We start from the raw sequence: 288,358 nt of genomic DNA on the forward strand, positions 1-288,358 counted from the left end.
TGCAATCTCCAATGTGTGAGAGTGCAGCTTTAAAGGTTGTGAAACTCTAATATTTTGCGCATTTTCTCCTTCGTTCAGTAACATTTATACTTGTATGGTTTTGAAACCATTCAGGGGCATGGAAACCATATCGGGAAGAGCACCCGCCATGCCCGTCATCATTAAATATTAGTCCCCCCGTGTTTGGTCTTCGTCCCCTGTTGATTTGCGTTGCAATTTAAATTCGATCAAACTTCGTAGTTCTGAACCATCCGGAACAAAACATTTTCGTCAGTCTATACATAAGAAAGATTTATATCCAAAGTATCTCAACAAATTGCTCATTTCATGAAAAATAATTTTTACTTCGATCAACGTGTGAGAGTGCAGCTTTAAAGGTTGTAAAACGCTACTATTTTTCGCATTTTCTTGTCCATTTAGTTGACGATTCAAGCCACATCGCGAAGAGCACCCGATATATCCGTCATCACTGAATATCTGTCCCCCCGCGTTTCCGTCGTTGATTTGCGTTACAATTTGTATTCTAGCCAACTACGTTGTCCTGCCCCACCCTGAACGCCACTTCTTCGTCACTCTATGAAACGGTCATGTTAGACAAGAAAGTTTATGCAGGAAGGATCTCCACAAATGGCTCATTTCAAGAAAAATAATTTTTGCAATCGTCAATGTGTGAGAGTGCAGCTTTAAAGGTTGTAAAACGCTAATATTTTTCGCATTTTCTTGTCCATTTAGTTGACGATTCAAGCCTCATCGCGAAGAGCACCCGATATATCCGTCATCACTGAATATCTGTCCCCCGCGTTTCCGTCGTTGATTTGCGTTACAATTTGAATTTTATCCAACTACGTTTTCCTGCGCCACTCGGAACGACTCTTCTTCCTTACTCTATGAGACGGTCATGTTAGACAAGAACGGTTTATGTAGAAAGGATCTCCACAAATGGCTCATTTCAAGAAAAATAATTTTTGCAATCTCCAATGTGTGAGAGTGCAGCTTTAAAGGTTGTGAAACTCTAATATTTTGCGCATTTTCTCCTTCGTTCAGTAACATTTATACTTGTATGGTTTTGAAACCATTCAGGGGCATGGAAACCATATCGGGAAGAGCACCCGCCATGCCCGTCATCATTAAATATTAGTCCCCCCGTGTTTGGTCTTCGTCCCCTGTTGATTTGCGTTGCAATTTAAATTCGATCAAACTTCGTAGTTCTGAACCATCCGGAACGAAACATTTTCGTCAGTCTATACATAAGAAAGATTTATATCCAAAGTATCTCAACAAATTGCTCATTTCATGAAAAATAATTTTTACTTCGATCAATGTGTGAGAGTGCAGCTTTAAAGGTTGTAAAACGCTACTATTTTTCGCATTTTCTTGTCCATTTAGTTGACGATTCAAGCCACATCGCGAAGAGCACCCGATATATCCGTCATCACTGAATATCTGTCCCCCGCGTTTCCGTGGTTGATTTGCGTTACAATTTGTATTCTAGCCAACTACGTTGTCCTGCTCCACCCGGAACGCCACTTCTTCGTCACTCTATGAGACGGTCATGTTAGACAAGAACAGTTTATGCAGGAAGGATCTCCACTAAATGGCTCATTTCAAGAAAAATATTTTTTGCAATCGTCAATGTGTGAGAGTGCAGCTTTAAAGGTTGTAAAACGCTACTATTTTTCGCATTTTCTTGTCTATTAAGTTGACGATTCAAGCCACATCGCGAAGAGCACCCGATATATCCGTCATCACTGAATATCTGTCCCCCGCGTTTCCGTCATTGATTTGCGTTACACTTTGAATTCTATCCAACTACGTTGTCCTGCGCCACGCGGAACGACACTTCTTCGTCACTCTATGAGACGGTAATATTAGACAAGAACGGTTTATGTAGAAAGGATCTCCACAAATGGCTCATTTCAAGAAAAATATTTTTTGCAATCTCCAATGTGTGAGAGTTCAGCTTTAAAGGTTGTGAAACTCTAATATTATGAGCATTTTCTCCTTCGTTCAGTAATATTTTTACTTGTATGGTTTTGAAACTATTCAGGGGTATGTAAACCATATCGCGAAGAGCACACGCCATGCCCGTCATCATTAAATAATAGTCCCCCCGTGTTTGGTCTTCGTCCCCTGTTGATTTGCGTTACAATTTAAATTCGATCGAACTACGTAGTCCTGAACCATCCGGAACGAAACATTTTCGTCAGTCTATACATAAGAAAGATTTATATCCAAAGTATCTCAACAAATTGCTCATTTCATAAAAATAATTTTTACTTCGATCAATGTGTGAGAGTGCAGCTTTAAAGGTTGTAAAACGCTATTATTTTTCGCATTTTCTTGTCTATTTAGTTGACGATTCAAGCCACATCGCGAAGAGCACCCGATATATCCGTCATCACTGAATATCTGTCCCCCGCGTTTCCGTCGTTGATTTGCGTTACAATTTGAATTTTATCCGACTACGTTGTCTTCCGCCACGCGGAACGACACTTCTTCGTCACTCTATGAGACGGTCATGTTAGACAAGAACGGTTTATGTAGAAAGGATCTCAAAAAATGGCTCATTTCAAGAAAAATAATTTTTGCAATCTCCAATGTGTGAGAGTGCAGCTTTAAAGGTTGTGAAACTCTAATATTTTGCGCATTTTCTCCTTCGTTCAGTAACATTTATTCTTGTATGTTTTTGAAACCATTCAGGGGCATGGAAACCATATCGGGAAGAGCACCCGCCATGCCCGACATCATTAAATATTAGTCCCCCCGTGTTTGGTCTTCGTCCCCTGTTGATTTGCGTTGCAATTTAAATTCGATCAAACTCCGTAGTCCTGAACCATCCGGAACGAAACATTTTCGTCAGTCTATACATAAGAAAGATTTATATCCAAAGTATCTCAACAAATTGATCATATCATAAAAATAATTTTTGCTTCGATCAATGTGTGAGAGTGCAGCTTTAAAGGTTGTAAAACGCTACTATTTTTCGCATTTTCTTGTCTATTAAGTTGACGATTCAAGCCACATCGCGAAGAGCACCCGATATATCCGTCATCACTGAATATCTGTCCCCCGCGTTTCCGTCGTTGATTTGCGTTACAATTTGAATTTTATTACAACTACGTTGTCCTGCGCCACTCGGAACGCCACTTCTTCGTCACTCTATGAAACGGTCATGTTAGACAAGAACGGTTTATGTAGAAAGGATCTCCACAAATGGCTCATTTCAAGAAAAATAATTTTTGCAATCGTCAATGTGTGAGAGTGCAGCTTTAAAGGTTGTAAAACGCTACTATTTTTCGCATTTTCTTGTCTATTTATTTGACGATTCAAGCCACATCGCGAAGAGCACCCGATATATCCGTCATCACTGAATATCTGTCCCCCGCGTTTCCGTCGTTGATTTGCGTTACAATTTGAATTTTATCCGACTACGTTGTCCTGCTCCACCCTGAACGCCACTTCTTCGTCACTCTATGAGACGGTCATGTTAGACATGAACAGTTTATGCAGGAAGGATCTCCACAAATGGCTCATTTCAAGAAAAATAATTTTTGCAATCGTCAATGTGTGAGAGTGCAGCGTTAAAGGTTGTAAAACGCTACTATTTTGCGCATTTTCTTGTCTATTAAGTTTACGATTCAAGCCACATCGCGAAGAGCACCCGATATATCCGTCATCACTGAATATCTTTCCCCTGCGTTTCCGTCATTGATTTGCGTTACACTTTGAATTCTATCCAACAACGTTGTCCTGCGCCACGCGGAACGACACTTCTTCGTCACTCTATGAGACGGTAATATTAGACAAGAACGGTTTATGTTGAAAGGATCTCCACAAATGGCTCATTTCAAGAAAAATAATTTTTGCAATCTCCAATGTGTGAGAGTGCAGCTTTAAAGGTTGTGAAACTCTAATATTATGAGCATTTCTCCTTCGTTCAGTAACATTTATACTTGTATGGTTTTGAAACTATTCAGGGGTATGTAAACCATATCGCGAAGAGCACACGCCATGCCCGTCATCATTAAATATTAGTCCGCCCGTGTTTGGTCTTCGTCCCCTGTTGATTTGCGTTACAATTTAAATTCGATCGAACTACGTAGTCCTGAACCATCCGGAACGAAACATTTTCGTCACTCTATACATAAGAAAGATTTATATCCAAAGTATCTCAACAAATTGCTCATTTCATAAAAAATAACTTTTACTTCGATCAATGTGTGAGAGTGCAGCTTTAAAGGTTGTAAAACGCTACTATTTTTCGCATTATCTTGTCCATTTAGTTGACGATTCAAGCCACATCGCGAAGAGCAAGCGATATATCCGTCATCACTGAATATCTGTCCCCCGCGTTTCCGTCGTTGATTTGCGTTACAATTTGAATTTTATCCGACTACGTTGTCCTGCTCCACCCTGAACGCCACTTCTTCGTCACTCTATGAGACGGTCATGTTAGACAAGAACAGTTTATGCAGGAAGGATCTCCACAAATGGCTATTTTCAAGAAAAATAATTTTTGCAATCGTCAATGTGTGAGAGTGCAGCGTTAAAGGTTGTAAAACGCTACTATTTTGCGCATTTTCTTGTCTATTAAGTTTACGATTCAAGCCACATCGCGAAGAGCACCCGATATATCCGTCATCACTGAATATCTTTCCCCTGCGTTTCCGTCATTGATTTGCGTTACACTTTGAATTCTATCCAACTACGTTGTTCTGCGCCACGCGGAACGACACTTCTTCGTCACTCTATGAGACGGTAATATTAGACAAGAACGGTTTATGTAGAAAGGATCTCCACAAATGGCTCATTTCAAGAAAAATAATTTTTGCAATCTCCAATGTGTGAGAGTGCAGCTTTAAAGGTTGTGAAACTCTAATATTATCAGCATTTCTCCTTCGTTCAGTAACATTTATACTTGTATGGTTTTGAAACTATTCAGGGGTATGTAAACCATATCGCGAAGAGCACACGCCATGCCCGTCATCATTAAATATTAGTCCCCCCGTGTTTGGTCTTCGTCCCCTGTTGATTTGCGTTACAATTTAAATTCGATCGAACTACGTAGTCCTGAACCATCCGGAACGAAACATTTTCGTCACTCTATACATAAGAAAGATTTATATCCAAAGTATCTCAACAAATTGCTCATTTCATAAAAAATAACTTTTACTTCGATCAATGTGTGAGAGTGCAGCTTTAAAGGTTGTAAAACGCTACTATTTTTCGCATTATCTTGTCCATTTAGTTGACGATTCAAGCCACATCGCGAAGAGCACCCGATATATCCGTCATCACTGAATATCTGTCCCCCGCGTTTCCATCGTTGATTTGCGTTACAATTTGTATTCTAGCCAACTACGTTGTCCTGCTCCACCCTGAACGCCACTTCTTCGTCACTCTATGAGACGGTCATGTTAGACAAGAACAGTTTATGCAGGAAGGATCTCCACAAATGGCTCATTTCAAGAAAAATAATTTTTGCAATCGTCAATGTGTGAGAGTGCAGCTTTAAAGGTAGTAAAACGCTACTATTTTTCGCATTTTCTTGTCTATTTAGTTGACGATTCAAGCCACATCGCGAAGAGCACCCGATATATCCGTCATCACTGAATATCTGTCCCCCGCGTTTCCGTCGTTGATTTGCGTTACAATTTGAATTTTATCCGACTACGTTGTCCTGCTCCACCCTGAACGCCACTTCTTCGTCACTCTATGAGACGGTCATGTTAGACAAGAACAGTTTATGCAGGAAGGATCTCCACAAATGGCTCATTTCAAGAAAAATAATTTTTGCAATCGTCAATGTGTGAGAGTGCAGCTTTAAAGGTTGTAAAACGCTACTATTTTTCGCATTTTCTTGTCTATTAAGTTGACGATTCAAGCCACATCGCGAAGAGCACCCGATATATCCGTCATCACTGAATATCTGTCCCCCGCGTTTGGGCGTCGTCCCTTGCGTTACAATTTGAATTCTAGTCAACTATGTTGTCCTGCTCCACCCGGAACGCCACTTCTTCGTCACTCTATGAGACGGTCATGTTAGACAAGAACAGTTTATGCAGGAAGGATCTCCACAAATGGCTATTTTCAAGAAAAATAATTTTTGCAATCGTCAATGTGTGAGAGTGCAGCTTTAAAGGTTGTAAAACCTACTATTTTCCGCATTTTCTTGTCTATTAAGTTGACGATTCAAGCCACATCGCGAAGAGCACCCGATATATCCGTCATCACTGAATATCTGTCCCCCGCGTTTGGGCGTCGTCCCTTGCGTTACAATTTGAATTCTAGTCAACTACGTTTTCCTGCGCCACCCGGAACGACTCTTCTTCCTTACTCTATGAGACGGTCATGTTAGACAAGAACGGTTTATGTAGAAAGGATCTCCACAAATTGCTCATTTCATGAAAAATAATTTTTACTTCGATCAATGTGTGAGAGTGCAGCTTTAAAGGTTGTAAAACGCTACTATTTTTCACATTTTCTTGTCTATTTAGTTGACGATTCAAGCCACATCGCGAAGAGCATCCGATATATCCGTCATCACTGAATATCTGTCCCCCGCGTTTCCGTCGTTGATTTGCGTTACAATTTGTATTCTAGCCAACTACGTTGTCCTGCTCCACCCGGAACGCCACTTCTTCGTCACTCTATGAGACGGTAATATTAGACAAGAACGGTTTATGTAGAAAGGATCTCCACAAATGGCTCATTTCAAGAAAAATATTTTTTGCAATCTCCAATGTGTGAGAGTGCAGCTTTAAAGATTGTGAAACTCTAATATTATGAGCATTTTCTCCTTCGTTCAGTAACATTTATACTTGTATGGTTTTGAAACCATTCAGGGGTATGTAAACCATATCGCGAAAAGCACACGCCATGCCCGTCATCATTAAATAATAGTCCCCCCGTGTTTGGTCTTCGTCCCCTGTTGATTTGCGTTACAATTTAAATTCGATCGAACTACGTAGTCCTGAACCATCCGGAACGAAACATTTTCGTCACTCTATAGATAGGAAAGATTTATATCCAAAGTATCTCAACAAATTGCTCATTTCATGAAAAATAATTTTTACTTCGATCAATGTGTGAGAGTGTAGCTTTAAAGGTTGTAAAACGCTACTATTTTTCGCATTTTCTTGTCTATTTAGTTGACGATTCAAGCCACATCGCGAAGAGCATCCGATATATCCGTCATCACTGAATATCTGTCCCCCGCGTTTCCGTCGTTGATTTGCGTTACAATTTGTATTCTAGCCAACTACGTTGTCCTGCTCCACCCGGAACGCCACTTCTTCGTCACTCTATGAGACGGTCATGTTAGACAAGAACAGTTTATGCAGGAAGGATCTCCACAAATGGCTCATTTCAAGAAAAATAATTTTTGCAATCGTCAATGTGTGAGAGTGCAGCTTTAAAGGTTGTAAAACGCTACTATTTTTCGCATTTTCTTGTCTATTAAGTTGACGATTCAAGCCACATCGCGAAGAGCACCCGATATATCCGTCATCACTGAATATCTGTCCCCCGCGTTTGGTCGTCGTCCCTTGCGTTACAATTTGAATTCTAGTCAACTATGTTGTCCTGCTCCACCCGGAACGCCACTTCTTCGTCACTCTATGAGACGGTCATGTTAGACAAGAACAGTTTATGCAGGAAGGATCTCCACAAATGGCTATTTTCAAGAAAAATAATTTTTGCAATCGTCAATGTGTGAGAGTGCAGCTTTAAAGGTTGTAAAACGCTACTATTTTTCGCATTTTCTTGTCTATTAAGTTGACGATTCAAGCCACATCGCGAAGAGCACCCGATATATCCGTCATCACTGAATATCTGTCCCCCGCGTTTCCGTCGTTGATTTGCGTTACAATTTGAATTTTATTACAACTACGTTGTCCTGCGCCACTCGGAACGCCACTTCTTCGTCACTCTATGAGACGGTAATATTAGACAAGAACGGTTTATGTAGAAAGGATCTCCACAAATGGCTCATTTCAAGAAAAATAATTTTTGCAATCTCCAATGTGTGAGAGTGCAGCTTTAAAGGTTGTGAAACTCTAATATTTTGCACATTTTCTCCTTCGTTCAGTAACATTTATACTTGTATGGTTTTGAAACCATTCAGGGGCATGGAAACCATATCGGGAAGAGCACCCGCCATGCCCGACATCATTAAATATTAGTCCCCCCGTGTTTGGTCTTCGTCCCCTGTTGATTTGCGTTACAATTTAAATTCGATCGAACTACGTAGTCCTGAACCATCCGGAACGAAACATTTTCGTCACTCTATAGATAGGAAAGATTTATATCCAAAGTATCTCAACAAATTGCTCATTTCATGAAAAATAATTTTTACTTCGATCAATGTGTGAGAGTGCAGCTTTAAAGGTTGTAAAACGCTACTATTTTTCGCATTTTCTTGTCTATTTAGTTGACGATTCAAGCCACATCGCGAAGAGCACCCGATATATCCGTCATCACTGAATATCTGTCCCCCGCGTTTCCGTCGTTGATTTGCGTTACAATTTGTATTCTAGCCAACTACGTTGTCCTGCTCCACCCTGAACGCCACTTCTTCGTCACTCTATGAGACGGTCATGTTAGACAAGAACAGTTTATGCAGGAAGGGTCTCCACAAATGGCTCATTTCAAGAAAAATAATTTTTGCAATCGTCAATGTGTGAGAGTGCAGCTTTAAAGGTTGTAAAACGCTACTATTTTTCGCATTTTCTTGTCTATTTAGTTGACGATTCAAGCCACATCGCGAAGAGCACCCGATATATCCGTCATCACTGAATATCTGTCCCCCGCGTTTCCGTCGTTGATTTGCGTTACAATTTGAATTTTATCCGACTACGTTGTCCTGCTCCACCCTGAACGCCACTTCTTCGTCACTCTATGAGACGGTCATGTTAGACAAGAACAGTTTATGCAGGAAGGATCTCCACAAATGGCTCATTTCAAGAAAAATAATTTTTGCAATCGTCAATGTGTGAGAGTGCAGCTTTATAGGTTGTAAAACGCTAATATTTTTCGCATTTTCTTGTCCATTTAGTTGACAATTCAAGCTACAATGCGGAGCGCACCCGATATATCCGTCATCACTGAATATCTGTCCCCCGCGTTTCGGCATCGTCCCTTGCGTTACAATTTGAATTCTAGCCAACTACGTTTTCCTTCACCACTCGGAACGACTCTTCTTCCTTACTCTATGAGACGGTCATGTTAGACAAGAACGGTTTATGTAGAAAGGATCTCAACAAATGGCTCATTTCAAGAAATTTTTTTTTTGCAATCTCCAATGTGTGAGAGTGCAGCTTTAAAGGTTGTGAAACTCTAATATTTTGCACATTTTCTCCTTCGTTCAGTAACATTTATACTTGTATGGTTTTGAAACCATTCAGGGGCATGGAAACCATATCGGGAAGAGCACCCGCCATGCACGTCATCATTAAATATTAGTCCCCCCGTGTTTGGTCTTCGTCCCCTGTTGATTTGCGTTGCAATTTAAATTCGATCAAACTCCGTAGTCCTGAACCATCCGGAACGAAACATTTTCGTCACTCTATACATAAGAAAGATTTATATCCAAAGTATCTCAACAAATTGCTCATTTCATAAAAATAATTTTTACTTCGATCAATGTGTGAGAGTGCAGCTTTAAAGATTGCAAAACGCTACTATTTTTCGCATTTTCTTGTCCATTTAGTTGACGATTTAAGCCACATCGCGAAGAGCACCCGATATATCCGTCATCACTGAATATCTGTCCCCCGCGTTTCCGTCGTTGATTTGCGTTACAATTTGTATTCTAGCCAACTACGTTGTCCTGCTCCACCCGGAACGCCACTTCTTCGTCACTCTATGAGACGGTCATGTTAGACAAGAACAGTTTATGCAGGAAGGATCTCCACAAATGGCTCATTTCAAGAAAAATAATTTTTGCAATCGTCAATGTGTGAGAGTGCAGCTTTAAAGGTTGTAAAACGCTACTATTTTTCGCATTTTCTTGTCTATTAAGTTGACGATTCAAGCCACATCGCGAAGAGCACCCGATATATCCGTCATCACTGAATATCTGTCCCCCGCGTTTGGGCGTCGTCCCTTGCGTTACAATTTGAATTCTAGTCAACTATGTTGTCCTGCTCCACCCGGAACGACACTTCTTCGTCACTCTATGAGACGGTCATGTTAGACAAGAACAGTTTATGCAGGAAGGATCTCCACAAATGGCTCATTTCAAGAAAAATATTTTTTGCAATCGTCAATGTGTGAGAGTGCAGCTTTAAAGGTTGTAAAACGCTACTATTTTTCGCATTTTCTTGTCTATTTAGTTGACGATTCAACAAGCCACATCGCGAAGAGCACCCGATATATCCGTCATCACTGAATATCTTTCCCCTGCGTTTCCGTCATTGATTTGCGTTACAATTTGAATTCTATCCAACTACGTTGTCCTGCGCCACGCGGAACGACACTTCTTCGTCACTCTATGAGACGGTAATATTAGACAAGAACGGTTTATGTAGAAAGGATCTCCACAAATGGCTCATTTCAAGAAAAATAATTTTTGCCATCTCCAATGTGTGAGAGTGCAGCTTTAAAGGTTGTGAAACTCTAATATTATGAGCATTTCTCCTTCGTTTAGTAACATTTATACTTGTATGGTTTTGAAACTATTCAGGGATATGTAAACCATATCGCGAAGAGCACACGCCATGCACGTCATCATTAAATATTAGTCCCCCCGTGTTTGGTCTTCGTCCCCTGTTGATTTGCGTTACAATTTAAATTCGATCGAACTACGTAGTCCTGAACCATCCGGAACGAAACATTTTCGTCACTCTATACATAAGAAAGATTTATATCCAGTTATAAAAGATTTATCCAGATTTATCCAGATTTATCCAGATTTATATCCAGTTATAAAAGTTATTTTTTATGAAAAGAGCAATTTGTTGAGATACTTTATCTCAACAAATTGCTCTTTTCATAAAAAATAACTTTTACTTCGATCAATGTGTGAGAGTGCAGCTTTAAAGGTTGTAAAACGCTACTATTTTTAGCATTATCTTGTCCATTTAGTTGACGATTCAAGCCACATCGCGAAGAGCAAGCGATATATTCGTCATCACTGAATATCTGTCCCCCGCGTTTCCGTCGTTGATTTGCGTTACAATTTGTATTCTAGCCAACTACGTTGTCCTGCGCCACGCGGAACGCCACTTCTTCGTCACTCTATGAGACGGTCATGTTAGACAAGAACGGTTTATGTAGAAAGGATCTCCAAAAATGGCTCATTTAAAAAAAAAATTTTTTTTGCAATCTCCAATGTGTGAGAGTGCAGCTTTAAAGGTTGTGAAACTCTAATATTTTGCACATTTTCTCCTTCGTTCAGTAACATTTATACTTGTATGGTTTTGAAACCATTCAGGGGCATGGAAACCATATCGCGAAGAGCACCCGCCATGCCCGTCATCATTAAATATTAGTCCCCCCGTGTTTGGTCTTCGTCCCCTGTTGATTTGCGTTGCAATTTAAATTCGATCAAACTCCGTAGTCCTGAACCATCCGGAACGAAACATTTTCGTCAGTCTATACATAAGAAAGATTTATATCCAAAGTATCTTAACAAATTGCTCATTTCATGAAAAATAATTTTTACTTCGATCAATGTGTGAGAGTGCAGCTTTAAAGGTTGTAAAACGCTACTATTTTTCGCTTTTTCTTGTCTATTTAGTTGACGATTCAAGCCACATCGCGAAGAGCACCCGATATATCCGTCATCACTGAATATCTGTCCCCCGCGTTTCCGTCGTTGATTTGCGTTACAATTTGTATTCTAGCCAACTACGTTGTCCTGCTCCACCCGGAACGCCACTTCTTCGTCACTCTATGAGACGGTCATGTTAGACAAGAACAGTTTATGCAGGAAGGATCTCCACAAATGGCTCATTTCAAGAAAAATAATTTTTGCAATCGTCAATGTGTGAGAGTGCAGCTTTAAAGGTTGTAAAACGCTACTATTTTTCGCATTTTCTTGTCTATTAAGTTGACGATTCAAGCCACATCGCGAAGAGCACCCGATATATCCGTCATCACTGAATATCTGTCCCCCGCGTTTGGGCGTCGTCCCTTGCGTTACAATTTGAATTCTAGTCAACTATGTTGTCCTGCTCCACCCGGAACGACACTTCTTCGTCACTCTATGAGACGGTCATGTTAGACAAGAACAGTTTATGCAGGAAGGATCTCCACAAATGGTTCATTTCAAGAAAAATATTTTTTGCAATCGTCAATGTGTGAGAGTGCAGCTTTAAAGGTTGTAAAACGCTACTATTTTTCGCATTTTCTTGTCTATTTAGTTGACGATTCAACAAGCCACATCGCGAAGAGCACCCGATATATCCGTCATCACTGAATATCTTTCCCCTGCGTTTCCGTCATTGATTTGCGTTACAATTTGAATTCTATCCAACTACGTTGTCCTGCGCCACGCGGAACGACACTTCTTCGTCACTCTATGAGACGGTAATATTAGACAAGAACGGTTTATGTAGAAAGGATCTCCACAAATGGCTCATTTCAAGAAAAATAATTTTTGCCATCTCCAATGTGTGAGAGTGCAGCTTTAAAGGTTGTGAAACTCTAATATTATGAGCATTTCTCCTTCGTTTAGTAACATTTATACTTGTATGGTTTTGAAACTATTCAGGGATATGTAAACCATATCGCGAAGAGCACACGCCATGCACGTCATCATTAAATATTAGTCCCCCCGTGTTTGGTCTTCGTCCCCTGTTGATTTGCGTTACAATTTAAATTCGATCGAACTACGTAGTCCTGAACCATCCGGAACGAAACATTTTCGTCACTCTATACATAAGAAAGATTTATATCCAGTTATAAAAGATTTATCCAGATTTATCCAGATTTATCCAGATTTATATCCAGTTATAAAAGTTATTTTTTATGAAAAGAGCAATTTGTTGAGATACTTTATCTCAACAAATTGCTCTTTTCATAAAAAATAACTTTTACTTCGATCAATGTGTGAGAGTGCAGCTTTAAAGGTTGTAAAACGCTACTATTTTTAGCATTATCTTGTCCATTTAGTTGACGATTCAAGCGACATCGCGAAGAGCAAGCGATATATTCGTCATCACTGAATATCTGTCCCCCGCGTTTCCGTCGTTGATTTGCGTTACAATTTGTATTCTAGCCAACTACGTTGTCCTGCGCCACGCGGAACGCCACTTCTTCGTCACTCTATGAGACGGTCATGTTAGACAAGAACGGTTTATGTAGAAAGGATCTCCAAAAATGGCTCATTTAAAAAAAAAAAAATTTTTGCAATCTCCAATGTGTGAGAGTGCAGCTTTAAAGGTTGTGAAACTCTAATATTTTGCGCATTTTCTCCATCGTTCAGTAACATTTATACTTGTATGGTTTTGAAACCATTCAGGGGCATGGAAACCATATCGCGAAGAGCACCCGCCATGCCCGTCATCATTAAATATTAGTCCCCCCGTGTTTGGTCTTCGTCCCCTGTTGATTTGCGTTACAATTTAAATTCGATCAAACTCCGTAGTCCTGAACCATCCGGAACGAAACATTTTCGTCAGTCTATACATAAGAAAGATTTATATCCAAAGTATCTTAACAAATTGCTCATTTCATGAAAAATAATTTTTACTTCGATCAATGTGTGAGAGTGCAGCTTTAAAGGTTGTAAAACGCTACTATTTTTCGCTTTTTCTTGTCTATTTAGTTGACGATTCAAGCCACATCGCGAAGAGCACCCGATATATCCGTCATCACTGAATATCTGTCCCCCGCGTTTCCGTCGTTGATTTGCGTTACAATTTGTATTCTAGCCAACTACGTTGTCCTGCTCCACCCTGAACGCCACTTCTTCGTCACTCTATGAGACGGTCATGTTAGACAAGAACAGTTTATGCAGGAAGGATCTCCACAAATGGCTCATTTCAAGAAAAATAATTCTTGCAATCGTCAATGTGTGAGAGTGCAGCTTTAAAGGTTGTGAAACTCTAATATTATGAGCATTTTCTCCTTCGTTCAGTAACATTTATACTTGTATGGTTTTGAAACCATTCAGGGGTATGTAAACCATATCGCGAAGAGCACCCGCCATGCCCGTCATCATTAAATATTAGTCCCCCCGTGTTTGGTCTTCGTCCCCTGTTGATTTGCGTTACAATTTAAATTCGATCGAACTACGTAGTCCTGAACCATCCGGAACGAAACATTTTCGTCACTCTATGGATAGGAAAGATTTATATCCAAAGTATCTCAACAAATTGCTCATTTCATGAAAAATAATTTTTACTTCGATCAATGTGTGAGAGTGCAGCTTTAAAGGTTGTAAAACGCTACTATTGTTCGCATTTTCTTGTCTATTTAGTTGACGATTCAAGCCACATCGCGAAGAGCACCCGATATATCCGTCATCACTGAATATCTGTCCCCCGCGTTTCCGTCGTTGATTTGCGTTACAATTTGAATTTTATCCGACTACGTTGTCTTGCGCCACGCGGAACGACACTTCTTCGTCACTCTATGAGACGGTCATGTTAGACAAGAACGGTTTATGTGGAAAGGATCTCAAAAAATGGCTCATTTCAAGAAAAATAATTTTTGCAATCTCCAATGTGTGAGAGTGCAGCTATAAAGGTTGTGAAACTCTAATATTTTGCGCATTTTCTCCTTCGTTCAGTAACATTTATACTTGTATGGTTTTGAAACCATTCAGGGGCATGGAAACCATATCGGGAAGAGCACCCGCCATGCCCGACATCATTAAATATTAGTCCCCCCGTGTTTGGTCTTCGTCCCCTGTTGATTTGCGTTGCAATTTAAATTCGATCAAACTCGGTAGTCCTGAACCATCCGGAACGAAACATTTTCGTCAGTCTATACATAAGAAAGATTTATATCCAAAGTATCTCAACAAATTGCTCATATCATAAAAATAATTTTTGCTTCGATCAATGTGTGAGAGTGCAGCTTTAAAGGTTGTAAAACGCTATTATTTTTCGCATTTTCTTGTCTATTTAGTTGACGATTCAAGCCACATCGCGAAGAGCACCCGATATATCCGTCATCACTGAATATCTGTCCCCCGCGTTTCCGTCGTTGATTTGCGTTACAATTTGTATTCTAGCCAACTACGTTGTCCTGCTCCACCCGGAACGCCACTTCTTCGTCACTCTATGAGACGGTCATGTTAGACAAGAACAGTTTATGCAGGAAGGATCTCCACAAATGGCTCATTTCAAGAAAAATATTTTTTGCAATCGTCAATGTGTGAGAGTGCAGCTTTAAAGGTTGTAAAACGCTACTATTTTTCGCATTTTCTTGTCTATTAAGTTGACGATTCAAGCCACATCGCGAAGAGCACCCGATATATCCGTCATCACTGAATATCTGTCCCCCGCGTTTCCGTCATTGATTTGCGTTACAATTTGAATTTTATTACAACTACGTTGTCCTGCGCCACTCGGAACGCCACTTCTTCGTCACTCTATGAGACGGTCATGTTAGACAAGAACAGTTTATGCAGGAAGGATCTCCACAGATGGCTCATTTCAAGAAAAATATTTTTTGCAATCGTCAATGTGTGAGAGTGCAGCTTTAAAGGTTGTAAAACGCTACTATTTTTCACATTTTCTTGTCTATTTAGTTGACGATTCAAGCCACATCGAAGAGCACCCGATATATCCGTCATCACTGAATATCTATCCCCCGCGTTTCCGTCGTTGATTTGCGTTATAATTTTTATTCTAGCGAACTACGTTGTCCTGCTCCACCCGGAACGCCACTTCTTCGTCACTCTATGAGACGGTAATATTAGACAAGAACGGTTTATGTAGAAAGGATCTCCACAAATGGCTCATTTCAAGAAAAATAATTTTTGCAATCTCCAATGTGTGAGAGTGCAGCTTTAAAGGTTGTGAAACTCTAATATTATGAGCATTTTCTCCTTCGTTCAGTAACATTTATACTTGTATGGTAAACCATATCGCGAAGAGCACCCGCCATGCCGGTCATCATTAAATATTAGTCCGCCCGTGTTTGGTCTTCGTCCCCTGTTGATTTGCGTTACAATTTAAATTCGATCGAACTACGTAGTCCTGAACCATCCGGAACGAAACATTTTCGTCACTCTATAGATAGGAAAGATTTATATCCAAAGTATCTCAACAAATTGCTCATTTCATGAAAAATAATTTTTACTTCGATCAATGTGTGAGAGTGCAGCTTTAAAGGTTGTAAAACGCTACTATTTTTCGCATTTTCTTGTCCATTTAGTTGACGATTCAAGCCACATCGCGAAGAGCACCCGATATATCCGTCATCACTGAATATGTGTTCCCCCGCGTTTCCGTCGTTGATTTGCGTTACAATTTGTATTCTAGCCAACTACGTTGTCCTGTCCCGGCCGGAACGCCACTTCTTCGTCACTCTATGAGACGGTCATGTTAGACAAGAACAGTTTATGCAGGAAGGATCTCCACAAATGGCTCATTTCAAGAAAAATATTTTTTGCAATCGTCAATGTGTGAGAGTGCAGCTTTAAAGGTTGTAAAACGCTACTATTTTTCGCATTTTCTTGTCTATTTAGTTGACGATTCAACAAGCCACATCGCGAAGAGCACCCGATATATCCGTCATCACTGAATATCTGTCCCCCGCGTTTCCGTCGTTGATTTGCGTTACAATTTGAATTTTATCCAACTACGTTTTCCTGCGCCACTCGGAACGACTCTTCTTCCTTACTCTATGAGACGGTCATGTTAGACAAGAACGGTTTATGTAGAAAGGATCTCCACAAATGGCTCATTTCAAGAAAAATAATTTTTGCAATCTCCAATGTGTGAGAGTGCAGCTTTAAAAGCTGTGAAACTCTAATATTATGAGCATTTTCTCCTTCGTTCAGTAACATTTATACTTGTATGGTTTTGAAACCATTCAGGGGTATGTAAACCATATCGCGAAGAGCACCCGCCATGCCCGTCATCATTAAATATTAGTCCCCCCGTGTTTGGTCTTCGTCCCCTGTTGATTTGCGTTGCAATTTAAATTCGATCGAACTACGTAGTCCTGAACCATCCGGAACGAAACATTTTCGTCACTCTATGGATAGGAAAGATTTATATCCAAAGTATCTCAACAAATTGCTCATTTCATGAAAAATAATTTTTACTTCGATCAATGTGTGAGAGTGCAGCTTTAAAGGTTGTAAAACGCTACTATTTTTCGCATTTTCTTGTCTATTAAGTTGACGATTCAAGCCACATCGCGAAGAGCACCCGATATATCCGTCATCACTGAATATCTGTCCCCCGCGTTTCCGTCGTTGATTTGCGTTACAATTTGAATTTTATTACAACTACGTTGTCCTGCGCCACTCGGAACGCCACTTCTTCGTCACTCTATGAGACGGTCATGTTAGACAAGAACAGTTTATGCAGGAAGGATCTCCACAAATGGCTCATTTCAAGAAAAATATTTTTTGCAATCGTCAATGTGTGAGAGTGCAGCTTTAAAGGTTGTAAAACGCTACTATTTTTCACATTTTCTTGTCTATTTAGTTGACGATTCAAGCCACATCGAAGAGCACCCGATATATCCGTCATCACTGAATATCTATCCCCCGCGTTTCCGTCGTTGATTTGCGTTATAATTTTTATTCTAGCGAACTACGTTGTCCTGCTCCACCCGGAACGCCACTTCTTCGTCACTCTATGAGACGGTAATATTAGACAAGAACGGTTTATGTAGAAAGGATCTCCACAAATGGCTCATTTCAAGAAAAATAATTTTTGCAATCTCCAATGTGTGAGAGTGCAGCTTTAAAGGTTGTGAAACTCTAATATTATGAGCATTTTCTCCTTCGTTCAGTAACATTTATACTTGTATGGTAAACCATATCGCGAAGAGCACCCGCCATGCCGGTCATCATTAAATATTAGTCCGCCCGTGTTTGGTCTTCGTCCCCTGTTGATTTGCGTTACAATTTAAATTCGATCGAACTACGTAGTCCTGAACCATCCGGAACGAAACATTTTCGTCACTCTATAGATAGGAAAGATTTATATCCAAAGTATCTCAACAAATTGCTCATTTCATGAAAAATAATTTTTACTTCGATCAATGTGTGAGAGTGCAGCTTTAAAGGTTGTAAAACGCTACTATTTTTCGCATTTTCTTGTCCATTTAGTTGACGATTCAAGCCACATCGCGAAGAGCACCCGATATATCCGTCATCACTGAATATGTGTTCCCCCGCGTTTCCGTCGTTGATTTGCGTTACAATTTGTATTCTAGCCAACTACGTTGTCCTGTCCCGGCCGGAACGCCACTTCTTCGTCACTCTATGAGACGGTCATGTTAGACAAGAACAGTTTATGCAGGAAGGATCTCCACAAATGGCTCATTTCAAGAAAAATATTTTTTGCAATCGTCAATGTGTGAGAGTGCAGCTTTAAAGGTTGTAAAACGCTACTATTTTTCGCATTTTCTTGTCTATTTAGTTGACGATTCAACAAGCCACATCGCGAAGAGCACCCGATATATCCGTCATCACTGAATATCTGTCCCCCGCGTTTCCGTCGTTGATTTGCGTTACAATTTGAATTTTATCCAACTACGTTTTCCTGCGCCACTCGGAACGACTCTTCTTCCTTACTCTATGAGACGGTCATGTTAGACAAGAACGGTTTATGTAGAAAGGATCTCCACAAATGGCTCATTTCAAGAAAAATAATTTTTGCAATCTCCAATGTGTGAGAGTGCAGCTTTAAAAGCTGTGAAACTCTAATATTATGAGCATTTTCTCCTTCGTTTAGTAACATTTATACTTGTATGGTTTTGAAACCATTCAGGGGTATGTAAACCATATCGCGAAGAGCACCCGCCATGCCGGTCATCATTAAATATTAGTCCGCCCGTGTTTGGTCTTCGTCCCCTGTTGATTTGCGTTACAATTTAAATTCGATCGAACTACGTAGTCCTGAACCATCCGGAACGAAACATTTTCGTCACTCTATAGATAGGAAAGATTTATATCCAAAGTATCTCAACAAATTGCTCATTTCATGAAAAATAATTTTTACTTCGATCAATGTGTGAGAGTGCAGCTTTAAAGGTTGTAAAACGCTACTATTTTTCGCATTTTCTTGTCCATTTAGTTGACGATTCAAGCCACATCGCGAAGAGCACCCGATATATCCGTCATCACTGAATATGTGTCCCCCCCGCGTTTCCGTCGTTGATTTGCGTTACAATTTGTATTCTAGCCAACTACGTTGTCCTGCCCCGGCCGGAACGCCACTTCTTCGTCACTCTATGAGACGGTCATGTTAGACAAGAACAGTTTATGCAGGAAGGATCTCCACAAATGGCTCATTTCAAGAAAAATATTTTTTGCAATCGTCAATGTGTGAGAGTGCAGCTTTAAAGGTTGTAAAACGCTACTATTTTTCGCATTTTCTTGTCTATTTAGTTGACGATTCAACAAGCCACATCGCGAAGAGCACCCGATATATCCGTCATCACTGAATATCTGTCCCCCGCGTTTCCGTCGTTGATTTGCGTTACAATTTGAATTTTATCCAACTACGTTTTCCTGCGCCACTCGGAACGACTCTTCTTCCTTACTCTATGAGACGGTCATGTTAGGCAAGAACGGTTTATGTAGAAAGGATCTCCACAAATGGCTCATTTCAAGAAAAATAATTTTTGCAATCTCCAATGTGTGAGAGTGCAGCTTTAAAAGCTGTGAAACTCTAATATTATGAGCATTTTCTCCTTCGTTCAGTAACATTTATACTTGTATGGTTTTGAAACCATTCAGGGGTATGTAAACCATATCGCGAAGAGCACCCGCCATGCCCGTCATCATTAAATATTAGTCCCCCCGTGTTTGGTCTTCGTCCCCTGTTGATTTGCGTTGCAATTTAAATTCGATCGAACTACGTAGTCCTGAACCATCCGGAACGAAACATTTTCGTCACTCTATGGATAGGAAAGATTTATATCCAAAGTATCTCAACAAATTGCTCATTTCATGAAAAATAATTTTTACTTCGATCAATGTGTGAGAGTGCAGCTTTAAAGGTTGTAAAACGCTACTATTTTTCGCATTTTCTTGTCTATTTAGTTGACGATTCAAGCCACATCGCGAAGAGCACCCGATATATCCGTCATCACTGAATATCTGTCCCCCGCGTTTCCGTCGTTGATTTGCGTTACAATTTGTATTCTAGCCAACTACGTTGTCCTGCCCCGGCCGGAACGCCACTTCTTCGTCACTCTATGAGACGGTCATGTTAGACAAGAACAGTTTATGCAGGAAGGATCTCCACAAATGGCTCATTTCAAGAAAAATATTTTTTGCAATCGTCAATGTGTGAGAGTGCAGCTTTAAAGGTTGTAAAACGCTACTATTTTTCGCATTTTCTTGTCTATTTAGTTGACGATTCAACAAGCCACATCGCGAAGAGCACCCGATATATCCGTCATCACTGAATATCTGTCCCCCGCGTTTCCGTCGTTGATTTGCGTTACAATTTGAATTTTATCCAACTACGTTTTCCTGCGCCACTCGGAACGACTCTTCTTCCTTACTCTATGAGACGGTCATGTTAGGCAAGAACGGTTTATGTAGAAAGGATCTCCACAAATGGCTCATTTCAAGAAAAATAATTTTTGCAATCTCCAATGTGTGAGAGTGCAGCTTTAAAAGCTGTGAAACTCTAATATTATGAGCATTTTCTCCTTCGTTCAGTAACATTTATACTTGTATGGTTTTGAAACCATTCAGGGGTATGTAAACCATATCGCGAAGAGCACCCGCCATGCCCGTCATCATTAAATATTAGTCCCCCCGTGTTTGGTCTTCGTCCCCTGTTGATTTGCGTTGCAATTTAAATTCGATCGAACTACGTAGTCCTGAACCATCCGGAACGAAACATTTTCGTCACTCTATGGATAGGAAAGATTTATATCCAAAGTATCTCAACAAATTGCTCATTTCATGAAAAATAATTTTTACTTCGATCAATGTGTGAGAGTGCAGCTTTAAAGGTTGTAAAACGCTACTATTTTTCGCATTTTCTTGTCTATTTAGTTGACGATTCAAGCCACATCGCGAAGAGCACCCGATATATCCGTCATCACTGAATATCTGTCCCCCGCGTTTCCGTCGTTGATTTGCGTTACAATTTGTATTCTAGCCAACTACGTTGTCCTGCTCCACCCGGAACGCCACTTCTTCGTCACTCTATGAGACGGTCATGTTAGACAAGAACAGTTTATGCAGGAAGGATCTCCACAAATGGCTCATTTCAAGAAAAATATTTTTTGCAATCGTCAATGTGTGAGAGTGCAGCTTTAAAGGTTGTAAAACGCTACTATTTTTCGCATTTTCTTGTCTATTAAGTTGACGATTCAAGCCACATCGCGAAGAGCACCCGATATATCCGTCATCACTGAATATCTGTCCCCCGCGTTTCCGTCGTTGATTTGCGTTACAATTTGAATTTTATTACAACTACGTTGTCCTGCGCCACTCGGAACGCCACTTCTTCGTCACTCTATGAGACGGTCATGTTAGACAAGAACAGTTTATGCAGGAAGGATCTCCACAAATGGCTCATTTCAAGAAAAATATTTTTTGCAATCGTCAATGTGTGAGAGTGCAGCTTTAAAGGTTGTAAAACGCTACTATTTTTCACATTTTCTTGTCTATTTAGTTGACGATTCAAGCCACATCGAAGAGCACCCGATATATCCGTCATCACTGAATATCTATCCCCCGCGTTTCCGTCGTTGATTTGCGTTATAATTTTTATTCTAGCGAACTACGTTGTCCTGCTCCACCCGGAACGCCACTTCTTCGTCACTCTATGAGACGGTAATATTAGACAAGAACGGTTTATGTAGAAAGGATCTCCACAAATGTCTCATTTCAAGAAAAATAATTTTTGCAATCTCCAATGTGTGAGAGTGCAGCTTTAAAGGTTGTAAAACCTACTATTTTGCGCATGTTCATGTCTATTTAGTTGACGATTCAAGCCACATCGCGAAGAGCACCCGATATATCCGTCATCACTGAATATCTGTCCCCCGCGTTTCCGTCGTTGATTTTCGTTACAATTTGAATTTTATCCAACTACGTTTTCCTGCGCCACTCGGAACGACTCTTCTTCCTAACTCTATGAGACGGTCATGTTAGACTAGAACAGTTTATGTAGAAAGGATCTCCTTAAATGGCTCATTTCAAGAAAAATGATTTTTGCAATCGTCAATGTGCGAGAGAGCAGCTTTAAAGGCTGTGAAACTCTTATATTTTGCGCATTTTCATGTCTATTTAGTTGACGATTCAAGCCACATCGCGAAGAGCACCCGATATATCCGTCATCACTGAATATCTGTCCCCCGCGTTTCCGTCGTTGATTTGCGTTACAATTTGAATTTTATTACAACTACGTTGTCCTGCGCCACTCGGAACGCCGCTTCTTCGTCACTCTATGAAACGGTCATGTTAGACAAGAACGGTTTATGTAGAAAGGGTCTCCACTAATGGCTCATTTCAAGAAAAATAATTTGTGCAATCTCCAATGTGTGAGAGTGCAGCTTTAAAGGTTGTGAAACTCTAATATTTTGCGCATTTTCTCCTTCGTTCAGTAACATTTATACTTGTATGGTTTTGAAACCATTCAGGGGCATGGAAACCATATCGGGAAGAGCTCCCGCCATGCCCGACATCATTAAATATTAGTCCCCCCGTGTTTGGTCTTCGTCCCCTGTTGATTTGCGTTGCAATTTAAATTCGATCGAACTCCGTAGTCCTGAACCATCCGGAACGAAACATTTTCGTCAGTCTATACATAAGAAAGATTTATATCCAAAGTATCTCAACAAATTGCTCATTTCATAAAAATAATTTTTACTTCGATCAATGTGTGAGAGTGCAGCTTTAAAGGTTGTAAAACGCTATTATTTTTCGCATTTTCTTGTCTATTTAGTTGACGATTCAAGCCACATCGCGAAGAGCACCCGATATATCCGTCATCACTGAATATCTGTCCCCCGCGTTTCCGTCGTTGATTTGCGTTACAATTTGAATTTTATCCGACTACGTTGTCTTCCGCCACGCGGAACGACACTTCTTCGTCACTTTATGAGACGGTCATGTTAGACAAGAACGGTTTATGTAGAAAGGATCTCAAAAAATGGCTCATTTCAAGAAAAATAATTTTTGCAATCTCCAATGTGTGAGAGTGCAGCTTTAAAGGTTGTGAAACTCTAATATTTTGCGCATTTTCTCCTTCGTTCAGTAACATTTATACTTGTATGGTTTTTGAAACCATTCAGGGGCATGGAAACCATATCGGGAAGAGCACCCGCCATGCCCGTCATCATTAAAAAATTAGTCCCCCCGTGTTTGGTCTTCGTCCCCTGTTGATTTGCGTTGCAATTTAAATTCGATCAAACTCCGTAGTCCTGAACCATCCGGAACGAAACATTTTCGTCAGTCTATACATAAGAAAGATTTATATCCAAAGTATCTTAACAAATTGCTCATTTCATAAAACTAATTTTTACTTCGATCAATGTGTGAGAGTGCAGCTTTAAAGGTTGTAGAACGCTATTATTTTTCGCTTTTTCTTGTCTATTTAGTTGACGATTCAAGCCACATCGCGAAGAGCACCCGATATATCCGTCATCACTGAATATCTGTCCCCCGCGTTAGGGCGTCGTCCCTTGCGTTACAATTTGAATTCTAGTCAACTACGTTTTCCTGCGCCACCCGGAACGACTCTTCTTCCTTACTCTATGAGACGGTCATGTTAGACAAGAACGGTTTATGTAGAAAGGATCTCCTTAAATGGCTCATTTCATGAAAAATAATTTTTACTTCGATCAATGTGTGAGAGTGCAGCTTTAAAGGTTGTAAAACGCTACTATTTTTCACATTTTCTTGTCTATTTAGTTGACGATTCAAGCCACATCGAAGAGCACCCGATATATCCGTCATCACTGAATATCTGTCCCCCGCGTTTCCGTCGTTGATTTGCGTTACAATTTGTATTCTAGCCAACTACGTTGTCCTGCTCCACCCTGAACGCCACTTCTTCGTCACTCTATGAGACGGTCATGTTAGACAAGAACAGTTTATGCAGGAAGGATCTCCACAAATGGCTCATTTCAAGAAAAATAATTTTTGCAATCGTCAATGTGTGAGAGTGCAGCTTTAAAGGTTGTTAAACGCTAATATTTTTCGTATTTTCTTGTCTATTAAGTTGACGATTCAAGCCACATCGCGAAGAGCACCCGATATATCCGTCATCACTGAATATCTGTCCCCCGCATTTGGGCGTCGTCCCTTGCGTTACAATTTGAATTCTAGTCAACTACGTTTTCCTGCGCCACCCGGAACGACTCTTCTTCCTTACTCTATGAGACAAGAACGGTTTATGTAGAAAGGATCTCCTTAAATGTCTCATTTCATGAAAAATAATTTTTACTTCGATCAATGTGTGAGAGTGCAGCTTTAAAGGTTGTAAAACGCTACTATTTTTCACATTTTCTTGTCTATTTAGTTGACGATTCAAGCCACATCGATGAGCACCCGATATATCCGTCATCACTGAATATCTATCCCCCGCGTTTCCGTCGTTGATTTGCGTTATAATTTTTATTCTAGCGAACTACGTTGTCCTGCTCCACCCGGAACGCCACTTCTTCGTCACTCTATGAGACGGTAATATTAGACAAGAACGGTTTATGTAGAAAGGATCTCCACAAATGGCTCATTTCAAGAAAAATAATTTTTGCAATCTCCAATGTGTGAGAGTGCAGCTTTAAAGGTTGTGAAACTCTAATATTATGAGCATTTTCTCCTTCGTTCAGTAATATTTTTACTTGTATGGTTTTGAAACTATTCAGGGGTATGTAAACCATATCGCGAAGAGCACACGCCATGCCCGTCATCATTAAATAATAGTCCCCCCGTGTTTGGTCTTCGTCCCCTGTTGATTTGCGTTACAATTTAAATTCGATCGAACTACGTAGTCCTGAACCATCCGGAACGAAACATTTTCGTCACTCTATAGATAGGAAAGATTTATATCCAAAATATCTCAACAAATTGCTCATTTCATGAAAAATAATTTTTACTTCGATCAATGTGTGAGAGTGCAGCTTTAAAGGTTGTAAAACGCTACTATTTTTCGCTTTTTCTTGTCTATTTAGTTGACGATTCAAGCCACATCGCGAAGAGCACCCGATATATCCGTCATCACTGAATATCTGTCCCCCGCGTTTCCGTCGTTGATTTGCGTTACAATTTGTATTCTAGCCAACTACGTTGTCCTGCTCCACCCTGAACGCCACTTCTTCGTCACTCTATGAGACGGTCATGTTAGACAAGAACAGTTTATGCAGGAAGGATCTCCACAAATGGCTCATTTCAAGAAAAATAATTCTTGCAATCGTCAATGTGTGAGAGTGCAGCTTTATAGGTTGTAAAACGCTAATATTTTTCGCATTTTCTTGTCCATTTAGTTGACAATTCAAGCTACAATGCGGAGCGCACCCGATATATCCGTCATCACTGAATATCTGTCCCCCGCGTTTCGGCGTCGTCCCTTGCGTTACAATTTGAATTCTAGCCAACTACGTTTTCCTTCACCACTCGGAACGACTCTTCTTCCTTACTCTATGAGACGGTCATGTTAGACAAGAACGGTTTATGTAGAAAGGATCTCAACAAATGGCTCATTTCAAGAAAAAATTTTTTTGCAATCTCCAATGTGTGAGAGTGCAGCTTTAAAGGTTGTGAAACTCTAATATTTTGCACATTTTCTCCTTCGTTCAGTAACATTTATACTTGTATGGTTTTGAAACCATTCAGGGGCATGGAAACCATATCGCGAAGAGCACCCGCCATGCACGTCATCATTAAATATTAGTCCCCCCGTGTTTGGTCTTCGTCCCCTGTTGATTTGCGTTGCAATTTAAATTCGATCAAACTCCGTAGTCCTGAACCATCCGGAACGAAACATTTTCGTCACTCTATACATAAGAAAGATTTATATCCAAAGTATCTCAACAAATTGCTCATTTCATGAAAAATAATTTTTACTTCGATCAATGTGTGAGAGTGCAGCTTTAAAGGTTGTAAAACGCTACTATTGTTCGCATTTTCTTGTCTATTTAGTTGACGATTCAAGCCACATCGCGAAGAGCACCCGATATATCCGTCATCACTGAATATCTGTCCCCCGCGTTTCCGTCGTTGATTTGCGTTACAATTTGAATTTTATCCGACTACGTTGTCTTGCGCCACGCGGAACGACACTTCTTCGTCACTCTATGAGACGGTCATGTTAGACAAGAACGGTTTATGTAGAAAGGATCTCAAAAAATGGCTCATTTCAAGAAAAATAATTTTTGCAATCTCCAATGTGTGAGAGTGCAGCTTTAAAGGTTGTGAAACTCTAATATTTTGCGCATTTTCTCCTTCGTTCAGTAACATTTATACTTGTATGGTTTTGAAACCATTCAGGGGCATGGAAACCATATCGGGAAGAGCACCCGCCATGCCCGACATCATTAAATATTAGTCCCCCCGTGTTTGGTCTTCGTCCCCTGTTGATTTGCGTTGCAATTTAAATTCGATCAAACTCCGTAGTCCTGAACCATCCGGAACGAAACATTTTCGTCAGTCTATACATAAGAAAGATTTATATCCAAAGTATCTCAACAAATTGCTCATTTCATGAAAAATAATTTTTACTTCGATCAATGTGTGAGAGTGCAGCTTTAAAGGTTGTAAAACGCTACTATTTTTCGCTTTTTCTTGTCTATTTAGTTGACGATTCAAGCCACATCGCGAAGAGCACCCGATATATCCGTCATCACTGAATATCTGTCCCCCGCGTTTGGGCGTCGTCCCTTGCGTTACAATTTGAATTCTAGTCAACTATGTTGTCCTGCTCCACCCGGAACGACACTTCTTCGTCACTCTATGAGACGGTCATGTTAGACAAGAACAGTTTATGCAGGAAGGATCTCCACAAATGGCTCATTTCATGAAAAATAATTTTTGCAATCGTCAATGTGTGAGAGTGCAGCTTTAAAGGTTGTAAAACGCTACTATTTTTCGCATTTTCTTGTCTATTTAGTTGACGATTCAACAAGCCACATCGCGAAGAGCACCCGATATATCCGTCATCACTGAATATCTTTCCCCTGCGTTTCCGTCATTGATTTGCGTTACAATTTGAATTCTATCCAACTACGTTGTCCTGCGCCACGCGGAACGACACTTCTTCGTCACTCTATGAGACGGTAATATTAGACAAGAACGGTTTATGTAGAAAGGATCTCCACAAATGGCTCATTTCAAGAAAAATAATTTTTGCCATCTCCAATGTGTGAGAGTGCAGCTTTAAAGGTTGTGAAACTCTTATATTATGAGCATTTCTCCTTCGTTTAGTAACATTTATACTTGTATGGTTTTGAAACTATTCAGGGATATGTAAACCATATCGCGAAGAGCACACGCCATGCCCGTCATCATTAAATATTAGTCCCCCCGTGTTTGGTCTTCGTCCCCTGTTGATTTGCGTTACAATTTAAATTCGATCGAACTACGTAGTCCTGAACCATCCGGAACGAAACATTTTCGTCACTCTATACATAAGAAAGATTTATATCCAAAGTATCTCAACAAATTGCTCTTTTCATAAAAAATAACTTTTACTTCGATCAATGTGTGAGAGTGCAGCTTTAAAGGTTGTAAAACGCTACTATTTTTCGCATTTTCTTGTCCATTTAGTTGACGATTCAAGCCACATCGCGAAGAGCAAGCGATATATCCGTCATCACTGAATATCTGTCCCCCGCGTTTCCGTCGTTGATTTGCGTTACAATTTGTATTCTAGCCAACTACGTTGTCCTGCGCCACGCGGAACGCCACTTCTTCGTCACTCTATGAGACGGTCATGTTAGACAAGAACGGTTTATGTAGAAAGGATCTCCAAAAATGGCTCATTTCAAAAAAAAAAATTTTTTTGCAATCTCCAATGTGTGAGAGTGCAGCTTTAAAGGTTGTGAAACTCTAATATTTTGCGCATTTTCTCCTTCGTTCAGTAACATTTATACTTGTATGGTTTTGAAACCATTCAGGGGCATGGAAACCATATCGCGAAGAGCACCCGCCATGCCAGTCATCATTAAATATTAGTCCCCCCGTGTTTGGTCTTCGTCCCCTGTTGATTTGCGTTGCAATTTAAATTCGATCAAACTCCGTAGTCCTGAACCATCCGGAACGAAACGTTTTCGTCAGTCTATACATAAGAAAGATTTATATTCAAAGTATCTTAACAAATTGCTCATTTCATGAAAAATAATTTTTACTTCGATCAATGTGTGAGAGTGCAGCTTTAAAGGTTGTAAAACGCTACTATTTTTCGCTTTTTCTTGTCTATTTAGTTGACGATTCAAGCCACATCGCGAAGAGCACCCGATATATCCGTCATCACTGAATATCTGTCCCCCGCGTTTCCGTCGTTGATTTGCGTTACAATTTGTATTCTAGCCAACTACGTTGTCCTGCTCCACCCTGAACGCCACTTCTTCGTCACTCTATGAGACGGTCATGTTAGACAAGAACAGTTTATGCAGGAAGGATCTCCACAAATGGCTCATTTCAAGAAAAATAATTTTTGCAATCGTCAATGTGTGAGAGTGCAGCTTTAAAGGTTGTGAAACTCTAATATTATGAGCATTTTCTCCTTCGTTCAGTAACATTTATACTTGTATGGTAAACCATATCGCGAAGAGCACCCGCCATGCCGGTCATCATTAAATATTAGTCCGCCCGTGTTTTGTCTTCGTCCCCTGTCGATTTGCGTTACAATTTAAGTTCGATCGAACTACGTAGTCCTGAACCATCCGGAACGAAACATTTTCTTCACTCTATAGATAGGAAAGATTTATATCCAAAGTATCTCAACAAATTGTTCATTTCATGAAAAATAATTTTTACTTCGATCAATGTGTGAGAGTGCAGCTTTAAAGGTTGTAAAACGCTACTATTTTTCGCATTTTCTTGTCCATTTAGTTGACGATTCAAGCCACATCGCGAAGAGCACCCGATATATCCGTCATCACTGAATATGTGTCCCCCCGCGTTTCCGTCGTTGATTTGCGTTACAATTTGTATTCTAGCCAACTACGTTGTCCTGCCCCGGCCGGAACGCCACTTCTTCGTCACTCTATGAGACGGTCATGTTAGACAAGAACAGTTTATGCAGGAAGGATCTCCACAAATGGCTCATTTCAAGAAAAATATTTTTTGCAATCGTCAATGTGTGAGAGTGCAGCTTTAAAGGTTGTAAAACGCTACTATTTTTCGCATTTTCTTGTCTATTTAGTTGACGATTCAACAAGCCACATCGCGAAGAGCACCCGATATATCCGTCATCACTGAATATCTGTCCCCCGCGTTTCCGTCGTTGATTTGCGTTACAATTTGAATTTTATCCAACTACGTTTTCCTGCGCCACTCGGAACGACTCTTCTTCCTTACTCTATGAGACGGTCATGTTAGACAAGAACGGTTTATGTAGAAAGGATCTCCACAAATGGCTCATTTCAAGAAAAATAATTTTTGCAATCTCCAATGTGTGAGAGTGCAGCTTTAAAAGCTGTGAAACTCTAATATTATGAGCATTTTCTCCTTCGTTCAGTAACATTTATACTTGTATGGTTTTGAAACCATTCAGGGGTATGTAAACCATATCGCGAAGAGCACCCGCCATGCCCGTCATCATTAAATATTAGTCCCCCCGTGTTTGGTCTTCGTCCCCTGTTGATTTGCGTTGCAATTTAAATTCGATCGAACTACGTAGTCCTGAACCATCCGGAACGAAACATTTTCGTCACTCTATGGATAGGAAAGATTTATATCCAAAGTATCTCAACAAATTGCTCATTTCATGAAAAATAATTTTTACTTCGATCAATGTGTGAGAGTGCAGCTTTAAAGGTTGTAAAACGCTACTATTTTTCGCATTTTCTTGTCTATTTAGTTGACGATTCAAGCCACATCGCGAAGAGCACCCGATATATCCGTCATCACTGAATATCTGTCCCCCGCGTTTCCGTCGTTGATTTGCGTTACAATTTGTATTCTAGCCAACTACGTTGTCCTGCTCCACCCGGAACGCCACTTCTTCGTCACTCTATGAGACGGTCATGTTAGACAAGAACAGTTTATGCAGGAAGGATCTCCACAAATGGCTCATTTCAAGAAAAATATTTTTTGCAATCGTCAATGTGTGAGAGTGCAGCTTTAAAGGTTGTAAAACGCTACTATTTTTCGCATTTTCTTGTCTATTAAGTTGACGATTCAAGCCACATCGCGAAGAGCACCCGATATATCCGTCATCACTGAATATCTGTCCCCCGCGTTTCCGTCGTTGATTTGCGTTACAATTTGAATTTTATTACAACTACGTTGTCCTGCGCCACTCGGAACGCCACTTCTTCGTCACTCTATGAGACGGTCATGTTAGACAAGAACAGTTTATGCAGGAAGGATCTCCACAAATGGCTCATTTCAAGAAAAATATTTTTTGCAATCGTCAATGTGTGAGAGTGCAGCTTTAAAGGTTGTAAAACGCTACTATTTTTCACATTTTCTTGTCTATTTAGTTGACGATTCAAGCCACATCGAAGAGCACCCGATATATCCGTCATCACTGAATATCTATCCCCCGCGTTTCCGTCGTTGATTTGCGTTATAATTTTTATTCTAGCGAACTACGTTGTCCTGCTCCACCCGGAACGCCACTTCTTCGTCACTCTATGAGACGGTAATATTAGACAAGAACGGTTTATGTAGAAAGGATCTCCACAAATGGCTCATTTCAAGAAAAATAATTTTTGCAATCTCCAATGTGTGAGAGTGCAGCTTTAAAGGTTGTGAAACTCTAATATTATGAGCATTTTCTCCTTCGTTCAGTAACATTTATACTTGTATGGTAAACCATATCGCGAAGAGCACCCGCCATGCCGGTCATCATTAAATATTAGTCCGCCCGTGTTTGTTCTTCGTCCCCTGTTGATTTGCGTTACAATTTAAATTCGATCGAACTACGTAGTCCTGAACCATCCGGAACGAAACATTTTCGTCACTCTATAGATAGGAAAGATTTATATCCAAAGTATCTCAACAAATTGCTCATATCATGAAAAATAATTTTTACTTCGATCAATGTGTGAGAGTGCAGCTTTAAAGGTTGTAAAACGCTACTATTTTTCGCATTTTCTTGTCCATTTAGTTGACGATTCAAGCCACATCGCGAAGAGCACCCGATATATCCGTCATCACTGAATATGTGTCCCCCCGCGTTTCCGTCGTTGATTTGCGTTACAATTTGTATTCTAGCCAACTACGTTGTCCTGCCCCGGCCGGAACGCCACTTCTTCGTCACTCTATGAGACGGTCATGTTAGACAAGAACAGTTTATGCAGGAAGGATCTCCACAAATGGCTCATTTCAAGAAAAATATTTTTTGCAATCGTCAATGTGTGAGAGTGCAGCTTTAAAGGTTGTAAAACGCTACTATTTTTCGCATTTTCTTGTCTATTTAGTTGACGATTCAACAAGCCACATCGCGAAGAGCACCCGATATATCCGTCATCACTGAATATCTGTCCCCCGCGTTTCCGTCGTTGATTTGCGTTACAATTTGAATTTTATCCGACTACGTTGTCCTGCGCCACATGGAACGACACTTCTTCGTCACTCTATGAGACGGTCATGTTAGACAAGAACGGTTTATGTAGAAAGGATCTCCAAAAATGGCTCATTTCAAGAAAAATAATTTTTGCAATCTCCAATGTGTGAGAGTGCAGCTTTAAAGGTTGTGAAACTCTAATATTTTGCACATTTTCTCCTTCGTTCAGTAACATTTATACTTGTATGGTTTTGAAACCATTCAGGGGCATGGAAACCATATCGGGAAGAGCACCCGCCATGCCCGTCATCATTAAATATAAGTCCCCCCGTGTTTGGTCTTCGTCCCCTGTTGATTTGCGTTGCAATTTAAATTCGATCAAACTCCGTAGTCCTGAACCATCCGGAACGAAACATTTTCGTCACTCTATACATAAGAAAGATTTATATCCAAAGTATCTCAACAAATTGCTCATTTCATAAAAAATAATTTTTACTTCGATCAATGTGTGAGAGTGCAGCTTTAAAGGTTGTAAAACGCTACTATTTTTCGCATTTTCTTGTCCATTTAGTTGACGATTCAAGCCTCATCGCGAAGAGCACCCGATATATCCGTCATCACTGAATATCTGTCCCCCGCGTTTCCGTGGTTGATTTGCGTTACAATTTGTATTCTAGCCAACTACGTTGTGCTGCTCCACCCGGAACGCCACTTCTTCGTCACTCTATGAGACGGTCATGTTAGACAAGAACAGTTTATGCAGGAAGGATCTCCACAAATGGCTCATTTCAAGAAAAATAATTTTTGCAATTGTCAATGTGTGAGAGTGCAGCTTTAAAGGTTGTAAAACGCTAATATTTTTCGCATTTTCTTGTCTATTAAGTTGACGATTCAAGCCACATCGCGAAGAGCACCCGATATATCCGTCATCACTGAATATCCCCGCGTTTGGGCGTCGTCCCTTGCGTTACAATTAGAATTCTAGTCAACTATGTTGTCCTGCTCCACCCGGAACGCCACTTCTTCGTCACTCTATGAGACGGTCATGTTAGACAAGAACAGTTTATGCAGGAAGGATCTCCACAAATGGCTAATTTCAAGAAAAATAATTTTTGCAATCGTCAATGTGTAAGAGTGCAGCTTTAAAGGTTGTAAAACCTACTATTTTGCGCATTTTCTTGTCTATTAAGTTGACGATTCAAGCCACATCGCGAAGAGCACCCGATATATCCGTCATCACTGAATATCTGTCCCCCGCGTTTGGGCGTCATCCCTTGCGTTACAATTTGAATTCTAGTCAACTACGTTTTCCTGCGCCACCCGGAACGACTCTTCTTCCTTACTCTATGAGACGGTCATGTTAAACTAGAACGGTTTATGTAGAAAGGATCTCCTTAAATGGCTCATTTCATGAAAAATAATTTTTACTTCGATCAATGTGTGAGAGTGCAGCTTTAAAGGTTGTAAAACGCTACTATTTTGCGCATTTTCTTGTCTATTAAGTTGACGATTCAAGCCACATCGCGAAGAGCACCCGATATATCCGTCATCACTGAATATCTGTCCCCCGCGTTTGGGCGTCGTCCCTTGCGTTACAATTTGAATTCTAGCCAACTACGTTTTCCTGCGCTACTCGGAACGACTCTTCTTCCTAACTCTATGAGAAGGTCATGTTAGACTAGAACAGTTTATGTAGAAAGGATCTCCTTAAATGGCTCATTTTAAGAAAAATGATTTTTGCAATCGTCAATTTGTGAGAGAGCAGCTTTAAAGGCTGTGAAACTCTTATATTTTGCGCATTTTCATGTCTATTTAGTTGACGATTCAAGCCACATCGCGAAGAGCAACCGATATATCCGTCATCACTGAATATCTGTCCCCCGCGTTACCGTCGTTGATTTGCGTTACAATTTCAATTTTATCCAACTACGTTTTCCTGCGCCACTCGGAACGACTCTTCTTCCTTACTCTATGAGACGGTCATGTTAGACAAGAACGGTTTATGTAGAAAGGATCTCCAAAAATGGCTCATTTCAAGAAAATAATTTTTGCAATTTCCAATGTGTGAGAGTGCAGCTTTAAAGGTTGTGAAACTCTAATATTTTGCGCATTTTCTCCTTCGTTCAGTAACATTTATACTTACTTGTATGGTTTTGAAATCATTCAGGGGCATGTAAACCATATCGGGAAGAGCACCCGATATATCCGTCATCACTGAATATCTGTCCCCCGCGATTCCGTCGTTGATTTGCGTTACAATTTGTATTCTAGCCAACTACGTTGTCCTGTTCCACCCGGAACGCCACTTCTTCGTCACTCTATGAGACGGTCATGTTAGACAAGAACAGTTGATGCAGGAAGGATCTCCACAAATGGCTCATTTCAAGAGAAATAATTTTTGCAATCGTCAATGTGCAAGAGTGCAGCTTTAAAGGCTGTGAAACTCTTATATTTTGCGCATTTTCTTGTCTATTAAGTTGACGATTCAAGCCACATCGCGAAGAGCACCCGATATATCCGTCATCACTGAATATCTGTCCCCCGCGTTTGGGCGTCGTCCCTTGCGTTACAATTTGAATTCTAGCCAACTACGTTTTCCTGCGCTACTCGGAACGACTCTTCTTCCTAACTCTATGAGACGGTCATGTTAGACTAGAACAGTTTATGTAGAAAGGATCTCCTTAAATGGCTCATTTCAAGAAAAATAATTTTTGCAATCGTCAATGTGTGAGAGAGCAGCTTTAAAGGCTGTGAAACTCTTATATTTTGCGCATTTTCATGTCTATTTAGTTGACGATTCAAGCCACATCGCGAAGAGCACCCGATATATCCGTCATCACTGAATATCTGTCCCCCGCGTTTCCGTCGTTGATTTGCGTTACAATTTGAAGTTTATCCAACTACGTTTTCCTGCGCCACTCGGAACGACTCTTCTTCCTTACTCTATGAGACGGTCATGTTAGACAAGAACGGTTTATGTAGAAAGGATCTCAACAAATGGCTCATTTGAAGAAAAATAATTTTTGCAATCTCCAATGTGTGAGAGTGCAGCATTAAAGGTTGTGAAACTCTAATATTTTGCACATTTTCTCCTTCGTTCAGTAACATTTATACTTGTATGGTTTTGAAACCATTCAGGGGCATGGAAACTATATCGGGAAGAGCACCCGCCATGCCCGTCATCATTAAATATTAGTCCCCCCGTGTTTGGTCTTCGTCCCCTGTTGATTTGCGTTGCAATTTAAATTCGATCAAACTCCGTAGTCCTGAACCATCCGGAACGAAACATTTTCGTCACTCTATACATAAGAAAGATTTATATCCAAAGTATCTCAACAAATTGCTCATTTCATAAAAAATAATTTTTACTTCGATCAATGTGTGAGAGTGCAGCTTTAAAGGTTGTAAAACGCTACTATTTTTCGCATTTTCTTGTCCATCATTTAGTTGACGATTCAAGCCACATCGCGAAGAGCACCCGATATATCCGTCATCACTGAATATCTGTCCCCCGCGTTTCCGTGGTTGATTTGCGTTACAATTTGTATTCTAGCCAACTACGTTGTCCTGCTCCACCCGGAACGCCACTTCTTCGTCACTCTATGAGACGGTCATGTTAGACAAGAACAGTTTATGCAGGAAGGATCTCCACAAATGGCTCATTTCAAGAAAAATAATTTTTGCAATCGTCAATGTGTGAGAGTGCAGCTTTAAAGGTTGTAAAACGCTAATATTTTTCGCATTTTCTTGTCTATTAAGTTGACGATTCAAGCCACATCGCGAAGAGCACCCGATATATCCGTCATCACTGAATATCTGTCCCCCGCGTTTGGGCGTCGTCCCTTGCGTTACAATTTGAATTCTAGTCAACTATGTTGTCCTGCTCCACCCGGAACGCCACTTCTTCGTCACTCTATGAGACGGTCATGTTAGACAAGAACAGTTGATGCAGGAAGGATCTCCACAAATGGCTAATTTCAAGAAAAATAATTTTTGCAATCGTCAATTTGTGAGAGTGCAGCTTTAAAGGTTGTAAAACGCTACTATTTTGCGCATTTTCTTGTCTATTAAGTTGACGATTCAAGCCACATCGCAAAGAGCACCCGATATATCCGTCATCACTGAATATCTGTCCCCCGCGTTTGGGCGTCGTCCCTTGCGTTACAATTGGAATTCTAGTCAACTACGTTTTCCTGCGCCACCCGGAACGACTCTTCTTCCTTACTCTATGAGACGGTCATGTTAGACAAGAACGGTTTATGTAGAAAGGATCTCCTTAAATGGCTCATTTCATGAAAAATAATTTTTACTTCGATCAATGTGTGAGAGTGCAGCTTTAAAGGTTGTAAAACGCTACTATTTTTTACATTTTCTTGTCTATTTAGTTGACGATTCAAGCCACATCGAAGAGCACCCGATATATCCGTCATCACTGAATATCTGTCCCCCGCGTTTCCGTCGTTGATTTGCGTTACAATTTGTATTCTAGCCAACTACGTTGTCCTGCTCCACCCTGAACGCCACTTCTTCGTCACTCTATGAGACGGTCATGTTAGACAAGAACAGTTTATGCAGGAAGGATCTCCACAAATGGCTTATTTCAAGAAAAATAATTTTTGCAATCGTCAATGTGTGAGAGTGCAGCTTTAAAGGTTGTAAAACGCTACTATTTTTCGCATTTTCTTGTCTATTAAGTTGACGATTCAAGCCACATCGAAGAGCACCCGATATATCCGTCATCACTGAATATCTGTCCCCCGCGTTTCCGTCGTTGATTTGCGTTACAATTTGTATTCTAGCCAACTACGTTGTCCTGCTCCACCCTGAACGCCACTTCTTCGTCACTCTATGAGACGGTCATGTTAGACAAGAACAGTTTATGCAGGAAGGATCTCCACAAATGGCTCATTTCAAGAAAAATAATTTTTGCAATCGTCAATGTGTGAGAGTGCAGCTTTAAAGGTTGTAAAACGCTAATATTTTTCGTATTTTCTTGTCTATTAAGTTGACGATTCAAGCCACATCGCGAAGAGCACCCGATATATCCGTCATCACTGAATATCTGTCCCCCGCATTTGGGCGTCGTCCCTTGCGTTACAATTTGAATTCTAGTCAAGTACGTTTTCCTGCGCCACCCGGAACGACTCTTCTTCCTTACTCTATGAGACGGTCATGTTAGACAAGAACGGTTTATGTAGAAAGGATCTCCACAAATGGCTCATTTCATGAAAAATAATTTTTACTTCGATCAATGTGTGAGAGTGCAGCTTTAAAGGTTGTAAAACGCTACTATTTTTCACATTTTCTTGTCTATTTAGTTGACGGTTCAAGCCACATCGAAGAGCACCCGATATATCCGTCATCACTGAATATCTGTCCCCCGCGTTTCCGTCGTTGATTTGCGTTACAATTTTTATTCTAGCGAACTACGTTGTCCTGCTCCACCCGGAACGCCACTTCTTCGTCACTCTATGAGACGGTAATATTAGACAAGAACGGTTTATGTAGAAAGGATCTCCACAAATGGCTCATTTCAAGAAAAATAATTTTTGCAATCTCCAATGTGTGAGAGTGCAGCTTTAAAGGTTGTAAAACCTACTATTTTGCGCATTTTCATGTCTATTTAGTTGACGATTCAAGCCACATCGCGAAGAGCACCCGATATATCCGTCATCACTGAATATCTGTCCCCCGCGTTTCCGTCGTTGATTTGCGTTACAATTTGAATTTTATCCAACTACGTTTTCCTGCGCCACTCGGAACGACTCTTCTTCCTTACTCTATGAGACGGTCATGTTAGACAAGAACGGTTTATGTAGAAAGGATCTCCACAAATGGCTCATTTCAAGAAAAATAATTTTTGCAATCTCCAATGTGTGAGAGTGCAGCTTTAAAGGTTGTGAAACTCTAATATTTTGCGCATTTTCTCCTTCGTTCAGTAACATTTATACTTGTATGGTTTTTAAACCATTCAGGGGCATGGAAACCATATCGGGAAGAGCACCCGCCATGCCCGTCATCATTAAATATTAGTCCCCCCGTGTTTGGTCTTCGTCCCCTGTTGATTTGCGTTGCAATTTAAATTCGATCAAACTCCGTAGTTCTGAACCATCCGGAACGAAACATTTTCGTCACTCTTATACATAAGAAAGATTTATATCCAAAGTATCTCAACAAATTGCTCATTTCATAAAAAGTAATTTTTACTTCGATCAATGTGTGAGAGTGCAGCTTTAAAGGTTGTAAAACGCTACTATTTTTCGCATTTTCTTGTCCATTTAGTTGACGATTCAAGCCACATCGCGAAGAGCACCCGATATATCCGTCATCACTGAATATCTGTCCCCCGCGTTTGGGCGTCGTCCCTTGCGTTACAATTTGAATTCTAGCCAACTACGTTTTCCTGCGCTACTCGGAACGACTCTTCTTCCTAACTCTATGAGACGGTCATGTTAGACTAGAACAGTTTATGTAGAAAGGATCTCCTTAAATGGCTCATTTCAAGAAAAATGATTTTTGCAATCGTCAATGTGTGAGAGAGCAGCTTTAAAGGCTGTGAAACTCTTATATTTTGCGCATTTTCATGTCTATTTAGTTGACGATTCAAGCCACATCGCGAAGAGCACCCGATATATCCGTCATCACTGAATATCTGTCCCCCGCGTTTCCGTCGTTGATTTGCGTTAAAATTTGAATTTTATCCAACTACGTTTTCCTGCGCCACTCGGAACGACTCTTCTTCCTAACTCTATGAGACGGTCATGTTAGACTAGAACAGTTTATGTAGAAAGGATCTCCTTAAATGGCTCATTTCAAGAAAAATGATTTTTGCAATCGTCAATGTGTGAGAGAGCAGCTTTAAAGGCTGTGAAACTCTAATATTTTGCGCATTTTCTCCTTCGTTCAGTAACATTTATACTTGTATGGTTTTGAAACCATTCAGGGGCATGGAAACCATATCGGGAAGAGCACCCGCCATGCCCGACATCATTAAATATTAGTCCCCCCGTGTTTGGTCTTCGTCCCCTGTTGATTTGCGTTGCAATTTAAATTCGATCAAACTCCGTAGTCCTGAACCATCCGGAACGAAACATTTTCGTCAGTCTATACATAAGAAAGATTTATATCCAAAGTATCTCAACAAATTGCTCATTTCATAAAAATAATTTTTACTTCGATCAATGTGTGAGAGTGCAGCTTTAAAGGTTGTAAAACGCTATTATTTTTCGCATTTTCTTGTCTATTTAGTTGACGATTCAAGCCACATCGCGAAGAGCACCCGATATATCCGTCATCACTTAATATCTGTCCCCCGCGTTTCCGTCGTTGATTTGCGTTACAATTTCAATTTTATCCGACTACGTTGTCTTGCGCCACGCGGAACGACACTTCTTCGTCACTCTATGAGACGGTCATGTTAGACAAGAACAGTTTATGCAGGAAGGATCTCCACAAATGGCTCATTTCAAGAAAAATAATTTTTGCAATCGTCAATGTGTGAGAGTGCAGCTTTAAAGGTTGTGAAACTCTAATATTATGAGCATTTTCTCCTTCGTTCAGTAACATTTATACTTGTATGGTTTTGAAACCATTCAGGGGTATGTAAACCATATCGCGAAGAGCACCCGCCATGCCCGTCATCATTAAATATTAGTCCCCCCGTGTTTGGTCTTCGTCCCCTGTTGATTTGCGTTACAATTTAAATTCGATCGAACTACGTAGTCCTGAACCATCCGGAACGAAACATTTTCGTCACTCTATGGATAGGAAAGATTTATATCCAAAGTATCTCAACAAATTGCTCATTTCATGAAAAATAATTTTTACTTCGATCAATGTGTGAGAGTGCAGCTTTAAAGGTTGTAAAACGCTACTATTGTTCGCATTTTCTTGTCTATTTAGTTGACGATTCAAGCCACATCGCGAAGAGCACCGGATATATCCGTCATCACTGAATATCTGTCCCCCGCGTTTCCGTCGTTGATTTGCGTTACAATTTCAATTTTATCCGACTACGTTGTCTTGCGCCACGCGGAACGACACTTCTTCGTCACTCTATGAGACGGTCATGTTAGACAAGAACGGTTTATGTAGAAAGGATCTCAAAAAATGGCTCATTTCAAGAAAAATAATTTTTGCAATCTCCAATGTGTGAGAGTGCAGCTTTAAAGGTTGTGAAACTCTAATATTTTGCGCATTTTCTCCTTCGTTCAGTAACATTTATACTTTTATGGTTTTGAAACCATTCAGGGGCATGGAAACCATATCGGGAAGAGCACCCGCCATGCCCGACATCATTAAATATTAGTCCCCCCGTGTTTGGTCTTCGTCCCCTGTTGATTTGCGTTGCAATTTAAATTCGATCAAACTCCGTAGTCCTGAACCATCCGGAACGAAACATTTTCGTCAGTCTATACATAAGAAAGATTTATATCCAAAGTATCTCAACAAATTGCTCATATCATAAAAATAATTTTTGCTTCGATCAATGTGTGAGAGTGCAGCTTTAAAGGTTGTAAAACGCTACTATTTTTCGCTTTTTCTTGTCTATTTAGTTGACGATTCAAGCCACATCGCGAAGAGCACCCGATATATCCGTCATCACTGAATATCTGTCCCCCGCGTTTCCGTCGTTGATTTGCGTTACAATTTGTATTCTAGCCAACTACGTTGTCCTACTCCACCCGGAACGCCACTTCTTCGTCACTCTATGAGACGGTCATGTTAGACAAGAACAGTTTATGCAGGAAGGATCTCCACAAATGGCTCATTTCAAGAAAAATATTTTTTGCAATCGTCAATGTGTGAGAGTGCAGCTTTAAAGATTGTAAAACGCTACTATTTTTCGCATTTTCTTGTCTATTAAGTTGACGATTGAAGCCACATCGCGAAGAGCACCCGATATATCCGTCATCACTGAATATCTGTCCCCCGCGTTTCCGTCGTTGATTTGGGTTACAATTTGAATTTTATTACAACTACGTTGTCCTGTGCCACTCGGAACGCCACTTCTTCGTCACTCTATGAGACGGTAATATTAGACAAGAACGGTTTATGTAGAAAGGATCTCCACAAATGGCTCATTTCAAGAAAAATAATTTTTGCAATCTCCAATGTGTGAGAGTGCAGCTTTAAAGGTTGTGAAACTCTAATATTATGAGCATTTTCTCCTTCGTTCAGTAACATTTATGCTTGTATGGTAAACCATATCGCGAAGAGCACCCGCCATGCCGGTCATCATTAAATATTAGTCCGCCCGTGTTTGGTCTTCGTCCCCTGTTGATTTGCGTTACAATTTAAATTCGATCGAACTACGTAGTCCTGAACCATCCGGAACGAAACATTTTCGTCACTCTATAGATAGGAAAGATTTATATCCAAAGTATCTCAACAAATTGCTCATTTCATGAAAAATAATTTTTACTTCGATCAATGTGTGAGAGTGCAGCTTTAAAGGTTGTAAAACGCTACTATTTTTCACATTTTCTTGTCCATTTAGTTGACGGTTCAAGCCACATCGAAGAGCACCCGATATATCCGTCATCACTGAATATCTGTCCCCCGCGTTTCCGTGGTTGATTTGCGTTACAATTTGTATTCTAGCCAACTACGTTGTCCTGCTCCACCCGGAACGCCACTTCTTCGTCACTCTATGAGACGGTCATGTTAGACAAGAACAGTTTATGCAGGAAGGATCTCCACAAATGGCTCATTTCAAGAAAAATAATTTTTGCAATCGTCAATGTGTGAGAGTGCAGCTTTAAAGGTTGTAAAACGCTAATATTTTTCGCATTTTCTTGTCTATTAAGTTGACGATTCAAGCCACATCGCGAAGAGCACCCGATATATCCGTCATCACTGAATATCTGTCCCCCGCGTTTGGGCGTCGTCCCTTGCGTTACAATTAGAATTCTAGTCAACTATGTTGTCCTGCTCCACCCGGAACGCCACTTCTTCGTCACTCTATGAGACGGTCATGTTAGACAAGAACAGTTTATGCAGGAAGGATCTCCACAAATGGCTAATTTCAAGAAAAATAATTTTTGCAATCGTCAATGTGTAAGAGAGCAGCTTTAAAGGTTGTAAAACCTACTATTTTGCGCATTTTCTTGTCTATTAAGTTGACGATTCAAGCCACATCGCGAAGAGCACCCGATATATCCGTCATCACTGAATATCTGTCCCCCGCGTTTGGGCGTCGTCCCTTGCGTTACAATTGGAATTCTAGTCAACTACGTTTTTCTGCGCCACCCGGAACGACTCTTCTTCCTTACTCTATGAGACGGTCATGTTAGACAAGAACGGTTTATGTAGAAAGGATCTCCTTAAATGGCTCATTTCATGAAAAATAATTTTTACTTCGATCAATGTGTGAGAGTGCAGCTTTAAAGGTTGTAAAACGCTACTATTTTTCACATTTTATTGTCTATTTAGTTGACGATTCAAGCCACATCGAAGAGCACCCGATATATCCGTCATCACTGAATATCTGTCCCCCGCGTTTCCGTCGTTGATTTGCGTTACAATTTGTATTCTAGCCAACTACGTTGTCCTGCTCCACCCTGAACGCCACTTCTTCGTCACTCTATGAGACGGTCATGTTAGACAAGAACAGTTTATGCAGGAAGGATCTCCACAAATGGCTCATTTCAAGAAAAATAATTTTTGCAATCGTCAATGTGTGAGAGTGCAGCTTTAAAGGTTGTAAAACGCTAATATTTTTCGTATTTTCTTGTCTATTAAGTTGACGATTCAAGCCACATCGCGAAGAGCACCCGATATATCCGTCATCACTGAATATCTGTCCCCCGCATTTGGGCGTCGTCCCTTGCGTTACAATTTGAATTCTAGTCAACTACGTTTTCCTGCGCCACCCGGAACGACTCTTCTTCCTTACTCTATGAGATGGTCATGTTAGACAAGAACGGTTTATGTAGAAAGGATCTCCTTAAATGGCTCATTTCATGAAAAATAATTTTTACTTCGATCAATGTGTGAGAGTGCAGCTTTAAAGGTTGTAAAACGCTACTATTTTTCACATTTTCTTGTCCATTTAGTTGACGGTTCAAGCCACATCGAAGAGCACCCGATATATCCGTCATCACTGAATATCTGTCCCCCGCGTTTCCGTCGTTGATTTGCGTTACAATTTTTATTCTAGCGAACTACGTTGTCCTGCTCCACCCGGAACGCCACTTCTTCGTCACTCTATGAGACGGTAATATTAGACAAGAACGGTTTATGTAGAAAGGATCTCCACAAATGGCTCATTTCAAGAAAAATAATTTTTGCAATCTCCAATGTGTGAGAGTGCAGCTTTAAAGGTTGTAAAACGCCACTATTTTTCGCATTTTCTTGTCTATTTAGTTGACGATTCAAGCCACATCGCGAAGAGCACCCGATATATCCGTCATCACTGAATATCTGTCCCCCGCGTTTCCGTCGTTGATTTGCGTTACAATTTGAATTTTATCCGACTACGTTGTCCTGCGCCACGCGGAACGACACTTCTTCGTCACTCTATGAGACGGTCATGTTAGACAAGAACGGTTTATGTAGAAAGGATCTCCAAAAATGGCTCATTTCAAGAAAAATAATTTTTGCAATCTCCAATGTGTGAGAGTGCAGCTTTAAAGGTTGTGAAACTCTAATATTTTGCGCATTTTCTCCTTCGTTCAGTAACATTTATACTTGTATGGTTTTTAAACCATTCAGGGGCATGGAAACCATATCGGGAAGAGCACCCGCCATGCCCGTCATCATTAAATATTAGTCCCCCCGTGTTTGGTCTTCGTCCCCTGTTGATTTGCGTTGCAATTTAAATTCGATCAAACTTCTTAGTTCTGAACCATCCGGAACGAAACATTTTCGTCACTCTTATACATATGAAAGATTTATATCCAAAGTATCTCAACAAATTGCTCATTTCATAAAAACTAATTTTTACTTCGATCAATGTGTGAGAGTGCAGCTTTAAAGGTTGTAAAACGCTACTATTTTTCGCATTTTCTTGTCCATTTAGTTGACGATTCAAGCCACATCGCGAAGAGCACCCGATATATCCGTCATCACTGAATATCTGTCCCCCGCGTTTCCGTCGTTGATTTGCGTTACAATTTGAATTTTATCTAACTACGTTTTCCTGCGCCACTCGGAACGACTCTTCTTCCTTACTCTATGAGACGGTCATGTTAGACTAGAACGGTTTATGTAGAAAGGATCTCCACAAATGGCTCATTTCAAGAAAAATAATTTTTGCAATCTCCAATGTGTGAGAGTGCAGCTTTAATGGTTGTGAAACTCTAATATTTTGCGCATTTTCTCCTTCGTTCAGTAACATTTATACTTGTATGGTTTTTAAACCATTCAGGGGCATGGAAACCATATCGGGAAGAGTACCCGCCATGCCCGTCATCATTAAATATTAGTCCCCCCGTGTTTGGTCTTCGTCCCCTGTTGATTTGCGTTGCAATTTAAATTCGATCAAACTTCTTAGTTCTGAACCATCCGGAACGAAACATTTTCGTCACTCTTATACATATGAAAGATTTATATCCAAAGTATCTCAACAAATTGCTCATTTCATAAAAAGTAATTTTTACTTCGATCAATGTGTGAGAGTGCAGCTTTAAAGGTTGTAAAACGCTACTATTTTTCGCATTTTCTTGTCCATTTAGTTGACGATTCAAGCCACATCGCGAAGAGCACCCGATATATCCGTCATCACTGAATATCTGTCCCCCGCGTTTGGGCGTCGTCCCTTGCGTTACAATTTGAATTCTAGCCAACTACGTTTTCCTGCGCTACTCGGAACGACTCTTCTTCCTAACTCTATGAGACGGTCATGTTAGACTAGAACAGTTTATGTAGAAAGGATCTCCTTAAATGGCTCATTTCAAGAAAAATGATTTTTGCAATCGTCAATGTGTGAGAGAGCAGCTTTAAAGGCTGTGAAACTCTTATATTTTGCGCATTTTCATGTCTATTTAGTTGACGATTCAAGCCACATCGCGAAGAGCACCCGATATATCCGTCATCACTGAATATCTGTCCCCCGCGTTTCCGTCGTTGATTTGCGTTACAATTTGAATTTTATCCAACTACGTTTTCCTGCGCCACTCGGAACGACTCTTCTTCCTAACTCTATGAGACGGTCATGTTAGACTAGAACAGTTTATGTAGAAAGGATCTCCTTAAATGGCTCATTTCAAGAAAAATGATTTTTGCAATCGTCAATGTGTGAGAGAGCAGCTTTAAAGGCTGTGAAACTCTTATATTTTGCGCATTTTCATGTCTATTTAGTTGACGATTCAAGCCACATCGCGAAGAGCACCCGATATATCCGTCATCACTGAATATCTGTCCCCCGCGTTTCCGTCGTTGATTTGCGTTACAATTTCAATTTTATCCAACTACGTTTTCCTGCGCCACTCGGAACGACTCTTCTTCCTTACTCTATGAGACGGTCATGTTAGACAAGAACGGTTTATGTAGAAAGGATCTCCACAAATGGCTCATTTCAAGAAAAATAATTTTTGCAATTTCCAATGTGTGAGAGTGCAGCTTTAAAGGTTGTGAAACTCTAATATTTTGCGCATTTTCTCCTTCGTTCAGTAACATTTATACTTGTATGGTTTTGAAATCATTCAGGGGCATGGAAACCATATCGGGAAGAGCACCCGCCATGCCCGTCATCATTAAATATTAGTCCCCCCGTGTTTGGTCTTTCGTCCCCTGTTGATTTGCGTTGCAATTTAAATTCGATCAAACTCCGTAGTTCTGAACCATCCGGAACGAAACATTTTCGTCACTCTATACATAAGAAAGATTTATATCCAAAGTGTCTCAACAAATTGCTCATTTCATAAAAAATAATTTTTACTTCGATCAATGTGTGAGAGTGCAGCTTTAAAGGTTGTAAAACGCTACTATTTTTCGCATTTTCTTGTCTATTAAGTTGACGATTCAAGCCACATCGCGAAGAGCACCCGATATATCCGTCATCACTGAATATCTGTCCCCCGCGTTTCCGTCATTGATTTGCGTTACAATTTGAATTTTATCCAACTACGTTTTCCTGCGCCACTCGGAACGACTCTTCTTCGTCACTCTATGAGACGGTAATATTAGACAAAAACGGTTTATGTAGAAAGGATCTCCACAAATGGCTCATTTCAAGAAAAAAATTTTTGCAATCTCCAATGTGTGAGAGTGCAGCTTTAAAGGTTGTGAAACTCTAATATTTTGCGCATTTTCTCCTTCGTTCAGTAACATTTATACTTGTATGGTTTTGAAACCATTCAGGGGCATGGAAACCATATCGGGAAGAGCACCCGCCATGCCCGACATCATTAAATATTAGTCCCCCCGTGTTTGGTCTTCGTCCCCTGTTGATTTGCGTTGCAATTTAAATTCGATCAAACTCCGTAGTCCTGAACCATCCGGAACGAAACATTTTCGTCAGTCTATACATAAGAAAGATTTATATCCAAAGTATCTCAACAAATTGCTCATTTCATAAAAATAATTTTTACTTCGATCAATGTGTGAGAGTGCAGCTTTAAAGGTTGTAAAACGCTATTATTTTTCGCATTTTCTTGTCTATTTAGTTGACGATTCAAGCCACATCGCGAAGAGCACCCGATATATCCGTCATCACTGAATATCTGTCCCCCGCGTTTCCGTCGTTGATTTGCGTTACAATTTCAATTTTATCCGACTACGTTGTCTTGCGCCACGCGGAACGACACTTCTTCGTCACTCTATGAGACGGTCATGTTAGACAAGAACGGTTTATGTAGAAAGGATCTCAAAAAATGGCTCATTTGAAGAAAAATAATTTTTGCAATCTCCAATGTGTGAGAGTGCAGCTTTAAAGGTTGTGAAACTCTAATATTTTGCGCATTTTCTCCTTCGTTCAGTAACATTTATACTTGTATGGTTTTGAAACCATTCAGGGGCATGGAAACCATATCGGGAAGAGCACCCGCCATGCCCGTCATCAAGTAAAAAATTAGTCCCCCCGTGTTTGGTCTTCGTCCCCTGTTGATTTGCGTTGCAATTTAAATTCGATCAAACTCCGTAGTCCTGAACCATCCGGAACGAAACATTTTCGTCAGTCTATACATAAGAAAAATTTATATCCAAAGTATCTCAACAAATTGCTCATTTCATAAAAATAATTTTTACTTCGATCAATGTGTGAGAGTGCAGCTTTAAAGGTTGTAAAACGCTATTATTTTTCGCTTTTTCTTGTCTATTTAGTTGACGATTCAAGCCACATCGCGAAGAGCACCCGATATATCCGTCATCACTGAATATCTGTCCCCCGCGTTTCCGTGGTTGATTTGCGTTACAATTTGTATTCTAGCCAACTACGTTGTCCTGCTCCACCCTGAACGCCACTTCTTCGTCACTCTATGAGACGGTCATGTTAGACAAGAACAGTTTATGCAGGAAGGATCTCCACAAATGGCTCATTTCAAGAAAAATAATTTTTGCTATCGTCAATGTGTGAGAGTGCAGCTTTAAAGGTTGTAAAACGCTACTATTTTTCGCATTTTCTTGTCTATTTAGTTGACGATTCAAGCCACATCGCGAAGAGCACCCGATATATCCGTCATCACTGAATATCTGTCCCCCGCGTTTCCGTCGTTGATTTGCGTTACAATTTGTATTCTAGCCAACTACGTTGTCCTGCTCCACCCTGAACGCCACTTCTTCGTCACTCTATGAGACGGTCAAGAACAGTTTATGCAGGAAGGATCTCCACAAATGGCTCATTTCAAGAAAAATAATTTTTGCAATCGTCAATGTGTGAGAGTGCAGCTTTAAAGGTTGTAAAACGCTACTATTTTTCGCATTTTCTTGTCTATTAAGTTGACGATTCAAGCCACATCGCGAAGAGCACCCGATATATCCGTCATCACTGAATATCTGTCCCCCGCGTTTGGGCGTCGTCCCTTGCGTTACAATTTGAATTCTAGTCAACTACGTTTTCCTGCGCCACCCGGAAAGACTCTTCTTCCTTACTCTATGAGACGGTCATGTTAGACAAGAACGGTTTATGTAGAAAGGATCTCCTTAAATGGCTCATTTCATGAAAAATAATTTTTACTTCGATCAATGTGTGAGAGTGCAGCTTTAAAGGTTGCAAAACGCTACTATTTTTCGCATTTTCTTGTCTATTTAGTTGACGATTTAAGCCACATCGCGAAGAGCACCCGATATATCCGTCATCACTGAATATCTGTCCCCCGCGTTTCCGTCGTTGATTTGCGTTACAATTTGAATTTTATCCAACTACGTTTTCCTGCGCCACTCGGAACGACTCTTCTTCCTAACTCTATGAGACGGTCATGTTAGACTAGAACAGTTTATGTAGAAAGGATCTCCTTAAATGGCTCATTTCAAGAAAAATGATTTTTGCAATCGTCAATGTGTGAGAGAGCAGCTTTAAAGGCTGTGAAACTCTTATATTTTGCGCATTTTCATGTCTATTTAGTTGACGATTCAAGCCACATCGCGAAGAGCACCCGATATATCCGTCATCACTGAATATCTGTCCCCCGCGTTTCCGTCGTTGATTTGCGTTACAATTTCAATTTTATCCAACTACGTTTTCCTGCGCCACTCGGAACGACTCTTCTTCCTTACTCTATGAGACGGTCATGTTAGACAAGAACGGTTTATGTAGAAAGGATCTCCACAAATGGCTCATTTCAAGAAAAATAATTTTTGCAATTTCCAATGTGTGAGAGTGCAGCTTTAAAGGTTGTGAAACTCTAATATTTTGCGCATTTTCTCCTTCGTTCAGTAACATTTATACTTGTATGGTTTTGAAATCATTCAGGGGCATGGAAACCATATCGGGAAGAGCACCCGCCATGCCCGTCATCATTAAATATTAGTCCCCCCGTGTTTGGTCTTTCGTCCCCTGTTGATTTGCGTTGCAATTTAAATTCGATCAAACTCCGTAGTTCTGAACCATCCGGAACGAAACATTTTCGTCACTCTATACATAAGAAAGATTTATATCCAAAGTGTCTCAACAAATTGCTCATTTCATAAAAAATAATTTTTACTTCGATCAATGTGTGAGAGTGCAGCTTTAAAGGTTGTAAAACGCTACTATTTTTCGCATTTTCTTGTCTATTAAGTTGACGATTCAAGCCACATCGCGAAGAGCACCCGATATATCCGTCATCACTGAATATCTGTCCCCCGCGTTTCCGTCATTGATTTGCGTTACAATTTGAATTTTATCCAACTACGTTTTCCTGCGCCACTCGGAACGACTCTTCTTCGTCACTCTATGAGACGGTAATATTAGACAAAAACGGTTTATGTAGAAAGGATCTCCACAAATGGCTCATTTCAAGAAAAAAATTTTTGCAATCTCCAATGTGTGAGAGTGCAGCTTTAAAGGTTGTGAAACTCTAATATTTTGCGCATTTTCTCCTTCGTTCAGTAACATTTATACTTGTATGGTTTTGAAACCATTCAGGGGCATGGAAACCATATCGGGAAGAGCACCCGCCATGCCCGACATCATTAAATATTAGTCCCCCCGTGTTTGGTCTTCGTCCCCTGTTGATTTGCGTTGCAATTTAAATTCGATCAAACTCCGTAGTCCTGAACCATCCGGAACGAAACATTTTCGTCAGTCTATACATAAGAAAGATTTATATCCAAAGTATCTCAACAAATTGCTCATTTCATAAAAATAATTTTTACTTCGATCAATGTGTGAGAGTGCAGCTTTAAAGGTTGTAAAACGCTATTATTTTTCGCATTTTCTTGTCTATTTAGTTGACGATTCAAGCCACATCGCGAAGAGCACCCGATATATCCGTCATCACTGAATATCTGTCCCCCGCGTTTCCGTCGTTGATTTGCGTTACAATTTCAATTTTATCCGACTACGTTGTCTTGCGCCACGCGGAACGACACTTCTTCGTCACTCTATGAGACGGTCATGTTAGACAAGAACGGTTTATGTAGAAAGGATCTCAAAAAATGGCTCATTTGAAGAAAAATAATTTTTGCAATCTCCAATGTGTGAGAGTGCAGCTTTAAAGGTTGTGAAACTCTAATATTTTGCGCATTTTCTCCTTCGTTCAGTAACATTTATACTTGTATGGTTTTGAAACCATTCAGGGGCATGGAAACCATATCGGGAAGAGCACCCGCCATGCCCGTCATCAAGTAAAAAATTAGTCCCCCCGTGTTTGGTCTTCGTCCCCTGTTGATTTGCGTTGCAATTTAAATTCGATCAAACTCCGTAGTCCTGAACCATCCGGAACGAAACATTTTCGTCAGTCTATACATAAGAAAAATTTATATCCAAAGTATCTCAACAAATTGCTCATTTCATAAAAATAATTTTTACTTCGATCAATGTGTGAGAGTGCAGCTTTAAAGGTTGTAAAACGCTATTATTTTTCGCTTTTTCTTGTCTATTTAGTTGACGATTCAAGCCACATCGCGAAGAGCACCCGATATATCCGTCATCACTGAATATCTGTCCCCCGCGTTTCCGTGGTTGATTTGCGTTACAATTTGTATTCTAGCCAACTACGTTGTCCTGCTCCACCCTGAACGCCACTTCTTCGTCACTCTATGAGACGGTCATGTTAGACAAGAACAGTTTATGCAGGAAGGATCTCCACAAATGGCTCATTTCAAGAAAAATAATTTTTGCTATCGTCAATGTGTGAGAGTGCAGCTTTAAAGGTTGTAAAACGCTACTATTTTTCGCATTTTCTTGTCTATTTAGTTGACGATTCAAGCCACATCGCGAAGAGCACCCGATATATCCGTCATCACTGAATATCTGTCCCCCGCGTTTCCGTCGTTGATTTGCGTTACAATTTGTATTCTAGCCAACTACGTTGTCCTGCTCCACCCTGAACGCCACTTCTTCGTCACTCTATGAGACGGTCAAGAACAGTTTATGCAGGAAGGATCTCCACAAATGGCTCATTTCAAGAAAAATAATTTTTGCAATCGTCAATGTGTGAGAGTGCAGCTTTAAAGGTTGTAAAACGCTACTATTTTTCGCATTTTCTTGTCTATTAAGTTGACGATTCAAGCCACATCGCGAAGAGCACCCGATATATCCGTCATCACTGAATATCTGTCCCCCGCGTTTGGGCGTCGTCCCTTGCGTTACAATTTGAATTCTAGTCAACTACGTTTTCCTGCGCCACCCGGAAAGACTCTTCTTCCTTACTCTATGAGACGGTCATGTTAGACAAGAACGGTTTATGTAGAAAGGATCTCCTTAAATGGCTCATTTCATGAAAAATAATTTTTACTTCGATCAATGTGTGAGAGTGCAGCTTTAAAGGTTGCAAAACGCTACTATTTTTCGCATTTTCTTGTCTATTTAGTTGACGATTTAAGCCACATCGCGAAGAGCACCCGATATATCCGTCATCACTGAATATCTGTCCCCCGCGTTTCCGTCGTTGATTTGCGTTACAATTTGAATTTTATCCGACTACGTTGTCCTGCGCCACGCGGAACGACACTTCTTCGTCACTCTATGAGACGGTCATGTTCGACAAGAACGGTTTATGTAGAAAGGATCTCCAAAAATGGCTCATTTCAAGAAAAATAATTTTTGCAATCGTCAATGTGTGAGAGTGCAGCTTTAAAGGTTGTAAAACGCTAATATTTTTCGCATTTTCTTGTCTATTAAGTTGACGATTCAAGCCACATCGCGAAAAGCACCCGATATATCCGTCATCACTGAATATCTGTCCCCCGCGTTTGGGCGTCGTCCCTTGCGTTACAATTTGAATTCTAGTCAACTATGTTGTCCTGCTCCACCCGGAACGCCACTTCTTCGTCACTCTATGAGACGGTCATGTTAGACAAGAACAGTTGATGCAGGAAGGATCTCCACAAATGGCTAATTTCAAGAAAAATAATTTTTGCAATCGTCAATTTGTGAGAGTGCAGCTTTAAAGGTTGTAAAACGCTACTATTTTGCGCATTTTCTTGTCTATTAAGTTGACGATTCAAGCCACATCGCAAAGAGCACCCGATATATCCGTCATCACTGAATATCTGTCCCCCGCGTTTGGGCGTCGTCCCTTGCGTTACAATTTGAATTCTAGTCAACTACGTTTTCCTGCGCCACCCGGAACGACTCTTCTTCCTTACTCTATGAGACGGTCATGTTAGACAAGAACGGTTTATGTAGAAAGGATCTCCTTAAATGGCTCATTTCATGAAAAATAATTTTTACTTCGATCAATGTGTGAGAGTGCAGCTTTAAAGGTTGTAAAACGCTACTATTTTTCGCATTTTCTTGTCTATTTAGTTGACGATTTAAGCCACATCGCGAAGAGCACCCGATATATCCGTCATCACTGAATATCTGTCCCCCGCGTTTCCGTCGTTGATTTGCGTTACAATTTGAATTTTATCCGACTACGTTGTCCTGCGCCACGCGGAACGACACTTCTTCGTCACTCTTTGAGACGGTCATGTTCGACAAGAACGGTTTATGTAGAAAGGATCTCCCAAAATGGCTCATTTCAAGAAAAATAATTTTTGCAATCTCCAATGTGTGAGAGTGCAGCTTTAAAGGTTGTGAAACTCTAATATTTTGCGCATTTTCTCCTTCGTTCAGTAACATTTATACTTGTATGGTTTTGAAACCATTCAGGGGCATGGAAACCATATCGGGAAGAGCACCCGCCATGCCCGTCATCATTAAATATAAGTCCCCCCGTGTTTGGTCTTCGTCCCCTGTTGATTTGCGTTGCAATTTAAATTCGATCAAACTCCGTAGTTCTGAACCATCCGGAACGAAACATTTTCGTCACTCTTATACATAAGAAAGATTTATATCCAAAGTATCTCAACAAATTGCTCATTTCATAAAAAGTAATTTTTACTTCGATCAATGTGTGAGAGTGCAGCTTTAAAGGTTGTAAAACGCTACTATTTTTCGCATTTTCTTGTCCATTTAGTTGACGATTCAAGCCACATCGCGAAGAGCACCCGATATATCCGTCATCACTGAATATCTGTCCCCCGCGTTTCCGTGGTTGATTTGCGTTACAATTTGTATTCTAGCCAACTACGTTGTCCTGCTCCACCCTGAACGCCACTTCTTCGTCACTCTATGAGACGGTCAAGAACAGTTTATGCAGGAAGGATCTCCACAAATGGCTCATTTCAAGAAAAATAATTTTTGCAATCGTCAATGTGTGAGAGTGCAGCTTTAAAGGTTGTAAAACGCTAATATTTTTCGCATTTTCTTGTCCATTTAGTTGACAATTCAAGCTACAATGCGGAGCGCACCCGATATATCCGTCATCACTGAATATCTGTCCCCCGCGTTTCGGCGTCGTCCCTTGCGTTACAATTTGAATTCTAGCCAACTACGTTTTCCTGCGCCACTCGAAACGACTCTTCTTCCTAACTCTATGAGACGGTCATGTTAGACTAGAACAGTTTATGTAGAAAGGATCTCCTTAAATGGCTCATTTCAAGAAAAATAATTTTTGCAATCGTCAATGTGTGAGAGAGCAGCTTTAAAGGCTGTGAAACTCTTATATTTTGCGCATTTTCATGTCTATTTAGTTGACGATTCAAGCCACATCGCGAAGAGCACCCGATATATCCGTCATCACTGAATATCTGTCCCCCGCGTTTCCGTCGTTGATTTGCGTTACAATTTGAAGTTTATCCAACTACGTTTTCCTGCGCCACTCGGAACGACTCTTCTTCCTTACTCTATGAGACGGTCATGTTAGACAAGAACGGTTTATGTAGAAAGGATCTCAACAAATGGCTCATTTGAAGAAAAATAATTTTTGCAATCTCCAATGTGTGAGAGTGCAGCTTTAAAGGTTGTGAAACTCTAATATTTTGCACATTTTCTCCTTCGTTCAGTAACATTTATACTTGTATGGTTCTGAAACCATTCAGGGGCATGGAAACCATATCGGGAAGAGCACCCGCCATGCCCGTCATCATTAAATATTAGTCCCCCCGTGTTTGGTCTTCGTCCCCTGTTGATTTGCGTTGCAATTTAAATTCGATCAAACTCCGACGTCCTGAACCATCCGGAACGAAACATTTTCGTCGCTCTATACATAAGAAAGATTTATATCCAAAGTATCTCAACAAATTGCTCATTTCATAAAAAATAATTTTTACTTCGATCAATGTGTGAGAGTGCAGCTTTAAAGGTTGTAAAACGCTACTATTTTTCGCATTTTCTTGTCCATTTAGTTGACGATTCAAGCCACATCGCGAAGAGCACCCGATATATCCGTCATCACTGAATATCTGTCCCCCGCGTTTCCGTGGTTGATTTACGTTACAATTTGTATTCTAGCCAACTAAGTTGTCCTGCTCCACCCTGAACGCCACTTCTTCGTCACTCTATGAGACGGTCATGTTAGACAAGAACAGTTTATGCAGGAAGGATCTCCACAAATGGCTCATTTCAAGAAAAATAATTTTTGCAATCGTCAATGTGTGAGAGTGCAGCTTTAAAGGTTGTAAAACGCTAATATTTTTCGCATTTTCTTGTCTATTAAGTTGACGATTCAAGCCACATCGCGAAGAGCACCCGATATATCCGTCATCACTGAATATCTGTCCCCCGCGTTTGGGCGTCGTCCCTTGCGTTACAATTTGAATTCTAGTCAACTATGTTGTCCTGCTCCACCCGGAACGCCACTTCTTCGTCACTCTATGAGACGGTCATGTTAGACAAGAACAGTTGATGCAGGAAGGATCTCCACAAATGGCTAATTTCAAGAAAAATAATTTTTGCAATCGTCAATTTGTGAGAGTGCAGCTTTAAAGGTTGTAAAACGCTACTATTTTGCGCATTTTCTTGTCTATTAAGTTGACGATTCAAGCCACATCGCAAAGAGCACCCGATATATCCGTCATCACTGAATATCTGTCCCCCGCGTTTGGGCGTCGTCCCTTGCGTTACAATTTGAATTCTAGTCAACTACGTTTTCCTGCGCCACCCGGAACGACTCTTCTTCCTTACTCTATGAGACGGTCATGTTAGACAAGAACGGTTTATGTAGAAAGGATCTCCTTAAATGGCTCATTTCATGAAAAATAATTTTTACTTCGATCAATGTGTGAGAGTGCAGCTTTAAAGGTTGTAAAACGCTACTATTTTTCGCATTTTCTTGTCTATTTAGTTGACGATTCAAGCCACATCGCGAAGAGCACCCGATATATCCGTCATCACTGAATATCTGTCCCCCGCGTTTCCGTGGTTGATTTGCGTTACAATTTGTATTCTAGCCAACTACGTTGTCCTGCTCCACCCTGAACGCCACTTCTTCGTCACTCTATGAGACGGTCAAGAACAGTTTATGCAGGAAGGATCTCCACAAATGGCTCATTTCAAGAAAAATAATTTTTGCAATCGTCAATGTGTGAGAGTGCAGCTTTAAAGGTTGTAAAACGCTAATATTTTTCGCATTTTCTTGTCCATTTAGTTGACAATTCAAGCTACAATGCGGAGCGCACCCGATATATCCGTCATCACTGAATATCTGTCCCCCGCGTTTCCGTCATTGATTTGCGTTACAATTTGAATTCTATCCAACTACGTTTTCCTGCGCCACGCGGAACGACACTTCTTCGTCACTCTATGAGACGGTAATATTAGACAAGAACGGTTTATGTAGAAAGGATCTCCACAAATGGCTCATTTCAAGAAAAATAATTTTTGCAATCTCCAATGTGTGAGAGTGCAGCTTTAAAGGTTGTGAAACTCTAATATTATGAGCATTTTCTCCTTCGTTCAGTAACATTTATACTTGTATGGTAAACCATATCGCGAAGAGCACCCGCCATGCCCGTCATCATTAAATATTAGTCCGCCCGTGTTTGGTCTTCGTCCCCTGTTGATTTGCGTTACAATTTAAATTCGATCGAACTACGTAGTCCTGAACCATCCGGAACGAAACATTTTCGTCACTCTATAGATAGGAAAGATTTATATCCAAAGTATCTCAACAAATTGCTCATTTCATGAAAAATAATTTTTACTTCGATCAATGTGTGAGAGTGCAGCTTTAAAGGTTGTAAAACGCTACTATTTTTCGCATTTTCTTGTCCATTTAGTTGACGATTCAAGCCACATCGCGAAGAGCACCCGATATATCCGTCATCACTGAATATGTGTCCCCCCGCGTTTCCGTCGTTGATTTGCGTTACAATTTGTATTCTAGCCAACTACGTTGTCCTGCTCCACCCGGAACGCCACTTCTTCGTCACTCTATGAGACGGTCATGTTAGACAAGAACAGTTTATGCAGGAAGGATCTTCTTAAATGGCTCATTTCAAGAAAAATGATTTTTGCAATCGTCAATGTGTGAGAGAGCAGCTTTAAAGGCTGTGAAACTCTTATATTTTGCGCATTTTCTTGTCTATTAAGTTGACGATTCAAGCCACATCGCGAAGAGCACCCGATATATCCGTCATCACTGAATATCTGTCCCCCGCGTTTCCGTCATTGATTTGCGTTACACTTTGAATTCTATCCAACTACGTTGTCCTGCGCCACGCGGAACGACACTTCTTCGTCACTCTATGAGACGGTAATATTAGACAAGAACGGTTTATGTAGAAAGGATCTCCAAAAATGGCTCATTTCAAGAAAAATAATTTTTGCAATCTCCAATGTGTGAGAATGCAGCTTTAAAGGTTGTGAAACTCTAATATTATGAGCATTTTCTCCTTCGTTCAGTAACATTTATACTTGTATGGTTTTGAAACCATTCAGGGGTATGTAAACCATATCGCGAAGAGCACACGCCATGCCCGTCATCATTAAATATTAGTCCCCCCGTGTTTGGTCTTCGTCCCCTGTTGATTTGCGTTACAATTTAAATTCGATCGAACTACGTAGTCCTGAACCATCCGGAACGAAACATTTTCGTCACTCTATAGATAGGAAAGATTTATATCCAAAGTATCTCAACAAATTGCTCATTTCATGAAAAATAATTTTTACTTCGATCAATGTGTGAGAGTGTAGCTTTAAAGGTTGTTATACGCTACTATTTTTCGCATTTTCTTGTCTATCTAGTTGACGATTCAACAAGCCACATCGCGAAGAGCACCCGATATATCCGTCATCACTGAATATCTGTCCCCCGCGTTTCCGTCGTTGATTTGCGTTACAATTTGAATTTTATCCAACTACGTTTTCCTGCGCCACTCGGAACGACTCTTCTTCCTTACTCTATGAGACGGTCATGTTAGACAAGAACGGTTTATGTAGAAAGGATCTCCACAAATGGCTCATTTCAAGAAAAATAATTTTTGCAATCTCCAATGTGTGAGAGTGCAGCTTTAAAGGTTGTGAAACTCTAATATTATGAGCATTTTCTCCTTCGTTCAGTAACATTTATACTTGTATGGTTTTGAAACCATTCAGGGCTATGTAAACCATATCGCGAAGAGCACCCGCCATGCCCGTCATCATTAAATATTAGTCCCCCCGTGTTTGGTCTTCGTCCCCTGTTGATTTGCGTTACAATTTAAATTCGATCGAACTACGTAGTCCTGAACCATCCGGAACGAAACATTTTCGTCACTCTATGGATAGGAAAGATTTATATCCAAAGTATCTGAACAAATTGCTCATTTCATGAAAAATAATTTTTACTTCGATCAATGTGTGAGAGTGCAGCTTTAAAGGTTGTAAAACGCTACTATTTTTCGCATTTTCTTGTCTATTTAGTTGACGATTCAAGCCACATCGCGAAGAGCACCCGATATATCCGTCATTACTGAATATCTGTCCCCCGCGTTTCCGTCGTTGATTTGCGTTAAAAATTTTATTCTAGCGAACTACGTTGTCCTGCTCCACCCGGAACGCCACTTCTTCGTCACTCTATGAGACGGTCATGTTAGACAAGAACGGTTTATGTAGAAAGGATCTCCAAAAATGGCTCATTTCAAGAAAAATAATATTTGCAATCTCCAATGTGTGAGAGTGCAGCTTTAAAGGTTGTGAAACTCTAATATTTTGCGCATTTTCTCCTTCGTTCAGTAACATTTATACTTGTATGGTTTTGAAACCATTCAGGGGCATGGAAACCACATCGGGAAGAGCACCCGCCATGCCCGTCATCATTAAATATAAGTCCCCCCGTGTTTGGTCTTCGTCCCCTGTTGATTTGCGTTGCAATTTAAATTCGATCAAACTCCGTAGTCCTGAACCATCCGGAACGAAACATTTTCGTCACTCTATACATAAGAAAGATTTATATCCAAAGTATCTCAACAAATTGCTCATTTCATAAAAAATAATTTTTACTTCGATCAATGTGTGAGAGTGCAGCTTTAAAGGTTGTAAAACGCTACTATTTTTCGCATTTTCTTGTCTATTAAGTTGACGATTCAAGCCACATCGCGAAGAGCACCCGATATATCCGTCATCACTGAATATCTGTCCCCCGCGTTTGGGCGTCGTCCCTTGCGTTACAATTTGAATTCTAGTCAACTATGTTGTCCTGCTCCACCCGGAACGCCACTTCTTCGTCACTCTATGAGACGGTCATGTTAGACAAGAACAGTTTATGCAGGAAGGATCTCCACAAATGGCTAATTTCAAGAAAAATAATTTTTGCAATCGTCAATGTGTAAGAGTGCAGCTTTAAAGGTTGTAAAACCTACTATTTTGCGCATTTTCTTGTCTATTAAGTTGACGATTCAAGCCACATCGCGAAGAGCACCCGATATATACGTCATCACTGAATATCTGTCCCCCGCGTTTGGGCGTTATCCCTTGCGTTACAATTTGAATTCTAGTCAACTACGTTTTCCTGCGCCACCCGGAACGACTCTTCTTCCTTACTCTATGAGACGGTCATGTTAGACTAGAACGGTTTATGTAGAAAGGATCTCCTTAAATGGCTCATTTCATGAAAAATAATTTTTACTTCGATCAATGTGTGAGAGTGCAGCTTTAAAGGTTGTAAAACGCTACTATTTTGCGCATTTTCTTGTCTATTAAGTTGACGATTCAAGCCACATCGCGAAGAGCACCCGATATATCCGTCATCACTGAATATCTGTCCCCCGCGTTTGGGCGTCGTCCCTTGCGTTACAATTTGAATTCTAGCCAACTACGTTTTCCTGCGCTACTCGGAACGACTCTTCTTCCTAACTCTATGAGACGGTCATGTTAGACTAGAACAGTTTATGTAGAAAGGATCTCCTTAAATGGCTCATTTCAAGAAAAATGATTTTTGCAATCGTCAATGTGTGAGAGAGCAGCTTTAAAGGCTGTGAAACTCTTATATTTTGCGCATTTTCATGTCTATTTAGTTGACGATTCAAGCCACATCGCGAAGAGCACCCGATATATCCGTCATCACTGAATATCTGTCCCCCGCGTTTCCGTCGTTGATTTGCGTTACAATTTCAATTTTATCCAACTACGTTTTCCTGCGCCACTCGGAACGACTCTTCTTCCTTACTCTATGAGACGGTCATGTTAGACAAGAACGGTTTATGTAGAAAGGATCTCCACAAATGGCTCATTTCAAGAAAAATAATTTTTGCAATTTCCAATGTGTGAGAGTGCAGCTTTAAAGGTTGTGAAACTCTAATATTTTGCGCATTTTCTCCTTCGTTCAGTAACATTTATACTTACTTGTATGGTTTTGAAATCATTCAGGGGCATGGAAACCATATCGGGAAGAGCACCCGCCATGCCCGTCATCATTAAATATTAGTCCCCCCGTGTTTGGTCTTCGTCCCCTGTTGATTTGCGTTGCAATTTAAATTCGATCAAACTCCGTAGTCCTGAACCATCCGGAACGAAACATTTTCGTCAGTCTATACATAACAAAGATTTATATCCAAAGTATCTCAAGAAATTGCTCATTTCATGAAAAATAATTTTTACTTCGATCAATGTGTGAGAGTGCAGCTTTAAAGGTTGTAAAACGCTACTATTTTTCGCTTTTTCTTGTCTATTTAGTTGACGATTCAAGCCACATCGCGAAGAGCACCCGATATATCCGTCATCACTGAATATCTGTCCCCCGCGTTTCCGTCGTTGATTTGCGTTACAATTTGTATTCTAGCCAACTACGTTGTCCTGCTCCACCCTGAACGCCACTTCTTCGTCACTCTATGAGACGGTCATGTTAGACAAGAACAGTTTATGCAGGAAGGATCTCCACAAATGGCTCATTTCAAGAAAAATAATTTTTGCAATCGTCAATGTGTGAGAGTGCAGCTTTAAAGGTTGTAAAACGCTAATATTTTTCGTATTTTCTTGTCTATTAAGTTGACGATTCAAGCCACATCGCGAAGAGCACCCGATATATCCGTCATCACTGAATATCTGTCCCCCGCGTTTGGGCGTCATCCCTTGCGTTACAATTTGAATTCTAGTCAACTACGTTTTCCTGCGCCACCCGGAACGACTCTTCTTCCTTACTCTATGAGACGGTCATGTTAGACTATAACGGTTTATGTAGAAAGGATCTCCTTAAATGGCTCATTTCATGAAAAATAATTTTTACTTCGATCAATGTGTGAGAGTGCAGCTTTAAAGGTTGTAAAACGCTACTATTTTGCGCATTTTCTTGTCTATTAAGTTGACGATTCAAGCCACATCGCGAAGAGCACCCGATATATCCGTCATCACTGAATATCTGTCCCCCGCGTTTGGGCGTCGTCCCTTGCGTTACAATTTGAATTCTAGCCAACTACGTTTTCCTGCGCTACTCGGAACGACTCTTCTTCCTAACTCTATGAGACGGTCATGTTAGACTAGAACAGTTTATGTAGAAAGGATCTCCTTAAATGGCTCATTTCAAGAAAAATGATTTTTGCAATCGTCAATGTGTGAGAGAGCAGCTTTAAAGGCTGTGAAACTCTTATATTTTGCGCATTTTCATGTCTATTTAGTTGACGATTCAAGCCACATCGCGAAGAGCACCCGATATATCCGTCATCACTGAATATCTGTCCCCCGCGTTTCCGTCGTTGATTTGCGTTACAATTTCAATTTTATCCAACTACGTTTTCCTGCGCCACTCGGAACGACTCTTCTTCCTTACTCTATGAGACGGTCATGTTAGACAAGAACGGTTTATGTAGAAAGGATCTCCACAAATGGCTCATTTCAAGAAAAATAATTTTTGCAATTTCTAATGTGTGAGAGTGCAGCTTTAAAGGTTGTGAAACTCTAATATTTTGCGCATTTTCTCCTTCGTTCAGTAACATTTATACTTACTTGTATGGTTTTGAAATCATTCAGGGGCATGGAAACCATATCGGGAAGAGCACCCGCCATGCCCGTCATCATTAAATATTAGTCCCCCCGTGTTTGGTCTTCGTCCCCTGTTGATTTGCGTTGCAATTTAAATTCGATCAAACTCCGTAGTCCTGAACCATCCGGAACGAAACATTTTCGTCAGTCTATACATAAGAAAGATTTATATCCAAAGTATCTCAACAAATTGCTCATTTCATGAAAAATAATTTTTACTTCGATCAATGTGTGAGAGTGCAGCTTTAAAGGTTGTAAAACGCTACTATTTTTCGCTTTTTCTTGTCTATTTAGTTGACGATTCAAGCCACATCGCGAAGAGCACCCGATATATCCGTCATCACTGAATATCTGTCCCCCGCGTTTCCGTCGTTGATTTGCGTTACAATTTGTATTCTAGCCAACTACGTTGTCATGCTCCACCCTGAACGCCACTTCTTCGTCACTCTATGAGACGGTCATGTTAGACAAGAACAGTTTATGCAGGAAGGATCTCCTTAAATGGCTCATTTCAAGAAAAATGATTTTTGCAATCGTCAATGTGTGAGAGAGCAGCTTTAAAGGCTGTGAAACTCTTATATTTTGCGCATTTTCTTGTCTATTAAGTTGACGATTCAAGCCACATCGCGAAGAGCACCCGATATATCCGTCATCACTGAATATCTGTCCCCCGCGTTTCCGTCATTGATTTGCGTTACACTTTGAATTCTATCCAACTACGTTGTCCTGCGCCACGCGGAACGACACTTCTTCGTCACTCTATGAGACGGTAATATTAGACAAGAACGGTTTATGTAGAAAGGATCTCCACAAATGGCTCATTTCAAGAAAAATAATTTTTGCAATCTCCAATGTGTGAGAGTGCAGCTTTAAAGGTTGTGAAACTCTAATATTATGAGCATTTTCTCCTTCGTTCAGTAACATTTATACTTGTATGGTTTTGAAACCATTCAGGGGTATGTAAACCATATCGCGAAGAGCACACGCCATGCCCGTCATCATTAAATATTAGTCCCCCCGTGTTTGGTCTTCGTCCCCTGTTGATTTGCGTTACAATTTAAATTCGATCGAACTACATAGTCCTGAACCATCCGGAACGAAACATTTTCGTCACTCTATAGATAGGAAAGATTTATATCCAAAGTATCTCAACAAATTGCTCATTTCATGAAAAATAATTTTTACTTCGATCAATGTGTGAGAGTGTAGCTTTAAAGGTTGTAATACGCTACTATTTTTCGCATTTTCTTGTCTATTTAGTTGACGATTCAACAAGCCACATCGCGAAGAGCACCCGATATATCCGTCATCACTGAATATCTGTCCCCCGCGTTTCCGTCGTTGATTTGCGTTACAATTTGAATTTTATCCAACTACGTTTTCCTGCGCCACTCGGAACGACTCTTCTTCCTTACTCTATGAGACGGTCATGTTAGACAAGAACGGTTTATGTAGAAAGGATCTCCACAAATGGCTCATTTCAAGAAAAATAATTTTTGCAATCTCCAATGTGTGAGAGTGCAGCTTTAAAGGTTGTGAAACTCTAATATTATGAGCATTTTCTCCTTCGTTCAGTAACATTTATACTTGTATGGTTTTGAAACCATTCAGGGCTATGTAAACCATATCGCGAAGAGCACACGCCATGCCCGTCATCATTAAATATTAGTCCCCCCGTGTTTGGTCTTCGTCCCCTGTTGATTTGCGTTACAATTTAAATTCGATCGAACTACGTAGTCCTGAACCATCCGGAACGAAACATTTTCGTCACTCTATGGATAGGAAAGATTTATATCCAAAGTATCTGAACAAATTGCTCATTTCATGAAAAATAATTTTTACTTCGATCAATGTGTGAGAGTGCAGCTTTAAAGGTTGTAAAACGCTACTATTTTTCGCATTTTCTTGTCTATTTAGTTGACGATTCAAGCCACATCGCGAAGAGCACCCGATATATCCGTCATCACTGAATATCTGTCCCCCGCGTTTCCGTCGTTGATTTGCGTTACAATTTTTATTCCAGCGAACTACGTTGTCCTGCTCCACCCGGAACGCCACTTCTTCGTCACTCTATGAGACGGTCATGTTAGACAAGAACGGTTTATGTAGAAAGGATCTCCAAAAATGGCTCATTTCAAGAAAAATAATTTTTGCAATCTCCAATGTGTGAGAGTGCAGCTTTAAAGGTTGTGAAACTCTAATATTTTGCGCATTTTCTCCTTCGTTCAGTAACATTTATACTTGTATGGTTTTGAAACCATTCAGGGGCATGGAAACCACATCGGGAAGAGCACCCGCCATGCCCGTCATCATTAAATATAAGTCCCCCCGTGTTTGGTCTTCGTCCCCTGTTGATTTGCGTTGCAATTTAAATTCGATCAAACTCCGTAGTCCTGAACCATCCGGAACGAAACATTTTCGTCACTCTATACATAAGAAAGATTTATATCCAAAGTATCTCAACAAATTGCTCATTTCATAAAAAATAATTTTTACTTCGATCAATGTGTGAGAGTGCAGCTTTAAAGGTTGTAAAACGCTACTAATTTTCGCATTTTCTTGTCCATTTAGTTGACGATTCAAGCCACATCGCGAAGAGCACCCGATATATCCGTCATCACTGAATATCTGTCCCCCGCGATTCCGTGGTTGATTTGCGTTACAATTTGTATTCTAGCCAACTACGTTGTCCTGCTCCACCCGGAACGCCACTTCTTCGTCACTCTATGAGACGGTCATGTTAGACAAGAACAGTTTATGCAGGAAGGATCTCCACAAATGGCTCATTTCAAGACAAATAATTTTTGCAATCGTCAATGTGTGAGAGTGCAGCTTTAAAGGTTGTAAAACGCTAATATTTTTCGCATTTTCTTGTCTATTAAGTTGACGATTCAAGCCACATCGCGAAGAGCACCCGATATATCCGTCATCACTGAATATCTGTCCCCCGCGTTTGGGCGTCGTCCCTTGCGTTACAATTTGAATTCTAGTCAACTATGTTGTCCTGCTCCACCCGGAACGCCACTTCTTCGTCACTCTATGAGACGGTCATGTTAGACAAGAACGGTTTATGTAGAAAGGATCTCCTTAAATGGCTCATTTCATGAAAAATAATTTTTACTTCGATCAATGTGTGAGAGTGCAGCTTTAAAGGTTGTAAAACGCTACTATTTTTCACATTTTCTTGTCTATTTAGTTGACGATTCAAGCCACATCGAAGAGCACCCGATATATCCGTCATCACTGAATATCTGTCCCCCGCGTTTCCGTCGTTGATTTGCGTTACAATTTTTATTCTAGCGAACTACGTTGTCCTGCTCCACCCGGAACGCCACTTCTTCGTCACTCTATGAGACGGTAATATTAGACAAGAACGGTTTATGTAGAAAGGATCTCCACAAATGGCTCATTTCAAGAAAAATAATTTTTGCAATCGTCGATGTGTGAGAGTGCAGCTTTAAAGGTTGTAAAACCTACTATTTTGCGCATTTTCATGTCTATTTAGTTGACGATTCAAGCCACATCGCGAAGAGCACCCGATATATCCGTCATCACTGAATATCTGTCCCCCGCGTTTCCGTCGTTGATTTGCGTTACAATTTAAATTCGATCAAACTCGGAGTCCTGAACCATCCGGAACGAAACATTTTCGTCACTCTATACATAAGAAAGATTTATATCCAAAGTATCTCAACAAATTGCTCATTTCATGAAAAATATTTTTTACTTCGATCAATGTGTGAGAGTGCAGCTTTAAAGGTTGTAACACGCTAATATTTTTCTAGCCAACTACGTTCTCCTGCTCCACCCGGAACGCCACTTCTTCGTCACTCTATGAGACGGTCATGTTAGACAAGAACAGTTTATGCAGGAAGGATCTCCACAAATGGCTCATTTCAAGAAAAATATTTATTTTTTTGCAATCGTCGATGTGTGAGAGTGCAGCTTTAAAGGTTGTAAAACGCTGACATTTTTCGCATTTACTTGTCCATTTGGTTGACAATTCAAGCCACAATGCGGAGCGCACCCGATATATCCGTCATCACTGAATATCTGTCCCCCGCGTTTGGGCGTCGTCCCTTGCATTACAATTTGAATTCTAGTCAACTACGTTTTCCTGCGCCACCCGGAACGACTCTTCTTCCTTACTCTATGAGACGGTCATGTTAGACAAGAACGGTTGATGTAGAAAGGATCTCCTTAAATGGCTCATTTCAAGAAAAATATTTTTTTGCAATCGTCAATGTGTGAGAGAGCAGCTTTAAAGGTTGTAAAACGCTACTATTTTGCGCATTTTCTTTTCTCTTTAGTTGACAATTCAAGCCACATCGCGAAGAGCACCCGATATATCCGTCATCACTGAATATCTGTCCCCCACGCTTCCGTCGTTGATTTGCGTTACAATTTGAATTATATCCAACTACGTTGTCCTGCGCCACGCGGAACGACACTTCTTCGTCACTCTATGAGACGGTCATGTTAGACCAGAACGGTTTATGTAGAAAGGATCTCCACAAATGGCTCATTTCAAGAAAAATAATTTTTGCAATCTCCAATGTGTGAGAGTGCAGCTTTAAAGGTTGTGAAACTCTAATATTTTGCGCGTTTTCTCCTTTGTTCAGTAACATTTATACTTGTATGGTTTTGAAACCATTCAGGGGCATGGAAACCATATTGCGAAGGGCACCCGCCATGCCTGTCATCATTAAATATTAGTCCCCCCATGTTTGGTCTTCGTCCCCTGTTGATTTGCGTTGCAATTTAAATTCGATCGAACTACGTAGTCCTGAACCATCCGGAATGAAACATTTTCGTCACTTAATAGATAAGAAAGATTTATATCCAAATTATCTCAACAAATTGCTCATTTCATGAAAAATATTTTTTACTTCGATCAATGTGTGAGAGTGCAGCTTTAAAGGTTGTAAAACGCTACTATTTTTCGCATTTTCTTGTCTATTTAGTTGACGATTCAAACCAAATCGCGAAGAGCACGCGATATATCCGTCATCACTGAATGAATATCTGTCCCCCGCGTTTGGGCGTCGTCCTCGTTGATTTGCGTTACAATTTGAATTCTAGCCAACTACGTTGTTCTGCGCCACGCGGAACGACACTTCTTCGTCTCGTCACTCTATGAGACGGTCATGTTAGACAAGAACGGTTTATGTAGAAAGGATCTCCACAAATGGCTCTTTTCAAGAAAAATAATTTTTGCAATCGTCAATGTGTGAGAGTGCAGCTTTAAAGGTTGTGAAACTCTAATATTCGTCACTCTATAGATAAGAAAGATTTTTATCCAAAGTATCTCAACAAATTGCTCATTTCATGAAAAATAATTTTTCCTTCGGTCAATGTGCGAGAGAGAGAGAGTACTATTCATAGTGAGAAGTGTTCTTAGTGAGTAGTGTTTTTATAGTCAGTAGTGTTCAGTGAGTAGTGTTCAATAATGAGTAGTGTTTATATATTTATTTGTGTTCATATTGAGTAGTATTCATAAGTGAGTAGTGTTCATAAGTGAATATTGTTCATAAACGAATTGTTAACATAGTGAGTAGTGTTCATAGTGAGTACTATTTACAGTGAGTACTATTCATAGTGAGTAATGCTTATAATAAGTAGTATTCATAGTGAGCAGTTTTCATAAATGTGTAATGCTCATAATTGAGTAGTATTCATAAGTGAGTTCTATTCAGAAGTGTTCGTAGTAAGTACTATTCATAGTGAGTAGTGTTTATAATGTTCATAGTGAGTTGTGTAATTGTGAGTACTATTCATAGTGAGTAGTTTTCATAGTGAGTAGTGTTCATACAGAAGTAGTATTCATAGTGAGTAGCGTTCATAAGTGAGTAGCGAGTTGTTTTCATAGTGACTACAATTCATAGTGTTCATAGTGAGAAGTGTACAAATGTAAGTTCATACTGAGTAGTGTTCATAAGTGTGTAGTGGTCATAAGTTAGTAGTGTTCATAGTGAGTAGTGTGCATACAGAGTAGTATTGTATTTATAGTGAGCAGTGTTCATAAGTGAGTAGAATTCATAAGCGAGTAGCGAGTTGTTTTCATAGAGACTACAATTCATAGTGAGTAGTGTACAAATGTAAGTTCATACTGAGTAGTGTTCATAAGTGTGTAGTGTTCATAAGTTAGTAATGTTCATAGTGAGTAGTGTGCATACAGAGTAGTATTGTATTTATAGTGAGCAGTGTTCATAAGCGAGTAGTTATCATATTGAGTACTGTTAATATTGAGTACTATTCAGGAGTGTTCATAAGTGAGTAATGTTCAAAGTGAGTGAGTAATTTTCATTTGTGAGAAGTGTTCATTATCAGTACTTTTTATAGTCAAATTGAGTAGTGTTCGTATTGAGGAGTGTTCATAGTGAGTAGCATTCATAAGTGAGTAGTATTCATAAGCGAGTTGTGTTCATAGTGACTACCTTTCATAGTGTTCATAGTCAGCAGTGTTCATATTGCGTATAATTTATAGTGAGTACTATTCATAGTGAGGAGTGTTCATAAGTGAGTAATGTTCAAAGTAAAATGTATTTATGAGTGACTGAGAAGTGTTCATAATAAGTACTATTCATAGTCAAGTTGTATTTTTGACTTTGGTGAGTAGTGTTCATAGTGAGTAGTGTTCAAAGTGAGTAGTGTAAATAGTGAGTACTATTCATAGTTGGTACTATTTATAGTGAGTAATATTCACAGTGAGTAGTGTTCAAAGTGAATAGAGTAAATAGTGAGTACTATTCATAGTTGGTACTATTTATAGTGAGTAGTGTTGCAAGTGAGTAGTGGTCATAGTGAGTAGTTTTCAAAGTGAGTAGTATTCATAGTGAGTGGTGTTCATAGTGAGTAGTGTTCAAAGTGAGTAGTATTCATAGTGAGTGGTGTTCATAGTGAGTGGTGTTCATAGTGAGTAGTGGTCATAGTGAGTAGTGTTCAAAGTGAGTAGTGTTCATAGTGAGTAGTATATATAGTGAGTACTTTTCATGATTGAGTAGTATTCATCAGTGAGTTGTGTTCATAGTGAGTAATATTTATAACTGAGTACTTTTCAAAGTGACTAGTGTTCATATTGAGAAGTGTGTTCATTCGTGAGTAGCGTTTATACGGTGTAGTGTTCTTAGTGATTATTGTTCATCAGTGTGTAGTGTTCATACGGAGTATTGTTCATAAGTGAATAGTGTTCATAGTGAGTATTATTCATAGTGAGTAGTGTTCATAGTGAGTGGTGTTCATAGTGAGTAGTGTTTATAGTGAGAAATGTTCATAATTGAGTAGTGTTCATAAGTAAGTTGGGTTTAAAGTGAGTAGTTTTTATTGTGAGTAGCGAGTAGAAATCATAGTGAGTAGTATTCATAGGTGAGTATAGTTCATAGTGAGTAGTATTGTGTCCATAGTGAGTGTTTTCAGTGCATATTCATGCTGAGTGCTCATACTGACTAGTGTTCATAGTGTTCGTAGTTTTTTTCATAGTGAGTAGTATTCAGAAGTGAGGAGTAGTGTTCAAAGTGAGAAGTGTTCATAGGCGAGTAAATTTTTAGGTGCATTTCGAGTAGTGTCATTTCAAAAGAGAAGTATTCACACATGTGTCGAGTTTCCTGAGTAGAATTCATTAAGTTTTTTTGCAGAAAGTGATTAGTGTTCAAATCGCTTGGACACTATCAAGTACTGTTCTTCTTTATACCCAACAGTTTAAAATGAATCTTTACAATGTCGTTTTCTGCAACCTGTTCATAAAACAGCGCGCTCAACAACGCTGCTGTGACTTAGAATTAAATACTATAATAATGTTGTGTGCCTGTCAAAAGCGATAACAAATTCAAATTAAAAAGTAATTATAACTCTCCGAACTAGAACTGTAAGCCATAGGCTAACGAATACCCCCCACCCCTCCATGTCTAGGTTGTTTGCCCTGGAGTTAGGCCGGACAAAGCTAATTTTGCCTACAAGGGGAGATAACTCCAGTCAGGGTCATGTGACCTGTACCAAATTCACAGAGGCGAAAGTTTACAACATGGCCATTAATTTCTGAAAGTTTGATAAAGATTTGTTGAATAATAACAAAGATGAATCCCGGACAGGGCTTATTTTGCCTACTTTAACACATCAAGGGGAGATAACTCCAGTCAGGGTCATGTGACCTGTACCAAATTCACAGAGGCGAAAGTTTACAACATGGCCATTAATTTCTGAAAGTTTGATAAAGATTTGTTGAATAATAACAAAGATGAATCCCGGACAGGGCTTATTTTGCCTACTTTAACACATCAAGGGGAGATAACTCTGGTCAGGGTCATGTGACCCGTACCAATTTCACAGAGGCGCAAGTTTACATCATGGCCATTAATATCTGAAAGTTTGAAAAAGATTTGTTCAATAACGACAAAGATGAATCCCGGACAAAAAAAAACGGACGGACAGACGGACAGACAGACAGACGGACAACCCGATTCCAGTATACCCCCCCCCCCAAACTTTGTTTTGGGGGGTATAAAAACAATCTCATGAATGGTCTCTATTAACTCTTTATATGGCCTAAAAACTACATTACCCTACCTACGAAATAGGAACCGTCGTGAGTCACCGTTTTTATATTCTGAATGAAAAAAACACACCATTTTCCAATGATGCAAATGACATTTTTATATAAAGCCCAATTAAAAAAGCCTACCTACCCTACCTCTTTGAGAAGGGTGTAACCCAAACAAAACCTCTTTTTTTAGGCCAATCTACCAAGTTTGATCGCTAAATGTCGACCCATACTTAAGTTGTATTCAATACAAACGAAAAATGGTTTGTATTGAATACAACTTAAGTATGGGTCGACATATAGCGATCAATTAGTAGAAACTTTGACCTTGACCTTAAACCTAAAGGGCCTCAATTCCTATGAAAGGTCTCCATAAACTCTTTCTATATATCAAGTTTGGTCACTATATGTCAAACCTAGCTTAAATTAGTACGGTGACGTTGACGCTGCCCTCCAACCAACACAAGTCATTTTTAGAACTTTATTAAAAAAAAGTCAATCAAGTGCCATAATTTGTATTAAGGGTTACTATGGAGTTATGTAACCTCATTGTGTGATGGCCAACTAGAACTAAACCTAATTGATTTCAGCCCCTAGTTCTAGTAAACATGAGGACAACATCAGCAGGATCATGACCATTATTTTCTTGCCACTTAATTTTCTTAAAGATTGAATGATATATAAAAAAGGATAATAAATGTCGAAAACAATGGTTCTTATGAAGGAAACCTCGTTTGATTTGAAAGAAAGGTGCAGGCATAGACGTTTTCACTAAATCTTTTAGAAATCACCAATCAATTTATATTTTTGCATTTTCAACTATTAACAACATTCCCGTAATCAATTATTAATATTTTCAATCAATGTGTGAAAAATTTATGTTTTTTTTTTAATATTTATGTATTGATTTTGAAAAAGAGTGTCACTTTCATCATCTTCTCGTGAATTTAAATCCTTTACAAACAAATTTAAAACTTGTTAAAACTTCACAAACAACAAATGTTAAACATATGAATAAAGGTGAAAATAACAAATTTTCATAGTCAGCTCCACTGCAAGGGGCATCTCTTCTGGTTGAATGCATGGACCCAGAAACATTGAACGGGTAAGGTCACTTATTTCAAAAAAGCAACTTCTATAAGAATAATACAACAAATGTTAAACATATGAATTAAGGTAAAAATAACAAATAACATTCCAAATTACTAAAAATTTGCTCATAAAGCAAATATTTTCATATTACTGAAATTATCTTTATATTGTCTTGTCACCCTTTATTTTATGAGCTTTTCCTACAAGTCTGTTATTAATCACATTTAAACTAATACAAACTAAGCCCCTCCAATGTGCGATATTATATATTAAAATACTATTTATTGATATACAAGAATATGAAATAAACATTTTCTGCTACTCAAGTAGGTAAAAAAAATCTTTGGAAAAAATACTGGCGCCTTTTAGCATATTTAAAAACCAACAGAAAATGCCTATTTAATTTTCATGTATTTAAAAAAAATCAAAATGAAAAAAAAAAATCAATATTTTCATGAAATTAATAATTTAGAAATGAACATTTGAAAATGTTACCCACAAACTTTGATTAATAAATGATGAGCTCATGAAATATATAGTGACCTACTTAATGAAAACAATGTAAGCTAATGTAAGCTAGATTGTTTCAAAAGACAAAACATGTTGATTCAAATTGTGCAAATCTATAAACCTTCACCATAATGTAAAGTGCAAACTGATATTTTTTTAACTTTCAACTAATTATTATACACAAAAGAGAAAAATATAATACATAACTTTGTTTACTGTCGACATTAAAGCCATAAGATTGGCATTTTATTCATTTATAGACAATGATGTTGCCATTTCAAGTGTAGGTGGCAAAAACTGAAGGAAACAAAACAACGTTAAGCCAGGAGCACGCAACTGGTTATATAAGCAAAAATGAGCACAATAAATACTGAAAATAATGACATTGAGAAACAGTTTTTGTGCAGTGCACTCCCCCTCAATAAGATCTATCTACCTATAAAGTTTCAAGTTGATAACTCTAATAGTTTTTAAGATATGCTCCGGACAAAAATTAACAATGGGAAATTACTCTAAAACATGGAGGCAAGAATTACGGTTCTTGTGCACTGCACTTGCCCTCAATGAGATTTATCTACATATGAAATTTCAAGTTTATAGGACAATTAGTTTACGAGATATGCCCTGGACAAGTAAAAACGGGATGCGACCGCCACCGCCGCGGCCAATAGTAACCCCTATATTTCTCCTAGTCAGGTGGCACAAAAAGTAGGTCAGAAGGGGTGGGGCCAGGTTTGGTCCCAGGGGCATAATTTCAACTGTTTTGGTAGAGGTTCATCATAAGATGCTCCACAACAAATATCAAACGTATGAGATTGTGGTTTGAAACAAAAAGATTTTGAAAGTTTGTATTGTATTAGTCTCTAGGAAACTTGTGACCCCCGGGGCAGGGCCAGTTTTGACCCAAGGTCATAATTTGAACAATCATGGTAGGGGACCACGAAATGATGCCTTATTCAAAATAGCAAGTGTCTGTCTAGCGGTTTCAGACAAAAAAAATCAAACATTTCCAAATAGTATACCAAACCTGCCAGATATGACCCAAGGGAATAATTTTAACAAATATTCACAAACAATTGTGTTCAGATGGATGCATAAACAACAGACACTTTTGTTCTATGTCCAATAGAGCTAAATATGGCCTTTGGCCAATAGAGCTTAAATCAACCAACCCATTTAAACTGTAATTTTGATCTCTTTCAACAAGGGCAAGGGGGAGTACAAATATAAAACCAACTGCACAACCAAAAAACAAGTTGTCTCCCTTTAATCCTAGACTTGGTAGACCTAGCGAAAAATAGGATTTTTTTATATTTTCAAGGGTCATAATTTAGTCATGCATGTGCATACATACGGATCAGATTGGATCTAGCAGGTTTTCGAAAAAGAACCGAGTTCTGATGGATATCTACATACTGTACAAGTTTTATCGAGATACAATCAAAACTGAAGACTATATCGTGTTAACAAGCAATCGTTTACAGACGCACGTACGCATGCACATATGATGTAAGCATTACCATCGCATAAGTTTTAAAATGGTAAAAACTAATCTTGCCTTTGTTGATGTTGTTTCTATGGCAGCTGCATGGGGCGAAGGTATCATTGTTCAACTTTGATACACTGCTCACCTGGGATGCGTTTCAGAGACGATCGTTACACAACGTGCACCTGCTTTATCGTAAATTCTGATCGTAAACCTACGACCGGTTAGAGGCACTCGTAAACTCAACGATCAAGATGGCGGATGAAGATTTTCTCCATATAAAAGTATATTTTTACTTTTTATTATCATTTGAGAGTTTGATATTGCGTGTAGCACGTTCGCTGGTGTGGAATTTTCAAACAATGTCTAAAAATAGCTCATAACAGTACGAAAATGTTCTATTTCCGCCGATCTGTCAAAAAAGGGATTTTAACTGTACTAGTAGAAGATTTAAGTTTTTTGTTATATTTAGTTAATGTGCTGATATCGTGTACATCTTAAACACGAAATATGATGTAGAATTTGATTTGCTTTCATTGCTGTTTAACATGTCCTGTAAAACACTTCTTGATATTCGTATTTTTCGGATGTTTTTTATTCGGATAAATAAATTCCTGTAAAATATACAGGTTCAATGTAATATTAATCTTAATCTGATGCTAAGTCTGTAAATACACTGTACTGTAAACAAGACTGTCATAACCAATTAGTTGGTTTATTGGATAGTTTAATACCATGCACAACATCGGGTCACAATGTAATCATTTTAATTCATCTTCACTTGTAAAGGCTACTTGTTTTTATTAAGATGTCATATGTTCTTTGTAGAACTTTGCAGTATATGTATACTGGTTGAGTTTGTAAATCCGAACAGTTTTGACAGTTTTTTAACAATATCTTTGCGAGTTTTGGTTCAAGTAACTTCAAACTTGGCATAAATAATGTTTAGTTCAAACCTCAGCCTCTGCTGAAGTACACATTTACAAAATATTTTAATTCATAAACACAAAACGTTAATTTCAAGCACAGTAAATCACCATTCACTCGGTGAAATGGAGTATGTAAATCCCGAAAGCACAGTAAATCACCATTCCCTCGGTGAAATGGAGTATGTAAATCCCGATCGCTTATATTTTATCTAAAATTAGATTGCGATTCCGTCATAGTTTGTTTTCATTTCTAAGCAAACACACAATGGGGATGGGAATCAACTCGAACATAATCTAATCTTAGGATATTTGAGTTGTGCCCCTTGCTTCGAAAATCTAAGCACATTCCTCAATACTCATGATATTACAGTGCGATCTGACTTCATTCCCCCGCGTGCTTCATATTTACATTTACCTGCATAGGAGTTTGACAGGGATTTATAAGAAAAATACTCACCTAAACTTGACGCAAATTCGCATTCCTTGCTAAAGGCAAGCGTCTGTATCAATCTATATCATCGAATTATTGATCGAGGTAAACAAACGCGTTATTTAACAGGTGTTCGGTATTTATAAACTGTTCGGATTTACAAAGCGTCCTCTACATGGAAAAAGCATTCAAATGACAAAAGTTACATTTTTTTCACATCTTTTCTTTTTTCAAACATACAATTTGATGCCTGTGTACAATAAAAACCTCATGAAAGATTGGCAACAAAGTGTCATGGTCTTGATCAAAGGTGCTCGTCACATTGCCTGGATACAGTAATACATTTTTTTATAATTTTGTATTTTTAATACATAATTATATACAGTATATTTTTTTTGGGTCAAAATAGTGAATATATGCCATTTAAAAAAATAGTCTACTGTTTTCATGAAAGAAAATTAGTACAATATATAAATAAATATTTATTTATATAATATACTAATTTTCTTTCATGAAAAATTGTGGAATATTTTTTTAAATGACATGTATTCACTATCTTGACCGAAATAAATAAATAATTAAAAAAAAAAAATAAAAAAAAAAAAATAAGAAAATATGATATAAGTATGTATTACTGTATCCAGGCAATGTGACGAGCACCTGTGGTCTTGATGGAATATGCTGTGCTCCTCTTTGACGTATGTTTCATAATGGTATGGAAAAGGGAATTAAAATCTAATGCTTGTTTTATGAATAATAATATAGGTATAATCAACATATGAACACATTGTCATAAGGACTATTACAGTAATTAAACTGCAAAACCATAGTATGTATCTGCAGGTAATGCACAGGATGTGTGCAGATGCTAATTGATATTCTATGTTCTCATTTTTTTTGAGTTTCTTTTTATGCTTGTTAAATATCTTTTGACTATTTCAGGCTGGTGAGAGAAAACTATCAGGAATGATTCAAGCTAAGTAATGTAAAAGTAGGTGAGAAATGATAAAATGCAATAGGACATACACCAATTTCATGAATAATACAATTGTATGAATTTGATATTAATACCATGTTGAGCATCTTACTTTGAACAGTTTACTGTTAAAACATAATTTTATTTTGTGATATTTAACTAGGTATGAACATTAAACTATCTGGAAGTAAATTGATACCAGAATAGTGTGTTTCATGTTTTCTTACGTACCCTACTAATTTTAAGTGTTTTTTTTTTAGTAAAAATATTTTTCATAAAATATTCAAACTGTTTCAGTTAAAAAAAGGGGAATGTAAATTGTGTTTTACTTATATGTAAACTATAAAAGGCATTTTCATAAAGTTATTGTTTTATTATGTTGTGCTGTATTAAACAATATATTATAACTTTTTGTCTTTTTCAGGCCACTGAGTAATTCAAGGTCTCAGACATCTAGAATATGCTCATAGTCACTCAGTCTTCAAGATCTCATCCCAAGCATTCCACTGTGAATAAGCAGACTTTGACAAAACAGTACTTACCATTTCCACTGGAGATAGCAGACCAAGCAGACTTTATGCTACATATATATGGACACAGACACTGCATTGCATATTCCAACACACCATAAGACTTCCAACTGTTTCATAGGCAGTGAGGCATTTGTGTTAACCTCATGAGTTGAAATGAAATTTCTTTTTGTTTTCTTTTTTAAGTTTGACTTTGCATTGAAAAAGCCTTTAACTTAACATTTGATTTTCCAAATATATATATATATGTATACAGTGTCAACTGTGATATCCATTTGTACATATCTTCCTCCAAGCATTTAAACAATTGTGATTGATAAAGAAAAAATTGAATGAAACATTTATCTTTTATCTTATGATAATAAATAAAACACGTTCTACCATAGTTGTTCTAGTGTGATATTACCATGGGTTTAATTTCAATGAAACGTTCATACTATCTTTTTATAGAAATTATGTGAATGTTTTTTTATTTCTGAATACACATAACTTGTTGTTTTTTACTTTGACTGACACATCTTTAAACACACATTGGTGTATATAGTGTATACTCCAGAGTAGGTCATAGCATAAAAGAAAAAGTAGATAATATTCGCATGAAACTCTGAACATGTTACTACTATGACAATCTGCACCACTTATTAAGGAAACTTTTTTGTTAAATAAAAATCAGTCATCATCATCACCATCATCAATCATCAATAACATCTATCCATCATCATCTCGTCATCAGCATTGTCGTCACCGTCACATCATAAATAGTACCATAGTCGTCGTAGCATCATCATTATTATAATCATAATATTTGTCATCGTCGCCGCATTTTCATTGTCGTCGTCATCACATCATCATTATCATCACCTTAGTCGTCGTAGTCCTTGTATTATTATTTTTATATCATCATCGTCGTCGCATCATCGTCACTATCATCATCAACACCATGCCGCACGTTTTCATCGACTTCACAGAGCATCCATACTACCATACTTAAATATTTCACGTATCAAATACGAATTTAAAGTATAATAACTTTAAAATAAGCAGCCTGAACGAATCTTTTTTTGTTGTCCAATTTTCTTCCGAATTACACAAAAAAATATAGGTTTAGTGGCAATGGGCAAACGTCAAAGACATAGAACACACATTTGAGTGAAGGATCCTGGCATATTAAATGCGGTCTAAAAACTCGTGAGTGATTAATAATTCAGTAATACAAATTACGTGAATGAAATCAAAACTGAGTGATTAGAAAAATGTACTACAACCTTTGTATAAAAAAGGTCTTCAACATGGCTAATAGTATGTAAACCAAAAACTACCGATCAGTCTCTGTAAAACTGGAAATTATGACAACATTAAATGTAAGTGCAGGGCGACTTTTTACAGCTTCCACACGGCACTCACAAAACTGCTGTAAATATCAATATATAATATTTTGAGGCGGCGTCCGATGGTTGCAATACCCACCCAACGGTGGTGGCTACAGGAATTTATGACTGTAAGTGTACACAACCGTAAAAAATGCCATGTAGGTGTGTGTGTGTGTATATATATTTATATATAGAGATAGTCATTCAGTTTGTATCGTTACATTAATTGGTTCCATTATTGTAAGTTTTATTATTAATAATAATAATAATAATAAAAACGACAGGTGCGCTCACCGGGTAATATGACGTGACGTCATTTCACTTCAGACTCACTCGCTTTAACGCTGTACTCGATCGTTATATTTTACGTCCGACCGTAGAGTTTACGATACGTTTCTGAAACGCCTTTATGATTATCGTTAAGTTGGTCGTTATTATGATCGTAAATTTACGATAATTGCATATCGTAAAATCTATCTGAAACGCACCCCTGGTCCAGTCCAGCCATCATCAGTGATCCGTCGCCAATAGCCAAAAGGTCACCTAGCCAACTCCATTGAAAGGTGAATTACTACTGGTTGGATGATTGGACAATTCCGATAACTTAAACTGCTGGAACATGAAACTGACGCAGTGACACTTATTACATTTACATAAAAAAGTTTACTACAACAAATATTATAATGAAACATCTTTCTTCATGCACGAGTTCTTTTACCAACAGAAAAAGCCTGTTTGCAATTCGTGTATTTTTCAAATTCTAAAAAAATATTTTTTGATCAGACTTATTGATTTTGAGAAAACAATTTTAGCTAGACGCTGGTGGTGGAGGGGACCGTCCTTATAGTGCAAATTTTGGTTTACACAAAAATTAGCAAAATTGAACTTTTCCTTTGTTGATGTTTTCTCCATGGCAGCTACATGGGGCGAAGGTAAATATGTCGTGGGGTGCGTCAATGAAACATCAATGAGACGTCAGCGACCTTTTAACGTATCAAACTGGTTAAAAAGACTTCCGGACAGTGAAGATGACTGAAAACCCATGTATCAAATAAACTCTAAAACCAAGAAAAATGTTTTATATCCAATGATTGGTTTGCCTACACGTTCAATTTTTCAAATGTTCATATAATAAATGGCGACGTGGTAAATTTGTTATGAATTGTTAGAGTTGCAAATTTTATTTGAACTATGAGAAGGTGAAGGGCACATAGATATCAGTGAAAAATGTGCAGAGGGCCAAGAGCGCTTAATTATTGTGTCCACATTGTATTATTACAAACAACTTCTGCAAAAATTCCATTCAAAATGCACAGCGTATCACTTCAGTCGACGCATCCCCATGTATTTAAAGTTACAATGCATGCCCCTTTCAATCGCTTCTATAAGTTTTTCGGTGCTTTGATAAGATATCATACGTAAGGCAAGTTTTATGAGCTTACACGTTTTAATTCTTTAAGGAAAATGATTTTATTTTTACGAGCAACTTTAGAAATAATTCCTATCTAAATGCAGAGCTTATCAGATGGTCGTTTTCACTCGGTGAGGACAAACATGCGGTCAGTTAATATATGAAGAAACTATTTTTAGAAATTTGGTCAGTTAATGTAGTTGAAACTATTTTTAGATTATCGGAAATTGTCTTGAATGGGAATATGCTTGTGGATTTTAAATTTTTACTGAATGAAAGTTATAGAAATAAATCATACGCGGTTAAAGAGTTCATGTCAGGTAATATTTTGTTAAATAGCTTTTATATTTGAAATGATTTTTTTTCAGTAGCAATCTAACTTTTGAATTATTCGGATTATAACTACCACAGTGTGTCAATGTTATGCCTATTGTTGTTCCGGCCCCAATTTCTCGAAACTTCTTAAGTCTCTTATAACAGGATTAAGCTAAACCCACTATTTTTGTCTTTCAATATTTTGCGTTTTATATACTCCTTTAAATGTATTTAATACTTAAGATAGGAATTGTCATTACGATTATCACAATAAACCATTTTTCATTTATGAAAATTCACTGTAAGTATGTATTTTGGCTGATTGAAATAAGCAACTTAAACCTGTTAAGCTTAAGAAGTTTCGAGAAATTGGAGCCAGGCTACTACAGGGTGTAGGTTTTAAAGTCATACAATATGGCGGCGATTATGCGGAAAATAAATGGAATGTTACTTCGAACACGTTCCTCTACAAAATAACCGGGTCGACGTTATATTCTATACACGCTCACGGTCTATACACCCCAATTGAAATGTCGTAAAATATATGAAAATTTCTTTATCCACATTTTTTGAGATTTCAGATAATAATTAAGACAAAATATGACAATTTTAAATAAAATAAATACTTTGCAAGGAAATAAACAATTATATCTCACTGTTCCCAAGTTCGATCGACATTGGAATCTATACAGCTACACCGCAGGACAGACAATGGAGTTTTTTCAACTCCAACATAGCACTAACATTGGACTGTATGTACAGCTTCATATTAAGACAGATATTGGAATCTAAACAGTTTCAAATTTGAGAGATCTTGGATTCATTCAGCCTAAAATTTGGACAAACATTGAACGTTATACAGCCTCAAGTGAAGACAAACATTGGAATCTATACAGCCTCAACTTAAGATAAACATTAGAATCTATACAGCCTTAACTGAAAGCAAACATTAGAATCTATACAACCTCAACTGAAGACAAACATTAGAATCTATACAGCCTCAGCTTAAGACAAACATTGGAATCTATACAGCCTCAACTTAAGATAAACATTGGAATCTATACAGCCTTAACTGAAAGCAAACATTAGAATCTATACAGCCTCAGCTTAAGACAAACATTAGAATCTATACAGCCTCAACTGAAGACAAACATTAGAATCTATACAGCCTCAACTGAACAGCCTCAACTGAAGGCAAACATTAGAATCTATACAGCCTCAGCTTAAGACAAACATTGGAATCTATACAGCCTCAACTTGAGATAAACATTAGAATCTATACAGCCTTAACTGAAAGCAAACATTAGAATCTATACAGCCTCAGCTTAAGACAAACATTAGAATCCATACAGCCTCAACTGAAGACAAACATTAGAATGTTAACAGTCTCAGCTTAAGACAAACATTGGAATAACAGCCTCAACTTAAGACAAACATTGGAATCTATACAGCCTCAACTCAAGGCAATCATTGGAATCTATACATCTTCAAGTTAGGACAAACATTGGTGTCTATACAGTATCAGTATTGTCTTGTACATATACAGCTTTTAAAAAGTATTTAGCAACAGCTTTGGTTCTTAATCTGTTTTATTGATCATATACAATGTATTATATAACAAGTGGTACACTGAATGTAGCAATCACATGTAAGAAAGCCCTTAGATATTTTGTAAGAAAAATGTTGAGTTCTCTGTAGCCACTCAATATGTATATGCATAAAGAACACATTTTACAACCAAGAATATATCTGTTTTATCTTGAAGGCTAGGAATGGACATGTACATGTACCCTATGGCACCGATACAATATATTCAAAATAACAACACATTTAAATTTCTTAAAATGTTTGATAATATACGAATGGGTATTCAATGAAGAGTATAATATACAGTTTAAAATGGTTAAACTAAAATGGCACATTTGGTCTTGTTTCGTACAGAAAAATGAAGAGAATGAAGGTACACATAGTGTCAACATAAATACATACTATCCCCAAATAAGAAAATGTTATGATAAAGGTTGATTACTCACCACTTAACCTCATAAAAATACACGTAGTTACAAGACAAATTTCAAGTTTGTGGATGAAACAAATGGAACACATCCAAGTTAACTGAAGACTCTGACTATGTCTGGATTTATCTTATCTTGCACTGTCAAAGAATATTTTTTCCATATCCATGTTTAATGGAATAGCATTACTATTAATATAGATATTCATTATTGTAGTGCATACTTGTTATGTAAAGTTAAAATAAATCATGTTCAAATAGCAAAGGAAACACATCCAGATTGTCAACTGTAGTGTGAACTTCATTATTTCTTTACTTTCTATGTTAAGAGAACCCTTCTTTCTGTTCTTTGCCTGAAAAATAAATAATAAAGATATAGATTAAAAGCATCCCCATTTACCAAAGATCAGCAGTTAGCATTTTTTTTGGCAATCTTGGGCATTTATCAGTTTATATGCAATACAGGAATAAATGCTGTTAGCAGGAAATTACAAGAATTTCAAATGTATAAACAACATGTTTGCATAAAGTTTATTGTAGAGGATCTTTTAGGATTATGATATACATGCAGTAATACTGGCAAATTGAAAATGGAATACATGATACTTATTTCATGGCAAGATTTAAAGTTTAACACAGTATTCACATATTTAGAAGCAAACAAATACAACATACATATTATCATTCTTCAATGCTGCAAGCAAATCCTTATTCGCCACCTCTCGAACACCATTTTGCCATGAGTACATACTGCAATTAAATCATAATATAAAAGAAAATTCTATGAAAAATCTTTCTTTTGTTGATCACCTTCAAAAAATCAAAGTCTTAAAACCTATTGTGCAAATATTAAGTGTTTTTTTTTACAACAAAAGTATGCTATTTGTATGGCCTGTACGATAGTATTAGGCAAAATATATTAAAACATACTTTGTGGTTTGCTTTACTGTCATGATATTATTTCAAAGTCTGAAGCAGTTAAATATTCCTAAAAGTCCAATTCTAGGATCACAATACACATGATATCATATTGGAAAACATGATTCAAAAAGTTTTTTTTAAACATTTCTTGTTAACATTACCAAACAATAAGACTCTTTCCTGCCTTCCCTCATCATATTGCTCTCAACAATCTGCATAACCTGAAATTATATTTAAATATTGCAATACTTGATAACTTTGTCATAATCAACTATGGCTGTAAGTCTTGGTATAAAAGCTTTCAGTTCCCACAGTCTTTGATATTCTTGAAGATATATTACAAAAAGAAAAGGAAAATCTTTACTGTGCATGATATGGGTTAGGGTTATCTGCTTTCATTGCCACAGTTGATGAAAATAAAATTTGGACAAATGGGAGCAATTCTCTCAATTAGAATCTGACATTGCATTAAGAATGTTATGCATCAGTCATTTATAACCACAAACACTTGACAAAGTACCATTATGAACCAAACATACATAAAATAACATTCAAATATTCGTCTTTGATATTTCAAACGTCAAAGTAAAATCATATATCTTTTACTGTTAGCATACTTGATCCCAATCCTTACGTACCACAGCGACACATCATGGTGACGGAGCACTTACAAAGTTGACTTGAGGCTGTTTATCCATGCCGACATATTGGAAGTCCAAGATATAATCCTTAAAAGAGTAATTATACTAAAACGGGAGCTTAAAGGGCTATCCGGAAATAAAACTAGTTGAAATGGTCGCAGTCAACAGTTTCATGGTTTACTTTACGGAAAAATTTAAGGGTGTATAGATTCCAATGGTCAGACTGTGAGCGTGTATAGAATATAACGTCGACCCTTTCAACCCCCACTCTGTTTTGCACAAACCTGATTAGACGTAAGGGATTGGAAGAATCCCATATAACACGTCTATTTTTTTAGACTATTGAAGCATATATGTTCTTTTTTGATGGTTGAGACTTTTCAGGTTAAACAACAATTAAAAATGCGAAATAATTTTAGTGAATAATCAACTCTGAATTGAAAGTAACATGAAGATGTTGTAGTGAAGGATTAAGAGATGTAGATCAGCTAGATGTACCTTCAAGTCCAAATAATTGTATGTTGACAGATTTGTTTACGATTTTTGATACAGCAAATCCTTCACGTACGAATTGTTTTGTACGAAAAGTGGGTAGTTATTCCGATCGGGTTTCCGTGTTTAAGCATATTGCATCTATTACATATCATAAAAACAAGAAATATTACCAGATAATGTTATTTTACATAAATTCCGTAACCAAAAAGTAATATCCAGCAAATAATGATGAGTTTGATGGTTTTTTCTTCATTTCATTCTGTCAAAACATAAAAATATATACATGAAGGGCACCTGCAAGGCTGCAGTTCACAGTTTTACAACAATCAGAACATTTTGGCCATCAATCGTAACAACTCGCCATCTTCGGTAAGCTTCGGGATAGTCAATTCCTGTTGGATACTGGCTAGGCCGAGTTGTTACAAATGTATTATCTCGAAGCTTGTCGGAGGTGGCCGAATTATTACGATTGGGTCAAGTTGTTCCGCTTGGCATAATTGTTGTCTGTGTCAGTCAACTTTCCTTTTAATGAAAAGGTAAATAATGTGTTTTAATGCATTAAATGCTTGTTTTTTGCACAATAGCTTTGCACTTCCATGGTAAAATATGAATATAAACCTTTATTATCCATTTCAACCATAAAATACTTCACTTAATACAATTTCAATATTTTTCAAACACCCCCGCTTTTTGCACAAAACCGTTAAGACGTTAGGGATTGGAAGAATCAAGTATAACACGTCTATTATTTCAGACTAATGTACATGTACCTTCGTGTCCGAAATCGATCACTTCCTGGCAGCTCATTTCTGGATGGTCTCCATCTAAATTTTACATTTTTAGACGCATACAATGATGCCATTTTTGCTTCGATTGATGTTGAAGCAATAACACTAAATACAGGTCGGTTATTTTGTAGAAGAACGTGTTCTAAGTAACATTCAATTTCATTTCCGCATAATCGCCGCCATATTGTGTATGACTTTAAAAACTACACCCTATAGTCCAAAATAACAATAGGCATAACGTTGACACACTGTGATAGGTATTATCCAAATAACTTACTCAAACAAATACAATAGTTCGATTGCTGCTGAAAAAAATCATTTGAAACATAAAAGCTATTTAACAAAATATTACATGACACGAACTCTTTAACCGCGTATGATTTATTTCTTAATAGCTTTCATTCATAAAATAAGTTCATTGCCGGGTCAGTCTTGAATGCCGGGATATGTGTGACGTCACACGGGGTGCAAACATGTGGTGTAGCTTACTAATGGTTGTAGGGTAAAATTACTTTGTATGTAAATGCTATTCTTTCATTATTTTTCATTATTTTGTTAATAAAACTCACCAAATTGCAACGGTACAACTATACTAAGAGTAACACGCAATGTTTGTCATAAAAAAGGCAATAACGCGTTAAATACACATAAGCAGGTACTTGACGCCCCACATTCACGTAAGTAGTTCTGTTGCTACGCAGGTGGTGTGTATTAATATATTCATGTTCAATATGTCGTGTCAGGCGACTAGTCGCGTTTCTGAAATACCGCTCTCTAAAGACTGTCGGCTTGCAGCCGACAGTCTAAAAACTATCTTTAGAATATCGGTCAGTTAATGTAGTTGAAACTATTTTTAGATTATCGGAAATTGTCTGTTCTAAGAATGAGAATATGATTGTGCTTTTTCAAGTTTCATTGATAAATAATAATGTAATTCATGTTTTATGTAAGTATCTGTGTAGAAATAGTACTAGTGCTGTTATCCGAACTACTTTGCTTCACCAAACGTATGCATAACTCACTGTCGTATCAGGGCATGTGTGCTAATATAAATTAAAAGGCTTTAATATGTCTAAAATTATGCCAAGAATACACCGGAACGAAGCTTTTATGCAAAAGAATGAAAACATCTAATTAAAAACATAAACGCCTAAAAATCATAAAATAAATAGTATTTTGTTATTGTATAGCAGGCAAAATTCATAGTATTTGAAGCTTTAGCAATGCGAAACCTGAGATACAACTATTTTGACATTCAGAAAAACATTTTTATTACTTAGGCCACACCAAATTAATGTTTAGTTCCTCGGATGTTTGCCAAAAAAAACCCGAAGCGAGCGAAGAGCGAAAAATATATTTTTCCTTATATTCAATATAAATAAGAAAGATTGTTCAAAATAATTGCCCTTAACCCATTTTAATGCCATCTTGAACTGAACCTCTAATGGACATTGGGAAAATGTCGGAAATCATACTATTTATTCATCCGTGTTTAGTACAAACATTATATGGATAAATCTAATTTCTTATATAATTAATACATTCTTTAATATGACGATCATTCATAATAATAAACAAGAGATGTTTGTCAAACATTATGCCCCCTGAGCGCCAAGTTGCCAGAAATATTTGGACAATTGAATGAAATATGCATGGACTGAAATGACAGCTGATTTGTCATTGGATGCATATGAGGCAGGTCATCTACTTATGATAACTTAAGAAGGCAAATAAATGCCCAACTAAAATAGTAACATAAAAGAAAATCATTTCTATACAAACATTTATACATCAATCCCAATCATCTGTGCATGCATTAAAAAAATATGGACAATCAGAAAACCTTTTTTCAGCTTACAGTCACACTGACCTTGACCTTTGACCCACTGACCTCAAAATCAATAGGGTTCATCTGCTGGTCATGACCAATAAGCCTACCTAGTATGAGGTCCCTGGGTCAAAGCGTTCTCAAGTTATTGATCGGAAACCGTTTTTCATGTAAAGGTCACACTGACCTTGACCTTTGACCCACTGACCTCAAAATCAATAGGGTTCATCTGCTGGTCATGACCAATACACCTACCAAGTATGAGGTCCCTGGGTCAAAGCGTTCTCAAGTTATTGATCGGAAACCGTTTTTCATGTAAAGGTCACACTGACCTTGACCTTTGACCCACTGACCTCAAAATCAATAGGGTTCATCTGCTGGTCATGACCAATAAGCCTACCTAGTATGAGGTCCCTGGGTCAAAGCGTTCTCAAGTTATTGATCGGAAACCGTTTTTCATGTTAAGGTCACACTGACCTTGACCTTTGACCTCAAAATCAATAGGGTTCATCTGCTGGTCATGACCAATACACCTACCAAGTATGAGGTTCCTGGGTCAAAGCGTTCTCAAGTTATTGATCGGAAACCGTTTTTCATGTAAAGGTCACACTGACCTTGACCTTTGACCCACTGACCTCAAAATCAATAGGGTTCATCTGCTGGTCATGACCAATAAGCCTACCTAGTATGAGGTCCCTGGGTCAAAGCGTTCTCAAGTTATTGATCGGAAACCGTTTTTCATGTTAAGGTCACACTGACCTTGACCTTTGACCCACTGACCTCAAAATCAATAGGGTTCATCTGCTGGTCATGACCAATACACCTACCAAGTATGAGGTTCCTGGGTCAAAGCGTTCTCAAGTTATTGATCGGAAACCGTTTTTCATGTAAAGGTCACACTGACCTTGACCTTTGACCCACTGACCTCAAAATCAATAGGGTTCATCTGCTGGTGATGACCAATACACATACCAAGTATGAGGTCCCTCGGTCAAAGCGTTCTCAAGTTATTGATCGGAAACCATTTGGTATTCCTACCGACCGACCGACAGACCGACCGACCGACCGACCGACCGACCGACCGACATGTGCAAAACAATATACCCCACTTTTTTCAAAAGGGGGCATAATAACCCTGCTTTTAGTAAAAAGTTTGAAACAATCTACCTGAATCAGTTTAACATAATATGCAACTGTATTTAGACATAACTTAGGATTGATTTTGGATTTGTAAAAAATGATCACTTACTGGCATCATCAAACATCAGACTCCATATAACATAGACTAAATTTTGTTTATATTATCACAGGAAATGCAATGACATGTGCTTATTAAAACAAAAAGAACAAGGGTATTTTTCAGAGTACTTTTTTTTGGTTATTTAGATGTTTTTATGCACCAGCCAATTGTATACGCCCCCCCCCCCCCTAAGTCCGGAATAGCGGGGACTTTGACTTCCGGTCTCTCAAAACCCGGGTAAAATACACGACCTGCAGGGACACACTGCTGGTAAAATCCCTGCCAAATGGCCCCGCAACCCCGAATACCTATGTAAGGCCCATTCCCGACTATTTTCAATATGAAGACAAAACCACATTCATTAGGCACTGCGGGGCCACCTGAAAGGTAAAAACACAGCCCATTGCCTCTGCTGTCCCCCATATACCCCTGGAACAAGGGCGAGGGGTGGGCGGGGCAGTGGTTACAATTGGTGCATTACAATCCCGGATTATGTTGCAAATAAAAACAAAATATAAGGTGATAAACTTAGGCTTACTTATGTTGAGGTATATCCAGACCAGTGTTTATATCGCTATTTGTGAAAAGATATTTGTTCATAACTTTTGTTTTGTCAGAATTTGATCAAAAATGAGATTGATACATCAATTTGGACCAAACAATGACTCATGTTCCAGTTAAGTTGACCTGTGTCATCTTTAGCATCGTCGTAACGAGGTAAAATTTTGGTCCCTTGTATTATGACTTGAATAAAATAGTACTTAGTTGATCATTCCGATTTCCATTCCAAACGAATCACTAATTACGCAATATAATCATTACCAGTCTCAGAAACACATGCTTTATTGCATAATGATTGCTTTAAATAATGATCCTTTAGAGCATGAGACGATCAACAATGGCTTCAAGCATGCTCAAAACATATTTATTGTCAAAAATAAGATTTAATTTCCAAACTTCGAGCCACATTGTTTATACCGGAAGCGGCCATTTTGATTGAATTTATTGAAACCCATGCTAAACCGATCGATATACAGTATAAAAACACTACCCATCGGTAACTTCCCTTTACAAAAACACGAAAACTAGCGTAGAAAAATTATACTTGATTATTTTTAGCCGTTTAATAAATTATTACCTGAAAAAATCTGCTTGGCGATCAAAATGGAGGTGCGGGCGCACAAAAAAAATAAAAAATATTTTTTTTACATTTTCAAAAAAATAGGAGCGGTAAATCCGCGGAACGAAATATCAATTTGGTGTGGCCTTATCTCATAAAGGTAATATAAAAAATACACCATAACAAACAAGAAAAAAGTTGATGCATAGCATGAAGACGGCGGAATGAAATTAGAAGAAAAACATTCATGCAGATAGCCAAAAATTGTTATTATTTCAATGATATTTTTTTTTTATGTTGGGTGTACCAATGCTCGAAGGACATTATGGTAAATACTATTGTTACAATAGTTTAAGCCCGGAATATTCTGTTGTTTTTTCCAAGCTAATCCTCCGGTTAAAACTAAATTATCACAAAAATATACATACGTTTCTTCGGAAGAAATAGAGTCAATGGTATAACATAGATTTCAATAGCATGAAATTCACCTTTTTTTTGTACTGGCATGTTATGTGAATTTCTTGCTTTATATTTTGTATAAGTTTTTGTAACACATTTCACTCATATGAGTATATAGAACGGGGATAAAAATACTATACATTAAGAGGGAAATTATCTGGAGTTCATTCTTTCGAATGACTTTTTCAAAACAAACAATTAAGCTCAAGGTTAATTTTTCAAAACTCTGCATTTTTTGCTGTCACCAAGGGAGATAACTGCGTAGGAGGTTTACAAACATAAAGGATATTGTAATAGTACGGTGTAACCTTCATCTATTTGGATGGAAGTTGATATCAATCGGAACACCTCGGCCTGTATCTATCTCGGAGATGGCCGAGTTGTTATGATTGAGTTGGTATTTAAAATCAAAATTTTCAAAATGATTAGCAAGGCAATTATAATTTAAGGTTTCATTATCAATTAAAGTGTAAAGTTTTATAAAACATACTAAACTTCATATTTTATCATGCAACTTGGAAACAATAGAAAGCATTGTTCTGCAATTTATGAACTAGTCCTTAAGTTGGAATATTTCTAAAGTTATATCAAATATAGTCGGCGCCCTTCCGGGCGCCGACTAATAAGCATGCTTCAGGGTCACGTCAGGTTATAATAACAAACCCTGCAGGCACTTGCTGTCGGTAATAATTTCTGGAACAACATGGGGTAAACTCAGAGTGAATATCATTATGTTATCATTATATAACCTTCCTACCAGAGCCTCCATTATTTTGACCCACATTAATCTGATGATTATAGCAATCTAAAAATAATTTTATTCTGCTAAAAATAATATGCCGGGATACAGAAATACAGCGCGGAAATAGCCGAACAAGCAAGAACTCTTACTCGGACCGCAATACAACTAATCTATTTTTATGGTTTCAACGTCATTCTGCTAAACATAGAGCGCATTGAGACAAAAAAAATGGGTTAAAACGACATGAAGTAGTTCTTTGGAGTAATCGGTCTTAAGACTACCTGTGCGCAACCACTTATGTTAATATTTGCGTACCACCTCAAATATTTTCAAAGTCCATTGACATCTGGCTTTGAAACTTAGCACACTTGTTCACCATCATGCCCCCAACCTGTACACAGGAGGAGGTAACTCTATCAAGCATTTTGATAAAATTATGCCTCTTTTTCTACTTAGAATTTACGTTAAAGTTTGCGTACCACCTCAAATATTTTCATAGTCCATTGACATATGGCTTTGAAACTTTGCACTCTTGTTCACAATCATGCCCCCAGCCTGTACACAGGAGGAGGAAACTCTATCAAGCATTTTGACAAAATTATGCCCATTTTTCCACTTAGAATTTATGTTAAAGTTTGCGTACCACCTAAGATATTTTCAAAGTCCATTGACATCTGGTTTTGAAACTTTGCACGCTTGTTCACCATCATGCCCCAAACCTGTACTCATGAGGAGGTAACTTTATCAAGCATTTTGACAAAATTATGCCCCTTTTTCGACTTAGAATTTACCTTAAAGTTTGCGTACCACCTCAAATATTTTCAAAGTCCATTGACATCTGGCTTTGAAACTTTGCACGCTTGTTCACCATCGTGCCCCCCAACCTGAACTCATGAGGAGGTAACTTTATCAAGCATTTTAACAAAATTATGCCCCTTTTTCGACTTAGAATTTACCTTAAAGTTTGCGTACCACCTCAAATATTTTCAAAGTCCATTGACATCTGGCTTTGAAACTTAGCTGGCTTGTTCACCATCATGCCCCCAACCTGTACACAGGAGGAGGTAACTCTATCAAGCATTTTGACAAAATATTGCCCCATTTTCGACTTAGAATTTATGTATAGTTTGCGTACCACCTCAAATATTTTCAAAGTCCATTGACATCTGGCTTTGAAACTTTGCACGCTTGTTCGCCATCACTCCCCCAACCTGTACACAGGAGGAGGTCACTGTATCAAGCAATTTGATAGAATTAAGCCCCTTTTTCAACTCCGAATTTACATTAAAGTTTGCGTACCACCTCAAATATTTTCCAATTCAATTTATGTAAATATCTCAGCACATCATGTATTGCATTGAAATCAAATCTAACAGTGATCCATGCATGTTTCGCCAAAACTTTTCAATCCATACACCGACAAGTGGCGGAATAGTTGAGCGCGCTGTTTTTGTGACAGCTCTTGTTTATTTGATTGTTTTATTGCTTTTGACAGGCACATAATACGTCATTATTGTATTCACTTCTAAGCCAAAGTGGTGTAGTCGAGCCTTATGACAGCTCTTGTTTTAATGTAAGACTCTTAAGTCACTGTGTTGTATGCTTCAATCTATCTTGTTGCTGAATACACATGGAAACCATCCATTTACTGCTAAAGGAAGAATCACATGGCACATCTCCAGTCCATTTGTCAGAGAGAACTTGATGTTAACTTTAATTTTTAAACAGACCTTTTCTCCGAAATTGGCAAAAGCTCTTTCTTCAAGGGAGTTTGAAAGTTTCTTGACTTCAAGGTGGCAAAGAAATCTCATCAATCCTAATGATGCATCAGAAATTGATGTGAAATACAATTCAAAAATGCAACTGTACTTATATTATACATTTTGATGAGAATCCTTATATAATTATGCCATGAACTCTTTGTTTGCTGTGCAAACTTGAATGGCATATTTATCCTTTTAGAAGAAAGTGTATGTGTCTGTCTTAAAAAATAATTGGAAAACATACAAAACATGGTTGTACAGATTTGTAATTTATTGAAATATCTTATTAAATTAGTGTTCATAGTATCAATAATCGTGGCTCAAAAAACAAACAGTCTTACAAAAACAACCAATGAATGGGAATCCAACCAATAATCGGTGTCCAATTTACAGTAGCTGTGCAACAAAAAAGGTCCATTCATCGCAGTCCAATCAACACTTATGGTCAAAACAACACTTACAATATATCAATAGTTGTTCAAACAACATTTGTGGTCCACTCAATATATATAGTCATCCAGAAACAATAGTTGTCCAACCAACATTAGCAGTTCAAACATCACAAGCTGACCATTATACACTTGCCGCCCATCCAGCGGTCCACCCAACTATGGTTGTCAAACCACCACTTCTTGTTCAACCAAAATAGCGGTCCAATAAGCAAAAGCTGTCCAACCAACAGTAGTCTGTCGACCAGCACTAGTTGTCCATCACTGTCCACTTGCTGTCCCGGGTGTACTATCAGCCAAACCAATTCTAGTGGCGATCTTGATGGAAGTAATGTTCTCAAAACATAACATCAGCATATTTGAATCATATATGTAGAAAAAGGGAGGGAGCATTATAACCAAAGTATATATATTTACATTTTTTTTTAATTTAGCAATAAGTATGATTGGCGTTGATTTATTCCAGGCATGGGTGTACCATGTATGGGACTAGTCTGATGGCCATCATATAATTGAAATTTAACTGACAAATCATTTAAAAAAAACACTACACAGGTGACAGCATTATTAATCCCCCGCCACAGAGTGGGGGGGGGAATTATAGGAATGCACTTCATCCGTCTGTCAGTCTGTCCGTCCGTCTGGCTGTAACGTTTTGATTCCGCGCTATAAATTACTTATGCATTGATGGATTACCATATTACTTGGTACAAATGTTGTCCTCATTGAGACGATGTGCAGTGACATTGACACGGGTCCATACCTCAAAGGTCAAGGTCACGCAATACATTTAAAGGTCAGAGTATACATGCTCATGTCTGCGCTATAACTTACTTATGCATTTATGGATTACCATATTACTTGGTACAAATGGTGTCCTCATTGAGACGATGTGCAGTGATCTTGACCCGGGTCCATAACTCAAAAGTCAAGGTTACAAGAGACATTTAAAGGTCATAGTACACATGCTCGTATCCATGCTATAACCTAAAAATGCATTGATTGATTATCATATTACTTGGTACAAATGTTGTCCTCATTCAGACAATCAGCAGTGACTCTGACCCAGGTCCATACCTCAAAGGTCAAGGTCACGCAGGCATTTAAAGGTCAGAGTACACATGCTTGTGTCAGGGCTATAACTTACTTATGCATTGATGGATTACCATATTACTTAGTACAAATATTGTCATCATTGAAACAATGTGCACTGACCTTGACCCGGGTCCATACCTCAAAGGTCAAGGTCACACAAGACATTTAAAGGTCAGAGTACACATGCTCGTGTCAGAGCTATAACTTACTTATGCATTGATGGATTACTATATTACTTGGTACAAATGTTGTCCTTATTGAGTCGATGTGTAGTGACCTTGACCCGGGTCCATACCTCAAAGGTCAAGGTCACATATGACATTTAAAGGTCATAGTTCACATGCTTGTGTCCGGGCTTTTAACATTTAGCAGTGTAGGTATGTCAATTCTTACTGGATTTATTGACCTTATACATTTCATGTACTTTTAGCAAAAGTCTAATTAAAGTGGATATTTACACCTAAGACATATTATGAATATTAAAAAGTATCAATCTTGAGTGACTGGACTACTAGAACTTGTTGATGACTTATTCTTTTTTGGGGTTACACATGACTCATGGGATGCTGGCCGCTTTTTTATAACAAAGATGTCCAATATATTGACATTGTTTACTTTGGGGGGGGGGGGGGGGGGGGGGGGTATATTTACCCTCGCCATTGGGTTATACCCATTCAGCGAGCCGATTTCATTTAGTCTATAAGTATTAAAAGACAACAACATATTGAATTTAAAATAAATAAAAACAACATTAACTGTAGCGTGGATGCTTTGGACTATAAATTATGTCGACCTTTTCCGTATCTGTTTTATTTTTGAAAACTTACTAGAGCTTGACTCTGTACTGTCTTCTCTATACTAGTAGTGTAAACATGCCACTTATAGTTTGTTTACACTCGAATACGTAGCAGTGTTAAGTTAACATTTATTCTACTTTCCTTTTAACATTTTGTGGTCTAGAAAAAGCCACTCGCAGAATTTTGCGAGCTTGATTTAAAGTTAATCGCATTTTGCAATTGACGCTCGCATTTTGCGAGTAAGCGAGTCTAAATTCAAACCCTGAGCAACTAGTATTTGTCCTTTGTATGTGTTGTGAAGCTATTCACACATTTTGCTTGCTATTTTAAGTAAGCACTACTTTAAATGCAAATTCTATAAGCAATTAAAAACAAAACTAATACATATATGATGCTTTATTTAGTGTACATTTGATTTACAGCTTTTTGACAAGAAATACACACACACACACACACACGCACACGCACACGCACACGCACACGCACACGCACACGCACACACACACACACACACACACACATATATAAACACTGATCACATTAATAAAAATAACAACAAGATGGTCCTATTTTTAGCTCACCTTTTGTGCTCAAGGTGAGTTATTGTGATCACCCTGTGTCCGTCGTTGTCATCCGTCGTCAACAAGTTGACTGTTAACACTCTGGAGGTCACAATTTGGGCACTATCTTAATGAAACTTGGTCAGAATGTTACCCTCAATAAAATAATGGATGAGTTCTATATTGGGTCATCTGGGGTTAAAAACTAGGTCACCAGGTCAAATTAAAGAAAAGCTTGTTAACACTATAGAGGTCACATTTATAACTGTATCTTCAAGAAACTTGATCAGAATGTTAATATTAATACTCTCTAGGTCAAGTTCGATTCTGGGTCATGTGCGGTCAAAAACTGGGTCACCAAGTCAAATTGAAGGAAAATCCTGTAAACACTCTATAGAGGTCTCATTTATGACTGTATTTTCATGAAAGTTGGTCAGAATGTTTATATAAATAATCTTAAAGTCAAGTTTAAATCTGGGTCATATGCGGTCAAAAAACTAGGTCACCAGGTCAAATTAAAGGAAAAGCTTGTTTACACTCTTAAGGTCACATTTATAAAGCTTTCTTCATGAAAGTTGGTCAGAATGTTTACACAACTAAGTCAAGCTTAAAACTGGGTCATGTGCGGTCAAAAACAAGGTCATAAGGTCAAATCATATGAAAAGCTTGTTAGCACTCTAGAGGTCACATTTATGACTGTATCATCGGTAATCTTGTTCAGAATGTTTATACCTCTAGGCCAAGTTCGAATCTGGGTCATGTGCTGTCTAAAACTAGGTCAAATTTAAGAAAAAGCTTGTTAACACTCTAGAGGTCACATTTATAACTGTATCTTAATGACAGTTGTTCAGAATGTTTATATTAGTAATCTCTAAGTCAAGTTTGAATCTAGGTCAATTGTGTCAAAAACTTGTTCATTAGGTCAAATCATAGGAAAAGCTTGTTAGCACTCTAGAAGTGACATTTATATGACTGTATGTTCATGAAACTTAGTCAGAATGTTTATACTGATTAGCTCTAGGCCAAGTTCGAATCTGGATCATATGCGGTCAAAAACTAGGTGACCAGGTCAAATTTAAGGAAAAGCTTGTTAACACTCTAGAGGTCACACTTATAGATGTTTCTATATGAAAGTTGGTCAGAATGTTTACATTAATAATCTCTAAGTCAAGTTTAAATATGGGTCATGTGCGGTCAAAATCTAGATCATTAGGTCAAATCATAAGAAAAGCTTGTTAGCACTCTAGATGTCACATTTATGACTGTATGTCCATGGAACAGAATGTCAGAATGTTTATATTGATTAGCTCTAGGCCAAGTTTGAATCTGGGTCATGTGCGGTCAAATACTAGGTCACCAGGTCAAATAATAGGAAAAGTATTTTAACACACTAGAGGCCACATTTATGACCATATCTTCATGGAACTTGATCAGAATGTTATTGTTGATGATCTTTATTGGATCAGGTGAGCGATTCAGGGCCTTCAGGGCCCTCTTGTTTAAGAAATAGTGGTACTTTTCAGTCAATCAGAGGTCAGGTCAAGTCAGGTCAGTCAGTCAGTATTTCACTTGACCTGTGCTCTCATTTTCAGGAGATGCACTGTTAATCACTCTTTGAATAAGCATGATCACAATTCTTCCCCATTGATGTGTCCAGTTGCCCTTTCCTGTTGTCACTTTTTTCTGTTTTGTAGGCTAAATGTTCCTTGAGTTGTCGGTGCTTGTGCAACAGACGATTCTTAACTGTCTCTGCGTTTTAAGCATAATTCTTTTGGTACTCTGCCTCTTTCCCTATTTGTCTTAGGGACATTGCAGTTTTTGCAGAAAGTTCAACACCAACAACAGCAAGTTTTTGAGTAAAAGTTTACAGTTGCTAGCCTTATTATACTGATGTTTGAGATAAACTTTTTAAATTAAATATTACATAATGTTTAATATTAATATATCATTTATTTATTTATTTTTGACATTATACAGGGATTTTTCTGTTCATTTTGGGGAAAAGTCCCTAGACATTTCGGGAAATTTTGCAGTTTTTGCAGAAAGTTCAACACCAGCAGCAGCAAGTTTTCCAGTACTGCTTCTGGCCTGGTCCACCGTTCAGTCGGTGCACAGTGGATGCCAAACGCCCTTCTATGTTCCTCAAGTAGTTGACATTCTTGGGCTGGGCAGTGAAATGCTGATACTGCGGTTGATGGCCTCACAGTTCTGTGTGCTGATGCCTAGTTTCTTCAGTTCCATGGTACTCTCACTAAGTTTCATTTCTAGGGTTTCTTGTAGTAACAATGTTTCATTATCATCCATTCAGAGTCCAGTTATCCCATGTGTACCGGAAAAGACAGAGCGGTACCACCAGCTGTTGGTTGCCTGACACCCCACCCACACACCTGCGAATGTCACGAACATCTACTGCAATCTCCATAGTAGCAGCCAACAGTGGCATTCAAGACTTGAGGTAACCCATGTTTTATTTGGTGCATGTTACCAGCATATCTTCTAAGCAATTCTTTGACAACAAGTGTACATCTTGCTTAGACATCCTGGCTAAAAACATTTTGCTGCTCTTGTTGCTTTTCTCTGGTTTTTGCAGAGCTGCCCGGATGAATTTTGCGCTATAGCACTTTTTGAAAACTGATTGTCCAAAGTGTGTCGGGTCAGCTTGCCTTTCAACTTTCCCCATATGATGGAGGAGACAACTGTTAATCCTTCAACTCCTGCTGTGGACGGTGCATCGCCATCTGTGGTTGCATATTTTACAAAGGCACCCTGTATACCCAATGACTTTGTGAAGCTCAAACTCTGACAGGGGCGACTGAGTGTGGAGGTTGGCTGTGCAGCCTGCATGTCCTGGGCACTGTATCTTATTATACTATGTATAGGACGCTCGCATGGATAGGACGCAGGCAAAAAAAAAAACTGGTGAAAAAAAAACTGGTAAAAACCCTTAATATATAAGATGGGACGCAGCGGAAAAATGTCAAAATGGGAGTCGAAATATTTAGGTTGATAAAGTATTAATGACATATATTAAAGTAAAAACAATAAAAAAAAACTGTATATAAGGCATATTTCGATAACTGTCTTATGTATTTCGGTAATATTGTCGTATTTCGGTAATTTAGCGTATTTCGATAAGTTCAGTATCCGCATTATTTTTTATGACGATTTATTTTTTGGGATCGTGAAAATGGCAAAACTAAATATAAACCATGCGATAATAAATTTGATAGCAACTGATATGTACTTCGTTGTTTATTTCAAGTAAATTTATACATTAGATACGCAAGAAAAGTAACAGTAGCACAGGTAATAATACAGTTTTATTCTGTCAACCTGATGACGCTTTTCTTCAATTAGGCTTCATCTTCTGACGGTGTATCATAAACAACATTTGTGTGTACTTAGCTGAGAGTGTTGACATTTTGAGAACATTCACGTATTCTATAAGAATACGTGAATGTTCTCAAAATGTCAACACTCTCAGCTAAGTATTTAAACACATGGTAAAGTGTGAACAAACAACCATACGGTATTACCATCGCAATAGTTTGTGTTATTGATGTTTTTCTAATGACAGACAGGGGGTGTTTTTCACATCTTTGCACATTTGAAGATTTGATAGTGACAATAATGCTAATATGCAGCATGCACATTCCTTTATTATTTTAAAACAGTAACATACAACAAAATGTTTTGTAAAATATCTAAACGCTAAAATCGTGAACAAAGTTCAATTGATATTTACCTCATATCCCGATTTTCTGTTGCCGTTATAACTCAATCCAGTTAAAGCGCTGACTCACATCGAGTTGTTGTGAGTAGCGTCCCTTTTGTAAAAATGTAAACACTCCTGTTTGTTTTCAATATATTTCTCAATAAATCATTTTAAAGTAAACATTCAATATATTTCTGCGTGTGCATAAAATTGAATGGAAAAGAAGGAATACATGTTCTTTTTGCAGAGAACTTGACTGAATTTGACAGTCTATTGCAGAAATTGATAGTTTCCAGTGTAAATATTGGAAATATCATAGCCTGTGGAAGTCTGAAAATTAGTTGTTTGTAGCCGATTGACTCTTTGGTGGTAGTGTTATGTAATTGTGCTCAATTTTGACAGGCGGGTCATTGGTTAATGTGGTGTTTTCTTGTGATTATATTTTGTGTGTTGAATTGTTCTAGAGATGACATGTCCTTGTTTTTTGGGACGTGTATAAAGTCAAAAGTCAGGTTAGTGTCTATAATATAGACACTAACCTGACTTTTGACTTTATACATGTTATACAACACAGTTGACTCTAAATGAAACATACAGTAAAAATAACTGTGGTCTCACGCCTTTTTGAACCAAATACTGTATACCCTGGTATAAGCTAGCTACCTGCAGTGTACATTGTACCCCTGGTATAAGATAGCTATATGCAGTGTACAGTGTACATTGTACCCCAGGTATAAGGTAGCTACATGCAGTGTACAGTGTACCCCTAGCTAGGTATAAAGTAGTTAAATGCAGTGTACCCCTGGTATAAGGTATCTACCTCCAGTGTACCCCTGGTATAAGGTAGCTACCTGCAGTGTACCCCTGGTATAAGGTAGCTTCCTACAGTGTACCCCTAGTATAAGGTAGCTTCCTGCATTGTACAGTGTACCCCTGGTATAAGGTAGTTTCCTGCATTGTACAGTGTACCCCTGGTATAAGGTAGCTACATGCAGTGTACAATGTACCCCTGGTATAAGGTAGTTTCCTGCACTGTACTGTGTACCTCTGGTGTAAGGTAGCTTCCTGCAGTGTACCCCTGGTATAATGTAGCTACATGCAATGTTCAGTGTACCCCGGGTATAAGGTACTTTCATGCAGTGTACAGTGTACCCCTGGTATAAGGTAGTTTCATGCACTGTACATTGTACCCCTGGTATAAGGTAGTTTCCTGCACTGTACAGTGTACCCCTGGTATAAGGTAGTTTCCTCCAGTGTACAGTGTACCCCTGGTATAAGGTAGTTTCCTCCAGTGTACAGTGTACCCCTGGTATATGGTAGTTTCCTCCAGTGTACAGTGTACCCCTGGTATAAGGTAGTTTCCTGCATTGTACAGTGTACCCCTGGTATATGGTAGTTTCCTGCATTGTACAGTGTACCCCTGGTATATGGTAGTTTCCTGCATTGTACAGTGTACCCATGGTATATGGTAGTTTCCTGCATTGTACAGTGTACCCCTGGTATAAGGTAGTTTCCTCTAGTGTACAGTGTACCCCTGGTATATGGTAGTTTCCTGTATTGTACAGTGTACCCCTGGTATATGGTAGTTTCCTGCATTGTACAGTGTACCCCTGGTATAAGGTAGTTTCCTGCATTGTACAGTGTACCCCTGGTATATGGTAGTTTCCTGCATTGTACAGTGTACCCCTGGTATATGGTAGTTTCCTGCATTGTACAGTGTACCCATGGTATATGGTAGTTTCCTGCATTGTACAGTGTACCCCTGGTATAAGGTAGTTTCCTCTAGTGTACAGTGTACCCCTGGTATATGGTAGTTTCCTGTATTGTACAGTGTACCCCTGGTATATGGTAGTTTCCTGCATTGTACAGTGTACCCCTGGTATATGGTAATTTCCTGCATTGTACAGTGTACCCCTGGTATATGGTAGTTTCCTACAGTGTACCCCTGGAATATGGTAGTTTCCTGCATTGTACAGTGTACCTCTGTTATAAGGTAGTTTCCTCCAGTGTACAGTGTACCCCTGGTATAAGGTAGTTTCCTGCATTGTACAGTGTACCCCTGGTATAGGGTAGTTTCCTGCATTGTACAGTGTACCCCTGGTATAGGGTAGTTTCCTGCATTGTACAGTGTACCCCTGGTATAGGGTAGTTTCCTGCATTGTACAGTGTACCCCTGGTATAGGGTAGTTTCCTGCATTGAACAGTGTACCCCTGGTATAGGGTAGTTTCCTGCATTGTACAGTGTACCCCTGGTATATGGTAGTTTCCTGCATTGTACAGTGTACCCCTGGTATAGGGTAGTTTCCTGCACTGTACAGTGTACCCCTGGTATAAGGTAGTTTCCTGCATTGTTTTCCTGCATTGTACAGTGTACACCTGGTATAAGGTAGTTTCCTGCATTGTACTGTGTACCCCTGGTATAAGGTAGTTTCCTGCATTGTACAGTGTACCCCTGGTATATGGTAGTTTCCTGCATTGTACAGTGTACCCCTGGTATAGGGTAGTTTCCTGCATTGTACAGTGTACCCCTGGTATAAGGTAGTTTCCTGCATTGTACAGTGTACCCCTGGTATATGGTAGTTTCCTGCATTGTACAGTGTACCCCTGGTATAAGGTAGTTTCCTGCATTGTACAGTGTACCCCTGGTATAAGGTAGTTTCCTGCATTGTTTTCCTGCAATGTACAGTGTACACCTGGTATAAGGTAGTTTCCTGCATTGTACAGTGTACCCCTGGTATAAGGTAGTTTCCTGCATTGTACAGTGTACCCCTGGTATAAGGTAGTTTCTTGCATTGTTTTCCTGCATTGTACAGTGTACCCCTGGTATAAGGTAGTTTCCTGCATTGTTTTCCTGCATTGTACAGTGTACACCTGGTATAAGGTAATTTCCTGCATTGTACAGTGTACCCCTGGTATAAGGTAGTTTCCTGCATTGTACAGTGTACCCCAGGTATAAGGTAGTTTCCTGCATTGTACAGTGTACCCCTGGTATGAGGTAATTTCCTGCATTGTACAGTGTACCCCTGGTATAAGGTAGTTTCCTGCAGTGTACAGTGTACCCCAGGTATAAGGTAGCTTCCTGCATTGTACAGTGTACCCCTGGTATAAGGTAATTTCCTGCATTGTACAGTGTACCCCTGGTATAAGGTAGTTTCCTGCATTGTACCCCTGGAATAATGCAGCTATCTGCAGTATACCTCTGGACTAGAAATAGAGTAATGCATACAATATAAGCTAACATTTACCAGGGGCCCTGGTATATGTTAGCTTATATTGTATGCATTACTCTATTTCTATGCTGTATGCATTTCATACCGACCCTGTTGTTTTGCCCCTTCACACATGCCTGTCTCCTCTGCACATGCCTGTCTGTGAACAAAATGCCAGAATTGCTTTATGCACCTGTTTGTCTGCAGGCTTCCAGTCTCCTTGCTGCCCATTTACTATCAACCCTTCCCTTATCATCTGACGTCCAGATTGTGGAAGAGATTCATGTGATAACGATGGTTTATGTATATAACTGTTTTATCCATATGAAGCAGACCAGATCTGATAGGTACAATAAACTTTACTCATACGGCTACGACATTTAATATTTTCTGAATATTCAATTTTGTAATCACATTTATATATCAAAGTGCTGAAAGCACTGATGGACTAGGGCTTCATTTAGGGGAATGTTGATAACCATGTTCTAAGCATTAAACAAATCGGCTCACATCACAAGGGGGCACTGTTTAATGGGCTAGCTTAAACTTTAGACTAAAACTGCTTGCAAGCTGCAAGGAAAATTTTATAAGTGTGGGTAGAGGGAGGGGGAGGGGCTAAAGTGTTTAATCAGATAAAGTCATAGTTCTTTTGAAAATCTCAATGTCGTTAAATCAGACCTAAACAAATTAATTTACGTGGTTGGCGTATGTTAACCAAAGTACACATACTTGTTTAATTTGATTAAATCATTTTATATCAAAGGTTTGTTATTTGCAGTTTCAGAGAAGATTTTCAATGATGTAATTATATCCTATATAGAAAACCTGTCACCTCTTTTTCAGGGGAGCTTTAAACCACAGGGCCATACTTTGGATAATATTTGTAAAAGACATCAATAAATGCAACAGTTGGCCATTCTTGTATTGTCCTCTGTCTCTGTCCTGATAGCTCCCTATCTCAATAGTTGCAAATGATTGTAGGTTCATGATTCTCCTGGTCATTGGTCATACAGAAAGAAGATGTTGAATGTAGAATCAAGAAGCTTTCATTTCAGGCACTCCGAATTGAATAGAACTGTAACATTTGGAGTGCCTAGAATTTGTAAGATTCCTAGGCAACATGTATCAGGTGTTGCAGTACATTTACTTTACTACAAATACTTTCACCCGTCCTTGTAAATCTAAAATAGCTTTCATTTCGCAAAAGTTGTTCATATATTAAACTATAATAAGGTTGCTAAATCAGAGTTTGAATAATTCTGATATCTAGATGTGCCTTTAATTGCAGCAATTTAATGTCCAACTCATGATGTCAATTGAGCTGGTTAAGCAATACTGCATTTCCTTGGTGTGGGGATTGCATTATATACTTGAATAAACAAACAGTTTTTGCGTTAGAAAGTACAATGTATTTACAATGTCACATGCAATTTTCTTGAACTGACTCCATCCAAGCCTTAAATCTTAGATCAACATGTACTTGGGGCTATGTGTTTTATCAATGAGAACTATAAATTATGTTCAATTTAGTGCCACTTATGATATATCATTCCAAATACAAAAACACTAGCATTTTCTTTAAAACCAATAGCATTAATATCCTATGTTATGATAAAACCATTGCCAATGTGGTAATTTGAAAACACTAGAAATTTTATCTGGTCAGGGTTTGACATAGTCTTTCTAGGCAGCTGGACTTGTTTTGCAGTTACTTTGAAAATCTTCAAAAGCTAAACTGATCAAGACTGGAGCAAAATCCTCACAATACCAAAAGGGATTTTAAAGACTTACGAGATCAGTCTCATATCACCAATACCATTAGTTTTTATCTACAAACTTAAGTCAACATAAAAATGTTTTACATTAATATTGCAATGAATAAAACATATTGCAATAACATAGCAATCAAGCCTAAACATGAGATTTCAACATTTTCAAGATAAACAATAAATAAGTTTACTTAATAATTTTCTCGATACTTACACAAGCTGGAAAATGGTCTCTTTTTGAATACTTCACATATTTCATGGCTTTCATTATTCAAATTAACATTTCGCTTGTTATTTCAATATTCAATGATTTGGTAAACATTTATAAATGATGGTTAAAATTAAGATTCATACTAATCATGCCTACCAAAAACACCTGACTGACCAATTAGAATCCAATTTCGGCAGGGCTTATTGGTGGTTCAGTGAAATCAACCATAACCTCCCACAATCTGCACTGATCAACAGTAAATGCATTGTTTCCATTGTTCTTATTTTCATAAAGTTAGAAAACAACTGCAGTGAATAAAATCTATTCCTTATCACTGAGAGAAAGTTTAGAATGAACGAAGCCGAGAAGCCGACGGTTTCATTTAGTGGGATATCAAATCCTACAAATGTATTCATCATTTTATGTTACCGTATTTGGTATAAATGTTAAATTTTTAAAAGTCTAAAAAGTTTCAATTGTTGTATATTTTGTGCTTCATTTAATTTCATTGAAATTTGTTTTTCTTAGTGTTCAATCCCAAGCATACCGGTACTTGTTCACATTTAAGTGCAAGAAAAGTCTCTAAATTATGATATGAATAAATTTTTATATTAATGTTAGGTCACATAAAAGATAAACAATGTATTGTGCTTTTTAAATATAACAGTTTTTCATCTGTTTAAAATTATTTCAAATGCTGTGCATTGAAATTTGATTATGAGTTTAAACTATGACAGGAATAATTCAAGGGAATGTTTTTTTTGTGTGATTTCTAGCATTTAAATTGTCTGAATCGCATGAATATTTATAAATTACGTAAGGTACCGGGTATTCTCAAATTGGTCACACTTGTTGAACTTTGTACTGTCTTCTTTTTGTCTGTCTAAAATTTAATACAGCATTGGCTTCACCTGTTGTTTATTAAAGGGACTGTACACCAGAATGGCACCAAAAAAGTTGGATTTTTTTCTTTAACGAATCTAAGGACAATTTTTTAATGAACTATTTTACTCTTTGATATCGTTATTGTAAATAAAATACCAAAATGTAAAAAAATTGCAGTGCAGTGTCGAATCCACTATGCTATGAAGACTGGGTGGAATTTCCAGATATTGACCTAACTCGCTTAAATCACGTAATAACATCAACGGCAGATTACGCATAAGGAATGAATTATACTCGGTAGACATACAATGTACTTAGTAATCTTTTTTAATGGAAAAAAACGAAATAACTGCTTTTAATAAATCATTTGTAAACTATGTGCATCATCAGTTAGTATGTTTCAATGCATTAATTCGGTACACATCGATACCAAGTTAATGTCAGGTTTCTATAAAAAAGAAAGTTTTTTCTTTTTTCATTATTAACTGAGTACAGCCCATTTAAAATGTACCTTATAATGTCTGTGACTTATCAAATATTTAATAGTAATGGTCTCAAGATTTGTTTGAATTATCACGGTTTCAAACTGCATTGTGTATGCGATTGGAAAGCTAATCTTGAAAGCTCCCTTAGTATAATTTTTAAAAAATAACATAGACCCTGCAAGGTACTCATATTTGGATGATTCATAAAGATTTGCACAGTTATTTATGTATAATTGCATTTATTGATACAGGTTACCTTTTTCAAATCTATGATTTAGATTGCAAAGTATAACTTATATAAATAAATATATATTCTTAACTTCTAATAAGTAATTAGTTAATTTGTCAACTGCGCACCAAAACACTGAATCTGTATGTATACGTAAGCTTATGCATCAGTCAATTAATTGTAACCATGCACCCCCCCCCCGGTCCAGGGAATAGCGGGGACTTTTACTTTCGGTCCAGCCAACCCAAGCTAAAATCCCCGCCCTGCAGGGATGGCAAAGTCCCCACCAAATCCCCCCCAGCACCCAAGGGACATTAGGTTAAGCCACATCCGCACTGTATTTTCCACGAAGACCCGATACTGCGGGCCACCTGAAAGGTAAAAAAACGGCCCATTTCCCCGGTACCCCCGGATGTGGGGGCCCTGGTTACAATTGACTGGTGCATGCTGATCCATAGTACTTAATCCAATCTCATGCCAAGACGATTTCTGGTCTGACATCTCCAGGTAAGTTATTCTTAAGCATCAAAAAGCCTGGACAGCATTTGAGAAAGACTGTTGTGAGGTTAAATCTTCATTACTTCGCTATGCCACAACATTGGGTGATTACTGATTTTCATTCTTGGCGAGGAAACAAAAAGTGAGCTCAAAGCGTCTTCAGAAAAAGAACTTTATGCACCAGTCAAATGTAACCACGCCCCCCCCCCCCTCCAGGTATGGGGAATACTTTTGACTTTCAGTCCAACCAATCCCCTATAAAATCCCTGGCCTACCCTGCGGGAACGAACTGGTGGTAAAATCCCTGCCAAATAACCTCGCACCCCAAGGATCTAAGGTAAGGGTAATTCCCCGCTATATTTTGCGGGAAGATAAAACCTCGGCAATCATCAGGCACTGCGAGGACACCGCTGAAAGGTGAAAACACTGCCCTTTTCCCTAGTATACCCCGAGGGGGTGGTAACAATTGACTGGTGCATAATAAGAGTAGAAATCAAAAGTTTGCAGGCAAATGGCGATGGTTTATCACACTATACCTATGTGCATAGAAATGTCTTGGAGCCATTCTCAGTGTAAGTACATTTTGTTCAATGACACTCATCATATGCATAAGCCAGATGCTATGCACACATTCATACGTTTGGCTTCATTTAAAATGAAACTTTATAAATAAGTATGCGCATATTTGATATTTCTTTACCTCCATTTTGCAAAATTGAAATCACATGATTTTATCAAACGAACTTGTATTGCTTGAAATTCTACGTGTCAAATTAAACATGCTATCCACGATAAGATGACAATAAATCCGTTTGATGGTGGTAATCATTCAATGGCGACTTTATTGGTAAATTTCTTCAATATAACACGTATAGAATTCACATCATCATCATCCGGAAGTAGTGATAACATGTACATGTGTGAATCATTCGACCGCACTGATCAGAGGGAATGAGTCAATACAGTAGACTGGTACCCGAATTTACTTTTCCTCAAGAACACAAGTTATAACGTTATACAGGTACGCGGCATATGGTTTTTTATTTTACATTAATAGTATTTAAACAATCAGTACCAAAAATCATGCTGTATTTAAAAAAAGTGCTGAGTGACATGCAATGAATAGTTGAAAAATAAACTTTGTATTTAAAAAGAAAATGTCACGGCAACATTCAAATTATGTCGAAAAAAAGAACAGCCCTGTTAATAAATTAATACCAACATTCTATACAGAGGATAACAATACTTTTTTAAAAAAAACAACAACAAATATCTTGGTTGTTTACTACTTAGACCGCAAGCTTGATTCGTTTTACGTACCCACAAGACATTTCGAATGCGCGACGGGCACCGTGGTTAGCTGATACTGGTCTCTTTTCGGATAAAAGAGAAAGCGGCTACCAGTCTATCAATCAAGAGCTTTGAACGGAAAATGTCGATGCGTACTTTTCCAATATGTTCATATTCTTATTGCATTTAATCTGACCGTATGCAAGAACATTCATGTAGTTAACCCGATTAACTCACTCGCTACGTACCCATTTCTTGTGCTTCATTAAAAGAACATACAATTAGCTTGTCTTGTTAGGAGAAATATTTTTATTGGATGTTTTCATTGTAATCAGTTCTGGTACTATTTTGATTATTCAAATTTGCTAACGGCAATCCAATCAAAATACAGCGTATGAATACATTACGTCAGTGAACCTCCAGATTCGGCTTGAAAATGCAGACATCGCGATTACGGCTATGAACTAGGCCACATGTGCCCTAGTCCAATAATGAGAGTTGTTGAAAAATACAGTTAAATTTGACATTTAAAACTCGTTAGATATTGTTTCATGATTTACAGCTTTTCTTGAATAATCAAAAACGGTTAAAGCAGCAAGAAAATCATCTATCATTTAAAGCACAATATATTCATAGTTTGCAACATGTGTTACTTTTTAGTGTTTATCATACTAAAAAAACGGATAAATTACCTAGCACATTTTTTTTATTATTCCTCATTTTTTTTTAATATACTGACAAATGGCTTCGATTTGAACTTGTCGAAGTGTTGGTCATTTGTTTTATTTGAAAGCAATTTAATATAAGTGAAAGCTGAGTCATGAGTTATGACTTGTACAATGCAATCCTTATTCATTTTGTTCAGCATAAACCCAGTGTGACCTTGACCTCTGAGATAAGAGCACAAATTTTATGCAAGGCACACCTTCCCACATGTTGCTCAACAAATATTTGAAAGTTGAGTGGTTTCCCATTAAGGTTGAGACACAATTATTTGCTATAAATTTAAAGATTGTTTTAAAATTTACCTCCAAATGTTACCTTGACATTTGAGCTCACATTTTAAGCCTAAAAAATCTTCACATGGTGCTCTACAGATGTGTGGAACTTGATTTAAAATCCCATTAATGGTTTAAAAGGTATGCCTGAAAGTATTGCTATGAATTCCTAATGGAACAACATTAACCATCAAGTTTGACCTATTCAACTCTGTTCAAATGAAAGATTGAACATGTTGAGTGAACCAACAGACAAAATAGTGACTGTAAATAAACCCTTACCCTATCAATAACAATTGAATGACATTAGCATACTTGCATAGTCAGCAAACTTTTGAAAAAGGATACTAAAACCTACTTTGTTCAAGCTAAGATCATGACCAATATTTCTGGGAAGAATCTATTGATTTTGATAGCCATACAACCAACAAAAGCAGTTCACCAACAATCAACACAATTAATTTCTTATCATACCATGTTGTGTTTGAATTGTTGTAGTGTGGTTATAAGATAGAAGACACAAGTGTGTATCTTACTATCCAGACAGACATTAAAAATAAAGCAATGAACTAGACAACTTTATTTATTTACAGACTCGAACAGATTAACAATCATATGGTGTCCCTAAAGTATTTACTACAGGAAAAGGAAAGGCTTCTAGTTTTATTAAAATCTGTTTCTAAGCCTTTTATGCATAACAAATGACATAACAATAAAAAGCTAAAATTCAACAATGACTCTAATGTTCAAACAAAAAAAAAACATTAAATGATTTCAATTTTAAACTTATTATTTCTTAACTTTCTTAACTTTCTTAACTTGTTTACGATTAAAATTCTGAATACAATAACAATTTTCAACAACAGAAAACATCCTCATAAGTGATATTGTATTGCTAGCTGGACTAGGGCAATCACATTCAAATACTAGCTGTACACTGAAATGCTAGCTGTGGTAGGAACCACATATTGAATTGATAGATGAACTAGGACACCAGCATTGAAATGCTTGCTGAACTAGGACAACCACATTGAAATGCTAGCTGTACTAGGACAACCACATTGAAATGCTAGCTGTACTAGGACAACCACATTGAAATGCTAGCTGTACTAGGACAACCACATTGAAATGCTAGCTGTACTAGGATACCGCATTGAAATGCTTGCTGTACTTTGACAACTACATTGAAATGCTAGCTGTACTAGGACAACCCCATTGGAATTCTAGCTGTACTATGGCAACCACATTGAAATGCTAGCTGTACTAGGACAACCACATTGAAATGCTTGCTGTACTTTGACAACCACATTGAAATGCTAGCTGTACTTGGACAACCACATTGAAATGCTAGCTGTACTTTGACAACCACATTGAAATGCTAGCTGTACTAGGACAACCCCATTGGAATTCTAGCTGTACTATGGCAACCACATTGAATTGTCAACTTAACTAGGACAACACACTTAATTTCTAGCTGTACTAGGACAACCACATTGAAATGCTAGCCGTACTATAACAACCACATTGAAATGCTAGCTGTACTAGGACAACCCCATTGGAATTCTAGCTGTACTATGGCAACCACATTGAATTGTCAACTTTACTAGGACAACACACTTAATTTCTAGCTGTACTAGGACAACCACATTGAAATGCTAGCTGTACTAGGACAACCACATTGAAATGCTAGCTGTACTAGGACAACCACATTGAAATGCTAGCTGTACTAGGACAACCACATTGAAATGCTAGCTGTACTTTGACAACCACATTGAAATGCTAGCTGTACTAGGACAACCACATTGAAATGCTAGCTGTACTATGACAACCACATTGAAATGCTAGCTGTACTAGGACAACCACATTGAAATGCTAGCTGTACTAGGACAACCACATTGAAATGCTTGCTGTACTTTGACAACCACATTGAAATGCTAGCTGTACTAGGACAACCACATTTAAATTCTAGCTGTACTAAGATAACTGCATTGGAATGCTAGCTGTACCATAACAACCACATCGAAATGCTTGTACTATGAAAACCACATTTAAATGCTAGTGTTACTAGGTACAACCACATTTAAATGCTAGCTGTACTATGACAACCACATTGAAATGCTAGCTGTACTAGGACAACCACATTGAAATGCTAGCTGTACTAGGACAACCACATTTAAATTCTAGCTGTACTAAGACAACTGCATTGAAATGCTAGCTGTACTAGGACAACCACATTGAAATGCTAGCTGTACTAGGACAACCACATTGAAATGCTATCTGTACTTAGACACCCAAATGCAATGCTAAAACTGACACTGAAATGATATCCGTACTAGAACACCCACATTTAAATGATAGATGTACTAGATCTGCCACATTGAAAGTATAGCTCTTATATCTGAGTCTCACTGCTTCACCAATAGAAACCTTACATATATTGGTTAATGCATCCAGTCAAAATAGGCGAACAACTTTCAGTAATCCAATTTTGATGTGAGTAATTTAGGAGGTCATATAAGAGCAATTCTATACTTTGCAAGGATCAAACTTACCCACTCACCAAAAATAAAAACAAGCAATGTTATTTTTTATCAATGGCGTAGACAGAAAATTGTGTACTATGTTGTTCTCTGTTGTCTTTATAAGTTCTGTCCCAGAGACCTAGTTTTGACCCTATATGACACACTTTTTCATCTAAGATTTCATGTACACAAATATTTTTAAAGTTAATTAAAATTTAATTTTTTGAAAAATATGGGTAGATATGAAATTCATGATTGGAATGTGTGTTTATAAAATAGCAATTGAATTTAGTTGTTGACTGATATTGATAGGTAAACTGTTAAGTAAGCGTATAATTTTTTATGACATCGGGAAAATATTTCCTAAGATTTGACCTAGTGACTTAGTTTTTGATCTGAGGTGACCCATATTCACAAATGTTCAAGACAACATGTAGACAAATATTCTGACCAAGTTTAACAAAGATTTGACAAAAAATTAATGAATTTTTATGACGGTGGAATTCTTTCTCCTAAGATTTGACCCTGTGACCTAGATTGTGACCGAGATGACCCATATTAAAGAACTTTCAAGATATTATGCAGACAAATATTCTGACCAAGTTTCATAAAGTTTTGGCAAAAACTGTTGAATTTATGACATGGAAATATTTTCCTAAGATTTGACCTAGTGACTTAGAATTAGACCAGGGATGACCGATATAAAAGATAAGCAAGATATTATGCAGAAAAATAGTGTGACCAAGTTTGATAACCATTAGATAAAGACTCTTGATTTAATACATAAAATGAAAACTTTTAACGCAGAATTGTTAATGCCCGCCTGGTTTTCACCATTCTTTAACCCGTTAATTTTCAATGAAAAATCTGGCTAAAAATTAACATTAAACATTTAAATTACTTTTAGAGATTTATGTGTATAACAAGAGGCCCATGAGGGCCTATGCTCTACTGGCATGGTTCTTGTGGTCAATATCATCTGATGACAACATTTATATTTGTTTTCATACTGTACATATGGTCCAAATTTCATTGCTGTAACTTCAAAATTAATTAAGTAGATAAAAAGGTCTTGTGACCCTAGGGCAGGGCCAGTTTTGACCCAAGCTGCATAATTTTAACAATCTTGGTAGAGGACTACAAAATGATGCCTTATTCAAAACATCAAGGGTCTTGGCTTAGCGGTTTCAGACAAAAAGATTTTCAAACATTTCCCTATATAAGTATACCAAACTTATGAACCTGAGGCGTGGCCAGAAATGACCACAGGGGCATAATTTGAATAAACATTCACAAGCAATAATGCTCAGACAGACGGAAGAACAACAGACGTACCCTACACCATTGCATAAAATCAACCAACCCCTTAAAACTGTAATTTTGATATCATTTCAACAAGGGCAAGGGAGAGGTAAAAATGAAACCAAATGCACAAGCTAAAACAAGTTGTCTCTCTTTTATTCTAGACTTGGCGGGGGTGGATCTGGCTGGTTTTTGAAAGGAACTGAGCTCTACTGGATATCTAAATACTATATAAGTTTCATTAAGATACAATCAAAACTGAAGACTATTGTGTTCACAACCAATTGTTTACAGACAAATGGTACTCACTGACGCACATACAACATGCCATCACATAAGGTCTTCTGGCCTTTGGCCAGTAGAGCTAATAAAAGAATAAGCTAATTTAATCAGTCTCACTTTTACCATAAACAAAATTGTTCAAATTGCCACCTCAAATATCTATTCTGTATAGATGTTTCTTTAAGAGGCAGCTGTACCAAACTAATGTTTGTTTATGACAAATGTGTCACCAATTTCGCATATAAATTAGAAACAGTAATATGAATTTGCAACATTATTTCGCTATTTACACTAGCTTGCAATAGCATTTTTCCTCATATCACCATAAAATTACATTTTCATTATTTCCCATTATCCCTGCAAGACACAACTTTAAACATTTATTTTTATAATGGAGTATTGTGTAATGTTTATTGACCTGTTCCTACATTTTTGAGTATTTATTCAATTATAAAACTGTTGTGAAATTGGGAAGTTTATTAACAACTGAGGATGTTAAGAAACCCTAACCCTATACATCCTAATTATTAAGTAACTTTTAGTATTTTTATTGAACTAAACTTAAAATAAATCAATTGTATGCCTTTAAATTTTTGGACATTGATTATTTTATCAGGGGTTTCATTAAGGACAGTTTGAGCAGGCCCAAATACAACTTGAGAAGGCCAAAATAGCGAGCATCGAAAATGCAAAGCGAACTTTCTCTTGAATCCTTTTCCCTGTATACTTGTAATATGTGGATATATTAACAACATATGAATAATTACTGTTTAAACCAACTGTGATCCGATTTGTATTAAATAGTAACAAACAAATTATTGAGATGATATTTACACTTAAAACATAACTTTGCTGTTGCATTACTAAATTTCAGATCAAATTATCTAAGTTTAATCTCAAGGGAAACTAAGACAATAATTATTTTTTTTAAATCGAGGGAGTCATGCATTGTACAAAGTTAAAACACAATTTTATTGGGTAAACAATTAACTAGTGTTATTTCAGATCAACTATGCACATTTGTTGTTTTAAAAATGAATTAAGTTTAATATAATGATAAAAATTTAAAAAAAAATGTTTGGTCAGCCTCAAGCAACGGTTTTAGCATCATTGTGAATGGATTGGATGTGCTTGACCTTGTACTAGATATTACCCTCAAAGAAGCCCTATATAACTCAAATTGGTATGAATCGCTTAAAAAAACACACGCAAAAATACAGTAAAAATATAATCAAATTTTGTGTACAGACAAGAAATCAAGGTCTGAAAAGTATGGGCAATTACAACAACTTTATTGTGTGATATTCTAGAACGAGATAATACTTGTTGTAAAACAGGATCATATCGCATATAATATTACTATAATCCGTGTTTTTATAACAAAAGACTAACGTTGATAAACAGGCGTATCAAAGGGTACATATTTACTGCCGTATTAGCATTCCATTTTTGGAAACAGAAGTGACAAATGACATGTGTTTATTCAAGCCAGACTCTTGTATACTACATCGTAAATCAGCCATTTTGACAAATTTCTAAAGCATGACCTGTGACGTCATTCGCGGGTGATCAATAGGATATTTTTATATGATATTTATTATTGGTAGTTAAAAATAGCTAGTGACGTGTTTAGGGATTTTTCATAGAAAAACGAAGCAAGAACACCCTGTGAACTTTGAAGGCGTGTTTGACATCTTTCATTGTAACATCGTCTTTTTTCGCAATTAATATATTAATTGATGTTTATTTTACACAAAAATGCATTTCTTCACTATGAAATAAAATGACCGTAAATAACAATGGTGCATTTGAGCAGGCCAAAATTCTTTTTGACGCGGTCATTTTAGCCGGCAGCCAGCTCTTAATGAAAACCCTGTTTAATACAACAAAGAAACTTCAGTATGAAAAATTGTTGCAAATGGCGTCAAACAAAACTGATAAGTTATAATAGCTGAATTTGTAAACAATGAAACAAACATTTTCTTGCATACCGGACCTGTGTTTCCGGTCATGTGACCGGTGCTGGAAAAACCCATCTTACATACCCCATGTAAAATGAATCAGGCGCACCAATGCGCCACTTCTTATTTCATTTATTGTATGGTTTATGAAAAATATATTATGCCATTTCAATAAGGCGTAATCAAATATATATGTTTGCAAGACTTTTAATTAAAAATGAACATAAGTAATTGTTAAAAAACATTATTATTAGTAATTCAAAATTTCTGTACTCTAGGTGTAATTGTACAAAAGTTGGTTTTCAACGTAATTTTTCCACAAATTTATAAATTTAGATATGCAAGAAAAAGTATCAAACATGTGCACGTGCCCTCGGGTCGGATTTTTCATTCCGTACCGGAAACGCATGATAGATACTTTTATTCTTGCATACTGGAAGTGTGTTTCTGGTCATGTGACCAGTGCTGGAAAAACCTGTCTTACACCCCCCATGTAAAATGAATCAGGCACACCAATGTGCCACATTTTATTTCTTTTATTATTTGATTTATTAAAAGAATATTATTCCATTTCAATTAAGCACAATCAAATATATAAGTATGCAAGACTTTTAATTAAAATTGAAAATAAATAATCGTAAAAACGCTTTTTTTAGAGGATCTATTTGACGTAAGTATAGTCAAAATTACTGCGCTTATGACGTCTGAGTAAACAACGTCGCACTTACTGTTTGGTTTTCAACGCCAATTTTCCCACAAATTGATCATTTCAGATATACAAGAAAAAATATCAATCATGTGTTTCCGGTCTGGATCCTAAAATTCCGACCCCTTTAAAATCATCTTAAATACAGTTTTGTTTAAGAGCACCAAAAAAAAATTAAAGGTAAAAATTGCACAAGTTATATGAAGCTGAGAGCATGATCTCAAGTTTGCTCGAGAAATTGGGGCAAGGCATATAAAAACATAATTTAAATTTCCCGAACAATCTCCTTTACACATATTACCAAACTCACATAAAAGTGGCTAAACGACCTCCTTAACACAAATTTACATTTAAAGTGGCTTAACGACCTCCTCAACACAATTTTACCAACCCCACTTTTAAAGTGGCTTAACGATCTCTTAAGCACAAATGGACAAAACACATGCAATTATTAAGTACAAAATTAATGTCATGATATCAAAAAAAAAAAAAACAGTAAGAAAAAGTGAAAAATCTCCTCAATTGTTAATTCTTTTTGAGCAGCTTGAAGCTAGTTTTTCAATGTTATCAAAGAGGGGAGCAGCATCCACCATTCGTAATGCTGGCAGTGTGTCAGTATCATGTCGATGTGTGAAATACTCTGTGTAAATGCTGTCTGTACTAGCGCACGCTAGTGTAGAAATTGAGATCTGCTTTACGTGGTGTCTTTGCAAGTCTTCAATGCTCTCAAAGTCTCTGTGGCTAATACCATAGCTGTATAATATATCATCAAGTAAGATGTAGTCCTCCACTCTGGAAATAATAGGGTAAATTCACATGAATGAATGGTAAACACATATTTCTTAGCAAATGAATGGATTATGGGGGCTGCGAACAATTCTTCATTCTCATCATATTTTGAAATTTTAAAACTACTGTTACTGCAATTTAGCAATAACTGAAAACACATGGCACAGTTTCATAACCGTTGCCAGACAAGGGCCATAATGCCATTCTTGTCATCTAGCTTTTGCCTTCATTAATAAATTGCATATGCATATTGTCCTTCAAAAATAATAATAATAATAACTAGAGATTGCTTTTTTGAAAAAGCGCATGTCTCCCCCATTGTGTAGTCGTAGGTGAGAAATAATCAATGATGGATCCCAAAATCAATAGGGGCCATCAACTAGTCATGACTAACTGGCATACCAAGTATGAAGTTCCTGGGTGTAAACGTTCTTGAGTTATTGAGCAGAAACCGGTTCTTCACCTCAAGGTCAGTGACCTTGACCTTTGACCAACTGATCGCAAAATCAACTAGACATCATGACCAACCTCACTTCAAAGTTTGGTGAACCTAGATCAAAGCATTCTCCTGATATTGCACGGAAATATTTTTTTACATTAGAGGTCACAGCGACGTTGACCTTTGACCTTGTGACCCCCCAAAATATAGGAGTTTTCTAAACCTCATGATCAACCTCCCTACCAAGTTTGTGAACCTAGGTCAAACCATTCTCAAGATATAGAGCGGAAATGTTTTTTACATTGGGGGTCGCCGCGACCTTGACCTTTGACCTAGTGACCCCAAAAACAATAGGGATCTTCTACACCTCATGACCAACCTCCCTACCAAGTTTGGTGAACCTAGGTCAAACCGTTCTCAAGATTTTGAGCAGAAATGTTTTTTATATTGGGGGTCGCCGTGACCTTGACCTTTGACCTAGTGACCCCAAAAACAATAGGGATCCTCTACACCTCACGACCAACCTCCCTACCAAGTTTGGTGAACCTAGGTCAAACCATTCTCAAGATATTGAGCGGAAATGTTTTTTACATTGGGGGTCGCCGCGACCTTGGCTTGACCTTTGACCTAGTGACCCCAAAAACAATAGGGATCTTCTACACCTCATGACCAACCTCCCTACCAAGTTTGGTGAACCTAGGTCAAACCATTGTCAAGATATTGAGCGGAAATGTTTTTTACATTGGGGGTCGCCGCGACCTTGACCTTTGACCTAGTGACCCCAAAAACAATAGGGATCTTCTACACCTCATGACCAACCTCCCTACCAAGTTTGGTGAACCTAGGTCAAACCGTTCTCAAGATTTTGAGCAGAAATGTTTTTTATATTGGGGGTCGCCGCGACCTTGACCTTTCACCTAGTGACCCCAAAAACAATAGGGATCCTCTACACCTCACGACCAACCTCCCTACCAAGTTTGGTGATCCTAGGTCATGGGGTTTTCCAGTTATCGATCGGAAACGAAGTGTGACGTACGGACGGACTGACGGACTGACGGACTACCGGACTGACGGACAGGGCAAAAACAATATGTCTCCCCCAGAGAGGGGGAGACATAATAAGCTTTTTTTCTGGTGAAAAATACAAAAAAGGCCGGAATGGAGCTAAAGTAACACAAACTGAGAAAGCTAATATTGCAGGAATGGATCATTTTAAACAAAATATATCCTACTGTTTTAATTCTGTTAAATGAATCTTGAGACATCTTGTGTCACACCTCAGTTTCATGACGGAATAATTAGCAATACATTTATGACATCATTTCCTGTTTAAAAATTGACAGTGATATTAACATTTTAAAAATGTTTATGATCAAATCAAACAGAAACATCATTTTTTTCATTTTATGAACAAAATAAACTTTTTTTTCAATTTTTAAAAATCTTCATCACAAAAACAAAACAGAGGGTCATTGTTCTACTGGCATAGCTCTTGCGGTCATTTTAAATCCAGAGCATACATAAATGTATGGGTAATAGGCTAAATACTTGGTTCATTTGAAATTTTTAGTGTTTGGATTACCGGTAGCTGAAAATGTTGCATGTTCAACATGTGAGGACAGACAATGTAGTAACCAGTTTAGTTGAATGAACTATTTTAATATGTGCCAGAGTGATTCATATCCAAAATGCTGAACACACATTCAAAGTAAACCATATTAAAGGGCAAATGGAGACAGGCACTACAATAATATGCAACTATCTGTTACAATTGTCTCCCTTAGACACTTTCATAAGGCTACACAATTTAAATGGCCATATTCCAACCACATTTCAAAAGGAAGAGCTCTCATGGATACCTAACTGCTGTAAATGTTTGTTTGAGATTCAATAACAAGAGAGTCATAGAGGCCAAAAATCACACACCTAAGTGAAAGTTTTAAACCTTTGTTACTATTTGACAATAACTTAGCTCTAGGCCATTCAGTTAAGTTTTTTTTCTTTTATGTATGTAAAATAGGTGTCCCTCAGGGTGGGGAAAATTTTGAACCCAGTAAAATATAAGTTTGAACAATCTTGGTATAGGATGATAAGACAATGCTACACATCAAATAATCTAAGCTTGATATTAGTTCTGTAACTGTACACATGGTCCAAATTTCATTACTGTAGCTTTAAAAATAATAAAATAGGTCAAAGGGTCACAGTTAAGGGCATCAGAGAATAGGATTAATATTTGTTTTTAAAACTGTACACATGGTCCAAATGTTATCGCTGTAGCTTCAAAAGTAAGAATATATGTCACAGTCATATGATAACAGCATAAATGTTTGTTTTCATAATTGTACAGATAGTCCAAATATCATTGCTGTAACTTCAAAAATAAGAAAGTAGGTCAAAAGGTTAAAGATAAGGTAATCAAAGTTCAAATTGAAGGGACTGTACACCAGATTGGCACCAAAATTATTTTTTTCTGTAACAAATCTCAGGATAATTATTTAATAAAATGTTTTACTCGTTGATATCATAAGTGTAATAAAAGAATACCAAAAACAAAAAAAATTGTGTCGAAGATCGGGTTCGAACCAGTGTCACCAAAATTGCAGTCCAGCTTTGTATCCACTGAGCTACGAAGGCTTACTCTAAACGGGTGATATAATTAAGCTATCAACCTAACTCGGTAATTATATCACGTGATAACATTGACTAGCTCATCACGCATAAGGAATTAATTCTACTAGGTAGACATACCCAGTAATCTTTTAATGGAAAAATACAAAAACACTGCGAAAAATGAATTAATTGTAAACTATGCGGTACTTCAGTTAGTAAGTTTCAATGCATTGTAAACATCGATACCAAGTTTAATTTAGTTTTCAACAATTTCTTTTTTTCGCAATTTCATCATATGGGAGTAGTACAGTCCGTTTATATATATGTATTCAAAACTGCATACATAGTCCAAATTTCATTGCTGTCACAGTCAAGATCATCAGAAGACAAAAATAACAACATCGATATTTGTTTTTAAAACTATACACCAGGTCAAATTTCAATGATGTATTTTCAAAAATAAGGAAGAAGGTCAAAAGGTCACCATCAAGGTAATCCAAGCACAACATTGATTTTTTGTTTTTTAAAATGTTCACATGGTCTTAACTTAATTGCTGAAATCTGAAATTTTAGGACAAAAGGTCACAGTCAATGTCATTTGTGGACAATATTTTTTTTCAAAACTGTACACACGGACAAAATTTTATTGCTGTAGCTTCGAAAAAAAGGGTATATAGAAAGGTCACAGTCAAGGTCATCAAAGGACAACATTGACATTTGTTTCACAAGACTGTAATCATGGTCCAAAGTTGAATGCTGTAGCTTTAACAATAAAACAAGAGCACCGCGAAACGGAGCATTATACGCCCGAAGAAGATTCGGCTTGAGGTCTTTAATAAACATTTAGGTTATGCTAGTATACTGCTTACAAGGTGTGAAGTGTTTACAACACAGGCTTAAACTTCCAATATTGAAACTTTAATGATACTTAAGTTAGCAGTGCTAATAAAAACCTTTGTTCAACAGTATTTTTTTACAACATAGAATAATTGTAAAACAACATACATACTGGTAAGTAGTGCAATGAAGGATGTACTAATATGGAATCAGATTTTATGAAATGAAATATTTTTATAAAAAAAATAGAATATCTGAAACTTCCTTAGAAAATCTGAGAATACAAGTTTAAAAGTAGCAGGAATTTCTAAAAATTCCTTTATTAGTAGTAACACAAAGTTGTGGCCTGGACACGGAATTGCTAACAGAATTGCTAACGCCCCCCCAGTGAAATTAGCCTTTGAGGTACGGACCTGGAAAGCATGCTTGACAAATCCTTTTAATGTAGAGATGATTTGTATAAAGTTATTTGAAAATTGCTTTAGTAGTAACCCAGTTATGGCCTGGACATGGAATTGCTAACGTCCCCCCCCCCATGGTGATTCTAGTGTTTGGGGTATGGACCTGGAAATTGCGCGCGACACATCCTTTTATGTAATGATGCTTTGTATAAAGTTATTTGAAAATGACTTTATTAGTGACCAAGTTGTGGCCCGGACACAGATTTGCTAACGCACCCCCATGGTGATTCTAGTCTTTGAGGTATGGACCTGGAAATTGCGCGCGACACATCCTTTTAATGTAGTGATGATTTATATAAAGTTATTTAAAAATCGCTTTATTAGTTACCAAGTTATGGCCCGGACACAGAATTGCTAACGCCCCCCAGTGAAATTAGCCTTTGAGGTACGGACCTGGAAAGCATGCTTGACAAATCCTTTTAATGTAGAGATGATTTGTATAAAGTTATTTGAAAATTGCTTTAGTAGTAACCCAGTTATGGCCTGGACATGGAATTGCTAACGTCCCCCCCCCCCCCCATGGTGATTCTAGTGTTTGAGGTATGGACCTGGAAATTGCGCGCGACACATCCTTTTAATGTAATGATGCTTTGTATAAAGTTATTTGAAAATGACTTTATTAGTGACCAAGTTGTGGCCCGGACACGGATTTGCTAACGCACCCCCATTGTGATTCTAGTCTTTTGAGGTATGGACCTGGAAATTGCGCGCTACACATCCTTTTAAAGTAGTGATGATTTGTATAAAGTTATTTGAAAATCGCTTTATTAGTTACCAAGTTATGGCCAGGACACGGAATTGTTAACGGACGGACAGACGGACGGACAGACGATGGAAGCCATAACATAATACGACCCTTCGGGCGTATAAAAAGTAGGTCAAAAGGTCCCAGTCAAGGTCATGCCAGGACAACAGATATTTGTTTTTAAAACAGTTCACATGTTCCAAATTTCACTTCTGTAGAATTGCTAATAAGAATGAAATTCAAAAGGTCACAATCAAGGTACTTGTTTTCAAAACTGTACGTGTGGTCCAAATTTAACTGTTGGTGTTTAGAAAATAAGAAAGTTGGTCAAAGTCAAGGTCATCAGAGGATAACATTGATATTTGTTTTTAAAACTGTATACATGGTCCAAATTTCATTGCTGAAATTTCAGAAGAAAGTAGACCAAAAGAATAAAGTCAAGGTCATCAGAGGATAACATTGATATTGACTTTTAAAACTGTATACATGGTCCAAATTTCAATGGCTGCTCATCCAACAGAAAACCCCTCAGTTATCTACTAATGTCATTAAATAGGGAATTTATGATCATCGCCGGTCTGACTTCACATTAATGTTTAAAAATATGAATGCAGTGGAATTGAAATTATTTAATTTTGTGTTTTGTTTGTTCAAAATATATTGCCTTTTGTTGGAATGGGGAATTTCAGAGGCTAATTTAGGGGTAAATCAGGATCCGTCGCGTGTAAATACAATGAAGACAAAGTAGGGTATAAAGGCCCCGGCTATAACTATAGCAAATAACAGTAGTTTACTACAACTTCTAAAAGATTCATTTTGATAATAGAATATTCAAATATATTCGATTGAAAGAACTGAATATTCAAATATCAATTTTTCCATTTGTTTGCATCCCTACTGTAACAAGAGCACTGCTCAGTGGGCCCCAAGTTTCTCCTACCAGTTAAAAGTCTTGTGAAAAAGATGAGCGTGTCTCAAGAGAATCTCCATGAAAACTTTAACAAATCCTACCAATAAATGAAAGTTGTTTAAGTCACCCCAGCCCATGTGATAGTGAACTAATGGCATTTAGAGTAAACTTTATCCATCAAAATGCAACAGTTTTAGCCGTAAAACCTACCAGATCACCCATGTCTACTTTTGACGTATTGCCCTCTATCCACATACTGAGTTTCATGAACCTAACTTTGATACTTTTTTAGTTATCCCAGGACAGAGATTTTTTTTCAGTGAACAGCTATACTTTTAATAGGTCAAGGGCCATAACTCTGCATAACTTTGCCTGATGAAAAAAATAAACTTCTGTGCATAATTTCCATATTGCCCTCTTTCCAAATACTATTAGTTTCATTAACCTTGCTTTGATACTTTTTGAGTTATCACAGGACCAAATTGGCTATATTTTTAATGTAAAGGGCAAAAACTTTGCATTACCTTGTCTGACGCAAAAAAATAAACTAACATGCATAATCTCCATATTGCTCTTTTTCCACATAATAAGTTTCATTAACCTTGCTTTGATACTTTCTAAGTAATCCCAGGACTAATTTTTTTTCCCCGTCAACAGCTACCCGGTATATTATTTACAAGTCAAGGGCCATAACTCTGCAAACTTTGCCTGACAAAAATAGTCAGACGAAAAAAAAAACAACTAATGTGCATAATCTCCATTTTAACCTCCATCCACAAACAAAGTTTAGTGAACCTACCTTTGATACCTTTTGAGTTATTACAGGACCGAACTGGCTATATTTTTAATAAGTAAAGGACCATATGTTTGCATAACATAGTCAGACGAAAAAAAAAAAAACTAATGTGCATAATCTCCATTTTAACCTCCATCCACAAACTAAGTTTCCCTCCATCCACAAACTAAGTTTCGTGAACCTACCTTTGATACTTTTTGAGTTATCACAGGACCAAATTGGCTATATTTTTAATAAGTAAAGGACCATATCTCTGCATAACTTCGTCTGATAAACAAACAATTAACTTGCATAATCTCCATATTGCCCTCTTTCCACATAATAAGTTTCATTAACCTAGCTTTGATACTTTTTTAGTTATCCAAGGACAGAGATTTTTTTTCAGTCAACAGCTATATTTTTAATAGGTCAAGGGCCATAACTCTGCATAACTTTGTCTAACGAAAAAAATAACTGTGCATAATTTCCATATTGCCCTTTTTCCACATATTAAGTTTCATTATCCTAGCTTTGATACTTTAGTTATCACAGGCTATATCTTTACTAAGTCAAGGGCCATAACTCTGCATTACCTTGTCTAACATGCATAATCTCTATATTACCCTCTTTCCACATAATAAGTTTCATTAACCTACACGGATGCGAAACAGTGGCTCCAGCTCTCAGCTGTGTATAAAAAGGAGCCAATGACACTTCCGAGCTAGAGCAAAAGAACGGATATCATCGTAAAACATAATTATGACTCTTTATTTTATCTAATATCACAATTATGATGGCTTATTTGAGAAATCAGGGAATGCAGTGCCATATAAATATGTTTAATCTTCAGAGGGTACCTCATTTTTTTTTATATAAAGCAAATATAAATCAAATGTACAGAAAAATAAGAAAATTAACACTTACACGTATTCAATCCGATTGATGTACTAGCTGTCAGTTGATGTAATTTAGCACATAGTTTACCAGTTTTATCTAATCTTTGTTAAATGACACACTTTTCTTTCATCCACTACTATTCATTTATTTTGGAACCTGATTGGAGTTAGAAGACTGTTCAAGAAACAGTAACCATATAATTATACAGATGTTGTGAAAGGATTGTTTAGCTCCATCGGCATTTCTGAGATTGCAACGCCCATTATCAGATGAATTGCATTAAATAATCATAAATAATTATATATTTAAAAAAATACAACACTATCTTAATACTAGTTATAAATAAAAAAAAATGCAACTATTCCAAATATGACCAGTTGAATGCATTATTATACAGCGTATTGGCTCAGCCTCCATGCTTTGGCTCCAGCTCAACCCAGAAAAGGAGTATAAACATGCTTATTCCGGTAATCAGACAGTCATTTTTATTCCCGACAAAATAAAAGCACTCGATAATACTGGCTTTATCTTAAATGTAAGCTTCTTGAGTGAAATTCAGCTGAAAATTGGTGAAAACGTTCTACTTTCGTTTGTAAACATTGATGTGTTTGATGGGAGAATCGGTTTTATAACTCCATAAACAATATGTTTACAAAATAACCCAAATACGTGTGAAGATTAAACATATTTATATGGCACTGCATTCCCCGATTTCTCAAATAAGCCCTCATAATTGTGATATTACATAAAATAACGAGTCATACTTACATTTTACGATGATATCCGTTCTTTTGCTCTAGCTCGGAAGCGTCATTGGCTCCTTTTTATACACAGCTCCTAAAAGAGCTGGAGCCACTGTTTCGCACCCGTAACCTAGCTATGATACTTTTTTAGTTATCCCAGGACCGAGATTTATTTTTTAATAAGTCAAGGACCATAACTCTGCATAACCTTGTCTGACGAAAAAACCTAGCTTTGATACTTTAGACCGAGAATTTTGTGGACGGACGGACAGAGGGATGGAGAGTAAACCTTAAGTCTTCTTTTGTGAAACTGGTAAGGTTCTTATAAGTTATCATTGCTGTATTTTTAAAATTTCTGAAAACTAATGCTTAAAGTGGTTGAATTTGCATTTTTCTTAGCTGATATTTGCAAAATTTCTAACCAACAGGGAAACCCTTCCTAAACTTTCCAATTTGGGGCATCATTACCTACCTGCGTAATAAAATGGATAAAATAATTCGGTACACACAAGCATGCAGATTGATGATGCATTTCTATATTTATGTATTTGACGAGATACGGGGACAATCGTGGTACCAATACCAGACAATTTAAGACTATATATGCCAAAACTCGATCAATATCAACAAAACTTCCACAATATCAACAAAACCCGGCTAATATGAGTTTCCTCCATTTGATTGGCTACAAAACTCACCTAATAAAGGATTTGAGAAATGGACCATTTTCATTGGCTGTCAAAACTCGCCTTATATGAGAAATATGCTGGAAATTATTTCAAAGGTAGTCATTTTGTTTATTGTTTTCCGAGTGTTTCGAAAATATTGTGCATCATATAAACCTATTTGGAATACTTGAAACTATTTAATACTTTAACCACTTTGTATGGTTTGATATTACAGTTGTTTTTAACCCTTTTTTACGACTATTATGATTTTGTACAGCGACAAAATGGACAAAGAAGTTGAAACATTTGACGATTTGGCAAATAATTTACGAAATTAAGGTGGAAAGACGTGCTTCCTTACACTGTACAGTGCTTTATTCATAAGTTTTTGCAATGTCACTTTAAAAATGCATGTCAAAATCAAGTCTCCAAAACCAGACACAATGAATGAATAAGGGATAAATACAGCTTCAATGTGAACTTAAGGTAAGTTATTAGAATGTTTTTAACAAAATGGTAATAGTTAATTAATAAAATACTTATTAATAAGGCGATTTCATATTGGCCAAGTTATTAGTCCCTTTCGGGCTCAGGCAAATACAGCTAACTTGGGACAAATAACTTGGTCAATATGAAATCACCTTATTAACAAGAGATGTTTGTCAAACATTATGCTCCCCCTGAGTGCCATGTTGTCAGGATTATATGGACAATTGAATGAAATATGCATGGACCGAAATGACAGCTGATTTGTCACTGACATTGGATGCTATTAAGGCAGTTTTAAGATTATGACCATTCAAGTGTGAGGATAGAGTGTGTTATGACCATGACCTTTGACTCTATGACCTCAAAATCCATAGGAGTCATCAGCTGGTCACCAAAAACCTAAATGTCAAATGTGAGGGCCATGGGTGCAAGCATTGTCAAGTTATCACACAGACAAGCTTTTTTCGTTCGAGGTCACTGTGACCTTGACCTTTGACTCGATGACCCTTCAAATCATAAGGGGTCATCTCATCTACAGGTCAAACACAACTCCAAGAAATGTTAAGGGCCATGGTTGCAGGCATTGTAGAGTTATCACCCGAAACATTTTCACATTCAAGGTCACTGTGACCTCGACCTTTGACCCGATTACTCCTTTAATCAATAAAGGTCATCTACGGGTCGGGCCCAACTTCCATGTCAAGTTTGATGATCATAGGTTCAGGCATTGTTGAGATATCACTGGGAGAAGATTTGTTAACTTTTTAGCATTAAAGGTTACTGTGACCTTGACCTTGGCCCGATGACCCCCAAAGTCTATAGGGGTCATCTACTGGTCAGGTCCAACCTTCATGTCAAGTTTGATGACCATAGGTCCAGGAATTGTCGAGTTTGCTTTCAAGGTCACTGTGACCTTGACCTTTGACCCCTAAAATCAATATGGGTCATCTACTGGTCAGGCCCAACCTCCAAGTCAAGTTTGAGGGTCATGGGTGCAGGCATTGTTGAGATACAGTACACTCCACGCGGATACTACCACTTTCCGTTTTCCTCGGCGGATTTTGGTCATCGCGGACACGACATTCAATTGATCATAATCCTTTTTCCTCGGCGTTTTTACTCGTTCACCCACTGAGGCGGATCAGTGGACCGTATAATTACAATCGCCGCGTTACTCAGAGGTAAAAACACCGCGAAACTCGGAGGAAAACCGATAAGAATCTCCCACTGTATCTAATTTTGTTTATTTGATATATTTTGCTACACCCGCAATAATTTAATTTTTTTTAAATTATTTCGCGAACCGAATTTTCAGACATCCAAAGGGCATCAATCGTAACTTTCACACTTACCAAGTTTAACAGACGAAGATTATCTTTCTATCAATCTAACCGTATACACCACTGTTGACAAGTTAATTAGTAAATACCCATCCTAAACGATGTATTGCATGTAGAAAGAGGGAGTGTGAAATATTTATTGGAGGATTAAATAAACAACAAGGGCAATCAAGGGATTAAGAAAACAAAGACATGACATTTTTGTAAAACGATCTGCCAATAAACTTTTAAACTTGTACCACACTTATAGACTGTAAAAAAGCCATTATATACAGTTATACTTATTGAATCATCAATAAAAGTCAACACATTCAATGATATAGGTAACTAATTAATGTGATGAATTAAAGTTGGAAATGCAATACTTAAGATACATTCGAAAACACCACTCAGACACATTAATCCTGCATAACAATATACATGCTCTCCATGAGATCCTCGTGTGTAAAACTGTGAGTTATGTGACGTCACACAGTGTGACTGTTTGATGTGAAGCCGATAGAATGTGTTATTCATTTCAATGCATGTATCAAATGGTGTTTGATGGGATTTTAATTAACTTGATGAAGGATTTACACTTATATGCGTAATAAATAAGTTTAGAACCATTGATAACTACGGATAAATTAATAAGTGGTAAAATGCAAATTAAGAAATAATGACCGAAAAATATTCACACTTACAAAGTTCTCAACACCTTCATTACTCCAATCTAATCAAGTTCTCAACACCTTAATATAGTAAGAGAAAGATGACAATAACAAACACAAACGCACGCATCTTTTAATTACATAATGTGAAAAACAACAGTTGTTTGACGATGCTGATGAAAATTGATATGGAAATTTACAATAATTGTTTTTAAAAGGAAACTTACGGTACTTTGAAAAATTAATTATTTAATTCTGTTTTAACAGAAGCAATGTACTGTAGTAGCTATGCACAAAACGCGGAGTTCCGCGATTAGGTCAATAAATCGATACGATCACCGGCGCTACTCGCAATAAAACCCTCCATAGAAAACAATTACCTCGGTGCAACTTGGCGAAATTTAGCGAGGAAAAAGGTTGAGTACTCGGCGGAAATCCGCGATAAATTAAAAACGCCTCCAAGTCACCGAGGAAAGTGGTAGTTCCGCGTGGAGTGTACTGTATCACTTGGACAACCTTTAACCATTTCAAGGTCACTTTGACCAATGACCCCTAAACTCAATAGGGGCCATCTACTGGCCAGGCCCAACCTCCAAGTCAAGTTTGAGGGCCATGAGTGCAGGCATTGTCGAGTTATCACTCTGACAACCTTTTAGTTATCACTCTGACAACCTTTTACCATTCAAGGTCACTGTGACCTTAACCTTTGGCCTGATAACCCCCAAAAACAATAGGGGTCATCTACTGGTCAGGCCCAACCTCCAAGTCAAATATGAGGGCAATGGATGCAGGCATTGTCGAGTTATCACACAGACAACCTTTTACCATTCAAGGTCACTGTGACCTTGACCTTGGCCCGATAACCCCCAAAACAATAGGGGTCATCTTCTGGTCAGGCCCAACCTCCAAGTCAAGTATGAGGGCCATGGGTGCAGGCATTGTTAAGTTATCACTCGGACAACCTTTAACCATTCAAGGTCACTGTGACCTTGACCTTTGGACTGATGACCCCCCAAAAGAATATGGGTCATCTACTGGTCAGGCCCAAATTCCATATCAAGTTTGATGAACATAGGTCTAGGCATTGTTGAGTTATCACTTGGACAAGCTTTATAATAATTTTACCATTAAAGGTCACTGTGACCTTGACCTTTGACCCGATGAGCCATTAAATCAATAGGGGTCATCTACTGGCCAGGGCCAACCTTCATGTCAAGTTTGATGACCATATGTCCTGGAATTGTTGAGTTATCACTCAGCCAAGCTTTGGTCTACAGACGGACCGACCTACTGACCTTCCGACCGACCGACCGACATGTGCAAAGCAATATACCCGTCTTCTTCGAAGGGGAGGCATAATAATATTATAATATATATTTAAAGAAAGTGGAAACTAACTATTCCAATCATTGAAACAAAATTTGGCAAGAGGGATTAGTGAATTCACTTATAACTGCCTTATACAAGAATTTAAGTTTTTGTTCAGTGCTAATCATTTTCATTGAATTGGCAGAGTTGTGAAACAGCCATAATATAAGTCAAGGTTAAGTACCGTTTTCCTGGCTCCACTGCTACCCTTCGCGACACAAACAGGGGCTTGGAGCTGAGTATGCACATGTCCTTGCTTTCATCCTCAGGATCAGAGGGAACATTCTCAAACAACAGGCAGCCGTTCTTCTCCTCAGACTCTAAATATATATAGTAGCCATAAATTTTAACGTTGTGTAAATACATAAGAACAGTCCAATATGAAATTAAGTATCAAGCAGAACTTGGGTCCAATGGGGCCTATGCTCTACTGGCATAGCTTGTTTAATCAGAGTTATAATGTACGTATAGGCAACATATGGATAGTTCACTTGGAAATGTTTGTGCTTGTTCATGGACGCCGCGATTACAGAAGTTACATGAAAACTGATGAATTAGCATAACAACTTCAAATATCATACAGATTAAAATAACAATAAATTTCACAGACATATGACTGCCATGAAATAAATAAATTTACATTTTCTGCAAAAATCTTAAGGCTGCACTCTCACAGATTCAATGTTTTGAGAACTTTTTAAATTTTGTCTCAGAACAAGCCAATTTATGCGAAAATCCATGGAAACCAGTGATATAAGACTGCTGACAAAAAATCAGAACGCAGATTTTCATATTTAAGTTCAAAAATTGATGTTTTATGCATTTTTCTTAAACTGTTAGTAATGCTTTATGCCATAAAACATTAATTTCGGACAGAAATATGAAAATCTGCAATCTGATCTTTTGTCAGCAGTCTCATATCACTGGTTTGCTGATATTTAAGCAAAAATTTGTTCATTCCAAGACAAAAATAAAAAAGTTGTCAAAATGGCAAATCTGTGAGATTGCAGCTTTAAATTCTCATAGATTATATATTTACTGTGAATAAATATTCTAACAATTTGATTTTCGTTTTCTAATAATGTTTTTCATCATAATTTCCACAATAAATTAACACAAATGTCTTCATGAATTTTAACTGTTCATAAAAATCCTGCTTCATAAAGGATCAGCTATCAAACATGTAGTGAAAATTAACTATTAACTTGCAACAGTGTTACGGAATGCAAAAACTTTTGCAAGCCATGCACACTATTATGTTTTAGTACACCGGATAGGCATTTCCGTCGAATTCAGCGCTGCTGGAAAACTTCACCTAGCACCCCCCCATGCCAGATGAGTCACGCGCTGTGACGTAACACTTTTTTGTTGTTCTTTTACACTATTAGTGTATCCATAATTATAAGATTCAATAAATGAGTTCCATAAACATTAACTTTACAAAACTATATCTTCAAAAACAAGAGCGGTCAAAGACAGCTATATCCCCCGCCTCATGGGGCATTTTCGGTAACGAAAGTCAATCAATGCGGTAAGGGTAGTTTCTCAGGAACATAAGAAATGCGTAAAATTAAGAAAGGGCAATAACTCTTTCAAATAAGGTCAAATTGCAAAAGCCTGACAATATGCGCTGTATCACTTTATAGTCATAAATGTAAGTGGAGTTGAGAAGAAACCAATTTTAAATGTAAAATAAGCAAAGGGCAATAACTCTTTCAAAAATGGTCAAATCAGGAAAACCCGACAATATGCGCTGCTTCACTTTAAGATCATCAATCTGTGAAAGTTTGGTAGAAATCACATCAAAAACGTAAGAGCAGTTACAAAGAAACCAATTTTAAAGGTAAAATAAGCAAAGGGCAATAACTCTTTAAAAAAATAGTCCAATCTGGAAAGCCCAACAAAATGCCCTGCTTCACTTTATGATAATCAATCTGTGAAAGTTTGGAAGAAATCGCATGAAAAACGTAAGAGCAGTTGCGAAGAAATCAATTTTAAATGTATAATAAGCAAAGGGCAATAACTCTTTCAAAAATGGTCAAAGCAGGAAAGCCCGACAATATGCGCTGCTTCACTTTAAGATCATCAATCTGTGAAAGTTTGGTAGAAATCACATGAAAAACATAAGAGCACTTACAAAGAAACCAATTTTAAAGGTAAAATAAGCAAAGGGCAATAACTCTTTAAAAAATAGTCGAATCAGAAAAGCCCGACAATATGCGCTGCTTCACTTTATGATAATCAATTTGTGAAAGTTTGGTAGAAATCGCATGAAAAACGTAAGAGGAGATGTGAAGAAACCAATTTTAAATGTAAAATAAACAAAGGGCAAAAGCTCTTTCAAAAATGGTCAAATCAGGAAAGCCTGACAATATGCGCTGCTTCACTTTATGATCATCAATCTGTGAAAGTTTGGTAGAAATCACATGAAAAACGTAAGAGCAGTTACAAAGAAACCAATTTTAAATGTAAAATAAGCACACGGCAATAACTCTTTCAAAAATGGTCAAAGCAGGAAAGCCTGACAATATGCGCTGCTTCACTTTATGATCATCAATCTGTGAAAGTTTGGTAGAAATCGCATGAAAAACGTAAGAGCAGTTACAAAGAAACCAATTTTATATGTAAAATAAGCAAAGGGCAATAACTCTTTTAAAAATAGTCAAATCGGGAAAGCCTGACAGTATGCGCTGCTTCACTTTATGATCATCAATCTGTGAAAGTTTGGTAGAAATCGCATGAAAAACGTAAGAGGAGTTGCGAAGAAACCAATTTTAAATGTAAAATAAGCAAAGGGCAATAACTCTTTCAAAAATGGTCGAATTGGGAAAGCCCGACAATATGCGCTGCTTCACTTCATGATCATCAATCTGTGAGAGTTTGGTAGAAATCGCATGAGAAATGTAAGAGGAGAAGCAAAGACATGAATGTGGGCCGGACACACGCACGCACGCACGCACGCACGCACGCACGCACGCACGCACGCACTGAAGGAACTTCTTTATGCAGTAAATAAAAATTACTGCGCGCCATGTGAAGTCAGCTAACATCATCGCTCGCGCTTTTTGATGAAATGTACAAAAATGCGCTTTCCTATTTTTTTCACAAAAAAATGTAATTCAAGGTATGCTAGATTATGCGAGGTACTTTACCTATAATGAGTATCCATTCCGGAGAGAAAAATCTGACCCTCTGGCACACTGCGAAGCCGGTAACTCGGCAAGACTGATAACCTGGCAACGCAGGTGCCCTTGGATTGGATTTTTCTATCCGGAACGGATATTATTAATCTTTATAAATGTTTACACATATAAGCATGCTATGAATTTTTTTTACATACACCTGAAATTATCTCTTGCACATCATGATAGCGGCTTTTTAAGCATTGATGTCAGTGTCACATTTTAGAACATTTTTCCTTAAAAAACATCTCAATATTTGCAAAACTGTGTGCATTCTGCAACAATTTTACAAAGATCACATAACTGATGAAACATTTTACTATAATATTACTATCAAAGAAAAAAGATCACATAGATTTATAGATACAAAACTCAAAAGTAGGTCATTTCCAAAACCAAGAGGGCCTATAAGTATCTATCAAGTGTTTCCAGTCCGGATCGAAAAATCCGACCCGAGGGCAGTAAGCCGGTAATGAGGCATGCCGATTTATTGGCCATGCAGCGTGCCTAAGGGTCGGACTTTTCTATCCGGATCGGAAACACATGATTGATATTTTTTCTTGCATATCTAAAATGATCAATTTGTGAAAAAAAATTAAGTAGAAAACACAATTTTGTACATTTCACCAAAAAGCATGTGCGACATTGTTTACTGACGTCATGAAATGTTTCCTCTAAAAATCAAGTTTTTACTATTATTTATTGTCCATTTAAATTAAAAGTTTTGCAAACTTATATATTTGATTGCGCTTGATTGAAATGGCATAATTTACTTTTTATAAACCATACAATAAAAGAAATCAGAAGTGGCCCATTGTTGCGCGTGACTAATCTCACATGGGGGTGTGAGACGGGTTTTTCCAGCAATGGTCACATGACCGGAAACACATGTCTTGTATGCAAGAAAAGATATAGGGAATATTATTGAGTTTGGTTTATAAACACGATACATGTTTACTCACAGACCGAGACGTATTAAGTTCTTGGAGGCAAGTGTTCTTTAGATATTGAGGGGTAACCGTTTCTGAACCTTAAGGTCACGGTACCTTGACCTTTGCCTACTGATCTCAAAATCAATAGGAATCATCTACTAGTCATGACCGACTAGCATACCAAGTTTGAAGTTCCTGGGTGCAAGCATTCTTTATTTATTGAGTGGAAACAAAGTGTGACGTACAGACTGTCAGACTGACTGACTAATGGACTGATAAAACAAGAGGCCCAAAAGGGCCTATGCTCTACTGGCATGGCTTTTGTGGTCATATCAATCCAGAGCATGTATGTATGGGTAAAAGGCAACAGACATATACTTTATGTTCTGTGTTTGGGTTACCTGAAAACGTAGCACGTTCAACATCTGAGCCCAGAAAGTATTGTAAGCAGATTAGTTGCATGAACTATTCAAATACGTGCCAAGTAAAAGTCATCTGACAAAAAAAAATGCTTTCAAAACTGTACTCATAGTAAAAATTTCTGTAGTTTTAAAAGTTAAAAAAAGTTGGTCAAAAGGTCAAAGTCAAGGGCATCCTAGGACAACATTGATCAATTTGAACAAACATTCACAATCAATTGTGCAGAGATGGATGCACGAACACACAAAAAGATTTTCAAACCTTTCCAGATTTATGTTTACCAAACCTGTGAACCCTGGGTGTGGCCAGTAATGACACCAGGTGCATAACTTAAACATTCACAACCAATTTTGTTAAGCTGAATGCGCAAACTACAGAACTTAAAGCTAAAAAATGGCCTTTGGGCTTTCAACAAGAACAAGGCAGAGTAATTCACAAAATCAACTGCAGAAGCAAAAAGCAAATTGTCTCTCAAAATCCTAGACTTGCAAATTGTCTCCCTTAACTCTAGACTTGAATTTACATGTACTTGTAAACTTGGCTAAAAATAGAATCGCTCATGCAGACCTGGCTAAAAATAGAAAGCCTTTCTTTAAAACTTTCATGGCCCATAATCTAGGCATTTATGGGCGGATCTGGCTGCTTTTCGAAAGGAACCGAGCTCTAATGGATATCTAGATACTGTACAAGTTTCATCGCGATACAATCAAAACTGAAGACTGTATCGTGTTCACAAGCTATTGTTTACAGACGCACGAACGCACGACCGCACGGACACACGGATGCACATACTACGTACACATTACCATCGCATAAGCTCTTCTGGCCTTTGGCCAGTAGAGCTAAAAATCAATAGGGGTCATCTACTAGTCATGACCAACTTGCATACCAAGTATGAAGTTCCTGGGTGCAAGCGTTCTTTACTTACTGAGCGGTAACCGTTTCTTCATCTCAAGGCCATGGCGACCTTGACTTTTGACCTAGTGATCTCAAAATCAAAAGAGTTCATCTACTAGTCATGATCAATTAGCATACAACGTATCAAGTTCCTGGGTGCAAGCGTTCTTTAATTATTGAGCGGAAACCATTTTTAAGCTAAAGGTCACTGCCTACATATCGTTTTTTACCTGAAGGTTACCTTGACCTTTAACCTTTTGATCTCAAAATTAATAGGGGTCATGATCAACTAGCATACCAAGTATGAAGTTCCTGGACCCAAAGGATCTGTAGTTATTGAGTGTAAACCGTTTCTTTACTTCAAGGTCACAGCGACCTAGACCTTTGACCTAGTGATCTCAAAATCAATAGGGGTTATCTACTAGTCATGACCAATTAGCATACCAAGTATGAAGTTCCTGAGTGCAAGCATTCTTTAGTTATTGAGCAGAAACCATTTTTAAGCTTAAGGTTACTACCAACATATCATTTTTTACCTGAAGGTAACCTTGACCTTTGACCTAGTGACCCCAAAATCAATTGGGGTCATCTACTAGTCATGACCAACTAGCATACCAAGTATGATGTTCCTTGGTCTAAGTGTTCTATAGTTATTGAGCAGAAACGAAGTGTGATGTACTGACTGACTGACAGACTGATGGACTGACGGACAGAGCAAAAACAATATGTCTCCCCATGAATAAGGGGGACATAATAAGTCTCTAGGAAACTTGTGACCTCCGGGGATGGCCAGTAATGACCCAATGGGCATAATTTGAACAAACATTCAAACAATTGTGCTGAGATGAATGCGCGAAAACACAAAAAGATTTTCAAACATTTCCCAATTTAAGTTTACCAAATCTGTGAACCCTGGGGCGTGGCCAGTAATGACCCCAGGGGCATAAGTTGAACAAACATTCACAACCAATTTTGCTTAGATGAATACGCAAACTACAGACACTTAGAGCTAAAAAAAGGACTTTGGCCTTTCAACAAGAACAAGGCAGAGTAATTCACAAATTCAACTGCAGAACCAAAAAGCATGTTGTCTCCGTTTAATCCTAAACTTTACTTTACATGTAAACTTGGTTAAAAATAGAATTCACACATGCAGACTTGGCTAAAACTAGGTTAGCTAAAAATAGGATTTTTTTAAACTTTCAAGGCCCATTATCTGGGCATGCATCCATGGGCATGCACCAAGCTCTGATGGATATCTAATTACTGTACAAGTTTTATCAAGATACAAACAAAACTGAAGACTGTATTGTTATCACAAGCAATTGTTTACAGACGCACTGATGGACGCACATACATGTACGAGGTACACATAACCATCGCATAAAAACCGAACTTGTTTTACGAGTATACACTAATCGTCATTTCCTGTAGACGTAAAGCGGCCATTTTTAACAAAGTAAGTAATAAATAGCCGACAGAACAAGGTTTTGACGGAAGAAGTAAATACAAAAGGAAAGTGGGAAAAACATGCATCAAAGTTATTTTTTAATTAAAAAAGAACATGGGTGTTGTAGACAGTCATCATTTACAGTGTACCAACACAAAGCGCTTATTTGTGGACCTAATTTGTGTGGTTTGCCGTGGACATCTCGCTTGTGATTCATCATGTATAAAGCGTCAACCCTCCGGCTACCTATAAGCTGTTTGAGAGGATGGTAATACTTTTTTACAGTATATTATAAACATGCTGTAGAATGTTAAATAGTAACCATAATCAGGTTTAATAACATATTGATCGTTGCATGTACCACCAAAATGAAACATGAAAAACATCTTTTAAATTCAATCAGCTGTTTAATGTTTTATGTTTCTGTTTTTAGGTTGCAGAACAACTTATCTACGGGAATAGCACACGTATAAGGAAATTCAAACAAACAAGCGACATTTTTTAACTTGACCTCAAAACAACAACTCATGTATGTAAAACATTTCCAAAAATATATGTTTTTTATATAACTGCATTTTGAAATGACCCTTAAATCGAAACAATGAACGGCCTCTGAAGTTCATGAAAATGCATACATTAAATTATTTCTACTGTTTAATGGCACATCTTGAATTTCAGAGTCTAGTACAAGAAAGCGCCGTTTAGATCAATTAAGTATTTAAATAAATGTTCAATACAGTATTGATGAAATAATCATCAAAATGTTGTTCAGGTGTCAACCTTTTGTTCCTGAAGGGACGAATAATGTTTTTTTTTGTTTTTTTTTATAGAATTAAACATTTCATGCTTAAAATGAGGACATATTTTTCGAAATTACACGTATGCAATGTAATTGTCACTAACAACATGTCTTTTTAAAAAATATTCATCAATATGTGATTTCTTTTTACATTCCGATGATATTGCATTGCACCAGAAACTCAACTAGACTCTGTTGCCGTTTCGTTAATCGTATGCTGTGATTATACTGGTGTTGTTTCCCGTGACAAATCATGCGATATTTTTAGCAATATAATAGTTACAGTCAAATACTTTGATTTATGTTTTGGTCTATGTTTTTCTATTATATAATTATGTACATGTGTTCTTTGTTGATAGGAGAAAAATTATTATCATTATTGATTTTCGTCATGTTTGATTTTATCCCTATGTATTCCTCAAGTTCCTATGATGTAAATAAATGATATAAACAGTTTATAACCTTGATGTATGAATGAATTGTGTATCTGTATTTGGATTTTAGTGCTATAAGTATACTAGAAAAGTATACATTTATATAGGAAATGAATGAACATGTGTGTAAAATATCATGATAGAGAATATATAGATATTTTAATTCCTTTCTGATTTATTTGATAAAAAAACATATTGTTTTGCAATCACTTTATGCATGTGTCAATACTAAAATAAACAAAAATATGTATAATATAATGAAAACTACAGGGACAAGCCCATTAGTTGAACAGTAAAAAATAGGCCCTGTTAAGGGGTACACGTCAAGGACCCAAACAACAATGAACTAGAGTCACAAACATTGTTACACCACTTCGTAAATCATAATTTTCACTTTTTGTTTTATTACTGAATTTTACATGGAATGACACGTGCCTGGAAAACTGTACAACAATGTACAATAATGTGATGCCTGCATTAAAATTAAGCACGGCTAAAATAGCATATTTATACATACATAGTTTAGTCACACATGGCATTCCAGAGTGTTTATGTGGATTTTTTTAATTTAATCCACACACATGCATAATATTATTGAAATAATAAAAACATTTCGCAACGTTGCCTTACAAACATCTTTTTAAGCATTGTACTTTTTAAATATTTTGGAAAACCTTTTTCTACTACTGTAGTACAAAATTGCTGTTTTAGAAATATCAAATACTAGCCGTGGCGTATTTATGAGGAAAACAACAGACATAAATATCGAGTTACTACAAAAGTTAAAACTGCCATAGGGTACCCATGCATGCACATGTGGTATAATTCCAAGATTAATCATAGCATTAAACGTCTCCGGCAATTTTGAAATACATATACCTGAAATGTTTGTACTAGAACTACTAGAGTGTATTAATGCATAATATTATCCTTTATGTACCTAACAGATTGTTAAAAGAAGTAATTCCTACCTACAAAACTCGCCTATAGTAGTTTTATAAACATTAAAAAGTAGCCAATACCGAAGATGAAAATTACCACAACCTACATATCACAGGATTACCATTGCGCTGTTTTGCATGTGCGTTTACCTACTGATGATGGTCTTCAATTAAATTACTACAACACACGTCTACGGTTATTCCTACATTTGTTCAAAATTCATCATATCCGTAGTGTATCAATGAGAGTTTTGTATTTTTCCGAAGTCAACCAGAGCGTAGTTATGCCGATATGTCATATTTATTAATAAGTGAATATTTAAATTGCCGTTACATAATAAAAACAATAAAATGCATTTTATTGTATTAATGTGTCTATTAAAGGGTTTAAGTAAAAGGAAAAATGTACATTTTTACTAGAACATTACCTAATTAGGGATAATGTATATGTCACTTATTCGTGAAATGCAAACTTGATTTATAAGGGTGTTATGTTATATAATTTTATGTATTATATAATGTTTGTAATTAAAATTTTTAATTGTGTTATAAATTTGTACTGTTTAGAAATTGATAAACATTTTACCCAATTGCTAACGCATTTTAATCGTTAGATTTAAGTCTCTGCTTTTAGCAAAACATGTACAAGATTATAAAAATAAGCGGTATTCCCACGCTGTACGATAGCGGTAATCAGAAGCCGAAAATTTGAGTACGGTTTACACTGCTGTGGTAGTTCACCGGTGAATGATAGAGGTAATGGGGACACCCGATTTTAGGGTCTGCATTAGGCGGCTATGGTAGCGGAAAGGATATAGTCAGTTGAGTCAACTATACATTTGTGACAAGGTTTTGTCACATAATATTTGTTTTATGTATGTGTGTGTTTACTATAATTTAGAGTTAGTTTTGTTTCAGTTTTTATGTCTCTATGTTTTAGTATATTTGATATATTCTTTGATTATCAATAATATCTGTATATATTACTATTAAATGCACATTTTATTTTAACCAAATTTGCACATTTGATGTTTACCATATTTGACAATGTAATTGATTTTCATTGTTGTATATCTTCTTTAGCTATTTGTATACAAGGTAAACAATTATAAAACAGTTGACAATAAGCAACATTAGACTACCTTTGTCACTGTAAAGTAATAAACCAATATCAAAGTTTTTACAATAAAACCTAATAAGAAAATCATGGCTAGTAACCTTTGAAATACAATTTAAAAGAGATTTTTATGACATTTTCGTTTCAACTTGCTATGTTAACTACATAAGCAACAGAACATGTACCATCAAGATGGGTCAGTTGTTGAGGTGCCATGGATACTGTTTTATGGCAACCAAGCAGTATATAAGGGAACAACAATCTTGTCCCTTATCATACTGCTACTTTTAGTCTTCTTCAAATAAACTTCAACAACTGGACATCTTGTACTTTTTACAGGTAAGAACTATTTTGTTGTATTTTTCTTTTAAACATTTCTTATTTGATTTGATAAAAATCGTTGACTTATTTTCTATGTAATATTTTATTTAATGCTTTTTAGTGATTATTTGATTTGTAAATAACTTGAATATATAATTATGTCAAAGATACATTTTTCATTTAATTCAAGTATATTGTAATTACTTAGCATGTTTTCCTCATTTGGTACTCTCATATATCAAGCGAGTTTTCCCCATGAAGTTATCACTTTATGTTAATAATGAATTGAAAGTTTTCATGTTTTAGATATTGAAACATTTATATTGTATTGTATATAGATCATACTGCTACTTTTAGACTTCTTCAAATAAACTTCAAGTGTGCAAATTTGGTTAAAATAAAATGTGCATTTAATAGTAATATATACAGATATTATTGATAATCAAAGAATATATCAAATATACTAAAACATAGAGACATAAAAACTGAAACAAAACTAACTCTAAATTATAGTAAACACACACATACATAAAACAAATATTATGTGAGGTACCTTGCTGATGGATGGATTGCCTAAAATGCCATGGGTACCTTGCTGATGGATGGAATGCCTAAAATGCCATGGGTACCTCGCTGATAGATGATTACATTCATTACTTAGCCTACAGTATAGATGCCAAAACTGAATCCCATTTAGTCAGTTGAGTTAACTGTTCATTTCAACGTGCTCTCATTGCCTAGCATGCAGAATAGATGACAAAACTGGATCCAATATAGCCAGTTGCGCCAACTGTTCATTTCAACGTGCGCTTATTGCCTAGCCTACAGAAGGCTGATGCCAAAACTGGATCCCATATTGTCAGTTGCTTCAACTTTTCATTACAACGTGCGCTCATTGCCTAGCCTACATTACAGATGCCAAAACATGATCCCATATAGTCAGTTGAGTCAACTGTTCATTTCAACGTGCATTCATTGCTTAGCCTACAATAGAGATGCAAAAACTGAATCCCATAAAGTCAGTTGTGTCAACTGCTCATCTCAACATGCATTCATTGCTTAGCCTACAATAGAGATGCCAAAACTGAATCCCATAAAGTCAGTTGCGTCAACTGCTCATCTCAACGTGCATTCATTGCTTAAAGCCTACAATAGAGATGCCAAAACTGAATCCCATAAAGTCAGTTGTGTCAACTGCTCATCTCAACGTGCATTCATTGCTTAGCCTACAATAGAGATGCCAAAACTGAATCCCATAAAGTCAGTTGCGTCAACTGCTCATCTCAACGTGCATTCATTGCTTAAAGCCTACAATAGAGATGCCAAAACTGAATCCCATAAAGTCAGTTGCATCAACTGCTCATCTCAACGTGCATTCATTGCTTAGCCTACAGTATAGATGCCAAAACTGAATCCCATTTAGTCAGTTGAGTTAACTGTTCACTTCAACGTGCTTTCATTGCTTAGCCTACAATAGAGATGCAAAAACTGAATCCCATAAAGTCAGTTGCGTCAACTGCTCATCTCAACGTGCATTCATTGCTGAGCCTACAGTATAGATGCCAAAACTGAATCCCATAAAGTCAGTTGAGTTAACTGTTCACTTCAACGTGCATTCATTGCTTAGCCTACAATAGAGATGCAAAAACTGAATCCCATAAAGTCAGTTGCGTCAACTGCTCATCTCAACGTGCATTCATTGCTGAGCCTACAGTATAGATGCCAAAACTGAATCCCATAAAGTCAGTTGCGTCAACTGCTCATCTCAACGTGCATTCATTGCTTAGCCTACAATAGAGATGCCAAAACTGAATCCCATAAAGTCAGTTGCGTCAACTGCTCATCTCAACGTGCATTCATTGCTTAAAGCCTACAATAGAGATGCCAAAACTGAATCCCATAAAGTCAGTTGCGTCAACTGCTCATCTCAACGTGCATTCATTGCTGAGCCTACAGTATAGATGCCAAAACTGAATCCCATTTAGTCAGTTGAGTTAACTGTTCACTTCAACGTGCATTCATTGCTTAGCCTACAATAGAGATGCAAAAACTGAATCCCATAAAGTCATTTGCGTCAACTGCTCATCTCAACGTGCATTCATTGCTTAGCCTACAATAGAGATGCCAAAACTGAATCCCATAAAGTCAGTTGCGTCAACTGCTCATCTCAACGTGCATTCATTGCTTAAAGCCTACAATAGAGATGCCAAAACTGAATCCCATAAAGTCAGTTGTGTCAACTGCTCATCTCAACGTGCATTCATTGCTTAAAGCCTACAATAGAGATGCCAAAACTGAATCCCATAAAGTCAGTTGCGTCAACTGCTCATCTCAACGTGCATTCATTGCTTAGCCTACAATAGAGATGCCAAAACTGAATCCCATAAAGTCAGTTGCGTCAACTGCTCATCTCAACGTGCATTCATTGCTGAGCCTACAGTATAGATGCCAAAACTGAATCCCATTTAGTCAGTTGAGTTAACTGTTCAATGTGCATTCATTGCCTAGCATGCAGTAGAGATGCCAAAACTGGATCCCATATAGTAATTATATACCCATTAACTGCATATTACCAAAACTGAATCCCTTTAATCAATTGTCTGATTATACATTTATCAGGTTATAAAAACCAGTTCCCATATACAATGTAGTACGGATTTTCTTTTTTCCAAAACTGGATCCCTTTTAGTCAACTCTTCATTTCAATATAGTAATCATTAGTAATCACAGCTAAGATATAATCAAAACCGCATCCAATATAGTTATCAATTATACCCATAGAAAGCTTTAAACCATTATGTAGCAAATAAGTCATTTTACGACATTATTGGCGCCGCACTGAAGTGCGCGCCTATTATGGAATGGGAATTTATTTCAGTTAGTGGTAGGAGCGGTTTTTAAGTTGATTGACAGTTGGGTTTTACTGTTATTTTATTATGATTAAAAATGCAAATGGATGGCGATTGCATGGGTGTTAAAAATGCTATTTATTGTTGAATAGATTGTCTTTAATTTATCTTCAAAACATTATATCGGAAGAACGACAAATAAGTTTAATAAATGTTCCCGATTCGTTTACGTTTTCCGATTGGTTACCTGTAATATCATGTGCCGGAAATGTAAACATTCGGAGCTCCTTGGCCATTATTTTCGAGGAGTTCCGAATGAAATGTAAAATGTGTTGACCGGTTATTTTAAGAATGGGAATAATTATGTTTTATGTTGTTTTGTTATGTTTACTGCATTGATAAACCATGAGGTAAGCTGTTTTCTTTAATTTAATCGATATTGGAATTAAATGTTCACCTAACTTTATTAGTTAATGTGTTGAAGGTGACATTAGTAAAATTTTATTACGATTGCCCCCGAGTTGTTTTATTTTTAGAACACTACACATACCGGATGTTGCTATTTTTAGAACCAGTAGGTATTTCCCCGCTATTCATAGGTCAATAATGGACTTTCTACATCGTAGAAGTTGGAAACTCGTAGATGTTTTCTCATGAATATACGTTTAAAATAAGTAAATACTAAAAGTGCACACTGACAGTTGATTACGATACATCTAACAAATTGAGTCATTGCAGTTAAACATGGAATATAAGTGAATTATACGCGTAAGAGAAGATTTTCTGTCGAAAAAACGAATGTCAACAATCAGCATGGAACTGGGATATTCATATAAGTATCCTTGAGTAGTTGTGTACATTTATGTGTTCAAAAATGTTTGTTTTTTAATTTATCTTTGGAATTCTCAAATCATTTTTATTTGCTAAATGTTAACACAGTGTGTTAATATTTTTACATACGTACTATAAATATACATGTTACATACTTGACATCTACTTATAATGCACCAGTCAATTGTAACCACAGCCCCCCAGGTCCGAGGAATAGCTGGGACTTTGACTTTCGGTCCAGCCAACCCCGGGTAAAATCCTCGTCCTGCGGGGACGAACTGATGGTCAAATCCCCGCCATATGCCCTAGTACCCCAGGGAGCCTAGGTAAGGCAGATTCCCTGCTATTTTTTGCTCAAAGACAAAACCACCGCATTCACCCGGCACTGCGAGGCCACCTGAAAGGTAAAAACACAGCCCATTTCCCCGGCTATCCCCGGCATATCCCCAGACCTGGGGGGCCGTGGTTACAATTGACTGGTGCATTATGTACATGTTACATATTTTTAAATGTACTTATGTACATCATTTATGTATATATGAGTATGTAATCTTTTATTTGATTGTTTTATCTTAGAAAAATATTAGATTTAAAATTTTGTTTAAAAATGATGTGTTTTGGTAACCATATGTGACCTATTTCTAACATACCATAATACATGAACATACCCATTATTTGTTTACAAACTGCATATTTTCAAAATAAACCTGTAAGAAAAGATGTACATGGTTTCAGGCTGGAAGCCACCACAGCTTGGACACAAGCGACATTCATTTGCTTGGTGTAGGTCTCGTTGAACGCCATACTGTTGTGAATCATTATCAACCAAATGCACAACAACTACACATTTGTGCCTACCAACCATTACTCTTGGCTCAAACGGATATTAGTGCAGAATGAATAATTAATACATGTGCATTTGTATTTTACAGTTGTAGTTTCTGTTGGTTGATAATCAAAAGTCTAATTTCTTTCAGGCAGAAAAATGACTGAATATTACTATTATATGAAGAATTCCAGCCTGCATTAAATACTTTGTTGGATCATTGTGACAGATTTGACATCCATGTCTATTTACAAGGCAGTCACATCTGATAGAGATGATGTGAGTATTTCATATAAAACATATTTGAGTTGGTGTTTGTTGTATTATAAACTCACTGTATTCTATAATCCAGTGGTGGTGATGGTGGTGGTGGTGGTGATGGTGGTGATGGTGGTGATGGTGATGATGATGATGAATTTCATTGATAAATTTAGTAATTTTCTTTATATTATATATACATGTATGTATCAGCTTGTTTTTTGTTTTTTTTTAAATAATGTTGAGAAATATTAAACTGTTTATATTTTGTTTTGTATATATGTATGGCAGTATTATTATCTATACTAAATACTGTAATTAGTTAGAAAGTACTTTTTTTCTTTTACAGCACTAAACATTCTAGATGGGTAAAGAACCTGAAGGGGCATGAAAACCAAATCAGCATTGACGCAGCATTTAGTAATTATCATCTGTGCACACACTACAAGTACAAACGCATGGGAACAAACCAAACACCAAATGTTGAAGAGTGAAGAATTATTGTGAAAAATTCTAAATGTTAGAATACCATTGACTAAATAAAACAAATAGACATTACCAACAGAGACTGTTTACATGTTATAATATTAAAAAGACATTAGTTGAGAACTTTCACTCTGACATTTTTGGAGGGGCATTACCGCCTTCTTAGTGTTCTTGTTTCTTTACATATTTTAATTTAAAAGTACATTGATTCATTTATTTGAATGATTACATTTTATGAAGTCCAATTAAGCTTTATCAATTTTTACAAGAAAAAGGTTGATTTTTAAGCATTTTATTAGTTATAAAAATGTATAGTTACATGACATTATGTATATTTTCTTCAAAACTGAACGGTAAACTATCATAAATTGTCCTTTAAATTGTTCATTAGACATCATAGAAAATATTTAAAATGATTTCAGCATGTTGTCTTATTATTAACTATTTTTTATGAATTTATAAAACTGCTATATATTTTCAAACATCGAAATACTGCTCTGTTCCGAAGACTCACAAGATCAATCAAAATGATTTTTCCATGTGTATCAATAATATGTTCGGTTGAACTTAATTTTTCTGTAAACTGAAGTATATTTTACCAGAAACTGTTGTGTTTATTTCATCTCTGATAATGTGAAAAAAAAATCAAATATAGACAAAATATTTTTAATTCATGGTAAAAAATCTTCAAAATTTGGATAAAAGTCCCATAGTGTTCCATGATAATGTTGTCAGTAAAAGCTTTATAAAAGTGTGTATTACTTATACCTTAATTCAGTTTAAATAATTATGGCCTTTAAGGATTTTTGTTTTCATATAGATTTCATGTTATATTGAGCTTTGTCAATTTTTTTGTTGATTTGTATTATGTACAATTACTACTTCTATTTCCTAACTTATTTTTTTTTGTCTCATTAGTCAAATTGAATTGTTAGATATTTAAGTGAAAAAAAACACACACTATTTTTAAAGATGCACTCTTTCTCCCAAATAAGACTTATCACAATTAATATTATTGTTTTGATTTTTTTGAAATGGGTTGATAAATGTCAACAACAATGTTTCTAATGAAGGATCTTGAGTTCAATTTGCTAATATGAATGAACATAAAACATGGTATTTCTGCCTTACTAAATAAAACAAGAGATGTTAGTGAAACATTTATGCCCCCTTGGGAGCCAAATTGTTAGTAGGATTTGGACACTTAAATAAAACACTTAAATAAAATATGGACAATCAGAAAACCTTTTTTCAGCTTACAGTCACACTGACCTTGACCTTTGACCCACTGACCTCAAAATCAATAGGGTTCATCTGCTGGTCATGACCAATAAGCCTACCTAGTATGAGGTCCCTGGGTCAAAGCGTTCTCAAGTTATTGATCGGAAACCGTTTTTCATGTTAAGGTCACACTGACCTTGACCTTTGACCCACTGACCTCAAAATCAATAGGGTTCATCTGCTGGTCATGACCAATACACCTACCAAGTATGAGGTTCCTGGGTCAAAGCGTTCTCAAGTTATTGATCGGAAACCGTTTTTCATGTAAAGGTCACACTGACCTTGACCTTTGACCCACTGACCTCAAAATCAATAGGGTTCATCTGCTGGTGATGACCAATACACATACCAAGTATGAGGTCCCTCGGTCAAAGCGTTCTCAAGTTATTGATCGGAAACCATTTGGTATTCCGACCGACCGACAGACAGACAGACCGACCGACCGACCGACCGACCGACATGTGCAAAACAATATACCCCACTTTTTTCAAAAGGGGGCATAACAATAACTACTTACTAAATATTTCAGTAAATGCATTATTTAGTAAGTAGTTATTGTTTTATCAGTCCATTTGATGTGTGTTATAAATACAATTATATGTATTGATTTCAAATAAGAGTTTCACTTTAAAGATGCTCATTTAAAGATAATGAACAGACACACAAAAAATAGACACATTTGATACTAATTATATGAATGATTATTGTTTAGGTGACCTCTGATTTGTTTTGGAGATATTCATAAATGGGTGTTATTCTTTGTTGTCTTCAGTTTCTTATACATTTAAGGATTTTTATAATTGCTTTTCTGGTATATATTACAATGTTATTTAAGGCAAATGACTACACACTTTAAACTAGACACATTTGATACTAATGATATAAATGATTATTGTTTACATGTACTCTGATTTGTTATGAAGATATTCATTAAGGGGTGTTCTTCATGTTATTATACATTTTGGACTTGATATAGTATTGCTTTTCTGGTATATATTCATTTAATGCACAAAGAAATTATTTTAAGTGTTCAGTATCACTTCCACACATTGTTTACTAATATTTTTTTGCATATTTGGCCTATTTATGCTTATATGTGCATTGTTGTATTTCAAAACCTTTTATGAAAAATAGAAACAGTATTATTTCTTTCGTACATAGTCTGATACATATTCAGTTTGAATGCGTTATTTTTTATCATATTTGAAAATTTTGCCATTGTCCAATAAGACACATGCTGTTTTTGTGTTAATATCATTATCAACTAAAAACATCCATTTTCAACTCTTCTTTACCATGTAAATGGAGAAGTTAACATTATAACTCCATTGACCAGATTTTTATGCAATTTTACATTACATTTTAGTATTATTAAACAGCTTAAAACAAGGCATGTTATGTTATAAATGCATTTCATCTAGTAAACAATGTTCACTTTTTATATATCACTTCAATAATTATGTTCTATTTATGTTTGCAACTTTCAGACGAAATGATAATGTTTATTAAAGTATTAAAAAAATATTAATTTGTTATTTCATATCACTTCTTCATGATGAATGAGGTAACTTATTCTTCCCTACAAGTTGTCCTTCCAGCATGGTGACGTTGCCACCTCCCCCTATATGATTAGAACTGCAGTGTACATGAACAATAACTCTTATTTCAGCGTATTGCAAGAGTTATTCCTTTTGTACCTTTTCCTGTCCGGAGCATAACTAGAAAACTACTTTTTTTGGAATTTCATTACACATCATTCAATGGTATTTAGCACAACGAGAGGAAGTGCAGTGCACAATGTATAGCTGTATTTCAGCTAATTACATAATTATTGCCCTTTGCCGCTTTTTCTTGACCAGAGCATTACTTTAAAACTACTAACGGTATTGAAATAAAACTTGGTATATGGGTAGGTGGCAATGCCAAAAAGTACAGGGCACAAGCACCATAATTCTGTCGTGTTCATTAATGTACCCCACCCCTAATGAAATGTTCAACTTGAAACTCTTCAATTTCAATGCTTTTGCCTATGTTGTCAAGCAGAATACTACACATATTTTGAGAATTTCATGGATGCGGTTCAATGCACAATGATATGCTTGTTGGCCTTGACATTCCTTGTTTTTCAACATATAACAAATGCATAAACTATTAAATGGCGCCCTTTGATGCTTTGCATCAATGGTCTTTCTTATCTATTTTTGAATCCCCTCTATCATTTAATAATGAGAAAACATTTCCCATATAACCTCCACCCAATGATGTAATATCCGGGTCATGGTGAAAGGTGGATTTTCATTGGTTGAACTATATTTTTTTTATCCAATCAGAGAGCATGTAACAAATTAGTTCTTTACATTGTCTTAAAAACATGTGTCATTGTCAACAAAAGGTTTAACAAAACAAACAATTAAGCTCAAGGTTAATTTTTCAAAACTCGGCAGTTTTGTTGCAACCAAGGGAGATTACTGCGTATGAGGTTTACAAACATAAAGGAGATTGTAATAGTAACCTTCATCTATTTTTGATATCAATCAGAACACCTCGGCCTGTATCTATCTCGGAGATGGCCGAGTTGTTATGATTGAGTTGGTATTTGAAATCAAAATTTTCAAAATGATAAGTACGGCTATTATAATTTAAGGTTTCATTATCAATTAAAGTGTAAAGTTTTATAAAATTTTCATATTTTATCATGCAACGTCGAAACTATTGAGAGCATTGTTCTGCAATTTATGAACTAGTTGGAATATTTCTAAAGTAATATCAAATATAGTCGGTGCCCTTCTGGGCGCCGACTAATAATTTAAAATTGACAGTAAATTATTCAGTGCAGAAAGGATTAAAATTACAAATAGACAATGCTGTTCTTTGTCATGCCTCACCTACATGTTTATATAGTTGACATTGACCTTCATTGCCAATATCGGAAAATGACAGAACTGAGAAGTGAAACTGAAAGTAAACATCTGGGTGAAATGACCAAGTATTTATTTATTATAATGATGGTGTTTTTACTTTTTGATGAATGCCGAAGGAAACATGTTGATGAAATTTTACAAAATTCATTCATTTGTTTTTTGATCAATTGCATACGAGTCAGACTATTTGCAAATTGGAAGAAATTAAAAATATTGATATATTCATTCCATTCTCTCTATGAGTCTGAAAGTGATTGTTTTTAATAGACAGCAGATTGTGTATCCAATTTAAGAGGAAAGTAAGCCCATTAAATTGTCTCTGAAATTTTTGAGAACTTGTTAATCAAACAATTGACTATTTCAAAGAGTTAAAACAAGGGATTAAACAATGTAAGGTGTTATAACGGAGTCAGTGCATATTATGTTGAAAATACCCATGTTATTCATTATAGTATTATATAAATTATATCCTTTGTAATTATATATGAAGAATTTCCCAATTTTGCCAATATTGACAGGAAAATTCCCAATCTCAAGGGTATAGGTTATATTCCCAAAATACCGGAAAAAAACCCTGGTCTAGATAGACTGGAAGACTAGTGTTCTCTTCTTCATGCTTATCCTCATGGTTCTTTGAAGAACATGAGAACCATGTTCCTGAATATTTACATGCTTCTGGAGCGTGAGTCAAGTTAGATAGTTTAACATATTTTAAAGTTGACAGGTTTTACTGTTGTTTTGGTCACGCTATTTTTACCAACACGAAAGTAGTTCCGAGATTACACACGGTACCGTGCATGATACGGAATAAGAAAACGTCAGTATCATGGTACGGATTTTTCAATAAGCCATGCTGTATTTTCACTGTCGGATATGGAAAAGGAATTTGATAGGCATATAATAAGGTCTTATATTGCTCACCTTATTAAAATGATCAACATGTCAGTGGCCATTATGGATGTTGCTTCTTGCCTAGGAATTAATTGATTGCAGAAATATTTGATGGTTGATAAGTAGGTCGGTCCTTGTACAGTGAAATCAATAATATTTCTACGGAAGTCAAGACATTGTCAACTGGTTGTTTCCAGGGACAATGTGTAAGATGGCTATGGAAATCAATGGTTGCTTGAAGAAAGTTTTTGGTTGAAATGGAGGTAGTTAGCTGTAGTTAGTAAGGAAGCCATTGGTCTAAGGGGAGATACCATTGCAAGGAAGTACCCAATAGCTATTATTCTTATTAAGGTACACAACTTCACATTGCCTTTTATCAATGTTCCAAGTTTAATTCAATTCCATTTAGTTTAGAGATCTGAACACGATAAAATGGGTTGAGGAAAAATAATAAGAATAACTAAAAAGGAAATATTGGCCGTTCAAGGATGGAAAAATAAATAGACAGCATGACTAACTCTTCAAAGACATCACAAATTGGTCCTCCAATTTAGAAAAATACATTGAACTCATTGTTGCTATTACCACTAAATCCTTCTATACACAATACCTTGATATTTTGCTGATCCCTTAAAAAACCACGGCTGAACATCACTGTCTGTTCCATATCCATTAAGATCATGGAGATAATCTGAAACATACAAGATATGTAAGAGGTTCAAGAGGGACAACTTAGTAAAGTTATATGTAAACTTACAAAAAGATTTAATACAGACAATATGTTCATACCGTGTATGTAGTTTTTCATGCGATTACTTCTTGCAATCTTCTTTAATGAGCGACCTGCATATGTAGCAAGTGTTGGGTCAGCCCCAAAGGAGAGAAACAGGCGGAAAACTTCCAAGTGATCATTCTCAACCGCATCGTGGATAGGACTGCAAGTTGAATAAATGGTACAACACATATTGATACAACAATATGCTTTTCCAAGGAATGTTATTATACATAAACGAGGAAACCTTCACTTTTCAACTATGTTGCCACAACAAAAAAACGCTCCTCGTATGTGGCTTAGTTTGTGTGGTTAGTTGGCAGTTATTTTATTACTATCAAACCTGTATTAAGTGGCCACTGTTGGAAATAGGTCAAATTGGCTGCTTTACTACCAATAATACAACTATATTTTATTGATCACACGCCTGACGTCACAGGGATGGTTCAGAATCGTGTCAAAATGTCGGCCATGTTGGATAAACAAAAAATTGTCTGGATTATATAAACAATTTCAGTGATTGTCTGAGTGATATATTTAAGCTATATACCTAACTTGGTAATATCACGTGATAACATGGACTAGCCAATCACGCATAAGGAATGAATTCTACTAGGTAGACATAACCAGTAATCTTTTAAAATGGAAAAATACGAAATAACTGCTAAACTTAACGCCAAAGTCGTATAATTGCGACAACTAGGCTGACCTCAAAGTCGCATATTTGCGACAAACGATAGGGTAGTGTTTTCGCTATTAATACGCACATATATTATTACAGAGCCTAGTGATTTCTACTTTTGATTCAGAATGAGGCTTTTTCCTGTTACTTCCGCATTTTCAAATAATTTTTCATGTAAAATTGAACAAATTACAGTCTTCTAAAGTGAATTAAAATCGCAGAGCGGTCTAGGCAATTCAAGATCGCTTCCAGGAAAAGAAAGCGGGCTTATACTTGCAAGTTAGTGCTAAATACGATCTTAAATGACAGTGATAGTGATATTCCAGACATCGAAATTGGATTTGGATATGTCAAATGAAAGTTTGGATGACGATATTAGTGAGAAAACTGTTTCAAATCAGTCATCCAGACCACAAACACCTTTTAGGTTAGTTAGAATAATGCTTTTTTTCTGTTATTATTGATGTTTTATCCCCATGAAAATGTCAAATATACCATAAAAAAAGTAAGAAGCACTTGGCAGCTAAGTAATTCAATATAATATAAATAAAAGAAGACTAGATTAAAACAAGAGGCCCAAAAGGGCCTATGCTCTACTGGCATGGCTTTTGTGGTCATATCAATCCAGAGCATGTATGTATGGGTAAAAGGCAACAGACATATAGTTTAAGTTTTGTGTTTGGGTTACCTGAAAACGTAGCACGTTCAACATCTGAGCCCAGAAAGTATTGTAAGCAGATTAGTTGCATGAACTATTTTAATATGTGCCAAGTAAAAGTAATCTGACAAAAAAAAAAAATGCTTTCAAAACTACTCATAGTAAAAATTTCTGTAGTTTTAAAAGTTAAAAAAAGTTGGTCAAAAGGTCAAAGTCAAGGGCATCCTAGGACAACATTGATCAATTTGAACAAACATTCACAATCAATTGTGCTGAGATGGATGCACGAACACACAAAAAGATTTTGTTTTGTTTACCAAGTCAAGTCAAGTCAAAATTTTATTAGCATTATTCAAATTGAACATTGCCAAAAACATATATACAAGATGGCATTTAATGATATCAGTATAACATCAAAAGAGAAAAGTATGTTTTATAATATCATGGTATAATAGAATTTATACAATTAAGCATTTCTTCTATCTGTAGCAAACGATATATATGTTGCTATGTTATTTAACAGCTTAACATTGTCAGTACTTAACAAAGTATTAAATTTGGTCATGTTTGGCCATTGACAATAATATCTTGGTAAATATTTGACACGAAGGTCTCTATACTTTGGGCATATCAAAAGAAAATGATACTACCAAACCTGTGAACCCTGGGTGTGGCCAGTAATGACACCAGGTGCATAACTTAAACATTCACAACCAATTTTGTTAAAACGTATGTGCAAACTACAGAACTTAAAGCTAAAAAATGGCGTTTTGGGCTTTCAACAAGAACAAGGCAGAGTAATTCACAAAATCAACTGCAGAAGCAATCAAAGCGCTGAAAGCGCTGAGGAACAGTGGCAATGAGATAGTAAGCAATTTATTTAAATGACGACAGGAATTTCATAAACAAATTGATAGGAACACACAGGGAAATTGAGAGGTGGGGTTCATATGTTTCACAACAACGTACAAGTTGACAGGCTTCAATTTTATTAGGCGTGATATATACATATAGAACATATATATACAGTGCAAGATAAAAATAATGTATGTAGAATATTTTTGAACATTTTAGGGTTGGGACGTTTGTTATTTCGAAGTAGTTGAAAGGGAAATACAGATACACAAGTTGATATGAAATGTATGCCATTGTATATTTTCATGCAGTAAGTAATACTAAGTATGCATAATATGGTCATTTTTTAAAACTCATCCAGGCATGTATGCTAAAAGATGTTAATATTGTTCCCAAGGGATAAGTTTCACAATGGAAATGAACATCACGTTAATGTTGAACAAGAGCTGTCACAGAGACAGCAGGCTCGACTATTCAGCCGCTTTTCAGTGCAAGGATTGAAAAGTTTTGGCGAAACATGCATGGTTCACGGTTAGATAAGATTTCAATGCAATTCATGTGGTGAGATATTAACATAAATGTGATTACATGGAAAATTTCAACCAGAATGTTTAAGTCTAATAATAAAGGGCAATTATTTGCAAATTACAGTTATATATCTTGGTTATTCAATTACATTGAGTGGTTAAATACCATTCTATAAAGTCTCAATGCAATACATCGAGTAGTTGCTGGGAAATTTACCTATGTGTGCTTACACGCAAAACCTTAACCAAAATTTCTATGTCAAATAATAAAGGGCAATTATTTGTATTAAATGAAACTAGAGCTATCTTACATGGGGAAGTTTGATGGTTGAGTACAATTGTATGAGTCTCAATGCAATACATGAAGTAGTTGCTTTGATATTTATATAATGTGTACTTGCTCACAAAACCTTAATCAGAATATCTAAGTCGAATAATAAAGGCCTATCATTTGCATTAAATGAAAAGTCAAGTGACCTTATTTGGTCAATTTATAGGTTGGATGGTTGAGTACCATCGTATCAAGTCTCAATGCAATACCTCAAGTAGCTGCTGAGATATTAACCTATGTGTGCTTGCACGCAAAACCTTAATCAGAATTTCTAAGACGAATAATAAAGTCCTATTATTTGGATTAAATGCAAACTAGAGTTATCTAACTTTGTTGATTCAGTAGGTTGGATTGTTGAGTACCATTGTATCAAGTCTCAATGCAATACCTCAAGTTCTTAATGAGAGATTTACCTATGTGTGCTTGCAAGCAAAACCTTAACCAAGGTGTGACGCTGACGCCGACGCTTGGGTGAGTAGTATAGCTCTCCATATTCTACGAATAGTTTAGCTAAAAATTGATATGAAAATACCATCTGCATGCAGACAGAACATGGAAACAAACAACATAGCAAATGAAAAGTGTTTTGTACAAACGAGTAGTACAATGTTTTATTTACATATCAAAATCAATGTCAAGTAGTAATACATTCAGTAAATGTCTGTGTTGGAAATATGTATGTGAGCAAACTATGCATGTTTTGATGAGGTTGGCAATAAACACATGTGTAAATGCACATGAAAAATGTATCAGCATTATCAACATATACACTGAAAGAACATGTACAAATGTCTGAATGAAACATTTATGTGTTATCAGTGTTTATGCACCATTTTCAATGAAAGTTTCAGTATAAAGCAACAACTGGTACAAAAAATGTGGTAATTGCAGCATTGCTATATTATGATAGATGGTACAGTGTAATTGCAAGCATGTTTAGTTGTGGAATACCGTATTATATCATGTATAGGACGCTAGCATAGATAGGACGCAGGCAAAAAAATAGTTGAAAAAATGGTATAAGACGCAGCGGAAAAATGTCAAAATCGGAGCCGAAAAATTCAGGTTGGTCAAGTATTTATAACATATATTGAAGTAAAAAAAAAATGTATCTCAGGCATATTTCGATAACTGGCTTGTGTATTTCGATAATTACCGTCATATTTCGGTAATTTAGTGTACACAACAATGATATAAGTCTTGACATTTTCAGAACATTTACGTATATTATAAGACTTATACAAATGCCGTAATAGTCCCGACACACCTTCTGACTGACAGTCAACCGTTGCAACCGTTGCAATAGTCCCGACATGCCTTCTGAATGACAGTCAACCGTTGCAACCGTTGCAAAACTGTGTATTGTCAAAACTGATGATTGTTTTGATAAGGCTTGTCGCTGCGCGGATTAAAGCATGTCAGGCATAATTAATGCGTGTCGGTAATTATCCTTGCCAGCGGAAGGCACTACGGGTAAAGTGCGAACAATCAACTATACCGTATTACCATCTCAATAGTTCGTTCTATTGATGTTTTTCTAATGCCAGACAGCGGGTGTTTTTCACACCTTCGCACATTTGAAAAAATTTAATAGTGACAATAATGCTACTTTGTGTTATGCACATTCCTTTATTATTTTTTTTAAAACAGTAAGATACAACAAAATGTTTTGTAAATAATCGAAACATTAAAATCATGAACAACGATTAATTGATATTTACCTCCTTTCCCGATTTTCCGTTGCCGTTATAACTCAATCCAGTTATAGTGCTGACTCACATCGAGTTTTTGTGAGTAGCGTCCCTTTTGTAAAAAAGTAAACACTCATGTTTGTTTTCAATTTATTTCTCAGTAATTCATTTTAAAGTAAACATTCAATATATTTCTGCGTGTGTTAACTTGCGTGATTTTACCTATGTCAGTTGTTCTCTTCGGTGACGCAGTACAGATACTTACTATTACAGCGTTCTGCCCCGGTCCGATATTTTTGACCTGAAATGGACTTAGAAAAAAACAGATGAAATTCTAATAGCATAGAAAGGACGCAGACAATTTTTAAGACAAGAATTGGGGGTAAAAAAGTGTGTCCTATGCATGATATAATACGGTACGGATGAGTAAGAGATGCTTATGAGTAAGAGCTGAGCATCGTTAATAAAGATTGTTTGTCGTTATTCAGTAAAATATACATCGAAATTGGCTGATGAAATAAACAGAGCATCCGAATAGTTTATGGTAAGTTTGTGGTACATCTCGTATTCAAAACAAGTGACAGTTTGTGTGTGCTCCTCCTCATAATGATTTTCATGGCAACAGGGCAATGGTCCATTTAGAATGTCTGAATGTTCTTCGAATAGTGGCTTGAAGGCATGTTACATCACAGCTGAGTACATCAGAGCTGAGTAAATCAATATCATGGTGGCATTGACTTCCTGAAGGCTTCAGTTTTCTGAAAGTACATGTACCACATACATAGTCATTAATATTCATTGTGTTATAGAATTAGGAAGTGACTACAACACAATTTTTTGGAACTTAATAGAAACTTCTATTTTCATTTTATGTGTGCTGAAATTTGTAAGTATTTGTTCATTTCATATGCACACACAAACAGGTCTAGATGAACAAGAGAAGTCATTTGAAGGTGAAATGGTGGGAACTGATTCAGTTCGGAAAAATGCATGCATTTAAAGTATGATGGAAAAAGAAATGCAATGCAATGTAAAGCATTGTATGAAAATAAATAGTAAATAAAACCTGACCTGTTGGTATCTAAATTACATGCAACATGTCAACATTTAATGTTGATGAAAAATATATCAAACCCTAACAATACATATATGACTGATAACTGTGGTCTTGAGCCTATTTAAGCAACATTTTTTCAGAAACAGACTTCAAAACTCCTGTAGTTCATCTTCAGGCTATATGCAACACATACTGAAGGTTTGGAAATGATATATTAAACCATAAATGAATGAGACAAATATTAGCACCTGTGGTATTTTCATAAAAAGCAGAAACAGCCATTTCCCTCAAATGGTAAGCTGCAAACCTTTGAAGAGCCATTATTTCCTTATGCATTGGAATAATTTGACCAAGTAAAGTTTTCCTTGTAGCGTTCAATGGTGTCTATAGAACAGCACCACAAAAATGGCCTGCCTGCTCTTTTAAGATTTTTTCTAAGCAAAATAAAGTTTTTGCACTTCTTTTGCGCTTAGAGTTTTATATAAATATGAGGCCTATGCTCTACCCGCTGGGTTTGTGTGGTCAACATCACTGTTTTCGAAAAGAACCAGCCCCTTATGGGTATCTCAATACTCAAAACTGAAGACATTTCATGTTCGCAAGCATTTATTACACATTTTTTTATACTATCAAGGCCCATAATCTAATCATTTCAAGGCCAATAATCTAGGCATGCATGGGCAGATCTAGCTGGTTTTCGAAAGCAACCCAGCTCTAATGGATATCCAAATACTGTACAAGTTTCATCAAGATACAATCAAAACTGAAGACTGTATCGTGTTAACGAGCAATTGTTTACAGACATATATACTGATTTTTTTAACTATCAAGTCCCATAATCTAGGCATGTATGGGCGGATCTGGCTGATTTTCAAAAGGAAGCGAGCTATTATGGATATGTAGATACTGTACAAGTGTCATCGAGATACAATCAAAACTGAAGGCTGTATCGTGTTAACATGAATTGTCTACAGATGCGCGGACGCACATACTACGTACAAATTACCATCGCATAAGCTCTACTGGCTAAAAAAATGACAGAGCCATACTGAAATGCTTCAACTTGTCAAAATTTTGCTTTTCTTATCCACTTATTATAGTTATATACAAAGGTAACAGAACTGTTCAGTTTAACAAAAGAAATTTAGTGATAATGTGTTTATAGACAGTCTAAACACCACTTTATGCCAAAGTGTTTGCTTCCGGGACAAATGGCACAACAAAAGAAATGGCAAGAGAACACCAAAACAGAAAGATTCATGACAACTGCTAGTGTTTTCATGTATGAGGTGGCTACATGATGAAGAAAATGCAGAGATAGCATTAATATGCCCATTTTTTATTTTTTTTAGTATCTGTTTTGAAGGCAAGATTTGGCATTAATTTCAGAGTACAGCACTTCACCAATGCCTATAAGTTGCTTATTTACACCTGATTTGCTATAAATCTCATTCTTTTGATCATTTACACACAAACAAGTACTACAGAGATGACTTACATCTTCATTCTTCTGAAATATTGGATTCAGAGCTGCATCTCCTGGATTCAGATTGCAGGACTACTGCCGGGAGGAAAAAGGCGCAGCTAACTGGAGCTTATAAGCACATCATGATCTGCAAGCAAGACACAAAAGCAATGTTTTACACTTATAAAACTATCTGCCAATACTGTTAAAGTTTGAAAAAGGCCTGTTAACACTCATTTGAGGCATACACAACCTTTTATGTGGTCATAAATGTGATAAATATGCAGAAAAGCGCATGAATTGAAAGATTTTCAGGACAAATTTTATGAAATATGTAGTCTTTTGGACATTTTGCTATCAGTTTTTAACAATTCAAAGGTTAATCTCATCTTATTGAGTACCCAGATGCATTTTGAAAGCATTAAAACCAGACATGCTTAGAATTTCTTCTTACTTGGAGACGGTATTCCTTTCTCTGAAATCCTTGCTGAGAGCCGGTATGGAAAACCACACAAGACCACATTTTTACCAGCACTGGTTCTTGTCCTTGAAGATTCCCCTGTGGCTACAGCAACCAGGCTGGCTATTGAAATAAACAATACATTAGGGTTTAAAGACATTTATAATGTATTAAGGTTGTTTTTTAATGCATGAAGGGAAAAGGCTCTAATCTTTATGAAAGCGGCTCACTTTTTATTTCTTTTGCCTTGAGAAATGTCAAGTTTTTCAATGTATAAACTGAATAAATAAATGAATATATATGAATGATTGATAGAATGAATGAATTAATTAATGAAAGGTGGCATTATTTCTTTAAAATAGGGATCTCATTGAGTTGCTGTGATTGTTGAAGTAATGTTTTCTTGTCCATAAGCTGAAAATCATATGCACACTAAATAAAACATCATTCTGCATCAAATGTGCAGTAAGTTTTGTTTTATTGCTTATAGAATTTTAAATTAATGTAATGTTTGCTTAAAAGAGCAAACAAAATGTGCGAATAGATGCACAATACAGATCAAAGACTAATACAATTCAGCAGTTTCATTAAAAAATAATATTATTATCAAAGCCGCACCAGAAATGATCGATAAACAACATGAAAGAAATTCATTTAGGAATGGAACAAACAGTATCAATGGGCTTATATGACCCAAACTTACTCACTTTATACTTCAGTTTGGATACAATTTTCCATTATATGATCTTAAAGTACTAACAAATTACATCATGTCGGCATGTTGGCATACACCAAGTACAGCTCGGCCGAGTGGGCAGCTTGGCGGCCGGGCTGTCTGGCTGGTTCTTTACAGTTCCACCCGGGTCTGTTTAAAATAATAAGAAAGGAAAATAAATCAATCAACAACAAGATCTACCCAAACATACAATCATTGACGCCCTTATAGCCTATACAACATACTCAGTTAACACATCTCTCGCATACCAGTTTAAATTGATGGGTTCAACTTTTAAGTGTTCCTCCACGACCAAAAGCTGCTCATGACAGGTGCTTCAAAGCCATTACTTGAAGATGAACCCAATATCGCGTTTCAGTCTGAAAACTACTGATGTAACCTAAATCTGGCATTTTTCTTGGGCTTTATTTTATATAAACACGTATTTATTACATACTGTACTGTAAACATATTTGAGAACGAACGTTTTTTTTACAAATATTTAAAGAATAGACATAAAATGTATTCATTCTTAATGTTAACACCTATTTACACAAGGTGTACTTGCAGTTTGAAGCTGTCAGCAATTGTTTCATGCATTAATCATCAAACATCCGACTTAGTGAAAACTGTAGTTTCACTTCTGCAGCCATTTTGGATTTTTGTTTACATTTTAGCAAAATCTATAAATGATCTAAGAACGTTCATAGTCCAGTTGTTTTCGTATCAAAAGTGATAAAAAACAATGAGAGACCCCTCCAATGCTTAATCCTTTGTACTTGCCTTAAAACATGAAAAAAACGTTTACTCAAATTTTCACTTTCGTTTTTCTTTTAGAAAAAAAACGTTTTCAGTCCAATCAGACAACTCTGACTGGATCCCAGAAAATTTCATCATCTAATTTTAACTATAAATAGCCACATGGTTCTCCGCAAATGTTGATATATGTGTTTTAAAGGGTGTATAAAACCGGTACCAGCATATGGTCACCTTCCGTGGAAAATTAATATTCATGTGATTCATAAGGGGAGATTATTACAATCGACTACAGTACATTCCTACAACTACGTAGTAGGTCACCTAAGGTCACGAAACAGTGTGAGCCACGAACGGCACGAATGCATAATTAACGAAAAGCATAATATATGTCATCAAAATAAGCTAGATGTACTATACAAATTCACATCCTAATCCAAACAAACTAGAGCTGTCACAGGAGTGACGAATACCCCCAAATGCCGCCTGGACACAGGAATGGCAAACCATTCCTTTGAAAAGAGGCCATAACTCCAAGGTTACTGCACACTGCATCTTCTTTTATCATGCATGTATTGTTTTATTTAAATCTGTTAGGTAATTTAGAAGTTACACTGCTGACAAGAAAAACTAGCCTTTCATGAGTTATCGTCCGGAAACCGTTTTTCTATTTTTAGTAACAGTGACCTTGACCTTGGCCCCACCAGCCCCAATATCGAACTTGACCTGTATCTTCTGATGTTACACCTGTGTACCAAAAAATGTTCAAATCTGTCTAGCCTTTCATGAGTTATCGTCCGTAAACCGTTTTTCTATTTTTAGTAACAGTGATCTTGACCTTGGCCCCACCAGCCCCATATTGAACTTGCCCTGTATCTTCTGATGTTACACCTGTGTACCAAAAATTGTTCAAATCTGTCAAGCCTTTCATGATTTATCGTCTGGACACCGTTTTTCTATTTTTAGTAACAGTGACCTTGACCTTGGCCCAACCAGCCCCAATATCGAACTTGACCTGTATCTTCTGATGTTACACCTGTGTACCAAAAATTGTTCAAATCTGTCTAGCTTTTCATGAGTTATCATCCAGACCGTTTTTCTATTTTTAGTAACAGTGACCTTGACCTTGGCCCCACCAGCCCCAATATCGACCTTGGCCTGTATCTTCTGATGTTACACCTGTGTACCAAAATTTATTCAAATCTGTCAAGCCTTTCATGAGTTATCGTCCGGAAACCGTTTTTCTATTATTAGTAACAGTGACCTTGTCCTTGGCCCCATCAGCCCCAATATCGAACTTGAACTATATCTTCTGATGTTACACCTGTGTACCAAACTGTATCTTCTGATGTTACACCTGTGTACCAAAAAGTGTTCAAATCTGTCTAGCCTTTCATGAGTTATCGTCCGGAAACTGTTTTTCTATTTTTAGTTACAGTGACCTTGACCTTGGCCCCACCAGCCCCAATATTGAACTTGATCTGTATCTTCTGATGTTACACCTGTGTACCAAAAATTGCCAAAATCTGTCAAGCCTTTCATGAGTTATCGTCCGGAAACCGTTTTTCTATTTTTAGTAACAGTGACCTTGACCTTGGCCCCACCAGCCCCAATATCGAACTTGACCTGTATCTTCTGATGTTACACCTGTGTACCAAAATTGTTTCAAATCTGTCAAGCCTTTCATGAGTTATCGTCCGGAAACCGTTTTTCTATTTTTAGTAACAGTGACCTTGACCTTGGCCCAACCAGCCCCAATATCGAACTTGACCTGTATCTTCTGATGTTACACCTGTGTACCAAAATTTTTTCAAATCTGTCAAGCCTTTCATGAGTTATCGTCCGGAAACCGTTTTTCTATTTTTAGTAACAGTGACCTTGACCTTGGCCCAACCAGCCCAAATATCGAACTTGACCTGTATCTTCTGATGTTACACCTGTGTACCAAAAAATTTTCAAATCTGTCGAGCCTTTCATGAGTTATCGTCCGGAAACCATGAAAACCGACAGACTGACAGACAGACCGACCGACCAACAAGCTCACTCCTATATACCCCCTCAAACTTCGTTTGTGGGGGTATAATAATAGAATAAACACGCATGTTCATGATTTAGTCCTCTCAATTAATTTAGGTCACCTACATAAACAACGCACATTGACAGGTAAATATACAGTGTAAATAATGAAGCAATTTCAATAACTGTCATGCCACGCACACGTAGAGCCGTTCATGTGTAACAATCTGATTATAAAATACTTACAATACACATTTATTCCAGCTGAAGTCCATGAGACACTCTTAGGCAGGGCGCTTACAAAATGGCGACATTCGATAAGTGAAATGACTAGAATCTATGCTAAATACAAGCGGTGTAATCTGTATAATATACTTAATCGATATACGGTTTCCAAAAGGCATTCCCTTCGTTCGTTTGTTTATTGATCAGTGAAATAGTGTTAACATATCATTTCATTTTTAAGGAAATTTTAGAATTGTTTGGAATCGATTAATCAATTATGGTAACTACTTCTTATAACCAACTCACACCTGTAACAATACACTTGGGTTTTCGCCGTTTTCGAGCGGTTGCGTATAAATATGTTGTATTCATTTTGTGAGTTTTTAAGCTGCATTTTCAGGGATATGCAAAATGTACGAGTTCAAGTGTACATTACTATACATTAATTCAGATTTGTTGAAGTTTAAAGATGTCATGTGTATTCAAGCATTCAATGAGCGCATTATTTCAACCGAATCACCGTGTAATCATTTGTAGTAACGATCTGATGTGCCTACTATGAACGTGGCCCTGAAGGGCCCCCGTTCAAAAAGCAAATTGTCTCAAAATCCTAGACTTGCAAATTGTCTCCCTTAACTCTAGACTTGAATTTACATGTACATGTAAACTTGGCTAAAAATAGAAGTCGCTCATGCAGACCTGGCTAAAAATAGAAAGCATTTCTTTAAAACCTTCATGGCCCATAATCTAGGCATTCATGGGCGGATCTGGCTGGTTTTCGAAAGGAACCGAGCTCTTATGGATATCTAGATACTGTACAAGTTTCATCAAGATACAATCAAAACTGAACTCTGTATCGTGTTCACAACCAATTGTTTACACATTAGCATTTTTTTATACTATCAAGGGCCATGATCTAGGCATGCATAATCTAGGCATTCATGGGCACATCTGGCTGGTTTTTGAAAGGAACCGAGCTCTAATGGATATCTAGATACTGTACAAGTTTCATCAAGATAAAATCAAAACTGAAGACTGTATCGTGTTCACAAGCAATTGTTTACAGACGCACGAACGCACGACCGCACGGACGCACGGATGCACATACTACATACACATTACCATCGCATAAGCTCTTCTGGCCTTTGGCCAGTAGAGCTAAAAACCATGAATACACAAATTTATTGAGTTCGTCATTTTCTGTAACTTTTCTCTATCTTTTAGCATTTGGGTTTCCATTGCTCTCATATTTCCTCCATAATTTAATGCTTACGCTTAAGCAAGAAATACACTTGGGTCCATCCATAGTTAAATTCCTTGGCAACACTTTTTGCACTATGACCGTTTTCTTATAAATTAATACACCCCACACGGAGTCAAGAGTCAAACATTTGCGATTTGTCTTACTCCCACCAAAATGAAAAAAAAAAATCAAGCAAAAATGCAATATAAATATTTGTGTGTATGAATAGAAACTCATGCACTTTAAAAATTAAACTTGAATTGAATACAAATCGTAACCTGTCTCATCCCTTTAAGTGACAATGCAAACTGTGAATTTATAATAACCGTTGATCTTTGATGGAATTTAACTTTGTATTTAATAGTGTTTTTTCCAAGAGTACTAAATTGAGTCAAAACATTCGCCAAAGTGTTCAAAACAGATTTCTCAAGGAGTTAACAAGTAGGACAATCTTGTGATGTTATATGCATTTTGATTGGATGAAGGAAATTTCAGAGGCCATTGTATTTTTCTGTATACTTCTGTGTTTTAGAAAATTTATTTATTAACGGAAGAGTCATGGACATAGGATATGTGGCCGCTAATTTGTGTTTAAATGGATTCATGGGAAAACTAATAAATAGGCCTTGAAGACAGCTAATTGCACATACTTTATTAAAATACAGACCGGGGGAATTTGGGGTGGCCTGATACAGTAGGTGGCCCTTAAACCAGGTTTGACTGTGTGATCCTTAGTCCCACAATTGTCAAATTTAAGATGCTTGTCAACCTTAAGCACTTAATTCACAAGATACTTTTACAATGCCTCTGCTTGACTATATATAAAATCAATGAAATCATTTTTCACATTATTGTCTTTTGTGCCAATGCTTAATTTACCTCAATGTTGTTTTCATATTTGTCTGACTTTCAGAAGGATTCGTGATTAAGTTATTATCTGTTAACTACTGTATAAAGTTCAGTAAACATCAGGTATAAATGGAGTACTCATCAACTTCAAGGGACAGTGAAACAAAAAAAAATAGCACTATGTAAAGGTTGTCTCTCTTAGACTGACTACCATAATCCAGTCATTCATAGGTGATTCTGACTGGTTAACGAAAGGAACTGAGCTGTCAAGGATATTCAAATACCGTAAATGACTGGGTATAAGACAATAGGGGGTAAAAGACGCAGGCAAAAAATCTGTGAAAAATCTGAGAAAAAAACTTTTAATCTATGTTTTGGGTTATAGGATGCATAGAAAAATGTCAAAATCGTCTGCCGCAATAAGCCACCATGTTTGTTGACAGTGACGAAATGATTTTTTTCGTGAAAATGGCGATGGTTATTTATAAAACCATACAATACTAATACAAAGCAAAATATGTAAGATTTCTTTCTGACAGTATATCGTAAACGATAACCTGTTGAGAATGAAAAGTTTAGTAATGCAAAAACCTTATATTGTACGTGTTTGTTCTCAAAATGTCAACATAAAGAACATAGCAAAGTGCGAAAAAACAACACCATTATCGCAACAGTTTGTAGTATTGGTATGTTAAACATCTTTAAAGGCAGTGCGAGTTTTTCACACCTTATCATACAACTGACAAAAAATATTTTGACTGTGCACAGCTTTGCTTCTTTATATGCATGTTTAATTATTGTTATATTCAAAATAATTTGAATAATTTTAATTGTACATTTTTTTATTTTTTTAATTATAAACGTACGTCTTACGATATACTGTATCCAGATTTTTAACTGCTGCTTTAACCCGTATATACTCGATCGATATGACCCGAGTAACATCCCTTTCTAAATCGGCCTGAAATCATCCTCAGAAAACAAGTTCAAAAGCTTGTTTCTGGTTAAAAGACGCAGGCATTTTTTTACATCGAAATCTGAGGGAAAAAAGGGTGTCTAATACCCAGTCATTTACAGTATCGAGTAGGTTTGTTAAAGATAAAATCAAATCTGAAGACCTCATCACATCATTACCTTTTGTTTATCAAAACACACACAGAAAATTGAAACTGTGTTATTGCATAAGCTCCTCCGGCTTTAAAGGGATTGTACTCCGTATGATAAAATAGTGAAAAAAAAGAAAATTGTCGAAAACTGACATTATCTTGGTATCAATGTGTACAATGCATTGAAACTTACTGACTGAAGTACCACACAGTTTACAATTAATTTATTTTTTGCAGTGTTTTCGTATTTTATCATTAAAAAAGATTACTAGGTTTGTCTACCTAGTAGAATTCATTCCTTATGCATGATTGGCTGGTCGATGTTATCATGTGATATTACCGAGTTAGTTCTATAGCTGAATTATATCACCCATTTCAAGTAAGACTTCATAGCTTAAACCATATAAAAGGATAATCAATATGTGTTTTTTTGTTAACCAGTCGGCTATGGAAATCTGGCTCGGGCTTTTAAAATCTGTCCATACAAGAAAGTTACAGCCTGGACATGACAACCTATACTCTATGTCCTTATTTGCAGCATTCCATTGTGAGTAAACACCTAAGTGTGACCTTGACCTTAGAGATAGGGAAGCGGGTCTTGCACGCGACACGTCGTCTTGGTATGTCAAACACAAGTGGCAAGTTATATTAAAATCTGTCCATACAAGAGAAAGTTACAGCCCGGACCCAACAACCTATACTCTTTGTCCTTTTGTATGCATCATTCCATTGTGAATAACACAATGTGTGACCTTGACCTTAGAGGTAGGGACACGGGTCTTGCATGCGACAAGTCGTCTTGGTATGTCGAACACATGTGGCAAGTTATTGTAAGAGAAAGTTACAGCCTGGACACCACAACCTATACTCTATGACCTTATATTCAGCATTCCATTGTGAATAAACACTTAGTGTGACCTTGACCTTAGAGGTAGGGAAACGGGTCTTGCACGTGACACATCGTCTTGATATGTCGAGCATATGTGGCAAGTTATTTTAAAATCAGGCCATACAAGAGAAAGTTACAGCCCGGTCACGACAACCTATACTCTATGTCCCTATATGCAGCATTCCATTGTGACCTAATTGTGACCTTGACCTTAGAGGGAGGGACATGGGTCTTGCACGCCACACATTGTCTTGGTATGTCGAACACATGTGGCAAGTTATTTTAAAATTTGTCTATACAAGAGAAAGTTACAGCCCGGACATGACAACCAATACTCTAGGTCCTTATATGCAGAATTCCATTGTGAATAAACACTAAGTGTGACCTTGACCTTAGAGGTGAGATACAGGTCTTGCATGCGACAAGTCGTCTTGGTATGTCAAACACATGTGGCAAGTTATATTTATATCTGTCAATACAAGAAAAAGTTACAGCATGGACACGAGTTATTACACGAGGACGGACAGACAGATGGACGGACGGTGTGATTTAAACATGCCCACTTCCGGGGCATAAAACCATACTGGTCAAACATGTTGCCTGGATAATTACTGCCACAGTTGCCTGCACACTGACTGGACTTGTATGCCACCTTTGGGGGCATAAAAAGTTTAATTTCACACAGAGATATAGCTTCAAAAATAATAAAGTAAGTCAAAAGGTCACAGTCATAGTCAACAAAGGACAACATGGATATTTGTTTTCAAAACTTGGCCAGCACATTCTGAGAAGTTTTCCATATAGACGTATAGTGAAAAGTAGCCACACCCCTTTTGGCCATGTCTTTTAACAAATCAACATGGGTGGAAGGAATTTGATACAGGTTCACCTAAGGAATATTACTGAGAAACCTTTTTGAAATCAGCCCAATGGTTTCTGAGAAGAAGATTTTAGTTTTCCTTTCAGTTGCCATGGTAACAAGAGTTCTGCATTGAACCACTTTTATTGAAGGAATTTGACCACCAAAGTACCACCAAAGGAGCTTGTCATGAAGTCTGGTACCAGTTCTTTAGGAGGCAAAGTTGAAGGAAAACGTTGATGACAGACGACGAAGGACAATCACCTTTTCCCAAAAGCTCAGACTGAGCACTTTTTGGTCAGATAAGCTTAAAACCAGCCCACTCCCTCGCTTCCATGGTGTTTTGATGACTGCAGAAATGCTTGAACAACAGTTTGAGAGGGCTCATTGAAATAATTCTAACACTATGCCATTGGTTTCTGACAAGAAGAAGCATTTAAGAGTTCTGAAAAAAATATGCCTTTACATTTGTGGGGAAAATAAGAAAGCTCAGTTATGGATTCTTACCGAATACCGTCTGTGGAGCACACGTTAACATCTGCACCGTAAGTCAAAAGAAGTTTGCCTATTTCGACAAACCCACGCACAGCACACTCGTGCAGAGCAGTGTACCCTGCATTGTCCCGGGCATTGACATCCACCGATCCAGTTGCCAGGATGTACAACACTACGTCCTGGAAATGGCCAAACGGTCTGAATGTACTTGCAATAGAACTGTGTGTTAACACAGATCAGTAATGATCAATAAGTTATTCAGTTGCAAACACAAATATACCCACACAAACAGGCATACCAAGTATGTATAACAGTAAATAAAGTGATTTTTGTTAACATTTTCAGCACCTTTTCCTTTCTAATTTGGAAAATAACTAGAATGAAAACTTAAAAACATTCAAAACCAACAAAATTGTAAACAAGAGGGCTGCCTAGCAAATGACAATGCTTGTCTGGTGATTTTTAATTTAAACATAATTTGACATTTATCAAAGCTACAGGTATGGGTCTTGCTGTACATGTGCTTATTGTCTTTGGCAATATGTGTACCAAGCTTAGTTGAATATTTTGACCATTTTTAGTTACTGCCAAGGCTCAAGTTTTTACAGGACAATTATCCAATTTGTATTTTGTACAACACCAAGGCTATCAAATTAGTCAGACCTTTTTTCTTTGAAAAACAGATGGGCTAATAGGTCATTCATAACTTCAAAATAAATACTTCATCCTTCTTAAATGTTTTTAGCTATGCATATATTTTATCTGGCTGGCTTTAATACACCCCTCTAACATTTGAAATATATTAACAAATATTTATCATCTAAATTTATCACACCAGATAAAGGGTGTGAGATAGGATTGATTTATCTTTTACAGTAAAACTGCAATCGCTTAAGGACACTGGGTACCGAGCAAAAACCTCGAGTGATCTGAGGTTTTGAATGTCCCAAGTTTCCATTTTAGTTTTTTGTAGGGATGGCAACAAGTAGTAAAATTAATACTCGAGTACTCGGACGATCGTTCGATCGAGTACTCGGGTACTCGATTACTCGGAAAAATTGAATATGTGTTCGCAAAGACAAGATTGAGTATACATGTATCGTTAATGACGCATATTGTGCGTTGGTCGAATTATTGGTCATTTTCACCTTTAAAGTAAACTTTCATTACGTATTTTAACAAAAAATGATATAAAAAGAAAACAAATGTTGTTTCAGGCTTTTAATTTGTCTTATTCGTTTCATTTTATACAAGTATGCACTGCAGAAATGAACAACAATAAGAATTACAATGAACGAAAATTAAAAGCATACATAAAAATAGTGAACGAAATTCAATACGAAGTTCAGTTGTTCACTCTATAATTTAATTTTTAAATGATAGTTTTTCGTACTGTTTTATTGTTGTTGGCCTCAATAATATTCATAATTCTTGATTTAAAATATCAACCAATCAATTGTGATAATCATTGCAAAAATACGCCCGTTAAGAAATCAATAAATTTTCGTAACGGTCGATACTTGCTCGTTAGCGTCCATTGTTTGTTGAAAGGTCTCTAATTGGTATACGAAAGAATTTGTAGGTGAAAGTACCTCTATCAAAACTTCGCTAATTGTCATCAGTGCTAATTTGAAATAGGGGTCCTTTGTTGACAGTTTGCAACTATCACAACAACTCTCAACTAATTGATTGAGGTCAATTGTGTACACAGCGGGGATTAGAGGGACCGTTAATTGTCCTCTTGGCAATTAACCAGATCTGATATTTTGTCTGTAAATCGTGTATTTGGTGATTTTTATAGATTTTTTTTTCCGAGTACTCGAGTAGTGATTTGGTACTCGAGTACTCGGGTACTCGTTGCCATCCCTAGTTTTTTGAAATGTCTTACAATGTACTTTTTGTTTGAAGTCATCAGTTTTCTTCCGCGACAACTATGTATGGCATTGTGGAAATCACTCATATGTTCAAAATTTGAAGCATATATCAGTTTTCTTCCGCTACAACTATGTATGGCATTGTGGAAATCACTCATATGTTCAAAATTTGAAGCATATGTTCAAAAGCTGTTGTATAGTAAATGTGAAAATGTAAAACAAAACAAAATGAATAAATAGCAAAGTTTATGTTCAACCTAAGAATATAAATTATTGTCATTAACTTTTCACTATTAACTTCTAAAATGACATGAAATGGCGGTTTTCAAAGGGATGTTTTATTTTGGGAGGATATTTTCACCTGGTAAGAGAGTTATAAATATAAATTTTCTTGCAATATAAATACGCCTCCCTGGAGGCCACATGTGCTTCCCTCAGTTCTTTAACCAATGTTTCTAGAGGCCTTAACAAAAAGTTATCGAATGTATAAGCTTAACAATGTTTTCAAAGTGAAACTAGAAAATTGCCTGACTTGAAACTGTGTTTTTAGTCAAAGTGTACTATTCTATTACCTATTTTAGCTATTTTTCATTGAATGTTTGCATATTTTATCTTTTCAAAGGCTAGTGCACTCACATAGGCACTATACAGCAGATTTTTTGTATGTTAAAACACATTTAATATTGGGCAAAGAAGTTTAATGTGTGATGCTGAATCAGAATAAGCGTGCGTTAATAAAAGTGTAATTAAGACACGAGCTGTAAGACATGTTAAGATTTATAAAATAACGCAAATTGTTATCCGATAAGAATGTACCCTGTATTTGTTATGCAAAATAAGCTAGTTAGGAACACTTGTTTCTTGCATACCGGACGTGTGTTTCCGGTCATGTGACCAGTGCTAGAAAAACCCATCTTACATACCCCATGTAAGATGAGTCACGCGCAACAATGCGCCACTTCTTATTTCATTTATTGTATGGTTTATGAAAGATATAGAATGCCATTTCAATAAAGCGCAATCAAATATATATGTTTGCAAATTGAAAATAATTCATCGTAAAAAACACTATTTTTAGTTATTTAAAATTACTGCGCTCTATGACGTCGCACACGCTTTTTGGTGTACATGTACGAAAGTTCGTTTTCTACGTCATTTTTTCCATAACTTCATAATTTTAGGTATGCAAGAAAAAATATCAATCATGTTTTTCCGGTCCGGATCGAAAAATCCAACCCTCGGGCACGCTGCGTGACCTGTAACTTGGCACGCGCGTGCCCTCGGGTCGGATTTTTCTATCCTTACCGGAAAAACATGATAGTTTTAAACTTTATTTAATTTTACAACGATTGTGAAACAAGCTATAACAACTTATATTAATCACTCTCGTTGGCACCATGTTGCGCGAGAGTGTGGTCTTGTGTTGTGGGGGAAACCGGAGACCCCGGAGAAAACCCACTTGTCCGGCTTGGTGACCACTAACCAAACTCACATGCGCCCAGGCCGGGAATCGAACCCGGGTCGCCTTGGTGAGAAGCGAGTGCGCTAACCACTGCGCTAACCGGACAACCAAAAACATGATAGATACTTATAATACTATTCTAGCAATTCATATATGTACTTAAACAAATTAATACTCTTTATATCAATGTACAAACTCTTGACATAACACGATGTGAAATTATGATCTCGTGGTAATCACAGGTTTTGCGCATGATTTAAGTATTTGGGATTTTGATTAGAAGCATAAAAAATTAAAATGATAATAACAGTTTAAACAATTTTTTTACATCTATAAACTATGTGGATTTAATATTTAAATGGATTTTGATGACATTGATTGAACTTTCCTTTAAAATTAAGGAATGCATTACATTTTCATTTGTCCTTTGAGAATTCCACAAATTTATTGTGAAAGTATGATTTTTTTTATATTTTTATGGACATATTTTAGCTCAGGAAGCAGTCTGTCAAACAATGGATAATGTCATAAAACTTCACTATAATGACCGTCATTATGATGTAAAGATTTTGTAAAACCAAACTTTAGAAAGCTTACCTGTAATCCTTGCCTGACAGCACGGTGTAGAAGCGTTTCCCCCCGGTCCTTAGACACGCTTACTTTTCTAAGATTTTGCGGTACAGGGATGTTGGCATGCTGTGCTGGAGCAAAATCCCTCGGGTCAAATTGTAGCAAGTCAAGGCCAGAACCCTAAGATAGATCATAAAAATTAAAGAAATGTGTACGTAGACTGGTTTAGCAGAACCATAACATACATAAAGCCACATGTATTTAAATTTGGTAAAAACCAAAAAAAACAAGACGGTCAAGATGGCCCTATATCGCTCACCTGATTGGACAAAGGGTTCTTAAGTTATTGATTGGACAACATACTTGGTGCTGCACTGCTTAATGCCCGCCCACCCATACGTCACAGTTAAAGCTATAATACCTCACATTTTTTAAAGACATAAAAATATGTATTTGCTTCAAAAATTACATAGGGCTTTCACTCATACAATATGTATGTTGGATAAGAGCACAAAATGTAAAACAATAAAAAAATAATTAAGAAACAAAGGCTGTCGGAGGACAGCGCACTCGACTATATGCAGATTTGTCTTAGAAATGAATACAATAATGATGTAATGCGAGCCTGTCAAAAGGAATAAACAAGAGGGCCCTGAAGGCCCTGTATCGCTCACCTGATCCAATTCAAGTGTGAAATAAATGTTTTCAGGGTGAGGGCAATTGTGACAAAACTCTTCCCTATTAGCCTTAGACCACAATTTTAAAGGATCATCTTCATTTCAGCTATTTTAGATCATATAAGTTAAAGTAAGATGTGAATGAACATACAGTCATAAATGTGACCCCTAGAGTGCTAACAAGCTTTTCCTATGATTTGACCTAATAAACTAGTGTTTGACCCAACATGACCCAGATTTAAACTTGACTTATAGATTATTAATATAAACATTCTGACCAACTTTCATTAAGCATTTATCATTTATAAATGTGGCCTCTAGATTGTTAACAAGCTTTTCCTTAGATTTGACCTGGTGACCTAGTTTTTGACCGCACATGACTAAGATTCGAACTTGGCCTACAGCTAATCAATATATACCTTCTGACTAAGTTTCATAAGCATACAGCTAACAAGCTTTTCCTATGATTTGACCTCGTGACCTAGTTTTTGACCGCACATGACCCAGATTTAAACTTGACTTAAAGATTATTAATATAAACATTCTGACCAACTACTATGAAGATACAGACACAAATGTGACCTCAAGAGTAAAACAAGCTTTTCCTTCAATTTGACCTGGTGACCTAGTTTTTGACCACACATGATCAAGATTTGAACTTGGCCTTGAGACCATTAATATTAACATTCTGAATACTTTTCATGAAGATTCAGTCATAAATGTGACCTCTAGAGTGCTAACAAGCTTTTCCTTCAATTTCACCTGGTGACCTAGTTTTTGACCGCACATCACCCAGATCTTGAACTTGGCCTAGAAATCATAAATATTAACATTCTGACCAACCTTTATGAAGATACAGTCATAAATGTGACCTCTAGAGTGTTAACAAGCTTTTCCTTCAATTTGATCTGGTGACCTAGTTTTTGACCGCACATGGCCCAGATTCGAACATGGCCTAGAGATCATTTATATTAACATTCTGACTAGTCTCATGAAGATACAGTCATAATTGTGACCTCTAGAGTGCTAACAAGCTTTTCCTTCAATTTGACCTGGTCACCTAGTTTTTGACCGTACATGACCCATATTCGAACTTGACCTAGAGATTATTAATATAAACAAACTTTCATGAAGATACAGTCATAAATGTGACCTCTAGGGTGTTAACAACCTTTTCCTTCAATTTGACCTGGTGACCTAGTTTTTGACCGCACATGACCAAGATTCAAAACTTGGCCTAGCTATCAGTAATATAAACATTCTGACCAACTTTCATAAAGATACAGTCATAAATGTGACCTGATTGCTAACAAGCTTTTCCTATGATTTGACCTGGTGACCTAGTTTTTGACCGCACATGATCCAGATTTAAACTTGACTTAAAGATTATTAATATAAACATTCTGACCAATTTTCATGAAGATACAGTCATAAATGTGACCTCTAGAGTGCTAACAAGCTTTTCCTTCAATTTGACCTGGTGTCCTAGTTTTTGACCGCACATGACCCAGATTTAAACTTGACTTAAAGATAAAACATTTGTGATATACTGTATTTCTAACGGGATTTTAGACATTTGTTTTTTTCCATACTTGTTAAAATTTAAATATACAAGCAAATCATCATATATTTCATGTTTAAAAGTTTACAACAATGACTTTAATCATGTTCTTTAATACTTGAACAAAGTTCTGAAAAATCAGCCCATTGGCTATGAATCCTGGAAATCCCACTTTTTATTTTTTATCTGTCATTAATGGGATGATTGATTGGTGATGTCATTTTTGGAACTGAAGTTCTGGGAAGTGTTGTGTAAAAGCTATGTGCAGTTTCGTTGGTTAAATCTCTCAACAGAGCATAAAAATATGGAAATAATCAAAGGAGGCATAAAATGAATGGACCATCACGATTGGTTGCTTTTCTGAAGATCAGTTTCACTTCATGTTCAGTGTATACCCAAGCATCTGCCTCAACCACTACTGAGGTCTCAAGGGATACTTGTTTACACATCAAACGCAACCAAATACAGGAGGTCAAAAAGCCTCCAACAAACATATTGAGTAATAGCTTGTTATGACCTATTGATTTTACTGCAATGGTATGCTGTATACATTTGCTGAAAAAAATCTGTACGCTAACAAACTGTGTTAACTTCTGGTTGATCCTAATAAATCTGAGTATACTTGGCTCTTTAAGCCAAGTTTCATAAACTAATTGCACTTCTTGAAAAGTCATGTCTTTTTAAAACCTATTTTTAATTAATACCAGTATACAAAATCATTACTCAATTGAAAAGCCTTTTGGTTTTCAAACATATTTAAAGTAAGGGGTTGTCTTATGATCCCTGACCCAAACCACCTTTATTAATTATGCAAAAATGTGCAAACACAAAGTTTTACTGTCCCCCAGAAAACATGCATCATTTGAGCTGCAGTCTCACATGTATCCAGACAAAGTACAAACTCAACATTACCATAAAATTGTAGGTAATCAAACTAATTGAACATAAGAAAATTCCTACCTCTTCATGAAAACTGTACACTTCATCCAAGGGTTCATTGTTTGACTTGAGAGTGCTCGTCTTCTGCCCAGGCTTCAGTTTATGGCACCTTCGTTTTCTTTGAAAAATATATTTTTGCTTAAAATAAAACCCTTTTTTTTTCTTTGTGACCAACACTGTACTTTTCATCTCTTTTTCTTTAACATCATCTTCGTGTATGAGTTCCTTGAACTCAGATGTCTGAAAATACTCTTCATCAGTACTTTCATCAATATTGTTCAAAGCGCATGTCTCTTGGTCAATATCAAGAACGCATGGATCCATCGGAAAGTCTTTTCCGATTTCATTGTCAGAATGAGCCAACCATTTTGAGTCAAACTGCTTGGTACAACTAGACGTGGTGTTGAGGTCAAGCGAGCTTGTTCGACGCAGTCTTGACATAGAGTGCTGACAAAGAACATCAGAAACAGAATTCGCAGAGTGATGTCGGCTTCCAAAAGTCCTAATGTAGGATCCAGATCGTTTCGTTGGATACAGGGATGCTGAAAAATGTATGATGATTAAAATATTGTCCATATTATGAATATGTTTTGTTGTTGTTTGATAGATGCCATGTCATCAAGTAAGTTAAATGTGACAAACCCGGAAGCTAAATAAAACACCTTCTAATATCTTGCATGGAGTCAAAGTTTCGCATTTATACTTTGACCATCCTGGGAAAACTTTTAAAAGTATGGCACCAGCTTGATTTTTACAACATGGTATTGCTGATTATACATGTTTTTTGTTGCTGGAATAAAAGAATTGGGTATTGTTTTTTGCATAGTTTTCTTGTTAAATTTTAAATCTTCATCATTTAAATGTCTTTAGATTTTCCAGTGTTCACACACAGTCTCATGTATAATAAACAACACATAAAAAGGTAATCTTGATGTATTGTTAACTACTGCTACACATTGAAAAAAGTACATCATCTTTCTGCAGACTTGAGCAGAGTGAACTGTCTACCCTCGTGTTAAGATGAACCTATCTTACACAAGCGGTCATGGAAGATACTTATTATCTAACTTGATTATTGAAGAAGGTTGAATGGTTTGGAATCATTGTATAAATTCAATGCAATACAAGATGTATCTCCTGAGATATTGACTTAAATGTGGTTTCATAGAAAACCTTCACCAGATATTCAAACAATAAAGAGCCAATATAAATAAGCATTATATGCAAAATAGAGTTATCTAACTTGGTTATTCAAGTAGGTTGGATGGTTAAGTACTGTTATATAAACTATCAATGTAATATTTTTAAAAGTTGATGATATATTAATCTATAGAGTTATCATACTTGATGAATACAAGTAGTTGCTGAGTTATTTTGACTTAGATCTGCTTACATGCAAACCTTAAAGGGACTATACACCAGATTGGCACCAATAAGTTTTTTTTTCTGGAAGAAATCTCATGACAATTATTTAATAAAATGTTTTACTTTTTGATATCATAATTGTAAAAAACCCAAATCAAAATGTAAAAAAAGTGTGTCGGAGACCGGGTTCGCCAAAATTGCAATGCAGCGTTGTATCCACTGTGTTACAAAGGCTTGCTATGCATATAACTTGGTAATATCACGTGATAGCATCGACTAGCCAATCACGCATAAAGAATGAATTCTTCTAGGTAGACATAATCTGGAAAAATACGAAAAAAAACCTGTAAAAATAAATTAATTGCAAACTATGTGGTACTTCAGTTAGTAAGTTTCAATGCATTGTACACATCAATACCAGGTTTATGTCAGGTTTATGTCAGTTTTCGACAATTTTTATTTTTTTCGCTATTTCACCATACAGAGTGCAGCCTCTTTAAAGGGACTAGATACCAGATGATCGAAAATCAGCTAATACAGTATTTCCTCAAAAAAAGCCTCTAATTGTCAATGCATGCTAGTAGGAGGCCAATGATACGTCACTTTACATGGTTAAAACTTTACTTCATAGATACACATTTTTACTTATCTATCCATAGCTTCATAGATATGGATATTTACGCTTTCCCATAGCTTCATAAATATGTATTTCTATATACTCATAATGTAGAATAATTTATTTTCATACCTGTTGCTTGTTTATTGGCTGTTAATGCATTTTAATCAACATTGATAAATACAATGCACCCCAAAAAACACTATGTAACTATTTTAAGAATTTCAGAAACTTGCAAATTAAGGTCATTGGTATCAAAGATACGTAAAAACGTTTAATGTGCAGGTTTGAAGGCATGCTTGCCATGTTTTTTTGTAGAAATTTCCACAATGTTGCAAGTTATAATTCACTAAGTACTAATAATACGTGTGTATATATGAATATATCGAGGGCTCAACGCAATAGTGTCGTAACTCCATTTTTTTCACAAAATGATGTTTTTGCATTTTTCACATGCTTTAACAGTTTTCCATCTGTCATAAAAATAGTTTTTAACAAGAGGCCCAAAAGGGCCTATGCTCTACTGGCATGGCTTTTGTGGTCATATCAATCCAGAGCATGTATGTATGGGTAAAAGGCAACCGACATATAGTTTATGTTTTGTGTTTGGGTTACCTGAAAACGTAGCACGTTCAACATCTGAGCCCAGAAAGTATTGTAAGCAGATTAGCTGCATGAACTATTTTAATATGTGCAAAGTAAAAGTCATCCGCCAAAAAAAAAATGCCTTCATAACTGTACTCATAGTAAACATTTCTGTAGTTTTAAAAGTTAAAAAAGTTGGTCAAAGTCAAGGGCATCCTAGGACAACATTGATCAATTTGAACAAACATTCACAACCAGTTGTGCTGAGATGGATGCACGAACACACAAAAAGATTTTCAAACCTTTCCAGATTTATGTTTACCAAACCTGTGAACCCTGGGTGTGGCCAGTAATGACACCAGGTGCATAACTTAAACATTCACAACCAATTTTGTTAAGATGAATGCACAAACTACAGAACTTAAAGCTAAAAAAATGGATATCTAGATACTGTACAAGTTTCATCGAGATACAATCAAAACTGAAGACTGTATCATGTTCACAAGCAATTGTTTACAGACAAACTGATTTTTTTATACTTTCAAGACCCATAATCTAGGCATGCATGGGCGGATCTGGCTGGTTTTCGAAAGGAACCGAGCTCTAATGGATATCTAGATACTGTACAAGTTTCATCGAGATACAATCAAAAATGAAGACTGTATCGTGTTCACAAGCAATTGTTTACAGACGCACGAACGCACGACCGCACGGATGCACATACTACGTTCACATTACCATCGCATAAGCTCTTCTGGCCTTTGGCCAGTAGAGCTAAAAATATTAATTTTTAAGTACTTAAAATGAAAAGTTGTCCAAAAGTCGTATCTTAATTTGACTATTTTCATTTATGCAACACTGTCGTAACTTGAGTTACATACAGTGTTGCACTGAAAACTAGGCCAAGTTTAATTAAAAAAAATATGCAACACTGTAGTAACTCAATGATTTTAAACAAAATGATGTCATTATAATGATGCCACGGTGCTGTGATTTCACTTTTCTCAGAAAAGAAAAATACAACAGTAAAAATATACATGTACATGTTAAAAATTGTGAAATCCAAAGAATTTTGTAGATTTATTTACGCCACATCTGAAGATAAAAGTTTTTAAGTGTTTTTATTTGTTTTGTTTTTTAAATACTTTAATATGAAATATTCCTTATCCTAGTTATGTATTGTAACTTGTGCTTATAGAAGTTAAATGATTACCTTATATTTGATATTCTGAGGCGATATAAGTTATTGCAGTAGCATCTTACTTAGTGAATGAAGTCTTATCCTAATAAACTGACTTTTTCCATAAATTACTTATCAAACTTATAGGATATTTATGTAGCATTTTGATAAATAAATGAGTCTTACTTTAATACTTCTATACCATAGTAGTTAAAATAGCTTGCATTATTAATGTGGTATTGGAAATCTAATATTTGTAGAAAAAATACCTATTAAGGCAAAATATTGTGATTTGGATAAAAATGTTTGCTCCCTTAAGTTGATATTAGTCAAAGTGGTTTGGGAATCAAATAATGCTTAATAATGCTAATACAGTTCTTGTCAGTTTTTTGTCATCAATCTTCAGATTTCACATCATGCTCCAAGCAAAAGCTACTTGGAAGGAAGCAAAGTGTTTTGTGGAAGAGGGTGACAATGTGTAGCAAAATTTGGTGTGCGCATTAGTAACATCCTCCTATTCAATTCAAAAAACAAACTGGAATGAGGAAACGATGGATATATTTTTTTATTTAGGGGTGACAAACTTTATAACGATGTCAATTTAAAATGGCTATACTGGTCAACAGATGACATTCCTGATGTTGTGGCATTTGTTAACATTGTAAAGGAACATCCACTGCATGGAACTTAAGATAGAAATGGTACCAAAGTTCCCTTTTGGTCTCTTTAAGATGCCCTAGCAGATACGTTAGAATTGGATTTTTCCAAATGCATATTTACCATGGGGTGTTCCAATCCAGCATACACATGCGCAATCATAAAAAGCAGACAAAGCAATAACTGATGTATTTACTGAGATAATGACTTAAAGATGCTTACATGCAAAACCTTAACCAAGGTGTGACGCCGACACCGCCGCCGACGCCAACGCCAGGGTGAGTAGCAGGGCTTCTAAAATTTTGGAACCACAATCGGTCCGGACCCAGCGACAATCCCGGCACCCCCCCCCCCCCCTCCACCCGGAAAAAAAAGAAAGACCTTTGAAATTGCCTGCGTCCTTTCGATGCTATTAGGATTTTATCAGTTTCAGGCCAAAAATGTCAGACCGGGGACGAACACGGTAATAGTAACTACCAGTAAAGTATCCACCGAAGAGAACATCTGATGTAGGTAAAATCACGCAAGTTAACAAACGCAGAAATATATTGAATGTTTACTTTAAAATGATTTATTGAGAAATAAATTGAAAACAAACATGAGTGTTTACTTTTTTTACAAAAGGGACGCTACTCACAAAACTTTATGTGAGTCAGCGCTTTATATGGATTGAGTTATAACGGCAATGGAAAATCGGGATATAAGGTAAATACCAATTAAACGTTGTTCACGATTTTAACGTTTGGATATTTTACAAAACATTTGGTTGTATGTTACTGCTTTAAAATAATGATAAAGGAATGTGCATACTGCAAAGTCTCTATCAAATCTTTTCAAAAGTGCAAAGGTGTGAAAAACACTCGTTGTCTGTCATTAGAAAAACATCAATAGAATGAACTATAGCGATGGTAATACCCTATGGTTGTTTGTTTGCACTTTAACACGTGTTTTAATACTTAGCTGAGGGTGTTAACATTTGAGAACATTCACGCATACTATAAGACTTATATCATTGTTGTTTACAATACACCGTCAGAAGACGACAAAGGTGAATTGAAGAAAAGCGTCATCAGGTTGACAGAATATAACTGTATAATTACCTGTGCTACTGTTACTTTCTTGCGTATCTAATGTATAAATTTACTTGAAATAAACAACAAAGTACATATCAGTTTGCTATAAAATTTAATATCGCATGGTTTATATTGACCTTTGCCATTTTCACGATCCCAAAAAATACATCGTCAAAACAAATATGGCGGATACTGGACTTACCGAAATACGCTTAATTACCGAAATACAACGATGATTATTGAAATACACAAGACAGTTATCATAATATGCCTTACATACATTTTTTTTTTATTGTTTTTACTTTAATATATGTTATAAATACTTTACCAACCTAAATTTTTCGGCTCCGATTTTGACCTTTTTTCTGTGCGTCCTATCTTATATATCAAGGGTTTTTACCCGGTTTTTCACCAATTTTTTTGCCTGCGTCCTATCTATGCTAGCGTCCTATACATAGTATAATACGGTAAGTAGAATTCATTTTATTGTTTAAGCATATAATTTAAAAATGTTTATATCTTTAATGTAATGCAATATATTCTAATTTCGGTCAAATGTATGGAAATTGATTGAAGGAAAAGAAAGCGGAAGTGAAATTTGACACTCTGACATTGAAAATGTAAAAAGAAACAAAATCCAACAAATATTCCCTTTTTGCATTCTTTTGATCACCAAAAAAGGACATAATTTTCATCACCTCACCGCAATCAGCTACCAATACAATAAATGATGGATTTACGGATGAATTTATAGTTGAAAGATTAATTGTTTTTTAAGCAATGTGACTTAACATCATCACAAATCAATAAAAAAAGAATCCGCATAAATCGCCATGGGCGCAGTTGGGTTAAATCGACAGGCGCACACGACACCCTATCTATAGATATAGGTTTAGATACTTCGGGTTTCTTCCTGGCCTACGGCATCCACCTGTCGGCAGTGGGTAATGCTCCCTTCCCTAAATTTGCCACCAACTTCCACCAAATGCCACCCAAATCCATGGCAAATGGGTGGCACTTGGTGGAAAATGGGTGGCACTTGGTGGAATATCAAGAATTCCACCAACTGCCATGAAATTTCCACCCAACTGGAGGTGGCAGTTGGTGTAAAATTGAACTCAGTTTTTTTTTCATTTGGCACTTGGTGAAAAAGTTGGACTTAGTTAATTTTTCATATGGCAGTTGGTGAAAAAATGAACTTAGTTAATTTTTTGGGTGGCATTTGGTGAAAAAAGACTTAGAAAATCTCAAGAGTTCTGTAAAATGGAACCATTACTTATCATGATGGAATAATAATAGAATTTACGACAGTTGCTGTTCATGCTGCTGTTTTAGCAACATTACATATGCTACTATTTAAAACTAACTGGTAATGTTGCTCAGGTTATACTGATGATGATTACGATGTTGGTGGTTCTATTGATGATGATTATGATGTTGGTGGTTCTATTGATGATGATTATGATGTTGGTGGTTCTATTGATAATGATTATGATGGTGGTGGTGGTGGTGGTGGTAATTATGATGATTGTGGTGGTGGTGATTATGATGATTGTGGTGGTGGTGGTGGTGGTTGATTTTGATAATTGTGTTGTTGTTGGTAGTTCATTGTGGTGTTGGTGAATATGATTGTGGTGGTATTGGTGATTATGATGATTGTGGTGGTGGTGATAGTGATCATGATGATTGTGGTGGTGGTGACAACAACAACAACATGTTGTTATTGATGATGATGATGATGATGATGATGATGATGGTGGTGGTGGTGGTGGTGGTGGTGGTGGTGGTGGAGGTGGTGATGATGATGATGATGATGATGATGATGATGATGATGATGATGATGATGATGATGATGATGACAACAACAACAATGTGATGGTGATTATCATGATCATGATAATGATGAGTTAAACTAAGTTTTCTGTGTACATGTGCTCTGTTGCTATTTCCCCAAAGGTACAGGGATGCATTAATGTTCGATTTAGACTCGGAATGACCTCTCTGCTGGAAAATCTCCTCAAAATATTTGAATCTTCTGACAGTTACTAGCATTAATTTTGTGGAACTTTGAATAGTGAGAAAAAAATTTGTGCAGTTTTGTTTAATAAAATGGATTGATTATAAGGTAACTGTTTTTTTTTTATCATATTAACATCCAAATAAGATCATGACTTATCATTTTATTTTATTTTTACACATATTAGGCTCTTTGTCTTTGTTTAAAGTTTGACTAAGAGATAAGCTTTATGCATGTACTGTCAAGTATGTTTCACTTTATTCCAAAATAATTGACAAATACTCAGTCAAGCAATGTACTAAGTTTAAAAATTATCATTCAATTTGTACGATGAAGTTGAAGATGTATAAAGAATTGTTATACACATTTTTTCCAGACAAAACCCCCCACAATGTACTTGGACAAGATTCTAAGACCTTTTTGGTAAATATTTGAATATTACAATAACTTAAATGAAGACTGACTTCATAGTTTTATCATATTTTATTAGCTTATACTTATTTAAAAGTGCTAAGTGCTATGAAGGGTGAGATAAACAATATTAAATGCCAGTCAAGAAAAGATGTAGAAGATGTATATGATCTAAAGGGTGTGTGTGTTTTTAAGAAAAATCGTTATTGGTATTGACAAAGCCTTGGTGTAATTCATGTTGTTGGCTGCATGATTTTGAAAAAATAAAGATATTCAAGTGAATCTTGGTGTACACATGTTTCCAAAGACATTTGTAGAACAAATTGTAGAACAAATAACATTCTTCTGTGAGGCAAACCCTGTTATATTGAACAGATTTATTAAAATGATCGCTTTTTTCAGAAAGAAATATGAATAGGGGACTTCTATAGCAGAAGAAGTATAGCCAAACTTGCAGAAAACAACAACCGAATGACTGCATCACTAAAGAAAAGAAACAGGTTATTGACATTTCAATATTCAAAATACCAAAACCGGTAGTTAAATTAACTTTTTACCTGTATTGTCATTGCTAATACAACAGACAAGTGCTCTTGTAAAACATATTTGCAATGATTCAATGTATGAGGCTGAATTCTATAATTAGTTATGGTATATCATTTTGTTGTTATACTTGGTATTAATCTGGCTAGGCCCAAAGCTGAAGAAACTTATTTTTAAGAGTATGTTTTTAATGTTGTCATTTTATTTATGCATCTAACTTTGAAATATATTTTGAATAATGATAGCTAAAATAAAACCTCCAAAATAAATAATACTAAAACTGTTTTCAGGATTTCTCCAAATGTAGAAATGCAGACAGCTCTTCACCATCAACTGTGATCCTTTGTAATTTTGTGTACATATGAAACTAAATGACTGCAAAGAAATGTTTTTTGTTGTTCTTAGGTTGTTGTATGCATACTTCATAAATCCCATGATTTTATTTCCACCAAGTGCCACGTAATTTTTTGGTGAAAAAAGATCAAAGAAACTGAACGTGGCATTTGATGGAAAATTGTTCCAATACTCCACCAACTGCCACCTTGGGGTGGCATTTGGTGAAAAATTTGCCACCAACTGCCACGTGGCATTTGGTGGAAAACGTTCCAATACTCCACCAACTGCCACGTTGGGGTGGCATTTGGTGAAAAAATTTGCCACGTGGCATTTGGTGGAAAACGTTCCAATACTCCACCAAGTGCCACGTTGGGGTGGCATTTGGTGAAAAAAATTGCCACGTGGCATTTGGTGGAAAATGTTCCAATACTCCACCAAGTGCCACGTTGGGGTGGCATTTGGTGGAAAATGGTGAAAAATTAGATCAAAGTCCCATTTTATTCTGTTTTTCATCGTTTTACACCAAGTGCCACCCGTTCCAATACTCCACCAACTGCCACCCATTTTCCACATCCAATTCGTGGCAAATTTAGGGATGGGCTATGTATACCGATGCACTAAGGGATGTTCTGCTTAAGCACATACAAGGGCTGTATGAAAAGTTCGCGGAAAAGTGGTGCCATATTCTTAATTTCAATCGTATAGTTATGAAAACGCTAAACATTACAAATATAAATGTCCCAAATAATATTATAAAAAAACTTAGGTTAAAGCATCGTTTATAAGCATACACGTGGCTTCTATTGCAGTCATGGAAACAACACCCGGAGCACGTTGATTTTTAAAAAAGTATACCAGTATTTAATGTTATATATATTCCATATAAGTATAAGTAGAATTGCATCAAAATATCACGCTCACGTACGACGTCATTACGTCATTTCCGTTGAGTTTTAACATTGTACGTTGTTTATAACATAAGTTATAGCAAAAACAGTGACGTAAGCTGCAAAAAATTAATGACGTCAACAGCCGACGTGGAAGTGCGAGCAAACAAAGTTTTGTGTCAACACCAACGCAAACATTTAAAAAGCTACAAGAAGGTCAGAAACAAAAATGTTGCCGTACATTAGTGTTCAAGTGGCACGAAAAGTTCAGGAATGGACGCAAAACATTAGAGGATGATGAACGAACGGGACGACCACACATTGTCTACGATGGCGCTAAGGAAAGAATCGTTAAAATGCGGATTGTGACCGTTGTGTTACTGTACGAGAAATTTCAAATGAGGTCGGGGCATCATTAAATACTGTACACAGAATAATACGGGAAGATCTTGGTATGATTAAGTTAGTGCGCGATGGGTCCCCTGTCTGCTGTCTAATGATGAAAAGAGGAGACAAATGGAAGCATCACAGGAATTTCTCCAAGGCTATCATAGAGAAGGAGAGGAATTCTTGGATAGGATCGTTACGACAAATGAAACCTGGCTATGGCACTACGATCCAGAATCAAAGGTCAAGACTTCTATCTGGAAAACTACAGATGAACCTCAACCTAAGAAGGCACATGTCTCACTATCTGGAGGGAAGCCCATGTTTGTGTTTTTCATGGACCGGCGCAGAATGATACTACAACATCAAATACCAGACGGGCAGACCGTAAATGCAGCTTATTACTCTAAGGTTAATACTCTTGCAACTTTTAATAATAATAATAATAATAATAATAATAATAATAATACAATAATAAAATAATAATACAGTCCAGACTCCCTATGTCGAAGTCGGATATGTCGACTTTCCGGTTGTGTTGACTTTTTTTCCCCGTCCCCAATTTATTCCTTCTTATTCTATATAAAATAAATCTGTTGGTCGATTTTTTTATCTCGACTTTTTCGCTATGTCGACCTTGTTTTTCAGTCCCTGTGGTCAAATTTCACACATTTCCTGTGTTCTTTATGTCGAACTGTAGATCGAGTCGTAGGTGTGAAAATATTCATGATGGTTTGTGGCATGTCGCAAAATACTGTGCGTGTCAATATAACAAACTGTCATAATTGGAGGATACAAAAATGTAATTGGTAAGTGCGAATAATTAAAGTTGTTTGTTTATGTTTTTGATTAAAGAGACATTTATTGTTCAAGCTCTTATTGGTATTGTATAAAACATGAAAATTTTATTGATTTGATAACAATCACGAATGGGCACAGAAAGAATAACTTCAAAATGTCAAATGTTAGTTCCACTGCTCTGGTCGACCAATTCAGAGAAAGACCTGGTATCCGGGGGGATATCTGGATCGGCTATTGGGAGTAAGGGTTCTTAAAGAAAATTGTCATCGAAATCTTATAATGAGAAGTACCAAGCCATCATCAAAGTAGAGAAGGGAATCAAGACAAAGAAGCAGATAGCGGCAGAATACGGCGTCCCCTCAAACACACTATCAACCTGGCTCAAAATTAAAGAGCAGATTAAATTGAAATACCTTGCTGGCCACATTGAACCTGAATGAAAAAAGCACGTGGTGCAAAATATCCCAGAGTGGAAGCTGTGCTTCTAAAATGGTTCCAGAACGCCAGGGAAAAGAATGCCACTATTGATGGCGAGTTGATCAGAACAAAGGCCAGATGGTTCGCCAAAGAATTAGGCATTTCTGAGATTGAGTTTGATTGCTCATCCGGATGGCTTCAACGTTTCAAAAACCGCCATGGCATTGTACACAAGAAGGTCAATGGTAAGGCCAACTCTGTCGACAAAACTGCCGATGCCTTCACTAGCTGGCAGGTGCGCCTACAGACTATTTTAGACACATTTAGCCCAAACGATGAGTTTAATGCCGATGAAACAGCCATTTTCTATTGGGCATTACTTGACAAAACAATGGAATTTAAGTCGATTCCGTGTCATGGGGGCAAGGTCAGCAAGGAAAGGTTGACAGCTATGATCTGTGCCAACATGAGTGGCACAGAAAAACTTCCTCTGCTAGTAATCGGAAAATCCAAAACCCGAGATGCTTTAAAAATGTGAAAACACTGCCAACGGAATACAGTGCTAACAAAAAAGCCTGGATGACTTTGACACTGATCAAAGAATGGGTGAGACGGCTCGATGAGAAAATGGCAAGACGTCATCGTAAAATTGCATTGGTTGTTGACAATTGCCCAGCACACCCTGACATGAACAATCTGCGGGCAATCACACTGGTATTTCTACCACCAAACACAACAAGTGTGACACAGCCAATGGACCAGGGTGTCATCCGAAAGTTTTTTACCGCAAACAAGCTAAAAGCCATAGACAATAACTCAGAGTGCACAATAACAGCACTGGACGCACTCAGAATGATGCGTACTGCATGGAACAATGTCTCACCAACAACGATAGCCAACTGCTATCGGCATGCAGGATTTTCTTAATCGACTGAGCAGGTGGTAGACTATGAAGAAACCGAACCCAACGACGACGTACCACTAGCGCAGCTCGCAGGCATCCTCGGACAAACAACTTCAATCAACGACTAAGTCGATATTGATGCCGACTTATTTTCGAATGAAACGACTGACGACTGTGATAACATAAGGGACCTTCACGACGCCAGAATAACCCAGGCTGACGACTCAAGCAATGAAGAAGACGACCAAGAAGCGATTACTCCGACCCCACTGACTCCATCAGAAGCAGCAGCATTATGTGAAAAGCTCTGTGCGTTTATTGAAACAAACGAGGACGCCGATGACATCATGATAAAATTTGATAACATTGAAAGCTACGTGACGAAGAAATTTCTCTACACTGCATGTAGAAAACAAACAGACATCACAGCCGTTTTTAAACCAGTTTAAATTGTATCTTGAAAAAAAAAAAATGAATCCTGTATCTTATTCTATGAATAATAGTGCTTGAAATGCTTTTTGAGAATGTGCTATATTGCTGTGTACAAACGAAACACGAATGTGCTATTTTATAAAAGTTGTTGTCATATATGCTATACCGTTTTCTTACAATGTACAAGTGTATGCCATTGTGGTTTTATATGTGTTTTGTGTGATCCTTTAAACCGTGCGATCTCGTGCAGGCACTACGCAAGAAGCGGCCAGGGTTGGACCTATCACACGTCATCCTACACCAGGACAACGCCCCCGCCCACAGGGCTAACTCAACCCTGCTGGAAATCAGTCTCCTGGAGTTTGAGACCTTGGTGCATCCCCCTTACAGTCCTGACCTTACCCCGATGGATTTCCAGGTATTCCCAGAAGTTAAACGGCAACTGAGGGGACAGCGCTTTAACGATGTCAAAGAACTTAAAATTGAAGCGCAGAGAATTGTTGGGTCATTTCCAGAAGACTGGTACATGGAAACATATGACAAATGGATCTCACGCCACAGAAAATCTGTGCAACTAAATGGTGACTATGTAGAAAAGTAAAAAACATTTATGTACTTTTTGACGTCAAGATGTTTTTTCCAACGTCGTGCTCCGGGTGTCGTTTATGTACTGTATTAATTTCAGTGTTATTTGTAAACCATTTAATTTAACTTTAATTTGTTTTCTGTATTATATTTTATTGATGTTGATAATCATGCTCATATAAATTTCATAACAATATTCAGTTGTTTTTACCTTCAATAAACGTAGCCTGCGAACTTATCATACAGCCCTCGTAGAATAACATGTCATAAAGAGTAATAACATACACATTATCTCGTAGTTGAAATAATATTCAGAATTTTGGTGGATAAATTTAAAACATTTATTATGGTGTAAAATTCTGGTGGACGGGGAAATAACAAATTTTATAAACTGAATTTAGCCAGATTTCTAACCAATATTAATTATACAAGGTCTTCTCTCCCAAACTGTGGATTAAGGAACTTCGACTCAATTTTCTTACTCATGGTGCTGGGATTGCATTCCAATTTGTTCTTTTTTATTTGCATAAGTTATGTAACGCTGTGCTATAAATGTGTTTAACATGTCTATGTGTACGTAGGCTTGCATGCAGGTGCCGGCGCTTTGGTTCACCGACCAGTCATGTGTCAAGCTGGTTTCCTTGTCAGTCCCCAGACTTGCATATGGCAGGAAATCATGTGGTGTTGTCTACCCATTCAAAACATGTATCAAGTCCAGGACATTTGTTTGTTTTACTGTACATGTATGCACGGCAAAAAATTTCACTATCGATACACATCACTTGTTCAACTGGCACCTTGATTTTACGTCACTATCCGCATGACCATTTATGCCACTCTGATTATCTCTTTATTATATAAATATTGACATGCTATGGACAATCGCATTGCTGGTGTTGTTTCATTTGTTACATAGTAAACAATAAGTTGTTGTATGGTTTGTCTGATTTATTCAAATGCATTTAATAAATTGTATGTAATTCTATGTTTAAGGGACTGGTGTCTGATGTATTCTGAAGGGGCTACATAGAGAAATAGTATTTACTTATTAAATGGAAGCTGGTCACATAAAGTTCAGTCCTGTCTGAGATTTGGTCCGTGGAAGGTTAGTCTAAGAATGATTTTTTTTTTAAATTTTGGTGCTTTAAATGTTTCTGTTTTAAAGGTATTTTATCATAATATAACCAACATGTTTATTTATTTAGACCAAATAGAGGCAGCACACATCCTTTTTAAACATTATTTTCATTTCAATTCAGAGGTGAATTTTGAGTTAATGTGCATAATTTATTCCAAACACAAAGTAGTGTACACATGAACATTATATTGCAGAACTTAAGCTGACAACCCTGTGAGTGTATCCATGACAGAGAACAACATGCCAACGACAGTGAGATTGTTTAAAATTGACAGGCCCACAATGATGGCTTTTCTCAGAGATTACCCTGAATGCATCCAACAACTAAAAGGACTTACAGCAAAGTCTCTGATACTTGGTCAACCACAGTGCCTACCCATTGGTTAACACCAGTGTTTGTTCTAAACCAACAACGACAAGACCCTTAAGATAATTAAGAGCCTGTCTAATCTTTATTTATTTTAACGCTAAAGTGATGTCACATAATATATTTGATGATTTAGGCATCAATTAAAATTGGGGATTTTCCATTATCGGCTACTTGCTCTTACGTCACAATAGAATATAACACCTGTGATTAGCAGAATAAATAATTACCTTTTAATTTTATGAAACAATATTTCCACGGGAAATTCAATACACATAATGCTTTGCTTTAGTTTTATAAATATCTGCGATATTGTTAACAAAAAGAAAGATGCAAAATTGAAATATAAAAATGACCCTTTCAAAATGCGGGCGATGCGTTTACATCCAGTAATCTATAAATGCGGATAAATGCGTATACATGCGCTTATGGGCAATGTCGGCCAAACTCGTATACATGCGCTAAAGGGTTAAAATATATAAATTTTATTCATGTATAGAATGCATCTTGTATTAATTTACCAAAATAGCCGCGCTTTGAATCAATTAATCGGTTTGTCACATATTTTCGCTACTTTCTTGTTTGTTTAGTAATAAGCATTGATCAAGCCAGTCGCAAATATATGTTTGCAGACCCTATTATAATGTTATAATATGAAATTTACCAAAAAAGCCGCGCTTTGAATCAATTAATCCGTTTGTCACATATTTTCGCTACTTTCTTGATTGTTTAGTAATAAACATTGATCAAGCCCAGTCGTGAATATATCTTTGCAGACCCTATTTTAATGTTAAAATATGAAATTTGACACATCTTATATAAATAAGAGCTGTTAATTGTCTTCATGATTGTCTTCTTCTGTTTGCAGTCAAACAAAATCTATTGTGTTCCTGAAAGTCATACAACTGGCTATGGATGTACTACCTGGCAAATGACTGACATTGAAGTGAAAAGGACCCAAAGATCTTTTGCAGCTGAAAAGATTTATGTGGAAAATAAGAACTTTCACGTATTTGACCAGGTGATTCCATTGTTAACCTTTGGTTGCATCAATCAGATATCATATGGTATAATGTTTGTACTCATTATTCCAATAATTATTATTCCAGGTGCATTGCTACCTTTACGCTCCCTACAAAAGGGCCGAGATGTTCACTACGTTGTGCACTGATTGGCTAACAGGTTTTCCAGAATAACTTGATAGATGCTTATTTTGTTTAGCCTTATCTTTGGAATTTGCTTACATGCTAAGCTCCAAGTTGCACCAAAACAAAAGGCGATAGGTAGTAGTAAGGAAATTATTACGAAATAACCTACATACTTGAACAGTAGAAGTTACTAAAATCATCCGAGTCCTCTAATATAATAGATATGTATGTTTCAGAGGAAGAACATTGGCAGCTCAGACTCTGAGGACTCAGATGCTGATGATGATATGGAGATTGCTGAGGAGAATCAAAATTAGAAATAATATCACGCACAATGCAATGTAAATATTCATTTGTAATAAATAAATCTGTGTCCGTGAAAATAAATATTGAAATGACCACAAATCATAACTTGTTTCATAACTTCAAGTCACAGTGCAAACTGTGAAATCATAAAAAACTGTGTATTTTGTCGGTATTTGATAATCAACTTTGTAATTAATAATGTTTTAGTATATTCATTAATTGTGCCAATTCTGTTAAAAGCATTCCCCAACTTGTTATAAACATGATTTCTCGATGAGTAAACATGCATATTACATGTTACAGTTGAACACTGCTTTTCCGAACACCATTTATCCGAAATTATTTTTCAGTCCCAATTTTACTCCTTCTTTGTTTAACTAAATCTTTAATCTTTAATCACACCTATTTATCAATTCTTATTTTGAACCCAGCATGTCATAGTTTTTCGCACCGTACTTTGAATCCACTCGGATATCGGCTTGAGGTGACAATGGATCACAAAGTAGTTTTAATATAATAATAACATATTATTTGTCATTTATTAAACAATGGATCACAAAGTAGTTTTAATATAATAATAACGAATTATTTGTCATTTATTAAACAATGGATCACAAAGTAGTTTTAATATAATAATAACGAATTATTTGTCATTTATTAAACAATAAATCAACAAATATTTTTGTATATGAAAGATCACTCAAACCAAATGTATCTTATTGGTAACATGTAACTGACATTGCAATCTTTACGACTTAGTATTTCATGTCATCGATAATTCGTGAATGCTGTCATTTTCTGAAAATTGTTAATCCGAAATAATAGTTTTGGTCCCAACAATTTCGGATTAACGGTGTTCAACTGTATATGTATTTTCATTTGATGACGGAAATATCCTAGGTTGTCGTACTTGTCCGTAATCTTCAGTATGCAATTAACGGTTTATTGGGAATTTGTATTAGTGGAAGTGTCAGTGACATAATGGCTGCTAAGTTAACCCTTGCAGAAATTAAATTGGATTTCCTATGTATTCTTAAGAATATCCTAAGAAATCTTAGGATTTAATTCTTAGAATTTCCAATCTTTTTCTATCTATTCCTAGGAATAAAGAGTTGGAATACTTTGGAAAACATGGGCGGTATTGGCCCCACAATCCAATGTTTTCCTAAGTAGTCCGAACCGAACCTGGATGCAAAATTCCTATCTTTTCCTATGTATTCCTAGATGGAAAACATTGGAAAGCTTTGGATTTTTACCCATTGGAGTCAAATTGGAAAACATAGGATTTGTTAGGAGTTCCCAAGAATTCTTAGGTTTTCTTATCATTTTATATCTACCAAATTCTTAAGTAATCCAATGTTTTTCTGAGTTGGAATACTTTGGAAAACATGGGCGGTATTGGCCCCACAATCCAATGTTTTCCTAAGTATTCCGAACTGAATCTGGATGCAAAATTCCTATCTTTTCCTATGTATTCCTAGATGGAAAACATTGGATTTTTACCCATTGGAGTCTAATTGAAAAACATAGGATTTGTTAGGAGTTCCCAAAAATTCTTAGGTTTTCTTATCATTTTATATCTACCAAATTCTTAAGTAATCCAATGTTTTGCTGAGTGATTAGTGATAAAGCCTGTTCACCAGAATGCATGTGAACACACAGACAAATTTACAGACAACATGTCATGTTTTAAGTTGCACATGTCGTAGAAAACCATTTGATATCAAAAGGTACATTATAACTTTCTTGTTTAAAAATAAAAATGTCAACCACTATCATGAAAAAAAATTAGTCAACAAGAAAATAGAAAACACTTTCTTGTAAGCTCCAGTTTTACGCAACCAATTCCATTTCATCATGAAATGTAGATTACTTTTCTTAATTAAGGATTAGTCATTTAAAACAAATATATTATAATACATTACAAAATCAGCTATTCTTTCATACCAACATATGTTGTTGGTTACATTTCTAAAAGAACAAATACTCAATTGCATTATTTAATACATAACTGTTGGCGAAGGTCTTTAACACCATGATCAATCTAGAGTAAACTGCAAGTCCTTTTTCTGCCTGCGATACGCACAGAACAAGATAAAAGTACTCCTACTGTTTAACCGAAATGAACATTTTTTTATTATGTATTAAAATTATAAGTAATGCTCACATTTTACTGCTTTTATGCTGTATGAATGCAGTAGGGTAAGCAAGCAAATGACCCAAGATGCTCTAACATGCTTTATGAAATTCACTCACATGCCCTTCTACGCTCTTACAGCATAAACGCAAGTAAAACAGTTATCTCTCTTTAATTATATCATTATATTTTTCAAACATGTACTTTTAACCAATGTGCATGAAAACATGGATAAAAAATTCAAACTAACACAGTTTATAAGTTATTGTATTTAAGAAACAATAAATATCACCTGTACATTAATGGTTCATAAAGGTCATTCTGGAGTTTAAATGCATAGTTATTAATGACTTAATTTTTGGCATCAGCGGGCTAGACTCACAGTTTTGTATTTACTGATAAAATTAGTTATACAGTTGTTATTTTTTATTCTAGACAGCGTATTAATTGATTCGCATTTGTCATTTTCCATGTATGGAGCTTCTTTAGTCCATCAAATTAATATCCATGTCAGTGACGTCAAGCGTGTGCTTTTTGAGAATAACATGAACTATTCAAGAATGACAATTTGGACAAATCATGTTCATGAACTCCCACTTAGTAAATGAACTTGACAGTTAATGAACATGATTTTTTCAAAATGTCATTCATGAACTAAGTTCATGAATAAGTAAATGTTATTCCCAACAGGATGATAATTTCATCATTACTACATGTCCATTTAGAACAGTTTTAATTTTTTATGACACTTAACACAATTAGAAATGAGCCATTGAATTGCTCATTTCAGTCCTTGACATTTACATCTAGTCTCTGTAGACAGGTCCGTTTTCCTTATACACTTGATGAGGAAACGCATCTGCGAAAATATTTTTTGCAGTCATTCTTCTGTGCTTGTTTTTGTTGAAGTGATCTTTTCTTAACTCTGGAAGCTTTTGTCTGAGACTTTGACATCCATCTTCCAACCTGAAAAATATTTCTTTTTTTATTTGTACTGCCAATAGTTTCCAATTTCTAACGGCGAGTTGGTTATCAAATCAGTGCAAATTAAGATTTCAATGTCACAGGTATATAAATTAATGATATATTATTTTATTTGTTCGAACCAAAGTGCTCAAATATATTAAGTCTGATTTTTTTTTAAAGATTCTTAATAGTGTTTGTCCGTTACAAATAAAATCCACTCCACACATCCACAATATTGTTTTCAAAATCAATGTGCATTGAAAAATAGTCTACTCACTGATGGATTTGGCAATTTACAGCTTTGAATGTTTTTCTCCTTCACTGGTTGATTCTTTTGTGGACTGATGATTTCTTTGTTAGCTCCTTAAGTCCGGCTAAAATAGACGAAACATCATTTCAGACCCTAAACTATAATTTGCTTGCATAGTGGTTATTTAAAAGGTCTAGGGTCAGCAGCGATGCAAAAGCCCATTGAAGGACCACAATTTAAAATGTTAAAAATATCAATTTCTACTTAAAGTTTTGAGGTTCAATATTTCACAAGCATGACTCATATCCATTTATCCATTGCAACATGGAAATCTTACCATGTGCTTTAAAAATAGTCTACTCACTGATGGATTTGGCAATTTACAGCTTTGAATGTGTTTCTCCTTCACTGGTTGATTCCTTTGTGGACTGATGATATCTTTGTTAGCTCCTTTAGGCCGGCTAAAATACATGAAACATCATTTCAGACACTAAACTATAATTTGCTTGCATAGTGGTTATTTATTTGACAAAATATAATAAAGAACTCACAACATTGTTGAATAGGTAGTCTGGGGCATTTTGACATAAAAAAAACAAAACAAAGTGATAAGCAATGTCAAGAGACTTTTTTGAATAAATGTGAAAGTTTTTTTGATCCAAAATATTAATTAATCTTTTATTGTAAAAATTGTTAACTCCTTACTACCCCAAAACATGTTGCCAATAATATATGTTTCACACCCCTAAAAGATCGTTCCTCAAAACTATATAAAACATGGACTTTTTAAACGTTTTAGTTTTTGACCTTCCCCACCCACTTTTGCATCACTGCCGACCCTTTATGGCAATTGATTCTTTTTCTAGACAAAATTAGCTTACATACATTAAGAAACAAATATAATAGCTGTTAAAATATATAACAATGAAGTATTAGCTGTACGCGTAAGTCACAAACATTCATTTAACTGTGTTTCTACACAAACGTATTTCGTACGTTTGTCGCGAAAATGTATTACAACAAAACATATTTGCTCATTACTTCAATATGTTGCTATGTTATTTTAAACAATAATGTTAGCGTAAAAGATCGTTATAAAAGTAATTGAATTACACCCCTTACTTCGCTTGAACTTACCTTAAATAAACGAAACAACACTTCAGTTTATTTGGCGCATTATTCCGACAAAAATAGCGGGAGTTCGAAATTACCTCCGCCAGTGAAGAGCGTTTCGTCTTAAATGCGTAACCGTTAGAATATATAGCTACGTTAGAATTTTTATTTTTTAGTAAATATTTGAGAGACAATCAATTACAAGCAAATCAATTGCATTTTTCCCCATTCTCAGAGATCATGGTCCATCTAATTTTATTTCTAATTAATAAAGACGTAAGCGAAACCGAAAGTTGGAAGAAAAACTTTGGACATCGCCTTGCGTCATTGTCAATAATTGTAGGGTCGTTTTAGTTTAGTGAACCTTGAAAGAAGGTACATTTAACTTGTTTGGCAACTAATTAACCAGTTTATACCACAGGTGCTCGTCATATTGCCTGGATACAGGTATATTTATTTTTATTTTTTTAAATATTTTTTTTTTAATTTTTTTTTAAATATTTTTTTTTTTGTCAAGATAGTGAATATATATCATTTTAAGAAAATATTCCACAATTTTTCATTGAAAAAGTTAGTAATATTTTTTTTTTAAATGACATATATTCACTATCTTGACCGAAATAATAAATAATAAAAATATAAAAAATATATAAAAAATTATAAAAATATATTACTGTATCCAGGCAATGTGACAATCACCTGTGAGTGGAACAATCCATGGCACCTTACATGATACATATGATATATGTGGTGCTTTAATTAAAATAAATTTAATTTCAATGTTCATGTTATTTTGATATGGAATTTTCTTTAAGCATGTTATTTATTTTTTTATTTATAATCTTTGGGTTATGACTGGGCCAATAGTGTTACTCTAAATGCAACAGTCAGTTGTAACCACAGCTACCTCAACTATCTGCCTGTTGCTGATGCATCTTATTATATTCTGCTGGTCGTCTCATCTTTTAAATGGTTAAACAGTTCATCAGATTCATTTAATTTCGATGATTCAAGTTCAAGAAGTTAGGTTCATGAAAATACCTCATCAACTGATGTTTTGATGAATTCTGTGCAACAGGTGATAACAAAATACTACTCACAAATATTAATCAATACCATTGGTAAACATTAGACATTATATTGAAAAAAATCTGAAAAAGGAAACTGTTGAATTCTTATAGAGTAAGTTGTCCTATGTGCTCAATGTCATGATACTAAATTCCTAACTAATCCAAATGTTTGGATTTTCATTTTACAGAAAAATGGTTGCATTTCTAAGTAATGACAACTTTTTCCAATTCAGAAAAGCTAGGATAAGTTTGGATTATTATTCCAATCTTTTCCTTTCTTTTCCAATATAAATATCCAAAGAAGTCTTAAGAATTCTTTGGATTTGTTAGGATTGTCTATTCCAAAGAATTCCAATGTTTTGCAAATGAGAAAACATTGGTATTTGCTAAGAAATCATAGGAATTGTTAGGATTTGAAAAAACATTAAAATAATTTCTGCATGGGTAGTGTTTATATGGCTTCATGGGGTCAAAAAATAGTGGCCGCGGCCACGTTAGACAGTTGGCGGCTTAATGCATGTACTTTGTATAGTCAAAACGTACAGGGGGGAATTGGAGTGGCCCGATAAGGGAATTGGCCTTTTAAAGCAGGTGACCCTTTAACCAGGTTTGACTGTATGTGCACAACAACAAAGGTCAAAAATAAACTACAACAGAGAAACCATGCCAAACTGGCACTTACTTGATAAGATATGATAATAGACTTATATAAATAAATACCTTCTTTTTTGTTGTTGCTCGGATGACGCCAGCGGGCCCTCTGCACCAGTCGGTCAGCCTGTCAATTACATATATATATTAATAAGCAGATATGGAATTTTGGACAAACAAATAGCAAAAAAATAATGAAATGCCAATTTGTTTATTTTCTCCATCAACTCTGTAGTCTTACTGAACGAGTCAGTTTTTATTAATGAATAGTTATTTACATTTTATATCAAAATGTTTATGGCACTGAGGGCCATGAAGACCCTATACCGCTGATCTGAATTCCATACAGGAATTTCAATAAGAATATGAATTTTAGTTTAAACAGTATTTATTTCAAATTTACATATACAAGGTATTTTAACAACAATACAAATAATAAGGATTGGAAAACAAGTTACTAAAAACTTATGTAAATTCCTTTCCTAATAGGTATTTAGTTCAATAAACATAATATTCAAATCCGATCAAGATGCTTAAAATAAGAAGTGTGATATATTTGCTTATATACTGTTATCATTTCTAACACATGTAGCTGTATAGTAGGTCTATCATCTCATGCATGACACACCGCCCCCGACACCAAACACCATCCGAACAGACCGATCAAGCATCGAATCTCCTTGAACTTGATATAAACCTCTGCACACACAGAAATATGTCCTTGTTTTGTTCAAAAGTTAAGCGATCGTCACCGAAAAGTAAATTATGAATAGTTGGTGCACAAGGAAGATCATTGAAACATCGCTGTCTCTGGGTGGAGTATAAAGGGCATATCATGAGGAAATGGGACGCATCTTCAATTTCGGTGCACGTACATAAAGGGGAGTCAATGATATTTTTCTGTGAAGACCATGGTTAAGCGTACACCCAAGTCTTAGACGACAATGCATGATTTGGTTGCGGCGCGAACCGACAAACTTCAAACACACTCCACAAAACCATCTCAACTTTACAATATGAATTTTGCACACAAAAAATCCTTTCTAGGTTTGTATAAAAAAAATGATGTGTGTAATGTCAGCATTATTTGTATTTGAACATACAAGGCTGTTTAGACCTTTTTACACCCTCTGATGCTGCTGTGACCCCTCTCATTGCCATTATTACCCTTCCCATTGAAATTGATTACAATCCCGTCATTTTTACTCGTTCCATCTTCAACTTGACACCTGTTCCAACAACATTAAACATACTCCTCCCTCCGCTGTTACCCCTCCAATCCCTATTGTCTACACTCCTGCCACTGCTGTTACCCCTCCAATTGCTGTTGTCTACACTTCTGCCAACACTGTAACTACCATCACAGCTGTTAACATCGCTGCTGTCGCCATTATCATTCCCACTCATCAACACTGCTGTCCTGCCACCTCCGTTACCACTCCTATCGCTGTTGTCTACACTCCTGCCACCGCTGTTACCACTCCTATCGCTGTTGTCTACAGTAAATTATGAATAGTTGGTGCACAAGGAAGATCATTGAAACATCGCTGTCTCTGGGTGGAGTATAAAGGGCATATCATGAGGAAATGGGACGCATCTTCAATTTCGGTGCACGTACATAAAGGGGAGTCAATGATATTTTTCTGTGAAGATCATGGTTAAGCGAACTACACCCAAGTCTTAGACGACAATGCATGATTTGGTTGCGGCACGAACCGACAAACTTCAAACACACTCCACAAAACCATCTCCACTTTACAATATGAATTTTGCACACCTGTTCCAACAACATTGAACATACTCCTCCCTCCGCTGTTACCCCTCCAATCCCTATTGTCTACACTCCTGCCACTGCTGTTACCCCTCCAATTGCTGTTGTCTACACTTCTGCCAACACTGTAACTACCATCACAGCTGTTAACATCGCTGCTGTCGCCATTATCATTCCCACTCATCAACACTGCTGTCCTGCCACCTCCGTTACCACTCCTATCGCTGTTGTCTACACTCCTGCCACCGCTGTTACCACTCCTATCGCTGTTGTCTACACTCCTGCCACTACTGTTACCACTTCCATCACTGTTGTCTACACTCCTGCCACCACTGTTGCCCCTCCCATCACTGTTGTCTACACTCCTGCCACCGCTGTTACCACTCCCATCGCTGTTGTCTACACTATTGCCACCGCCATTACCACTCCTATCGCTGCTGTCTACACTCCTGCCACCGCCATTACCACTCCTATCGCTGTTGTCTACACTCCTGCCACTGCTGTCACCACTCCCATCACTGTTTTCTACACTCCTGCCACCGCTGTTACCACTCCCATTACTGCTGTTTACATAGCTGCTGTGACCATTATCATTCCCATCGCTGCTGTCTACACTCCTGCCACCGCTGTTACCACTCCCATCGCTGTTGTCTACACTCCTGCCACTGCTGTTACCACTCCCATCACTGTTTTCTACACTCCTGCCACCGCTGTGACCACTCCCATCGCTGCTGTCTACACTCCTGCCACCGCTGTTACCACTCCCATTGCTGCTGTCTACACTCCTGCCACCGCTGTTACCACTCCCATTGCTGTTGTCTACACTCCGGCCACCGCTGCTTCTACCACCTCTGTAACCCTTCCATGGCACCTGTTAACACCCCTGCAACCGTTTTTACCTTTCCAATCGTTGATGTCTACACTCTTGTCAACGTAATCAAATATTTGATCAATAAATATTGCTGTATAATGGAATATCAATTGTGCCATTCAATTGCATCCCTATTTATAGGCTGTATTCAAATGCATGAAAATCAATTGTCAGTTTAAGCATTTCAACCAAAGAAAATAGAATGATAAGATATTACATTGTATAAATTTTATGAACATAAATGAAATGTTTTCAACAGCACAATGCAAATCTTATACTATAAGATTACAATCTCGACTTTTTTCACCACATTTTTCAAGAATAACTTTTGTTAACATTTTCGGCCAGAACCAACCATAAACATTCAGAACCCTGGACAACAGATTCTGTAGGTTATCTGTCATTTTTAATGTCTTTATGGCAGGCAGACTCAGATTTGAAGTCTGATGGTACCTCTGGTCTCTGAAGTGGTCTCTAGTGGCATCCGGTGAAGTGGCCCTCGATTCAGATTGAGGCTCAGATACTTTTCATACAGCAGTAAGAAACAATAAAGGTTAGATAGGTCCTCATAATGTCTGACAGGATTTACCTCAATCGGGCGATGTTTGTGACATGTTTCTGGTTATTTTCATGGTCATAACCTATTTAAAACAGTTCAGTGGCACATTGGCGATGCTCCTCCAGTCCATGAAATGCAAACGCCTCTTCGTTGTTAAAAAAACACTTGTGGCCTAGACCAGCAACGGACATCAAGGAAAATGCTCCAGTTTCCCATAGTTTAATCTCATCTAAAAGTACTTGGATCTGCATGTTTCATGTAAACCCCGATTCCCTTAAGTACTTCAGCCTGGCATCTTATCATTTTTCTAAAGTTTTGAAAAACAATGTCATCACATTTGCAAAAGTTATAATGTCTACCCGTGTTCTTGTTACATAGCTGACACAGCCACAAACCAGCCACATTTTAAATCAGGGAAATCGCAGCGAAGTCAGTGCCATTTTTTCAGTGTATTTCTACAATGAACTGCTGCTTTCAGAAGGCGCTCATCAAGGTCCCAAACATTTTACGGAATCAGTTGTCTGTCAATTTCATGGATCTTTTGGGTCTGAAATTTCTGTGTTTGGTCCATTCTTTTCACAAATTGGTTGGCCTGTCTTTTAAAGAAAAAGCAATCCTTTCTAATTTTAATATCTTGGTCTGAAACTGGCTCAGAAAACTGTTAATGACTAGAGGCGTTATTCATAAACTTTTTTAGACATTTTCTTAACTTTTAAGTCAAGAATTAATATCACCATTGAACCAATCTAAATCTCCAAGATCTAATAAAACATTCATGTTGTAACGCTTTAAAACAAGTGTGCTACACAAAACAGGGACATTAAAAAGGCAGGAAAAGTTAAACTTTACACACTTCACTCATGTTCCTGATTGCATGTTGAATGTGTATCAGCAAATCATGTTGGTTACATAATAAGTCAATAATACACATGTTTCTATATATAGTAATATTTTACAATAGAAATTCATTCCGGCAATAATGATTATCATTTCCACCCGTGAGATTACCACAGCATGTCAAGGCAATAATGGCATAATTGCCCGTGGAAGACGAGCACGTGCACCATTACATCATTTTTACAAATACAAAAATGGCCGACGAATACCTATACATGAGTGTAGTAAATAAATAATGTACAGAAAAAATGCATTAAAGGGATTTAAACAAAGCTATCGGTGCAAGGAAAAATAAATATCAACGTTATTTTCATTGTTTCTCTGTCTCTGTGTGGTCCCGGAGAATAAACTTTCATTACTGATATGTTTTAACGAGACGCTTCATCAACAGGAAAACAAAATAGCGGAGTTCGGTGAACCCTGTCCGATATCGTCTAATTGGCAAACGCTTGTTTATGGTCAATACACGTGGTTGATCACAGGAGCCACATTTGCTGCCTTTATGATGAAAATATTTAGGATATAGTTCGCGGAGTTATTTATCCATGTCCAAAACAAAACTTACATAGGCTTTGCGTATATCAAGCAGGTTTCTTTCGATTAGACTTTGTGAATTCATGCAGACTAACTGCCAGGTTCCAATACACAATTCATATATTCTTACATTAATTTATCCGCAATTATCAATGGTTATTTATTTCACCTAATCTAAGTCCCATCAATTGAAATCCAAACACCTGCAAAAGTTAACAACACATTTATTGGAATGTGTTGGCTGCAGATCAAATGGTACAATTTGTGACGTCAGTGCACAAGCGGCTATTAGATCAGAGGTGCAAGCTATGGTTTGTATTTAAATCGGTCAGTCAGATACTGTATGATCCCATTTTATTGCCTGGATTTCGTCTAGGTTGGTTAGAAAATACCATACGATCGAAAAAATAATAATCAATAATCGTCGTCTGAGAATCTTAAAACAATATCCGAAATGTTTGAATTTACTGCAAATATGAATTAAACTTTGATTGTACGAAAACATGATACGTAAAATAAATCCATATCCGTGTTTACTTGTTCTATTATTAACCTACCTCCACATAAGAGAGCTCACAGTTGACAAGAAAATCAGCTTCAAACAAATTAACAAATTTAGTTGCAAATTGACTGTATGGCTAGAATACTATCACAGATTTATAGAAATTGGAAGTGCTGGATTATAAACGAGTATTGTATACAAAAAAACACACCAGATTACATGGGCAAAATAGGCGGGAAAATACGGTAGTCAAAGGTAAGGAAATGACTTCAGACATTAAACAAAGCTGTTTTTTTCTGACTTTTTGTGAATCATGAAACATTAAGATTTTACATAATTCATCTGATGCAACAGAATATTGCATGAAATCTAAACTGAAAAAATCAAAACATCCCGACCAACCCTGTTTTTTCCCCCAATGTTACCGTAAACAGAGGTATTTTTTTATTTGGCCTTATACATCGTTAAGCATTGCTTTTGGTTGATAATTGTTCCAGTGGAAATAATAATTGCCCAAGGGTAATTATTTTCACTGGAGCAATGTATTACTCTATAAGTTACACTTGTTTCACACCTTTTTTCACCAACAACATTTTACTTTATATCATCTTAATTCGGGGATTTGACTTGATTGTTAGTGCGATGTGCCATTAAACATTTACTGAAAATATGACATAAACTTTTGTTTACCATGATTAAACAACTAAGTAACCAAAAGTCAAAAAAGCTAATCAAGATTCCAACAAAATGCAACCTAGTTTACTAAAATATTTCATTGCTGATTTAAATAATGATTGATAATAGTCCAGAAAAGCAATTGGTTGCCAGGCGTACCTGTTGTTTTGTCCTGGAATGTTGGTTTCGTTGGGCAGAACTGATCCCTCTGACCTGTTCATCATCTCCGTCATAACCTGTGTTGGCAACCTGCAATCCACAGGCTGGTTAGCAAACTCAATTTAGTATCAAACATCAGTGTTTCCACAAACAAATGAGCTGATTATAATAATAAGTATGCTACTTTGATAAGCTTTTACATGATCAATTGGTACAATTCTTTGGTTTACCTTAAGTGTTGGTTCATTACCACATACGTAATATGCTGATATGCAATGGGCGCAGGCAGTGTCAAGTATTCCCACAGACAAGCTTTTTGCATTCAAGGTCACTGTGACCTTGACCCTATGACCCCTTAAATTAAAAGGGGTCATCTACAGGTCAGGCGTTGGCCCCTAGTCATGTTTGATGATCATGGACCTCCAAGTCAAGTTTTAGGGCCATGGGTGCAGGTATTGTCAAGTTATCACACAGACAAGCTTTTTGCATTCAAGGTCACTGTGACCTTGACCCTTAAATTAAAAGGGGTCATCTACAGGTCAGGCCCAACCCCCTAGTCATGTTCAATGATCATAGGTCTAGGCTTTGTTGGGATATCACTGCGAGAAGCACTGTTACCTTTTTCGTGTTTAACATCACTGTGACCTTGACCTTTGACCCGATGAAACCCAACATCAACAGGGGTCATCTACCGGTCAGGCCCTACCTTCCTGTCAAGTTTGATGACCATAGGTCCAGGAATTGTTAAGTTTGCCTTCAAGGTCACTGTGACCTTGACCTTTGACCTGATGACCACAAATTCAATAGGGGTCATCTACTGGTCAGACCAAACCTACAAGTCAAGTTTTAGGGCCATGGGTGCAGGAATTGTTGAGTTATCACGCAGACAATCTTTTATCATTCAATGTCAATGTGACCTTTGGCCCGATCACCTAAAATCAACAGGGGTCATCTACTTGTCAGACTGAACCTCCATGTCAAGTTTGAGGGCCATGGGTAAAGGCATTGTTGAGTTATCACTCTGACAACTTTTTATCATTCAAGGTCAATGTGACCTTGACCTTTGGCCCGATGAACCCCAAAATCAATGGGAGTCATCTACTGGTCAGACCCAACCTACAAGTCAAGTTTTAAGGCCATGGGTGCAGGAATTGTTATCACTCAGACAATCTTTTATCATTCAATGTCAATGTGACCTTGACCCGATCCCCTAAAATCAATAAGGGTCATCTACTTGTCAGGCCGAACCTCCAAGTCAAGTTTGAGGGCCATGGGTAAAGGCATTGTCGAGATATCACTTGGACTACTTTTTATCATTCAAGGTCAATGTGACCTTGACCTTTGGCCCGATGAACCCAAAAACCAATAGTAGTCATCTACTGGTCAGACCCAACCTCCAAGTCAAGATTGAGGGCCATGGGTGCAGGCATTGTCAAATTACCAATCAGACAACCTTTTATCATTCAAGGTCACTGTGACCTTGACCTTTGACCCAACGATCCCTAAAATCAATAGGGGTAATCTACTGGTCAGGCCCAACCTCTATGTCAAGTTTGATGATCATAGGGCTATCCATTGTTGATTAATCACTCGGACAAGCTTTAAAATCCTTTTACCATTTAAGTTCACTGTGACCTTGACCTTTGACCCCTTAAATCAATAGGCGTCATCTACTGGTCATGCCATCTCTTCAGGTCAAGTTTGGTGACCATCTGTCAAGGAATTGTCAAGTTGTCTTCGCAATGTGTTTTTTTTTTTGAAAAGCTGCACTATTTCAGTGAACAATTTGAACGCTTCGCAAAAGCTTGGCCAATACCGCATTGTTTTGTGAAGCATTAGCACCACTTTTGCCAAACTTTTTTGGCACAGGAAGTTTCATTATGATTTCGACTGAGCGAAAAAAAAATCACAAGAGCTGTCACAGAGACAGCGCCCTCAACTATTCCACCGCTTCTCAGTGTAAGGATTGAAAAATTTTGGTGAAACATGCATGGATCACTGTTAGATTAGATTCCAATGCAATACCGTATTTTCTCGACTATAAGGCGATTCGCTTATAAGACGGCCCCTAACTTTGCCCATGAAATCTGGTGCTTTTTGTTTCGACTCGCTTATAAGACGGGGTCAATTTTTAAGCAAATCTAAAATGCTAAAATTCTTCCTAATGTGTAAAAATGTTCAAGCTCAACGGACAATTATCGACTTTCGCGGTAACTGTTTTTGTTTTACTCAAAGAAAATGGCGTGTGAGCTCTCTATTTGGAGGTAGGTTAAAAATGAGTACATGGTTACGCGTTTAAGTTTGCAGGTCGTTACTTATCGGAATTTTAATAATTAATCAATAACAACATATGTTTGTTTTAGTTTATTTTTTTATTGAAGACACCAATGAAGTTCTTCGGCAAAATAAATGGCTTCAATAACATAACTGCGAAAAGCCGAGGCATGAATAGGTGTTTGTTTAGCAATAATGCTTTAGGCAATATTGTCCCTTGATTGGCGACGAACATAAAGGATTCATATTCACATTGTCATTTGTTTGCTTAATCAAATTGACAGTTAGGTACCTACATCATATTAAGATTCCAATTTATTGATTTGATATATCTGTCAAACTATTTATACTGACACGCGCCATGAGAAAAAATGCAGATATAACGGTACACTGTGTGACGTCAGAGCACGCGCGGTGAAGAGATTTCGTGTTGTTGATTACTTAATTGCCCCATACTTGTATCAGCAGACGATATACTGGATAGACGAATACACTATGTAAAAATTTACTGATTTTGACTTGAATCTTTTTTTAATATTTTATCAACTCGCTTATAAGACAGGTCCCCTACTTTTGGGGTAAAAATCGGGACCCAATTTCCCCGTCTTATAGTCGAAAAAATACGGTACATGATGTGCTGAGATATTAACATAAATGTGGTTACATGCAAAATTTTAAGGAGAATTTTTAAGTGTAATAACAAAGGCCCATTATTTGCAAAATACAGTTATCTAACTTGGTTATTCAATTAGGTTGGGTGGTTGAATACCATTGTATAAAGTCTCAATGCAATACATCAAGTAATTGCTGAGATAATATCCTGTGTGCTAACATGCAAGACCTTAACCAGAATTTCTAAGTCGCATAATACAGGGGCAAAAATTAAATAATATGAAAGATAGAGTTATCTAACTTGATTAAATAAGAAGGTTAAATGGTTGGGAGCCTGTGTGTAAAGTTTCAATGCAATACATGATGTTTTCGCTGAGGTATTGACTTAAAAGTGGTTAAAACCGTAACAAGAATTTCTATGTTGAATAAAAAAGGGGTCATTATATGAATTTAATGCAAACTAAAGTTATCTTACTTTGTTATATAAGTAGATTGGATGGTTGAGTACCATTTTATAAAGTCTCAATGCAATACATCCAGTAGTTGCTGAGATATCAGGGCTTTTTCTATAGTACCCACGGGTCCGACTATCGGACCCATTCCCAAAGCAAAATATAAGATATTTTTCCCAATTTTCATAAAAAAATCCCAATCAAAATTTATTTTTTTTTATTTTTTTTTTTAGAAAGTTTTTTTACATGTACTGGATCATTTTCAACATCATATCAATTATGTGATGTTAAGTTTTTTTGATAATTGAATTCGGAAATCATTGATTTTCATCACATTCAGATATCTGTATGAAATATTATCTGTCATGATCGATTTATTGCAATAGATATTTACACCCAAGGATTGATATTTCAGCCATTTTGGGTCTTTTAAAGGGAAATAAACTAATATAAACCCTTTCCTTATTCGCTGGAGACTAGACAGATTTTTCTTTTAACTGTAAAATTTCCCAATTTCGGCATTTTCACGACGCAAAATTTCCCAAAATGTCTAGGGTCTTTTTCCCAAATTGGGCAGAAAAAGCCCTGGATATTAACTTTGATGTGGTTACATGCAAAACCTTAGCCAGAATTTCTAAGTCGAATATAAAGAGCAATTATTTTGCATTAAATGCAAACTAGAGTTATCTAACTTGATTATTTTAGTAGGTTGGATGGTTGAGTACCATTGTATCAAGTCTCAATGCAATACCTCAAGCAGTTGCTGAGATATTTACCTATGTGTGCTAACACGCAAAACCTTAACCCTTTAGCACATAGACAAGTGGCCAGATTACACCTCCCAGCCAATAGCCAACTTACTGATAAGCAGTCCTTATCTGTATAGGTACTTTTTAGAAGATATGAAAATGAGCAAATGAATACAGCAGTATGACCTTAAAATCAATATTACTCCAAATAATTGTGGCCAAATCTTTTTTATGTGAATACATTTTTCATAGATATTTAAATTATCTAATAAATAGTGTCAATGATGAAATATTAAATTATTTTATTTCATCTGTGAATGCATTTCCAAGATGGAATTGTAACATTTCTTTGAAATGTAATAATTGCATATCAAAGGGTAATAAAATGCTGGGACCAATCTAAATTTTATTACCCCTATCATAAAAAAGACCCATCTGGATTAAAAAGCCGACAATTGATGTTCTTGTGTATAATAGACAGAAATATGGCAGGAATATCCGGTGTCATCCAGCTGAGAGATCCAATCCAGGGTGTCTGTTTAACTTTATTACCCCCTCATAAAATTGTTTACAAAAAGAAAGCTGATAAATGTTTTTCCGGTATGAATAAAAAGATCTAGATCATCCAAATCCCAAACGCTTGCACAAATGTGTTTACCTGACCTATTTTACGACCGGAACCATGCTGGACATCTATCAGCTTCACAGAAAACTTACTCATCATTTTCTCAGCTACTAATTTTTTCTATTGTAAGCAAAATATTACCTTCAAATAAATATAATCTCTTTTGATTTTAATAATAAACTAAACTGACGTAATATATTTAATGATTTACGCATCAATGAATTTGGGGGATTTTCCATACAGTACTCGGCTCGTGGTCTTATTACGTCACAATGGGATATCACACCTGCAATTGGGAGTATAGATACCTTCTCATTTTAGCAGACGATATTTTTAAGGGAAAATCAATACACAAAAGGTTAAGCATTAATTTTATAAACATTTTGAAAGGTCAAGGTCAATCTTGGAGGACAGTATAGCGGAATATAGATTTCATAACTGTACTTGATGTCTCACCTTAAGCTTTGTAACTTTTCAGGGGAGATAGGGATCTGTATCTATTTTCCATCTTGCCTGTAGCTTTCGACTATAAATGAGGTTTGACCTTTTCATGCCACTCTAAAGTTCTTGAAAATTTGATTGAAATCTGATTCAATATGACTGGTACAGCTGAGACACGATGATAAGGGACAGACGTGCAAACCTTATGGAACATAAAAAAGTTTATAAGGAGCGCACAATGCCAATAATAGTAAGTTGAATTAGACCTCTTGAACACTTTTTACTCAAGAAAAAATACTTTTTTTTAAGTATGTTGCAATGGCTGAGCTCCCTCTTTATTACCACTGTATTAAACACACTTTTAGCCAGGCTTACATTCCCATTTTCAAACATGTTTTGTTTCCTTTTACAGATTGGTTTAAATATCCATTTTCAGATGGGTTTATATTCCTTTCATCACCTTCGAGTTTTTATTTAAGGTTGTATTATAACCATTCACAATATACAATATACATACAAATTATACATATAAAATAGTTATGATACAAACCTTAATTGCAAACATACCAAGAACATGAAAAATTACCAAGGAAAAAAAAAGTGATATAAATAAACATACTTGAATGACATTCTCCTCAGATAGGCCTCCTAACCAGCAGGAGTCCACAAGGTTCTGGGAAACCAAGAGTTCTACATCGGCATCATCGTGCACCACTGATGTTTGCCCATCAACGCTCTCTATTGACCCCTTATCTACAAGGTTGCTAAAAGCTCCAAACACATTACGGTAACCATGCAACTGTTTTGCACCTAACTTAGTTATTTCATGTGCTTGCCTTCTGTTGCTTCGTAAATCAGATTTGTCTTTTTCAAGTTCAGCTCTAGATTGTTCAAGTTCGTTTTTGTTTGAAAATCTTTTCATATGCCTATATCCAATCAATTTCTTGACTCCTGGGGAAACTTTTGAACATTTACTTTTGTCTTCACACATTTCACTTTCCATTGATGTTGCTTGTGTGCACTTCTGTTTTTCTGCTAGTATTTCAATGGGTTCGTTTTTAATATCTGTGTCATTACATGTCAATTTGTCACCAAAAATAGATCTGGTTACAACTTCAGCCATTTTTGCATCCTCTTCATCAAATTCAGATTCATTTTTTTCATTAAAATCAACCTGTTCTTGCAAATCCATTCTTGTGTCTACCATGACATTGCCATGAACGAAAGGTGCAACATTAGCTACTGGAATATTCCTGCTTTGTGAATTCTGCCTAGCAAGGAGAAAGTTATAATTGTGTCCTGATTGAGAAATTTCTTTAAATTTCCTACACATATCTTCAACAACACCCTTTTTAGTCACTTCATCATTTTCCTTATGGTCTTTATTCAAGGCATTGGATATCATTAAATGCAAGTGCTCTTCTAAGGTCTTTATTTTCCCAAGGGGAGCTGTTGAACCATCCCTTGAGGATTCTTCCAGGTTTGGGGGTTCCCCTACTGAGACTGCCATATTCTTGTTTTGTTCTTGGGGACTAAGAATTGGCATCTTAGGTGAAAGACTAGTCAATACATTTTCAACCTTGACCGAGGCAAACTTTGAACTCTTAACAGGTAGTTTTTCATTTCTATCAAATTCAACAGTGTTTTTGAGATCTTCGTCATGACGGAAAGCATTAAGAATCATTTGTTTTCTTGACATGAATCTTTTTGTAGGCAGTGGTGCTTCCAACTTTGCAAGTATGTCTGATTTAGTTGACTGAGTAATTTTGGATGACATCTGCGTGGCTGCATTGCTTTTATGACCGGGAATGGCGATTTGCAATGGAACTGCGTAAGAGGTGTCAGAGCATGAATCACTCGGTTCCTGCTCAGATGTGCCTGCCTCTATTGTCAGTCCCTGATTGCATGTGCCCACATCAGTTGGTAAAGTATCTTGCTTGTGATGATTGATTGGCGAAGAATTTGCAGATCGGTCAATTTCCTGTAGTAACGAACGATTTGCAAAAGGGTTACTGTTTCCATCACTTTCATTCTTTTTCCATTCACGCATAACAAGTTGACTGAATGTCAATACAGAATCATCTGTCACATCCGTTCTCAACCCACTAGTACCTCGAGTAATGGAGCGTCCAGACACAGATGCAGAAATTGGGCTACTCATATCCATCATTGCTTGACTAGAATAGATTTCAGTTTGATGTAAACTAGGACTGCAAAGTGACCCATTCTTCGTGTTACCTGCAGAAGGATGGATATTTTGCTTTTGTGGATGCATGGTATTCATATTCAAGGAAGACACCTGAGGTTCATTAAGACAAGGTCCATTTTTATCTGAAAGAGACATATGTTTGGTTTCTTGGTACATTTGCACCTGTTTGTTCAGCATTTCAGTCCTTTGGTTTGCAGCTCTTTGTTGGATTTTAAGAACATCACGTCCAGACAATATTTCTTTGTGTCCATAGGTCTGAGATCTTGGTCCTTGTAGCATGGGCATTTCCTGGCGTACACTTACATATGACTGTTCCCTGCTATTATCAGGGCTTCTTTGAATAAAGAATATTTGTGTATGATCACACTCTTCCCGACAAGTAGAGGCCTTTCTCTCAGATGGCGGAATCCTTCGAACAATTTTGGGCGGAATATAACCCTGAGGTCGCTGTATGACACTGGGGTGAAGAGGTGCCTTATCAAGCGGATTTGTCTTCAGGTAAGGATCTTGACTCAATTTTTTATTTGTCAGTACATATCTTGGAGACACAGGCGAAGGTATAACAGAATCACCCAGAGAATGGGGGCATTGTGTAAAGTCGGATTTAAAAGTGTGCGGAATGGGGTCCATAGGGATTCGTCCCCAGTAACTCTCAGTGTCATTTTTAACAGTCTGAATTTGTTCTGATGCATGTGAATGCTGTTGCATGAGTGCTGGTAATGGAACTGGCTGACCAGCCTTCATGCACTGCATATCAGGCATTTCTTGTTTCTCATACCCCATGTTTTCGGTGTGGTGCGTCGACAAAAGGCCTGGCTGCTGCCTAGGTTTACTTGTTGGCAACAGGCGTGAACTTCCGGCTGAATAGTGAAATAATGGTTCTTTCTCTGCTGTATACTGTTGTTGCATTGCTTGTATTTCATTTTGTCGTTGAATTTCCATCATCACAGGAGTTTGTTGATCAACAGACCCCTGAGCTTTCATATGTTGTTGGCTCCTTTGAGCTGCTAGCATCAGTTGATCAACTTCCCTTTCTCTTTTCCGAACATGTTGTATATGTTGTAACTTTACAGCCTGGCGCTGATGCATGAGTTCAGAATCGCTGGTGTGGCTGGCACTGACGTTCGAACTTGGCATCATTCTATCAATGAAATCCCCACGTTGGTATAGAGACATATGAGGAAAGTTTAACGTTGTTGATGCCGTCGCAACTGGTGCCATTCTGCGATGCTTCTCAACATTTTTCATCTCTCCTCTGACGTCACCCATGTTTGTCGTGCTGTGTGTTTTAAGCTGTCCAGAGTTTGGCGGTATTTTTGCTGAGTCAAAGGGTTGGTTTGTCGGAGCTGTCACAGTGACCTTCTGTATAGGTTCAAAAAAGTCCTTTAAAGCGACGGATTCAGTCATATTTCCAACTTGAATTGGTTTGACATGTGCTGGTTGAGATACATCATATGGTATATGTTCTCTTCTATGCAATTGTGTAATAGAATGACCCGGAGTTCCAGAAAAGCTCATTTGAGGGATCTTCTGTCGGTTTGAGTGCGGTATCTGAAGTTGTCGCATTTGCTGATTGACATGCTGGCCTTCTATATTTGTAAACTGCCTTTGTAGAACTGGTGAGGCTGTCTGAAGAGAGGTACCAGATTTGGCCAGGGGTGCTTGATACTGTGCTCTGACCATTGCCAAATTAGATCGAGATTGTGACTGTGACAATGATATTGGAGGATCTGTTGATTTATGAAGAAGCTTCTGTTTTACCTGCTTTGTCTGGATAATCATATCTTCTTCCTCCACAGTGTTTGGATGACCAGGAGGATACACATAATCACGCTTAGTGAGACACATTCGCTTAGCTGATGGGCCCTCATTGTACCTAATAACTTTGGATACATTATGGTCATTGTAGATAGTGCTGTCCGCAGGACGTTTTTGCTTTTTCACTGACAAATCCAGTGGGCTTTCCACTTGCCGTCGGTTTTCTGACAAATCAAGCGGTGTCGTGACCTGAATCTTACATGTGGGCAGCGGTGGTTTCCCTGCTCGCATGTTGTCATGGCAGGGGGGAGCTTCTGCATCCGGTAGACTTATCCACACTCTGAAAACAAGGTAAAATGTTAACATTTACCAGGTTAGAAATTCAGCATTTTTTCTTCACTGATGTTTAACAAAGTGTCAACTAGATACATATTAAGTTTCAAAGTTTTATTTGCATAACATCCAGAAGGCCATGGCCCATGTGGACAAAAGCAAACCAATCAATTTTGTCAATTTCTGGGAAATATAAATTTAAGGACAGTGAATATGGAGTGATCTGAGCGTTTATGACTGACTATCAAACCTGTTCAAACCATTATGCTTGGTTGGTGAATCTTTGCCAGTTAAAGACTATAACTGAAGAGTTATTAAAGCGATCAGACTGGTTATGAAACCTGTCAAAGATAATATGCCCAAAGATATTCTTAGTTTCAAATTCTGGATTCATGGATAATGGGGTCATAAATGGTCAAGTTAGAAAGCTGACAACTGTGCTTGATGACACTTGTCCACCATGATGTCATAAGTTTACATTTTCAAATAGGCATATAAGATAGTAAAAATCGTCATTGGCAGAAATGAGAAGCACACTGGTTGTATTTGAGAGCCTTATCCGGGATTTGAGTCGTATCAAGTGCAGTCACGAAATTGGAGTATCTTGATATAATCTCTATACATTGTCAACAAAAGGTGAGAAAAACCGTAAAACGGGGCTTAAACGCTGTGACCATCAAAGCTCTTCTTATACATAGAGACAATTCCCTTTATTTGTATTACATGTATAACCATCTAACATATGAGATGTTAATCAAACCTTTTTGTGCCTCAATTTCAGAAATACGCTGACAATTGGTTATTAAGAAAAAATGCAGAGATTATTAATGGTTGCACAAATATTTTATGAAAGTTAAGACAAACATATCAAAATCAGAACCACTGACCTAAAAAACAATAGGACAAATCTACTTGTCAAGGGCAACCTTCCACTGAAGCTTTGACCTTAGTCTTAACATTCTCAAGTTATTGTTTTACACAATTTTCTTAAGACTGTTGACAGTAATTTGATTTTTGACAGATGTTGAGTCATTGTGCAGACAAGATCTGTTCTAAGTACCCACCTGCCAACCGCCTGACAGACATTTGCACATATGACCTTTTTTTTAGACTCATCACAAAAGTGACAATTACCCTCACAATGACTTGTTATGGTCCTAGGTCAAACAATTTTCGTTTAATTGTGCGAAGCTTTGACCTTCAGACCTCAATAAGGTTTCTAACTGTTTCAGAGCAAAATTCTACTGAAGCTTCATAGTAGGTTAACTGTTGACTGTGAATTTCACCTACTGACCTCGTAAATAACATGGGTCAAGGTAAACCTACAATTGAAGTCTCACGGTTATTGTGCGGGCGAAGCATGGTCTAGCTTCAGACCAATAGACAGACAGAATGAGCAACTGACAGACAGACATTTTCAAACTTATAATTATGCTTCTTATTTTCAAAAATGGCATAAAAATAAATCAAGAAATGCCACAGTGAAACAAAACCAGGTTTTCAATGATTGACAGAAGAACTTTCAACCATTTTTCTTTTTTCAGTAATAGTGACCTTGACCCCAGGGGTCTCACACAAAATCAAATGAAGTCTCTATAAACTTCCTAAATACCAAGTTAAGTCAAGATATGTCAACCCCAATACAAATTATTCATGTTCAAATGTTTCTCTATTTTAAATAAATGTTACCTTGACCTTGACCCCAAATGCAACCACATGAAACTTCTCTATAAACTCTTCCTAAATACAAAGTTAAGTCAAGATATGTCAACCCTAACTAAAGTTGTGCAGAACTAATCATTTTCTATTTTTAGTAACAGTGACCTTGGCTTTGACTTTAAGGGTCCCAAACACAATACCATGAAGGAAGTCCATGAACTCTTCATATGTTTGGTTTGGACATGATGTTTCATCTCAAACTTATGCTATTCAGTTACAACCCTTTTCTATTTTTATCAACAGTGACCTTTATCTTAACACAAGGGGTCCCAAATGCACCCCCATGAAAGGTCTCCATATACATTTCCTACATACCAAGTGTAATCAAGATATGACAACCCTAACAAAAGTTATTCAGTACTAAAAAAAAATATATTATTAGTAACAGTGACCTTGACCACAGGGGCCCCAAATGCAATCCAATGAAATGTCTCCATAAACTCTTCCTATATTCAAAGTTTGGTCAGGATATGACAACCCTAGAAAAGTTTTTCAGTGTCATAGGTAAGTTTGACGCTGCCCTTACCAAACCACAAGTTCACCCAATTATCCAAAGAGAGCAATTTCAACATGTCTCTTCCAAAACATGTAGAGGGAGGATAAATAATTACCTAGGGCCAGTCTGGTGTTTTTGATGAAATCTGCTAGGTACATTGATAGGTAAAAATGGGTTTTGATTCTGCATCTGCTGCTGTTGCAATAGTTGATGATGTTGTTGTTGCTGTTGATGTCGTAGCAGATGCTGCTGGTGCTGATGCTGTACTTGTTGTTGTTGCTGCTGTTGTTGCAATGCAGGATCATTCCTTTCATCCCCATAGTTTAGATAGGACATCTGCAAAAAGAAAACACAAGTGGTTATAACCGCGTTCACTTAATAAATAAGATTGTGTTTATTCAATAATTTTGAAGCCTTTACATTAGTTTCCCAAAATTACTACAGTCTGATATCACTTAAAGAAAATAGAAGTATTTACAGCAATACATATATTTTTATCACATGTCTTGTAATTGCTTGATTTGTAAAGCTTATGTATTTTTTAACACAAACTGATGGCTTTTTATTTAAAAAATTTCCTTCTTTGCTCAAATATTTATACCCCAGGGGCATGTTTGCCCACTTATTTTGGCCATAGGCAAATGTTGGACATAAACAGCACCATAAATGAAAAAGCTTGTTTCAATTTCTTAGTAACATCCAACATATGTCTATTAAAACATTACAATTTTGTAACCTAATATACTTGTATAATTTATTTTAAGGAACCTATCTTACATGCCCCACATTTCTTTTAAAAGATCATTTCAACACTGATGTTAATACAACATCTTTATTTTTTCCAGATACCAACTTGTCTGAATTTCCGATTGAACAACACACACATATTTTGATCTTATTCTAAATTTCCAATACAATATAAATCATGTTGTGTTTGTACTCTGAAAAGAATCTAGCACAGCAACAGATTCCTGTATACATTGTCATATCAAAAGAACAAGAACAGGCCATGATGACCCTAAATCAATAAATCTGAAAATGCCATTAAGCAAACACTTGAACCACTAGTGAAATGTTCATGGTGAAGGTTATGCCCAGTCACATAATCATACCAAATCTGTACGATTCAACCATTATTTAAAATTTGTATGGTCATGGTACAATCATAGCTTCTGATTACATGCCCTTTTGGAGGATCCAATTGTAGGATCCGTTTGGACATCGCAAACAAGTCATGTAAAGCTCACAAGGTCAACTGACTGGGTTGTAGGGCACCTTGATTCCCCATGCAGACAATCACCATGCTGCACCCAAACGTGTGACGTCAATGAAACACCAGACAGCCGAGCTTTCTGGCGTAATGAAACAAACACCAACAGATCCCTTCAGGGAAAAGCATGCTCGACCCTGAAGGGGTCCACTGATCTTTATATACACTAACTTCTCTATTCTCACATAGCCCTGGATTTGCTAATTTGCATATTACCAACCAAGTTTACATCCGGTATAAACGTACTTCCGTTTTATACGGAATATTATTATGAACGCACCTCCGCCGCTGTAGACCTCCGCCGCCTACACTTCAACCATCAGAAAAGCAGAGCTTTAAAGATTGTTGAAGTTCCAACTTACTATGCCTCACAGGACAGGTGAGCTTTCTAGCAAGTGCATAGAAGTGGAGACTATGAACGCACATCCATTACACTTATTCCATGTGTTTAAAGTTGCATACCCTTTGCTATTTATAGAATTTTGACATGATTACCCCCAAATGTGTCCTTGCAGTAACAGTCCTTACAATAATGACCTATATTGTTACTGTAAGGATGAAAATCGTTATTGCAAGGACAAGCGTAGCCATATTCACCTATGTTAAATTGTATGTGGAATTCAATACAAAACCCTTTCATTCTTGAACCACAGAAATGTTAATATACTGTATAACTCAACCATACAAATTCAAAGAATTTCAGAGTTAAGATATGCTAATTGCATTATATCGTTATGGGAAGGACAATATTATGTGACTTAAAGGACTGTTAATGAATCAAATTACTCATATAAAGTAAATATCATATTGAAATGTCCGTATAATTTATTTATATCAATTGTTGCTACTAAAATGCATTTAAAGCTATGAAAGTGTTTAATGTACTCTCTGATCGTAAATTAAAAATGCATATTTTCAACCCTTCGTTACTTAAAGGACAGGTCAATTACTGCAAGGACAAATTGTTAGACTTGCAAATAACAAGTTATCATATTTTCCAGACAATGGCGTTGTCAAGTCCTGAACGATAGCGACGTTTTCGAGCTCAGCGAGATGCTGATCCCGATAAAAAAAAAAGTATCTACAGAAAGGCCAAGATAGATACAAAAGGGATTGCAACAGTGGAAAGATGAAGCCTACTGCTGAAATACACATAAGTAGTAGAAGGGTTCCTAACCATTTTGTTCCGTTGCTGCCATTTGAATACAAACATGGTACGTCAAAACAAAGTCAGGACATTTAAATAATTCAGGACCATGAGCATAGAGAGGATTTTGAAGACAGTGCTAAGGAATCTTTGCCTGCCGATAAACAGAACTGTAAGGTAACAGTAATAGTTGAAGAACAAGGAAGGTCAAAGGATGAGATAGACAAAGTAGGCAGTATGCACGATTATGAAAATGAGCATAACAGTGGTGAAAGAAAAGGAACTGATGCAATTGATTTGTCCATCACTAATCGTGACAATAATAACACACTTGACAATGATTTAACCTTCGGACAAGATAAGACAACTCAGGAAAATAAATGCGCAAATGAAAGTAGAGTCGACATTGAAACAAACATTGTACTACTAGCACATAAATCTAAGACTGAACATGCAATTGAGCTTACTGAAGAAAAGGCAGGGAATGAAAGTTTAAAGGAAGATGATACTGTCAAAGTAGACACTAGAACTAAACACCACATGAAAAATAACAGAAATGACAATAATCAAAACTATCACCATGTTGAAACAGCTGCGGACGATATACAGGTGAACAATGACCTAGTCAATGAAATGATCTCTGACAATGGAAGTTCAAATGTTGAACAGAATAATGCAAATGAAATACATGTTGATAGCAATGTCTATCAAATGGACAAAAATGAAGAAAGGTATTTTGTACCTGATATAAAGGAATGTCTAAACAGATATGTTTATTGTTAACTTCAACAGCAAACCTTACCCAGGGCTTGTCCAGGAAGTTCATATTAAAGAAGTAGAAGTGCTATGCATGCATCAAGTTGGTGGAAAAAAGTCATCAGATTGTTTCTTCTGGCCATTAAAAATAGATCTGTCATGGTATGATTTCAATAAGATCATGACTGTTATTCCAGAGCCAACACCAATTGAAAATTCTAAAAATGTCATGATAGTTGATAAACTGTTTGAACAAGCACCATGTGTTTGCAAATAAAGCATGTGCTCATGATACATAGGTACTTAGAGGAGACACATTGGTTTAGCTGTTTTTATTTAGATGAGACACTTAGTTTTAACTGTTATAACAGAGGAGACACTGTCAATTGTAACCACAGCCCCCCAGGTCCGGGGGTATACCGGGGATAGCCGGGGAAATGGGCCGTGTTTTTACCTTCCAGGTGGCCCCGCAGTGCCGGGTGAATGCGGTGGTTTTGTCTTCACGCCAAATATAGCAGGAAATTGGCCTTACTTAGGGTCCCTGGGGTGCGGAGGTATTTGGCGGAGGTTTTACCAGCAGTTCGTCCCCGCAGGTCGGGGATTTTGCCTGGGCTTTGCTGGACCAAAGTCAAAGTCCCCGCTATTCCCCAGAACGGGGGGGGGGGGGGGGGGGGGGGGGCCTGTGGTTACAACTGACTGGTGCATAACTGTTATGTTATTTTGGTTGAACTGTTAAAAATTAGAGGAAACACTTTGGTATAACTGTTAAAACTTAGTAAACGGACTTTGGTTATGACATAGAATTAGCAACCATAATATTATGACATGTTGTGCATTTAATGTTGATATTATGTTGATCCATTACTTTTAATGTGAAAACTTTAAGAAACTTCATTTGTTCTTTCAATGTTATATAGTGTATTTTAAAGGTTTTCATGACATTATTCTGCAAGAGTATATATGCATAAGAAAGCTTACAAAAATGACTTACATGTACATAATTATAGCATACTAAATTATGTGATCATACAAGAAGAGGCTTGGTATCATTAGTCAAACTATAATATATTTTTAATTTCAAAGCCTTAAAATTGAGGATTTGTGAATGTTTCAAGTTAAATATTCTAATTCAAATATATTCTTATTTCTCATTTGTTCTTTAAAAAGCATATTTGGTCTTCTAAACATTATGATTTTGCTTTATGATTAATAAGTAGTATTATGTATTATATTATGTATTATATCATGTTTTTCATAATATGATGCCTATGTCTTAATGTGTCACCTTCTTTAAATAAAGTTATTATTATTATTATTATTATTATTATTATTATTATTATCATTATTATCATTATTATTATTATTATTATTATACCTAATAATATACAGATATGTCACTGCAGTAACTAAAGGTTTGCTGGAAAATCTTAAAAGAAATTAAACGGTTTGTAAATTACCATTCACTTAATCACTTTTAAGTCGGGTATATTACTGATATCTGGGATGAAAAAATGTTTTAATGTGAAATCATTTATATTCGTGGACATGAAATTTCGTGGTTTGCCGAATAATTACAATTTCGTGGGTACTTGAATTCGTGGTTTTTCACTTTTGAAAAAAACAACTCGAAACTGCGATCGTCCTAGATCGTCTGCATTATCTCCACACGCTGGCACCTGATTTCTGTCTTCTACGTCACTCGGTTTATGACACTTGCTTAAGTGGTACGACACGCCGATTAGTGCATATACCCATGTCAATTATCGATTTAATTGGAAATTAAGGTCATAAAAGAAGATGTACCCTGATTATAAATACAGATAGGCGAAGCCATTGAAAGCCTATTAAGAATTTTGCAAACTGTGAAAACACTGAGAAGGTCCGTATATTTGAGTTAACAATTCCAAAAGATAGATGATGTTTACAAATTCAATCAATGTTGAATATCATCTTATTTCATATGAAATCATTTCAATATTTATTCACACTTTTTTGTTTAATAAGTATATTGAATGCGTTGCTTTGTACATTGTAACGTTGGGTGCTCAGTAGCCTCCAATGTAATCGATTAATTATTTCATTAAAGAAAAAAATCGAGAACGGACACTCATCACTCATATCTTATAAAAATGGAGGTTCATGAAAAGCACACGTTTAGGCACGTGCTTCTGTCATTTGGTTCATAAAAACACATTGAAATGATTTGTTTATAATTTGTTAACGGCAAATATGATATAGTAACAAAACAATTATAGTAAGATATACAGTGAGACTGATATTTACGCTGTATACTGCGGCCTCTGGAACGAATAAACTAGAGTATGTACATAACATGGCAATTGAAAAAGTGAATAAAGGGTCTATATTTCATGGGATCTTGAATTCGTGGATTACCTAACCCACGAAAACCACGAACATTAATGCCCCATGAACATTAATGATTTCACAGTGTGACAAATATAATAACAACAGCATAATTGTCTTTATTAATGTCACATAGTTTATAGAGTCTTTGTCTTTGCAATAACAAGCAGGTAAGATTGATTAAATTTCTCTCATTTTGATATTTAGATTGTTTCTTCTGACAGTTGTTATGGCATAATGCTTATTTGTGACATTATTCAAAAACTAGTCAATTTGTATTGGGATATTTAAATCATATTGTGCCATAATGAGATTAATTTTCCTTCCAATAACAAAGTGTGTCTTTACAATAACATAGGAAATGTTTGGTGTATGTTTTTTAAGGCATTAAATACAAAGTTGGCTTTGATGGATAAACCGTTTTATTGCTATGTCTATTACATGATTGTAAATACTTTGTAGTTGAACAGTTTCAAATAAAAAAATAAAACACCATAGTTTCCTTCCAGTAACACAATATAGTCCTTGCAATAACAAGTTTGTCCTTGGTGTAACAGTAAAGTTATGTTGGATTTCTTTGTAGTCTGCATATAATACTGCAATTAATACTTTATGAAACAATTCAAGACACTTTATGTGATCAGTAACAAAACAAGAGCCGTCATAAGACAGCGCGCTCAACTACGCCGCTTTGACTTAGAATACATTAATGATGTAATAATACCAAGTTTGGTCTCTTTATGTCAAACCTTACTAAAATTATTCGATACATAATGTGACTTTGATGCTGCCCTCCCACCAGCCCGCCCAAACAATGACGCAAGTCATTCAAATAATTTGATTTCCCATTATGAAAATGTGGTTAAGAATATACAAATATGCCTTTGAAAGGAAATGCCACGGTACCGATACCTACACATGTGGTGAGGAGGTGTGTAAGCGGTCCGGTAGCTCAGTCGGTAGAGCACTCGCCCTGATAGCGAGGGGTCCCGGGTTCGAGCCCCGGTCTGGCTGCACACTTTTCTCACCCTGTGACATTTGGCGCCCAACGAGGGACCGTGGCAGCACTGTTTGGCAGCATAATGCGCTCTCAGTGTTAATTATGTGCATTCCTTAGAACTGGTGTTCCTCAAATTCGAGGACGAATTTCCAGTTTGCGGGGAAGTATGTCACGGTACCGATACCTACACATGTGGTGAGGAGGTGTGTAAGCGGTCCGGTAGCTCAGTCGGTAGAGCACTCGCCCTGATAGCGAGGGGTCCAGGGTTCGAGCCCCGGTCTGGCTGCACACTTTTCTCACCCTGTGACAGAAATTTAAAAAAAAGAGGCTTAAAACGGAGTTATTTTTCTTGTTGTAAGATGGTCGTTAATAATTTTGAATTTTATTAAGTGCACAGGGGTCGACACTAACCATTTTTCCAAGGGATCCCGAAGGGACACCAACATTTAAAAAGCAGGTGACCCTTCCTGAAATTAGGAGTCCCTTCCACTTTTTACATTTGTAAAAATGTAAATTGGTAAATCATCAATGTTACAAACCTAAAATACACACATACACGTCTGGACTTTTGGCAACGAATAGCCTCCATAATGGCAGTGAGGTATATTTGGGTCTCTTAAGTTGGTAGATTGGGTTCAAAAGCGGTAGAATGTCAAAACAAAGATGGATACAATGTAAACAAAAACTTGATGTTGTTATTATTTCATAGATTTTCGGAAAATATGCATAAAATACATCATGGTTCAGGGTCTTGTCAGATGTAGGTGTATTTCATTGAGAAACAGTAGAAATATTACATCTGGCTTGTGAAAACTGAAGTCAATATTTAGTAGAGCTGCTGATTAATCAATCAGACTGCCCAATAGGTGTAGTGCATACTGAAAGAGCAGACGATTAAAAATTGTGTATGTTAATTTTCGCACCAAAAAGTCGTAAAATTTTATAAATTGACTGTAGATAATGAAGAAAACCTAGCAAATTTTATTTCTATTTATGATTTGATCATAGCATTAAAATATATGTCTTTAAAATTAACAAAGAATACTGATAAGTTGAATGCCAATTAACAAAGAATGCTGAATGTATGATGCCGGTCTTTTGTGCCATAAATGTTACTGTAAATACTTGAAGGTCGTATCATAAAGGTATCATCAGTGTTGGCATCTTTTTGGGGCGGTTCTGATACATAAGCAAAACAATTCCACAGAAATATTTTACCGATAATAAATCTCTGTCACCTCTGACCTTGTTGAAAATGTAAACAACAAAACGGAAGCGTTAGCCCTCATGCGCCCTGTGAAATTACCAGTTTATTTAAAGATTCATGACGTAACTGTAGTAAAAAAGTCAGCTATTCTTTCGCTTTGGTGTGTCTGATAATAATAATAATAATAATAATATCATGACATGCACTGTCAAGAAATTTAGGGGGACCCGAATTTTAGTAATAAATTAATGAAATGCTACATAATTATTGATATTTTGCGTTTATCGGTCAGAAATTTAAGTGTCCCGACGGAATACCAGACTTCGAAGTTTAGGTGTCCCTCCCGAAAAATTGGTGTCCTCGGGATCCCGGGACCCCGTTAGTGTCGAACACTGAGTGCATTTAATGAACGGTATAAAAGTTTTTTTTATTAAAATCCCAACTTGCCCTTAACTTTTACTTGCCTAAAACTTTAACCTAAGTCAATCAGGGGCCATAACTTGTATTAAGGATATGGAGTTATGTAACCTCATTGGGTGATGGTCCTGAACAATTGTGTGAAGTATTAGGTCAATTGAATGAAGGGTATAGAAGTTATTAAACAATATCCCAACCTGCCCTAAAACTTTGACCTAAGTTCCATAGTCAATCAGGGGCCATAATTTGTATAAAAGATAATATAGAGTTATCTCACCTCATTATGTGATGGCTATGAACATCTGTGTGAAGTATTAAGTCAATTGAATGAATGGTATTGGAGTTTTAAGAGAAAATCCCAACTTGCCCTAAAACTTTAACCTGCCCTAATACTTTAACCTAAGTCAATCAGGGGCCATAACTTGTATTTAGGATAATATGGAGTTATGTAACCTCATTGTGTGATGGTCCTGAACAACTGTGTGAAGTATTAAGTCAATTGAACAAAGGATATAGAAGTTATTAATAAATATTCCAACTTGCCCTAAAACTTTAACCTAAGTTCCATAGTCAATCAGGGGCCATAATCTGTGTAAAGAATAATATGGAGTTATCTAACCTCATCATGTGATGGCCCTGAACAATTGTGTGAACTATTAAGTCAATTGAATGTAGGGTATTGGACTAATAAGTGAAAATCCCAACTTACCCTAAAACTTTAACCGGACGCCGACGCCGACGCTGGGGCGAGTAGTATAGCCCACCTATTCTTTGAATAGTCGAGCTAAAAATCATCTTTATATGACAGAAATTTAAAAACCAAATGCCCTTTTCTGCATCCAAAACAAAACAATACAGATATAGGGTTGAGTGGCCAATCATTTTCCAGACAACAAAGGTTCTGAAAGAAAATTTCTTGCAAACAATGGAGGTATTGCTATGTAAATATATGAATATTCGCAAAATTTTAAAGCATTAATTGAATTCAATTATATTGATTGCCACTTTAACACTTGTTACTGCAAGGACATGCAATGGGCATTGGTAACTTTCCATGAAACAGTTTTCATATATATTGGTTGAATTAAGGGTGGCCTTAAATAAATGTGGCTTCTTTATAGTTACAACTAACAGCTGAAATGAAAAAATCAAAGAGAAATACAACTTTCATTTTTCAAAAAGTACCTCCTTTAGATTCGGGCAAAATTTGATATTGGCTCATCTACACAAAAATTTGCTCTTTCCAAGACAAAAAATAAAAAAAGTTGTAAAAACAGTAAATCTGTGAGAGTGCAGCTTTACGTAAGGCCAGCATTTTATATGAATTGATTCGAAAACCTGCTGACTTTATTTTTTTTAAATGTAGAAAAAAAAAAAAATTCATTACTAAAATTATTTTTTACGCCCGATTCTTTTAAATGTTTGTGTCCCAAAATAAACTATCTAGTAAAAAGTAAACAACGGCTCAGTATTCCCCATGACTCGGTAAAAATTTCTAAAGCACCGTGGAACCTGTCTATGTCATATCAGACTATCTCATGTTTTAAAGGGGTGTATTTTTGTGGTCATTTTAAAAATCATAGTCAATTGAGTTTTAGACATCATTTTAAAGAAACATTTACTTTTTTCTACATATCAAGAAAGTTCACATTATTCGTAATTGTTGAATCGTTGTAAAATGTTTCGTTCAATAAAACATTAATGCTTTGCATCCCCACAAAGTTTTGTATTACCGCCTTTTCCCACGGTAATTGTTGCAAAGATGGTGATGGCCAATTTTGAGTTACAAATAAGCTGCGTCTTAGCGTAAATACGCAATAAAAATCATAAAAAACGCAATTGTTGGAAAATAATTTTGTCTAATTATGCAAACTTCTTTCGGTCATTTTATCGAACTCAGTTAGAAATAAATTATGGTTTCTGTAATTGGTTGATCATTTTCCAGAAGCAAACCGGAAACAATCGAAAACCTCGGTTGTGACTAAAGGCGCTTTCCAATGATAAACCAGTAAATACCATGGTATACCATTATAAAGAGATGCATATTCATATGTAAACTTTCCCGCGAATATGTAAAGAAAAAGAGGGCGAAAAAGGTATTACCAACTCAGTCAAATGTATTAACACCTTATTTAAACCCATCATCATCAAAAGAAATAGTTGGTGACATATGATATTGGATAAATTAATTACAGAATTATAGTGCTGTTGTGCAATGTTTGTTAAAAAGCATTGCAGGGTCAATAATTGATCAAATTGTTTATCACTTAATGTCATACATTGTTGTTCTAGTCATTGTTAGTTTTTAGTTAGTTTATAGTAAGTGTTAAATGTGTTTGTTTTGAAATTCTTTTTTATTTTGTAATGTGAACTATACGCTATACAATAGCTTTAAACTCTTACTTTCACTCATTTTGTGTATATTACCAGTTATTGTTTCCAATCACACTAATAAAAGACTATTGCTAATTGTTGTTTATTCCTTAATTAACAAGAGCTGTCACAGAGACAGCGCGCTCGACTATTCCGCCGCTTTTCAGTGTAAGGATTGAAAAGTTTTGGCGAAACATGCATGGATCACTGTTAGATTAGATTTCAATGCAATACATGATGTGCGGAGATATTAACATAAATGTGGTTACATGCAAAATTTTAACCAGAATTTTTAAGTGTCATAATAAAGGGCCATTATTTGTAAAAAGAACAGAATTTTAAGTCGCATAATAAAGGGGCAAAAATTAAATAATATGAAAGATAGAGTTATCTTACTTGATTAAATACGAAGGTTAAATGGTTGGGAGCCTGTGTGTAAAGTTTCAATGCAATACATGATGTATTCGCTGAGGTATTGACTTAAAAGTGGTTACATGCAAAACCTTAACCAGAATTTTTAAGTCGAATAATAAAAGGCAATTATTTTACATTAAATGCAAACTAGAGTTATCTAACTTGATTAATTTAGTAGGTTGGATGGTTGAGTACCATTGTATCAAGTCTCAATGCAATATCTCAAGTAGTTGCTGAGATATTAACCTATGTGTGCTTGCACGCAAAACCTTAACCAGAATTTCTAAGTCATATAATAAAGGGCAATTATTTGCATTAAATGCAAACTAGAGTTATCTAACTTGGTTAATTAAGTAGGTTGGATGGTTGAGTACCATTGTATCAAGTCTCAATGCAATACCTCAAGCAGTTGCTGAGATATTAACCTATGTATACTTGCACGCAAAACCTTAACCAGAATTTCTAAGTCAAATAATAAAGGCCTATTTTTTGCATTAAATGTAAACTAGAGTTATCTAACTTGGTTAATTAAGTAGGTTGGATGGTTGAGTACCATTGTAAAAAGTCTCAATGCAATACCTCAAGTAGTTGCTGAGATATTAACTTGCATGCAAAACCTTAACCAAGGGGTGACGCCGACGCAGACGCTTGGGTGAGTAGTATAGCTCTCCTTATTCTACGAATAGTCGAGCTAAAAACAAAACAATGGGATTATAATAGAAACTTGAAATATTCATTTATAATGTGAGATACCATTTTTTTTCAAATGGAGTAATAAATACAAATATATTGGAAAACTTATCTGTAACTCTGCAAGTCACAGTTGATATTCTTTTCAACATAATTTTTATGTAATTCAATGGATTGAGCTACTGGAGAACTGTTAGAAGTGTTGCACTTCTGAACAAATAAATGCCCCTTGGGGTTGAGGGACCCCCTTTAACAGGGGAACAGAATGGCAACCACCCTGAGTGTATTGTAAGAGGCCACTAAATGGGCTTCAACAATTGGAACTGTTGAAACTCAAGATTCTAGCAGAATGGTTTTGATCCTACACATTGCGTTTTTAGGTGTTGTATTGATATGTCTTAGGTAAACCAAAACCATTCTTTTGTAAAAAAAAGAGGCCCATGAGGGCCTATGCTCTACTGTTATGGCTCTTGTGGTCATATTAATCCAGAGCATGTATGTATGGGTAATAGGCAACAAACATATAGTTCACTTTTTGTGTTTGGGTTAGCTGAAAACATTGCACGTCCACCATCTGAGGACAGAAAATGTTGCAAGCAGATCAGTTGCATGAACAAGTCAAGGTCATCTGAAGAAAAAATTAATATTTGCTTTCAAAACTGTACTCATGGTCAAAATTTCACTGCTGTAGCTTTAAAATTAAGAAAGTAGGTCAAAAGGTCACAGTCAAGATCATCCCAGGACAACATTGATACTTGTTTGCAAAACTGTAAACATGGTCCAAATATTATTGCTGTAGCTTCAAAAATGAAAAAGTAAGTCAAGAGGTCGCAAACAAGGTCATCAAAGAACAAAATAATGATTTGTTTACAAAACAGTACACATATGGTCCTAATTTTATTTTTGTAGCTTCAAAAATGAGAAAGTAGGTCAAAAGGACACAGTCAAGGTCAGCAGAGGTCAACAATGATGTTTGTTTGCCAAACTGTACACATGGTCCAAAATTCATTGCTGTAGCTTTAAAAATAAAAAAGTAGGTCAAAAGGGGTGTGGGCCAGCTTTGGCCCCATGGGCATAATTTCAACTGTTTTGGTAGATGTTCATCATATGCTCCACAACAAATATCAAAGGTTTGAACCTTGTGGTTTGAAACAAGAAGATTTTGAAAGTTTTTCTTATATAAGTCTCTAGGAAACTTGTGACCCCCGGCACAGGGCCAGTTTTGACCCCAGGACAATAATTTTAACAATCACGGTTGTGGACCACTAAATGATGCCTTATTAAAAAAAGCAAGGGTCTGCGGTTTCAGACAAAAAGATTTTCAAACATTTCGCAATTTAAGTATACCAACCTGTGAACCCCGGGGTGTGGCCAGTAATGACCCCAAGGACATAATTTGGACAAACATGCACAAACAATTGTGTTCAGATGGGTGTACAAATGACAGACACTTCTGGTCTTTGGCCAATAGAGCTAAAAATGGCCATTTGCGAAATAGAGCTAAAAATCAACCAACCCCTTTAAACTGTAATTTTGATCTTTTCCAACAAGGGCAAGGGAGAGTACAACATAAAACCAACTGCACAACCAAAAAACAAGTTGTCTCTCTTTAATCCTAGACTTTGATCTAGACTTGGCTAAAAACAAACGCACATACGTCGTTCACATTACCATCGTATAAGCGCTTCTGGCCTTTGGCCAGTAGAGCTAAAACCCAGTTGTCAGTAACTTCTACATTTAATACAGGGGTAAAACCCACATAGAATGGCTAAGCCTGGGCTGCCCAGGAAAGGTTATTAACTGACCTCGCAATATGACTTTAGTATTGTAGAATGATTCCAAAGCAGCCCTCATTCAAACAAACAAATTACTACTTGCAGTGTGCGAAATTAACGGTAGCCCGATCGCCCGTGGCGACGAAAAATTGACCCAGGCTACGAAAAAATCCTTTAAGGTAGCCCAACTGGCGATGAAATCATCGGGCTTGTTGGTTAAAAAAAATGTCGGGTAAATGTTTACCTCGACACAGTTGACCGACTTCCAGATAATCTCTCATTGTTATGGATATTTTCTGTTGCAGTAATCTCCCTTGTCAAGCAATTATACGCTATATACTGCTTGAAAATAATTATTTTGACGGAAATCATATTTCGGACTGTCAATATTTTTTTTTGTTTTAGTGAGATATTAAAGTTTGGATGTTGTTTTTGTTGTGTGTTGTTTTTTTTTAAATTAACTTGGATTATTTAGTCACCGAAAATTATGAAATAGATGTTTGTAAAATCCTGTCATAAATGCCACAAGCAGCACATGTTGACAGGACTTCCATCCTCCCCCTTCATCAACAATCCAACTGCCTTGACAGAACCAGCCACCCCCCCCCCCCATCGAACCACCACCAGCCCCCATGCCCCCTGGCAACACAGGACCACACAACCACCATACTTGCATTTTATACAAAATATAATAAGATATTGTACAGTTGTCATATCATTCCTTGTTTTTAACCATATAAGGTACTCAAGATGCGTTTTTCTGTTAACCGGTGGGCTATGGAAATCAGGCTTGGGCTACAGAAATCTCAAAGTCTATAGCCCCATTGGCTACCAGGTAAAAAAGGTTAATTTCGCACACTGTACTTGTGGCTCAAGACACGTGGGCTTTATATGCTCTGTTTGTAGTAGAGTGTTAATGTGCACAAAAAATGATCATTTTACTCAGTTCAAATTCAAACTGAAAAAAAACAACTTATAATTTTCCAATCTATTTCTACTTTTTCATTGACTGGCTCATTTCAGAACATTTATTTCTAAAAAAAATTATCCTCCCCCCCCCCCCACCAATCCCCACCTCCGACCCAAAATCAGAAAAAAATCCTGTAAATCAATAAAAATAAAAAATGCTGGCCTAATGAGCAATTATATTGATGACACATCTGCTAATCCTCATGTACATGATAAGATATATACCTCTTTGCATTCAATACAGTCAAGTAAATTATAATTTAATTAATTTTCTAACAATTGTAAATGATAAAGTGAATTATAATACATTTTCTTAAACAAGTATCATTAGTGGTTGAAATAAAACACTTTTTATTTAAACATAAAAAACAAGAGGCCCATGAGGGCCTATGCTCTACTGGCATGGCTCTTGTGGTCATTTTCAATCCAGAGCATGTATGTATGGGTAATGGGTAACAAACATATAGTTCACGTTTTGTGTTTGGGTTAGCTGAAAACGTTTCATGCTCAACATCTGAGGACAGAAAGTGTTGTAAGCAGATTAGTTGCATGAACTATTTTAATATGTGCCAAGTAAAGGTCATATAACAAAAAAAATATTTGCTTTCAAAACTGTACACATGGTCCAAATTTCATTGCTGTACATGTTGTGGCTTTAAAAATTTACAAGGCAGTCAAAAGGACGGCTATATCCCTCGCCGTTGTTTTTTAGTATGATTTGTATTTTAGTATATTTTGTTTTTCTCGCAACCTGACTGGTACGTCGAATCTGACGAAAATTGTACACAACCACTGGTCAAGAGTGTGAATATAGGAAATACAAGTTGTTTGATCGGTGGTGACATCATAACATTGTTTTACTGCTTTTGAAGAGAAAACACATGTTATAAATATATTATCACATTTTGTGTCCATTGGTTTTTTTAAATATTAAACTTGTTGCACATAATGATATTGCTTGGTAGAGTGCGCTAAGTATCAATCTGTAAAACTTGTTTTAACACTTTCATTTAACATTTATATCTTATCCTCTATTTAGCATATAGTCATAATATGGACCCACTGGCACCGGATTTTCAAACTCAATCATTTTTTTAAAAAATAAAAATAAACTTATAATTTAGAACTAAAAATTATAATACCGAAAATGTGAAAAAATATTGAAAAATATTTTTTTTATAAATATGCACTTTGTACTGTATAATATACTAACATGGTATTAAACGTTTCTCTACCCGGGTCACGTAATCATCTTATTACTCAGTTCAAAAGAACTTCTGCAGATTAACAGCAATCGGAATTTAAGGATATGATATCCATCTTCCAAACACTCAACCTTAGCCCACGAATAAATTTCCCTATCATACAATTTTTTTTACTTTGTTCCCATTTTTCTGTTTTCCTAGATTTTCTATCACCCTTGACTTCCGGTTTCAGAGTAAGGTTTTATAACGGCTCATTTCATTCATTCATACAAGTGTCAACAACTGAAATATTTGGACCAAAAGTGTTCAACATAGAGAACTTTTTGGCACCAAATGCCTCTTTGAGTGACTTTAGCGTGCTTATTTCGGGTCAGACTGGTTCTGGAATTACACATACCATCAAAGCTGAATATGAAAATTCACGCGACAACGGAAAGCGGCTTAATATGCACCACAGGATTGGCTTGTTTCCTTGACAGCGATCTCCTCGCAAAAAGGTTTCACAGGTAGGAAGAGCAAAATGTTTTATTTATAAAAAGGAGCTGTTTACCAATACGCAGTGTTAAATAATGATCTATATAATTGTAGAAACACGCATGTATTTTGTGTATATACATGCGTACATGCGTTTGGTTCATTTACACATGTATATTTATTAAGTAACATTTCTACATTTTGTAGTTTAACTTTATGCTTTGTTTTTTATGCATGCTCACAGAAATGAGTGTCATCTCAATTTCCTTTGCAATTGCCAAAATGCTCTTAGAGGGACTTGGTCATGTTTTGAGACCAAACATTTTCTTTTCTGAAACTGAAAATGATTAATATTATTATGCTTACATTTACCTGTATCACATTCACATATATATTTCAATGTTTGGTATCATAATTGAAGAAAAAATAGGGAATAAGTAACAAAAGAGAATGATCGCAAGTTTGATTCAAGTCTACTCGTGGAAACAAGTAAATTATTAGGGAAATGGATAGACCACTCAACTATACAGGCACATACCCTAGCTTTTGCTGAAAAGTTAAATACAATGTATAAATAATTATTTTCAAAACATTTATTATAATGCAGATGCTACAAGTCCATGTGCGCACTGTACATTAATTAATAGATTTAAAATAGATGTACAGTTGTAGCTAGGTTAAAATAAACCTTTAAAATCAGTTTTTATATCTTTACAGGGAAGTGGATGGCAACACCAGTATCTGTGACGTCATATATTGAAGCGTAGGCTTGTGGGCTGCAGTTCCACAGAGTGAGACACACCGGCACTATCTCCTATCCCACCACCTAGATCTGGGCTCAGTGCAGATGTTACATTGTGCTGTTAACAGTTTTAACATGATAATGCTACAACCTGAAAACAATGACTTAAATAATGACAATCTGCTGTCTTTATCTTTGCAAGAGTTGGGATTTTGTACCAGCTGTGTGTACTTGCTCAGTAAAAGATACTTACAGTTGCTGAAATACTAGTATCTTTAGAAATGCATGAAATGTTATATAGGTATAATGCTATATAGGTATACATGTATTTCACCACAGCTCAATATAGGGATAGTAAATGTTTAGTTTCTCAGACCATTTTGTAATATTTCAGTAGGGAGCACATAATCAAATGCTATTGTTTTTCCAAGATAATTGCTTTCAATTTGTATTATCAGTTTTGCTTTAAAGCTGCACTCTCACAGTTTGACACAGATATTATATGTTGGGGGGGGGGGGGGGGGGGTTGTCTCAAAATACGCTCATGTTGGCATTAAAGCCTTAATTCAGTTATCTATATAAAGGTAACTTACAATAGAACATATCTCAATTGTAAGAAAGAACGCCAAAATTTTATTTTTTTAAGTGTTAATAACGCTTTTCACTATAAGACATAAATTTTCTAACATAAATATGAAAAACTACATTCAAATATTACCATAAAACATCAATTTTCTGACAAAAACATGAAAAACTAAATTCGAATCTTTTGTTAGCAGTCTTATATCACTGTTTACCAGACATTCACTCTGTAAGAGTGCAGCTTTAAATCACTAAATAGAGCAAAAGCAAAATCATTTTTTGAATGCAACTTTGAAGATCCATTAATGAGGCGCCCTTAAAAGTGTCCAGTGTTACTGATGCTTTTCAGCAAAATAAAGCATTTTTTAAACTTCTTATTAATAAACTCCATTATATTGGAACTTTTAGTGATGTATTGTCTTTTAAATTAGCTATATTGGAACTTTAAAGGATTTGATACCTTTTTAACTAGCTTTTATCAATAAGGAAATTAATTATTTTGCTCTCTCTATAAATTGCGACCAAGTCCGATTTAAGCCACTATAACCATTTCATGTTTGTTGTTAATGTAGTTGTGTTATTTCTTAAACTTATATAGCAAGATTTGTCTAATAAAACATATAAAATAATTTGCTTGATTGTGTTGAAAGTTGATAACTTAACACCCTAAGTCTGTTTGGTAGGTAGAAACCAGGCGCGTAGCTGCCTTAATTTACGAAATACACGGCTGAATCCACATGATTCTGACAAAAAATAAAACAGTTCAGCCAAAGCTACAGAATCACTATGCTTGTTTGACTACATGATGTAACAGATATATGGACATTGTCATCGAGTATGTTATTATACAGTTCAATGGCAAAAAGGACAGAAAATGAGACAATCTGAGTGTTTTTCACATTAGCAAACCTTATTTGTTTGCTATTTTGTAGAAAAGATCTGCGGCGAAAATAAATTTGTTGATTTATTATCCTTAAACTGTCCATTTTCCAGTACTAAAGGACCTAAGAATGCCCAGAATACACCAGATTGCTCCATTGTTTACAAAATGTTCATACCCCCCCCCCCCCCAGCACAATTATGAATCCACATGAATAGAGGGCTAGCTACCCCCTGGAAATCAGTACTGTGTACGTTCAAGAGGTCATCAGAATGTTCCATTTGTCACCAGGTTGGATATAACCAAATAACTCTTGGATTGGAGGCAGACATCTTAATCCACCAAACCACTCTCACCCTTTTTGACTAGTTAGTAGTACATTGGAAAAGACATCAGAAGATGATTCACTGTGTGCGCCGGGTGGTTTCCCCTAATAGCTGTTAGTGGTTAGTTACTCAAATACCAAGAACAACAGAGTTTCTTCATTATATTTATCGATTTTACTTCGTTTCGAACAGTAAGAATTTAGCAATATACCGTATTATATCATGTATAGGACGCTAGCATAGATAGGACGCAGGCCAAAAAAATAGTTGAGAAAACCGGTAAAACCCCTTAATATATAAGATAGGAAGCAGCAGAAAATGTCAAAATCGGAGCCGAAAAATTGAGGTTGGTAAAGTATTTATAACATGTATTGAAGTATAAAACAAACAAAAAATTGTATATAAGGCATATTTCGATAACTGTCTTGTGTATTTCGATAATTATCGTCGTATTTCGGTAATTTAGCGTACACAACATTATATAGGTCTTGACATTTTGAGAACATTCACGCATATTATAAGACTTATACAAATGCCGTAATAGTCTGGACACGCCTTCTGACTGACAGTCAAACGTTGCAACCGTTGCAATAGTCTGACATGCCTTCTGAATGACAGTCAACCGTTGCAATCGCAACAACACTGTATTGTCAAAACTGATGATTGTTTTGATAAGGCTTGTCGCTGCGCGGATTAAAGCATGTCGGCATAATAAATGCGTGTCGGTAATTAGCTTTGCCAGTGGAAGGCACGTCGGGTAAAGTGCAAACAAACAACCATACGGTATTACCATCGCAATAGTTTGTTCTATTGATGTTTTTCTAATGACAGACAGCGGGTGTTTTTCACACCTTCGCACATTTGAAAAGATTTGATAGTGACAATTATGCTACTTTGCGTTATGCACATTCCTTTATTAATTTTTTAAAACAGTAACATACAACAAAATGTTTTGTAAGATATCAAAACATTAAAATCATGAACAACGATTTATTGATATTTACCTCCTTTCCCGATTTTCCGTTGTCGTTATAACTCAATCCAGTTAAAGAGCTGACTCACATCAATTTTTTGTGAGTAGCGTCCCTTTTGTAAAAAAGTAAACACTCGTGTTTGTTTTCAATTTATTTCTCAATAAATCATTTTAAAGTAAACATTCAATATATTTCTGCGTGTGTTAACTTGCGTGATTTTACCTATGTCAGTTGTTCTCTTGGGTGACGCAGTACAGATACTTACTATTACTGCGTTCTTCCCCGGTCCGATATTTTCGACCTGAAATGGACTTGAAAAAAAACAAATGAAATTCTAATAGCATAGAAAGGACACAGGCAGTTTTTAAGACAAGAATTGGGGGTAAAAAAGTGCGTCCTATGCATGATATAATACGGTATAAGAAATGTATTGTTGAGTGCAAAGTGAGCGTTGTTTTCTGTTATAAATATGCCTTAATCAGCATAACCAAATGCATTGCATCATTGCAACTTCATATTTCACTTGGACTTTCATTCATGATTTGCTTGTGAACGGAGTAGAGGGGCCAAAATATTAGAATTTCAATTTGTTAACGATTTGAGATTTTAAATACGTCGCCAAAGAGGACTTTAAATTCGACCAAACAAATCGCATGTTACAAACTGGTCAAAAAACAGTAATAAAACCGGAAGTCAAGGGTGGTAGAAAAACTAGGAAAACAGAAAAATGGGAATAAAGTAAAACAAGAGGTCCAAAAGGGCCTATGCTCTACTGGCATGGCTCTTGTGGTCATTTTCAATCCAGAGCATGTACGTTTGAGTAATAGGCTACAAATATATAGTTCACTTTTAGTGTTTGGGTTGCTGAAAACGCTGCATGTTCAACATCTGAGGACAGGAAGTGTTGTAAGCAGATTAGTTGCATGAACTATTTTAATATGTGCCAAGTAAAGGTAATCTGAGGGTAAAAAATATTTGCTTTCAAAACTGTACTCATCATCAAAATTTCATTTCTGTAGCTTTAAAAATAAAAAGTCGGTCAAAGTCAAGGACATCCGAGGACAACATTATGCTTGTTTGCAAAACTGTTCACATGGTCAAAATTCATTACTGTAGCTTTAAAAATTAATAAGTAAGTCAAAAGGACTAGTGGTAGTGGACCACTAAATAAAGCCTCAAAATAGCAAGGATTTGCATAGTGGTTTCAGACAAAAAGGTTTTTAACATTTCCCAATTTAAGGGGGGGAGTCCGTACCTTACAAAGAAACAAGAGGCCCAAAAGGGCCTATGCTCTACTGGCATGGCTTTTGTGGTCATATCAATCCAGAGCATGTATGTATGGGTAAAAGGCAACAGACATATAGTTTATGTTTTGTGTTTGGGTTACCTGAAAACGTAGCACGTTCAACATCTGAGCCCAGAAAGTATTGTAAGCAGATTAGTTGCATGAACTATTTTAATATGTGCAAAGTAAAAGTCATCTGACAAAAAAAAAATGCTTTCAAAACTGTACTCATAGTCAAAATTTCTGTAGTTTTAAAAGTTAACAAAGTTGGTCAAAGTCAAGGGCATCCTAGGACAACATTGATCAATTTGAACAAATATTCACAATCAATTGTGCTGAGATGGATGCACGAACACACAAAAAGATTTTCAAACCTTTCCAGATTCATGTGAACCCTGGGTGTGGCCAGTAATGACACCAGGTGCATAACTTAAACATTCACAACCAATTTTGTTAAGATGAATGCGCAAACTACAGAACTTAAAGCTAAAAGTTGGCCTTTGGGCTTTCAACAAGAACAAGGCAGGAGTAATTCACAAAATCAGCTGCAGAAGCAAAAAGCAAATTGTCTCTCAAAATCCTAGACTTGCAAATTGTCTCCCTTAACTCTAGACTTGAATTTACATGTACATGTAAACTTGACTAAAAATAGAATTTGCTCATGCAGACCTGGCTAAAAATAGAGAGCATTTCTTTAAAACTTTGTTGCACGTGACTCATCTTACATGGGGCTTGGGGGTATAAGACGGGTTTTTCCAGCACTGGTCACATGACGGGAAACACACGTCCGGTATGCAAGAAATCAGCATCATCTTCATAGAATTAAATACTCAAGACTGTCAAACATTCCATTTTTTTGTTTAAAACTTAAAATACAATAAGGTTATAAATACATTAACACTTTACATATCTGGCAGTTGGCTCAAAATATTACTTCAATTAAACACAATTTCTAAAATTATCTGCCAAAGTCATAATGTTAAAGTTTGTTCAATATGCCCATTTTCCACTAAGCACCCTATCCCTTTTCTGCAAAACCCTGTCCTTTTCGAATCAAATCCTGGCCATAACTCTAAATTATCATAATCAAGTAAACCAAACCATTTTTTGTATTTACTATAGCAGCAGAAAGTAAATTAAGCTTCATAGCGCTTGAACAGGGGCAGTGTGCATGGATATGCCACAACCCTACACAATCAAACCATATCAATTATCAAAAAAGGAAAAAATCATCATTAGTCCCATGCTTAAAAAAAATGATGGGTAAACTGTTAATAGTACTATACTGGTTAGCGACCCCTTTTCGGCCTGAAATGGAGGTTTTTCCTACGTTACTTTTGACACAAGATAGCTAATACAATAAAACTTTACACTCAGATAGGTTGGCTCTTCCGACAAAACTGTGTAATTTGTTTTTGAAAATAGCTAGGGATTCCGAATATTCCCACGCGCAAAGTACCCCTATAATTTCGCTAAAATATGCACCCTACTGTACCAATTATTCGCCCACCCCATTAATTCGCTATTCTTACAATGTTTTTCATATATTTCTCTCTGAACTATATCTTCAAACATTTTTATTTTATTTGACCAGTCTAGCCACCGTTTAAAACGACAATTGATCAATAAATATAACATGTTTACTATTACATACTGTTAATGTATGTGTAAAATGATTTACAACACCTACTCTGTTATTCTTCTCTTAGCAGAAAATTTAAGAAGCTGCTGGGATTCCTTCTTGAAACATTACCTACATAATGTATGCATATTAATAGACTTCCGAAGAGGGACAACGCATGTCGGTACAAGAATGTAATGATTAATTCAAATTTGAGTTGCTTCCCTTAGATGAAAAATTCGGCGATAACTTCACCATTTTTGAGGTTTTACCATTTGCCTTTTCGAAAATTGAACTTAAAAAAACAGCAATTTATGGTATTTAAATAATTTATTACCGGCTTAATACTTTATAACGACAAATCAATATTGTCGTCTGATAGTGCAAGGTATAAGAAAAATTAAAAAATCCTTACAGGGCCTCATGCAAGCGTGAGCGTGAATGATGACGTCATCTCCGCGTGCAACTAACAAGGTTAGAAGTGTAAACAATATTTATTTGGGTCGAATTCCACATACTACTTACATTTGAATGCAGTTAACAGCTGATATCTGTCAAAAAGATGCCGCAATGAAACACCAGACTGATTTGTGTAAAATATTTCGTTTTGACTGGTTTTAACTGGGTGGGCGAAAATGGTACGGGCGAATAATAGGTCGCTAACCAGTAGTGTCAGAAAGTAAAAAGTAAAAGGCAGAGATGCAAGGCAGAGATGCCTGGATCAGCCTAAATGGTTAATGTGAGGGAATTGAACTGTGTGTGTGCGTTCTAGTCTTGCGCTAGGTTTGCTCAATCAGTAAGGTCAACGTGCTAGGGTTCGGGCAGTCGTGTGTTCAAAGCCCACACTGAGAGCACTTTTCCTCCCAGCATTTAACTGCTTAAGGTAGTGTACCTTTAACATGAATATCGAGTATAATCATTTTCTATAACAAATGAAAAATACTTAAACACTCACATCTAGTTTAATTCTATGAGGCTTTATTCCATAATCCTGTTGACCAAACACTCCCTTCTTAAAAAAATGTCGGATCGAGTTATTTCCCTGCAATATTGACACACCACCGGATGTTAACACAATATTTACTACACTTTTCTATAATAAAATCATCTATATTACTGACAAGCGCTAAATATCCAGTCTATGACAGTTCATGGATGCTTAAGCATTTCACTTAAACATAAACAGAAAAGGTTCACTAATGCTGACATACAGACACAGCAGCAGAACATTGTACCAGTACGTCAGTAAACTACGTCATGGAATGTTTATAATTATGGTATCGATATCTATAAATAGTACGGTAAAATTGCAGTTTTAATAAGGGGGAAAAACTACTGCACAATACATGTTTCCTCTTCTAAATTGAGTTGTCTTTCATATTGTTCCTGCAGTGGGTTGATAAATAATAAGAAACGTATCAGTTGATATCTAACCATGCCTTTTTGACTCAGTTCTGTTGAATTAAATATGAAAAAAACGCAATGTGTTTGTTATTCATGACAAAAAAAATGACATTAAATTTAGTACATCTGCATATTTTTACGTTTTTATCTTTGCCTTAATTAATTAATTATTTGCTTTATTGATATAAAATATGAAATAATTATCATCAAATATCTAATGTTTAATTATCCCACCGGGACCGGGAAATAGTATCGCCCTAAATTTAATTACAAAGCCCAAACGTACAGTACTGTACAGTACAGTATTTCTGCCTCCCTTACCATCACTTACTTTTCACTTGTACTAATCCACGGCCTGTAAACGCCAGCTCCGCCACTTTACGATGTTGCAAAGAAAAAGAGCTGTCGACACTTCCGTGGTGGAGCTGTGCCCTATGTTTACATGAACAAACGTGAGTATGATTTATATTTTATTTGATAATTTCATTTTATTGACATATTTCGAAAATCGGAGAATGTGGTACCATGTAAGAACACTTCTACTGTAGGCTGGTTACTATTTCGTTTCAATATTGTGCAAACTGTGGTGTCAGGAGCTTTCCTCCCGAATCGGACTTGTGCATATTTTGTGATCTGATTGCATAGCAAGTACATTTCGATGCTTACACACCCCGTAAAAACATTCTCACGCATGCAAACATAACTGTTATTTATAGTACTTATGCCGGAACACAACAAAACTGATAAACACTTCTTAAAAAGGAAAAATGCACATATTTATAAAAGTGGTGGCGCTGTTGCCCTATTGGTGGCGCCTGCGAGTATGTTTTGCACTCGAAGTAATATAAAAAGTTAACGCTTTTGGAATGAATACAACAGTTGCTATGTTTATCATTCATTGAACATTATGCTGGTTATGCATACTACTTGCGGAAACAAAACTCTACGCGAACTACTCTACGCGAAGATCACAAAATATGCACAAGTTCGATTCGGGAGAAACGCTCCTGACACCACAGTTTGCACAATATTGAAACGAAATAGTAACCAGCCTACGGTATAAGTGTTCTTACACGGTACCACATTCTCCGATTTTCGAAATATGTCCGCTAAATGAAGTTATCAAATAAAATATAAATCATACTCACGTCTGTTTATGTAAATATAGGGCACAGCTTCACCACGGAAGTGTCGACAGCTCTTTTTCTTTGCACCACCGTAAAGTGGTGGAGCTGGCGTTTAGAGGCCATGTAATCCTTTTATTATGTCTTAACCACCTCTCCACTCTTCAATTTTCTTAAACCTATTCTAAACCTCATTCTCTCCTCGCACCCTCCCTCTTAATCTCAATTATCTTACTACCATTCAACTTTCTAAATGCATGTTGCCTTCTTCTACCCTTATATCTTACTCTCTTTTATCATCCATCTACCTCTAAGTTTTCCTCTCTCCTCCTTCTACCCCCTATACCCACTTCTCCCTCCCCCTCTTCTATCCCCAACTCCCCTCTCTCTCTCTTCTGCCCCTCTATTACCGCTTAACTCCCCTCTCTCTTCTACCCCTCTCTCTTCCCCTTTTCTACCCCTCAACTCCCCTCTCTCTTCCCCTTTTCTACCTCCTCTCTCTATTCCCCCTCTTCTACCCTTAAACTTCCCCCTCTCTTCCCTCTTCTACCTCCTCTCTCTTCTCCTCTTCTACCCCTCAACTCCCCTCTCTCTTCCCTCTTTTACCTCCTCTCTCTACATCTCAACTCCCCTCTCTCTTCCCCTTTCTACCCCTAAACTTTACTGGCAATTTTTTTTGGCACTGCGTTAAAACTTCTTGAGACCATTATATGTGTTTACAAGTAAATGTGTATGCGAGTGAGATTTTTAAAGTTAAAAGCTTGAAACATGTGTATATTATTGTCATTATTAATCATTCTTTTTACACTATTTATTTATCACAATCCACGGAAGAATAAAGATCAGTTGAGTTGAGTTAAAATATTTCTGAATATGCTCGTGATATATTTCCTGAACATGTTTCAAGATGTTAAAACTATACAGTATAAAATTTTAACTGTTGTAATCATGGTTTTTGTTTCATAATCTGAATAGGTAAGTGTTAAAGACATTATTATATTGTCGTAAGATTACTGTTTGACTGAGGTTGTTAAAAGCAGTAATGTACATACTTGTTGTTGTTGCTGTGATTGTGCTACCAACGTTTAACCATATGCACCCATCTGATCAAATTAAAGTTGTTTCGCATCTCAATTTGCACCTCATCTATTAATCTAATAAAGAAATCAAAAGTCTTAAGACTCTGTGTATTAGATTCAATGTTTTCATAAACTAAGTGAGTCTATATTCACTCCATAAAAGTTTGTTTTTTTAATATAAAAAATAACTTAAAAATTAAATCAAACAAATGGTTCGAAATGACTATAGGTCGGGTACGAACGGACTATCTTAAGGGTACGAAATGACAAAAAATCGGAGGGTACGAAATGATGAGGGTACGAAATACATGTAACTATTTCCCGGTTCGGCCTAGTTCTGGCTTCCATAACTTTAATGTTGATATTTATTTTTTTGATGTTTACAACGCATTAAAGTTATGGCGTAACCCCCATAGTAAAGTCAACCAGGCCCCAATATCACGAAAATACTTAAGTCAAATCTCAAACTCAGTCTCAACTCATGTCACCATATAAAAGCATAGTTTTCTTCAAAATCTTCCATGTTTTATACTTTTTGAAAACGTATTTTCTTATAGAATTCGTTGATAAAAAGATTTTTTTCAATATTTAAAAGAAAACTAATTCTAGAGCAAAAAATATACTTGAGTATTTTATAAAGAATACAGAATTGTACTCATATACTTTTTTGGATGCAGAATAGATTTCCTTTGGAATTTGACCAAAGGCTTTTTTCAGCATATTCTATGATAGAATGTGCTTACAAAACTGTAAAAAACATATATGTTTTTTAATAAATTTTGATGCTATGTGGTGAAATGTGTTGAGACTGAGTTTGAGATTTGACTTAAGTATTTTCGTGATATTGGGGCCAGGATCAATTGAGTGTGATGATGCAATGCAATCACATGACCATGATGACGTCGATGGATTTTATTTATAGCATCGGATTCACATTGTTCATTTAGTTGAATCCAATTGCAGTAAGGCTGTAAATACCTTTTGATAAGTAAAAACAATTTATTTATTCCAAATTTGTTATTAGTTATTTATCAATTATTCGAAATAGAAAACATAACAGCAAAATCAACACTAGGTCACATGGGTATTTTCTGAAAATCTTGGTGTCACGTGATTAAATTTGAACACAACTATGACCTAGATAAGGAATGCTTATAATAGGATTTATTAAAATGCTAAATCAACTATCTTTAAAGCGTTTTTTGGTTTTGAAAATGAGTTTGTGAACTACATTTTACTTCATTAACCTATGGATACAGCTATTTTGTCTGTACAATGCATACAAGTGAAATAACAGCGTGACATAAAAATGTCACGAATTCTGGTAGGGTTTTATACGGCGTTCTCTTCAGCGAACACATCCAAAAAGGTAATATATAACGTGTTCGCTGAAGTTCTTTAGCTAGGTTCGGCCAGTCTTTTTTATTATGGTCGACGTTTTATTCTATGCACACTCACGTACTGACCATTGAAATCTAAAGGGCAATAATGTCAGGTGTGTTCATGTTTGCTGGTTCATTGTTTTGGCTGAAAAACTTTATCCGATACCTTGTTTTGGTGATAGCACTGTTACTGTTTTCCGAGTGCAGGTAGCCAGTTTTGTTGATCAATCGGCAAATTAAAGGAAATGCTTACTGGTTCATTCTGTACATTTTTAGAACCTAAGTTCATCCCAAAATCGGTAAATCTATGGCACACTAAATTAACGATTAAAAGGCGTCGACTTTTTCCCTAATGCTTATATTTGTTCTATAAAACGTCTAAGAAGGGTATTTTAGATCAGAACTCTCTGTTTAAAGTAGATCTGTCCTTATACTTTGGAGGTAATATAGTAATTCGAGACACGATTAGGTCTTGAAATTGAAATAGTGTTTACTGAACTTGTGACGAACTTCATTTAAGACGTTATATTGTTGACAGTTTCCTGAAGGTTGTCTCCCTTTTTAATTTGCCAAATTTAAAAACATCATCCACACAAGTGCCATGTGTGTAAAAGATGTGGAAAGTCATTTTCGACTAAGCTTGATCTAGAGAGACGCAAAGAAATGCAGGAAAACCATCAGCGGTGGTGAAGTACTATTGCAAGTTTTATGAGAAAAAAGAAGCTGATCTACGTATTATCATCTTTTATTTTTTGTAAAATGATGAGGCACATCATTTAGATTTACTTTGATAGCATTGTTCTAACAAAATTGCTGTGTCAGTTGTTTAGCTTCGTTTACCATGTTTGATGATTTCATGATTGATCTGTGATTACGGATTCCTGTGGAAATTATTATTAAATAAATTAATATCAAGTGTTTGTCTTTTTATAACAACTCGACTTAATTTAAGGAATGAATTGCGGGGTTGATGTCATTATCGGGGTATTAACGAAATTGGGCTGGCCACGCGTACTTTGACCCACCCAATTGCTTCATATCCCCGATAATGACATCAATCCCGCAATTCATTTCTTATATTTACACCAATAGTTCATTAGTTCATTCAATAATTGTTAAAAAAATACTTCATTTCATTTTATAAAATCATTCAGTAATCCTTTCTTACCCATTCTCTAAATAGAACGACCCGACTGTAACCGGAAACATTTTTTCAAATGACGTCACAATAACGCGGGAAAAGATCAATAATAATAATAATAATAATAATAATATCTTTATTTTAAGAAGGTGACATATTAAGATCATGTACAAAACTACAGAATCTTATTTTCGATATGGCCCTCTGAAACAGAATGAAAATATGGCAAATAATCATAAGACAAACATGAAGACGATGCTAACAACGATGACGATGATGATGATGATTATAAGTATGCTGTTGATGCTGACGATAATGATGCATATGATGACATGATGATGATGTTGAATCAATATTAGACAGATACTCTCAGTTAAATATAATTATGAATAAAACATCACAATTTGTATAATCACAAGTTTCCTATGAGGTACTGTTTGACCTTTATTTTATACGTATTAAAGTTTTTTGATTCTCGTATTTCCAAAGGTATATTATTCCAAACAATTCTGCTGTAATATGTAAACGATGCTTTCATATAATTAGTACGAGGTCTAGTTTGCAAAACAATATCTTTGTGTGCCATTGATCTTAGCATATATACATTATTGTCTGAAACTGTTACTAATTCTGACATATATGATGGAGCCATGCTATTCAACGTCTTGTAAACTAATACTGCTGCGTGGTATTTACATCTATCCGAGAAGTTTAGCCATTTTAGTTCTTTAAATAGATTTGTTGATGAATCTCGTTTAGATTTACCAAGTATGATTTTTGCAATTCGTTTTTGTAAGTTATTTATTTTATTCACATATGAATTGGTTCCCTTGCCCCAGACCAAGCAGCCGTAATCAAAATTTGGCAGAATATATGCATTGTAAAACATTCGTTTTGTATCAGGTGTGAGGAAATATATTATATTTTTTAGAAGTGCAATTTTCTTATTCAGATTTTTACAAACATAATCGATTTGCACATGCCAGTTTAGTGTATTATCTATATACAACCCTAATAACTTTTGCACAACAACATTAACTATTTGAACATCATTAATACAAAGTTCAAGATTCCCAGTGTTTTTTAATGTATTTGCAGACCCTATTAACATGCATTTAATTCAATCACTTGAACTCACTTTTAAACGTTAAATTGAAACACTTAGTGGAACAATATATTTAAATTATATATAATAAATTAACACTTTCTAAAATGTTGATTTATTTTTTACGATAAAAAATAACAAGATCAATAGTGTTCATGTATATATTGTTATGCGATGAATTGCGCTCCGAACATATCCGAAGATGTTGCGTTTATCGATTGATAAACGCAATTGTCGAAAGGCAGTTCATTTAAGGAATGGAGGTTGAGGTGTAAATATTCGAGTATGAACAAACTCGTTTAAAAAAAAACAGCATCGTTTATTATGTTTAGTTAGATCATATGTACATAATAAATATTACATATTATAAAACTGAAGTAATAGATATTACTCTTGAAGATATCGTTATTATGAGAATAATATAAGTTTTTATGTAAGAAATAACAAGAAGATTTAATTGCACATGTGTATCTTAAACTAAAGTCTTTACATGTATGTGTATATGATAAAATACAAGGGGGCGTTGACAGTAACGTAGTCCTTGAACATCAATACAGAGAGTACCAAACACAAGTAAGCATATAATCATTAGCAAAGGCAAAACAGAGCAAAAGCCGTGAAAATATAGTTTACAATGTCCAAGTTATAAACAATTATTCCAACAGTAAAATGTGAACAGTGAGCTTGATTGATTTTAGTTATAACTAATGTACCTTTCATAACAATCAGAAATATTCTTAACTGACACGGTGTGAAAGTTTAGTTTGAAATTTGCACATCTGATAATAAGATATATTCAATGTATGCATACAGAAAAGAAAATCGTTTTGATTCAATAATAATACAACTTTTGTTTATATCCAACAAATGAATACAAATAGCAATCGTCCTTAAAACTCTTAGAAATTAAAAAAAATATATAAAACTGTTGTCAGTTTGGACACAAACTTAAATAAGTTGATACATATTTCTTCATCATGGATGTTGGTGAGGATTGGGAGAATACTCTTAAAATTAAGGCCCGAACCTCGTACATCACTTAAATGCCCTTTTCCTCTTAAAGGTGGACACGACTCTTTGTATGAGACTTATCTGCTGTAAATTAAAGAGTTTTACCATGATTGAAGTTTTACAATATATGTAATCATGCTTATTTATTTTAGTGAAATACTTAACAGCTTTTAATAAGTGAAAAGTCAAAGACACTATTCATATTCATTAAAAAAGCTCTTTTACGCCTTAATTTGAATAAGTTTATGAAATATACCTAGTTTATGTTAACTTGTGCGAAACACTTAATCAAATAAGAACCTGGTTCCTTGTCATCTTTAAGCGTCGGGTTTTCCGTCTATTTAAGTCAAGTTTAATTGTTCTCTTTTTTATCGTTTCATTTTTCATTCCCTGAAAGTATAAATTATAAATCAGTACACGTTCGTATTGTATTAACTAGTTAAAAAAGTGGTTTAAAAAAAATATGGTGTGAAAATAAAAAAAAGAGCTGATACTGGTACATTTGTAATTAGGATAGTTATAACGTGGCATAGATTAACCAGATTTGAGATGAACCTGGGTTTAAGAATAGAATGAACCAGAAAGCATTTCCCTAAATGAGCCGCTTTATCTCGAAATCTGGCTATCTGCACTCGGGAAACAATAACAATAATATCATTGACCAAAACAAGATATCGGATGAGGTTTGCACAAAAGAAAATGACTCTTAATCGTAATTTTGAAAAATAAAGTGCACTGCGTAAGTCGGTAAGCCTAGTAAGAACGTGCATTGTTTTCACGAGATATTTTAATACGGACATAATTTTCATCTAAAACAAGTTCATCGTAAAAAGGCAATTGCTCTTCATTCGGTGCACAAGTTCTTTTATAAAATATATCGGTGACACATATAGAAAACAGTACGCACCTGACATTACTGCCCTTGTAGATTTTTCAAGATTTCAAGATTTTCAAGATTTATTTAGATCATGGGTTATTACAACCATGTGATCAGAACAATAACACTTTAACAAATAATTAATTAAACATATATATATATAAACAAAGTAGACACATATAGACAAATAAGTCGTATTGTTTTAAAGGAGAATGACTATTTGCCATAATATAAAAGGGACTTACAAAATATAGCCAATTTAATAAGTTCTTTTTTGCTTTTACTGTTCATTAATTGATCTAACTTAATACAATTAGAGGTACGACAAAAGTACACTTTTATATTTTTCTTTCTATTGTCTGAAAAATGTTGACATTCAAACAAGTAATGAAATTCATCACCTAAACGATGACTACTACAAAAATGACATGTTCTACGAAATTTCTCAACATTTTGACCACGCCCTACTTCAATAGGAAATTTATGACTCATAATTCTAAATTTAAGCAAATACAATGAAAGATTCTTCGGTAGTATATCAATATAGCTTTCAAACCCAAAATCGTTTTTGTATACTTTATATATTTGACATTTTGGTGAATTTGAAACACTACTATACCAATTTTGAATAAATTGGTCAAATAATCTGTTTTTAACCATATTCTTAAAAACAATAACACTATTAACCTGTTGTAAATCAAAGTATATACTTAATCCTAAATCATTCAAAGTATTCTTAACAAAGGAAAGCCATGGGAACTTCAAGCCAGAGGTAAGATCATTGTGCAAAAAAATATGCAGTCGTATACAATAAGTGACTAATTTTGCTGCTGCTCACATCAGCAGAATTTACTATTTTACTCCAGGTCAAAAGCCTAGTTTTAGCTTGTAAAGAAATTGGTTTTAAACCAAGTTCACCATAAATCATACAATTAGGGGTACACTGTTTAAAATTTAAAATGAGTTTACAATATTTTATTTGAAATTGGTCTAATATCTTAAGATCCTCCATAGCCCATACCTCTGAACCATATCATAATATTGGTACAATCATTGAATTAAACAAATACAATTGTAAAGAGTAAGCTAAGTTAAGTTTACGAGATTTCTTTATAAGTGCAAACATTGCTTTACGAGCTTGATCTACCAAACGCTTTTTAGTTTTAGTAAATCTACCATTGTAGCTAAACATAACACCAAGATACACAAACTCATCGACAATATCTACTTTAGCGCCATCATAGTAGAAATCCTGTCCTCTCAGTAATGTTCTTTTAGACTTACAAAAAACAATAACTTTAGTTTTACTAGGATTAACTTTTAAATCCCACATATCACAATATTATAGCATGGCATTCAATGCCGCTTGCAAGTCGGCGTGAGATTCGGCGAGAATAACTGTGTCATCAGCATAAAGTAATATATAAAGACGTAGGTAAACATCTACATCATTATCACTTAAACATTCAAAGGTACTTTTAGAAAAGGTTTCAAGCCCTTCAAACCTACTTGACATAGACTGAGTCAAATCATTAAGAAACAGAGAAAATAGTATCGGGGAAAGGTTCTCACCTTGCCTAACACCAGCTTGACTACTAAAAAACTCTGATAATGAATTACCAACTTTAACACATGACTTAGCAATATCATACATACTAATAATTATCTTAATACATTTACCATCTATATTATTTTCTAAGAGTTTATGCCACAAAGCTATTCTATTAACACTATCAAATGCTTTCTTGTAATCATTAAAGGCACAGTAAAGTTCTACCTTTCTTTAAATAAAAATCAATCAAGATTTTCAAAGAAAAAACATGATCAATGGTACTATAATTTTTTCTGAAACCTGCTTGCTCCTCACAGAGCAAATTGTGGTTAACCAGGAAAGAGTTTAATCTGTTATTTAGGACAGTCGTAAATAATTTCCCCATACAAGTTAAATTGTAATGCCTCTATAATTATCCGGGTCATTGATGCTACTCTTGTATTTATAAATTGGGAAAATGATGCCTCTACTCCAAACCTCTGGAAATACTCTAGAATCAATTAAATGATATTAAATAGTGTGCATACAAGTAATAAGAAAGACTCACTTCCATTATACTTAAGGTATTCGTTTGAAATATTATCAAATGAAGAAGGTCATTTATTGTTTTTCAAGCTGTGTACCGCTTTTCTAAATTCATCAATACTAGATACCATATTTAATTCCTCATTATTGCCCGAGATTGAATCAAAATCAATTTCTGAATACATATCTGCATCATTGGTTGACGAAGTTCGATTAAACTTGACAAAGTGTTCATAAAATGCATCTTTAGAAATGCTAGACAAGGTTTTTTTTTCTTTTCATCACAATATTTATCTAATAATCCCCAAATGGCTTTGGGATCAGAATAACGAAGATTTTTTAACTTTTTATTTACACCCCCTTTGAAAGTATTCATTTTCTTATTCGTTAATTTCTTATAAGACTTACTATTGTTAACTAAGGAAGCAACACTTTCATTTGTTCTATTAAATCTGTACTTATTTTTACTTTTTATATAATTAGCTTTAGCATCTCTACAATCATTATCATATCATTCTTTCTTAAAGCGTTTACGAACAGGTGTTTTATTAACAATTTTCTTTTCTAACAACAATTGAGATTTACCAGCAGCATTAGTTAAAATATTAGAATCACTATTCGTCAAATTATTAACCACATCAACAGGATACTGTTTACTAATACCTAAGCTATCTATTTCATCTGCCAAAGCAGTGATCTTAAACTCATCAATGTGACTTGCAAATTGATGTTTTGCATTATTATCCCATATTGGTCTTTTAACAACATCATCAGTGGAATCAACAACATTTTTAACATAGTCAGAACTTAAATATAATGACATATTAATACTAAATTCTACACAAGATCGAGTGAACATCAGAAAACAATGGATCATGTTCCTGCACCTCAAAATGTACAATTCTGGGAAATAATTCCGGCGATAACCAAACATAATCTATAAGAGTACTGCTTATACATGTACACTGATCAATATCAATATCTTTGCCTAACCTTCCATTAGCTATGTATAGGTTAGCAGACTTACATAGATCTATCAAACGATAACCATATTTATTTGGAGCATGAGTATCACGTGAACACCTTTCAACTGAAAATCCTAGATCCAATAAATTGGCAATGGAGAACATATTCCTAGTAGTAACATCTAAGTTTTGAGATGCAATATAAGAATCAATTTTCACAAAATCTATTAGTTCTTTAGTATGAGCATTTAAATCGCCCATTATAGCAAAGTATGCATTATCAAATTCTGTATAAATATCGACAATATCGCGTTCTAATTTATCAAAAATATCGATAGAACTGTACTTTGAACCTTCAGGTGGTGTATAAACTGTACCAACAATTACATTACTGTATACAGCCATAAGATATTACCGTAAAGTAAACCATGAAACTGTTTACTGCGACCATTTCTGTTTCAGGAGCACACATCATTTCCCAATTTAAAGTATTATAACTATATAAAGGGATTTCAACTTGGACGTCTAATATGACAACATGGGTGGACATCCTCCAGTCAGCTTTGAAAGTGCTCCGTCACCACGAGCAGTTTCCATTACGATGTGCCATGTACGAAAGGATTTTGATCGCTAACAATAAAAAGATGATAGAGGTTATATGGGAAACGTTTTCACATTATTAAATGATAGTGGGGATTCAAAAGTAGATAATGTCGTAAAATTACTTATTTGCTACCTAATGGTTTAAAGCTTTCTATGAGTATAACATAACTGTATGGGATGCAGTTTTGGTATATCTTGATGCCGTGATGACTTATGATTACTATAATAAAACGAAGAGTTGACTAAAAGAGATCCAGTTTAATAAAATACGTACTATATGGGATCCGGTTTTTATTACTTGACAAATGTATGGTCATATTACATCAGACAGTTGATTAAAAGGATTCAGTTTTGGTCAAATGGAGTTTATGGTACACAATAACTATATATGTTGTATCCAGTTTTGGCATCTCTACTGTAGGCAAGGCAATGAACGCACATTGAAATGATCAGTTGACGTAACTAACTATAAGGGGTTCAGTTTTGGCTAACTGCATGTTTTCAACATACATTTATGGGTATTGAATTACTAGATGGATCCAGGCTTGATATCAGTGAAAGCATATTGAAATGTAAAGTTGACTTAACTGACTAAAAGGGATTCAGTTTTTATGCCCCCACAAAGTGGCGGCATATAGGGTTGCCCTTGTCCGTACGTACGTCTGTCTGTCTGTCTGTACGTACGTACGTCCCGAAGATTGTTTCCGATCTAATTCTTGAAAACCGTTTGTCCAATCCTCACCAAACTTTAAACACATGTTTGTGACCATAATATCTTGATCAAGTTCGATAGTCATGAAAATCGCTTTAGTCATTTAGGAGTTACGGCCCTTTTTTGCCAAAAATACTTCAAAAATATATGTTTCCAATCTAATTCTTGAAAACTGTTTGTCCAATCCTCACCAAACTTTAAACACATGTTTGTGACCATAATATCTTGATCAAGTTCGATAGTCATGGAAATCGCTTTAGTCATTTAGGAGTTACGGCCCTTTTTTGCCAAAAATACTTCAAAAATATATGTTTCCAATCTAATTCTTGAAAAGTATGTGTCCAATGTGGATCCAACAAGTTTTTTCATGCCTGAATGGCGCCATATAACCTATACAGTCTTGCGATGCCGTAAAACCCAACTCAACTCAACTTATCCTATATGTGCAGATTATCCTGAATAATCATTATGGCTTATTTTCTGTGACAAAAAAATCGAAGTGGGGGCATCCGTGTCCTATGGACACATTTCTAGTTGTTAACTGCATTTTATGGATACTGGTTGAGGGCACATATCCGAACACGTCACAAATACCGAAGAGTTATTAAAAGATGCGTTTGTTTACCGTGGTCAATAAGTCGATTATCTAGATCAATACAGACGCTTACCCTAGCAACGCTTGTGAAGATTCGTCTTGTTGCGCGGGTGCATCAGCACCAGCGCATATATTAATTCCCTGGTGCAATGGGCTTGCGCATGCGGCGTGTTGATCGCGCATGCGCCGTTTTATACCGTCAGCTCTCGGTTAATTCCGTAGCAGTTCGTCACTAGACTGGTTCCTGTTCGAGTTTGCAATAGAGTATTAAGATTAGTAATCTACTAATATGTGAAGCTTTAAAAATATAAGGCAAATTAAAACCAGAGATTTTTTTTAAATACCACTTTAAAAAGAAAAAAAATGTCATTAATGCCAAGTCGTTGAGCAAACTTCTTTTTTTATTAAAATACTTTTACATAAAAGAACAAATCACGAATGTGTACAATAATCTTAGAAGATCGGTGAACCAGTCTATTTATCTGATTGGACGGTATTGACCCGGATTAGATGCAAGCATCTAGGGTGTATTCGTAACGCTGTAATGGATGTTCCGAACAAGTGGAACAACTTACGAACATAGCGGCGCACAGTTCAGAACAGGTACTCTCTGTGCAGCCGAGAAAGGTGGTGTGCTTGGAACAAAGATGGCTGACAATTGTTTTTACCAATGTGTCTGTGGCACGTTTTTTGCCACATTTGCTGCTGCAAATAACCACACATGTTCTAAAAGAGGTATATTATTTTGGAGAACATCTTTTCTTATTTAGTAAATGAAAGCCGGCGGAAAGAAATATATGCATACAATTTCCCACGCAGAGCCGTGACTTGCGTCAGCCATAACGTAACTAATGTGTGACATGCGTTTGCAAGTTATAGCCATTCTAGAAGTCCCCAATGCCTTATTAGCCTAGGATTCACAGAACAGCCCCCTCCAGATCAGCCAGACAGCCTTTTTTGGTGTTTCAGTGTGGTGGGTGGTGGTGGGGGGGGGGGGGGGGGCTGAATTTGACCATTTAATGCACTATTCAAATACTTGCCAGTTAGAGCTGCACTCTCACAGATTGAACATTTGGACAACTTTTTTTTATTTTTTGTCTTGGAACGAGCCAATATTTGCGAAAATCCATGGAACCAGTTATAAAAGACTGCTGACAAAAAATGAGATTGCAGATTTTTATATTTCAGTTCAGAAATTGATGTTTTATGCATTTTTCTTAAACCGTTAGTAAGCCATAAAACATTAATGTTTGAATGGAATTATGAAAATCTGCGATCTGTTCTTTTGCCAACAAACTGTTATTATTTGTTTGCAAATATTTACGCAAAAATTGCTCTTTCGAAGATAAAAAATAAAAAAAGGTGTAAAAACGGTATATCTGTGAGAGTGCAGCTTTAAGGTGAAATAAAAAAATGCAATAAATACCGTAGTGAAATGGTGCCCCATATTTATTGCGCTGATCAGCTCTGCATCATTTTTAATGTACTCCCTTTTTTCATTTCAGCACAGTCAAAGATGTCGCTGTTCGTTCCGGACGAACACAGCAAAACATTTTTCAAATGTTCAGATTGTTCTAATTATTTCCAAAATATGGAGGAATTTAACCAACATCCTTGTCGTTCTTGCATAGAAGGTGGTACTGCCGGTTGTTCTGACTCCCAAGACGCCATCACAGGCAACAGTGCTGTAAACCTTATGGTTGAAAAAGGTACTAATTGGACTGACTCTCAAACTTTACTGCTTATTGATTGTTACAAGGGGTATGTTAGCCTCGTTAATAGTGGGAAAATGAAGAAGAAAACTATGTGGGATACCATAGGCAGTAAGTTTCAAGACATGGGATATGGGTTCGGTAGCGAACAAAAATGTGGAAGATGGAAGTCGCTGATGAGAGCGTACAAGAACACGAAGGATAGTAACAAAAAGTCAGGTAGCTGTAGGAAAACATTTGAATACGAAGATCAATTAGATGAACTGTTTGCGAAGGATCCAACTATTCAACCTGAATGCACTTTGTCCTCTAATTCAACTACGGTTTCAAAAGGATCTGCAAGCGATGAAACTGACAAAGACGATGATAGTTCATCTTCTAGTACTCCAGAAGTTCCAAAGAAGAAGGCTTCCCGTTCAAATGCTAGTGAACTGGTTACTCTCTTTAAGACTTACCTTAAAAAAAGAAAGAGAGAAAAAAGAAAGAGAAAGACGTGAACAGATGCATACTGAACGCATGCAAACAATGAACAGTCTGATAGAAGCTATATCTAGTAACAGAAACAATAATGCAGGCAACAATCTTGCCACCATTCATTAGGAAGGAAAGAATGGGACCCACGTAACTAAGAATGTATGTTTATCTGGAGTGTTCTCCTGATATTTTTTAACTTTAGTGTCATAAAAATGTGTTTGTTTGTAGTGCTCCAACCCTAATCTTTGAGAAGGGGGGGGGGGGGGTGAGCACAAAAAAACAGACATGAGTTTTGTATGTTTTCTATGGAGTGACAAAATTTCAAAGTATGGGCTGCCTGCTATTTTAGTTGGTAGGTACTAGGTACGAGCACTACAAAGAAACACATTTTTTTGTAAATTCTGGCCTTATTAATGTGTGTATCAATTGATTTAATCCTAATACATCCGACATTATTTTTCGCAGTGACCTTGTGTATAATGGTACGTAGAATATGGTGCTTGCTGATAGTGGTCTTTTGGTTAATGTGTCCAGCATTCAACACTGAGGTCATGGGTTTGAGTTCCACAAGCAGCATTCAAAGCTCTACATCAGTACTAGCTGGTTCTACCAAGCAAACAGACCCTACTATAACATTGTCCTGGGTTCGTATTTCATGCTTGCCAAGGCCTATAAATCTTAGCATTTAAGGGTTAATTCATCTTCAGTGACATGTATTATTTTGTGTTGTATTTTTCATATTTCAGAATGTGGTCTTTGCATGGAGCACCAAAGAAACATTGTATTTGCCGACTGTGGTCATTTTTTGACATGTAACCAGTGTGCAGCAAAAGTGGACAAATGCCCAATATGCAGACAAGAAATCAAGCAAAGAATAAGAGTCTTCACATCATAAACTGTTCTTAACTCTTACAGTGCTAAATTGTTTTGACATTGATACCAGTGCAGACCCAGATCAGCTGGCACTTAACTGTTTTGGCTGATCAGGATCTACACTGTTAGCTACTTCGACCAGTGTCTCAGCAGCTACCAATGTAAACTGATCAGTAAGCATGGTTGTGTGCGAACTGATCTGGGTTAATGCTGTAGCCATAATATATTAATTTATAGAATTTCATCTGTGGGGGAGAATTTTGTTTTTAAAACATCTGTACACAGGGGTTCCAGTCTTGACCCAGAAGTAGGAATTTGACTTGAAAATAGCAAAAGAGTACAAACAGACTCCTAGGATTTCAGCTCTGGGGTCCTTTTTATGAACAAGAGATATATTTCAGTTTGACCTGACAAATTCAAGCCTTTTATATTCAAAATAAAAGCTATCAATATATACACAACACATTTAAAAACGCACAATACAAATTTCCATTGACTCGCAAAATATTATTTGGCATGGACGTAAAACGATACTATGTCGTATTTGTGCAACACATACACTGTGCACACTAAAAAGCTCTGGACAGCATAAAAAGGAGGGGGTGGGCTGGGATGATAATCTAGGAATGTATTTATCATGGCCTACTAGAACTTATAACACAATACTTACATAATTGGCTCCTCCAATAGTTTTATTTAGAACATTTTATATTTAACACAAATATTTTTAAGGCAACTTCTAACAACTTACAAATCTGAAAGAATACTAAATATCATGAGTCCAAAGGTTTGCCATTTTATACTTTAATGATTTCAGGAAGCAGTTTTTTTTAAATTATAGGCAAGTAACTGTGACAAAACTAGCTAACATTAGCAACATAAAATATGTGCTATGTAACAAAATTTACATTGGTTACCGTACTTGATTTGTTCTGAATTGTTGTGTCAGATTATTGGTTAGAATTTTATATCAGTGTACATGCTAATTATGTCATTTGTTTCATTGCTTTTTGTCCCTAAGTAAGGCCTAAAAAAATACCCTAACGTTTTTATAGTCAGTTTGAAAAAAAATTGAAAAACTGGCTTTTCAATATTTAGTTTAAAACCTTAATTGCTTATATAGAAGATAACTTTAACACCATTCTCCAATGATGAAAATGACATTCTTATATAAAGCCTAATAAAAAGAAAAAAAAAAAAAAAAAAAGCCTACCTACCCTACCTATTTTTGAAAAGGATGTAACCCTGACCAAACAAATTTTTTTTTAGGCCTAAGGATAATTAGAATAAGCAACATAAATATGTGCTATATAACAAAATTTACATTGGTTACGAAAAAGGCGTTTTTTTCTGATTAATTTTGTTGTGTCACATTATTGTTCGGAATTTTATATCATTGTACATGCTGACTATGTCACTTGTTTCGGTGATTTTTGTTCCTAAGTGAGGGTAATTAGAATGTTGATATTGGTTAAGTTCGAAAATTTAGACATGGTTAACTAGGGTTATCCCTAGGTAATACTCAGGTATACGCAGATAACATTCCGAATTTGTGATTTTTGCCATAGTTTTACCTGGGTATTTAGTTTTGTTTGAAGAGTTTTCTAGTTTATATTGTTTGTTTGTTTGTTTGTTTGTTTGAACATAGAATCAGACGGGAGTATAGAATTATATACAGAAATAATATATGCTGTTGCATTCCCAGTAACTATGTAAATTATATGCACTTTTTCTTTACAAAATGTTCTAGTCAATTTTTACTAGTCAGTACTTGCTGCATATCAATGTGGCTATATGCAGATAATATTTTGGAGCTGTTTATGTTCCCGCAGGTGGAATATCTGCTTGAACTGATGACAATGTTATTTCTGTTTCATTGAAAAATGAATGCTGCATTCATTGAAGGTTGTGAATTTGATATATGTTAGAACTGTGATGCAAAACTCACTTCTATGATATGATATATTCTAATCAAGCATTCCAAGATATGTGTCCAAATATGAATGTATTTCATGGTACTTATGTCCAGTGACACTTTATAAATATTGAATACATGATGTGCATCAGTGTACTAACTATTTTCACATATTGACAATGTCGCAAGGAGAATAATTCTTTTATAACTCAAGTAGATGAAGTAAAATGTGTTGCCATTTTAATTAGGATCTTTAATTCTTAAAATGCTGAATTATCTTGGCCTTGGCGGCCATGTAGAGTCAGATCTAGAGACTGTCTAATATCCCGTAACTCCTACGTTCCCATTCATTCTTAAAGCAGGTGAGCGATTGTAGTGGCTGTGGCCGCTTTTTTTATTATTTCAGTTAAAACATTCTGATCAAAATGCTTATATGGTATTCTTTTTGTGATATTTTATTTAGTGGCTGTGGCCTCTTTTTTATTATTTCAGTTAAAACATTCTGATCAAAATGCTTATATGGTATTCTTTTTGTGATATTTTATTGTCTCCTGTGAAAAGCTACATTTCCATATCTGCCCTACTGCACAACTTAAAAGGGATTGTGCATCGAGTTACCACAAGTGAAGCAGGGAACACTCTTCCAAAAAGCTGGCTTTTCGCAGGGACACCATTTTAGTATTGGTTGTTGAAGTTTTGTTGTTTAAACATGTTCTGGTTTTGGAAATAAAGTTGATAAAATATCTATTATTTTGAAGTCATTTGTGTTTAAATGAGGGTGCTGTCTTCCCTTAACCATTAAAGAACGGAATATTTAACCAGGTTTGAAATTGTACTTAGACTTGGGAATGTCGGTGGAAGGTAGGCGTCAACTATTTGTTTCCGACAGATAATTTGTTATGCACCCAGAGGGTGGCATACATCCAGAGGGTGGCATATAGTAATCACACTGTATGTCCGTGTGTGCGTACGTGCATCCGTTCCACCTTGTCCGGGCTTTAACATTTTTATCCATAAAGCAATATTAAATAACTTGGCATAAATGTTGACAATATTGAGACAATGTGTAATTCGTAAGACCCAGACCCCAAGGTCAAGGTCACAATTAGAGGTAAAAGAATAACAGGGTCTGTTTCGAGCCCGGTCCATAACTCTGTAATTCATGCAGGGATATTGAAATAACTTGGTATAAATGGTAAATACCAGTTCAATACCATAAGACGATCTGGCAAGACCCAGACCCCTAGCTCCATGGTCAATGTCACACTTTTAGTGGTCAAAGATTAACAGACTTTATATACATTATATCCCTTCCTCAGCTTCAAAGCTTTACTTCGGGGGCGATCGTCACTGTTCAGTGACTAATTCTTTCTTGTTTCAACATGAAATTTTAAAATGAAACTGTGTAATGAAAAAGAAAGGCTAAATGGTAATTTGATGTCAAAATAATTTAACATTACTCGTACAAGCTAGGAAGCAGATGGTTGCTAGTGGAGAAATTAAGTACTGGTTTGAGAACCAGGAACACCATTTAGGTGGACTGACTGCCGAGACATCACCTATAATTTTGGAAATAAGTATATATAAACAAAACAAACAACAATCAAGCTTTTCATTGTTGTATTGCCCTATTTGTTACTCCATAGATCATTTGCGCAAGAAAACAATTCAATAATGTGTCCGACGTCTATATAGATGTGGTATTTACACGCATGTGCACAATGTTGATATCAACAAGCACAGTAACACTAATGCATCAAAAACTCAAACAAGATTTTGTGCAATACGGTCGCTTTTTAGAACACCTTCAGCATTTGCTTCTTGACAAATGTTTGCATTATTGTCATTACAACCTTCATCAGCAAGATCATCATCAAAAACGTCATTTTCCATTATACACAAATTGTGAAGAATGCAACAAGTCATTTTAATTTCACAAGCTTTTGCAACAGAGTGTGTATCTATCATATGCAGCCGCCTGAATCTAGATTTGAGAAGGGCAAAAGATTTCTCAATGACCATTCTGTTGCTGGAATGGTAATAATTGTACTTCTTCTGTTATGGAGACAAGTGACCATTGTCTCGATAAGGAGTTAACAGCCACTTCCGAAGTGGATAAGCTGCATCACCCAAAATATGAAAGTCAGAAAGACATAATAGCATTTCGCTAAACCCATATCCCATAGGTCAGAGTTCTGCAATACCCGTGAGTCATGTACGCTACCTGGGTATCCAACAAAAACATGGCTAAACAATCTGTTGTGCAAACAAACACACTGTAACTGTATGGAGTGGAAATGTTTTCTGTTGACATAACATTGTGGGTTGTTTTTCGGAGCTTTTATTTCAATATGTGTCCCATCAATTGCTCCAACAATCCCCGGAAAACCATTTCGTCGTGCAAATTCCTGTTCTTCATTTGCAATTCTTGTTGAGTTGGCCATGTTATAAGTCTGTTTTTTATTTTCAGTATAGCTTTCATAATTTTATCTCTGCAAGCAACAACAGTTGATTCTGAAACACCAAACCTATCAGCAATTCTTGATATACTATCTTTTCCACCAACATACCACAGGGTAATGAGAAGCTGTTTTTGAATACTTATTGGATCTCTTCTGCCTGGTCCTGCAGGTAGTTCTTCAGGAAAGTCCTTGATGTAATCTAGCAAGAAATAAAATGTAGCTGGTTTCATTCGAAACATTCTTCTGAAGTCTTCTTCTGTATAATGCGGGACTACTTCCTCTACATAACCTCGGATGCGAGACTTTTTTTCAACCGCACTGCAATAAACAAACAAAGACTGACTATAAATAAAATACTTTAAATAAAAAATACATTTGTTCTTTTATAATCATAAGAAAAGTTCTGTCCGGTTAGTGCAGTGTTTTAAACACGCAAGTGCTCGATTCTCTGCCACATCGCCATTTCTTTGTTAAACATGTATGCCCCATAGCAGCCAAATAGTCATTTATGTTAAAGGTTACAGCGACATTTACTTTTGACCTAATGACCTCAATATCTGACGCTGACCAACCTCCCTACTAAGTTAGAGGATCCTAGGCCCAGAAACCATTTTACAGTTGAAAACTGCAGTGACCTTGATTTTTGGCCTTGTGACCTCAAAATTAATAGTGGTCATCTACTGATAATGCCCAACCACCCTTTTAAGTTTGAGGATCCTGCGCTTAACCGTTATTAAGATATTGACTGGAAACCATTTGGACATGAGCAAAGCAACATAACCCCACATCATCAGTGGGTTTATAATTATTAATCTATTCAACGATTGATTTCGTCCTAAAATCCTAAAAACATCGATTTTTGCCTTATACTTTTAATAAATAAAATGATGTTTATGCAGCTTATTCATTAGACGTAAGACTGCACTCATGATACAAGACTGACAATTGTTAATGATGCACCTACTTAAATTGTTTGAAGGATTGCTGCCATCAATAAAGCAGAGTGATCGCGTTTTCGCTCAATCTCGTCGTCTTCTTCAAATTCTTGCAATATAACTGCAGCACACACTGCATAGTCAGCCATCTTGGAATTACACTTCCTGTTCCGGTATATTCGGATGGTCTGTGCTTAAGAACATTAGGAACACTGTCCAGAACACACGCTTCGAATGCACCCTTAGATGATCATGCCTAGCCTACAGTAGATACGCCAACACTGGATCACATATATCGAGGTCAACACGCTGGCGATTGGGGAAAGGTATTTTTTTTTTTTTTACGTAGTGAATTAAAAACTATTGTTTTTATATATTTATATCACATCTTTTAAAAGCTGGTTTCGTGTCTTTCGAATTAAACGGTAGCACGTTTTTTGTTGCGGTATTTCTACTTTCACTTTGGACAACATTTGAAGGCTTTTCCAATTACGTCATTAAATGATAGCCGTTCAATGAAAACGCTTCATGCATTTAAGACATAACCGAGTGCGCGGTCAAGGTCAAAATTGCGAGAGGGTGATTCGAAGTGAAAGTAAAAATGTCTCAACAAAAAACGTTCCATTTGGATAAATACGCGTCTTACTCAACGAGTTCACAATGGTAGGGATGATATTTCAAGCTCCTCTTTGTAATGCATGCGCAAAGTTTGCATGTCAGTCTGCATTTAACGAGTTTTAATGATATTTTTCAAGTTATGACTGACAAAATCTCGTTTAATTGTATATGCATGCCGCAGGAGAGACAACTCTTCTTCCAATGAATTCGCATGTTACACTCAAAAAATTAAGAAATACTACACACCACTACAGTAAGGGTCATATGATATTAAAAGGACCGGCCAATCAGCCGCCGAAAGTGTATATGGACCGAGGCCTTAGCCCGAAGTGGTGTATATTTCTTAGATTAGACCGAACACATTTTTACCATTTAATAATTTTAAAGCGCCGTTGGGGTGTTTTATTGAACAAATTTAATAATGTTTACTTGCGAAAAAAATGTTGTTGTGAAAATTGCAAGCAGCACTCATCAGTTTTATGACGTCAGCAGTCCAAATTATATGACGTCAGCAGTCCATATTATATTTTTGGAGAGGTTCGGACCGGCCAAAAATATGATATGGACAGCTGACGTCATAAACACTGGAATTTTATTTAAACACATTGATATACGGACCGATCAACTTTACATACACAAAGGGACACATTAATGCAAGGTATACTATTATTCAATAACTTAAAAGTGTCAGTAGCCTCCGTGGTTGTGTGGTCTTGACTCCTGCCAAATAACATTGTACTGAGAAGGCGGACCCAGTTCAACTCTGGCAATCGCAATAATTATTTTTCAACCGTTAAGCATCTGGTACTTTGTGGACTTGTCTCATTAATTATTCATGATAACGAGATTTTCATAGTCAAATTGCCCACAGTACACAACGAAGCCTGCGACAGTTTTCATGCCCTGTCATTTTTTATTAGAATACCTTTATCGATGGAAGGATACGTAGACTTTCCCACTTAGAATTCTACTAAGATCCAGGTCTGAGTCCAGTTATCACAACTCTTTTTTCCTTCTTCATATTATACATTTATCCAAATTCAATTACCTTTTTACATACAATCTCCTGCTATCTCTAACATTTTTACTGGGAAACTCATAAACATATTCATATTTAAGTCTGTAAAAACAAATGGAAAAATATTTTCATATTGTTTTAAAAGCTTCACAGTTTCAAATGCTTGGAAAACATGATCAGCATCAAGTGTAAATGTTTGTAACACATATGGTTTCCTCTGACACACAAAAAGTCGCGTTTATATAAGTTTATATTCCAAATTACTTATACAGTTTGCAGTTCAGTTCTTCAAAGCTGTTTCGCATTTTCAACCATATACATTCCATGGACAATTGGAAATGCTTGACAGCCATCATTTTATAATTCATAAACTATGGTTAACAGTTAGCCACATCTTTAAAATAAAATTACAGTAAAACAACAGCTTAAAGGTCAGAAAGCACATTTTATTATAATTCTTCAAGTCGACTGTCTCAATAAAATGTATATTTATCATCCTACATTCCAGTTTCTACCACAAGAGTTGTTACATCTTGAACAGATGGGGCTTCATCTTCAAGATAAAGACTTTGCAAAAGACAGCACTAACAGTTTTGGTGCCAGGACTGAGGAGCTCCAAGAAATGGGTATTACTTCAGCCCATAAATATAAGTGCTGCCCCAAACCAGGTTTGTTCTCCTTTTAGTTTCCTGTTAACTTTATGATTTCAGAACAGTAGCCAGCATTCATCATAAACATGAAATCCAAAACCTTCTGCATTTTGTGTTGTTATGTAACATATAGGCAAATATTTTGATAAGTTTCTAACTACAACTTTAAATAGCATTGCTTTAAGTATTAACTTTCAACCTTTAATAAAACAAAAAAATATGGATGTTTCGATGCATTTCAATTCAATAATTGAATGTATGTACAGTTATTCACAATTTCAAAAAATGTATAAAAAAATGAACTCTGCATGCTTACATTATTTAACTATATAATCTTTTTTAGACATCACTTTTTAGATATTTATTTTGCACAAAATACACGACCTACAAACAAACCTTCATAAAAATGAATAACATTTTTCTTTACTATCTCTTGAACAAAATTGCTTAACTCAATAACTGAATAAATGAATGTTATCATTACTTGTTTTTAAATACTAATAATCTTAATTATGATTTCGCGATTCATGCATCGATCTTTGATTTGTATAACCTGATTCACAATTGAGATCAAATTGCAAATTACCAGTCAATTCACATCTCTAATAGAGCTTATGATATCAACCCGGAAACCTAACAACTTCACCTCAGTTGAATGTTTAGAGTTATTTTGTTCCTCATGTATCATGTTATTAAATCTTCAGTGCTACATTCACTTATCATGATATCATAACAATTTTGTTTCATATCTTTTAAGAGTGTCGCAACAAGTAAATGAACCTTGACAAATGTCCTTTATGTAAGGGCCAGTCCCTTACACAAGTGGCCTACTATTGCACAGCTGAGGATGTTATTAAACGCAGCAGTGGGTATGAAATGCGGAAACTGTTCCAACTCCTCACCACAATACCTAAACTGAAAACAATCGGTGACGATCCTGCACTTCACTTCTACCTCATAGTGCTCCTCCCTATAAATGCTAGAGGAAAGTTTGAAAATGGGAAACTTGTCAGTGCAAGCGTGACACGACCAATTGATTCTTAACAGAACAACCTGCCTCAACGCTTTGGCTGACACTACATAAAGTTAACATTATATAAACACTCTTTATGGGATCTGATATTTATAAAATAGAGTAGCTTTCAACAAAACGTCTGCACTATGTTAACAATAGGTTTCTTTAAATACTAACATCAATTTTACCTGTATTTGTAATGTTATATCATTGTGCAATTCTGTACCATGTTACCTTTTAAATGTAACCTTGCATTGCAAATGTTGCATTCAAACAAGCTAACTTCACATGCTGACACATCATACCATATCGTGTCTCGGGATCTAATAATATAACTCTTACACAGCCAAAATAACTGTCCTTGAACATAATCAAAATTTCTATTGCTTATTTTTCATTTCAAACTCACAAACATTACAAATTACATTTCCAATTCATACAACAACAAAATAAATATGTACAAATAGTATACATTACATAAAATGAGAAGCAGAACGGGAAGGGAGAACATCACGGGACAAGGACTCAAAAAAACGCTTCATTGCAAAGAGCAGGAAGTAGTGCCGTCCCTCGTGGTCGCGTGACACCGACAGGGGCAAACAAAACCAGTAGCAACAGTGCTCCAAGTAAGGCGCCTACGCCAAAACATGCTTTCACCGATGCCTACAAGCGCCCTACGAGGACTTCCGGCAGACCTGGTAGCACCGCTGGAAACAGTAGACCGGCATAGGACTGGAATGGTCCGGTGATCCAATCATGTTGTGATAAGTCTTTCTTAAACTTAGGTTACCTGAATGTTTGTGGTCTAAAACAGATCGGTCAAATTATCAGGAATTTGAAGAATTGTTAAAAGATTATGACATATTTTGTTGTATTGAAACCATGTTAGCAAATTATGATGTTATAGATGTACCTAATTATAGTTTTGTATCACAGGCAAGAAAACAAAAGTTTATTAAACGATCCGGTGGAATCGGAGTATTATTTAAGAGCCATTTATCTAAATCCGTTTCTGTTGTGGAAACTGAATCTGATTATGTTCTGTGGATCCGTATAAAAAGAGATATATTATCATTAGATACAGATTGTATTTTAGGTGTAATTTATATTCCACCGGAAACATCAAGATTCTTTAATTATGACGAACTTCAACTTTTTGAAACTGAAGTTATTGATATTTGTAAGAAATATAAAAATGTTGTATTAGGTGTGAAATTTTAGTAGCCGATGAATTTATGTTGGAATATTTTGATTTTGATAAGGAAGTTTTGGAATATTTCAACCAAGTAAAGGAATTAGATAATGAATTATTTTCTAAAAAACGCGTGTCTGTCGATACAAAAGTCAATAATATTGGCAATAAGATTATTGATATTTGTAAGAATAATAACCTTTTTTACTTAAATGGGCGATTTGGTGGTGATAAATCAATCGGGGACTCGAATTTTAAAGTAAATTTCTTTATTGATTATTTCATATGTTCTGCAAATATGTTACGAAATTTAAGCAACTTTGAAATTATACAACTAGATTCACTGTACTCGGACGGTCATGCCATCTTAAAGTTAGAGACATTAAACCAAATTGTCAGACCAAAGCCAGTAGAAAATAATTGTCACGTACAATATAAACATAAATGGGAGACCAAACTGCAAAAAAAATACCGAAAATATCAATTTAGAGAAAGTTGACGAATTGGAAATCTTCTCTGTACCTCAGTTAAAAACCAAGAAAATATTGATAAAATTGCAGACATTTTATCGGACATATTTAACGAATCCGCACGAAAAAGTTTCAAACCTAAGCCTATGTTTAATTGCCAGAACATTTGCACCAATCGTAATAAAAGTGATAAGCCCTGGTACAGGCCTCAGTGCCGAATTAAACGGATAATTTATAACCAGGCTAAGAAGAGATATTATATAAAAAAATCGCAGATTAATAAAAACTTACTTAACCGAGTCACGATTATAAACGTACTATGAAATACTATATTAGGCAATTTAAGTTCAATAAATCGTCCCGCTCGCGTGATTTACATACAAATAACCCGAAATCATATTGGTCCTATATAAAGTCGCGCGACAATAATAAACAAGAGGCCCAAAAGGGCCTATGCTCTACTGGCATGGCTCTTGTGGTCATTTCCAATCCAGAGCTTGTACGTTTGAGTAATAAGCAACAAATATTTAGTTCACTTTTAGTGTTTGGGTTAGCTGAAAACGCTGCACGTTCAACATCTGAGGACAGGAAGTGTTGTAAGCAGATCAGTTGCATGCACTATTTTAATATGTGCCAAGTAAAGGTAATCTGAGGGTAAAAACTATTTGCTTTCAAAACTGTACTCATCGTCAAAATTTCATTTCTGTAGCTTTAAAAATAAAAAGTCGGTCAAAGGTCAAAGTCAAGGACATCCGAGGACAACATAAATGCTTGTTTTCAAAACTGATCACATGGTCAATATTTCATTACTGTAGCTTTAAAAATTAATAAGTAAGTCAAAAGGGGTGGGGCCAGCTTTTGCCCAAGGGGTTTTATTTCAAATGTTTTCAATTGCATCATATGATGCTCCACAACAAATATCAAAGGTATGGGCCTTGTGGTTTGAAACATGAAGATTTTGAAAATATTACTTTGTAAAGTCTCTAGGAAAATTGTGACTCCAAGGGCAGTGCCAGTTTTGACCCAAGGGCATAATTTGAACAACCATAGTGGACCACTTAATAAAGCCTTGTTCAAAATAGCAAGGATTTGCAAAGTGGTTTCAGACAAAAAGTTTTTAACATTTCCCAATTTAAGTGTGGGGGGTGGGGGAGTTTGTCCCTTACAAAGAAAAGAGAACTCTTTCCTGGCCTCCGCCAACATCGCCGAGGTCGTTTGCATTTGCCGCACTGGTCCCTTGCGGGACAATCTCCGTGTGTGTGGGGGGGGGGGGGGCAGAAATAATGACCCCAGGGGCATAATTTGAACAAACCTTCACAAGCAATTGTGGCTTTACATGTAAACTTGACTAAAAATAGACTTCGCTCATGTAGACTTGGCTTAAAATAGACTTAGCTTAAAATAGCATTTTTTAATACTTTCAAGACCCATAATCCAGGCATGCATGGGTAGATCTGGCTGGTTTTCAAAAGGAACCGAGTTCTAATGGATATCTAAATACTGTACAAGTTTCATCGAGATACAATCATAACTGAAGACTGTATCATGTTCACAAGCTAGTGTTTACACAGTAGCATTTTTTATACTATCAAGGGCCATAATCTAGGCATGCATGGGCGGATCTGGCTGGTTTTCGAAAGGAACCGAGCTCTAAAGGATATCTAGATACTGTACAAGCCTTTGGCCAGTAGAGCTAAAAACAAGCAAAATCCCTGCTTTTAATGATTTTTACGATTTCTTTAAGAATAATAATGATGGTGGGGAAACGGAGAACCTAGACAATATTAATATAAATTTGCTAAATAATGAAAACATTAAATTCACCAATCACTAAAGAAGAAATAGAGAAAATGATCAATAAATGCAATAACGGCAAGGCTTCAAGCCCATCTGATAACATCTGTAACGAGCATATAAAGTCGACGAAACACTTTCTGTTACCATTTTATGCCAACTTTTTAACTACATTCTAGATACAGGAGTATACCAAAAGTGTTGGTCGGAAGGCTACATTGTGCCAATCTTTAAGCAAAACGGTAATTCCATGTGACCTGTAAACTATAGACCCATTACTATTCTTAGTTGCCTAGGCAAACTGTTCACATCAGTTCTTAACCAAAGATTGACACTTTTCTCAAATAAAGTATTCAAGTATTACTTGAAAATCAAGCCGTGTTTAGGAAAAACCGTTCAACAGTTGACCATATATTTACATTACATTTCATAACCGAGCTTCTAAAGTCACGCCAACAAAATACGGATACGTTGACTGTAAAATACTGAGAATAGTCCGTAACATGTACTCAGACGTAAAGTCTTGTGTTCAATCTTGTGGTGAAACGTCCTATTTCTTTGTGGTTTAAGGCAGGTAGAGAGCTTTTCACCGTTTAATTTTCCTACTACTTAAATGATTTACGATTTCTTAAAATCAAAACATAATGAGGGAGTTAAAATTGAATAATTTTTAGACAACTTAATTCACTACATAGATATCCTGGTTTTGTTATTCGCAGACGACACCATCTTGGTTGCTAGGTCAGCGAATGAATTTCAGAAATGCTTGAATGACTTCGAAGAATATTGTAACACATGGAAACTCCACATCAATATACATAAGACAAAGGGTATGATATTCGGCACCAACAGAACAACATGGAGAAACTATTCATTTAAGATTAACGATGAATTATTAGAAATAGTCGAAATTATCTCGGTATTGTATTTAGCCCAACAAGAAAGTTCAATAAAGCGAAAGATAATTTAATTCAACAAGCAAAAAAGCACTCCACTTATTATATAGAAGAATATATAATCTCGATCTTACAAACTCTAGAAAAAGTACTCCAGCGTATATGGTTTATGTGAATTAGGCCGGTATCCTATTAAAATAACTATCAATAAACGAATTATTAATTTCTGGAACAAACTTGTCATTGAAAAGGATTCATATGCAGCACTGGTATAAGAACAATGGCTCAAAGTGGCTTAAATTTCAATTGGCTAAATTATGTAAAGTCGTTGGTAAACAACACTGGATTTACCTATCTATATGATAACCAAGAAACGTTGACCAGCCTTTAGTAACACAAACCCTAAACGACCAAAATGAGCAAGTCTGGCGAGAGAAAATGAACGATTCGCACAAAGGTGTATTATACAATAGTTTTAAAGAAGAATTCAGCTTGAGAGTTATTTATTGAATGTTCCACAAAATACAGCTTTGGGAATCTATAAATTAATGTGTTGTAACTTTAAATTCCCTATTGAAACACATGCGTGGCGAGGTATTCCCTACAACGAAAGACATTGCCCTTTTTGTCCAAATACCATAGGAGACAGTTTTCACTATATACTAGAATGTTCCAAATTTCACACCTTAAGTTTGAATAAACACATTCATTCACAATTGTATTTTGCACGTGGATTTACATGGTGTACTGATTACTATAGAAATAATTTCCCGTAAATGACCCGCACTTGGCGTGAGACCACAGTTATTTTAACTATATGTTTCATATAGACACTAACCTGGCTTTTGACTATATACACATCCCAATTGAAAAACAAGGACATGGCATCTTTAGAACAATTCAAGACACAAAATATAATCACAAGAAAACACCATGTTGACCATTGACCCGACTGTCAAAATTGAGTTCAAATACATAACCCTTCCGCCAAGGAGTCAATCGGCTACAAACAACTAATTGTCAGACTTCCACAAGCTATTATTTTTCCAATATTTACTCTGAAAACCATCAATTTCTGCAATGGAGTGTCAAATTCAGTGAAGTTCTCTGCAAAAAGAACATTTTTTGCTTCGTTTTCATTCAATTTTAATAAAATATTGATACTTGAACACAAGCACTCTTTTTTCTGTATTCACATCCTGATCTACAGGGGGCAGATTAACTGTGGTCTTGAGCCCCTTCATATCGATATGCGCCAGATTACACTAAAGCGTCCGTCATGTTTTCATAGCAGTATTTATACTATCAAATAAAATGAACGATGCATGTAAAATAATATGAGTTTTTTTTACTTCTATTTACTTGCAGAAAAAAACTAATACCACAAATATCCTACATTTCCTCTCCAAAGTATTTTACTTTAAAATGTTTAAAATAAATTGTTTAACTAATTTTACCCATGTCACTGAACCCGCCAATACGTTTATGAAGCTTTATTTCAGTTGTACATGTTAACATTATTATATTGCGTAATAATTTCACTTCGATACCATCTTGTTTACCGATGCTTTATTGAACTTTATAGTCTGTTGTAACAAATGTTACCATGGCAAATAAAGGTAATTGTTGTGTTGATAATTATTTCCATCTATCCCTTCAAACATACTTTTAATATTTTCTTCTTTTACGACGTTTCATAACAATAACTTTCTCCTACCTCTTGTATTCACCTTATCCTTCAATATCAATTTAAAGTTTTTATTAGCAAAACCTTTTAATTTGAGTACATGACAATACCGTAGTAATCATGGTTTAGTGTGTATCTCAAATAATTTGCAAAAATCCTCCAGTATCATTTTGATGTAAATTTTGGTCATTCACAATTTCTTGTGTGCTTTTTTTTTTTTTTATTTAATGTTGTATTTATTTTACTTTAGAACTCTTGTACATGTGAAGTATATTTCCATTACTCTATTGTTGTGTTAACCATTTTGTCATTCTATACAGAATTGTTCAGTGTCAATATATTACAATCACCGTGTATGACTTACAGAATTGGAACTTTATTTAAAAACCTAACCATAATGATTATTTACCATCCAATTCTGTGATTTAAATGTTCTGCAATTCCAATAATTATTCATAAAACATCTTCCTAAAATTAGAGACATTTAACAGTATCATTTGACTTTTACACAAGGTTTATTAACACAAATACCTGTTTTCAACCCAATTAATTCCACTATAATAACTGAAACTGAGTTTTTCACCCCCCCCCCCCCCCATGTAAAAGAAATTAATCACCCTGTAAATAGTTTCATTTAAATACAGCGCACATGCATACTGTATTATATTATAATAATTTGTCTGTGTACATTCTTATTCCATGTATTGGTCATAATGTATATGTCGCACTTACGCCCATTCAGCTAATGTTTCTTGTTAAGATATACCCGACGTTACATAAAGATTCTTGAATCTTGGATCTTAAGATCAGAACATTACCGTGACTTGAAAAAATGGTTTCCTTCTACATAACTTAAACACGCTTAAACCAAGGAACTTAATACTTGGTATGCCATTTGGTAATGACTAATTGATTTACCTCGAGGTGAATTTTTTTTATAGGTTTCCAAGTTTCTTAATTGGTGCAAGCGTTTTGAAGTTAACAAAACCGCTTATTAACTTCAAAACACTTGCACCAAGAAACTTAATTAATACTAGGTATGCCAGTTGGACATGACTTGTTACGACCCTTGAAAAACGGTCTCCGCTCAATGACTAAAGAAGGCTTGCACCCAGAAACTTCATACTTGATATGCAAAATGTTCATGACTAGTAGATAACCATTGTTAATTTAAGGAATCAGTAGCTTAAAGGTCAAGGTCGCAGTGACCTTGAGAGGAAAACAGATTCCAATAAAAACTAAAAAACACAAGGGCACTCCGGAACTTCATACTTGGTATGCCAGTTGGTCAGGGTTAGTAATTTAGGGGATCTGTAGGACAAAGGGGTAAAAACAGTTTCCGATTAGACTAGAATGCTTGTACCTCGGAATTTCATACTTGGTGTGTCAGTTGGGTATGACTAGTTGATGACCTCTATTAATTTTGGTATCAGTCAGTCAAAGGTCAGTGTATAGGTTTCCGCTCAATAACTTAAGAACGCTTCAAGGAACGTCATACCTGGTTTGCTTGTTGGTCTAGATTAGTAGATGACCCCTATTGATTTTGAGGTCAGTAGGCCAAGGTCACAGTGAACTTCTGGTGAAAAACTATTTTTTTGATCACCATAATGTACGTCACGTCACCCTCAATGAATAAAGAACTCTTGGGCCAAAAAACTCCATGGTTCGACCAAGGAATTTCATTCTTGGTATGCAGGTTTGTAATGACCAGGAGATTACCCCTACAGTTGTTCATCTCCAGTCCAAAAGTACAAATTTCAAGTCCATCACTGATCATTTCTCACCTATGACCGCACAAGTACTTTTTTCAGCTCTACTGGCCAAAGGAAAGAAGAGCTTATGCGATGGTAATTTGTACGTAGTATGTGCGTCCATGCGTCTGTAAACAATTGCTTGTGAACATGATACAGTCTTCAGTTTTGATTATATCTCAAAGAAACTTGTACAGTATTAAGATATCCATTAGAGCTCGGTTTCAGAAATGAAATTTTGACCATGAGTACAGTTTTTAAAAGCAAATATTTTTTTACCCTCAGATTACCTTTACTTGGCACATATTAAAATAGTTCATTCAAATAATCTGCATAGAACACTTTCAGTCCTAAAATTTTGAACGTAAAGCGTTTTCAGGTAACCCAAACACAAAAAGTGAACTTTATATTTGTTGTCGGTTACTCATACGTACATGCTCTGGGTCGAAAATGACCACAAGAGCCATGCCAGTAGAGCAAAGGCCGAAGGCCTTTTGTTTTTAAAAAGCAATCAAGTTTAATATCAGGTAAGGAACTGATCATCAGTATATGGAGCGGTTTGAACTAGCATCTTCAAGTAAAGGAACAGTACCCAAACACTAGAGAAAAAGTGTTCAATGAATGAAAAACTACTTGTTTATCATTACGCAATAATTAATCATATACATGTACACGATAGTATTTTGAAAATTTCTGCCTTTGCATTACATCCTTTTGGTAGCTGTGTGTGCTAAGGATGACCAAGGTTACTTAGTTTAGAATTACAACATACCAGGATAATAATTAAAACAAAATAGAAGGGGCATAATTACTGGAAAAAATGTAAGAAAGAGTCAACAAGCAAATTCGTTGATTATTGATATCCCCCGTCTGATTAGGCAAAGTTCATGGATTGGGAATGAAAAGTAGGTGGAATATTCCTATATTAACATGTAATATTGCTGCAGAAAAATGGACCGTTATGAACGTTGGATATAAGTTTGAGTTTGTTTGGAATTATTTGAAATAAAAGTTTTTTTATATAGAGTAACATTTGTAATAGTTTCTATGAATTTGAAAATAAAAAGATATGGCTCTGGACAGCATAAATATGTGATGAACAAACGGGCCAATGGACAGACAAAATCAAACAGATATCCCCCTTATGATACCTTTAGTTGGACAGGGGAAAAACTGTCCATAAATATAAGCCTTTAATTGATTTGACCTAGTGACCTAGTTTTTGACCCCATGCGACCCACATTTATAAGCAGTCGAGATCTTATCAAGGGGGACATTCTGACCAAGTTTAAACATCATCTAATTCGTACCACAATATGGAACAGGACAAAACAGGGTGACGGAAGGACGGACGGACAGAATGACGGACGAGCCAAAACAAGATCCCCCACCCGAAAGCTTCGATTAGGCAGGGGATAAAAAATCATGAATAGGAGCTTCATGTTGGTGATTATTGATTATAACCTATCATAATCGATTAAAATGTAAGTTGATGGAAGTAAATCATAAAATAAATATATTCATTATCATGCATAATACAACCAATCACTACCATGAAATGGTTTCGGACAAGATTTTTTGAAGATTTCACCTTGTGACCTAATTTCTTATCACATGTGACCCAGTTTTCTATCTTTTTTTTATCGCATGTGACCCAGTTTTAAACATGTCAAAGAGTTCATCAAGAAAAACATTCTGATCACGTTTCACGAGTATTAGACCATACATAATGCCTCTAATGTGTTCCAAAGATTTGAGCTACTCAAATGACCCACTTTTATAAGCGGTCCATATTTCATCAAGGGGTACATCCTGACCAAGTTTAAACATAATCTGACCAATCATTACCATGATATGGTTCCTGACAAGATTTTTCTTAGATTTGACCTAGTGACCTTATTTTAGATCATGTGACCCAGTTTTATAAATGTCCAAAGTTCATCAAGGAAAACATTTTAATTAAGTTTCATGAATATTTGACCATGTATAATGCCTCTAGTTTGTTCCAAAGATTTGACCTAGTTTTTGACCCCATCTGGCCCACTTTTACAAGTGGTCGTGATTTGATCAAGGGGAACATTCTGACAATATCCCCCTCCCGAAACCTTCGATTCGGCGGGGAATAATAAAACTGGGTTTAATGTCACAAATTTCGTGTATGCAAACATTTGTGTCAAATATACTGTTATGCCTTTTAAAACTGCCTTAACGCAAACATTTTTTTTCCACATTTACTTTGTGAAATGAAATTTAAAACTATGAATGTCTATATTTTAAAACGCATGTTTGTAAAGAATTTTAACAATTGTGTTATTAACTTTAAGACCTGTTCAAGTTTTCACGACGCATAATATGAGTTGTGTACTAGTCGCCTTCAAGTATGGTGTTTATAGAACAAATATCAAGGAAACCAGAACTTTTGTATATATTTGTGTAATGCATTCTTTTAAAAACCTAGGTCATTTGGGCATAATATTTCTCCATTTGTGAAATCGAATCCAATGGAGACCATTTGTATATTTGCAGAAACTAGATATATAATCAAGGGAATATATATATAATCAAGGGAATATATATATATATATATATATATATATATATATATATATATATATATATATATACAGTGGAAACTCATTAAACCGGATCTCCACAAAACCGGAATCCTCGGGATACCGGACATTTTTCAGAGTCCCGGTTTTCCCCTTCTATTTTCAATGTAAAATAATCCCTATAAAACCGGAACCTCGGAATTCCGGACAAAAAATCAAGAAAATTTGTTAGTTGTCAACGAAATTTTACCTCACAAAACCGGACTTATATTTGTTCAAACATGTCAAAATGATTTTGTGTATAGGAGGGATTTACAACTACGTCATTGCTTTCTGCTATGTGTACCACGTGGTACACAATTTCCAGGAAGGTCGTACAAGAAATGTAAACAATGGCTACTTCTGATAAGGTTTCTGCAGTAACATTCACTAGAAATAATCTTCCTGGTGCAAAGTTTCTCTCAGAAGTCAATTGTTGAGATAAGTAATGGACACAGTGCTGCTGAGGTTTAACTTCATGTGGGAAAAGACCAGAACTAATTAACAGGTAAGCAAATTATGCAATCTACTGTATGTATACATATGTTTACATTTAAGAAAACGTATAATATTGTGATAATGTGGTATGCTGTAGGTTCAACATATAAGATTTAGTCTAACAGCTGCATTGGAATTCTTTAATATATTGTAATATTGTTTCTAGCCCAGAATTGAGGTAAAATGCATATGAAATGGATATATATCAGTTGGTCAGAAACAGGTACACTTTCTCTGTCTTATCATACAGCTGATCTTGTCTGTGTGTCCTTATGTGTATTTGTGAATAGATGACATCTAACCAGATACTAAATGTATAAAATAGGTTTCAATGTTTTATGATTAAGAAATTAATTGCATTTATTTTTTTCAGATGCAGTGCCTGTATTAAAGCTGGGGAAGACAAGGTCATCATTGTGCCAGTTGATGACGGTTTATGCTACTTGAACTTTAAATGAATCAATGAAAAACAGTCCACAATGTCATGATTTATACAATAGCTGGTACACACATAGTACAAATAAATATATATACATCGATGTGTTGTCAATACAGATATTAAAATGATACTAAATACATTCTTGTGTTTTGTTATAGAGTGTATGTATTAATTTCAATATGTCTCTGCATGCCGCTTAAAAATGGTAAAATGTGCAATTGCACTTTGTTTTACTGAAGGATGTCTTAAATACCCCATCAGCAATTACTAATTCGCCAAGCTCTATGATGTGCGCAAACTGTGAGGCTATGACCATGTCACTCTTGCTCTCTTTATCCACATCCGACAGAAATGTTATAGCACCAGAACTGGAATGCCCATAATACATCTCAAAGTTGCATTATTTGTGTACAAAGAATAAAAGATTAATATCATTTAGAAGCCGCTCATACGAGATATATTATCTTTGTTTTACAGTATTTTCCCCTATCTCTTTTTGGACTCACTCGAGTGGAATCAGGTTCACAGCTGGTCGATGTATTTAAATTGAATTTGGATTAATGAAACATACAGTATTGTTAAGACCAAACTTTACACCCTTGTGCACTAGGAGTGAACTACTAGTGAACAATTTGTGCACTATTGATAAACTAATGTAGTCTGTAGTTTATTTGATAAGCCAGTATTGATTTTTCTGGTCCACTGAGATTGGCCTTACTATATTGATTTTATATCACTGATAAGATCTTTTCCTCTACCAGTTCATTTCAAAACTTGTGACAAATCTTTTAGTATTCACTGATGACTTTATGATGTAAAGCCATTGTACTAGGCTTATAAGACAAGGGGTTTCTATATTTGTCAATTTTATTTTATTGTTGATAAAAAAAGAATATTACATTTCTTAAAATAAATACATTAAGTTTATTTGTAAGCCAATATTTTGAAACAGGAGTGTTATATAATATAATTATGTTACTATTATAACATCTGAACAATTATGACAAGGGGATACATGTACTATATTTTTCAATTTTATTTTATTGTTGATAAAAAAGAATATTACATTTCTTAAAATAAATACAATAAGTTTATTTGAAAGCCAATATTTCGAAACAGGTGTGATATATAATATACTTGTGTCACTATTGTAACATCTGAACAATTATGACAATTTTTTGTAATTCAGACAGTTGATTTAAGTCATTAAGTGATAACGAAATATTAATTCTGAATGCTTTGTATATACAGTTAACAGCACTATTTCTATTATAATATTTACAACACATAATACTGTTTTGCTCCCTTAACAGACGTAAGCTAGAACAGATGAAATGTCAAATTTCTTCCCAACAACTCATCACAAGTACACTTTGTTTTTGTCCATAACACGCACACACTCAGCCCACACCTGATGATGTAAATCATTTTTTCGGGCCAGTAACTAAAGAAAAGGGGACCCGTCATTTACTGGTCATATTTGTCAATTTTTAATTCTAATGCAGATGAAATAAAAATAAAACATTTCTTAAATAAATTATTTCTTAGCCAGTATTTTAAATAAGAGTGTTATAAATATAATTGTGATACTATTGTAACATCCAAACAATTATGATTTTTTTTGGTAATTCTAAATCCTACGTATAAAAGTGAACAGCACTATTATATATTCAAACTGTAAATACAAAATCATTGTATCATTAATGATAAAAAAGTAAATGTGATTTAACAAAAGAAAAAATGCATGCGGTTGAAAAAAGATCTTGCCTTAATTAGAATTATTTAAAAATAGTAGCTCAAGCTATTTTTCAGAATTTTTTACGTAACTATATTCACGATTTATTTCATTAACTTTCCATAAATAAACATCTTTAAAGCCTAGTTTTAGCATTTGATACTGAATATATCTATTTATCTTTTTCTATAAAAATAGCACAAAGGGAATTGTCCTACCAAATGGCCAACTAACCAGGCATTAAAATTAATTGAATATCAGCAAAATGATAAAATGCTTATTCATACTTTTGTAATGAGATTACCCATTGTAACAGTGTTAGCCCCAATAGGTCAGAGCCAATAAACAATACACAGGAAGTATCAGGAACCCTGCTGTGATAACATTCAAAATGGCAAAAGATGAAATTATCCTATGCATTCAACCATTAACCAGTCATTACAATGAATATTATTTCATATTAAACTTGCTATTTGATGTTAAAATACATGATATGCATGGTAAATATTAAATATCTCCACTCTTAATAATTTGATTAACAAATGATGAAAAGTGTCATGTAAGATGCAGAATAAGATTTACCAAAATTATATATGCATTTTAATATTGGGGGGGGGGGGGTGATATCGTCCGTTTTTTCACTTAGACGGCGGGGCTATCTTCTGGTAGGGCTATGGTCCTAGGGGGTAATGTCTGGGGGGCGGGCAATCATCCGGGGGGATATTATCCGTACCTCGGTTCTTATAAGGGTACCGAATTTAATTTGAAAGAAATGAGCATAAAACACGCTATCTCTACCTTATGAGACTATTGTAGACTACAGTAGTGTACAGTAAATATTTTAGCATTCATCAATCATTTAATATTTTTTGCGCTTTCTGCTGTTAAATTCACGGTTATAATCTTGTTATCAGTAGTTAATATTTTCCATTAATGCCTTATTTAGTAGGTAGTTAATGGTTTATCAGTCAAAATTTATGTTTGTTATTCATGTGTATGTATTGATTTTGAATAAAAGTGTCACTTTAAGAAATAGTATTTTTATTTTATTATGCAGTTGCAACACAAAATATAATTAAAAATAACTATTTTCCATCTTTTATTAAAACATATTTGTTTGCATCTCTTCTCTAAAACAAAATTCGTAAAAATATATATTGAGTTTCCTTCAAAGGCCTAGTTTTAGGAATGGTTGTCATGTTAATTGTCTGCTGTGTATCCCTTGTTTATTGCACTAGTGTCATTGCAGGGGCCAATTTCCTGTGTAATTGTTTATTGGCTTGGGGCCATTCAGAGTTGACAACATTTAGAGTAGAAAATAGCATTAGCTCATTAATACACAACCACTTCTTGCATAGCAAATGTATTAATGACTGATTGGGAGTAAATAATAAACAAAAAAAGTAAAAAGGGTTTTTTCCATTTAAGTTGTAAAATATAAATAATTTTAGTGGGATATTATAAACAAGAGGCCCAAAAGGGCCTATGCTCTACTGGCATGGCTTTTGTGGTCATATCAATCCAGAGCATGTATGTATGGGTAAAAGGCAACAGACATATGGTTTATGTTTTGTGTTTGGCTTACCTGAAAACGTAGCACGTTCAACATCTGAGCCCAGAAAGTATTGTAAGCAGATTAGTTCCATGAACTATTTTAATATGTGCCAAGTAAAAGTCATCTGACAAAAAAAAAATGCTTTCAAAACTGTACTCATAGTAAAATTTTCTGTAGTTTTAAAAGTTAAAAAAAGTTGGTCAAAAGGTCAAAGTCAAGGGCATCCTAGGACAACATTGATCAATTTGAACAAACATTCACAAGCAATTGTACTGAGATGGATCCAACGAACACACAAAAAGATTTTTAAACCTTTCCAGATTTATGTTTACCAAACCTGTGAACCCTGGGTGTGGCCAGTAATGACACCAGGTGCATAACTTAAACATTCACAACCAATTTTGTTAAGATGAATGCGCAAACTACAGAACTTAAAGCTAAAAAATGGCCTTTGGGCTTTCAACAAGAACAAGGCAGAGTAATTAAAAAAAATAAAAAATAGAGAGCATTTCTTTAAAACTTTCATGGCCCATAATCTAGGCATTCATGGGCGGATCTGGCTGGTTTTCGAAAGGAACCGAGCTCTAATGGATATCTAGATACTGTACAAGTTTCATTGAGATACAATAAAAACTGAAGACTGTATCGTGTTCACAACCAATTGTTTACAATCAATTGTTTACACAATAGCATTTTTTTTATACTATCAAGGGCCATAATCTAGGCATGCATGGGCGGATCTGGCTGGTTTTCGAAAGGAACCCAGCTCTAATGGATATCTAAATACTATACAAGTTTCATTGAGATACAATCAAAACTGAAGACTGTATCGTGTTCACAAGCAATTGTTTACAGACGCACGAACGCACGACCGCACGGATGCACATACTACGTACACATTACCATCGCATAAGCTCTTCTGGCCTTTGGCCAGTAGAGCTAATAATACTACTCATATTCTTATTCTAAAGCATTTGATAGTTAGCAGGAGGCAATAAAGATAAAAATCAATACACAGTGTACTATGGGGGGGGGGGGGGCTCTTAAAGAAGGCTTAAATTAGCCTTCAATGGATAGTATTTCCATAAATAATGGAGCAGCATAACCAATAATACAAAATGCCTAAAATATACGTTTATCTACTATGTGTATCAAATTAGAAATGCAATTAATAAATCTGGGTACAATGTAGAAAATACACTATAATATTTAATGGTGTACTTATTTGATGATCATTGCTGTCAGGCTGTCACCTTAAATCCGAACACATTTGTTAAACAAGAATAAACATAAATTGAAAGTTTCAGAAGAGTTGGAAGAAAATCTTTGTTAATATATCCTTTGAATGAATCAACAATGGCACAACAATTTCACAGTTTGAGCTTGGAACAATATATAAGGCGTGAACTTTGATAATTAACTATTACAAATAACGAACAACGTGTAATTATCACCTTGTGAAACTTTAAAGAAAGGCTCATGAACTCCTTTGAACGTTATGTCATAAAAGTATTTGAAGATGAAACCCTTTTATTTAGAACCAAAGTTATATAATTAAAGCTATCAATTAATATGAAAATAATGCAATGCATATTTATAAAGAAAACAAAAACATTTAAATGTTTGACAAATTAACTTTATTTTATAAAACAACATCAATCATATAATTCTGTATTGTTAAAATGAAAGGTCAAAATTGATTATAATTATTCTATAAAATAGTTTACATTAAAACATCTGTTGAAACTAAACACATCATTCTAAGTTTCACTGTAAAGATAGCATTTATTATAGACTGAAGAAGCCTTATCTGGTCAGCCCCTTGTCTCCATTTAGTCTTTCCCTTGTCTTACCCTAGTGCACTACGAAGTGAACGGATAGTGAACACGATGTGCACTCACTGTCAAGTTTGGTCTTAACAGTACTGTATGAGTAAGAATGTTCACACGTAATGGTCTTCCTTAATTATATAAGTCATCATGTATATGCATGCACACATGTATATGGCACATTTCTTCCTGCAAGACTTGATCAATCTGAATATTGTGTTTCTGTAGTAAGGTGAGTTGAATGGCTGTTTGTCATACTGCAAGAGGGCCTTTGAAACTTCAATGTATTCTTTGATACAGATACCTCTTAGTGTTTAAGGCCTATCTGATTTCGGAATATTTATCAACCTATCGTAAAATCTTCAATATATTGTAATCACCTTCAATAGTTCTAATAAAATTGTTTCTTATTTAATACCACAATAGCATGTAATATCAATACTTATTCAGTTATAAGGTTTCTATAAATTTAAGCAAAAAAAAACGAAAATATTTTTATTTTGAAAAAAAAATCTATCTGGCGAGATTACATTTAGTTTTCAAATTTCTGATGTATGAGTATATGTTCCAAGCGTAGGGTCTGTATGATCCTCATAAGGTCCTTTTCCTCTAACAAAATGTTTACTGCAATTGTATGTCCACCTTTTAATTTAGCAACTGTGAAATCCTCTTGACCACGCGCACATATTAACCCTATTCACTTAATTTTCATTTGTTTTAGGTTAAGGGAAAGGTATGAAATAAATATTTATTTTGTGTTATAACAAGTTTTGTTTTTTAAGAGATAATGGCTCCAAGTCCATACCCAATCCAGTGCAAATCTATGTTAAACAGAGGCCAGGTCGTACAAAGTTTGTACTACCTGTTACAGTTGCTATGGACTGTGCTTATCAGTAAATCTATTTTTAGCATATCGGCTGATTAGAAATCCCTCCTATAAGGAATTCGCGAATAGCGTGTCACTTTGTTTTGACAGCCGGTGCGTCGTTAAATATTGCACCCGTGTTAACTCGATAATCGATAATGATGATTGCGCTGTGGATTGACTGCCGCGCGATAATCAAACTTGTGAAAAGAAGATTGATTGAAACATTAGTTTGTTTGTTGCAGAAAATAAAGAACTTGAAACGGTTATTACGTGATCATTTTGGAGGGTTGTTTTATCTAAAGACTTCTATGACTGAATCAAATAAGAGCGGTGCGTTAATTAAACTATCAAACATACTTAACAAGCATTAAATTACGCGAGTTGTTTTATTTTAAGACTTGGAAAAAAAGATGATTATAAAAACGCAGAAATGTTTATCACTTTTGCATGTGCTTTAACCATGTCTCAACCTCCGTCTAAATACCAACTACCAACTTCCCTTTAAAGGTTAACTCAGTTAATATTTTGAGTCAACTTACTCCGTACATCAAATCCTCACTTAACCGGAATCCTGGAAGCCCAGTCCGGTTTAATGAGTTTCCACTGTATATATATATATATATATATATGCCATCTACTTTCTCATATGACCACATCTACTGGAATGTATGTCATAGACGTTGAAACAGTCAAGAGTGTTGCCATCTTCTTTCTCATATGATCACATCTACTGGTATGTATGTCATAGAAGTTGAAACAGTCAAGAGTGTTGCCATCTTCTTAGTCGAAACAGTCAAGAGTGTTGCCATCTACTTTCTCATATGATCACATCTACTGGAATGTATGTCATAGAAGTTGAAACAGTCAAGAGTGTTGCCATCTTCTTAGTCGAAACAGTCAAGAGTGTTGCCATCTACTTTCTCATATAATCACATGCATCTACTGGAATGTATGTCATAGAAGTTGAAACAGTCAAGAGTGTTGCCATCTTCTTAGTCGAAACAGTTAAGAGTGTTGCCATCTACTTTCTCATATGATCACATCTACTGGAATGTATGTCATAGAAGTCGAAACAGTCAAGAGTGTTGCCATCTACTTTCTCATATGATCACATTTACTGGAATGTATGTCATATAAGTCGAAACAGTAGATGGAACAAGATAATTCGGTACAAATCTTGCATATTTCTGAAGTACACAGTTTTATTGTCTCGCATAACATGAATATTACGTAAGTTTGAAATCAAATATTGTACATTATTTCTCAACATGTTTGGATGAAGCTTTACTGAACCTTCATCAATTTTACAAATTGTAGCAGATCATAAGTATTTCGTATGCAATTGTTACAGACAACAGAATGGTATTTTGAACTATTTTCAAACAAAGGTAATTCACTTACAGGAAAAAACTGTTTATTGCTAAATATTCACATTATCATAATATGTACTATTCTATAGCAATCAAACTGAAAAATTCTGTTAAGTCTGTTTTAAATCATGAATTTCTCACATATTCCTTTTGTTTCCTTAAATAATAAATGTGCAGAATATAAAGCCCAACAGATAATAATGCTAATCTGCTAGGGTTTGTGTTAAGAATGTGAGTTAAGTTCCTAAGCTACGTTATTTATTTTGTAATAAAAGCTTCTCAAATAAACACAATACAGATTTGGTTTACAAAAATAATAAACATCATCACAACTTAGGCAAACAATATTTTATGAATATACTGCAAGTGTTCTTTCCAAACAGAACAACTTAAGTTAAAGTAACACAAAATCTTAAACAATCTGAATAAAAAAACAAAATCAGTTTGTCATACGAGTAAAAAAACAATCACTCCTCTTTTTACACATTTATAATGTTACAATTCCATGATTGTTCAATCTTAATTGAATACCACATCACATTTAATTATCTTCCTTCCCATCAGTAGACAATCTCTTCTTGTCAGTCTTCAGTTTGTTGTAGAATTCCTCCAACTCGTTAAGTGATTCCTTTTGCTTAGCTGACTGTTTACCAGCCTCCCCTTCTGATTCCCCATCACTGGACCAGCGGGACTTACTTGGTGGAGCCTCATTGTATGGCTGCATCTGACCTTGACCCTTCCAGTCCCCTCTCCCAGTCTTTTGGATACTGTTTGACCCACGGCCCCTACCCTCACTAAACCCTCCTCGCCCACGCATAAACCTATTTTGACCTCTAAATTGACCTCTCCCTTGAAACTGACCACGACCGTAAAAAGTTCCTCTACCCCTGAAGGTTCCAACAGCTGGGGGATCATTACCCTTAGACATCTCATGCTTGTGAAACCAGAATACCTTCTTTTCTCCCTTTTCATGTTTATATCGATCACCAGAGTCCTTGTAAGCATAGGAGTATTTCCGATATGATCCCCTACCTGAACGTCTTTCTCTACTCCTTGATCTACCATCCCAGCTCCTTGACCTACTTCTTGACCTTGAGCCACTCTGTGACCTTCTACTTCTGGATCTTGACCTTGACGGAGATGAAGACCTTTCCCTTTTCCCACTGTATCTTCGTTCTCTTTTCATTTTGTTCATTCTCATTTTGCTTGGTGATTCAAACTTCTCTTTATTCTCATCATAAGGAGTGCCCTTGTCATCCCATCTGGATCGAAATCCTTTAAGTTTCATCAGTTTTTCCAAGTTTTTCTCCCCTTTTGTTCCAGGACCAGATGAAGAGGCTTGATTTGACCTTAAAACAGGTGAGGTATGCTTTTCCTCTACCCTGCTCCCAGACAATTTAGCTGCAACCTCAGCTGCTCTTTTAGCTACGAGATCCTTCAGTGAGCTTGTCAGATCCTCATCTTCTACAATAGGTGATGGACTAAGCTCTTTCCACTTTTCCTGAAGTGCTTTCTTCTCTTCAGGCTTCATTCTTCTATGTGGCGGAGGTGAACTTGATATCATGTGTGAAGCTATGTAGTTGTTTATTTCCTTCACAGTATCTACTTTGGATACTTTACCAATGTTAGACTTCAATTCTGGCCCCTCCCAACGACTTTTCTTATCATCCGTAGGACTGTCCCATCTGCTCTTGATGTCTGGTAGTTCAACTGGCTCATTGTGTCTGTAAGAGGACCGATCACTTTTCCTTCGACTTATATCTCTTGAATGACTTCGGGAGCTTTGGTGCCTGTCTCTAGATCTTGAATGCGATCGTTTTCTGCCTTTGACACTTGACCTTGAACAACTGCTTGAACTGGAATCAGATCTGGATGACTTCCTTTGCCCCTGCTTGGATTTCATGAATGACCTCCCCCTTGACGATGATCTTCTTGTTTGTTTGTGCTTGTGTTCTGGAGTCATTGGTCTATATTTAAACCTTGGGTCATTTTTAATGTCTTCTGAGTCTGGTTCCTGTTGTCTAGAATCTTGTGTTTCTCTTCCATCTTTTGAATCACGTTGCCTGTTGTCCTGTTTGTCAATATCTGGTTCCTTCTCCGGATTTTGGCTCTTTTCAGGGTGGTGTTTAAGTTTAACAGCTCTTGGAACATAGGTAGAAAACTTTGACTGGGTAGGTTCTTGTTTCTTTCCTGAGGGAGCAAAAATGTCCTGCTTGGGTCCAAGGTCTTCACCAACATCTTCGTATCTCTTATAAGTTGTTTGTGTACTATCTTTTCCCTTGGGTTTTATAGCTATTACCCTCCTGGTTTCTCCTTGCTCTGGTGACCTATTATAACCCCATTTTTCATCCTTCCCAGGCTTTTCACAAATTTCATATTCATCTGCTCTATTACTTTTCTTTTGGTATTCTTCTTTCCTACTGTCTTCTCTTCTGTCCCCCTCCTGTCTTTTACCATATCTTGGAGATGGTGACCTGCTTCTAGAGTAAGACCTTATCTTCTTTACATCTCTACTGCTATCTCTTCCATATGATCTTTCACTATCTCTATCTCTTCCATATGATCGTTCACTTTCTCTTTCAAAAGCCTGGCCTTTTTCTTCACGTTTTTTATCACTGTGTCTAGGAGACCTTGATCTAGCTTGCCTCTCTGAAAATGTTCTTTTCCACTTTCCGTCGCCTCTGTCATCTATCTCCCCACTTCCTCGAGGAGAAAGTGATTCTCTTCTATCATCAGGTTTTTTCTTCCCTACCATAATACTTCTTATTTCTTGGTTATAATCTGAATCGAAGTATGCCCCTGATTTCCTTTTGTTGTTATCTAGCTTGTCAGCAGCTTCAGTTTTTTTCTTGACCACAGATATGATCCTCCTCTCCTGATTGCCAGGTCCATCCTGATCATTTCTACTTGACTCAGAGGCATGACCACTTTCATCAAAGCTCTCACCATATTTGCGCCTATCATAAGATTCCCTCTTGTAAGCTCTTACTGATTTCGCACTTCGCTCTTGGATATCCCACTGCCTTCCTCTCTTACCGTTATGTCTACCTATATCATTATTTCTATCATAGTCCTTCTTTTCATATTCTCTTCTATGATCCTCCTTTTTCCCACCATAGGCTCTCATGTGGTAGTCATCATACCTTGAGTCATGCTCCTCTGGGGATATGTCTTCGAGGCCGAGACGATCAGACACCTCATCTTTAGTGGGTGTCACACTCACTGACCTGTCTTGGTTGATCTGTAGTCGATCTATCTTGTGACCCCAGACCCATGCTCAGGCGAGTCTCTGTATCCCTGTTTCCTCTCATATTTGTCATATGACTCCCTCCTGCTATCTCTGAGATCTTTTCTCTCCCTGTACCTCTCTTCAACTCTCTTATACTCTTCCTCAACTTCTTCCCTTCCCCTGTATTTGTATCTCTCTCTATCAGCATCATAACCTTTTTTAGGATCAAACTCATGTTTCTCAGAACTTTTTTTGAACGCTCTAGGTTTTTGTATATCTGGGGACTTATTTCGTAGAGGACTTCTTTCAAAGCCAGACATCCGCCCTTTTTTCATATCAAATTCAGCCCTCTTATCATATTTTGGTGTCTCTGACCTAGTTCTCTGACCTCTTGAAGTATTATCCCTATTCGGTGACCTTGACCTGGATGTCTTCCTTCTGTTACTTTTTGATCTTGATCTACTTCTCGAACTGGAGGAACTTGATGAACTTAAACTCTGCCTGTGATGTGACATTTGACTTTTTGCCAAATTCTCATCAAGAGATTCATTGTCATACGAGTGTCTCTTCTTGCTTCTGAAATATGAAAACATTAATTGAACATTTGAAACAGAAATAGTATGAAGATCCACTTTTAAATAAATTATGATCATTGAAAATTATATTAATGTCCGGATGCTTGTCACTTGTAATAACTTCCCAAATGCAATCAAGAATGTTTATATTTTATTCATATATTATGGTATATTTTTACAGAACTCTGTCTCAAGTGATAATGCTTTATTTTTCATAAATGATTGTATTTCAGTGGACCTTGTTTATAATTGTGTATCATAAGACTTCTGCAGCCAAATATATTAAATTGGTCCTAATTCTCTTGTTTGGTCAAATAAGCCAAATTGTGTAATGCTTAGTCCATATTTATCCAATAGTTTCTATTGACCAATCAAATACTTTTACTTTGTAAACTGGCCAAACTTTTAAGACACCAATTGTTGTTTTTATACAGGTAACTGACATTGGAGTAACTCTATATGCTTTTGTCAACATTCAGCTTTACACTAAACAAGTGTACCTCTGTTCATCCTTGATGAGTTTCTTCAGTGTGTCAGTTGTTTCCTTGAAAGGGAGAGAGTGGTCCATATCTTCCTGTGTGTAGGTTGGGGGTGGGGACCTTCCACGCTTTGATCCCCTGGCACTCTCACTCTCCTGGATTGGAGTTACAACACTTATTTTCTATTTTTACTAAAACATTGCATACTATTGTACAGTCCAAGGATGAATCTTGAATTTTACTAAAGCAAGGAATAAAACAATAGCTATGATGCTTAATTATCAAAACAGTCTATCATACTGTATATAGGACGCACACAAAAATGCATGCATCCTATCTTTAATATTAGGTTTCTGACTTTTATTTTAGGAGACAACTTCTTCCCAAATTTGCTTTAATAAAGAAATAAATGGAAGAAAATGTGTTTCTTTACATTTTTACTTTCAAACGGACGTAAAACCCTAATTGAGCACAACAGCACAATTTTTTTTAGATCTTCCTTAATAACCAGAAACATGCACTGAGTGTCCTGTTAACCTGTTTGTACAGGACATATCGGAGAGACTCCTTGGCTTCCTGTGAGTCTGGCATCACTTCTATGGCTCGCATGTAACATTTTTCTGCTGCAAGGTAGCCATGCTCATCTTCATGTCTGGGAATATATAACATTGCGTTTCTCAAGTTCAATCAACACTCCCTAGATTCAACACTCAATCAATATTGATGAAAATGCTCACATGAAATAGGTTACAGGAAAATGTTTGGAATGATCAAATCAAAATGATCGTTTTTGTAATCAAAAACAAATGTCTCCCTCTCTGCACATCTTCTCAATATGATGAATATGATGAACATTTGTAGTAAGTTTCAAATCCAAAGAGGTTCAAGAAATATGGAGCATACATGAAATGTAGTAATGTGACCGTAGACCTCTGAGTTTGGCCTTTGACCCTAGGCTGAGATGGATGTAACACACGCTCTGCACATTGTCTCAATATTGTGAAAATAACTGTTAGCAGTTAAAGAGATATGGAGTCATATCACCTTTGACCTGATAGTGACCTTGACCTGAACCCAGCTCACATGTGCTCTGCATGGTTAACATGGTAAATATTTGTGTTGAGTTATTTCAAAATCCTTCAAGGGGTTAAAGAGATATGGAACAGACACAAGGATCAGGATGGACCTTGTCTCCCCATTTATGGTGGAGGCATAATTATACTATTATGATCATAATTATAAATCTGAAATAAGCTTTTGTACAAGCTTAAGAAAAACTATATTGAAAACAAAAGAATTTCTAACTTCAAACATGAAAACACAACTAACCATTTGACTAGGACATAATGATAAGGCATAAAAAATAACGTTTGTTTCTGTTTTCCTGACATTCCCTACTTTTTGCCCCAACTCTTAACCTTTTTATTGTCTTTATAGAAGTAAATGTTCTGCTAAATGCTAAAGCATATTATATATAGTTTTTTTGGAAACTGAAAAAAAACAGAAACAATTTGCCTATTAAAAAACAAAGAAACAAGAGGGCCCTCTACCGCTTATCTGATTGGAAAAGGGGTTCTAAAGTTATTAATCAGACAACATACTGGCTGCCGCCTGCCCGTATGCCAAAGGTGAAACTATTAGAAGTCCCATTTTTTAACAGATGTATAAAAACATGATTTTTTTACAAAGGGCAATAACTCTTACAGTACTACACAGCACATAGATGATAAGATCCTGTGAATAAATTAATGACGTTTTAAAATCATCCCTTCAATGATTGTAAAACAATAAGAAAATTAAAAAAAAAAAAAAATATGAATATTTAGATCAATTTAAGGTACATTTCTGTGAAAATATTTTGAAATCGAGACAATCGCAAATGGTTTTTGAAGAGAATATTTTCAAGGTTTTTGATATAGAAATGTAGTGAAAAGCCCGCCCCTGGCAACCGTTTTTTTAAATTGGTCCATTGGAATCTAAGGTGAATAATTTCAAATTTTTCCATATAGACATTTATAGAAAAGTAGTTCTGCCCCCTGGTAGCCATGTTTTTTTACCATAACATGCCATAAGGAATTTGATAGGGGGTCACCCATTATATCTGTGAAAATATTGAAAATTCTGACCAGCAGGTTCTGATGAGAAGTTTTCTGTATAAACAGTGAAAAATAGCCCCACCCAGTGGTTTCTTAGAAAAGTTTTTTCCTTTCAGTTGCCATGAAAACCAGAGTTCTGCATGGAACCACTTGTATTTATTTATGAAGGAATCTGGAAGAGGACCATCCAAGAAACCTCTCAAAATTGTTTGAAATTATTGTTAAGGAGAAGTTGTTTGAAGGAAAATGCCGAGTATGGTAGGAAGAGTCTCAATATCTCATGCCTAATACTTTCTGCTCAGGTGAGCTAAATAAAGATTTTTTGACCTAACTATCCTCAAAAAACTTTGCATGTCACTGGAAAAAAACATAGATTTATTTTTATGCCTTAGCATAATTGAGATTATGAACTGAAATGTAATAAAAAAAATTTAACAAGCATACGTTTTGCCCTTGGCTAGTAGCGTTTCATGCATGTATTTGATGGCATTTGGGTGTTTGGGGTTCAAGGTAAGGGCTTCCTCAAAGTCTTCAAGGGCTCGAGTGTAGCTCTCTGTATTGGCATACCTTAATGAAGTAGAAAAAGTACAAACATTTACCTTTTTGAAGAATAGAATAAAGCTCATCTAACCATTTTTTTCTTATAAATATAATATGACCTTGTTGTGGTTTATGCTAACAGAAATGTATGTACAAAGTATGTCCATTGAGTATGTAACACAGATTTTGCAACAAAATTAACACTGATCAAAACAGTTTGTGAAAACATGAGAAGCTTGAAAGTTTAATACATAACAAAGATTTGCTACAACATGAAGTAATGGTAAAAATTGTGCCTTACAGTGCACCCCTGGCCACCAGTGCCTCAACATTGGTTTTGTCAATCTGAAGTGCCTTGTTCAGTTTCTGCATTGCCTCTGTCTCACGTCCCTCCTTGAAGAAGGCCACCCCCTCAGCAACACTGCCAGAGATTATACACAATTATTTGTAAATACATCAGTAGTCATAATGTTCTTTTTATACATTGGTCTGTTTTCATTTTTTTTTTTCATGAAAAATAAATATGATACGAAAATTTTTTTTTGCATTTACACTCATCACGAGGTTTGAATACAAGAGCAGATGTCCCACTGAGACTATAAATTTACCTTCCAACAACAAACTTACCATGCATATGCCCATTTCTGGGACTGCTGTTTCTTCAGGCTTTCAGCATACTCTTTTTCTGGGATTGCTAGCCTACAAACAACATCCAGATAATGAAAATTAAAATATTTTCTTTTAATTAAACCCTTGTATAAAGTACATGTATTAACAAATGTTTTGGATGTATGTAAAGCAATTGAATGTACTAACACAGCTATTGAAATATATTATAAAGCTTGACGGTAAATACTATGATGCTTTACTTCAAAAGCATTGTACCTTTTATTTAGTATAACTGCCACTCTAGCATGACAATATTGCATCATGTTGATCATATCTTTACTTGCAATTCAGAATGAAATCTCTACAACACCCTGTAAATAAAACACAAGTCACATCTTCACTAGAAACACCAACATCTTCTAAGCTTTGTTGTACCGCCAACCTGTAAAATAAAAATTCCTGAAAGAAATACCATGGTTCCTTCTTCCTGAGTGTCCATTTTTTTTCTTCCATCCATTGTGTATGATTAGGACATGCTCATACAATTATCAGGACATGTATTTACCGATGCAGCCCTCTCATGAGCGATGCTTCCTGTTTCTGACGTAGCACTCCCAGAAGATACGACACATTTCCCGGATTTGTGAACCCCAAAATGGAATTAACAAGCTCATCAAATGTCAGTCCCCTGATGTGCAGTTTTCTCCTGGAAAGTAAAACATTTCAGTATAAAGGGCAACACAAATGCTATATCATGATTAAGTGATTTAGTAAAAATTTCATTGTAATAGCTTTGTTAATAAGAAAGTAGACCAATTGGTCACAGTCAAGATTATCAGAGGACAACATTGATATTTGTTTTCAAAAGAGTACACAGTCCAAATTTCATTGCTGAAGATTTAAAAATAAAAAGTAGGTCAATGGGGGTGGGTCTAGGTTTGACCTCAGAGGCATAATTTGAACAAATTTGATCGCCATCAAATATCTACAAATATCTAAGGTCTGGGCTAGCCGTTT

The 288,358-nt window shown here is 36.3% G+C and overlaps 3 protein-coding genes, 5 long non-coding RNA genes, 1 other non-coding gene and 1 pseudogene across 12 annotated transcripts in view; 5 read left to right on the top strand and 5 right to left on the bottom strand.

Moving 5' to 3' along the window:
• Positions 1-73,093: 73,093 nt before the first annotated feature.
• Positions 73,094-75,963, top strand: LOC128220511 (uncharacterized). 2 transcript variants are annotated; one of them, XR_008258798.1, is made up of 3 exons: positions 73,094-73,148; positions 75,015-75,063; positions 75,473-75,963. It is a non-coding gene; the product is annotated as an uncharacterized LOC128220511 (long non-coding RNA). The 2 variants fall into 2 exon arrangements; XR_008258797.1 differs by lacking the exon at positions 73,094-73,148 and having other exon boundaries at positions 74,586-75,063.
• A 4,288-nt stretch (positions 75,964-80,251) lies between these two features.
• On the bottom strand, positions 80,252-82,689 carry LOC128220512 (uncharacterized). The gene is made up of 4 exons (XR_008258799.1): positions 82,248-82,689; positions 81,771-81,830; positions 81,364-81,438; positions 80,252-81,041 (listed from the first exon to the last, which is right to left on the bottom strand). It is a non-coding gene; the product is annotated as an uncharacterized LOC128220512 (long non-coding RNA).
• Positions 82,690-105,554: 22,865 nt separating this feature from the next.
• Positions 105,555-236,636, bottom strand: LOC128220107 (uncharacterized). 3 transcript variants are annotated; one of them, XM_052928371.1, is made up of 12 exons: positions 236,347-236,636; positions 213,036-213,256; positions 207,025-210,712; positions 201,253-201,342; positions 195,354-195,411; positions 172,964-173,484; positions 169,793-169,945; positions 165,872-166,038; positions 148,998-149,143; positions 148,819-148,899; positions 127,557-127,692; positions 105,555-114,440 (listed from the first exon to the last, which is right to left on the bottom strand). In XM_052928371.1, the coding sequence occupies exons 2-12, from the start codon at positions 213,254-213,256 to the stop codon at positions 114,167-114,169; spliced, it is 5,535 nt and encodes a 1,844-aa protein (XP_052784331.1). In that variant the 5' UTR covers positions 236,347-236,636; the 3' UTR covers positions 105,555-114,166. The 3 variants fall into 3 exon arrangements, 1 of the variants encoding a protein (XP_052784331.1); XR_008258721.1 differs by lacking the exon at positions 105,555-114,440 and adding an exon at positions 134,428-134,506 and having other exon boundaries at positions 127,600-127,692; XR_008258720.1 differs by lacking the exon at positions 105,555-114,440 and adding an exon at positions 134,403-134,506 and having other exon boundaries at positions 127,603-127,692.
• On the bottom strand, positions 151,292-157,239 carry LOC128220109 (uncharacterized). The gene is made up of 3 exons (XR_008258722.1): positions 156,701-157,239; positions 156,280-156,394; positions 151,292-154,482 (listed from the first exon to the last, which is right to left on the bottom strand). It is a non-coding gene; the product is annotated as an uncharacterized LOC128220109 (long non-coding RNA).
• Positions 180,825-181,814, top strand: LOC128220110 (uncharacterized). Its single transcript, XR_008258723.1, has 3 exons — positions 180,825-180,858; positions 181,249-181,346; positions 181,680-181,814. It is a non-coding gene; the product is annotated as an uncharacterized LOC128220110 (long non-coding RNA).
• Positions 219,399-219,471, top strand: Trnas-uga (transfer RNA serine (anticodon UGA)). The gene has a single exon. It is a non-coding gene; the product is annotated as a tRNA-Ser (tRNA).
• A 13,477-nt stretch (positions 236,637-250,113) lies between the features above and the next one.
• Positions 250,114-251,675, top strand: LOC128219290 (uncharacterized). Its single transcript, XM_052927100.1, has 2 exons — positions 250,114-250,201; positions 251,098-251,675. Exons 1-2 carry the CDS (start codon positions 250,114-250,116, stop codon positions 251,673-251,675), a joined length of 666 nt encoding a protein of 221 aa, XP_052783060.1.
• A 4,529-nt stretch (positions 251,676-256,204) lies between these two features.
• LOC128219578 (putative nuclease HARBI1) lies at positions 256,205-257,207 on the bottom strand (annotated as a pseudogene).
• A 14,586-nt stretch (positions 257,208-271,793) lies between these two features.
• LOC128218844 (uncharacterized) lies at positions 271,794-272,595 on the top strand. The gene is made up of 2 exons (XR_008258481.1): positions 271,794-272,027; positions 272,391-272,595. It is a non-coding gene; the product is annotated as an uncharacterized LOC128218844 (long non-coding RNA).
• A 7,030-nt stretch (positions 272,596-279,625) lies between these two features.
• LOC128219885 (zinc finger CCCH domain-containing protein 13-like) overlaps positions 279,626-288,358 on the bottom strand; it is a 9,132-nt gene continuing 399 nt past the window's right edge. The window contains 8 exon segments of the mRNA XM_052928027.1: positions 279,626-283,072; positions 283,075-283,618; positions 284,118-284,251; positions 284,634-284,748; positions 286,637-286,759; positions 287,034-287,153; positions 287,360-287,431; positions 287,907-288,047. Coding sequence (XP_052783987.1) covers positions 280,355-283,072; positions 283,075-283,618; positions 284,118-284,251; positions 284,634-284,748; positions 286,637-286,759; positions 287,034-287,153; positions 287,360-287,431; positions 287,907-288,047 — 3,967 coding nt within the window. The 3' untranslated portion in view covers positions 279,626-280,354.

The sequence above is a fragment of the Mya arenaria genome, chromosome 15, assembly GCF_026914265.1.
Source record: "Mya arenaria isolate MELC-2E11 chromosome 15, ASM2691426v1".
In the NCBI taxonomy this organism is placed as follows: Eukaryota; Metazoa; Mollusca; class Bivalvia; order Myida; family Myidae; genus Mya; species Mya arenaria.

Coding starts and splice junctions, on each gene's coding strand:
- LOC128219290 (XM_052927100.1), top strand. CDS start 250,114: ATGGCTGACAATTGTTTTTACCAATGTGTCTGTGGCACGTTTTTTGCC. Junction 250,202..251,097: donor CCACACATGTTCTAAAAGAG/GTATATTATTTT, acceptor GTTCTTGCATAG/AAGGTGGTACTGCCGGTTGT.
- LOC128220107 (XM_052928371.1), bottom strand. CDS start 213,256: ATGTCCTATCTAAACTATGGGGATGAAAGGAATGATCCTGCATTGCAA. Junction 201,343..207,024: donor CTGAGGAGAATGTCATTCAA/GTATGTTTATTT, acceptor TGTGGATTGCAG/GTTGCCAACACAGGTTATGA. Junction 195,412..201,252: donor ATTCCAGGACAAAACAACAG/GTACGCCTGGCA, acceptor TGTAATTGACAG/GCTGACCGACTGGTGCAGAG.